A 288,358-nucleotide genomic window follows, 5' to 3' on the forward strand; every position below is an offset into this window, starting at 1 on the left:
TCCCCACTCATTAATGAGACCCTTGAGCAAGGTGGTCCATGCTTTCCAAAGCTCTGAGTCACCAGTTCTAGTAAAGAGCCTTGGAGTCAATTATGCCAGAAATGAAGACCCAGAAGCTTACTTATCAAGCAACATGACATGGCCATAAGCATCATGCCTGGTTTTCCCCACTACTGAACTCTGAATCATGAGATGCTAACAAAGATAAGACACATCCTAATTTCAGAAATGTTAAAAGGTGAAAAACTGTCTATTAAACATATTAAGTAGCATGATCATAAAAACATATGTACTTAGCATTAAGACTCAAAAGCATTTAAAAAATCTAAGTGCTGAAAATTTTGGTGATGACCTAAAATGTCTACAAACGTACCTCTTCATACCTTGTGTAGTTGATGGGTTGGGCATTCTGACAACTCAAATATTTCCACATGAAGACAACACATACATATTATCTTAAAAGGCAATTATAATGTTTTTCCTTTGAAACGTTAAGGAACTATTTGTTCTGCATCCTAATTGTGGTGTCACAGCACAAATCTCTATTAAAATTCACAGAATTCTGAAAAAAATGGAAGTCATAAAAAACATTTTATGAGATCCATTCAACATGATTGTCCTCAGGCCCATTCCCTGCATCCGACCGTCCACTAAGCCTGGACTCTACCTCCATGGACCCTGCCAAAGCCTGAAGAGACTCTTACCTCCCCTCGAACACTCGCTCCATTTCATGGACATGACTCAAATGCTGGAATGACCTCCTGCCAGGCCCACCTTCCTACTACCTCTGGCCATTTTTCTCTTCCCAGCTCTTGATCTCTGTCGCTTCCAGCTCCAGCTCAGCCTTTCTCTCATCCTCCTCCCACCCACTCCATTCACTATCCATCTCTTGTTCACTTTACCCTGTGAAATCTGAGCTCTGCTGGGCTGGAGGAAGGGGTTTCCCTTCTGTCCTGAAATGTTTCTTTACCTCTTCCCCAGGACAGACAGGGTTGGCTTCAAAAGGTTAAAAACTGAACATGGTAAGACACAGAACCCCCATAATAATCAGATTTTCCTTGGAAAACTTAACAAGCCTCCATACTGAGGGTAGGGGAGCAATACCTGTAAGCAGTTAGCATACACTCAGCTGTTTGGTATAACTCACTGACTCTTAGAAATTCCAGAGGGCACCCTGTTGCCTCTCCAGGGTGCTTCACTTACCACAGTTGCCAAAGGAATGTAAATGCAATCCTGGAGGTCCCAGCTTGCCCAACCCATCAACTACACAAGGTATGAAGAGGTACGTTTGTAGACATTTTAGGTCATCACCAATAAATACACATCTAACATGTATCAGTCACATCCTTATGTTTCATAAAGAATGAGAGTGCTATAGAAAGAACTCTACTAATATTCTATTTTGCTAAAAAGAAAATGAAAACACAAAAACTATTATGCAGTAAAACCTGGGAAACACACACCAAAGGTGATCCTCTTCAAAAAGACAAAATGATAAATGCCTATAAGTACAAGATAATCTGAAATGAAGTGCCCTGTAGGTCCACTAATTTTCATTACATGATAAATCTGCCAAATCTACAAGGGGGAAAATCAGCTTAGGGAATATGGTAGATTACTGCAGCAGGCAGCTGACAACGTGGAACTGATAAAGATCCACTGAAGAAAACACACACGCACAGAAGCACATGAACATATACACAAATACACTTGAGAGAAATAAATGCTAGTAGGTTTATACTAAGTTTGGCTGTCTGGCCTACATGATGTCAGGGCTTTTCAGTATTTCTTACAAAAACTCAAAGCGTTCTTCCATGAACCTTTTGGCAGGAAATCACTGCTGAAGGCCTATGACCAAATCCCCACTGAGGCACTCAGGAACCCTCAAATGGAAGAGGGCAAAGGATGTGAGGCTGGCGTTGAGGCCTTCCAGAAATCATGAGCAGCACGCACACAAGGTGGGGCTGTTCTTTGCTACCAGTGAATACTAGGACTAAAAAATAAAGGCATTGTTTCGTTTCTCCTTGATGCCATTCTCTTCCATTTTTCTCTGAAAATTCCCTTTACATGCAATTTTATACCTGTCAATCAATGCAAATTTGGTTTCTAACTCATGGCACCGTTCAACTCCCATTCTACATCCCCAGAGTTCTTTGAAAAACACTACCTATTACTTTCCTACCTTCTGAACATTATCTTTTGAAAACAGTGGGACTCAAACTTGCATTGAATTATATTCTTTGTGAGGTTTTTAAAACCATTACACAATAAAGAGTTATTGTGGGCTGGGTGTGGTGGCTCACACCTGTAATGTTAGCACTTTGGGAGGCCAAGGCAAGCGGATCACAAGGGCAGGAGATTGAGACCATCCTGGCCAACATAGTGAAACCCCATCTCTACTAAACACATAAAAATTAGCTGCATGTGGTGGCATGGCACCTGCAGTCCCAGCTACTTGGGAGGCTGAGGCAGGAGAACTGCTTGAACCCGGGAGGCAGAGGTTGTAGTGAGCTGAGATCACACTCCAGCCCGGTGAAAGAGCAAAACTCTGCCTCAAAAAAAAAAAAAAAAGTTATTTTGAAAAAACTCAGAAAATATATATAAGCCAGTAGAAACATCATTCAGAGATACTGGTGTACATTATCGTGCAGATATATTTTTTTTACAAAAATGTCACCACTATGAATCTTCCATGTAAAAATGCCATCAACATTATTCCATGTCAATGTTTTCTAACAAAACCATTTAATGATTACTTAATATTTCACTTTAGGTATGTAATATGATGTATTTAACAAATCTCCTATTCTTATAAATTAGAGTGGCTTTGTATTATACTTTAGGCTATTATAAAATCTGACACTGAAGATACTGTCTTAAAATATATTTACATGTATATTCATCTGATAGTTTCTTTAAGACAAATTATTATTAAAAATGAAATTGCTAAGCCAAAAGGCATGCAGCCTACCACCATCCCTCTTTTAGGTTTTTTTATTCATATTGCCAATTCCTCCTCCAAAAGGGTTATTCTGATTTACTCTCCTTTTTATATATCATTCAAAAAAACATTTGTTTTCATAGATGCAGTCCTGCCCTCAAGGAGCTTACAATCTAAGAAAGAGAGAGACACCCATGCCCATATTATCATCACAAATTCTTCATTATAAGTTGAGGTAAGCTAAGAGAGGAATACTGCAAGATTGTAGCAATGTTAGAAGAACTCAATGTATGGCCTGAAGGATCGGGAAGAACTTGCATAAGGAAGAATGCTTCTGGGCTGAGGCCTAAGGTTTTCTGGTATAATCAGGTAAATACAGGTTCTAGAGAGCCTTGGATAAAACATTCTAAGCAAAGGGAACAGAGTGGGCAAAGCCAGTGCGAGGGAAAGGAACACAACCCATTTGAAAACATGTAAGCAGCTCACTGTGGCTTGGGCACAGAGGCAGTGGAGAGACAAGGCAAGAGGCCAGGCCACATGGGCCTTCCAGCAGAAGTAGTGTGGACTTCCTGCATTCTCCCTGATTTGTGAGGTCAATATTCAATACCCATGTGCTGAAACAGTTATATGGCAGTCAGAGCCTAAAGAATTAACAACTCAATAACGACACATGCATTAATTCATTCTAATACTGCCATAAAGATACTACCTGAGACTGGGTAATTTGTAAATAAAAGGCCTTCCTGAGGCCTTCCACATTACCGGGGTAGGCCTCAGGAAACTGGCAATCATGGAAGAAGGCAAAGGAGAAGCAAGGCATGTCTTACATGATGGTAGGAGAGAGAAAGAGCGTGAAGGGGAAGTGCCACACTTAAACCATCAGATCTCATGAGAATTCCCTCACTATCACAAGAGCAGCACGGGAGAAACTGCCCCCACGATCCAATCACCTCCCATGAGGTCCCTCCCTCAAACACGTAGGGATTACAATTCGAGATATGGGCGGGGACACAGAGACAAACCCTATCAATGACAATAAACTGTAAGTCAGAAAAACAGATGTAAACGGTTGTAAATAAAGCTACCAAGCTACCCTGCATAAGGAACGTACTTTGAATCTGCTTCCGAACATGTAAGCTTATGCCAGGTACTTAAACAATGCAATCAGCTAACCACATTGGTTTCGTATTTTGTCTAAAATATCTGCATTCCTTGACTTTAACAAATAGTATGTTAAGGCTGAAAAACATTAAAATGTATTTAAAGTTTATCAGAGAAGCTTCATATTCACATTTTACTTAATATAAAAAACTACAAATGTTACTTAAAGTTCTACTCTGGAGAAAAAGCTACCCCACAATCTTTCAATGACTGTAATTGGGCAAGGTTTCTTTACTCTAACTTGGGTTTTCTTCTAGATAATCTTCTGCATGAATAAAAGTTAAAATCAAGGTTTATGTATTTTTTAAAATCAAAAGAAGACATCAAGTACTCCTTCTGCAGTGTTTTTATTTATCCATGTAAATAGGCAATTATAATTTGAAGAACACTTTTTAGTTACTAATTAGACTATAAGAAAAATTGTACAGAAAGTTTGTACTATAAAATTACATCCCTAAGTGATTAGGGTCCTCAGTAACACAGAAATAAGAAATTCAAAAGGGTCACTGCTCAGCAATCCACGTAACTACAGAGTACAGCATGAGCTGCTACTAGTCATGATCAGAAAGACTTTATAAAAACATCTTCACATATTCCCTAGCATTATGTCCTACCACTAAAAGGAAAGCCTATGAAAATGCCATTGTTTATTTTGTATAAAGTAGCCCTTCTATTCCCCTCAAAGTTTTTTTCCAGCTATAAGACAAAAGGCAGTATCCCAGCTGGACACTGTGGCTCATGCCTGTAATCTCAGCACTTTGGGAGGCCGAGGCAGGCAGATCACGAAGTCAGTAGTTCAAGACCAGCCTGGCCAACATAGTGAAATCCATCTCTACTAAAAATACCAAAACATTAGCAGGGCGTGGTGGCACGTGCCTGTAGTCCCAGCTACTTGGGAGGCTGAGGCAGGAGAATCGCTTGAACCCAGGCAGCAGAGGTTGCAGTGAGCCAAGACTGCACCACTGCACTCCAGCCTGGGCCGCAGAGCGAGACTCCAACTCAAAAAAAAAAAAGAAAAGAAAAGGTGATATCCCTAAGGTATATACTTAATGAAGATTATCTCAACAGAAGCTCCAATGTTTTCTATTTTTCACTGTCCTTCCTGAAGTTCACCTGGATGTTCCAGAACAGTTTTCTAACCCTTTCATTACTGATTAGCCTACTAAAAGTAGAATTCTCCAGCAACACACAATACAAAAGACACAGGCTACAATAATCCTCACAAATACACCTTGAAATAGGTGTATGTGGACGTAAATATAACTTTCCAGTCCATTATTTTTTCTAGTGACTAAACTCTAAATTTTTTTAAATGGAGGTTTTCAAACCAATGACGTGTTAAGTCCATTCTCATGACACATTCATTTAAACTTCTCATCTGCAAAACATAATGCAATAAATTATCAAAAAGAGGAAGAAAAAAACATGAAGCTCATCTGACTTACAAAATGAAAACCATATGCATTACAAGACATGTAATAGCAAATCGTAAGCTACACAATTTTTCTGAATAACTTTTTAACTCTTCTTGATTCTAAAAGTCACAAAAGATCAATGTAGAAAATCTGAAAAATATTCTGAGGTTTTAATTAATAGTCTGAGGTTTTAATTATTATTTTGACGCTATTTCTAGTGGTATTTTTTTCTATTATACATAAGTAATTGGGTTTAAGACAAGCAATTGACAGCATACTTTTTCTTGAATAAAATTAGGATATTATATTTGCATTTTTATCTTTTGTTTACTTAACATACAGCATGTTAAACATCTATGACATTAAAAATCCTTCTAAAACATGATTCTAACATATTACATGGATATGTCATAATATATTTAACCATTTCCCCCACTATTATATTGTTTCCAAATTTAACATGAGACTATCATAAAGATATTAAAAATTCATATTTATGATTAAGATGTATTTGCTAAAAGTGATTTTAACATGACCAAAGCCATCCCATCTCAAAAACACAGACTGTTCTACCAGATTTTAACCTAGTCAAAGTTTACAAAATCATGAGCACATGGTATATATATTTACAAATAAATGTTTAAAATCATAAAAACTTCAATGTCTAAAAATATTAGAAATAACAGGAAATAGAATCATTATTACGGTTCAGTATATACTTTTAGAAAAAAATAAAACACCATGCTATATACTTAAATCTCTTCCAAATGAGTCAGAGAACATAGAACCATGTATTGGTACCAGAAGATGAAAAATTATCCACTAGTTAAAAAAAAGAAAATATCTGGAAAAAATGGAAGGGTAAGCTCAGCCTAGGCACTTAGGACAAAGGCCTTTCCTCCGATAAACTACAAGTACCATAGATCTCTCTCTCTCTCTCTCTCTCTCTCTGTCTCTCTGTCTCTCTCTCTCTCTCTCTCTGACAGGGCAACTGACACACGATTTTCTTCCTTCCTTTTAAGCCTTAATGTCCATCTTTAAATTTTCTGAATCAAACAAGAATTTTTTTATAATAGTTCCAGACATAATAGCTCTCAAAACTCAGGAAAGACTAATCTGTTAGAAGTTCAAAGCCCAGGCCAGGCACAGTGGCTCATATCCATATCCATAATCCCAGCCTGATGCAGGCAGATCACTTGAGCCAGGAGTTCTAGACCAGCCTGGACAACACGGCAAAACTCCATCTTTACTAAAAATACAAAAAATTAGCCAGATATAGTGGCACACACCTGCAGTCCCAGCTACCTGGGAGGCTGAGATGGCAGGATCGCCTGAGCCAAGGAAGTTGAGGCTTCAATGAGCTATAATTGTGCCACTACACTCCAGCCTGGATGACAGGTGTGAGACTCAAACAAAAAGTTCAAAGCCCAAACCTTGAAATGAAATGCTCATATTTAAGATTTCCAAATAAAAACGACTTTTCACCCTTTTTATACTTACTCAGTATGAGAAAATTTTGTTTCTTCCCTTTGTCTTGCAGAATAATTTAGGTTCCCACCTAAGACACAAATAAACACAGAATCTTTTCCATATAAGTATTATCAATAAGCAAATTTCAACCATACACACATACATGCAACCATTTGCACAGATATACTGTATTTTAAGTAACAGAAAAAGCTATGGATGATAAAAAGAAATAGTACATCTACTGGAACCTTCCCAAAGGAAAAAAATGAAATTCTTATGTGAAATAATCACCCCTTGATTTAAGCATTTTTTAAAGTTTGGACTTATGTATTGCTTCAGGTGTTAACTAGGACATTGTATTAATATTCAATAATGAAAATTAAGAGAAATTAAAGGAAATGAATGGATGTGGTGGCTCACACCTGTAAATCTCAGGCTAAGGTGGAAGGATTGCTTGAGCTCAGGAGTTTGAAACCAGCCTGGGCAACATAGTGGGACCTCATAGCTACACAAAATTTAAAAATTAGCTGGGTGTGGCGGCACATGCCTATAATCCCAGCTATTTGGGAGGCTGAAGTGGGAGGATCACTTGAGCTGGGGAGGCTGAGGCTGCAGTGAGCTGTAATCGCACCACTGCACTCCAGGCTGGGCAACAGAGTAAGACTCTGTCAAAAAAAAAAAAAAAGAAAGAAAGAAAACTATTAAAAAAAAAAAAAAAGGAAATGACCTAACATTAAACAGCTCTATATTATATTCCACTAAATATATATAATACCCTTTAGGAGCAAGCAGTTAGAAAAATTACTGAGGGCAACATAAAATCTTACAAAGAACAACAAAAAAATGCACTAATACATATAGTATGAATTAGAAAAAAAAAACCTCTAATTTCTAATTATAAACCAAACATCTTCAACCTTAAAATGTAAATTATAGCTATAAATTTGCTTAGTTCTTACTTGTTTTAATGTAGGACAATAACACAGAGGGGCTTTAGGTTACTTTTTAAATGCCATATTTCTTTATGCCAGTGTAAAAATAACATATAAGATTTTATAAGAAACTGATCTGGCTAGAAGATTTTTTAAATGACAGCAATTTTAATAAATCTGAAGGCCCAGAAAACATAATTATGTATTATATCATCACATGTGTTTCCAGCATTATGAACAGAAAGTCATTACCGCATGAACTAAAGCACTGGCCCCCAAACAGGCAGACAACCCAGAGACCCCACAAGATGACCACTGTGGTTTGAGAAGCAAATATCAGATTTCTACTTACCCTGGGCACGATTCACCAAATAGAGTAAGACCACAGATAAAAGTGACACTAGGAGTGAAAAAACAGGGTCCTTAAAATATGTGTTTCTTCTCAATGATTCCTAAGTAATCACAATTATGAAGTAAAGCTTGGACATAAACCTTTATTAATTGGCATTTAAAATTAAAATATTATTTTCACATTATTTTATTTTCCAAAAGCACTAAAAATAAGTTACAAAGCATTTTCTCCAAGGGCTACTCAGCCCAGGGGTGGCAGGGCCAGAAACAAAGAAGTTGAGGCCCCTACAAAAAAGGGAGCCACCCCAGCCGCAGGTTAGCCCGGCCCCTCTTTCCTCTCCCTTTCTCAGTGCTGGTCCTTTGCAGGACTTACCAAAAACTCCTGCCAGCCCCCGACTGTTTATCATTTTAGAGAAAGCCAAACAATAATCTTTTGGGGGTTTTCAGTCTAAAAACACCATGTCCATTTTATAAATTTTAAGTAACCAAACATTAAAATGTGATCATTAGACTCCCAGAAGCCCATAGCAAGTCAAGACCTCAAAATTCACGTTTTCCCTTAGCTTTTTCCCTAATAAGTGAAGAACACTGTTTAATTTACTTTAAAACAATAGAGCGGCCCTATTATTTTATTATTTTGTCTCATGCCTGTAATCCCAAAGGCAAAAGGAGCACTTGAGGCCAAGAATTCAAGTCCAGCCTGGGCAACAGAGCAAGCCAACATCTTTACAAAAAATGTAAAAATTAGCCAAGCACGGTGATGCACACCTGTAGTCTTAGCTACTATGGAGGCTGAGGTGGGAGGATCACTTGAACCCCGGAGTTCAGAGTTACAGTGAGCTGTGACTGCTCCATTGCTTTCCAGCCTGGGTGACAGAGACAAATCCTAACTCTAAGAAAGTAGCAATAATAAAATAAAATAATAGAAAAACATTTTCAAATAGCACAGTGTTTGGTTTGAGACCCAAATATATGTGTTGAACTGTGGACTGACATTTAACCACATGCTGCAGCATCAAAAATAGACAAAAAACATTTTATGACCTATTACCTGAAATTCTTAGATGACCCACTTTTTTAAACATTTATCTTTAAAACTTGACATGTACATTTATTTATGAGATAATAAAACACATTCAAGTCAACTCATAAGTGATTATCTGCAAATACCACACTTCAGGTATGGATAGTCTTTATTCCCTATAAATGAAAACAAAGTTTGATAAAATCGTCAATGTGGTTTGTTATTTTAAGCACAATACTGAAGTATAAATACATCTTAATGTGTTAAGGAAAGTTTTCTTTTCAGATAAACAAATTTATGTGTATGGTAAAGATTATGAAAAAATGCTAATTTATTTTTATATTTTTTCCAAGTTTCCTAATATTTCCTATTTCAAACCAATGAAATTACAAAAATTAAAAGCCACTTAAAATTGCCTAATAAATAACCATGAGCACTTAAACCTAAATTACACCAATGTTTCCAAAGAGTCACACTAGGGACATACTCAGGACTCTTCAAATTGTTCCACTTTAAGTGGGAAAATATGTTTTTAAAACTGTAAATAGTTAAAACAGAATATGAAACCAACTCCATCACTGCCTTTAAGGATAGGGATCTCCTGAAAAATACCTGTGCATCTTCAGAGGGCTAGAAAGTCACCAGCTAGGAAATTCTAATACACAGGCAAGAATTAGGCCAATCTGGGAGATATGCCTAAGTAAAAGTAGAACAAGCTGTTATGTAGTAAAAGAAACTAAATATTGTCACACGAAATACTCACAAGAAACACAGGCAATGAAGAAAACTTCTAAAAACAAATACCCCCGAGAATCCAGTATCATACCAGCAATGATGGAAATGACGGCCAACCCAAGATTCTGAATGGACTGCATGCTACAATGGCAGAAATATAAAGACATGTTTCATTTTCAAAGGTCTTCACACATAGGCTAACACTTCACTATAAATATTAGTATCTGTGAACTACATCCTATTTGTGTTCAGAGATGTTTTCAACCAGAGATGACTGGATTAGATTCTGGATTGGTTTTTACCCTATAACTATTTCCACTACTAGACTACTCAAAGGTAAGGGAGTTTGCCTCATTAAGTGCAATGTGGACTCAATACCTTTATGGTGAATGAAAGAAGGGTCATGTGAACACCAACCACAGGTGTGGTTTCCCCCTTTTGCCTTTCTGTGCCAGGGACTGGACTCAGCTTCTCATTGAGAAGCTTCACATAAACAGATAGGGAGATCGTAATGTCAGCCAGGATCTCTTCTGGGTTAGTTTACTCCAGCCCTCTTCCTGGAGGCTCCTTAGTGGCCACAACAGTATCTTAAACAGATTTACTGATTTTTCCAGTTATCTCCAGGTTCACAGCTGTTCCAGAAGCTGATGACAACCAGATTCAGATCTGGAGTTTTATATGATAATCAAATTGACACAGCAAAGAGAGACATCATGATCCACAGTGTAAATACTTACAAGCCATATGCAGTTCCCAGCTGATGTTCAGGAACTACAAATGCCACCATTGGCCACAGTGCACAGGCAAGCAATGAATAGGAGATTCCCAGAAGACACTATAGAAAGCAACACAGAAAAAGGTCAAGGTCTTACATTAACCAAAAGGTGATTTTCCTTTAATGCAGATTAGCAAACATGACAGAATAGTTAATATATGAATATTCAAGCAAATTTCGTTGTGATTAGGCTAAAATTCATATTCAAAATATATAAAAAAGTCTATGCCCTAAGAGTATCCCTCTAGTGTCTTAACCGTTTTCACTTGTCATCCTATTATCACCATACATAACGGCCTAGGGCCGAATATGCAGTCAAGAACCAAGAAGAAAATAAAGGTAATTTTTTAAAAGTTCTTAGTCATGTTTCAGGCAAGCTAATTTTCCAGTATTTATTGGGAACTACAGATCAGGCAATCAAGGCAACGTCATGCCAGCAGTCCAACATCCACCTCTGAGTCACCAACACCCAATGACCACCACCAACGCTTGGTAAACCTCACTCAATGCTGATTTTCTTCTTCTATTAAAAAGGAAATGTTGTGACTTAAATTTAAATGAGTACCACTTATACCTATCAGACTGGCAAAGATTAACACAATGCCAATGCCCACGACTAGCAAGGATGCTAAAAAAGTCACATTTGCACATTTCTGGAGTTATACATGGGTGGAAAGTTATTGTAGAGGTTTTACAATCTCTACCAAGCGGTTAAATATGCAGACCCCCTGCTGTAGCCTCCTGCTTCTAGGAGTCTGTACTGATCTGCAGAAACACTTCTACAGAAATTCCCGCTCACTGCACAAATATTTGTGTTCCAGATATTCCTTTATTAACAGGTAGGAAATGCAGCACTATGGCCTCAGGTCTTAAAAATGACGTTTTGAAGAACAATAATAAAAACTTGAATTTATTATCACGTTTTAACCTACTAAGCAAGTCAAAGAAAAAAAGTGGTCACTGGTCTAGTAGTTTTGTTTTGTTTGTTTTGTTTTTTGCCATCTATGATGGAATGTCTTCTTTTAAGTCATTTATTTCATAAAAACAAATGGGGCTAATAAGCATCCTGGCTTTTATAAGGACACTTTATTTCAAATTCTCTTTCAGCACTCAAATTGACTGGTTAAATTCATCAAATGAAATGAAAAGACACCTCATATGTTAATAATTCATAATTATACTTTAAAAATAATTATTTTGTAGAAGTTGGAATCAAGTCATTGTTTCCCCACTATCACAGGCCTTGTCATCTGAATCTGCTGAGCATGCTTACTTAAGATGAACATGACAGACTCCTTGCTGAAGCCCTGAGCCCACCACGTGCTAACACAGACGTTACCATAGCAATCCAAGGGTTCCACATCGTAAAGGCCAGCATCATGTGGGACACCAGAGTGGCTGCTACCGCGCACAAAACCCAGATGATGTTCCTCCCTGTTTTATCCACCAGGAGCCCAAATACCGGGGACATGGGAGCTGATATGACATATACAACACTGCCCAGAGAAAACACAAGACATTTCATGAAATGCAACACAGCCAAACATGACTATCAAGAAAGTCCTGAAAATATCAGGCAAAGCAAATCCTAACTCATTTAACATTCTTATAAAATGGTCATCAGAAAATAGAAATATAAAAAGCAGTCCAAGACTTCTTTGGTTGTCCACTAACTTAAACATGGCCACCTGGAATTCAAGTCCCAATGTACTCTCAGTTTCACACTAAAAATAGTTAAGTCACATACCTCTTTTTTGCTTCTTATAACATTTAGTTATAAAGACCCACACACTTCATATGCAATAAGCACTTAAAAATTAATAAAAATACCTGTTAATTGCACTCGCTGCCTGGGAAGAAAATCCAAATTTCTCTGTAAAGAAAACTCTAAAATTAAAAAGATAGATAAATTAGCATATTAGACTGAACTACTCTGTTTTCAAAAAATAAAATTGAATAAAAATAACTCATTTAATCAACTTCTTTCTTGATACTATTTCCCACCTTATTTGATATTCACCTTAAAGCAATCTGCTAAAGCTTCAGTATTTATATTAATGTTTACTAAATAAAATATGATGCCTATTTTTTTCCTTTTCTGGTATGCAGTAAGCAATATACACAAATTTTCAGAAAATCAAATATACTACCACAGGGACTTAAGGCTGCTTCTTTTCCTTAAAAGCAGTACTGGCTGGGTACTTTGCTAAATAATAAATAGGGATCTTGTCTCAAATTATTTAAAAGGATAGCCTGAACTTAAAGGGTATAAACCATACACCTACACAAACACACATAAGCAGCAGCCAATGAAAAAGGAGGGAGGAGTAGAGGATAAAGCAAAGAAGAATTTGCTTTGAACCCCAAATTTTATCTACATTAGGTATTTCTCCTAATGCTATCCCTACCCTAGCCCCAACTCCCTGCTATCCCTCCCCTAGTCCCCCTCAACCCCTTACAGGACCTAGTTTGTGTTGTTCCCTTCTCTGTATCCATGTTGAACCCAGAATTTAAGTCTGGCAGAATTACAGTTCTAACAAATGAAGATGTGCCCAGTAACAGTGCACCAACAGTCTCCATTCTCAGTAAGAGCCTTTCTAATCAAGGAATAATGAGGGAATAAGAAAGAATACTAGTCTAAAATCAACTATTAAAACAAATCAATATTACAAATCAAACATTATTAAGTACTGAAATGATCTGGCTGTGTCCCCATTCAAATCTCATCTTGAATTGTGATCCCCATAATCCCCACAAGTTAGGGAAGGGACCCTGTGGAATGTAACTGAATCACGGGGGTGGTTTCCCCCAAGCTTTTCTCATAATAGTGAGTTCTCACGAGATTTGATGATTTTATAAGCATCTGGCATTTCCCCTGCTGGCACTCATTTTTCTCTCGTGCCATCATGTGAAGAAGGGCGTGTTTGCTTCCCTTTCCGCCACGATTATACGTTTCCTGAGGTCTTCCCAGCCCCATAGAACTGTGAGTCAATTAAACCTCTTTCCTTTATAAATTGCCCAGTCTTGGGCAGTTCTTTATTAGCAATATGAGAACAGGCTAATACAGGTATTTCTTCAAAAGAACAGTAAAAGTATAAAACCAATACTAAACCTTAAGCTAAAATAAAATGTATATTCTGGGATCTAAAGTAATTCCTGTGAAAATATAAGCTATAACCAGAGACACAAGATTTACTGTTTTAAAAACTATATTTATGTGATTGAACTCTCATGATAATTTGGACAAGAAACAATGGAAACATAGAGAATACTCACTTCCCAAGTCCAATAAAAGGGAACACAGCAACATAATAGCAGACACAGATGATAAATATGAGCCACAGGGGTAAGGAGAAGTCCTTTACATCAGTTAATTTAATAACTTCACCTTAGAGAAGAAAGGGAAGACACTATCAGCATAATTTTGTATACCTAAGGGGCTTTCATCTATAATCAAGATTATATTTTAAAATCATGTGATTAATCTTTGCAATTCAGTTTTTTAAAAATGCTTTTCTAGTAAATCACACAAACATTATTTCTGGGATAACTTACATAGACATAACATAAAAAAAAGCAAAACCTAAAACTGGCATCTACCTTCCCTGCTCCCTTCCAAGAACAATAACCATTTTGCAAATATACAAAGAACAATCAAGAATGTAAATTCTGCCAAAAGGTTTAAGGGGAAAAGAAATATATCTAAAAATTTAGAAAAGTAAAAATCAATTTGGAAATAAAAAATCATGTATTAAGCTCCACCTGGTTTTATAACACTTCTTTAGGAACTTATTGTCAAATCTCACAAACGCCACTGTTTTCCTGAAGTCCCAATTTTTCATTTAGACTTACCTGTTTTTCCTTGTTCTTTATGAAGGATTCTCTCTGCTCTCTGATCCAAGTAGGCAAGAGCCAAGGCACAGATTAGTGAAAGAACACATGTTATACCCCCTAAATAAAAAAAAAGAAAACCAGATTCCGACAAGAGAACCAAACTGAAGGTTCCTAAAGAGAAGTACACTACATAAACAGCAGAAAGCAGCAATTGAAAGGGATGTCACCTACAGACATGAGAAAATCTACAATTACTAAAGCAGGACAGAAGAGGAACAGTACATTTAAATACCCAGCAAACAATAGTAGCTTTTACTATATTATTTCCCAGTTTGAAGTTAAAGATTAGAAGGAAAAGACTAGAAAAAGCTAGTCTAGTCCTGTAATGCAGCATACAGACTGAAGAAAGCTGATAACCAGCTACTGAATTAGTCCTCATTTCTTAATTCACTCTAAGCACCAATTGTCAATGGATGCCAGGGAAAAAATGATGAAAGCCAAGTTAGCCTCTTTTTTTTTTTTTTTTTTAATTTTTTATTGCATTTTAGGTTTTGGGGTACATGAGCAGAACATGCAAGACAGTTGCGTAGGTAATCACATGGCAGTGTGTTTTGCTTCCTTTCTCCCCTTCACCCACATTTGGCTCTCTAACTACCTCTCTTCCTTCGGATGCTTTCCCGGAGTCCCCAGCTTTTGCTCCTCTGCTCTGGCAGCCCAAGGGCCCCACCCTCCCAAAGCACAGTACTCTCAAGCTCTTTCCTGTGAGAACAGCGTATCTCTCTAATGCCAGTCTCATATCACTATAGAAAATCAGGATAAAGAGTGAATAACGGTACACTTCTCAGGAAGAACTTCCAAAAGACGCTTATAACAAACTGAATCACCTTGGACATAGAACATAAGCTCTCTCAGATTCAATTTCCCCAGTTTTAAATAAGAGGATTTGACTTGATGATGGCACAGGTCTTTTCTGGCTCTAAAAGCCTTACTCTAAAATTCCCCATTGTGGAGGAAATGACATGGAATACTAAGAAGCATTTAAGAGTAAAAAGGAGGTTCTCAGTAAGACACAAGATTTGAGAGGGAGAGTTTGGAAGAATCTTTAAATATGCTTGCCTGTTTAGGATTACCTAAAAAGAGGACCACTCCATTGTCCTCTTTTTACCATACTGTATGTATCAAGGAATTATAAGAAATAAAACACAGAAAGACAAATATTATTCATACTTGGAATCTTAAAAAAAAAAACCCTGAGAGTAGAAGTAGATCTGTGGTTTAACTAGAGACTGGGGAGGAGATGGAAGACAGGAAGACAGGAAGACAGAGAGAGATGAATCAAGGGGTGCAAAGTTGTAATTAGAAGGAGGAAATTCTGGTGTTCTATTGCACAGTAGGGTGACTGTGGTTAACAGCAAGGTATTGTATATTACAAAATAGCTAGAAGAGAGGGTTTTGAGTGTTGTTACCACGAAAAAGATAGATGCATGAGGTGATGGATATGCTATATACTCTGATTTGATTGTTATACAATGTATCTGTGTACAGAAACATCAAACTGTACCCATAAATATGTATAATTTTGTCGCAATTTAAAAACTGGGGAAAAATGGAATAAAAGATGTGCGTATCTTGGGCACAGAGCTTTCACCCTATCATCACACAGGTCTCTCTAGAGCCCTGAAAACAGCCAAATACACACTGTGGGTTGTTAGACAAACTGCCTGCCCAGAGAAAAGGCAAAAGGGGTAAACCCAGAGGGCATTGTGCACTTCCCAGTGACCCAGCCAGCAACTAGCACCATGGAGCCTTGGCCAAGAGAACTTAGGGACAGTAATGACCTATACAGTCTTGTCGAAAGAAGTGTACTTTTACAGAAAAGAAAACAGACACAGATGGTTAACTTTCTTGTCTAAGAAGACAGAACTAGTAAGAGCTAGCATTAGAGCCCAGGGCTCCTGACACAATTTAGCAGTTTTTCAACCGTATCATATCACACCAGACTTCTATAAAATCTAAGCCCTCCAGGCACACTGACTGAAAAGGTCAGTATCTGATTAAAAGGAAACAATTCTCCCTTATGCTACGGACTTTTAATTAACACCTGACCTAAATAAATTTTCAGGTTGTTCTCAAAGAGTTTTTACATACATAACCTTTTATGTATGAGATGCAAATGGCAATATTAAAGTAGACAACAGGCCCAGCACGGTGGCTCATGCCTGTAATCCCGGAATTTTGGGATGCCAAGGTGGACGGATCACCTGAGGTCAGGAGTTCGAGACCAACCTGACCAACATGGTGAAATCCCATCTCTACTAAAAATACAAAAATTAGCTGGGCACAGTGGTGGGAGCCAGTAATCCTAGCCACCTGGGAAGCTGAGGCAGGAGAATTGCTTGACCCTAGGAGGTAGAAGTTGCAGTGAGCCGAGATCACCACATTGCCAGCCTAAGCAACAGAGCAAGACTCTGTTTCAAAATAAAAATAAGTAGACAACAAGGAATAATGCCATCCATTTTAATAAATTTTAAATCCATTTTCAGAACGTGGAAATTAATATACAAATAGGGTAAATGATAGCCTATTTCTAGTTATGTCAAAGAGTTCATTAGAACCCTGGAGACAAAACTATAATCATAGTGACACAAATTCCAGTGTTCCTTCCTCCCTGCTACGATACTTCCTATGACAAGCTTTCAGGAGAGATGAGATGTGGGACACGGGACTCACTCACCGATCATAAGTGTGACCCCAAGTGTTGTGTGACCAGCAGAACCTAACAAAGCTTCAATCTTAGAATACAGCCATCCCATGAGGTTCATGTTTACTGTACTTCCCTAAATGAGAAGGAAAGAAAACCAACAGTAGTATTTTCAATTATATATACCTCTGCTTTGTTCAAAAAAAGGGCTTTGTGGTGGCTCAGAGAAATAGGTATAATAGGATCCAAATTAAACAGGAGGTAATTTCCTTAAAAAAACACAAGAAAAAATTGACAAACCAAGATAAAGCCACAGACAGTTACCACAGCAAAAACAAAAACAAAAACAAAAAACAGCCTATTTATTAGAGACAGCTAGTATAAAAAATAACACAGTACCTGTAGAACTTCTTACCAGCCAAAGCAAAAGTGAAACATGAGTTATAAAATCCAGAGTACCTATGACAAAAATATACCAGTAACTCAGAAAAAACACAACTTTTCCTGGCACTGAAATCTGGGGGAAAAACATCTTCCTCTGAATGTCCGTAAAGAAGACAGTAAAAGTTATGCACCTTGGGAGCCCAAGGCGGGTGAATCACAAGGTCAGGAGTTCAGGAACAGCCTAGCCAAGATGGTGAAATCCCAACTCTATTAAAAATACAAAAATTAGCCAGGCATGGTGACAGGCGCCTGTAATCCCAGCTACTTGGGAGGCTAAGGCAGGAGAATCAGTTGAACCAGGGTGGTAGAGGTTGCAGTGAGCCAAGACTGTGCCAATTAACTCCAGCCTGGGCAAGAGTGAGACTCCGTCTCAAAAAAACAAATAAAGCATAAAAGTATCCAACTTTCTTTAGTAAAAATATCCAACTTTTTTTTGGCAAAAAAAGTAAAATATCTAGTATATTAAATATCAACAAGTACTTTTAAAAAATGGAAGAAAAAAAAGCTGGAAAAGAGAATATAAAATTGGGAGTGGAGGCCTCCAAGCTGAAAGTGACTTTGGAGTATAAACTTGCCAAAAACTGTGGGGATACCTAAGGGAAGAGCACTCCAGGCAGAGGAACAGCCACTGCACAGGCCCCAAAAGGAGCTCACCTGGAGAGTTCAAGGAATGGCAAGAAGAGTAGAGGCTGGAACAGTGCAAATGGAGAAGGGAGAGGATGAGATGAGGTCCCAGTGAGGAAATGGTGGGAAGCAGAGCTACAGGAGAACTTTCAGTTTTTATTCTGTGTGAGAGAGAAAGCCACTGACTGGGGTTTGAGTAGAGAAATGGCATGACACTTTGACAGACTCATTCTGCTCACTCTATATTCAAAGCAGACCACAAGATAAAGCAAAGGCCCCAGCTAGGGAGCTAGAGCACTAACCCAAAACAGAGATGAGGCGGCCTAGCCCTGGGTGGTTAGCAGTGGGTGTGGTGGGAAGTGGTAAGAGCATAGATATATTTGCATATAAGTTGTCCTGAGTTTCTAGAAGGCAATCTCAGAGGCTTCTTAGAGGCAGTTTAGGGGTTATGAGAGTGGTAGCGAGATCTTGAAGAGGAGAAATGAGTCAGATCTCAGGCATCCACCTCAGTTACAGCCAAAGCTGCTCAACTTTTATCTGATTTATGTATTTAGGGTCCATGTAAGATGATTTTATGATCAAAACAGCCAAGAGCTGTTCCATTATGGAGCTGCTGGGGGTGGCATAGATTCCGTCTTTTTTGTGCTTCTCTTGTCCCCTGTGTAGCCTCGGCAGGGTCCTGGATTTACCTCTCCATGATTTTTCTATTGCCTGAGCTGGTGAATTTCATTTGTTTAGACACTTGAATTATTAGCATATACCACATATTTTCAATGGACTTCTCATTTTCCTTATTATTCATGTCTTAGCTCGGGATTGGAGATCCAGCACCGTTTTGATTTTCCTTCACTATCGTTACTTTAAAACTCATTTCAGCAAACATTTATTGAGTACTTGCTAAGCCAGGTCATGTTATTTTATTTAATAGATATTTTAAATAGTTAATAGAGATTATAAATAGTTATTTAATAGATATTTTAGAATGAAAGGATAATTAAGGCAACATCCTATCTTTGCGGAACTTACATTTTTGGTGATACTGGAGAAAGCTTCCAGTAGGTCCCTGTTAACCTTGTCGTTGATTTGAGTAATGCCATTAGCTTGCAATTTATAAAAAACAGCCATGTAAAATTTGCTACTGTATTTGCTGTGAGAATATTGTTGAAGGCATATACATTTCTCAGTCTTCAGTAGTGTTTGACTAATCAACAGCATTTCACACGGCTGACATCTTCTCCGCCTTGATTTCTTTTCTTGGGCTTCAGGATACCAGAGCCTGTAGTTTCCCCCTTGCCTTTCTGCCTACCCCAATGGAGCCCTTTTGTTGGCTCCACCTCAATCTTCTCAATCTGCAAATGTGGGAAGGGCCCCAGGGCTTGGTCAATTGACAGTATTTCTTTTCTTTCAACACTCACAGTCTTGATGATCTTACCAAGTTTTGCAATTTTAAGTAGCATTTTCCTTGCTCCTGAACTTACATCACTTGGCCAGATTTTTCCCCTGAATTCTATACCTGTATATGCAACTGCCTACTCAACATTTCCATTTGGATGAATGGCAGGCATGTCAAATCTAACATGCCCAAAACCCAGCTGCCTTTAACTGAGGATGTGAAAACTACAGCGGGAGCTGGTTTGGGAGATGGTGGGCAGAGTATCAAGAGCTAGGTTACAGCGCTTACAGTTGCTTAGGCAAAAACTGTGCTGTCATACTGAGCTCCCCTGTTGCTTTTCCCCCACACTCCACATATTTTCCATTAGCAATCCTACCAGCTCTATCATCAAAAGAATATGCACACATAGAGAAGGACAGAAACTTAGGGCTCCTCAGAATGCAGCTTAATGAATTATAACTAACTTAAAATGACAGAAAAGAACCCAATGTTCTAGTAACCAAAATGAAGTCAGTTGAGTCTTACTCAACTGATTTCACTTCCTTCTTTAAAAAGTTGTTAGAGAACTAGATTTACAAACTGCCACAAACATATCTTGACTTGCACAAGACTCGCAATGAAGCCTCTAGGAATATTGTTATAGATAAAATTTAGAAAACACGGAAAACCACACTATTTGCCAAAGAATTACAAATTCAAATATTTAGGTATTTCCTATGAAAGTGATAGAGTAACTTTTTAAAAAGTAATAATGGCCTGCACTATCGATGCTACAATAAAAGGGATCCTCTCATATCCCACAGATGGGGATGTAAACGTCTCTGGGATGATAATGTGGAAATATGTCTCAACAGTCCTCAGACATCCTAAGAAATACACTGACTTAATGACTCCATTCCTGGCCACTTAGTCTAAGGAGACTAAAAGAGATGCATATAACTTTGACAGCAAGAGTGTTAGACTACAGCACTATTTCTAAAAGTGAAAAATTAGAAAGAACCTACATGTATAAAAACACAGAAATACTCATATGATGAAGTATGATATTAAAAGCTTTTTATATAGAATTTCTTCTTCCCTGAAATGATGTTGTATTTTCACGACACTTATTAGAAGTCAAAACTTGAAAGCTTGATTTTTTAGCAGCAAAAAATATTTTTTTTAATACTCTATTCATGGGAATTTATGAGGGAAAAAACCTAATGGGGTTTGGGACTGCCAACACACCTTATAGTTTGCATTAATAAAAACACAATGTTGTCTCTACAAAAAATACAAAAATTAGCAGGGCATGGTTGTGCACATCTGTAGTCCCCACTACTCTATAGGCTAAGGTAGGAAAATCACTTAAGCCTGAGAGGTCAAGGCTGCAATGAGCCAAGATTGTGCCTCTGCACTCCAGCTTGGGCAAGAGTGAGCCCCTGTCTGAAACAAAGGATGAAAGAAAAACCATAATGTTGTACCCCCTGGGTAGCCTCTATCAGGCCAAACCTGAAACACCATGATCATTTCTAGGTTCCAAATACCAACAGGACTACCAGCTAACTGAGGTAAGTTCAGAGAGGCTGCACCATGGTAAGGGAGCTAGATCCATGTCATGTGGCTCAGACAACCACAGGAAATGAGCACATGTGACCAAGAACTTAAGAGCTGTCTACAAAGGAACATGGCACAGCAGAGGAGGGAAGCTTTCCCTACAGAGAGCAGAAGAGCCATCAGTAAAAACTACTTGTAAAGGGAGGTTTCGTTGCTATGTGAGGTTATGCTTCATGAAGTTCATTGAAGTAGGTGGGCTGCCTGATCACAGAGCAAGCTTGCAATCCCTGGAAATATGGCAAACAGAACCTGGACAGCCATATGTGGAGAGGTTCATAGCAGGGATGCCAAAAATGGGTAAGAAATCAGACAACAAAACATATAAGATCCCTCCCTATCCTCAGAGTCTTTGAACTAATTTAATGTACATGCCATTTTAAACTGTTTACTAAATGAAATAAGGTTAGAAATGCCTTACTCAAGGGAAATGCTATGCTATGTTCTAGAGAAATACATAAAAGTTAATATCTAATTTACCATACACAAATACATTTCATCCTGTGATTTTTAAGAGATAACTATAAGATTTAATCTTTTGCTTCCCATTTGGCTTCATCAGGCTTTTCATTATACTTACAATTCTAGCCATGCTAAGTTGAAGTCCAAACACCAGGTTTAATTCTTTGCCTTTAAACCAGCTTACAGCATATGTATTCTGGGCAACTGCTAAGGACTCTCCACCAATTCTAAAAATAGAAAAAAACACACACAGAAAAGTCACAACTTTAAAGAAATACTATAGTTAGCAATGCAGTAATTGAAAATGTTGACACTTCTCCTATCAAGAGATGGGGTCTCTGTCCCCTCCCCTTGAAGCCAGGTGGGTTTGTGACTACTTCAACCTACAGAATATGGTGGAAATGAGGCAGTGTGATCCCAAGGCTCATTCATCAAAGGTGACATCACCCTTTCACTCCAACACTGGCACTTGGAGCCCTGAACCACTACCCCCACACTATGAGAAAGCAACCCAGAAGGAGAGACCACATGTTAAGTGCCCCAGTCAGCAGTCCCAGCCTTTGAGGCACCCCAGTCCAGGTGTCAAATGTGTGAGTCAATGAGCTTTCAGATGATCCCAGCCCCAGCCTTCCATGAATCTTTGCCCCCAGACACTGGGGCAAAGACAAGCTGTCCTTGCTATACTTTGTCCAAATTTCTGCCCACAAAGTCCATGAGCATAAGGAAATGACTGTTTTATACTGCTAAGTGTTGGAGTCATATGATAGGCTGCAATAATAACCATGACAGGCAATAAAAGAGGCCTTGGTTACCACATCACCATCAATATTAACAAAATGCAGATGTGGGAAAAGTGGTCCATGCTTTGTGAAAACATAAAAATTCACACTTTTCAGAACAATATGCAAAGCTCTCCATCAGTCAGTCCCCCCATTCACTTTCCATATTCAACACTCTCCTGCTTCCTGGGCTTTAATTTTCCTTCAATACGTTCCAATATTTATGATTCTCCTCCAAGGACCTTCAGTTAGGAGCTTACTTCCTCAGTATCCTTACAACGAGCCCTCCTCAGTATTAAGGACTAAGAAATAGTCTTATTTCTTGTGACTCTGTCCTAGTCCCAAAATATTTTCCCTCTCTTCTACTAGCCCAAATCCTGTCCTTCTGTCAAGGCCTACTTCATCTGTAAGGCCATTTCTAAGCACATTTCTGTTTCTGAATCCCTGTCATATCTTTACATACATTCTGCTTCCTTTCTCTCTCACTTCCTTCTTTGTCTCACTTTTGGGACATGTCACCTACGTCTACGTGCTCCTGATACCTGTGCAAAGCTTGAATAAGTTACGCTTTTAAGACTGAGTTAGTTCTTCCATCTGGGTCCCTCAGGGCAGCAAGCCCAAGGCTGGTCTCAGAATAGGCTTACTGACTGTATATGGCTAACTGAACAAATAATGCAATTCAGGTAGAACAATCAGTCTATAAGAATTCACACAGAATAGTCAGCCTACATGTATTGAGCTCATTCAAGCAAGACTCTTGGACAGGGTTGAAAGGACCCTCACATCACTTGCTAACAAAGAGTGAAATGTCCATGAATCACTAACCTAGAAATTGATGGTCTACACTTTTCTAAACGTGGTTCAAATCATAGTCTCTAATACAACAGAACAGGCAAAAAGACTAGGAAAAATATCATTGCTAGAGAACTATTTAATACTTAAACCCCACACAGGGTTTACTGGGACCACTCAGAATTGTTGCTTATTTAAAAGGAAAACTAAGACAACTAAGAAATACTCTTATATATATGAAGCTAGGTTTCAAAAATGTGAAGTAACTTCCCAGAAGAGACACTGTTCTTTAAAAATCTTTCAGAGATGAACATTAATAATACATTAGGATAAATAAAATTATGCATTACTTACCCAAATACAAATCTTCCAAATTCCATCAGCCAAAAAGCATTAAATATTCCACCCAGAGCAAAAATAACCTATAATGTAGAAGTTAATGTCAAATCAATGAAAAAGTAAATTCAAGGTATTAAAGAGAAGCAAAAAGTAACATGACAAATCGCAACTGCTACAATGGTTTTAATATTCCTCCCTAATAAATCTGTGAAGTTAAAATATTAATGTTCATTTATTTCAAGGCTTAAAATAGACTATGGATTGTATCACATGTGCATTTCTGGGTTCTGCTTAATTAAGTGGGCATTAATTAAACACATCTTTGCCAATGGAATTAATTAGATAAGAATTTTAAAGTCACTGTCAATAATCAATGAATGTTTTGGCCTTCCTTACCTGTCCAATGCAAACAAAGCAGCTAAAAATGATTGCCCCCCATCTGTTTGGGAAAGAAAGAATAAGAATGAGAAAGAGAAAGGAAAGGGAAAGACAAAAAAATTCTTAATTTGTTTATATTAGTATTAGTAATCACAAAGTCCTTTAGTAATAATTCACTTTGGCTTTCTTTGTCCCCTCTGCATTCCCTCCAAAGAAAGAAAATAAAGGCTCATCCCCTCTGAAGCCAGCAACTCTCCTAGTCTGAACGCTAATCTACAGAAGTCTAGACTTCTAAGGGGATTCCAGAGGCTTTAGCAATAGCGTATATTAGTTTAAATCATTATCATCTCTTAAACAAAACTAATCAACTAATCTTCAAGAAGTTCCCAGGGTCAAAACAATTTAAAAACATAAATTCTGTATAAAATTTCTAGTAAGTGTTTAGGATTGATTTCAAGGAATTTTACAGTAAGTAATTTTAAGTGGTTATAATTCTGGCTAACTAAAACCTATTTTTAAAAGGACAAATACCAACCACGTTATACAGGTCTAACATCCTACAATCTGGGATCTGATCAATGTTCCCCTAGAATCATGAAGTGCCAGTATTAGAAGATTCCTTAAAGGCCATCAGAGTAACCATACTTCTTAAACTTAAATCTCTCTCCAGATCCTTGTGAAATGGCCATGACATGCTCCACTGAATGTTCTCTAGCACTGGAAAACTCACTATGGTCCCAAGATAATTTTTGTCATCTCCTTACAATCTGACCAAGCAAACTATTCATATTAAAAGGAATCTGTTCCCCAGAAGTTTCAAGCTAATTCTCTCTCGAGACCAAACAAAATAAACTTAATTCTTCCTTCATATTCTAACTCTTCAAAACTTTTAAAGGTTAGTCCCCAGGTATAAACTCTTAAAGTTTCTTTAATCTTTATTCATCAGACATGGTTTGAAGACCTTTCATAATCTTGGTCTCTGCCTTCTGAAAATATTCCCAGTCTATATTCCTCTTCAGTTCCACTAACAACATACAATAATAAGGATGAACAATGGCAAACTTATAGTGTTATTCCTTCCTCAGCATCTAACAGAAGTGGTCACAAAATGTTTTATGCCCTAAGAAAAGCAGAAATGGAAAATCTCACTGGGGCTGGAAGAAGCACATACTACCTATGTGCCAAATACTGTACATCCATCTCTCACTTAATCCTTAGACCCCTTGCAAGGTAGGAATCATCTGTATTTTAGCAATGAGAGAAGTGAAGCTCAGGGAACTGCAAACAGCTCAGAACAGCCAGGAAGATGAGCAAGTGGCAACGATGAGGTTCAGAACCTGGTTTATCTGATCCCAAGGGTGATAATTTTCCTATAGATAACTGAATTACCTGTATCAACAGTATTTCCTAGTCCTGACCTTAACTGAAATACCAAATTTCAAAAACCAATTCTAGAGATATAAAATTCATTTTTTTAAAAACTCATGCAAACTATCACAGTTAATACAGAAGTTTATTCAGTTCTTTCTAGAAACACCTTAATCTAGCTCTGTATTTTTCTAACAGTCAGGTAAGATTTACTCACAGGTGAAACTTTTTTCAAGCTTACCGTATTCCAAATACTCGGTCTATCAAAAAGCCACCAAAGAAACACAAAACTACATTGGGCCAAGAATACCAGGCATACAGCAGCATGAATTTCGTGGTATTCACTTGCATATCCTATATGAAAAGAAAATAAAACTATTTTTTTCCAAATAGTTAAGTTTAGCAACTAACAAATCAAAATATGACAATCTAAAATAGAAAGTAGGTACAGTCTTTTTTCTGTAAAGGCCAAGTTTTTTTAATCATTTGTAATTCACTAACTTCCTTGAGAATCTCATGAAACCTATAGCCCCTAGCCCAGAAAAATGGTCACACCTGGGAACCCTGGGAACTTCTTGAGTTCACATGCCATTTCAGGGGCTGGCTACATGGGCAGGGTAGGTAGAGATAGGCTAAGATTATCCTTGTATATGTGGACTCCTCCCACATACACAAGGATAATCTTAGCCTATCCCTAACTACCCTACCTTCTCCAACCCCTCAGGCATGCTCCTACTTCCTTTTTCTTTCATTCTAGAATGAATGAAAGAGAAATGCATTTTCCCTGTCCAAAGGTTAAAAAGAACCTGCAAAGAAAAAAGACTAACTAAATATCAAAAAACTGTAAATATCAAGTATGTTTTTACAATACAAAACCAGACTAAAAATCCTGACACGGACAATCCTCTGCAATCAGTATCCACATTTAAAAAAAAAAAAAAATAACAACTAAAACCTATTTAAGAAGGCAAAAAAACTATCTTCACAAATCATTTGTCATTCAGGTGACTAAGAGCTGGGAAAGTGAAATGCAAACAAATACCTGCTCACATTTTTGGCAATACTGTGGAAATACCACATAATAATTTATCTAAGGTCTGAAACAATTCCAAGTCACATATGTGCTATCAGTGAATTATCTGTGGTAGGTAGCTCGTTTCAACTTAAAAACATCTTTTGCAACTTGTGGATCTGGTGACTACAGATGTCAAAACAGATTCAGTAGCCTCCTGAGGGTTGATAATATCTCCACAGCTACACTTGCTTTAAATAAAACAAAAGAAATAAAGGTGAAAAATCAACTTACCCGTTTAATCTGGGTCTGAAGGGCAGCAGGATTATCATAGCAAAAATAGCTGCCTAGAAAAGAGCAAATGCTTTGTAAGTAATAATACTTTCTATAAAAAAGTTTCAAGTTGCAGTTACTACTGAAATTACAATTCTGAATGCTGATACTATGGGCTGACACTACAGAAACATTTCTGAACCACTTCCTTATCCACCAGTATTTTCTAAGTTGTATCAAATAATTTCCATAAGTTAGTAGTATTCATACACAGCAAATATTGGGAACCTGAATTAAAAAGTCAACAATCAACAGTTAAATGTTTTTCTATTTTACTTTCATCATGCTTCACATATACATTATTTCATTAACATCTTCAGGAAGCATCTATATTTTCTTTATTTCCTTATTTACAAACACACATACACTAAAAACATTACAAACAACCTAAGTTTCCTAATAATGTTCGCTTAGAAACAAAGGAATGGGGTATAACCATTCTGACAAAACCGATATTTGAAACAAGTTGTCTAATTCTACAAACTACCTAAAATCAAATAATTTAGTGAATACAGTGCCAGGAACGAAGAAAAATAAAACTGAGAATTCCAAAGGATTAAATTAAAACATGCTTTGGGGGGATTAGAAAGAGAAGTTGGGAGAGATCTGATCCTGCACTCAGATTTATTTCAAAGATAAAATAATGTAGATTCCTTAGTAGGCTACAAGATAATATTAGCTCCATAGCTCTACTAACTCTACAAGTACATGAGGCTATTGTTTCTAATGGGAATAAAAACTGTCATTAGAAAGGCAGGAATCTGGTTTCTGAAACCTAGGCCGACAACCAGAATTTACCAAAAAACTGTTTGCTTAAGTAGGGACAATTTTTTAATGTTTCACTGTTGTTCTTTCTTCTTCTTCTTCTTTTTTTTTTTTCTTCTTGTTGTTTCTAAACTCTGCTTTAATCGCCTTTAAGGGATTCAATGTCATGCTTTAAAGCTAAAGGATGGGCATCATCTTTTAAAAAAACAGGGGAGAAGGGCAAAAAGAGTTGCAAGGAAACCAAAGTCCAAAGCATCCTTCATGTCTACTTGTTCGGTCCAGCAGTAGCATAGTTATCCATCATTATATTGTTAAACCTGCTGATACATGGGCTCCAGTTAGCCTCCTGAAAAACGCATTCAAACCAAATTCATACTAGACTAGTTGTTTAATAAATTAAAAACTGTAACATAGGAAGAAATTTTTTTTTCTAATTATCAAGAAATGGTTTTCAGAATCATCAGATATCATAAGTGAAACAAACCACTGTCAAGACTACCACAAGTCCAGTCCAGTATGATTGCTTCACAGTGGCAGAGTGAAGGTTAAGAGAACATATCCACTCACTGAAGTTATCAGCAAGACACACTCATACATTTTCTCAAAGAGGATGAGAAATATATAAAAGACTACCAAAATCATTCATGTGTTTTAAAAGCTGGACAACATAGCAAGACCCAGTGTCTAAAAAAATAATTTAAAAAAAAATAGCTGGGTATGGTGGTGCCTGTCTGTGGTCCCAGCTACCTGGGTGGCTGAGGCAGGAGGATCGCTTGAGCACAGGGGGTGGAGGCTACAGTGAGCCACGTTCACAGCACTTCACTCCAGGCTGGGTGACAGAGCGAGCCCCTGCCTCACCAAAAACGAAACGAACGAAAGTCGTTTAGGAACATTAAAAGCTTTCTGAATTTCCTCTGAACACGTGTGCCAAGAGAGCAACCTTGAAAATTTAGAGTTAACCTTCAAATCTACGGCCTCAAGGGCGAGTTGCTAGCCCCTGGGACTTCTTGAAGGGCAAAGGAGCGGGACAAAACTCGCCCAGCTCAGTCCCTGGACCTCCACGTACCGGTCGCGGAGTAACTAGCAGCATCCACAGGTGTGGGTGGAGCCGCAAAGGGGAAAATGAGGCGGCCCAGGAGCCTAAGACAGAAGCCGCGCTGGGGCCTGGTGGCACCAGTGACCACGATGACAATCTACCTCAAGAGAAAGTCAGGAATTCCTTAAAGATCAGCCCCAACCTCCCCACGACCCTCCCGGCTCACCGAAGCCAAGGAAGCACATCAGTAACAGCACCAAAAGCCGGTGCGCCAGGCGACTGGGGTCGCAGAGGGCTGGCAGGGCCCCGGGGGCGGCGGGGGCACCGCTGTCGGCCTCGTCAGGGCCGCCAGCCAGCAGCGCTCGCGCTTCCTCATCCTCCTCCTCCATTGCGCGGGCCGGAGACGGAGAAGGGAAAGCGGCGACAACTTCTAGACCCTGCAGGAAGCAGCGCCCGCTGAGCGCAGCGCAGACGGCGATCACATGACTCCGGGAGCTCACGTGACGCGCCGGCGGGTCACGCACGGCCACGCCCACGTGAGCAGCCGCGGGACGGTTGGGAAGGCGCACCGGGCAGGTGATGACAGGGCGCGCTGCAGTTCGCTTTCCCTGGGTGACCGCGCTGTCTTTTCGTTTCCTGCCCTGCTGACGCGTGCACCTATTTCATACTCTGCGCAGCTCTGCGTGGAGAAAGTGCGGGGCTCCCTCTCCGTTCCACACCAAACTCCTGATTGCTCCGACCTGCTCTGGGGTCGCCAAGACGCGCGCTGCCCTTCTCCCAGTACTGGTCTCCCCAACGTCTTTGACCACCCTTAATACCGACGAACTTGGTCGGACAACTGATGTGTCCAGCCAAGTGTCACGTACTGGGAATACAAAGTGGATTGAGGCAAACTCTCTGAGATTCCAGAGTTCAGTTAGAGAAATTGACAGAATCTAGTACTTTTAAAACTTAACATGATGAATGAATGTGGTGAGAACAGCAGCAGAAAATGGCACTGAATTCCATATAAATATCTGGGAAGGGCATTTGAAAAGGGGAGAAAAGGTGTACAGTTTAACCAGCTTGGGGCAAGGGAGTGAGAGGCGCTGAAGCTCCTTAAACTTGAAACCCAGGCTAGAATGAGTGACAATGAGCCAGTCAGGGTGCTTGTTTGAGCGGGTTGGTTGGAGGGTGGGCAGTTACGAGGGATAAGAAAGAAAAAAAGCGTGAAACAGAACTGGGTTTATATGTGTTTGTATTGAACGAGAGAGGAGGAACTCGAGTTGAAACACTAAACCGGTTTCAAAAAGAGCCATGCAAGGATTTCGAACACAGCAGCAGGACTGCAAGCTTTGTGTTTAAAAAATAAATAAATAAATAAATCAGTCTGCCAGCACAGGACCACTTCGCTTTCTGGGGACTCTCAGGCTTTACCAAGAGAATTTTGAGGGTGTCAAAGCTAGAGGCTGAAAACTGTGAGAATTACTAGGAAGATGCTACAGTCAGAATGATTAGAGATGGCGAGGGCCTAATAGCAGTAAAAAGCAGAAATGGCACAGAAGAAACCAGTAATTGCTTAGAAGGTAAAATGGGAATAACTGTAAATAATAGCCTGTGCGATCTGAGAGGAAGGACTTGAGAGTGTCTCCCAGATTTCTAGCTTGGGACCCCAGTAGAGATCAAAATTTAGGGAGAGAAGTGGGTAGGAGAGAGTGCCAAGGATCAGGTGCTGCCTTTGAGATGTCTACGCATATCTCCACTTTCACCGTCCATCATCTCTTCAGCTACAGTGGAGGAGCTCCCAATCTAATAAAACTGTCTTGCTGAGATGAGTAATAACTCCATCTTTCCAAATACACTAGTCACTTCTCTGTCATCGTGCTCGACTTGTTATTATCAACTGATGCAGTTGACAGCCCCTCCTCTTTAGCATCCTTGGCACCATACTTGCCTTGTGTTCCTCCCACTTTGCTGGCCTATCTCATTTGCTGTCTTATCTGTCAACTCCTCCTCTTTTCAAAATCTAGATATTCAATGCTGCAAGACCCAGTCCTGTGCTTTCCTCCTCTCGTCCATTCCCATAGCTTTAAATACCCTCCCTCTGCATCCAGTAGGTAGCCATGTAGGGCTGTTGATCATTTGAAATGTGGATAGTTGGAAATGAGATATGCAATATGTATAAAATACACACCAGCCTACAAAGACGTGTATGAAAAAAATAACGTCCTGATTTGAATACTGATTACATGTTGAAATATTTTGCATATATTGGGTTAAATATATATTGAAACTAATTTCACCCATTTTTACTTTTCATGTGACTGCTCAAAAATGTAAAATTACATATGTGGTTTATCCTGCATTTCTGTTTATCCGTGTGGATTTATATGCTGTTGCCTCTAAAATGCCTCCATTCCAGACTCCTTTCTTGGGCAGTAAGACTACCATTCCAACTTGCTTTTCGACATCATGTGGATGATGTGGATGACTAATAAGCATCTCAAACTTATCACATCTAAAACAGAAGACTTGAATTCTCTCACCCATGCTATACCTGTTCCTCCGTAAATGTCCCTCAGCAAAGTAAATGGGACAAGCTAGCCACAAGTCTACCAGTCATCCTTGATGGCTTACTTCATCTCCCACATCTACTTCAGTATGTCTTGTCAACTCTCCTCCAAAATATACACTAGTTGTGCATGTTCTCCATGACTACTCCTCTTACTAGAATGATATCTATCAGAAAACTGCAACAGGCTCTTTAAAATTTTTTTGTTTTGCTTATATTCTATGAGAAGTACATCTGGCATATCATTCAAACAGTACCAAACAGAATAAAGTTCAAAGCAAATCTTTTCTGTCTCCCTATACCCAGTACTCATGGGAAGTAATCATCATTACTGGATTATTTTGAATCCTTCCAGAGTTACTACGCAGAGTTATTTTTCTTCCTTTCATCCCAGCAGTATAGCCTAGAAATTGTCCTTATTCCTAAAGACAATCTTGGAAACAACCTGTTTGCCCCACCATCCCTAATCAAGCTTGTGATCAGATTTTTGGTCTTTGCAAGTATGATCAGTGAAAAATTCCTATCATACTGCAGTCTCAATTTATATTTATATTGTGTTGAGGAATATTGAACATCTTTTATGTGATTAACAGCCATTTACATTTGTTCTAGGAATTCTCCTCTTATCCTTTGCTAATTTTTCCAGATGAGTTACTGAGGTTTTTTCTTATTGATTAAATAGGCTCTTTGTTGCAGATAGGAGTTGCAAATATTTATTTTGACTCTGTTTATGGTAAATCCATACAGTTTCTAATGCCAAACTCTCTGTTTTTTTCTTTTGTAACTCCAGGGATTTGCTTCTCACAGAAGATTTTCAATAGCCTCTATCAGTCTGTCTACTTCCATTGTTGCATTTCTATTAACAATAAAAATGATCTTTTTAGTTTGGAGCTTTGATTTGTCAAAAAGTTATGAGGCAATCATCAATATCTGAACTAAAAGAAACAAAACTGGGCTGAGCACAGTGGTTCATGCCTGGAAACCCAATACTTTGGAAGGCCGAGTTGGGTGGATTGCTTGAACTCAGGAACTGGAGACCAGCCTGGGCAACATGATGAAACCTCATATCTCCAAAAACCAAAAATTAGCCAAATGTGGTGACATGCACCTGTAGTCCCAGCTGAGGTGGTAGGATCACTGGAGCCCAGAAAATAGAAGCTCCAGTGAGCCATGATTGCACCACTGTACTCCAGCCTGTGTGACATAGCGACCCTGTGAAAGAAAGAAAGAAAGAGAGAAAGAAAGAAAGAAAGAAGAGAAAGAAAGAAAGAAAGAAAGAAAGAAAGAAAGAAAGAAAGAAAAAGAAAGAAAGAAAGAAAAGAAAAAAGCAACAAAACTGGATTTACCGTATATGCTAATGACGAAAAGCTATGCTGGGTAGGCAGTCTCCCCAAACAGAGGAGGCTGCTGATGCTCTATGGAGCTTTGGGGAATATAGAGTTCAGGAATAGGTGCATTTCAAAGGGAAAAGAGTTTGCCATCATCTGTAGAAGAGTAGATATTCTGGTAAGACTGTTGTTAATTCTCCATTGAATTTATTGAAGTGAATATGTCATTGGCTGACTTTGAGAAAGAAGAGTTTTTTTCAAAACAACTTCTATTGAGGCAGTTGATTAATTGAATGGGTTTAAAACTGGTTCTAGGAGTGTGGAAACTTCCTTTAATTCTCAGGTCTTTAAAAAATTATTATAGAAATGTAAAACCTACAGAAAAAAATCAGAAAGTAATATAATGAAAAAGGTAATGCACCCACCAAACTGAGTGCCCAGGGAAGGACACAGGAAAGAGTTATTAGTCAGTGCAAACTCCCCAGTGCAGTGCCTGAGAACTTCTCCTTGGGAGCTTGCCCTTCTTAGGAATTCAGGTTACTTGGTTGCCTTGTAACCCAGCTGCATCTGATGGTTTCAGTTAAGGTTGTGACTTTGTAGTTCATCTGAGTTTTTCCCATTATTCAGAAAGGAAGGATGTTCATTGCAGCCTTTCATATCCTAAGCACAAAAGAAGTCTTTCCTCTCAATTTTAACAGCACATTAATGGTATATCACCCTTTTACTCCCAGTTTCTTAGTTGTCTCGTCTTTATGAGGTTTCGGCTTATTTGTTTTGTCATAAAAAGGGTTCTTTTTTTAGAATATAGTCAAATTTATCAATTTTTTTCTTTTATTGCATCTGGATTTTAAAACATAGTTAGAAATCCTCTCCTTGTACCCAAGTTATAGAAGAATTCACTCATTTTTTCCCTAATTACATGGTTTAATTATTTAGATTCCTGACCCATTTGGAGTTTATTCTTTTGCCTAGTATGAGATAGGGGTCAAATATTTTGTCTTTTTCTAAATGACTAACCAATTGTTAGGTACATCTTTGTCCAAGTGATTTGAGATGCCACCTTTATTGTATACTAAATTCCCATATGTATTTGGGTTTGCTTCTAAACTTTCTTTTCAGTTGTACTGGCCTGTCTTTCTTGCCATGCACCAGGACCACAGTTTTTATTTTAGAGGCTTCAGAGTATGTTTTAGTGACTGGTAGAGGTAGTCCCCTTTCATAGCCCTTGTTTTTGTTTTCCTGGATATTCTTCCATATTTTTTCATCTGAAATTAGTATCCGCTTGTCTAGCTCCATAAGAAAACTTGGTATTATCTGATGAACTTTAAAAATTAACTTAAGGAGACTTCACTTTTTAACGTTAAGTCATAGCATACAAAAAGAAGGGGTGTTCCATTTTTTCAAACTATTTTGTGTCTTTTGAGAGTGTTTACTTCATATATATTTTACACATTTCTTATTAACTTTATTATTCTTTGTTGCTTTTGTAAATGTAGTTTTCTCTCCCTTTATGTCATGCTACTGGTTATGTATGTGAAGACTGTTGATTATGTATGTTAATTGTATGTCCTGCCACCTTACTGAAGTCTTCTCTTGCTTGACTTAGTTTTGTTGTTAATTCTCTATGATTTTCCAGGTGTACTATCATACTGTCTGCAAAGACAGAGAGTTTTACTTACTCTTTTTAGTCCTTCTGCCTTCAATGGATTTTTCTTGTCTAATTGCAGTAGCTGATATCTCCAGTTCAATGTTAAATAGCGGTGAAGATAGTCTACATTCTTGCCTTGTACCTGGGAGAAATACTAAACAAACAGAAGCAAAAGGAATGCTCTTCCTTGTAGGAGAAAGCCAATCAGTAAATGTAGAAGGAATGATAGGAATAGAAAACTGCTATTTGCTAGGCATCATCATAATATTTGATCCTGGCAAGAATCATTAATAGTTGCCAAAATTAGTGGATAAAAGTTTGAAGTGTAAAGGATATATGCATAATCTCAAAGTGGCTCCTCACCAGAGATTTATTAATGACAAAGGAAAAAAATAGTGCAGAAACCTGGCCCACACACCTGAACCAAGGGATCATAGTTAATATTACCAGTATTGAGACAAAGTGACATCATGTGCCCCCAGATATGCACTGAAACTGAAAACACAAAACTGTGGTTTACTTAACAACAGCTCATGCCTAAATCTCAGCATAAGGAAACACCAAACAAACCCAAATTGAAGGATATTATACAAAATAACCGGCCTGTATTTCTCAGAGTCATCAAAAACTAAGGAACTGTCCTGATGAAAGAAGACTGCAGAGACGTGACAGCTGAATGCACCACATGATCCAGGATTTCTTTGGCTATAGAGAACCTTATTGGGATAGTTGACACAATCTAAGTTCTGTAAGTAAATAATTTGTATACTATCAGCAGTGATTTCCTGATTTTGACTATTGTACTGTGGTTATAAAAGAAGGTACTTGTTTTTAGAAAACACATACTCAGATATTTAGAAGTCAAAGAACATGTACGTAGATATAGTAGATATATATACATATATGTATATGGAGAGAGAGAATAAAACAGACGTGGTAAAATGTTGCCCTTTTAAGAGTATGAGTAGAGGGTATGTGTGAACTCTTTGTACTAGCCTTACAACTTTTCTGTAAATCTGAAACTATATCCACCACACTTTGACCTCCTGAGAGTTGTTTGCATCTTTGCATCTCAAGTATCTGGAACAGGGCCCAGCTTGAAAACGGCCTAAGTAAATCAGTGAGCCCCTTAAATCAGGAGCACATTGCACCACCTAGTGGTGTAACAAGGGAAGCTTACTGCTGTGGAAAAATCTATTCCTGTCCAAACAATGAACTTGTTCATTCTAACTGCATTGACCTATTATTAAACAAATTACACTTATTTTATAATTACCAAGTGATGGAAAAGTGAGAGCAATTCGAGGTGTAAGTATAGGCTTTATCATCTGGGACACAAGGTCACTAGATTGACCAGCCTGGTTTCACAGGTGTGGGGGTAGCTGCAGCCTCTGGAGCAAAGGTAGAAACAGAGACAGAAAAGAGAATAGGGCAACCCCGCAAAATCCCAAGTTTTGGATTCAGTCTTCATGTGCATTTACTTCCTACCACTCCTCCTGAGTGTTATGTGAGCCAAAACATTCTCTTTATCTTCACCCTTCATATTGGAAGCCAAACTGTAAACCTTTTCAGTGCCTTCTTTCATCTCCCTGGTCTACCCCCACCCCCACCTCTCCCCACCTGCAGTGCAGGTTTCTGTATGTGACAAGAGAGAAGGAGTGTCTGGTTCTGCTTGGGAGCTCAGAGCAGTGAAAACTGAGCCTGATCTCAAAGAATGAAGACGATTGGGAGCGGGGGTTGGATGGGCAAAGTACCAGCATTTCAGACAAAAGCAACATCATACCCAAAGGTCTTAGAAAGGGATTCGGACTCCCTTGACTTCTATATTAGCTTCCTCCAAGTCTACACAGAAGATGTGCAAAGAAAGCCTTTGAAGTCAGGTGCAAATAACTATGCTGATTTGAATCATGGGACTAGACATTGGTTTACTTCCATATATTGACTCATGAAAAAGTTTATAATCTCTGATTTATGTAATCACAGGAATGAAAAGTTTGTATATTATTATGTGAATGAAGTACTGATTTTAAAAGAAAAATATGTACTTTAGGAGTCTAAGGCTGTCCTTATATTTTAGAACTGAATTGCAAAACTAGTGGCCAAGAGAGTGGGAAAGCAACCACTGAGCAGTCCTGGGAGCTCATGTTCTCTCTCATAAGTGGCTGCTAACAAATGTGAACACAGTGACATAGAGAGTGGAATGACAGATGGTAGAGACTCAGAAGGGTGAAGGGGTCTGTACTGAGAAATTACTTAATGGGTACAATGTTCATTATTTGGGTGATGGATACCCTGAAAGCTTGACCACTGCATGATCTACGCATGTAGCAGCATTGCACTTGTACCCTATAAGTTTATACAAATTTAAATAAATAAATAATAGGTCTACTTGGTACATAAACATTCCATTACAAAACAAAAATTGCTTTTATTTTGAGCAACAAAAAATAATGTACAGCTGGAGCAGTGGCTCATGCCTATAATCCCAGCACTTTGGGAGGCTGAGGTAGGTGGATTACCTGAGGTCAGGAGTTGGTGACCAGCCTGACCCACATGGTGAAAACCCATTTCTATTGAAAAAAAATACAAAATTAGCCAGGTGTGCACATGCCTGTAATCCCAGTTACTTGGGTGGCTGAGGCAGGAGAATCACTTGAACACAGGAGGTGGAGGTTGCAGTGAACCAAGATCGTGCCATTGAACTCCGGCCTGGACAACAAGAGTGAAAATCCATCTAAGTAAATAAATAATAAAATAATGTGCACATAGTTGTAAATTGCATATTAAGAAGGATAAACACAAAAGATAAGAATATATTTTAAGAAAAAGCTAACTAACCTGTTGGAGGAATCGCTATGGGAAGTATATATGAGCACTCCCCTTGCAGGTTATGAATTTACTGCCTAGGGTCCAAATTCATTCTTTTCATAGACTGAGTGTTTAAAATATTTTTCCTTTGCCAGGTGGCACGATGTTTGGCTTTGTCAGTAGATGGCGACAGAGAAACGTCTCAGGAAAAAAGTATTCCTCCAGTTCTGCGGCACAGGTGAATGCTTCTGCACCAGCCTGCTGTGTTTGTTTTATTTTTAATGGAAATTTTTAAGAGCCCCACATCTTAATAAAAAAAAAATAAATGCAACAAAGATGCCTTTGAAATTCAAAGTGAGAAGAAGAAAGAGAACAAGATAAGGAAAAAAAACATAAGTCCATTGGGATAAAAGCAAGGGTAAGGGAAATGTGAGCATTACTCTACAAATCAGGATGCATTCTACAATTTGGAAAGTAGTAGGGTTTTCCCACATGATACCAACTCAGCCTTTCAGGCCAAGGAGGGACTACTAAAAATAAGACAGAAATGTAAATCAGCACACACCCACCTGAACGATCAGTGTGAAATCTTGGAGTGAATGAAATTACCAGACTCAAGCATGATTTGTCTGTGAATACTACAACATGGCAGAGTCTGTGTCTGCTTCAATTCATACACCTAGACCCAAACACATGTGTTTATTACCTGCTTTGGATCTCTTATCTATCAATCTATCCATATACACATTAAGATAAGTGACCTGACCCTCCAAATCCCCAATAGATTACATTAATAGGTAGGAACACTGGCATATGGAAGCCAAAGATAGATGTTGTACCTGGCTCAAAATGCCTTCTCCACCTACCTCCACCATTCCTGATTCACCTGAATTTCCAGTACTAAAAACTTAATGACTGGATTAGGTTAAAAAAAAAAAAAAAAACCGGCACTGATATGGATGTCAGTTGTTAAAAGTTATCTTTGTCTGCTTAACAATATGTCCTGAGGATTGCACCATCTATGTTCATACAGATTTTCCTTGTTGTTTTTCCTACACCTGCATGGTACTGCATTGTGTGTATGTATTAATACTATAGTTTCTTCAAACACCCTTCTATATTTGCATATTTAGTAAGTTACCAGTATTTTGTGATTGCAAATTATGTTGCAATAAGCAATCTTGCAAATACGTTTCTTCAGGCTAAAGTGGAATTGCTGAACCAAAGAATAAATGCATATATGGTTTTGTTAATTATTGCCAAATTTCCTTTTAAATGGCTATAGCATTTCACATTATGAAAATACCTATTTTTGGCCAGGCACAGTGGCTCATGCCTGTAATCCTAGCACTTTGGGAGACCCAGGCTGAAGGATCAAGGAGTTTGAGACTAGCCTGAGCAACATAGTGAGACCCCCTTCTCTACAAAAATAGTTTAAATTAGCAAGGCATGGCGGTATGAGCCTGTAGTCCCAACTACTTGGGAGGCTGAGGCAAGGGGATCACTTGAGCCTGGGAGCTTGAAGCTACAGTGAACCGTGATCACACCACTTCACTCCAGTCTGGATGACAAAGTGAGACTCTGTCATAATTTAAAAAGAAAAAAAACTGTTTTTCCACAGTCTGACCAAGAAATTGTATTGTTAAGCTTTTGAATTTTTGCCAGTTTAAACTGAGACATGCTGCATAGATTTCCAGAAATATCATGGAGATCTGTCTATAGTAGTGGATACATTTTTAAAGGAAGAAATCATTTGCTTTTTGCACAGATGTGTACAATTCTTAAGAGCATCTATCTTCAAATGTTCTCTTATTTGGCACTCTTCAGAGGTAGCATCTCTCTCACACAGCCAATAAAGCTGTGTGGCCAGTGGATGTCACTCAAGTGCTACTTTAAAAGATAGATTCTAGTACATCTGCTTCTATATTTCAGGACAGTAACTCTCTTTTAAAATCCACTTGATGTGTTCATTAGATAAATGAGGCAAAATATTTCCAGGGTTAAGTCCTGTTTTATTTTTGTATGAACCTGGCTTTGTAAAGCTAAAGTCCTTTTTTAAAAGCCCACTACTAATAGGGTTAGTGAAGGAGCTTTTTGAAAGGATAAAGAAAACCAATTCAGCATGTTCTGATTTAAACAAAGTGTGTGATGGTTTTGATCTGATAACTAAAATTATCTAAATTGGGAACAAAATTCATGGCTATGAGAACTAAACCAATCATGGGGCTCTTTGATATCTGTAAATATTAACAGCTTGTCATTTTTATCCTTTGATGAAATGTCCTACATAGACCCATAGAACAAGAGAAAGGCTCTACCTGCACTTCTGCGGACCCCTCTCTAGCCAAGGGCAATGTCATTTTCACTTAGAACAGTCTCCAATCATGAAACGCAAATATCTTAGCTAAGCTCTTACAGTCCTCCTAATACAACTTTCAAAAAAATGAGCTTTAAAAGAATTCTGAAAGCATTCATGCATTAAGAGAAAAAAATATGAGGGCCAGATAAAACTTAATTAGTTCATGAATTAAAGGACAGAAAATCTAAGGTATTAAACTGTACATATTTAATTTTCTTTAGTTTATTTCAAAAAGCAGGCAATTTTCAAATCAGAAAGAAAGGCTAAGTTCACAGATTACAGCTGTTATTTGTCATTATTGTCACTCATGACATTTGTTATTAAAATTAAATATCATATAAATAATATTTTAAATAGATGTTTAAACAGTAGAGTCTCAGCAGAAAAACATTAGTATACATCAAAAAAAGTTTTAAGAGTCTTAACAAAAACCACAAACATTTAATTGAGAATAACCAAACTTCCCATTCTGGTATAAGTTCACTTTTATTAAACATGAGCATGACTAATAAAACTGATGACAAAATATACACATTGAGTCATTATGTCAACAGTTAAATTTATCCTTATGATACCCTTGCCAGGGTTAGCTAAGAAACTATATCCATTCTAAATTTTTCTCTCTGCACTGTGGAAGTTCTGCCACATGTTACTACTCATTGGCACAGGCCTGTGTGGGTTGTACAGCCCTCATTCCAGTTGTAAGATGGCCCTGAGTTCTTGGTTATGCTCTTCTTCCAAGGTCACCTCAAGTGCAGTCTTCACAAGGGAGTTCCTGGAAGTCCCTCTTCCTTCCAATGTGCTTGCTTAATGTTTGTTTCTAATTGCTTATAACCATATGTCTGATCTGTTGATGTGTTTGTGAGACCCTGCGGCTACTGTTTGTTTCTAATTTGAGCATTTTACATTTTCTGGCTTTGTTTCTCTATTATAGAGGGAAGGATTCTGAAGTTTTCTCTGTGAATATTAGACTGTTTGTTAAAGGGAAGAATAAATTGTATGGATGGTAGAGGCTTGGAAGAGTTACCACATCATTTCCTTCCATTTCACTGAGTCTTCCTAGCAATCTTGAATGTAGGAGTTGCCCAGATAAATCACTCATAATTATTTGAGAGGAATAATATTTTGCCTAGAATTTTGGTAACTTTTCAAACCTGAAATTGAAAATCAGTTAAGATTTCCTAAAAGACTCATTGCCATTATAGTCTGTTGCCACACTGCAATTATTATATATCTTTCATACACATAATTTTATACTAAATGCACATAGATAGTAGTAATAGTAAACACTATTATCATCTACTGCTCTGGTTTCCTTCATTATAGTTTTGCTCTCCTAGATTTTCACATAAGTGAATTCATAGAATATGTAGTCTTTTGTGGTTGTCTTCTTTCACTTAGCAAAACTCATTTGAAATTCATCAATGAATTTCATAATGAATCTTGTATATACCAGTAGTTTGTTTTTATTGTTGAGTACGATTTCACTCAATGGGTATAGAACAATTTTCCATTCACCTGTTGATGAACACTTGAGTTTCTTCCAGTTTGGGCTACTATGAATAAAACTGCTGTCTTAGTCCTTTCAGGCTGCTATAATAAAAGACCTTAGACTGTAATTGATAAACAGCAACTTACTGCTCAGAGTTCTGGGAACTGTGAAGTTTAAAATCAAAGCACCAGCAGATTCAATATCTAGTGAGGGCTCCTTCTCTGCCTCATAGATCGCACCTTCTTGTGTCCTCACATGACAAAAGGGTGAACAGGCTCCCTCCATCCTCTTCTATAAAGGCACTAATCCCATTCATGAGCGCTCCACTCTCATGACCTAATGACCTCCTAAAAGCTATACTTCTTAATACTATTGCATTGGGCAATAGGTTTCAGCATATGAATTTGAGGAGGGATAAAAACATTCAGACTATAGCAGCTGCTAAAGCTATTCATGTACAGTCTTCTTGAGAACTTACGTGTTTATTTTTCTTGAGTTAATACCAGCGAATAGGATTACTAAATTGTGTGATTATTTTTCAAGATTGTTTTAGCTATTTAAGGTCTCTTACATTTCCATATGAATTTTAGGATCAACTTGTCAGTTTCTGTAAGTATATGTTTAACTTTTTAAGAAACTGCCAACTGCCATGGAAACTGGCTTTGGCTTTTTGCATTCCCACTAGTTGCTCTATATCCTCATCGATATTATATTGTCACCTTTTTAAAATTTTTATTTTAGCCATTCTAATAGGTATATAGTAGTATCTCATGGGAGTTTTACTTTGTATTTCTCCAATGACTGATAATGTTGGTAGTTATAAACCCTCTTTTATTCTTGAGTTTTAGTCATATGAGTCTTCTTTTTGTTGTTATTATTGTTGGTCAACCTGGATAAAACTTTGTCAATTTTGTTGATTCAAGAACCAACTTTCGGTTTTGTTGATTTTCTCTATGGTTTTTCTGTTCCCTATCCCATTTATTTACATGCTAACTTTTATTATTTCCCTCTTTCTTCTTGCTTTGGGTTTTACTTCCTGAAGATTTATTTCCTGAGACATAAAATTAGGTTATTGATAAAGTATTTTTTTCTTTTTAAGCATAGGCATTTAGAGTTACAAATTTTCCTCTAAGCATTGCTTTAGTTGCATCATATAAATGTTAGTATTCTGTTTTGTTTTTATTCATTTCAAAACATTTCCTAATTTCCCTTGTGACTTATTATTTGACCCATTCATTATTTAGAAATGTTTTCTTTAATTTCCATATATTTATGAATCCTAAATTTTCTTCTGTTATTTCTGATCAGAAGACATACTCTATATGATTTAAATCCTTTTCAGTTCATTGAGGCTTTCCTTGTGACCTACCATACAGTCTGTTGTAGAGAATGTTCCATGTGTGCTTGAGAAGAATGAGTATTCTGCTGTTGTTGGGTAGAGTATTGAATAGTTATCTGTTAGGTCTCTTTGATTTACAGTTCTGAGAGATTTTCAAGTCTTCTCATCCTTCCTGATTTTATGCCTAGCTCTTCTATCCATTATTGCAAGTAGGGTACTAAAGAATCCAATTACCTTATTGAATTATTTATCTCTCCCTTTATTTCTGTCAGTGACTCATACTACCATTCCAGAAACCTCATCTTCTATTCTTGAAGATTTTATGTTTATAATTTTAATGAAGTCCAATTAACCTTTTTTTTCTTTTATTGTTTCTGTTTTCTTATCTAAGACAGTCTTTCCTAACTTAAGGTCACAAAACTTCTCCCTTGTGCTTTGTAAGTTTTACGATTTTAGCTTCTATATTTAATTGCATGATCCAGTTAACTTTGTAGATGGTATGACTAAGGGACAAGGTTAATTTTTTTTAGACACCAGCTGCTCCTGTATCATTTGTTCGAGATACAATCTTTTCTCCCTCTGAATTGCCTTAGTACAAATGTAAAAAATTAATTGAAAATATATTTATGGGTCTATTTCTAGGCTCTCTATTGTATCCGTTGGTCTTTGTGTCAATCCTTATGCTAATACCATATTGTCTTAATTAATGTAGCTTTTTTGTCCATCTCAAAATTAGGTATATAAATTCTCCCACTTTGTTCTCCTTCCTCAAAAACTGTTTTGACTATTCTATATCCTTTGTCATGTCATATATATTTTTTTAGAATAAGCTCTTTAAATTCTACAGAGGAGGTTTACAATATATGAATATCATTAAATTCAAACTGAAATTACAGATGGGGTGGCTGAAATAATTAACTTGGAATCAAGCCTCCATCCTTTATGTAAGGTTCTGTATGTGGACTTAGTAAGAATGAAGAATCATAGTATTGTGGTATAGTGGAGGGAAAAAATCTGAAGTCCTTGCTTGGTACTTGGTTCTGACATGCCATCATTAACGTCCCTGAGTCTTGATTTCTGCCACTGTAAAATAGAATACATGATGTTATTCATTGTTTTCTGGTTACAAATGATCCCAGAATTTAGTGGTTTTAAACAATAACCAATGGAGACTATGTAGAAGAAAAGCACTGTACAACTTGGTGAGCCTTGTGAAAACATAAGGGATTATGGGATTTCAAGATGAGCCTGGCCACATGGCAAACTGCATCTCTACTAAAAATACAAAAATTAGCCAGGCATCATAGTACACGCCTGTAATCCCAACTTCCTGGGAAGCTGAGGCAGGAAAATCTTTTGAACCCAGGGGGGCGGGGGTTGCAGTGAGCTGAGATCACACCATTACACTCCCGCCTGGCTGACAAAAACATGTAAGTAACACTTTCCCTTATTCACTTGAGTTCCAAGACAGAGGAGTTAAGAGAGATGGAGATCCAATTGATAGACTAAGGCAGTACACTAAATGTGCTTATGGGCAGAAAAGACTTACACAGCATGCCTAAGCTGCTATCCTTGAAAAGACCAGCTTGCAAGGCTAGCCTTTGGCATCTGGAAATTTAGATTTTGGGGAGGATTCACTCCATTAGTAGATAAGAGTGGCTCACTGTGCCTGAAACATTTGTACAAATAATATGGTTTATGCTGACCACCTGCTTTCCTTCTGGGAGCCTGAAATTTGGGTGTGTGCTAGATAGAAAGTGCTATGTCATCACCCCCAGTGGAAACCTTCTAATGAGCTTCTCTGGTTGGCGGCATTTCATACATACTGTCACAGCTTATTGCTGGGGGAGATAAGGGTGTCCTGTGTGACTCAACTAGGATAGGACCCTTAGAAGCTTGTACCTTGTTTCCTCCAGACTTCAGTCCATGTGCCTTTTTCCTTGACTGATTTTGCTGTGTATCCTTTCTCAGTCATAAATCATAATCCTGAGTATGACTTATGCTGAGTCCTATGAGTCCTCCTAGAGAATCACTGAACCTGGGAATGGCCTTGTAGACTGACACAGCCTGCTAACATGCTCCCTAAAATAAACCAACCCCAAACAGCAGACCTCCTGTTGAGGTTATTTAAAGAGAAATTGCCTTTGTCAAACTTTTCATTTATTTTTGAAAACAAACATAAACCCACATACAGTATCTTAAGAACAGTAGCAAGAAACACATTGGCTAGTCAAAGAAAGGCAATACAAATGTGTACCTTTGGCCCATGCAGATTTCATTTTTCCATGATTCTGGGCTTACCATACACACACAAGGTGAATACAATAAATGCTCATAAATGAATACACATTTGGCACATGCAAAATAACCATGGTATATTTTCCAACATTTTTCATATTTTTTTCCTCAAATGTTTACTAAAATACTCTTAAATTAGCATTAGGGAATTTTGGTGGTTCTTTTAATCATGCTGCCAACCACCTCATAATTGAACTAGGTGCTTTTTTGTCCAAACTTGCTCTAACACTGTCGAAAGATAAATATTCATCACTCATGACCACAGACTTATAATTATAAATAATCTTGCCCTGTTAAAAAAATTACTTAAAATTTAGACTTATTTTGATTTATATTGAAGTATTTCTTGAATTAGTCAAATTCTGCCACCCTAGTTGTAACTATCCTGGTGAAACAAGCATGAGGCAGATTCCACATAAAACTAAAAAGACTTCAAGGGAATTACGCTGAGTGGAAAAAAGAAAAGTCAATCTCAAAAGGTTACACACTATGTGATTCCATTTACATAGCATTCTTGAAATAACAAAGTTATAAAGATGGAAAACAGATTCATGGTTGCTGGAGTTGGAGATGGGGAGAAGAAAGTGGATATAAAATATAAACAGAATATGATTATTAATCAGGAGTGTATACAAATGAAATCCTATATATCATTTCTTTTCCAAATATTTATCTTTATACATTTGATTCTTTTCATTTTCAACCACGTACAGTTTTCACCTTGAAGGTGACCTTGATGAGTCAAAATATAATATCTTTAATACATGAGTTAAATCTAAGATGATGTTCAAATGGACTGCAGGTAACTGTTTATGTCAATAACAAATACAATAGATTACTTTTAAAATCCATACTTTGGACTTCTTATTACAGATGCAATTGCTGACTTACCATAAATCAATGTGCTTAAAGTGCCATATGATGTCAAATATTTAGCTTAACAACAGAAACTATAAAACATGTTTTATAGGTGCTGTAAAATTCTGGGGCTTGAGGTCCTGCTTTTTTGCATTACTCTGATCCATCAAGTTCCCTGGAAATTCTAGATACTCAATATACTTGGGAATCGAAAATTGGCTTTCAGAATTTTACTCATTTAGGTTATTATGACCTCCAGGACAGCATCCTCTGTTTCCTAATGTGAGGAGAGCACAAGGAGAGAAGCACAGGCTAGTACAGGACCAACAGAGAGCTTAAAAACTTTATATCCTTTCTAATTCTCTTCTGTCAATAACCCATCCTGCTGTGTCTGGTCACCCAACAAAAAAGAAATGGGTCCCTTTAACACCTGAAAAGAAACTAATTGATAAGGCAAGATGGTAGTCATTTTTTATCTTAAAATATTTGTCTCTCATTTGGAAACATTCATCCCACAAACCGACTTACTGCTCTGAGTTAAGCACTGTTCTGTGGTTCAGAAATGGACAACACAGGATAGAGGCAATGAGGACATAAAAATGGAGAGAAGTGGGCAGATGTGAGGGGTCTGTAGGAGATGGAGGCGATCATATAAGATGATGGAAAAGGATGAGAAAAAGAGAGGAGGTGAAGATAACACCCAGCTTCTTGGCTTGACAGCTGAGTAGATGGTGGTGCTGTTTCCTGAGATGGAGTATGGAGAAGAGCCAGGGGCAGGGAGAAAGGGCAGATACATTGAATTTGAGACATCAGTGGGTCTTCTAAGTGGAAATTTCCAGTAGCAATTGGTTATATGGATATGGAGCTCAAGACTAGAAGGTAAATTTTAGAAGTTAATTGTGCTAAACATGACTGATTTCTTACCACAAATCATAACATTCCAAAATATTACTTTCTTGCTACCAAAACTTACTAAAGGATTAAAATACCATAAACTAATTTTCCTGGTCCTTGCAGTCAGGACCTGTGACCTGATTCTGAGAAAACAGCTTCGTAGAAGTCTGATAAGGAGGTTTTGAAATGCTCTCCTTCCTGATGAAAAGAACTGTGAAGAGGAAAGTGCTATTTTTTTTTCCATCTCGGACATAGTTGTGTGAAGTGTGATGCCTGGAGTTATGACAGCCATCTTGCAATCATGAGAAGATAAGGCTGTGGGTGAACACCGACATACCAAGAATGGTTGCATTAAAAGATGAAAGGAGCCTGGGTCTTGAATATCAACACTGAACACTTCATCAGTTCTCAAACAGCCCTGCCTCTGGACTCTTGTCATGTGAGATTACTAATATCCTCATTATTTAAGCTACATTAGTAGTTGGATTTCTTGTCACGTGTAGCTGAAAATATCCTAATACATCAACAAATAAATGAGTAAATAATAAAATTTTTAATTAAAAAGAAAAATTGAGCTCTATACATATTGTATGCATGTACCAAAAATATCACTTGTACTCTATAAATATATACAACTGTTACAGATCCATTTTTTAAACATACAAATTTGAACCTTTTTTTCTATTTATGTTTCTGCCAGCAGGAAGTCCAAATCGAACTCTCTTTGTGTCTATTTGCGTCTGTTTTTTAAATAACCTGATTAAATTAAACCTTATGAGAATTTTTTTTTAAAAAAGAAAGAAAGAAATGACTAAATAGAAAATGGAATTAGAGGGTACAAACCTCGGAAAAGAGATCCAAAAGACTGAATGTAACTAGAAATGGCAGGAGAGACAAAAGATATATTCTGAGGAGAAACAGAAAGGGTGACAGCAAACATGCCAGAACATGTGAAGGTGATATTCCACAGGAGGTGGGTAAGGGTAAGCTAGAAGGAGTTGGGAATATCAGGTTTAGAAACACATAAGTAAAAAATCCTCCTCTAAAATAAAAAAGAGGCAGGGCACGGTGGCTCACACTTGTAATCCCAGCACTATGGGAGGCTGAGGCAAGTGGATCATTCAAGATCAGGAGTTCAAGACCAGTCTGGCCAACATAGTAAAACCCCCTCTCTACCAAAAATACAAAAATTAGCCAGGCATGGTAGTACTTGCCTGTAATCCCAGCTACTCGGGAGGCTGAAGCACAAGAATCACTTGAACCTAGGAGGCGGAGGTTGCAGTGAGCCAAGATGGCGCCACTATATGCTAGTCTGGGTGACAGAGTGAGACCCTGTCTCAAAAAATAAATAAAATTAAAAAGCCAGGAAAAGGAAAGATGACAGAATAGGTATCAGATAATACCAATTTATTTTACTAAAATCATCCAAAGGATTACAGAAAATTAAGCAATTAAATAGTGAGGCTTAATTTTGACTTCAGAATGTCAATAGCATGACTTCTTCTCACAGGATAGAAGTATCTGTAAGTGTAATAAAATTGATAAACTTGGCTACATTTGGAGCCAAGGAATTTTTACTATACAGTATTTAGAATAACTGACAGTTATTTCTACAGTATTTAGAAATAACTAATTATTTCTCTTTTCCATTGTTGAAAATGCAGCCCCTTCCATTATAAAATCATGTATCTCATGGATACCTTCATATAATGTGATTCTCCATGTCTATTTATCTCTATTTATCCTTCCAGCCCATTCATTGCTAAGCTCAAACCATCTACTGTTCACCTGTGCACTTGGAGAATCTGTTACTTTTCCTCTTCAATTGATGGAACCCAGAACTAAAGGAAGCCAGAGATTCGCACTGAAGAAATGGAAACAGACAGTAATGAAGCCTATTCTATTTTACTCCTTAGTGTTAATCAAAAAATAGTTTGTTAATCAAAAAAAAGTAAGACAAAAGGAATAAACCCAAATGTATTAGTAGAAATAAACCCAAATGTATTAGTCATTAATATAAGTTAACTAAATAACCCAAGTAAAAAGCCAAGACTGTAATACTGGTTAAAAATACATGTTGCTTACAACAACCACATTTTAAACATAAGAAATAGATTGAATATGGGACGACAGAAATATAGTCAACATGTAAATGTTCACTACAAGGGAGCTGAGGTAGTTATCCTAATATCAGACAGAGGGGACTGGAAGGCAAGAAGTGTTCTCAAACATAAAGAGGGGTACTTTATTATGATCAGGACTCAATCCAACAGAAAGATATCACAGTCCTAAATCCTAACACACTCAATAACATAGCTTCAAAATTCAAAAAGTAAGAAATTGACAGATCTAAATTCCACTGAGGTTGGGAAGCCAACGCGGGTGGATCACTTGAGGTCAGGAGTTTGAGACCAGCCTGGCCAACATGGTGAAATCTGTCTCTACTGAAGTTACAAAAAAAAAAAATTAACTGGGCTTGGTGGCGCATGCCTGTAATCCCAGCTTGCCAGGAGGCTGAAGCAGGAGAATCACTTGAATCTGGGAGGCAGAGGTTGCAGTGAGCTGAAATCGTGCCATTTCACTCCAGCCTGGGCAACAGAGCAACACTCCATCTCAAAAATAAATAAATAAATTCCACTGAGAGAAGTCACTGATAGAATTCAAGATAAGTCTGAAGAGTGAAACCCTATTAATTCTGAACTCATTATCACACAGCTCCCGAAATGTGAATCCTGATCAGTGTTAAGTTGTCTCAGGGACTCAAATGGGGGCACCAGTTTGATGGGTAGCCTTGTCTGGCCCACTAAATCTCTTGCTCAGTGAGATCTCTAGAAAATATCTCCAGCACTTCATTTAAAGCCTTATGTGTATATTATATCCTTTTTTTTATTGCATTTTAGGTTTTGGGGTACATGTGCAGAACATGCAAGATAGTTGCATAGGTACACACATGGCAGTGTGTTTTGCTGCCTTCCTCCCCTCCACCCATATTTGGCATTTCTCCCCAGGCTAACCCTCCCCAGCTCCCCTCCCCCTGCTGTCCCTCCCCCATTCCCCTCAATAGACCCCAGTGTGTAGTACTCCCTTCCCTGTGTCCATGTGTTCTCATTTTTCAGCACCCGCCTAAGAGTGAGAATATGCGGTATTATACCCTTAAGTAAGAAATGATGCAGCCCATCTGCATTTTTCTAAATGAATTCCAATCAGGGTCAGCAGGACACCAGGGCCCTGTCCCAGACTTGGGATCTACCAGCTCCTGTTCTTGTCAAAAAATAAACATATCTGGCAGTTGCATCTTGGAACCTGGCAGCTCAGTAGTCCTCATCAGAAACTTAGGACAGCAAAGTGCTCCAGGATTATGGTCCAAAGGGTCATAAACATGTAGAAAATTTTAAAACACTGGTTTCCTCCCCAGCAAGGAGCACGTCACTCAGTTCAGCTGTGTCATCAGTAATGTCTACTCCAAAGACTACTGTTTCAAGAGGACCATTTCTCTTTCTCTATTCTGTCTGCACAGCAGGCCAGTGCCTGCCCCCACAACACTCACAGCCCACTCTCAAATCTCAGGCCATAATCTCTGCATTAGACTCACTTTCTTTAGAAACAGATCACTCTAGGCTGGGTGCAGTGGTTCACACCTATAATCCCAGAACTTTGGGAGGCCGAGACAGGAGGATCACAAGGTCAGGCGTTTGAGACCAGCCTGGCTGACATGGTGAAACCCCATCTCTACTAAAAAAAAAAAAATACAAAAAAATCAGCTGAGCATGGTGGCGTGCACCTGTAATCCCAGCTACTCAGGAGGCTGAGGCAGGAGAATCTCTTGAAAACCCGGGAACGGAGGTTGCGGTGAGCTGAAATAGTGCCACTGTACTCCAGCCTGGGTGACAGAACGAGACTCTATCACACACACAAAAAAAAAGAAAAAAGAAAGAAAGAAACAGATCACTCTGCTACATTTGCTCAGCTTTAACCTTCAATTTCAAGTTTGCTTCAGAACCCAAAACCCAGCAATATGCAGTGACTGTCTTTTCTTCTACTGCAAGCTTTGTCATCTAATTTATACCACAGGAAGAAAATAGACAGGTCAAGTTTGGTTACTCTCAAATTTTCTAATTATCTTTAAGACTGCTGTGGGTGATTGAGGGACTCTGGAATGTCATGGGACATTCATACATGTAATAGCTTACTGTAAGTTACCAGTTGTGAAATATATCACTTTCTTATTCTTAACATTTTCTTTTATTAAAAAGAAAGAGTCAACAAATTTAGCACTTGATGGGTTCCCTTAAATGTGAATAGCCAGCTACCTTTAGAAATCTAAAAGTAAAATGAAACTAATCAAATAGTTAGTGGTTTCTCTACTGGTGTTGGCCAAATTGGAAGAGACAGAGGACCTAGAAATTCATATCCTTCAATTCTTGAATAGGAGAAATTAAAGAAATATAGCTATCATTTAATCCAGCTTCTGTCTCTTACAATAGTGAATTGAGTGGCTTGTGTAAACCAAATGTTCTAGACCTCAGAAGCTCTAGACACACAAATCAGGCCCCACTTCCAGTCTGTAACACAGCCCCAGCCTGTAATGCTCCAACTTAGTTGGTCAAAAGAACTTAGTATTTTATCAGATTCTTCCCCCTCCCACCCAACCCGCCAAATATCTCCAGGGAACCCAGAATGTTCACAATCCACACACCCTCCTGACAGCCACAACTGCCCCCAAGCCTGTCCTGCAGTCTTCCCACACTTCCCCAGGCCCCTCTCCCCAGCCCTGGCCTCTTTCCACTTCCTGGGTTCCTCTTGTGCTGCTTCTCTCAGACCGAGACACAAACCCAACCAGAGTTGTGTGGGAAGATCCCAAGGCCCTTCCTAATGCCACCCTGGAGGGTACTGGGATGCATGGGGGTGGTCATGCCCCTGCCTCTTGTTCCTTATATCACTTCTTTCCCTGGTGAACATGATCCTTTTTTCCCTTTAGTCCCCAAACCCCCCTGTACAAATTCGCCAGATATGGCGGGCTGTCCATGAAGTTTTCAGGTTACACAGAGGAAGTAGAGCCAACCCACCAGAGAACAACCTTGAGGTAGAATAGGGTCTGAAGGCAGGGAACCTAAGGCTGTTTCACACTGACTTGATAGAATTGAAAGGAAAATCCTAACTTTGCACACCTAAGTAACAAAAGGACCAGAGGCTATACTCCCTTTGCAAACCCCACCTTCTCTGCAGGGCAGATGGGAAATTGAAAGTACCTCTGATTGGTGCCAAGCAACCAATCAGATGTTTGCATAGGAGTGCAACTTGGTAACTTCACTTCAGCCTCTGATTGGTTGCTGTCCACAGCCAATCAGACTCATTGCAGGCCAAGTCTTCGTTTGCACAGAAGTGCAACTTTGTAACTTCACTTTAGCATCTGATGCTAGTGAATCTTAGGAGTTTGCATAGGAGTGTGACCTTTGTAATTTCAGTTCAGCCTCTAAGTGGAAAGCCACCAATCAGACTGATTGCAGGCCACCACTTCATTTACATTGGGTAAACACCAGGTGGCCAGTAGGAAACCTCTAGGAGGTATTTGGACCTCAGAAGATTCTGTATCAGGGCTCTTGAGTCCCTATGCTCAGGCCGCCCTCATAGAGTGTACTTTCACTTTCAATAAATCTCTGCTTTTGTTGCTTCATTCTTTCCTTGCTTTATGTGTTTTGCCCAATTCTTAATTATTTGTTCAAGATGTCAAGAACCTGGACACCCTCCACCAGTAACAACTTGAAACTGAAAACTAGTAATCATTGTTCTTAAAAGGTCCTTGGCCATCCAAGCCCTGGGGGTTTTCTGCTGTCAGTCCTGACCTCAGACTCATCCCACTACCACTCCCTGGGTCCTCCCCATCCCTCTGCTTCTGTCTCCATTTCTTCTCCTTTCCCAGGCTCTTTACCCCTCTCCAGAGCTACCCTGACATTTGTTTCATCTTCTTTTATTATACTGCATGGTTCAGCAATCTGAGTGTTACTGTCTCCTGCTCATCCTCACCTGTCTCCAAAAAGAACCAAAAACAAAAACCAATAGAGGCCCTTCAAGATACTCCAAAAACTTAAGAAAACAATTTTAATGCTATAAGACCCCAGAAAAATGATGCTCAACTCCTAGAAGACAAAAGCAGTAGTTTTTAATTTAAATAGCACTTTTCTCCTGGAAACGTGTACCATCTGGTTCTTGTCACACTATTGTGCTCCTTAACTCATTTCACTCAAAATTTCCAGCACCATGTATGAGGGACCCTGGTTACTCCTCACACATGCAGTTTCATAGCCACAGGAGACATGCGCGTGGGTGGGCAGAAGTGGAAGTTGTTTATGAGCATGGAGTTCTGAGAAATGAACGCATTGATGTTGGGATTTGAAATCTGATTTATCTCTTTGATGATCATGGGAGGAAATTTTATTATAACAATATTATTTGCTGGCATATGCATGGATGTCTGAACTCAGATGATAAAAAACAGAGGATTTTGAGCATTTTTGGGTAGGAAAAAACAAATTATACAATTAAAGATTTCTTACATGACCTAGAAAATGAAAGGGGAAGAAAATACACTAGAAGAAAGGAAAGTGGAGGAGGATCACATTACGCCTTCACACTTAATTAGAAGAACTTTCAACCAAAACACATAATTGGGTAACAAATACCAGGTAATTTTCTTTGATGGAATTTTTTTCACTTCATTTTCGTTGAACTGAAAAACATAATTTTTAAATATGGAAAATAACATTTTATGACTGAGTATTATCTTCAATGAATCTGGGTCAGCGGCTCATTTCAAGTTTTCAGTGCCTAGAGGATGATAATACTTAGTACTGTTTGCTGGTGATTTACAACACTCTGGCTTAAGAGCAGGAATATACATATTAAAAATCATGCTCTGCCTGAATCCAACAAGCAGATGCCCCACCTTCTTTTAAGGAAGAAAATGACAATAAAGAAAGGATAATAGAGTTCAAAGACTCTCAAATAGCATTTCCTAATGCTTACAAGTGCTAATATTGAGTAACAAAGCACCATTTCTATAAAGCTGGCCTTCCGCCACTCCCTCATGTGGTGGAAAGAAATCATTTTACTTTCCCATAATTCTATTACTTATGGGAAAGCAAGTTGACTTTGCCCAGCATTGATGCAAAAAGCATGACGCAGAGGTCAAGCCTGTAGTACTGCTGCTCACGAGAGCAGAAAGAGAAAACTTATTGGCACAATAGCAACCAAGTGTTCAATCTAAATGTTCTGTTTCTCGAGCTCCCAGGTAACTTAGCTTCACATTCTTTCCTTGTACAGGTCAACTCCATTTAGGCAGTATATAAGTATATAGAATGAGAGGCCAAAATCCCACATCTATGTAAGCAAAACTATCTCCCCCACCCCCACTGCCAATTCATAAAAATAACACCTGCCAGATTGAAACAGAATGCTATAAAGTCACCTTGACGAGATCAGTGGTTTTCAAGCCAAGAAAATTTGAATGTATGAAACCCCTTGAATGTATGTAAAAAGAATGTGTCACCCAGGGAATAACTGGCCAGTCACAGAAGCATGGAAAAGAAAAGGAAGACAACAGGGGACAGTGTTCATAAGGAGATGCAGGATGCTTTTTCAGAAACTTGGATTTGAAAGGAAAACAGGCAATATTAAAAAGGAACTTTTGGTCAATGGATAGAAGTGGATTAAATTAGGAGCTGTTTGCGCCTTATATTCTAAGGGGAAGGAAGCAATAGAAAGAGCAGTTGAAAATGTAAGGAAGAGAGGGAAGAACTGATGTTGGTGAGGGTGCATATTTAGAACACTGGCTGGGAAGAGTCCGCTGTGGGAGTCACACTGCTAATAAAAGTCCGGGACCTGGGGATTTTGGACCCAGGTGCAAATTGTGGTCTTGCCACCTTCTAGCAGAGGGACCTTGTCACCCTGATGGTGAAGAACAAGCATATAACAGAAGAAAGGGAGGATGAGAACTGAGAGTCTGTGATAAGAGAGCTGCATTTATCAGCAGTGCAGGAAGTCTGGCTCTTGACATGGTTCTTGGTGAGCTCAACGTTGCTGGCTGCTGGAAGAGTAGAGGAGATCTTCAGCCTCAGAAATACCACTGGCCTCTGATGGAAGAGACTTTTATAGATGGTCTCAGGGCCTAATGAATGCTGAACAATTCATCCATCCTTTCAGTGAACATGACAGACGCCTCTCACTTAGTTAGACATTTTGGGAGACAGAGGTAAAAATTACAGCTAAACGAGCTCACAGCCCTATACTAGAGATGAACAGGAACCAGTATGTGACAGTTTGGACTAATAAACCCAACAAAAGAGGGACATACAGGACATTGTGGGATCCCTAAAGGGAGCACCTTGTGCAGAGGTAGAAGGATGGGAATGAATGACAGGTGGTGGATTACAGGAAGAGAGGGAAGCACTGTGGGAGTCTCTGCAGAGTGTTCACAGCAGGTGTGAGGCTTACTGTGCAGAAACCAACAGGGGCAGGTGAGAAATGCTGACCCCGAGGGACAAGCAGGCTCATGTCAGGGTGCTACAAAAATCCCCTCCTCTTTACTCTTTCCTGCACCCCAGACCCCAATTCTTACACTTGGTTGTCTCCCCAGTGGCCTGGCCTGTACCCTGAATGCTCCCAATTCAGTATCTTCTAACACTAGTCAAAAATGACCCCTTCCCTTCAGCTAGCCATTAGAATTGAAATGAATTCCCACCACCATGTGAAAATCTAATTATCCTACTGTTCCCACGGCACCAGCCTTTGAGTGGGATGCTTGCTGCAGTAGATTGTATTTTCCAAAAATGGCCACAAAATGGTTCTGATTCCACATGCTCATCCAGAAACTTTCTACTCCCTCATTAAGAGATAGAATCTATTTCCCTCCCCTTGAAATTGGGCTGCCTTTGTGACGTCAATAAAAAAAGCTGCTTGGAACCCCCACCCACAGCTCTTACCTCCCCTGATCCATGAGCACACCCCTCTGGGGTTATATTCTCTCCCATTGCCTTCCTGACTTGGGACTTTGACACTGGAGTTCACTCCCTCTGAGGACATAAATCCCCACTGCACTCTTTAGTCCCTGAGCTCCAGCCACCGCCCCCTCCCCAGACTTCCCTGTGTTCTGCCACCTCTTTGGGATCCGTGTAATCTGCCTCCAGTGGTTTCTGGGAGTGAACGCAGCTATCTTGCTGAGGGTAAGGTAGGGGATAGATGCAACAATGGGCTGATTGTTATTAAAAAAGGGTGGCAAGATGTTATCTTGAGATATTAATCTGTGGGTTTTTCTTTGCTCATTTCCTTGAACAGTGACCAAACAGCCTCATGCAAGAGTACAGTTGATAAAGAGGGACTGAAAAAAGCCAAAAATGTCAACATTCAGATTTGTGACTCTAAAACAGCATCTTAGAATCAAAAAAGTGAGGTTTTGGGCATAAAGCACAGAGACATGTATGTGGACCAGGGATAGGGATAGACAGACAGCCCCAACCCAATGCCTCCGAGGAGACCAGAGTAAGGTTTGCTGGGCCAAGGGAGGGGAGGAGCACAAGGTGAGGAGCAGGTCCACACTGAAGTCTGGGGAGCACCTGGAGTCTTCCCCATCATCCTCAGCAGCCCTTCAGCTGGTTGCATATTCCCAGAGATGTTTGCCGAGCCCTGTCTACACACCCACACTCCTCTAAATGGACACACCCTCCCCACTCCAGTGTCTAAGGACTCTCATGAGCCCTGCAGATCTATTAGGAACACTTTCAGCTGTAAGCAACAAAAGATATGATTAACAGTGCCTTAAACACTACAGGTGTATTTTTTCACATAACAGGAAGGTTACATGTGGGTACTTTGTTGGTAAAAATGCAGTTTATCCAGGACCTAGTTCATGAGATTAGGATTCAACTAGTTCTGGAATCATCTCAAGGAATCTATAATTCTGAAAACTTCCTAGGTGATTCTAATTTGCAGTCAAATATGGAAGCCACTTATCCCCAAGTTGACTAAGGCTGCTGTCCTCTCCCCTCTTCTGAGTTTTCAGAGTCCATTAGCTTTCGGAGGGGTCAGCAGTGCTACAAGTGAAGCCCTGACTCATGTGTTCGCTGATGGTCAGCAGACTGTTATAGCTCACCTTTTACCTGGCAGCATCAGCTCCTTGAGGGTTATGAAGTGTGCTAGAGACATGAGAATTCAGCAACATTTTCAAACTGGGTAGAGTTTCCAGACTGTATTTCTAGTGTTGTTTTTTTTTTTTTCATTCAAGAAAGATGGGTTAACCAGCCAAGTTAACATGGTTGTTTCAGTCTGTTTTGGGTTGCTAAAACAGAATTCCTGAGACTAGATAATTTATAAACAAGGATTTATTCGGCTCACATCTTGGAGGCTGGTGCTGGAATCTGGTGAGGGCTTTCTGGCTATGCCATCGTCTGGTGGAAGGTAGAAGGGAAAGAGAGAAAACGAGGCCAAAATCATTTTTTTATCAGGAACCCACCACCCCCAATAACCAACCCACTCCCAAGATAATGGCATTAAGACTGTCCTGATGACCTCATTACCTCTTAAAGTTTCCACCTCTCAACATTGCTACATCAGGATGAAGTTTCCAACACATAAAACTTGGACACATTTAAACCATAACAATGATGGGCCAAACAGCTTCTTTTGCCTCTATTTCCACCCCCAAAATTCACTACAGTATAGAAATTTCGTTAAATGAAAAAAAAAAACAAATAAATAAACCATCTCAAGGACAAAGCTAAAAGAGAAAGCAACAAGTGTGGAGAGAGAGAGGTAAACACAATGTTGGAAACTGGAAAGCAGGTGGGAAATGGTGAATAACTTAGAGACCAGGCACAGGTTGCAGAGAGGAGGCAGGTGTATAACAGACTGGCCCCAGAGCACCTGGTAGGGATAGAATTGGAGGCCCCAGGAACCTCTCCAGTTGTGGAGTGTTGGTTAAGAGGCTAAATACAGCTTGATCCTTTGATCGCTTCTCCACTCCATCAGACAAACACCCCTCGCATCCAACAGAAGACATACCAGAGAAGGGGATGGGGGACAAGTCAGCACGCTGAATGGTGGGAACAGCCAGCAGCCTTTTGCCACAGCATCTGAGAATCCTGGTGGCCCAGCTTAGACACGTGGGACAGCAGGCTAGAAATTTCTTCTCTAGAGAAACCGAGGTCCTCAAAGAAAAGACTTACAGACAATGACTACCAAGATTATAATCAAACATACATATTCAGAGAAAGCCAAGACATGCTTTACTGGGAAGGTACTGGAGGATATATTCCACAAAACAAAGGGGCAAACCAGAAAAAGGGCCTACAACGGACTCGAGAGACAGGGATCCAACTAAGGAGGGCTGAGTGACACATCAGAAAAGGCCCGTAGGCTCCGGAGGGAATACAAATTAAAAAATCAGTTGATTACCTGATGTGTTTGAACTATTAATACTTCTGGCAATGAACTGAAGGAGAATTGGGGACAGAAAAATATCAAAACAAGATAATTTTGAACTCCAGTGAGAAGTTGTGTAACAAAGGACATATTATCAGGGTAGACCATGTGCCTTACTGGGGAAAACATTTATAATAATCACAACAGTGTTAACTTTGAGTAGCAACTTAATAAAAAACACAATATAATTACATCGGAGGAACAGGGGAACAAAAGTGCTAAATTTTTATCTTTCATAGGAGGAAGTCAAAGTTTCTGCCTAATCTGAAAAATCAATGCGGAAGCATGTTATTTAGATACCTGGGGAAACGTGCAGAACTTTCAACTAGCTGCACCAGTTGAAAGTGAAACTTTGGTTTCTCTGATGAGAACAGCTGGGTGGGAAATGGTAATGTCAAACCACAGGGAATTTTTCTAATAAACAAACTCCAGACATTTGTGATTCTTTTCCTCCTGGATTACTGGGTTCAGCCAAAGTCCTCCCTAGAGCATTAGCCAAGTGTAAGCTGTAAGGAAACAGTGAACTTCATTTGAACTTTGTTTCATCTTTTCTTTTTTTTAAGCCAAAAATGGCATAACAAATAAGAGACAGAGCAGATGCAGATATGTAGGGGTATTAGTGCGGAGGGTCTATCCCTTGAGCCTTTCTTACCAACACGAAGAACTGTGAGTGGCTTCTCTACTGACCCAGTGTACTGGGCATTTCCCACATGTTTGAATGAAAGAGTGAATGAACAACAGAGAAGCCCATTATTCTTCACACATCAAGAGTGCTTAACACACACTGGAACTACACTGCTTGGTGCCAGCACCTCTATCTGGTTCACTTGGTGTTTTAATGACCTGTTGTGTGTTGTTATATATGAAGTGGGCACCATTGATGTGCAAGGGATACACCCCATCTTCAAAGATATTACAATCCATTTCGGGAGGCAAAATATGAATAAAGGAAAATTTAAACCAGTGACCACAGACAGTTAAGTTGTGGGTAGAGTGGAAGGAGCTGTTTTGGGTCTGGAACCCACCCCCAGAATGTGGGCCTGGTGTGGAGTGGAAAGGCTTTCCCAACACTGGCTGCAAATTCTAGGGTATTTCCCATGTATGTGTTCATGCTGAGGATGGGAATATGGGAAGAGAACGTCATGCCAAGTGATGCTTGTTAACAAAAGTCAACAAAGACCAAAGGTGGTTGGCTTCTCACAAGCATTCTCATGTTCCCCTCAGTGCTTTAACTCTAAGGCAGAGAAATAGCCATTCTCTTTCCTTCTCTGCCAGGAGGGCAGTGGGAGGGGCACTGGCCAGCTGCCTGTCCTGCTCACTCACCGGGACTGCAGAAGTCAATTGATTCCCTACTTCCACCCCCACCACCAACCTTGGGTATTTCTTCCCACTGAGACAATTATCAAACCATTGTCCATCAGTAGCTGAGAAATCATTTCCTGATCTGGACTCCTCTTTGGGGGGTGTTTTCTAGTGCTGGAATTCTGTGTCTCCTCTCCTGTATCCTCAATAAACCACCAGGCTCAGTGTCGGCCCCATTAGTTTATATCAGAGCAGCCCCTTCCTAGTTGTAGGAGGAGTATCCTGATGGCGGAGAACCCTTGGTCTCACTCTGCAATTGCTCAGACTTCCAAGAGTACAGTCTTCACTAAAGGCATTTCTTTAGCTCTTTGCTACTTTGCTTTTATTTACTCATAAAAATATCAGGACCGGGCGCGGTGGCTCATGCCTATAATCCCAGCACTTTGGGAGGCCGAAGTGGGTGGATCACGAGGTCAAGAGATCGAGACCATCCTAGTCAACTTGGTGAAACCCTATCTCTACTAAAAATACAAAAAATTAGCTGGGCATGGTGGCGCGTGCCTGTAATCCCAGCTACTCAGGAGGCTGAGGCAGGAGAATTGCCTGATCCCAGGAGGCGGAGGTTGTGGTGAGCCGAGATCGTGCCACTGGACTCCAGCCTGGGTAACAAGAGTGAAACTCCATCTCAAAAAAAAAAAAAAAAATGTATATATATATATCTCAGGAGGTGCAATATACATGCAGTTTTGTAAATATTCCTTTTTAGCAAAATGCATACTCTTGGCATCTCAACCTCCCTGACTTTGGGAAATAGGATAACTATAAGAGGAGCGCAGTCTTTAAAAGGCTCTTGCACTCTGTGGCACAGTTACTTCCGGAGACTTGGCTGCTTGTGTGCATTTTGGAGTTAGTTCAGCTCTGACTACATGCATCTAGAACAGATGCACACAGGAGACCCTCAAAAAATATTTTTAAAAGATAAAAATTAGGCCAGGTGCGGTGGCTCACACCTGCAATCCCAGCACTTCGAGAGGCCAAGGTGGGCAGATCACAAGGTCAGGAGTTGAGACCAGCCTGGCCAACATGGTGAAACCCTGTCTTTACTAAAAATACAAAAATTATCCAGGCATGGTGGCACACGCCTGTAGTCCCAGGAGGCTGAGGCAGAAAAATCACTTGAACCCAAGAGGCGGAAGTTGCAGTGAGCCGAGATGGTGCCACTGCACTCCAGCCTGGGCAACAGAGTGAGACTCTGTCTCAAAAAGAAATAAAAAAAAAACAAAAAGAATAAAAAGGTAAAACCTTGCGTCTGATGGCCGGAAGCTTACCCTACCACAATATGACAGAGTGTTGGCAATTTCTATTTTGTGTTCTATTCTCATGCATTTGTCCATCTGTGAACTTACATAGACTCCACCTATTTTGTTTGAGGCTGCGCTGGGAACTTATGCTGATTAACCTAGTGGCTCTATGTTCAGGTGTAGGGAGAAAGGCCTCTCTTCTTGCTCTTTCCAAATGAACTAATTCTTTAGATCAGCACCAGGAGGACAGGGCTCCAGCTGCCATTTTCCATGAACCATGCAGGCTCTCTAGCATGGATTTGGCATGTAGGAAAATCTCCGTGAAGGCAGAAAGCAGCTGAAGAAGTCACAGGAAGAAGCTCCCCATAAGCCCTGCCCCAGACATGCTCCATTTAAGGATTCTGTTATGGAGGCTTAGTACCAGCTATGTGTCACGTGTTAAGCTCTACTTTCAAGGAACCTATAGTCATGTGGAGCAGCTGGAAATTGCAGGGTCCTATGAGGGCGCAGAGAGCAGCATGTGGCCCAGATGGCCACAGAGAAAGTAATGTCTAAATGCTGACACCTAAAAGATGAGTAGCAATCATTAAGCCAAAGCAGGTGGGCAAGGAGAGGGTTCTCAGCAGGGAAGCAGCAGCTGTCAAAGCCCATAGGTGAGGGCAACTGTGATGTATTTGGGGTAAACTTAGAACAGAGAATGCAAGGGAAGGAAGCAGCCAAAATAAGAGGAGGTAAGGGAGGCCAGGGGAAGACCACAGAGGGATCATGTTAGAAGGTTTGGCTCCACCCTGAGAGAAATCAGCAGTCACTGAAGTAGTTTAAATGATCAGATTTGCATTTTAGAAATATCAAATAGTGGCCAGGTATGATGGTACATGCCTGTAATCCCAGTACTTTGGGAGGCCAAGGCAGGCAAATCACAAGGTCAAGAGATCAAGACCATGCTGGCCAACATGGTGAAACCCCATCTCTACTAAAAATATAAAAATTAGCTGGGCATGATAGCATATGCCTGTAGTCCCAGCTACTCAAGAGACTGAGGCAGGAGAATTGCTTGAACCCAGGAGGCAAAGGTTGCAGTGAGTCAGGATCGTGCCACTGTACTCCGGCCTGGCAACAGAGCAAGATCCCATCTCAAAAAAAAAAAAGAAAGAAAAGAAATATCAAGTAGTGATTTGAACCAGTGCAGTGGCAGTGGAGATGATGAGAAGCAGCAGAATTTAAGAATCATTTAGGAGGCAGAATTTACAGATCACGGAAACTGAATGAATGTGATGGATGAGAGAGAGGGGGAAGTCAAGATCAAGCTGCAGGTTTCTGGTCCAAGCAAGTGGGAGAATGGAGGTGCCATTCCTGAGCTAGAACTCATAGAAGAAAAGCAGGTTTGGAGAAAGTAGGAAGACAATTGATTTTGTTTGAACTGGTTGAATCTGAGTCACCTGTAGGAAATCCAAGTATAGACAGATGTCCATTAGATGGTTGTGCATTTGGGTCTGGAGCTTAGCAAAGAATCTGGGATTTGGAAGGCACTAGCATAGAGACAGCTGTGAAAGCCACGAAAGTCAGTAGGTGGGCAGGGGGTGTTGACTGGTTAGTTGATGGGTTAATTGGTTGGTTTAAAGGTAATACAGATAATTTATACTAGCTCTCCAGCTGAAGAATCAAAGCATATTTTAAGAAGATCAGTTTAATATTCCAAGACTAGAGCTTAACCAAGACCACACCGATTCTCTTCAAGGGCCTAGAGGTACACTGCCCAATACAGCAGCCACTAGCTGCATGTGCTTCCTTAAATTTAAATGAATTTAATTTCAGATTCACTTCCTCAGTCATACTTGCTACCTTTCCCAGGCTTGATAGACTCATATAGTTAGTGACTACCATATTTGGCAGCACAGATATTATAGAACATTTCCATCATCACAGATAGGTCCACTGGCCAGTGTTGCTCTAGAGTTACTTGCATTGTCAAAATAAAGGGCTGATGCAAACACCACAAGCATGGTGCAGCTTAAATTAGCAGAGGAGGGCAGCAAGATAATGCATATCCTTCCCAAGCCACTCATCACCCAAGAAAAATATGCTTAAACCAGGCTCCCCTGGACGCAGCCTGTCTTGTGCTCTGGAGAAGGAGCCCCTGCAGCTCTCCCTTTCACTATAGACTTTGAGATTGAGAACAGGTGGTAAAACCTAACCAAGGATGTAACTGGAGGCTTTTGTGGTAAGGAAGCCTCTTAGTGGAGATGAGTCTCCTGCCAGCTGATCTGGGGTCCCTGCTTCCAGGGTTCTAGAGAAAGTGAGCCATGGAAATTCCTTAGGCAGGGCAGAAGCCCTGGGCTTCTTGCTGGTTACCTGGAGAGATTCAAGTCATCTGGGGTACAGTACTACCAGGGCCTCCCCAATGATAATGCCCATTCTATGCTTCTTTTCTAGATTAAGCTTTAAACCTTTATTGACAATGTTACATTAATGATATAAAAAGTTGGACTCACAGGACATTGGTAGTCATCTGGTTTTCTCCAGATGCAGCTGGGAGAGATGATCTTTCCTCTGCTAATGGGCCTCCAGTAACCTCCCCAGTGGAGGATTTGTAATTTAGATAGGTGTGTGTGTGTGTGTGTGTGTGTGTGTGTGTGTGTGTCAGAGAGAAAGAGAGAATCTTTTATCAGTTCTGTTCCTCTGAAGAACATTGAATAATACACACAGATGATATCCAGCTCAACTACATTCCATGTAATAGCTACAATGGCAATCCAAACCCATATTAAGGGCTATTTGTGCTGTTTGTTACATGCCACAATGAACGTTTTCAGTCATGTCTGTGTGTGTGCAAACACACTTCTAAAATACATTCATAGAGGTGGAGTTGCTGGATCAAAGGGCACGGGCATTTAAATCTTGTTAGGTGTTGCCAACTTGGTTTCCAAAAAGTTGTACCAATTTACATGCTACTAGAGGAATAAGAATGTCCGGTTTTCCATATAAGAAGTGGTTGGTTGGTTGCTTAGTTTGTTGGTTGAAGATGGGCAACACTTAAGCATGCTTAAAATGATAAAATGAAAGAGGCAGGAGAAACAGAGAAAGAGAAGGTTATAGAAAGGGAGAAGCCAGAGGAGAAAGAACACAGTGTCGGTGCAGGGATTGACCATGGGGAGGAAGAGGGACACTCCCTCCATCACAACGAAAAGAGGAGAATGGGGTGGAGGTCGTCGGTTTGTTAAGTGTGGTGGCAGGAAGAGGTTTTTATTTCTTCTGAAAGGTAGAAGGAATGAGCGATTGCTTAAAGTGACAATGGAGGAATTAGGTTGGGAGGTTGGTGCAGAATGAGTATTAAGGTGACCACCATGAAGAATAGGAGGGAAAGTTGACTGGTAAAACAAAGAATGATCATCTTAAATCTTACTCCAATTCCTTAAACCTAGCTTGAATTTCCTGCATTTAACTTTTCAACATTTCCACTCAGTCTCCATCAATACATCACTCCCTCCTAACAGCACAGTGGAGGAGCTGCTTACAGGCAGGCCACCAACTGAGAATCCCTCACAATCGAGAAGGCAGGTGGGGACCTTCCCAAGGATGAAAGTTAAGTCCTCACTGCAGGGTTCTTCATGTACCAGAGGCATCCAAGTTCCCCCAGCTCTATAATCAAGGGCCTCTCTCCACTTGGTAATAGAGGCACCTATGTGTGGTTTCAGGATGTCCTCAAAACATCTTCCCCATCACTCCTAAAAATTCACCTCAGAGAGCTAAGAGTTGGTCCTTGCTTTGTGTTGAGGTGCACAACAAATGTCTGCTGGAGCGTATATTCCTGCTAAGGACACTTGAGATCCCTTAGTCGAGTCCTATTGCCCAGCTCTCTCCCCATCAGTTCATCCCATACTAACCCTCATCATGCCACTGCACTCCAACCTGGGCTACAGAGCAAGACCCTGTCTCAAAAAAATAAAATGAAATTTAAAATAATGACCCCCTGGGACAGGAGCAGGCAGCAAGCAGAAGGATCTTGTAGATAGGCTGCCTATGTGCTGCAAAGGGCAAGTCTCAGGAGGGACCCTAACATGCTGCCTTTGCCTTGAAGCTCCATGTTTCACTGTTTGGCCCTGCCAACACATGGAAATTAGATACCTCCTTTTTTTTTTTTTTTCAAATGAACAAGCCTAAAATTTTATTTGTTTACTTTTCAATGAATTTAAATCCTCCAGTGGTACAGCATCACATGGATTCTGTGCCCAATGGCCTCAGCAGGAGGGTGGCTGTGGAACTTGGCACAAACCACACTGCCCTTTCCTTAGGCAAAGTTACTTTCCCCGGATGACTCTGGTTTTGTTTTATTTGCTGCCAGGGATCACTGTGTTGTTCTTTGCACACATAAGTACATCCCAAATAAAATTCAGTTTCATCTAGGATATAAAACACCTTCAATTTCAACAACAGTTGTGTGCTCCCCCTGGTTCCAGAGATGCCACTGAGAGCCAGCAAAAGTGGCCTCAGAGCACAGCCTTCCAGACATGTTTGCCATTTCAGGAGCCCTATTCTTGCATGCTTCCACAGGCTCCAAGAGGGCAGAAGAATGAATCTGATATCCTTTGATAAAGAATCTCTCTTTCATTGGAGAAGAACAAAGTACTGTCTTATACAATGTATCCACAAATAAACTGTTTTAATTGTTGAATCTAAGATGTAGTGATACATGAAGTCCTAAATCTTACTCCAATTCCTTAAAACTAGTTTGAATTTCCAAACAGTTGGTGAGTGACCTACTATTTGTGATGGAAAATTAACACTACAAAAAAAATCGCTCCACTAGTAATTCCACCAGAGGAAAATTACTTAACTTCTCACTATTGAGGTTTTGAAAGACAGCATATCTATTTACCTGGATATCTTCCTAAATTTCATAATTAATCCTCAAATGATGCAAGTAAAAGTTCTACACGTCAGTAGGAGGAAATGGAATTGAATTTTATAAAGCATTAAGATTGCTCAAGATACAGCCTAAGGCCATGCTCCCTTGGGCTCTGGAGGATAATGTTCTCAGGCAAAGTAGAGTTAGAGTTGGAGAGAACTCAAAAAGGGCGCTGCCAAAAAGCATCGTGTAGCAGGATATGGTCATTGCAGTTTAGGAGGCCTTATTCCCCTTGAGTCAGTAATCATTACAATATTGAACCCTCCTGGGATACTTTTGAAACCTTAGAGGTCCCTCAAAGCCCCACCATGGGTCCAGTGCACCTGGTTACTGAGAAAGGTCATTTTTACAAATATCATGTAACCTGATGTCCTCTAAAGTGGTAGACAGCATGGAGGAGGAGGAGGAGACCCATCCTGACTGCTGTGTGTTGCAGTCACACCCTCCTCACTGAGATTCCTGCATCCACTCTGCCTTTCCACATTTGATAGCAGGGCAGTCCATGAGCCTTTGAAGACACAGTCTGAACACATCACACCTCTGCCTGAACATTTGAATGGCCTCACATCACTCTCAGAACAAAGGCCAAATCCTAATATGGTCTTTGGAACTTGGTATTTGTCTTAGTCCACTTGAGCTGTAGTAAAAATATCTTAGACTGGATAACTACAAAAAAAATTATCGCTCACATGTTCTGGAAGCTGAGAAGTCCAAGATCAAGGCACTGGCCAATTTGGTGTCCGGTGAGGGCCACTTCCCCATACGCAGTAGTCTTTTCACTATAAGCTCACATGGCAGAAGAGAAAAAATTAACTCTCTTGGTGCCTTTTATAAGGCATAATTCCATTCATGCTAGCTTCTCTTAATAACTGCATTGGGGATTAGGTTTCCACACATGACTGGGGGCAGGGGAACATTCGCATCAGAGGGGTATCTCACTTCTGCCCACCTGCTCACTTCGCTTCACCTTCCCCATCCTGCTTCTGCCACTCTGGCCTTCTGTGAGCTCCTCAAGTATTCCAGATGGGCATTTTCCCACTGCAGAGCTCTGCACATGCTGCCCCCTGACCGGGGGGCACTCTCCCATCCCCATCTCCTTGCCCTGCCAAAACTTTAGGAAGCTCAGTTATCTTGACTGGATTGCTTAATGTTAGTCTAATATGTAAATTCTTCAGCTGAGATAACAGGGTCCCCTTTAGTGCCATGAGTCGATGATAATTTTCTTTTTTTGGAGGACAGAGATAGAAAAGTTAAACTAATCAAACTACTGTTAAGTTGTAGAGAATAAAATTGAAGAGTAAACCTTTACTGTGTTAGGGGTAGAAATTTGCATGTTAATTACACCCTGTACAGGAGTGGTGGGAATGAACCCAAATGTTATATTTATAAAGGATGGTATAGCACTATGCCATTTATTCATGTGTCAAGTGTTTATTGAAAGCCTGTGATGTACCTGTGCCAGGTATTAGGAAAATAACATAATCAGCAAAACAGACATGGGCCTTGCCCTTTCGGGGATCACAGCTCAGTGGGCAAGGAAGAAGTTAATCAAATAATCATACACATAACTGCACAACTGCATATTGTGTTAAATACTCAAGGGAAAGGTTCTGAGAGGGGTAAACTAGTCTGGGTGGGAAGCTTACTGAGAAACAGACCTTTAAGCTGAGATCTGAAGCAGGAGTGTGAAACAAGGCAAGGGGGCCAGCCAGCATCACCACTGCCTTGCAGGAAGCCCAAAGCCTACCCTCCTACCAACATATGGAGCCCACCCCACATTGCCAGAGCCAAACAAGCCGTGCTCTCCTTCTCTCCTCACATAGAAACAAATATGCATCCACACCCAACGTTTGCAAGGAGACATAGCCCAACAGAAGAAGTAAAATCCCCACATGGATTACTCTTCTCCTACTTACCAAAATCAACCTGAAACTAAACACAGCAGTGCATCCACACTCTATTATGACTTCCTTTTTTATTTAACTTTATTAGTTTTTTTGTTTTAAATATTATGAACTTTTTACAAATCCAACTCTTTCAATGAACTAGAATTATCGTTTTCAGGGCCATGTTCACATTGCCAAAGGCAGGCGGGAGCTCTCCAGGTCAATGCCTATGTCCTTCTGTCACGGCTCCTCAACCACTTAAAATCGTTATTTTGCTCCAGATCAATCCTCAGGTTTTCTCTGACTAAGACAGAAAATCAGCTTCCCCGCAAGGGGCCCTGGCTCCTTATAGAGACCAAATTCTAAGCAGAAGGAGTGCACAAGACAGTGAGGAACAGCCTAGCATCCCCACTACTCTCCTGCATCCTTTGTGGTGCTAGAGTAAAGGTGTGTCTTTGAGGACTTGCATTCTCAATAATGCTCTGATTAACAGACCATGTTGCTGTAACCTACTTTTCTGATAGGATGACACTTCATTGACCATAACATTTGTTTTCTGCTTTCTTTCCTCAGGGAAACTGAGGCTGAGAGAGCTTATATGACATGTCCAGGACACCATCAGCAAGCAGTGGGATGCTATTTCAAACCTGGTCTAATCACAAAGCTCATATTCTATTACATCGCATTTTGTGAAACAGAAACTACAGTTCTGGTCATTCATTAATTTATCCCATATATCAATCTTCCTTTATAGCTTACAACTCACCTTCTTTCCTTCTCCATCCTGTTGCACAGTCATAAGATTATCTAAGTGGGTCCTGTCCTTCCTAACGTGCTGCCAAATTTCTTTTAATTTTTAAATACTTGAATAGAGACAGGGTCTCACTATGTTGGCCAGGCTGGTCTCAAACTCCTGGTATCAAGCAATCCTCCTGCCTCTGCCTCCCAAAATGTTAGTATTACAGGCATGAGCCACCATCCCCAGCCCACACTGCCAACGATGAGAAGAAAATGTTCCTAGAGGCCGGGCACAGTGGCTCATGCCTGTAATCCCAGCACTTTGGGAGGCCAAGATGGGCAGATCAAGAAGTCAAGAATTCAAGACCAGCCTGACCAACATGGTGAAACCCTGTCTCTACTAAAAATACAAAAATTAGCTGGGCATGGTGGTGCACGCCTGTAATCCCAGCTACTTGGGAGGCTGAGGCAGGAGAATCACTTGAACTTGGGATACAGAGGTTGCAGTGAGCCAAGATTGTGCCATTGCACTCCAACCTGGCCAACAGAGCAAGACTCCATCAAAAAAGAAAAAAATAAAATGTTCCTAGAATGACATTCAAGGAATGTTTTTAAGAAACAGCACTTTTATAAATTATTTTTATGCATTAAAGAATGATTCTCTCAGGCAATCACATTGGCTCATATTTCAAAGTTGTGGGAAGTAGAAAAGTTCCTTTTTAAAGTTTCCTTTCTTGTTAAGAATAAGCGTCCTAATAACTCTTTGTTAAGCCCTATCCTCTGTAGCTGTTAAACATGCCATGCTTACAGATACGTAGTATATTCTACATCCTTGTACTTTAACACAAAGTATCTGTGCTGGATGTGCTCCCAGGCATGTCCCAGCTCTCCATTGCTTTTACCTGTTTAGAAAAGTTTTAAGTTGTTAGCCAATTGGGTTTTAGTTTAGATTGTGAGGTCTGGCTCCAGCCAACAGAGATCAAACACAGAAGTAAGGATAACCCCAAATGCATAAGGAGTAATATGTCTGTTTTCCTTTGTTCACTGTACTCTTGTAGCAAAATGGCTAGTGAGAGTACCCTTTCTGCAGTCCAGGAAGTAAAAGTTGTGTTGCTGAAAGATCCTTTGTCTTAGTGCTAATTTTTCTTTGCGGCACTGAGCATCTATTTCCAACAAAGGTCAAGATCGGGATGAAGAGTAGAGGATAATAACAATAGATATCATCTGGGCAGTGTACGCCAGCAGAGCAACAGTAAGTGAGGATCTAAACCCTGCCAAGCTCTGAATTTCAGAATAAATGACCTGCTCCTTCCCCACAGAATTGACCTGAGGCTCAAATAAGAGCCCAAGAGCTCTTAGCCCAGCACCTGGCACAGATCAAATACTTGGAAAATGCCCACCAACGTTGGAAGCATTACTTCTTTCTGAACCACCAGCTTCTTGGGCATCATGTGTACAGTATTATGATTTAAGTTGGGATTACTGTAAACAAACAATCCTGCCTGTCGAATAGCAAAAATAATGGTTTCAAAAATCACTTTTCTTGAGAGAAACAATGTGTCATTTTGAGTTAGAGGAAGATGAGCTGGCCTAGTGAGGAGTGAGCCACAGCGAGGAATGGACCACCATGGGCCTCCTTCAAGAAGAGCTCCTACTCATCCTCTCACTGGGCCTAAGAAAAATAAATGAGTCAAAAAGTAACTGCACTTAGAACTATAGTTAATGGAAGTAAATTTAATGGACATCCTTACCAAGAATTAAGTCAAATGGTTTAAGCATTTAGGATAATTTGCCTTCATCAAAAATCAAGGGAGATCTTATTCTCAGTACATTTTTAAAAAAGACTTTAACTCACCCCAATCCTAATTCCCCCCAATACAGCACAGTTTACTTACTTTGGTTTCTTCATTCAGAGTGATTTTTTTTTTTTTTTTTTTTTTTTTTTTTTTTTTTGAGAGGGAGTTTCGCTCTTGTTACCCAGGCTGGAGTGCAATGGCACGATCTCGGCTCACCGCAACCTCCGCCTCCTGGGTTCAGGCAATTCTCCTGCCTCAGCCTCCTGAGTAGCTGGGATTACAGGCACGTGCCACCATGCCCAGCTAATTTTTTGCATTTTTAGTAGAGACGGGGTTTCACCATGGTGACCAAGACGGTCCCGATCTCTTGACCTCGTGATCCAACCACCTCGGCCTCCCAAAGTGCTGGGATTACAGGCTTGAGCCACCGCGCCCGGCCCATTCAGAGTAATTATATTCCCAAATTGGGGCCTACTAAAACCTTTGGTGGCCTTCCATCTGTAAAGATGGAAGAGTAAATAAAAGTGCAACCAGCTTAGTAGAGTGTGGTAATGTTGCAGTGGAGAAAATTAACAGTCCCTCTCCCACATATTACAAAAATCTTCTTTGAAATAAAGCAGAAGGAAAAAAGTTAGTCAAAGCTGTTCTCAGTATCTGTAGAGAGAAACACAAATTGATGATAAACAATTCAGTTCCTGTTTTCTCAAGTACACAATAAGTTTGCTGAGACAGCTCTGAATGCCATAATTAATGACTGCAGACAATTGGATAGAATTTTTAAAATATAATTAAATATATATATATATATATATATATATATAATGTCTATCAAGTTCAAAAGCAGTGCTTGAAATAGGTGCTAATTCATACATTACAGTGAAAATTTAAGTTATAGTGTTACATATATATCTGTTTGGATATATAAAAAATATATACATATAATTATATGTATATGTAATCATAATTGGTACATCTCTATCATCCATCCAAGTGTTCATGTAGGGATTAGCCTCTCAAATTTCTAATAAATTCAACACAAGTTTTGGAACTCCCTGTGAAGCCCCTCTATGAAAAGGAGGATAGAAAAATTATACACATAAATATACATTTTTCATCAACAATGTGGATGTCAAGGGAGTTTGTAATCTGCCTGCTTCTGTGGATAAAAAAGAATATGTTTTTCACGTAAAATCAAACCCCAACCCTATTCCACTTAAGGGGAATGGTATTCACATTTACATTTTCCCCAGATTACAGGAATCCTTACTCAAAAAATTAAACTGAGAGCTAGTCTGGGACCCACAAAGCCCTGTGATCTAACAAAGACAACCAGCCTTGTAAGAACATAGTAAAGGAAGTGAGACCTCAAAAATGTGAGACCATGGACTCATGTACCCAACATTAGAGATATATATTTTTTTGTCACATTTGAAGCATTTTGGAAAAAACTGAACATTCATAAAACTTGATCACTGAATGAACATCAAAAGGAATCTCAGTAAATAAAAGCTCAATATCATTCAGATTAAGTTCCCAAACCATAATAAAATACAATGAAAAATCCAAAACAAATAAAAAATGAACCAACATGTTTGAAAAATAAGAAATACTTTTCATATTTTTTTTTTGAGACAGAGTTTTGCTCTTGTGGCCCAGACTGGAGTGCAGTGGTGCAATCTCGACTCACCGCAACCTCTGCCTCCTGGGTTCAAGCAATTCTCCTGCCTCAGCCTCCTGAGTAGCTGGGATTAAAGGCACCTGCCACCATGCCCAGCTAATTTTTTGTATTTTTAGTAGAGATGGGGTTTCACCATGTTGGTCAGGCTGGTCTTGAACTCTTGACCTCATGTGATCCACCTGCCTCAGCCTCCCAAAGTGCTGGGATTACAGGCATAAGCCACCGCACCCAGCCAGAAATACTTTTCTAATTATCTCATGAGTTAAATAAATTATTTTAAAAATTACAAAATACTGTGTTTAAAAATGGATACCAAAGAAAACCCTACATATCATACGGAATCAGGTAATGCAGAACCTAGAGAGAAAAAATCAGATATATTTGAAAAAAGAAAAATTTAAAAACTAATGATTTAACAGTCAGTTCAAGAAGTTATATAACTAATAAATGAAATAAAATAGAAGGAAAAAACTAACAAATATAAGAACAGAAATGAATGAAATAAAAAACAAAGGTAATAAACAGATTTAATAGACATAGTATCTCATGCCTGTAATCCCAGCACTTTGGGAGACCAAGGCAGGAGGATCATTTGATATCAGACTGGGCAACATGGCAAAACCCCATCTTTACCAAAAATACAGAAGTTAGCTGGGCATGGTGGCCATGTGTCTGTGGTCCCAGCTAGTCAGGAGGCTGAGAGGTTGGAGGATTGGTTGAGCCTGGTAAGCCAAGGCCGCAGTAAGCCATGATCATGCCACTGTACTCCAGACTGAGCAACAGAGGGAGACCCAGTTTTTTAAAAAAGGAAGTTAGATAACTAATAAACAAAATAAAGTAGAAGAAAAGAGCTAATAAATACAGAAACAGAAATGAATAAGAAAACAAAGATAACTAAATAGATTTAATGAAACCAAATGCTGACTCTTAACAAAGACTTGTAAAATAAATAAAACCTTCACAAACCTAGTAAATAATAAATTAAAAAGGCACAGATCAACAACACTAAAAATAAAAATTATAAAGGGAATTTTAGAACCTCATGAAAAAATATTGTGAACAACAATATTATAATAAAACCATAGATGAAGTACATAATTTTCTAGGAAAATATTTTAAAAACCCAAGAAGAATAAAAAATCTGAAAAGATCTCTAAGCAATTAGAAACAATCAATAATTTAAAAATTTAATCAATGATTTAAAAAAATCAACAACTCAAGGGTGAAGGGGTGGGAGGAATTTATAGAATAACAGTTGAGCATCACAGATTTTGAAAAAGAAAATGGGATAAGAGATGGGCTTGCACTGGCAGGTGTGAACCCACATGATAAGTATATTAAATCTACACTATAATTATTATAAATGACTGAAATATGTTCTTCCATAATGAAAACAGACTATTCCATTCAGCTGAATAAAAGGTATAAAGAAATCAACAACGAAAACAACACTCTTTCAAAATGATATACCACTTTAGAAGACAGCGGCAGTTTCTTACAAAACTAAAAATATTCTTACCATATGATTCAGCAATTGTGCTTCTTGGTATTCACCCAAATGAGCTGAAAACTTATGGCCACACAAAAACCCATACATGAATGTTCATCGCAGCTTTATTTATCAAAATTGGCAAAACTTGGAAGCAACCAAGATGACCTTCAGTAGGTCAATGAATAAAGAAATTGTGGCACATTCAGACGATGAAATGTTATTCAGTGCCAAAAAGAAATTACCTACCAAGCCATGAAAAGACATGGAGAAAACAAATGCATATTCTTCAGTGAAAGAAGCCAATCTTAAAACACTACATACTATACCATTCCAACTACGCAACATCCTGGAAAAGGCATTTGATGCCTTTTCCAGATCAGTGGCTGCCAGGGATTGGTAGGGAGGAATGAAAGATGTTGAAGATATGTTCAACAGAGCACAAAGGCTTTTTGTGATAGGGAAACTATTATGTATGATGCTACAATGGTGAATATATGTCCTTACACATTTGTCCAAACCCATTGTAGTATCATACATTGTAATATTCACATTGTAGTAACATGATACTACAATGGTGAATATATGTCATTACACATTTGTATAGAATATACAACACCAAGTGTGAACTCTAATGTAAACTATGTACTTTGGTTGATAATGACGTGCCAATGTGGGCTCACCAGTTGTAATAAGTGTATCACTCTGGTGCAGGATGTTGATTGTGGAAGAGGCTGAGGAAATATGGGAACTTTCTGTACCTTTCGCTCAGTTTTTCTATGAACCTGAAACTGATCTAAATAATAATGTCTATGTAAGAAGGAAAAAAGAGCAACAGTCCTTGATGGTTTTACAATTGTTTTACCAATCCTTTGAAGAAAACAAAGATCTTAAATAAAACATTAGCAATCTAAATCTGCCATTGTACTATATTTTTAAATTTAGGATTTATTCCCAGAATGAAATGATGGCTTAACTTCAGAAAATCTATCAATGTAGAAACTAACTTAACATGTTAAAAAAGAAAAAAAGTGTATTTCTTTCAATAACTCTAGAAAACACACTTAACAACTTTAAAGCTTGTTTGTAATTGGAAAATAAACTCTTAGCAAAGTAAGAAGACAAGGTAAAGCTCATGATTTTCTCAAAGATGTCCTCTAAAAGATTACAAAACATTATAGTTGATGAAGACACATTAGAAGAATTACCTTACAATTCAAGAAAAATTTCAGGATTTTCAATATCATCCCTTCTATTTAACCTAAGCTTTCACCCAGCAAAATAAGGCCAGAAAAAAATAGAAAATGTATATGGTTTGGAAAGAAAGAAACAACCTTGCCATTAATTGCTAACACTATGAATGTTTGCAGTGCTTTCTGTTGCTGGGTAACAAATAACCACAAACTCAGCAGTTTAAAAACCCACATTTATTATGTTACAGTTCTGTAGGTCTGAAGTCTGTATCTCTATTCAGGGTGTCAGCAGGCTGAAATCAAGGTGGGGCCCTATTTCTGCTCTCAGCTGGAGCTTACGATCCTTTTCCAAATTCATGTGGTTGGCAGAATTCAGTTCCCTGGGATCGTAGCACTGAGGCTTCCATTTTCTGATGATTGTTGCCTGGGGTGTGCTCTCAGCCCCTAGAAGCCACCTGCAGTCCCCTGTCACTTGGCCTACACTGTGACAGCTTACTTATTTATATTCAAAGCCACCAGGAGAATCTCTCCCTTTGGTCACCTAGAACTGTCTTAAATGGTACGACGTAATAATGGGAGTGACTATCCCATCATATTCACAGGTTCTACTCACACTCAAGGGAAGGGGATTATATGGGTTATGTACAAGAGGCAAAAATCTTGGGGGCCTTCTTAGAATTTTTACTACCTTAGTATAGAAAATCCAAGAGAGTTTTAAAAACTATTATAAGTAAGACGATAGTTTGGCCAGGTGCAGAGACTCATGCCTATAATCCCAGCACTTTCAAAAGCCAAGGTGGGAGGACTGGTTTAGCCCAGAAGTTTGAGATCAGCCTGAGCAATATAGTGAGACCCCCAACTCTACAAAAAGTAAAAAATTAGCCGAGTGTGGTGGCTCATGCCTGTAGTCCCAGCTACTTGGGAGGCTGAGGTAGGAGGACTGCTTGAGCCTGGGAGGTCAAGGTTACAGTGAGCTGTGATCATGTCACTGCACTCCAGCCTGTGTGACAGAGTGAAACCTTGCCTCAAAAAAAAAAAATGTATATATATATATATTTTGTCTAGACCCTGAAGCTGGCGTGCAGTGGTACAATCACAGCTCACTGCAGACTCAATCTCCTCAGGCTCAAGCAATCCTCCCATCTCAGCCTCCCAAGCAGCTGGGACTACAGGCACAAGCCGCCATGCCTGGCTAATTTTCTTTTTCATTTTTGTAGAGATAGGGTAGTACTTATGTTGCCCAAGCTGGTCTCAAAGTCCTGGACTCAAGTGATCTGCCAGCCTCAGCCTCCCAAAGTGCTGGGATGACATGTGTGAGCCAATGCACCTCATCCACATTTTTTTTTTAATTTAATTTTATTTTTTTAAAGATGGGGTTTCTCCATGATGGCCAGGCTGGTCTTGAACTCCTGACCTCAGGTGATCCACCCACCTCAGCCTCCCAAAGTGCTAGGATTACAGGCGTGAGCCACCGCGCCCAGCCTCCACATTTTTTTTTCATAGAACTTTTCAAGTACATCTTCAAATTAATGCAAGGAATAAGCAGAAAACAACAGCTAGGAAAAAAATTGAAGAAGAAAGAGAAAGGAGGAGGAGGAGCAGGGGAGCCAGAGACTCACTCTTCAAGATAATATGACTTATTATGAGAGCTAGAAATATTAGAAGGACATCATAGCACAGAATGGTCCAGACAGACAGACAGACTCAGGAACACATCCAGATGCAGTTCCTCATACATGTACAAACTCCCTTATTTATTTATCATGCTTGGCTCCAATCTTTCAGTTTAAATACACCAGCCATCTCCTCCTGGAACACTGAAAGGTACACCTCATACAAATTCTGCTTTTAATGTGGTTTATCCTTTTAGGAAAGTTACTTCACCTGTTTTACTTCAATTACTTGATCTATAAATGGTACTGCTGTGGGAATTGTGAAGATCTATACAAGCTGCTCAGCACAGCTGCCAGCATAGTGAGCAGTAGTAAGTGGTTGCTATTATTGTCATGGCGGTTTTCATTACTGCTGTTACTACTACTATTTCTTCATTGCTATGCAGGGATCTAAGTAGCACCTTACCATAGTTAGGCAAAATGCTGTATTGGTTAGGGGTCTCCAGAGAAACAGGCCAAGAGGATATATAGAGATATATAGAAAGAGATGTATTATAAGTGATTGGCTCATGGATTACAGAGGCGGAGAGGTCTCCAGATCTGCCGTCTGCAAGCTAGAAATCCAGACAACCCAGTGAGGTTTCTTCCAGTCCAAGTTCCCTAAGAACCAGGAGAGCCGGTGTTTGACAGCAGAAGGTGGGTGTCCCAGCTCAAGCAGAGAGCAAATTTGCCTTTCCTCTGTCTTTCTGTTTTATTTGGACCCCCAATAGACAGAATGATGCCCACCCGCATTGTGGAGGGGCACTCTTCACTCAGTCCACCAACTTGAATGCTAATTTCTCTCAGAAACACCCTCACAGGCACACCCAGAAGTACTATTTTACCAGTGAGCTGAGCATCCCTTAGCTCCATCAAGTTGACACATAAAATTAATCATCACAAACACTAAAGCTGAACTTAAGACAGGATAGCTAAAACATAATTTGCTATCAGATTTAAAGAACTTCCCAGAATTTTCCTAAGGTCACCATCATATTAATGAACATTGAACACTCTTTGCAAAGTACAAAAATATAGGTAGATATCTTCTATCCACATATTATGAATGGGTCAGTCCAGTTCATCTCCTGCAACAAGAGAAGACTTCACTATTTGCAAGGCTGGGCTGCACTAATTACATTCCACAGATGCTTGCAGGCATGTCAGCCACAGAAGTTAGGGAAGCTCTTACAAATGCAGGTCTCCACAAACAGCAGCCAACACAAACCGCCAGGTGGAGGCCAGCCAATATCCACCCCTGCACCTGCGCACCTCTGCTGGCTGCAGGCCTCGTGAGACAGTTCTACCAGCCAGGAATGATGACACTGGTTGTTGTACACCTACAGACTCTTATGTTCCAGCAGATTATGCCCCACTTTTAGGTTCAATTTTACATATATGTTATTTTAAGATACTACAAGTTGCAACACAGAGTAAACATTTTAATTAGTATGACACTGAACTATTCAAAGAAAATTAGGCAATAGAAAATACAAGAAAACAATGCAGTAAACACTTGGTCACCTGTGCCATAAACGGAGATGGAAAATGCTAAACTGTTGTTACTTTCAAAACATGTATATAGGTCTTATTTTATTTTTATAGGCATTTCTTTCTAATCACCTTTGGTTATATTTGCATGGTATCTAAAACTAGTTAGATTGGTAGAGTCTTAGGCCATATGAGGGTGAGGAGGAAACTGACTGGAAGGGGGCACTGAAGCATTTCTGGGGTGACAGGTAGGATCTGTATCTTGACTGGGGTGCCAGGGGCAAGGATTATACAAGGAACTGCATACTTAGGATCTTGGCATTTATCTGTAGGTATTAACTCAATTTTTTTAAAAAGGTCACAGGTACAGGGACAAAAAAGTTAAAACACAAATTCTAAGAGGTTATACTTGAAGGTACATCCCACTACTCTACTTCTTCATGTGATGGAATAAAATCTTGAAATATTCAGCAAATTGATTGTAACACCCCAGGAGTTTACTAAAGATGGCTGGTGAAAGGAAGTGACTCAGAGACCTATGAGTGGCAAAGAGGAGCCAATTGAGGATTAGGCCTTTGCTGGGAGTAAACCACCCACATAATTATAGGGTCAGTGTCTCAATTACCTGTGCTTATTCAGAGTGGTGTTGACTTGGTGGCATCCTAGCCTTTCTGGAATATGCTTCAGCCAATAAGAGATTTTGATTTTTCATCAGCAGGTGCCCGAAGCCTCTGGAGTCACCCCTAAGGGACAAAATACAATTAGATCTATTCCCTGGTAGCTGAACAAGAAAATATAGATTATTAACTGACAGCTTGATGTGAATCTCAATGGATGTCTCAGATGATGTACCCCAGGGGTCTGTGCCAAACATTTGTATCGACAATTTGGATGAGGCCACAGAAGGTGTGTTTACCAAATGTGCAGAAGCCACATACCTGGGCAAGACCACCAATAAGATGGGCCACGGACTCACTTCTAACATCACCTGAAAAGGGACATTGGCTAGTCTCAAGCCAATAAGTTAAATTAAATTTAAAATAAACTGCCACTAGATCAAAAGACTGCCAAGTACAGGGTGGAGGTGGGAAACGTGACCTGATAGAAGAACATCCTGTGGCTTTAATTGTTCACACATGCATTATAAGCCAGTGTTGTGGAACAGTTGGTTAAAAGTTGAACGCCTTGATGGACAGACCCACAACCTCAACACAGAGGATCTCCTTCAGCTCAAGATGCAGCATGTCAGAGTGACATTGTTGAACTGGAGCATGAGCCACCAGGATGGCGGGATGTAGACACCTTGTATGCTATAAACATTTTAGAAAATGTCATTGTTCAGCCTGAAAGAGAGTAGACAGTGGTGACCAACCACTCCAGTTTTCCTGGGAGTGAACTTTCCAGTTCAGTTTCTAGACCCAGAACTTTTAGTTTTAAATCCAGGATACTCTCTGGCACACCAGGACAAGCTGTCACCCTAGGTCAAGATGAGAATGAGTAAAACGTGCCAGGACACATTTGGACGAGGACACAGACTCTGATTTCCAAAGGCTGATTTCTCAGTCACACTACACAGGACCATGGCAACGGCAGAAGTGACCCAGAGGCAGAGATGGATGCAAGATAAGGCTGGTTTTGAGTCTCCCAAGGAGTTTTCATGGATAGTGAGCAGCACGTGGCAGGTCTGCCTGAGAAGGAGGCATAACTCCCTGGATATGACGACCCCTTAAACACACACATACACCAGAAAATGCATCATGGTTAAAACCTCTACATTCAGGGATGCTTTTAAAGGAATCCATATTCTATCAATTACAACAGTGTCTTGAAACATTCAAAAGTTCTTGAACACGTGCATAGAAGATGCAGGATTTATTCTTTCTATACAGAATGCTCAGGCCTCAGTTCCCTTGCAAGCACTCTGATCCCCTACCCACCAAGCTCACCTTTTGGGTTTTCAGACTCAGGGGAAAGGGTGAGGCTGAATGGTGCCCCAAGATTCTTTTCAACTCCAAGATTCTATCATTTATCAATACGGTACACATTTTTCTTTATAATGTTGTTTATGATTTAATAATAGCCAGTATATAATAATGCACATATTTTTCTTTCTATATGTTGTTTTCCTCTGGTACTTGTTTCCAGTGCCTAAGGCATTCTAGAAACTGACATCAATCAAAATGATACAGATACAATGTGAAGAGCAGATGCATTTGCAACTCTGAAAAATCAAAACTCTAAGAAGAGCCATGCCTGTTATTCTGATAAGGAAGACGAAGCAGGAGAACACAGGGAATAGTAGGTGGAGAAGTCCTGTCCTGCAGGAGTCACCAGACAGGCGAGGGTGGGCACAGCAGGGGAAGAGGGGGCTCCAACCCCAGCCCAACTCTGGAGGGGCAGCTGTGTTTGCAGGGAAGGGATAGGGGAGGGTGGAGGGGATAAAAGCTATGAAAGCCAGGGCCTTAAAAGTGGGCAGGTGCCTAAGGCCTGACTCTAGACACCAAAGCCAGAGGCCTGGGGACCAAGTTAGAGAGATCAAGAGTCCTGATGAGGGCTAGGGAGGCTGGACTGGCCTGGCTGTGAATCCCAGCTCTACCCTTCCTGGCTGCGATGGGCATGTTACTAAAACCCTCTGAACCTTAGATGCCTCATCTGCAAAATGCATGTCAAGAGCCTGGCATCATGCCTGACCTGGAGTCAGTGCTCAGGAAATGTTTGCTCGCGTGGCTGCTGTTCTGCTGATCTTCATTACTGTCATCAGTGGTGGGACATTCACATGTCACTTCCCAGTCACTTCTCTTCTTTCTCAGACTTTGTGCTGATGGAGGCAGCAAGAAAATCTGACAAACACAGGCAGAGTCTAGTAGGATTTTTTTTCCCTCACATGAGAGGAAGTCTGTAGTTCAGCAGCTACTGGGGTTGCCACTGGGGAGGCAGGCTCCTGCTCCAACTTGCTCAGCGTGGAGCCTGCCTTGTAGTGCAGCGGCTGCTGCACCTCCAAGCTTAGCACCTGCCTTTCAGGAAGGAAGAAAGGAAAAGGGTGAAGGGCAGAGGGCAATAAAAGCACCCAGCTGAGCCAGACCTCCTTTTAAAGGTTTGCTCAGAACCCCTGCACAGAACTCTTGTATGTCATGAGCCAGTATCAGGTCACAACACTGTCCCTAGCTACAATAGCACTGGCACAGTGTTTAGCTGCACACATCTCCACCCTATGCAACCCTTGGGTCTGCTCAGTAAGTGTCTTAGTCCATCTGGGCTATCATAACAGAATACCATGGACTTGGGTGGCTTATGTGATAGAAATGTATCGCTCACAGTTCTGGAGCCTGGAAGTCCAAGATCAAGGTGCCAGCAGATTCGGGTTCTGGTGGGGAGTTCACAGAGCCTTTCTGCTGTGTCCTCACATGATGGAAAAGATGAGGTGTCACTCTCAGGCCTCTTTCATATGGGCACTAATCACCTTTCAAAGGTCCTACCTCCTAATCCATCACCTTGAGTGTTAGGACTTAAGCATGTTAATTTGGGAGGAACACAAAAACTCAGACCATCACAGTAAGGAAGAAGCGGAGAAGGGATGCTGGGGAAGCAGAGAGCTTGCTCTGCCTTGGCCTCCTTCTCTGCACATGTCCACTTGTCAATTCAGCACTCACTGTTACTTGGGGGACTAAAAATCCATCAATCCTAACAGCATGGTCTGAGTGTACTGCCCCAAACAGGAGGCTAAGGCCATCAGGAAGAGAGGTGAGTGTGGGCCCCAGGGCTGAGCTTCGGCAAGGAGCTCTGGGACCCCAAAGCAGAAGTGGTCACAGGTAGCACTGGGCCCCAGAAATGTATGTGTATGAAAAGCAGCACAGAGCTTAAGGTATGAGATGCATTAGGGGAATCTTCGACAGGCCTGCAGTTAAACAGAAAAGGACTGGGTCAGTGTTTTTTCTCTCAAGACTTAGGTGCAATTGGGATAACTGTTAAAAAGAATATTGTACCAGCCCCTCTGTTCTAAAACAGAAACAAAATGACTGAAGAATAGGTCAAGAGGAAGCAGGCCTCACACAGAGTGGGTAATACCACATGGTTTGTGTAAGGATTAAGAAATACTAAAGAGCTGGTCCCAGTCACACAGTGTATTCTGACAATTCTGACTCCCTGTCTTTCTGTAACTGGAAGGTGTCAGTGATGTACCCACATTAGCCTGGCTGCCTTCCAGCACCTCAAGCCCCAAAGATGAGGAAACACGGAAAGATGGTTTTCCATCACCTCACCTGCAACTTCCTAAACCAGTGCTTCTTGTAGTCTGGTCTGACTGGCAACATCAGCACCAGCTGAGTACATGTCAGAAATCCAGAATCTTAGCTCCATCCCAGACCTACCAAATGAGAATCTCTGGGGCAGAGGCTCAGCTGTCTGTTTCTCTGTTTCAACAAACCCTCCTGGAGATGCTAATGCATGCTCAAGTCTCAGAACCACCAGCCTAGATCATATATTCATATATATATATTTTGGCAGAGTGTCACTCTGTCACCCAGACTGGAGTATACTGGTGCGATCTTGGCTCACTGCAACCTCCACCTCCTGGGTTCAAGTGATTCTGCTGCCTCAGCCTCCCAAGTAGCTGAAATTACAGGCATATGCCAACACACCTGGCTAACTTTTGTGTTTTTAGTAGAGATGGGGTTTCACCATGTTGGTCATGCTGGTCTTGAACTCCTGACCAAGAATTCAAGGTGATCCACCCATCTCAGCCTCCCAAAGTGTTGGAATTACAGGTGTGAACCACCATGCCCAGCCAATCATGTCTAATAGCAGGAAAATACTCAGTAAAAGTAACAAGTCTATGGTTTCCTAACACATATCACAGGAGAAATATTAAAACCGGTAAAAAGTTAAGTCAGTCTTCTGGATACTGTAGTATCCAATGTGTTTAAAGAGAGTTTAAGGTATGAGGTGCATTAGGAAAACCTTCTATGGGCCTGCAATTAAATCTACAATTTTTAAACTCCAATCCCAGCATCTTAGAGCTGTCATGAATGTTATAGCAAGAAATCATTTCTTTGTACAAATACATCTTGTGGCCTGGCACACTGGCTCACATGTCAAATCCCAGCACTTTGGGAGGCTAAGGGAGGTGGATTGCTTGAGCCCAGAGTTCAAGATCGGCCTGGGCAACATGGCGAAACACCATCTCTACTAAAAACACAAAAATTAGTCAGACATGGTGACACATGGCTGTAGTCCCAGCTACTCAGAAGGCTGATGGGGGCGGATCACCTGAGCCTAGGAGGTGGAGGTTGCAGTGAGCCAAGACTGTGCCACTGCACTCCAGTCTGGGTGACAGAACAAGTCCCTATCAAAAAAAAGAAAGAAAAAATATATATTTTTTTTTTGAGTTTTTAATACCAAATATAGGGATAGGGACAATATGTATCAAAAAGTTTTGCTAATTACTAATTGCTATTAACAATTACCCTTGTTATAGGCCCAATTAATAAGACAAGGTTCTAATGTTAACATGATATCCATTATGGGCTCAATTGTGTCTCCCCAGAATTCATACACATGTTGAAGCCCTAACCCCCAGCACCTCAGAATATCACAGCATTTGGAAATAGACTCTTTAAAGAGGTAATTCATTAAAGTAAGGTCATTGGAGTGGGCTGTAGTCGAACACGACTGGTGTCCTTATAAGGACACAAGGACACAGGCGCATGAAGAAGAAAGATGATGTGAAGACACAGAGAGGGCCGCTATCTGCAAGCCAAGGAGAGAGGTCTCAGGAGAAACCAACCCTGCCTACACCATGACATTAGACTCCCAGCCTCCAGAAGTGGGAGAAAATAAATGCTGTCTGATCTGCCCAGTCTGTGGTACTTGGTTATGGCAGCTCAGCAAACTAATACAATGTACAAAAGACTGCTCCGATGAGGTTGGGTCTAGCACAGCAGTCACTGTTGTGGTAAGCATTTGTGCTGTTCCACATACTTCCAGCTCTCCGCCTCCTGGAGAACATGATGGTATTGTACCTTCCCACCCCCTGAAGAAGTCAGGCATAGCCTGTGACATGCTTTGGTCAATAAAAGGTGAGCAGAAGTAACATGTATCACTCCTGAACAGGAACTCTAAGAGCCTAAGCATAATTCACCCTGTTCTCTTTTTCCTTAGTCATAGCAACAAGAAATGCTCCAGACGCAGCTGCTCCACTGGCCTGCCCTGTGGAATAAGAACACTGACAATGCTATGGTAAAACCCCCAGCCAACCCATAACGGACTTGTGATAAGAGCAACAAATAACCCTTTCTATCTTAGGTCCTGAGACGTAGACACTGTTACTGCAGCGTATCCTAGATCACGCTGACGGCCACATCAGTTTACTTACAATTTAAAATAGGAGTCATCTCACTTACCAAATTCCAGATATTCATTTCATTTAGTTCAGACAATAAGCATATCAATTAAACTACTGATCTTTTGGGGTTTGGATTTTTTTTACTTTAAAATATCTGGTAATAAGGCCATGCATGATACCTGCATGACAGTAAGAGGGCACAAGAATCCTTTCAGGAGGTGGGAAGATGCTACTGAGATTAGTGCAAAGAAAAGGACAACTTAGCCAAGTTCTCTCCACTGGGTAGGCATAGGGAAAAGAGAATAAAAACTATGGTGTTTCAAACTGGCAGCTCCCTGTGATTACCATGTAATTCATCCCACACCCAGCATTTTATACTAAAGAGACTGAGCCAGTTTGAGTGGTTGAGCTGGGACTAGACCCCATGTCTTCTGAGTCTCAGACCAGAGCTCTTTGCCCTGTACCATCCTTCATTGTCCTTTAACAGTCAAAAGATAGAATTTCATTTTAGCCAGCAATAGTACCTTCTTATCCTAAAGCCTGATCATAATTCTGATATTTACCAATGAAGAGAAAAACACTTTTACACTAGCATTTGTTTCAAAAAAATAATCCAACCCAAGTCATCCTGTGCAGAGAAGGCGCTTTTCAGGCCAGGTGTGCAGGAACTTTAGAGAAGCCTCTAAGAGCAAATGCCCATTGCTGGGCTTTAAGGTCTTCCACCTTTTCCTTTTACTGCCAAGTAGCCACTGGTGCGATTCCAGCCAGTTTACTGCTGCTGTGTGGTCTTCCCTACAATTCATTCTCTCAGGCCACATCTTCTGCCTAGACCAGTCTGCCCCTTACTATTCTCACAACTTGCTGACTCTTCTGAACGCCCACAAATCCAGCTTTTCTGCTTCTGGACTTGAAGATCCACCCACCGCATGTTACATTCCAAGGAATGAGGGGCAGGATGGCTGAATAGAAGCCTGCAGCAATCATCCTCCCTGCAAGAGCTCCAGATTTTAACAACTAACCACACACAAATCAGCACCATCAGAAGAACATTGCAAGGATTCAACCAACCTCTATCTGTACGTATTCATGTATTCTAAGTCATCCAGGTGATTGTGTTGTCTATTAGGTGATTTATTTATCAGTACTTCTGTTCTCACTATCATACATATGCCCTGCTCTGCACCCTGTGGAAATAATGGTGAAGAGAGGAAAATAGAATAAGGGCTTTCTAACACACTGTCCTGTTAGTGGACACGTGTGTCTAGACTGTCACGTGTGGGCAGATGCCTTCCTCTATGGTATGAGGAGTTGGTTTTGGTTTGCCTTGATAACACACTCTGCAAAAATTTGACTGATTAATGCCAGTGTCATAGACAGAACTGCATAAATCAATCACTCCAGAAAGTTCATGGCATACAAATATTAACAAGTGTTATGAATTTGCCTTGAGATTTTATTTGAAGAACATAAGATTCTAACTCTTCTTGCAGGAAAAAAAACTTTAAACCTTTATTTTGCTCTGTATTGAATATAGCATCCTCTCAAACAGGAAATAAGGTTTATGATTTCAAGCTTTATTTAAATACCCTTTGCTTGAAAAACTAAAACAGTCCCAATTTGTAATTTATTTTACATCTCAGTTTATAGATCACTTAGAAGAGTGTTAATTCATTCTTGGAATGGCAAATGTCCTATCTTAAGTGACTGATGGAAAAACAAAATGCCACTCCAAATTTGTCAGAAAAATGTATAATTAAGCTATAAAGACATTGTGTTCTTAACTAGCATGACACGCCAAAAATCAGGGCTTACTTTGGAAAATTGCAAAAACCACCACATGGAGTACTGACCATTTTCACTTCATTACATTTGAAAACCCATCTGTTGGCACTTATGTGTCAACATGGACTTCTCAAAACCATGTAATCTAAATTACTTTTAGCTTTAAATGTGAACACATGGCAGGTTTTAAAAGAACTGTTTCATGCCATAAGTAAGGGGAGCACAACATTGTGTAACGATTCTGTTAATCAGCTCAAGCTTAGTAATAACACTACATCAAGACTAGTGGAGCAAATAGGCTGTCTCCATTGTGAACTTCTGCTAACAACAAGTATTGAGATCACCAAGTAATTTAAATATAGGAAACCTGATGCTTTCCATCTTCTTTAAAAGCCACCAGTCTGGTTAGCCAAGATGGTCCTAAAATGTCACACACAAATGGTCCTAAATCTCTGGCTGTTGAGTTCCTCCAGGACCACAGAGTTAGTCTCACAGGGGCCTGAAGTCCAACCAGACTCCCTGGGATGTAAAGAGAAATGTGCCAGTGTCAGAAACAAAGCTTTATCACATCCTTCCACAGCCCCCATGTAAACCAGAATAGAATGTAGTGTTCTTTAATGGTGACAGAGACAGCCAGCTGCTGTTCTTCTCTAAGAAATGATCTTTGAGGCTGGACGCAATGGCTCATGCCTGTAATCCCTTTGGGAGGCTGAGGCAGGCAGATCACCTGAAGTCAACAGTTCAAGACCAGCCTGGCCAGTGAAACCCTCTCTCTACTGAAAACACAAAAAATTAGCCAGGTGTGGTGGTGGGTGCCTGAAATCCCAGCTACTCCGGAGGCTGAGGGAGGAGAATCACTTGAACCCAAGAGGTGGAAGTTTTAGTGGATTGAGATCATGCCACTGTACTCTAGCCCAGGTGACAGTGTGAGGCTCCATATCAAGAAAAAAAAAAAAAAGGAAACGATCTTTGAATGTAGTTCTAAAGATTAACTGACTTCTTCAGTATTCTTCTCTTGAAGTGAAATAATCTCAACTTCCCTAACAACAAAGCCACATTTCCTGGCCCTTAATTCACTTTGCTGCTGTAATCTAAACCCTTAAGTCCATTAGAGTCTCCCTAGCTGTGGAATGTACAAGCAGAACTTGGGTGGGCCATACCTGAGCTTGAATCCCCCCTCCCCGTTCCCTTATTACTGATGCAACCTCGGCAACTCACTTCCCTCTGGCACCCAGTTTAGTTCTCAAACTTGTGGAGATTAAACAAGACTTTTCTGTAAGAGAAAGCATATAGCATCATGTCTGAAACAGCTCTCCAAAATATTACTTGCCCCTTCTCTTCCCAAACAAAGTGTTACAGGGAAAAGTTAGTTGTCTGTAACTGTGCTGTAGGCTACAGTAATCATCAGCCACCATGGAAATATGCATGGCTATATATATTTAAGTCAATTTAAATTAAATACAATTAAAAATTCTGTCCTTAGACTGCACTGGCCATAATTCAAGCACTTGGCAGCCACATGTAGCTAATGCAGGTATGGATCATTGCCATCAGAAAGCTCTCCTGGACAGGGCTGATTACCTTATTCCCTTGGGTGCTGGCACTTCCAAACACATCCTTATCAGTCTCTACCTAAACTATGTCATGTGAAATCTTTCCTTGGTGACAGGAATAAATGCAACCACCCTGTTTTCTGTGGCATCTCTTTTAGAAAGAACCTCATCTCCAGTTCTGCATCCCCAAAGAATTCAGTCTCACTAGATTCAAGCTGGAAAGGCTTCTTCTTTAATCTCATGGATTCAAAAAACTCTAGTTAGCTGTTCCATTGCAGCCCAGATCCAGGTTCTGGGATCCTCTGCACTGCCACCTTTGCCTTCCTGCTGAGAGTCTGGTGGGAAGTGAGCATAATGCCGAAGGCTCCAAGCCTTGGGTCTTGCTCCTAAAGCAAAATACCATCGCTGGGGACTCAACACAGCCACATAAACCCCAGGCAGCTTACAGCCACAATATTTAGGACACTGTGAATTCCCCCTATGAGTCCCAAGCACCTTCACAGGAGAGACCAGTAAGCCAAATGCTCTGGGAATTGATCAGCTCGCTCCATTGATCAGGGGTTCTATTCTTTCTGCGGACAGTTAAGTGCCTTCCTACAAGGGCTTCGGGAACACAGCATGGTAAATGTGTAGCATTACAGGGCTTCACCAAACAAAAGCTGAGGCCCCCTCAGAGCATGCAAATACAGGCCCAAGGAACCAGGAGAGCTGCCTTTTCTCCACCAGCATTCTGGTTCCCAAGCTCTGAGACAAGAATCATCTCTGTCAAACCCTTGCTTTGGTTAATCAGATTTCAATAGTTAAGGCTGGATTATCTATATTCTTCTTGCCAACCTTACCCAACCTCACCTCTGCCAAGGGGAAGACCTAAAACGGTTACAGATTCATATTTTCTTAACTGCAAATGGTTCTAATAAAAGATTAGATTACAGGAGCTACAAGTAATAGCTGAGATTTTACTTAATGGCCCAGCGGGTTTCAGTCCCTGCCATCCCTTCTCATCCTTTGTGGAAAAAAAAAAAAAAATCCACAGGTGACTGCATTTTTTCAAGATTATATCTAATTTTTAAGTTAATGGCAATAATAATAACAGCAATCACATAGCCATTACTTTGTGCCAGGCATTGTCCTACATGCTTTATGTATACACAGATAGTGAGTTGTCTGCTCCTCACAAACAACTCAGTGAGGTAGGAGGTACCGCAGAAGCACAGACAGGTGAAATAACTCACCTCAGATCACACAGGGCAAGCTGGGCTACAAACCGGGCAGCCTGGCTGCAAGTCTACTCTCTGAGCTACTGTGTTACCTACAAATGATAACAGAAAAGAACCCAAAGACTTAATTAACAGTTAGAGAAAGCCCCTCTGACCCCAAGCATCCCTCCATTTCCCTAACCATTGTTAGTCGGTTCTGATTTGTCCCTCCAGAGATGGTCTGTGTGCACATCCTTCTACATGCACATCTAGAAGGAAGAAGCTTCTGGTAGTACCTTGGGCAGTCACCCTCATGCACAAAGAGGAGATGTTTTTATCTTTTCTAATAACTGATATCAGCTTTGCTTTCCAAGCCCCTATGTGGGTGCTTACACTGGTGAGGGCAGGGGCAGGGAGAGAGAAGCGTCTCAATTAAGGATTCCTTTGCAAAATACAACATCCACCCCGGTGATTCTGTTGTCTTCTCTGGTGTGACTCTCATCCATGATGTAGGTTAAAGCCTCTATCTTAGGGATTCCTTCTCCTTCCCCGTGGTCTTTTTTCCTGTCTCCCCCCAACCCTACTCTCCCTCACAGCCTTAGAGAGAGCAGCAGAGCTTGTGGAGCTGAGAGATGGTGCTCAAATGGAAACAGATGCTTGTCCAGCCTGGGAGCAGTCACTTCTGACCTGGGGTCATGGCTTGGCCTGGCTCCTGTGGCTGACAAGGCACTACTGCCATGGCTGGGAGTTGTTGGTGAAGGGAAATATCCCTTCTCTACCTGGGTAATCCCAAAATTGGTGGATTCTGAAGATAATGGTGGTCCCAAGGCAGGTAGCAGCTGTGGTGTCCAGAGACTGTGCTTGGCTTCCACCACCGCGGCACAGTCTCCCCGTCGCCTCCCACCTCCCACCCTCAGTACGAGGCAGCCCTAGATCTCTAGTTCCTGCCAATACTAACTGCCTCAGCAACCCATTAGGAATTTTCAACCAGTGTTACAAAAACACACTCAGGCTGGCTTTAACCGTACAATTGACTTACTGGTTCTTATAACTAAACGTTTAGAGACAGGGCAGGCCTCAGATGGGTCATGGTCCAGTGGGTTAGTAACACCCCCCTCCCCAGGGGCTTGGCTTCTTTCCAGGCCTCATCTCTGCCTTCCACTGAGTCGACACCACCTGATCATTCTTTCCTGGGAAAGGCAAGACGGCACCAGCAACTTCTATGGGACAGGCTTCCTCTCATAGCGTGGCAGAGGAGGGGAGAGCACATACTCTCAGAAGAGCAAGAGCTTCCCTCCGACTCCCCCAACCGCTTCTCCCCACTTACTTGTCCAAATAGGGTCCTGAGACTGTCCCTGAGCCCACCACGTCACACTGTCTCCCTCCAGGCAGGCCACCAGAATGAGGTGTGTTCAGCAGCACTGGAGAGAGGCCAGCAAAGGTGAAAATCAGAGCAGAATTAGCAGGAAGAGGGACCAGCTGCTGGGAGTTCCCCACACCTGTGTCCACATGCCCTCACCTGTTCTTGATGTATTCTCAGGGCTTGGCTAAGAGAATATGGGGCCTGAGGTGCATGGGAACTGGCTCCTGGGCCCTCCTACATTCCATAGGCTGGAGTGGCCAAGGGTAGCCAGGATGGCAGTGTCACCATACCCTTCTTTCTCTGGAGGCAACCACTTCGTCTCGTCATGCCCAGTACTCTCATCTGCCAGGAAGACACATCCCAGGCCCTTTGCCAGGGGTTTGCTGTCGACTGAGTTGTGACCCCCCACCGCAGTTCATATGTTGCAGCCCTAACCTCCACTGTGATGATGTTTGGAGGTGGGGCCTTTGGAAGGCAATTAGGGTTAGTTGAAGTCTAACCGGAATTCTAACCCCATAATGGGGTTAGTGTCCTTTTAAGAAGAGACACCAGGCTGGGCGAGGTGGCTTAAGCCTGTAATCCTGGCACTCTGGAAGGCAGAGGCGGGCAAGTCACGAGCTCGAGATCCAGACCATCCTGGTCAACATGGTGAAACCACATCTCTACTAAAAATACACAAACTAGCTGGGTGTGGTGGTCAGTGCCTGTAGTCCCAGCTACTTGGGAGGTTGAGGCAGGAGAATTGCTTGAACCCAGGAGGTGGCGGTTGCAGTGCGCCGAGACTGCGCTACTGTGCTCCAGCCTGGTGAAGGAACAAGACTCCGTCTCAAAAAAAAAAAAAGAGAGAGAGAGACACGGGAGGCTTGCTGCTTCCATCTTTGCTGTGAGCACGCAGTTCCAGGCTATGCCAGAAAGAGGGGCCTCACCAGGAAATGAATCAGCCAGCATCTTGATCTTGGACTTCCCAGCTTCCAATCCATAAGAAAATACATTTCTCCAGTTTAAGCCACCCAGTCTGCGGTATTTGTTAAGGCAGCCAGAGTTAGTTAAGACAAGGAAAATAAACAGCCAATGCCTCTCAGAGCCCTCCCCCTGCTCTCTGGCCTCTTTATGTAGTCAAGGGGATAGAAGGTGGCAAGCATGGCTGTTTAGGGGATGCTGGATGCCTCTCCCTAGCACAGGGCACAGGAGCCAATGCTGCACGTCTGTTCAGTCAGATCTTAGGTCTTTGGCTCAAGACCTTGTCCCTATTTAAATGACAATACTCCTGAGAGGAGCAATGCAGTGAGCCATGGCAGCCACTGACAATACACTATGAATTTGCTCAGCAGCTCCTTCCCTGGAAGTTTCAACGTGGGGAAACATGACTTGGTCCGAGGGAAGAAAGAGTGTGGCGAGGCAAGACTCAGAGAAAGGAGGACAAGCTGGAACTACACGGCAAGCAAGGCCGGCTTCCTCTGGCTCCGCGGGCAGACAGAACTGTAAATCCCCTGTGGTGATCCTCTCTACCATGGGAGAAACTGATTGAAGTGCACTGGGAAACAGCACCTCATTTACTTACTTTTTTAGAATAGGTAACATACGTTGCACACACATTAAAAAAAAAAAACACCACCACAAAAGAGAGCCTACAGTAAGAGTTTTTCTGTCATTCTATATTGGCAATTTCCAGTAAACCTTTGCAGAGGCAGTTTTTGCACATTTCCACATTTATGTATGTTATTATTTTCTTTCTAAACAAACAGCAGCTTACTACTTGACCTGCTCTACACCTTGCTGTTAACATTATACTTTGAGATGGTTCAGTATCACACACGCCTCAATATATCTCTTCTTCGCTGCGCTTGGTGGCTCACACCTGTAATCCCAGCACTTTGGGAGGCTAAGGTGGGCAAATCACAAGATCAGGAGATCAAGACCATCCTGGCTAACACTGTGAAACCCCAACTCTACTAAAAACACAAAAATTAGCCAGGTGTGGTGGCACACACCTGTAGTCCCAGGTACTTGGGAGGCTGAGGCAGAATTGCTTAAACCCGAGAGGTGGAGGGTGCAGTGAGCCAAGATTGCACCATTGCACTCCAGTCTGCTGGGCAACAGAGCCAGACTCCATCTCAGATATTATATATATGTAATCTTCTTCATGACTGTACAATATTCCATTCTATGGAGGTACCATAATTATTCAACTGTGAAACACAGGTGTTTTCCCAGCCCTTTACTCTTCTTTAAAAAAAAAAAATCTGTATTGGTGCCTATTGTGTGCCAGGCACTGTTGTAGGGAATGTAGAGTAGAAAACAAGAGTGTCACTGCTGTGGAGGAGTTTACGGTCCATATGTGGAAGTAAACGTCCTTGCACATACTTCTTTATGTACAGGCATGGATTTATGGTTCTTATAAACTCTAAAGGTGGAATTGCTGGGTCAAAGGCGGTATGCATTTCCAATTTCAATACATATTGCAAACAGCCCACCAAACAGGGGAAATATCAATTTCCCCTCTCACCTTCTGTACTGAGTATCTTTTCATATGATTAAAAGTCATTATAGTGGCATATGCTATATAGCCCTTTACTCTTCATTCTTTTAAATAAATTTATATTGGTGCATATTGTGTGCCAGGCACTGTTCCAGGGAATGCAGAGTAGAAAATGAGACATTCAGTGTCACTGCCGTGGAGGAGTTTACAATCCACATGTGGAAATAAACATATGGATTGGTTTCTTAAACACAAAGTAAGTTCTCTAAATTAACATGCTCATGATAACATGAGCAATGCCTAAGAAACTAGGGAACAGGACATAACAGGACCCCCTTGTGGGGACACATCTGCTCCTGTGCAGAGGCTAGGGCAGAACCTACTGCCTGATACTTTCCTCCCCTCCCATGTGGCACAGTCTTCCAGCAGCCCTGGGTGGGGGTGGGATATGATGACAGGTCTTTTGGAGAACGTGTTGGACAGTTAGCAATGTAATCCCCACACACAGTATGTGGCAAGGAAGAGCAATCCGTGTACACACAAAATCTATGAACCGAGAAAAAATATACAGATACCCATGACAGATCAAGGCCTGATTTCCCTCATATTGAAAGACCTACAAATCAAGCAGACAAAGAATATGGACATTTCTCAGCAAAGGAAATATTCTGTGTTCTAGAAAATTCCTGTTTATAAAATAAATACCATAATTAAATGTCTACATATGTGTTCCTGATCAGCATCAATTTGCCCCCATTGTAACTGCTATCACTATTTCAAATAGCTAACCTCAGAAGAGTGCCCTGAGCACAGCACAGGTCTCCAGGTGCTCACACAGCAGCACTTGGTCTCCTGGTCTTTTCTGTCTTCCCTCTTGCTTTTGACTTTCCATGATTCTCACCATCACATAGGCAGGAACTTGCACACGTGCTGCACAGGTTGCCTGTTGGCCACTATCAGCCATTCCTGCCCTTCTCTTCCTTGCCTCAGTAACAGAGGTGGCTACTTCCTTCCCACTAGGCATTACCCCTGCAGGGACCCCACTGGGGCTCTGCAGAGATTCCTGGATCCCTTTCTCTGAGTCTGCCCTCTCACTTAGCATGTTTTTGCTTTTGACCTGAGGTCCTGCAGCTCTTCTGGATGGGCTGTTCTTGTGCTACTGCCCTTTTGTGCCCATCTATAGAAAGACTGAAGTACCTGGGTTATCACTGAGGGTAGCCCTTAGCCAGTGGCTGACAGGCATAGAAGAATGGAAGCCCAGATACCCTGCCTGGGGCAGGGACATCTCAGAGGCATCCTTTAGATGAGAGCTCCCCCTCAGGTCAGGCTGAACCTACCTGTCATATAACTGTCTGAGATCCTTGCATGGCTATCCTCCTTCCAGCTCCTTACTGATTTATTCTGGGAACAATCTTTGTTTCAGGACCTGCTTCTAGGATACCTAATGTAAGACGCAGTCTTCTTCCTTAGTAACAAAATCCTGAGTTTTATTTTAGCATATGGCTACCCTGAGTAAACACTAAATTTCCCAGCTTCCTTTGCAACTAAGTTCTTGCCAATAAGATACAGGGCAGAAGTGCCCTATAGGACTTCTAGGAAATCCATAAAGGGAGCCCTGCTGATGGCTAGTGCCCGTCTTGGACCCTGAGGGCAAGGGACACACTCTCAGGATGTGGGAGCAGAGATCTGGAAAAGGCCTGGACCTCTAACAACCTCATGGATCTGCAGTTCTAACCACAGATTGTCTACCACCCCACCTTTAACGCACAAATTCTTTTATGTGAGAAATAATTTATTCTCCTGTTTAAAGTGTTTGTTCCTTGCAGTTAAATTTAATCCTATTTTACAGACCGGACCACTGACTCTGATAAACGACAGATACTCACTTTGCCAGTCTCCCTTGTGCCTAGGCTTTGCCAGTGCAACCCAGATCTGGCTGATGATGTATAAGGGAAGGTCTGGGGGCAAGAAAGGTATAGGAAGAGGTTCTAGAAGAGATATTTCTTCCTGATGCAAAAAACAAACAGGTGCATCATATCAATCTCTCTTTCCACTCTGGCAATCTATTCCCTGCTACCTGCCTTTGGCTGCAACTCCAGCACGTGAAGATGTGATGTCTGGAGCTGTTTCAGCCATTCTATAACCATGAAACTACGAGTCCATGGACAAAAAGCCAACCAGCTGAGGATGGCTGTGCAGAAAAATGGAGAGAGCCTAGGTCTTTCAAAAACACTGAGATCTCCCACTCCAGACCAGTAAACAGTCCACATTGTTAATCAGGTTTTCTATGACATACAGCAGAAAGCAGTCTAACATACTCATAGGGGACAAAGCACCAAGTAAAATGAGGAAAATTTATAAAACCTGGAGGTGATCAGTTCTCAAAAAGTCTGCTACTACAACCTCTTGGAGGGTGCTCTTGTTTGGGCGGTTTTGTCCCCTCCAAAATTCATGTTGAAACTCAATTCCAAATGCAAGAGTATTGGGAGGTGGGGCCTAGTGTGAGGTGTTTCGGTCATAAGAGTGGGTTCTCTCCCACTTTTCCAGCATGTGAGGACAGAGTGTTCCTCCCCTTCAGAGGATGAAACATGCAAAGCCCCATTTTGGAAGCAGAGACAGACACCAAACACTAAACACTCACCAGACACCAAACCTGCTGGTGCCTGGATCTTGGATTTCCAACCTCCAGAACTGTGAGAAATAAATCTCTGTTCTTTATAAATTACCCAGTCTCACGTAGTCTATTATTTCAGTACAAAACACACTATGCGGGGATGACTAGGTTCTGGGAGGTAATTATCTGTGCTAGGCTGCCTCTGAGGGCAAGAAACAGCAACTCCAGCTTCAAATAAGTGAAATAATAAGAAATAAGCTCCAGGGGTCAGGCGCGGTGGCTCAAGCCTGTAATCCCAGCACTTTGGGAGGCCGAGACAGGTGGATCACGAGGTCAAGAGATCAAGACCAATCCTGATCAACATGGTGAAACCCCGTCTCTACTAAAAATAAAAAAAATAAAAAAATTCGCTGGGCGTGGTGGCACGTGCCTGTAATTCCAGTTACTCAGGAGGCTGAGGCGGGAGAATTGCTTAAACACAGGAGGAGGAGATTGCGGTGAGCCGAGATCGCGCCACTGCACTCCAGCCTGGGTAACAAAGTCAAACTCCATCTCAAAAAAAAAAAAAGAAGAAGAAAAGAAAAAGAAAGAAAGAAAGAAAGAAAGAGAGAGAGAGAGAAAGAAAGAAAGAAAGAAAGAAAGAAAGAAAGAAAGAAAGAAAGAAAGAAAGAAAGAAAGAGAAAGAAAGAAAGAGAAAGAAAGAAGCTCCAGGATCAGCTGATTCCTGTGTTCTACAATGCCATCAGGAACCCAGGGCCCTCCCCTCTCTCTGCTCTGCCACTCTGGAAATGGGCTTCATTCTCAGGCAGCCAGCAAGACCAGGGCACCCTTCTGGGCAGCATGGCCAGACTTAACCAAGACCTATCAAGGACCTGCACTCTCCTCCTTGGACTCTCCCTCCAGATAGATTTTCATGTCATCTCTCTTTCCACTCTGGCAACCTATTCCCTGCGACCTACCTTTGGCTGCAACTTCAAACATGCCAGGTGGACTCCTGCCCCCGCCTCTGCACTTGTGTCTCCTCTGCCTACAGTGCTTTTACCTACATGTCCACCTGGCTCCCATGCCTCTTTCAGGTCCCTACACAGGCCTGCTCTAACCACCTTTTAAGATTAACCACCTCCCGACTCCCCACTTTTTTTCTGGCTTCATATTTTTCCCTGGCATGTAACTGCATCCAACATAGGGCACATTCCCTTGGCCTCATTGAGTGTCTGGACCCCACCTGGCTAGAAGGTGTGCTCCAGGAAGGCAGAGATGTTTGTGATTGTTTAGCCTCATTTCCCCAGGGCCTGGCAGAGTAGGTGTTTCACAATTACCTGCAGAGGGAAGGAAAGATAGGGACAGACAACACCCAGAGGAAGAAGTGCAGTGAGAGAGGATCTTTCCAGAGATGGCACCACATCCATCAGCCTGCAGGCTTTGCTCACATCTCATACAGAACTGGCACATGCCCAGCCTCAACCACTCACTGACAAGGAGAAGGGATTTCCTTTAGCCCCATAACAGCACTGGGGTCCAGGTTTGGAGCAGCAGTAGACCCCTGAACAAAATGCAGGATGGAGAAATGGATGTCGGGAGTGCCTAGCAGTACCAGTTCTCCCCTCTGAGCCCTGGTTCTCCAGGACTTTTTCTCTTGTCTGTGGTTTAAAAACAATAGCTATCTCAGCCCTTCACTGTCACCTGTCTAAAGAGTTGCCACCAGATGCGGTGGCTGACGCCTGTAATGCCAGCACTTTGGGAGGCCGAGATGGGCGGATCATGAGGTCAGGAGTTTGAGACCAGACTGACCAACATGGTGAAACCCCTTCTCTACCAAAAATACAAAAATTAACCGAAAATACAAAAATTAGCCAGGCATGGTGGCGGGGGCCTGTAATCCCAGCTACTCAGGAGGCTGAGGCAGGAGAATCGCTGGAACCCGGGAGGCGGAGGTTGCAGTGCGCCACTGCACGCCAGCCTGGGCGACAGAGGAAGATTCTGTCTCAAAGAAAAAAACACTTGCCAACACTTGCTGCCTCCATTCCTCCATTTTCATTCCCCGAAGTCCCATCTATGCCTCAGGCCACTGGAATCCGGCTTCCACCCCCGTCCTTTAAATCTGCCTCGCACCCGGGTTATCAATGACCTACTTGCTTCTGAGACTAATGGGACTCTCAGGCCTTATCTTACCCTGCCCTGCTGCCCACTCCTCCCTCCTCAGCGCCTCTCCTCCTGGGGAGGCACGTCCCCAGCCGCCAGGCTCCGGAGTCCTGGGGCTCCCTACCGCAGTCCTTCACCCTCCGCTCCAGCCCCAGCCCTCTGGCGACTGACTTCTCCCACTTTCACAGTGACTGTGCCACGAGGAGCCCCATAAATGCCCAGTGCGGCCTGCCCCTTTCTCTGCCTGTTCCCTTTCACCTGTTGGGAAATCACAGCCCTAGGCTTGGAGAACCCAAGCAGTTTCCCTCTAAAAACCCCAGGGTTGCGAAACCGCAGGGGAAACCCGAGTCCCTGAGCTGGGCTAGGGGCGCGATGCGAGCTAGCACCGGCGGGCCGCGATCCCTCAGGGGAGGTGTCCCCACTTTCCCCCCACCCCCACCCCTTCCCTCTTCCCGCGCTGCCTGGGCTGCAAACACCCGACCCCGCGCCGCGAAGGCGCCGCCGCATCCTGGCACCAAGCCGGGGCAGCGGGGAGGAGCAGAGAAAGCTCCGAGGGCTGAGGGAAGCGTGGAAAGGGCGCGGCCCCATGGAGATCCCGGCTCGCTCCAGACGTTCGCCCGGGGGCGGAGGGGAGGGGCCCACCGCGGCCTTATTTCAGCGAGCGCGGGCAGCGCCGGCTCCGAGCCCGGTCTGTCGGGTGCCGAGCCAACTTTCCCGCGTCCATGCAGCCCCGCCGGCCACCGCTGCCCGCTCCCGGGTCCAGGCCCTGGGGCCCGCGCCCCGCCGCCCCGCTGATTGCGCTGCTGCTGTTGCTCTCCCCGGTGGTGGCGGCAGCGGAGTCCGAGAGCCCGCAGGACCCTGGGCAGCCCCAGGACGCGGGACTCCAGCGCAGGCTCCTGCAGCAGGCGGCGCGCGCGGCGCTGCACTTCTTCAACTTCCGGGCGGCCTCGCCCAGCGCGCTGCGAGTGCTGGCCCAGGTGCAGAACGGCCGAGCGTGGGTGAGTGCGGAGCGACGTGCCGGGGGGCGCGCCTGTGCTGTCCGCGCACGGCGCTGGGCGGTGACACCTGGGTGCGCGCGCCCGCCCGCCCAACTGCGAATGCGCGAGGGAAGGTGCGGTGGACATGACGCCAGGGGACATCCCAGCTGGGCCTGGCGCCCCCTAAGTGTCCCAGGACGTGGAATGGGCCCATCGGTGCACCGCAGAAAGCTGGCTCACTTCTTCCAGCATTTATGAGGCCAAAAATTTTTCACAGGGCATCGCTCTTGACAGCTCCCATACCTGGGAGCGAGATGCTTTGGGAAATTGAGGAACAGGTTAAAAGAGCAACATTTAATTTTAGGAGATACCCAGAGTTGGTTGCTAAGGGGGTGGTTATTGTGCCCGCGCCCTACTAGTGACTGCAGCCAAAGTCTTGGGCGGGATTTCCAAAATCTAAGCCAGTAGCGATACCATACCGCGGACGACTCTCTTGTTAATTGCAGGCCGCCAAGCTAGGGCTTCAGAGTAATGTGGTTGGAATTTACACGCAGGCCTGGGCAGAAATCTGCTAATGCTGGCGTCTGCTTTTATCCGATAGAAGTGAGTGAACCGGGGCTCAGAGTTCTATATGAACTGAATGAATGAGAACTTTGCAACCCATTGTTCGGTTGCTGATTTCACGGCATTGGCTGTACGTATGTATTGTCTTGTGTGTGTGCAGCTATATTGCGTTCTTCATTAGATAGATAGAAAAGTTACAGAACTACACCAAGTCTGTCCCAAAAGCAAAGTTGCTCCTTCTACAACAACCCCCAGATATTCCAAAAAGCCTACAGACACACAGCCTCAATCTGGAATTGAGTATTGCATGTATTTAATAAATAGGTGGAGTTTTAAAGGGTGGCAGCAGGATTTTCATTTAACAGTGCCGAACGCCTGGTAGCAGACACCATTGGAAAGTCCTTCAAGAAGTTCAGCCTCCGTTCCTCAAAATTTATTCCTGCACCTGGCATGGCTACATTTATTGAATGATTAAATCAAAGTGTTCCTGGAAAATGGCAATCTGGCGGGGCACAGTGGCTCACGCCTATAATCTCAGCACTTTGGGAGGCCAAGATGGGCGGATCACCTGAGGTTGGGAGTTTGAGACCAGCCTGACCAACATGGAGAAACCCTGTCTCTACTAAAAGTGTAAAATTAGCTGAGTGTGGTGGTACTTGCCTATAGTCCTAGCTACTCTGGAGGCTGAGGCAGGAGAATAGCTTGAACCCAAGAGGTGGAGGTTGCAGTGAGTTGAGATCGTGCCATTACACCCCAGCCTGGACAACAAAAGCAAAACTCCATTTTAAAAAAATAAAGAAAAAAGCAACCTAGCCAGGCATGGTGGCTCACACCTCTAATCCCAGCACTTTGGGAGGCCAAGAGGGTGAATTACTTGAGCTCAGGAGTTGGAGACCAGTCTGGGTAACATGGCAAAACACTATCTCTGCCAAAAATACAGAAAAAAAAAAAAAATAGCTGGGTGTGGTCGTGTGCAAGGCTGTGGTCCCAGCTACTCAGGAAACTGAGTTCGGAGGATTGCTTGAGCCCAAGACCCCAGGACCCGGAGGTTGCAGTGAACAGAGAATGCACCACTGTACTCCAGCCTAGGCAACAGAGTGAGACCCCATGAAAAGAAAGGGAGGGAGGGAGGGAGGGAGGGAGGAAGGAAGGAAGGAAAAAAAGGAAGGAAGGAAGGAAGGAAGGAAGGAAGGAAGGAAGAAGGGAGGGAGGGAGGGAGGGAAGGAAGGAAGGAGCAACTTATTCTTGTCACCTGTCTTAATCCTTGTTATCTGAGGTATAAAAAAGTTCAGTTTTCCTGGTACAATACAGCAGTGAGATAATGGACCTTGAGGACTTTGAATTTGCTCCCTGGTTACTGGGGGCAGGATTCCCTGCAGAAAACCAAGCTCACTCAGATTTCTAAGGTACACCAGTTTTCAACCCCAGGGATTTTTTTTCTCCTTCCAAACCCATTTTAGAAAGGAATAATAAAATAGCTTGCATTCTCATGCATTTAGTCACCCCCCTGAAAATAAAATACTTGACATCCTTCATAAAATAATCAAACTAGCTCTCAAAACCGGAGTGAATAAAGTAAAAATTCCCAGCCCCTGCATTGCTCCAATGAGGATGCAGGGGCTGGGTATTTTATATATGTAATATAAATCCTAAAGAGGTCTTAAACATCATTTAGTCCATTAGTTTTGGGGAAGGTTATTTAAGTCTTCTTTGGCTATTTCCCTGTTTGGAATGGAAATAATTCCTGTTCTGCCAACAATGTTAGGTGGTCTTAGGAGTCATTAAGATGATATGAGTGCCAGTTGAAAAGTATAAAAATGTGAGTTCAGGGTCAGTCTGTTCATCCATTAGCTCTGTATTGAATGCTTACTCTGTGCCAGGAACTGGGCTAGATAGTGTGGCCTGATTCACATTTAACATAGGGTCATTAGGGAAGGCCTCTTTGAGATTCTCTGTTTTGAAGCACTTGGCTGTCTGAGTGAAGAGCGCAGACACATCTACATAGAGCTTTCAGTGTGGTCATAAGAAACTCCTGCCTCCATTACAAGAGCAGTCATAGCATTGGGGAGAAGTAAAACATGGGCCAGGCATGGTGGCTCATGCCTGTAATCTCAGCACTTTGGGAAGTTGAGGCAGGCAGATCACTTGAGGTCAGGAGTTGGAGACCAGCCTTGCCAAAATAGTGAAACCCCATCTCCATTAAAAATAAAAAAATTAGCCAGGCATGGTGGTGCATGTTTGTAATCCCAGCTACAATGGGAGGCTGAGGCAGGAGAATCACTTGAACCTGGAGGCAGGGGTTGCAGTGAGCAGAGATCATACCGCTACACTCCAGGCTGGCAACAGAGCGAGACTCTGTCTCAAAAAAAAAAAAAAAGAAGTAGAACATGATTGGTCTCCAAATTCAGGTTGCATTCTACCCAATCAGTGCATTGTTGGACAGAGTGCTCAGCTGCTGCATGTCTATCATCCATCCAGAACTGACCCTGAGAAGTGAACAGGTAGCCAGGTAGGGGAGAGAAGTATAGCTAGTGGGGATCCCTCCCCATTCTAGGGGTCACTGCACTCCTTTGTAAGATGAGAGGCTGAGATGAAGTCAGAGTTTTTCAAACTAAGGGCTCACCAGGGTTATGAAGTCAATTTAGTGTGGGATCCTATTGACTAGGAAATAGTATAGGCTAGAAAAGATTAGAGTGCATTGCAAAAGCAAGGGTAGGTGGTGTCTCCAGATGTGTTTCAGATACATATGTATGACATAGGTCATAAGGAGAAAGGCAGTTCTTGCTGTGGGTTGCAGCTTTAAAAAATTCTGAAAGCCTTTGGACTAAATGATGTTTAAGACCTCTTCTCCCTCTGAAATTCTTTATGTGAGATCTTGGCGCAGCAAGTTATCTTTCATTTTAAAAACACTGTTGCCCTCTGGCGGTAAAATGCAGCAGTATTTGCACTGGTAAATGCAAGGATGAACTAAGTGCTAGCTGGAGTCGGGTGGAGTGGAGTAGAGGAAGTACTGTTCTGTGTTTTGTTCTTCATTGTAGGCGAGATCACAGACTTCGATTTGTGTTCCCTCACTGCCCCCACCTGATGCCTCTCTTATCTGGCCTTACACTACCTTTCCATAATCAACGAGGCTTTTACTTTTCTAATATTACATGGCTTAGGCTCAGGACCCACAGTTGGAGTGGTGGGAGATTTTGGATGGTGCTGAGCATTCTTGTGCTGCCTAGGGTTTCCTGGATCAGCCCCACAATGTTTACCCTGCTCCTGACTATTCAAGGCTGTCTCTTACTCAGAAACAAATCTCCACTTGCCACTTAGCAACTTCTGGGGACACTGCTTCTGCGTAGTGCATTTGGTGAGAGGCCAGCCTTTTACTAACATTTTGAGAGACTGGCTGAAATCCTCAAGTGTGCACACTCCAGAAGAAAGTCAACCCATCTGGGCCAGGCACGGTGGCTCAAGCCTGTAATCCCAGCACTTTTGAGAGCCTGAGGCGGGTAGATCACAAGGTCAGGAGTTCAAAACCGTCCTGGCCGAGATGGCGAAATCCCATCTCTACTAAAATACAAAAATTAGCCTGGCATGGTGGTGGGTGCCTGTAATCCCAGCTACTCGGGAGGCTGAGGCAGAGAACTGCTTGAACTGGGGAGGTGGAGATTGCAGTGAGCCGAGATCGCACCACTGCAGTCCAGCCCAGGTGACAGACCAAGGAATCAGCTGTTGTTTGGGAATTGGCCACTTAAACAAACAAAAACAAAAACAACACGCCCTCTGACCAGGCCAAGACCAGTAGTTGGAAACATACAAAGTGTCTCAGGAGAGGGGAATTAGGCCCATACCTTAATTGCTTCAATTTAAAATAAATTCTTTAAGTGTACATTTATCATCTATCTTTTGATATAGGGCCAAGGCCATTTAATTGGAGCTCCCAGAAATCTGTGTTAGTCATTTCTTGCATTGTTATAAAGGAATATCTTAGGCTGGGTAATTTATAAAGAAAAGAGCTTTGATTGGCTTATGGTTTTGCAGGCTCCAGAGTAAGTGTGGTGCTGGCATCTGTTCTGGTGAGGCCTCAAGGAGCTTACAATCATGGTGTAGGGAACCAGCATGTCACATGGCAAGAATGGGAGCAAAAGAGCAAGCAGGGCACTGCCACACACTTAAACAGCCAGATCTCAGAGCAAAAATTCATGTATCACCAAGGGGACAGTGCTAAACCATTCATGAGGGACCCACCTCCACAATCCAGTCACCCCACACCGGGCCCCCTCATCTCCAAACTGGGAATCACATTTCAACATGAGATTTGGAGAGGACAAACATACAAACCATATCACAGTTTTTCTAGCAAGAAAACGCACCCATAGGGAATCGTTTGTGGTTTCCATTTTGTTTTACTTACGGTGGAATGAGCTCCCAAAGAATATGCTGAATAATCCTCTGCTTTTACTTTTTCTTGACTAATCTTGGCTTACTGACACCAATTCAACAGCTAAAGTTCTAAAGCATTTATCTTGGATTTCATGGACATGACATCTTTGTTTATACCCACTCTTCGCCACTTTACATAACATTTATTTAAGTAATCAGGTACTAAGTATATCTGATATAAGCAAATTTGAGAGCAAAGCAGCTGGCTGGGTAAGCATCAGGTCAGCCCCATGCAGGCCACTAGGCAGGAGCCCATGCTCTGGGGTTCAGGCCACCATGGGTCTGACAGCAAACATGGAGCCTGTCCACTAGGCCGCAGGGCAGTTAGGAGAGCACTTACTCCACTTTGAAAAACTTTATTCCTTTGTGACTTTCGACCTATAAAGCACGTTAATACAATGTAATTTATCTAATTACCACTCTTGAGGTTTCCTCTCCATTAATGTCAGTAATTCAGAGGTGATCATTCAGGAGATGAGGAAAGCAAAATATTAAATAGTCCATAGAAACAAAAACTGCAGGATTCAAAAGGCTGCAATGGACATAGAAGGAGAAGATAAGTAATAAAATACTCAAGTGAAATAGCCTTCATTTTCATGTAAGGAAAGCTCCCAAGTACTTTTTATAGGCATTAGGAAAGAACGGCAGGGAGGGGGATATTTGCAAGAGAAACTAGGATCTCTCCAGTGCCTCTTACTGTCCTAAGGATGAAACAATCCTGAAAGCACAGGACAGACAGGCAGGAATCTCTCCTTCCACGCAATGCTTGTGCTGAAATAGCAGAGGGGCGCCTACAGTCTCCACCCCATCACCCACCTGGTCTGCAGGCTCTCATCACAGAATCTGGGTCTAGCATGGGGTGGGAAAGGCCCCTAGGTCTTGGGGGTAAAGCTTCAACTTTGACCTCCTTGGCACTTAGCCCCAATCTCCTAAGCTAACTGTGCCCAGATGAGCAAGCCAATAGGAATTTTTTTGGTTTTCTACCATTTTGTAATAAATTGTTTTTAAACCACAATTTTTTTTTTGCCAGCCCATGACATTTTCCATTTGGCTTTCCACATGTGGAGTCACAGCCAGGGATGCGTATAATCACAGAGCATTAGTAATGTCCCACATCAAGACCACCAGCGGCGGGTCATTACTGTTGACTACCAGAAGTCTGGCTTGGCTGCAGACTCATCCTTTAAGGACCAGGTTGTTCTGCTGGAGACTGCATATCAATAATCAGCCCACAATGACTGCGTGAAGCATGGAATGTTACACATGCACACACACACTCACCCAAATCCAACCTGACCCTTGATCACGTTTGCTATAAAGCAATATCTCACCTCAGAGATGTATGACACTAACGCGACCTTGGCATTCATTTGCCTTTCTGAATGGTGCCTCAGTTGAAGAATGTTTCACAGAAATAGTCCCACAGTGGTTGGGGACAGTAGCCATAACAAGTCCACTCTGGCTGGCTTGCTATGGTTGTTTAGGATATCTCTGGCCAGAAAAGTCAAATTACGAAAGGAAATATTGGCCGGGCATGTTGGCTCATGCCTGGAATCCCAGCACTTTGGGAGGCTGAGGTTGGAGGACTGCTTGAGCCCAGGAGTTCAAGACCAGCCTAGGCAATGTGATGAGAGCCCATCTCTACAAAAAATAAATTAGCCATGTGTGGTGATGCATACTTGTAGTCCCAGCTACTTGGGAGGCTGAGGTGGGAGGATCACCTGACCCCAGGAGAGCTGAGGCTGCAGTGAGCCCTGACTGCACCACTGCCCTCCAGGCTGGGCAACAGAGTGAGACCCTGTGTGATTAAAAAAAAAGAAAGAAAGAAAGAAAGAAAAAGGAGCCTTGCACCATGGGAGTGTATGGGATATATGTGATCCATGGTCATCCAAAAGCACATCCCACACAGAACATGATATTAAGGATCATAGTAATTCTGTATCAGTGTTGTGTCCTATTGCTGCTATAACAAATGACCCCAGACTTAGTTAAAACAACACAAACTTACTCACTTAGTGTTCTGGAGATAGGTCTCCCTGGGCTAAAATTAAGGTGTCACAGGGCTTTGTTCCTCCTGGAGGCTCTAGGGGAGAATCCATTTCTAGCTTCTAGAGACCACCTGGGCTCCTTGGCGCATGACTCCATCCTCCATCAAAGCAAGCAGCACAGCATCTTCGATTACGATACCACTGTCTGCTCCTCATAGGACCCTTGTGATTATGTTGTGCCCACAGGAATAATCCAGGATAATCCCCCCATCTCAAGATCCTTAGTCACATTGGTAAAATCCTTTTTGCCATGTAAAATAACATATTCAGATGCAAGGGATTAGGAAGTGGACAGTTTTGGGCAGGGCAGTCGCGGTGGAGGGGACCTTATTCAGACTACCACACCCAGTGTTCAGGCTGCCTGTGAGCTCCTGCAAGTATTTACTACTCTGCCGACATATGCCAGTATGCAGAAAAAAGCAGCTCTTGCTCCCACCTCCTGTCTTGCTGATGTCTGCAGCCTTGCTAATCTCACATGTGAACCCACCTGCCCTCTCTACTATATCTCAGTACTCAACCATAGGCTGCTTTGTCCAAGCTCTTGAACAGCCACTTTTCTTTCCATTCTGCCCATGTGGTTGCCTATCTTAAATGAGATGGTCGGCTTCTACAGGGCACAAGGTATTATAACATGTCTTTATCTCCTTCATTGTACTATCACAGGGCCTGCTAGACACAAATATTAGACATTTGTTAAAGTAAATGAAGGTCACTGGAAGGGTGCTGGAACCACTGAGGCACCTGGAACAGGGAGACAAGCCAGGACGCAGCCCATTCCCAATGCTCCCAGCAGGAAAAAGCAGACCTGAAGCCTCATGTCCCTCTCTCAACCAGCCTTTTCTGATTATCCCCACCCAAGGCCAGAGAGGACCTGGAGCAGGCAGCTTCCACTCACTTCCTACCCCAGATCAAGAATGTGGGACCCAGGGTTGGCTCAAAGAGAAGACACACAGTATTCTGCCTCTCCTCTCCACTGCTACCTACCCTGATAAAGCATAGCATCCACATGCAAAGGGCTCCCTTGGGCCCCACTGCCTTGGCCTGATCAGAAGGTAACTGACTTCTGTTCCATAAATTGTATTTGTTTTATCTGGCCTTGCCCGAGAGAAGGAAAATGCAATAAAGTGATTCCAGGGTATAATATAATATACTGATGCTCTCTCCATCGAACATAAGGGTGGCACAGCAATTTTTATTCACAAATGAGTAGTTTACTTATTTCCAACTAAGCCTGACTCATAAAAGTAACCTTATAAAATGAAGAAGTTCGATTTTACTGGAATAGCCTGACATTTATGTTTCTTACCAAATGTGAATGCTGGAGGCAACATTTAGAAGCTGAGTCTGTTAGACCAGTGAGTCCCAGGATGCATGGAGGAAGATTAGAATTACCTATGAGCCCTAGAAACAGAAATTCCATTTGACCCAGCAATCCCATTACTGTGTATAGAGCCAAAGGATTATACATCGATCTATTATAAGAACACATGCACACAAATGTTAATTGCAGCACTGTTTACAATAGCAAAGACTTGGAACCAATCCAAATGCCCATCAATGATAGACTGGACAAGGAAAATGTGGCACATATACACCACAGAATACTATGCATTCATAAAAAATGATGAGTTTATGTCCTTTGTAGAGACATGGATGAACCTGGAAACCATCATTCTCAACAAACTGACACAAGAACAGAAAATCAAACACCGCATGTTCTCACTCATAGGCAGGTATTGAACAATGAGAACACATGGACACCGGGAGGGAAGCATCACATACTGAGCTCTGTGGGGGGGATCTAGGGAAGGGACAGTGGGGGATGGGAGTTGGGGAAGGATAACATGGGGAGAAATGCCAGATACAGGTGATAGGGAGGAAGGCAGCAAACCATATTACCATGAATGTACCTATGCAACAATCTTGCATGTTCTTCACATGTACCCCAAAACCTAAAACGTAATATTTAAAAAAAAAATTACCTGTGAGCTCTAGACAAAAGAGGTTCGTTGCCACCTACCCACCGCCAGCCTGAGAACAGGAAGTTTACTGTCGTTACACTGGCACTAACGGCACTAATGGGACAGGAAGGATCAGCGCTTAGCAACCAATGACACCGAAGAGAGGGGAAACGGGAAGTGTTTTCTGTAGAGGAGCTTTGGGCTGAATCGAGTCTTTGGAGACTTCTCCCTGTGGTGGTGCACAGCAAGATTCCTCCAGGACACCTTTCCTGCTCTTTTATTTGCTCCACGATTTGTGGTGTTTGGAGAGAGTTTAAAGGGGATGTTAGATGTGTTAAATGTGCTCTTAGAATACACACCTCTTCTCTATCCCTCATCAAGTTCCTCGGGTTCACTTCTAACAAATCCAATATTTCAATGACTTTACCCAATCTTTCAAATATTGAAAAATATTTAAATATTTTAATATTTCAAATTGACAATGTAACATTTTGCTGATTTAATGCAATATTTAAAAAAAAAAAGTGGGTAGTGCCTAATGTCAAGGTAGTACCGACACCTACTGGAAGAAAACTCTTTGATTCATGAACATGAAAACAAAGCTTTGTGGTTTACCATAAACAGCTTCTACTGAAAACAGGGCTGGTCTTTGTAGAGTTGCTATCACAATGAGCAGTTTTAACTTTTTGGTGCATATATAAATGTCATTATAAAGCAAAATTGTTATCCACGTAACAGGAAGCAAGGAGGGAATTTTCTTTAAAAATTATTTTAGTCCAAACTACCTTCTCCAAGTGTTCCTTCTTGATACTTTTTTTTTTTTAGTTTCACTCTTGTTGCCCAAGCTGAAGTGCAATGGTGTGATCTCAGCTCATTGCAACTTCCGCCTCCCAGTTTCAAGCGATTCTCCTGCCTCAGCCTCCTGAGTAGCTGGGATTACAGGTGTGCACCACCAAACCTAGCTAATTTTGTATTTTTAGTAGAGATAGGTTTCTCCATGTTGGTCAGGCTGGTCTCAAACTCTCAACCTCAGGTGCTCCGCCCACCTTGGCCTCCCAAAGTGCTGGGATTATAGGTGTGAGCCACCACACCTAGCCCAAGTGTTCCTTCTTGAAAAATAGCACATACTGTGTCACCATGGAGGTTACTTGCTCCTGCTGAAGCAGAGGGTAGACCTGCCACCTGCACTTTCTAAGGTATCATAACCTGATTCACCAGAAACTCCAGGCTCCTGAAGTCACCACACTTTGAAAGAACACTCCTCCATTTCATTTGGTCCTGATGATACTCTCGGGTTTCTGGAGAGAATTAATGGGCCCATATCAGTCTCCTATTTAGCAGTCAGCTGTATCCTAGTGACTGTCATCTGAGCTACATGTCACTTCCTACCTCCACCCCTTAGAACTTGAGTGGTTCCACTCAGCAGCTAGAGAGAAGTTCTTGAAGTGTGGTCCCTGGACTGACAGGATCAGCATCATGTGGAACCTGTTAAAATGCAAGTTCTCAGGCCCCACCCTAGAGTTCCTGAATCAAAACTCTGGGTGTGGGCCCAGAAGCCCTCTAAGGGATTGTGTGGCACACTCAGGTTTGAGAAACTGCTTTAGAATGAGGTCCCTGTAAGAGACCATCTCTAATCTGGCCCCTACCCACAACTGTAACCTCAACCCCAAGTCTACCCTGACTTAATTTGCTAGCTGCCCCAGGCTGAGCTGCTCACTTCCATGCCCTGGCGCACACTCTACCTTTCCAGTGCACCCTCTTCCTCACTCTTGGCTTGTCTAATCCTAGTCCTCTGTGGAGACATCCCCACCTGCACTGGATCATGCTTTCATTTATACCTTGTCTGAAAGGGTCTGCATCCAGGGGCTCCTTCTAAACTCTCAGATCACCTTTACTTCCATCTGTTATGTGTTGAGGTGTGTTTCCTAAAAAGAAACGTTATATCATGGTGCCTCAGTGAACATCCTTATATGAGCAGTTCCTTCATAGACCTGCTTCACAGACCTGCATCTAACCCTCAGTGATTTAACTGTAAACAGAGTCTTTGCAGATGTAATCAAGTTAAGATGAGGTCATACTGGATTAGAATGGGCCCTAAATCCAATGGCTGCTGTCCTTATATAATATTAAAGCCATGTGAATATGCAAACAGACTCAGAGGAAGGCCACCCTTTAAAGATAAAGGTGGCCTGAAGGATCCCTTGAGCCCAGGAGTTTGAGGCTGCAGTAAGCTATGATCACACCACTGCACTCCAGCCTGGGTGAACAGAGCAAGATCCATCTCAAACACAAACAAAAATAGAGGCAGAGATTGGAGTGATCCAGTTGCAAGCCAAAGAATGCCAAAATTGACAGCCACCACCTGAAACTAGGAAGAGGCAAGGAGGGATTCTACCCAGAGTCTCAGAGGAAGCACAGCCCTGCTGACACCTTGATATTGGCCTTCTGGCCTCCAGAACTGTATGAGAATAATTATCTGTTGTTTTAAGCCACCTAGTTTGTGGTACTTTGTTATAGCAGCCCTAGCACTTTAACACACACCACACCTGGCAGTCTCCCTTCCAGAGGAAGGTTTGGAGTGGTTCTTGTCCACAGGGAGCTTAGTTGTAAGCACAGTGCAAGAACATCCCAGCACACTCTCTCGCTCTCTCTCTCTCTCACATACACACACACACACCAGCAGCCAGCTTTTATTCTTCCTTTTCTTAGAGAGGTTGCTGGGCTCTATTTTCCATGCAGTTCTATGCAGTATTCAGGAAGAGCAGGAGCTCTGCAGGCTGGTATCCCTGCTTCCTGTGCTGTGACTTTAGCCAATTCCTGAACTTTGATCAAGTGCCTCCATTTCTTATCCTTAAAATGGGGATAACAATTATATCTATTAAAGGGCTTTAGAGATATAATAAGGTAGCACATGGGTACCATGTTGGGTCGGGTGAGGCACATAGTAAGAGTATAATACGTAATCGCTTTTATCATGATTCCCTCCGATGGTGGCAGGATGCTTTATATGTAAGCACTGAATGAATGCTTAACATTGATTTGTTAAGGATTTGAGGAACATTTACCAAAAAATAAATAACTAAAATATAGTGTGATGAGTTCAGGTCTTTGAATGCATTCCACTGTACATGCTCTCAAACAGGGCTTTGAAAGTGGCCTGTTTCCCTCCAAACTGATTGCAAATCAAACCAAAAATCAGTCCCTAAAGAGTGAATGATGGTATGGTGTATGAGGAAGGGGAGGTGGAAGGTATATGGGAAGGGAGATGGTATTAGCCCCGAGGGGCCAAAAATCACCTATAAAATAAGCAAACAAAAAATAAGATTAGAGCATAAACTATGTTATTAGTGGCCCATGATTATAAAGAATTTAGTTCCAGGCTGTAGTATACACATCCTCTTTTATACATAATTTTTAAAAAATCTGCAGCAAAGAGCTACTAATTTATTTATTCAGGTTATACAGTCATGTGGTCATTTGCTTTGCTTGCTGACTTTTTGTTATCAAATAGCCCTTTTCTGAAAATTACTGGAACAATGTGCTCTGTGTTTGGCTGTGTTTAAAGAAAGGGATGTAAAGTTTCTTGATCTGTTTCACAGATAGGCAGTTCTGGCAGTGTGTGGGGGAAAGAAATGAAATCACCGTGATCTACATTACAGGAATCTTCCTTTCCTCAGGAAAGCTAAAATTGTTGGTCACCTTTGGCCCCTGTCAGATTTCGCTCTTTCAAAAACGTCTACTTACTTTTTTTATGGCTTTGAATTGAATGGATTAGCTTTGCACCACGTGGCTGTAGCAACCTGTTGTGTAAGTCACAGAAGGAGCATCCCTGGGCAAGACCAGAGGTCTTTATAAGGTGGGTGCCTCCAAAACCCCACCTCCCCACATGGTGCCTCAGTGAACATCCTTATGTGAATCAGTTCCTTCACAGACCTGCTTCACAGTTTCTCTGGGATACATGCCCAGAGTGGTATTTCTAGGTCATAGGGCATTCATACATAAGCCTGATTTGACCACATATGCCAGAGTGCATATGCCAGACTGCTGTGACAACGCCCCAAACCCTGCCCAGCAATGGGCCCTGTCACTTCCTAACTGATTGCCAGTCTACTAGTGGTACTGTGCTAACTTACTGCTTATTTAGTTTGTATTTCTGTAATTACTACTGAGTTTGAGTAGAACTTCAAAGCTTTGTTATCACACTTACTACATGTAGAGTGCTTAGAACAGTACCAGGCAATTGGCCCAATTATTGGGCAAATTGCGTTATTCTGTACACACAAGCATCTTTTAAATGACACGATGTTAAAAATGTTGTCTTAATATAAAATGTTATATTCCAGTGATGATTTCCAATGTTCAATTACCTGTTTATTCTTTACTTTCTGATAGGACTCAGAAAGTAAGGGTTTGGTGGTTTATGACTGCTGTCATGTGGCTGGTGGGAGGGTGGCCTGCTGCAGCCTGGCTCGGGACAACCTGGCATACTGGGTCCACCATATGTTCCTCTCCATTTCCATTGTCCTCACCTTGGCTCAAAGCCCTGCTCCCTCTCCCCTGCCCCTTGGCCAGCCTCCTGCTCTCTCTACATTCACTCTGCACACCTCGTCACTCCAGCATCATTCTCCACACTCCAGCTAGAAGGATCTTTTCAAAACCCATCCAACCCTCCTTCTAGTTCCTGGATTTCCATTTCTCTCAGGACAAAATCCTGTCTGTGGCCTGCAGGTGTAGCCCTTGCCACCCAGTCAGCCCTTCCCTGTACTGGCTCCGGCTCCAGTCTTTCTGCCCTGGGGCCCCATGACTGCTCCTCAGGCCCTTGCCAGCTCTCCTCCCCCAACCAAGATCAATTCCTTCTTTATCTTCAGAGTTCAGCTCAAATGTCATTTCCCTGATCCCTAGACTAGATCAACTCTCCAGCTACCATTTCATAGCTCTTCAGTCAGCCATAATCAAACAGTCAATCCTACAATGCTCTATTTAAAGTCATCTCCCCCAGGCTGCACTGAGGGCAGCTGCTGCTGTTTTGCTCTGTCTTTCCTGCACCCAGCACAGGACTCTGAATAATGTTGAAGCCGAAATCATGGAGCGATGTTGTTGACCAAGAACCCCTTTTCCACAGAACATTTTAAATCAAGGACAGCCAGAGTTCAACACAACTACTGGAGCGCAAGACATTGTGTCCAGAGGAAGGTGGCCCTAGCTGCCACTGACCCCGCCCACAGGCCTGTGGCTGTGCGGCTCATCTCACCAGAGCCAGCAAAGCAGCACATGGCACTTGTGACTCAGAGGAAGGGAGAAGGGAGAGGACTTTGTGAGAGATAAAACCTCTGTGTCTTGATACATGAGAAAGTACAACCAAAAATATAAAACTCTCATTTTGGATGAAATGTGGACACTTTTAAGAGTGCCTCATTATTAAAACAAAATAAATCAAAACAGCAAAAATAATAATAACTCTTTAAAAGGACAGACTCCATACCAGCTTAAAGCCTTTCTCACTTTGCCTCCATGTTTCCAGAAAACTGTTGTGTCAAATCGTAAGTCCTGTATTTAAAATATGCCTAATTATATCAAGAATAAGGAAGACTTCGGCCAGACACAGTGGCTCACGCCTGTAATCTCAACACTCTGGGAGGCCGAGGTGGGTGGATCACCTGAGGTCGGAAGTTCAAGACCAGCCTGATCAACGTGGAGAAACCCTGTCTCTACTGAAAATACAAAATTAGCTGGTTGTGGTGGTGTATGCCTGTAATCCCAGCTACTCGGAGGCTGAGGCAGGAGAATTGCTTGAACCTGGGAGGCAGAGGTTGTGGTGGGCCGAGATCGTGCCATTGCACTCTAGCCTGAGCAACAAGAGCGAAACTCCATATAAAAAAAGAAAAGGAAAGGAAAAGAATAAGGAAGACTTTAGTGAATCTCTTTGTATAGTGTATAACCACGCCCCAGTGTATCACTGATGTGAAGGCTGATGTCTACACATCTTCCCCGGGGGACTGCAACAAATCCTATGGCTTTCACCACCACCTCTGCTGATCCTACTTCTATAACCCTCAGCATTTTCCAAGACATCTCAAATTTCCCCATGTGCCAGAGACTGAACTCACCCAACTCGGCTTCTTCCTCATTTTATGAATGCCCACCCTTGTCCACCCCCTGGCTAGAAACCTGAGGGTGTCACTGACTCCTCTGCAGGAGGCCGTACCCAGGAAGCCCCTACTCAACAGGACAGGCAGACTGCGGAGGGGCAGGGCTGGTGCATCGAGCCTTTCAAGGCTTAGAACCTGCTGGCAAGCAGAAGTGTTGCCTTTCGAGTGTTAGTTGTTTGCGGGTGCCCATGTGGCTGGGAGTATAAGAGGCAGCAAGCCACAGCCCAGTGTTCCTCCCATATTGGCAGGTACTAAAGATGCTGAACTTCAGGAATCTTTGCGATAGAGGTCATGAGAGCCTTGTCCAGCCACTGTCAGGCATGTCTCATTTATATCCTTTCAATACTCATTGGGTGTTTCGGGAGCAACCTTGATGAGAGACCATGTTATATAACTTCCCTATCCTTGAACTTGGGTCAGCCTCTTGCGTTTAGCCCAGTTCTTCTACTCTCTCGTGCTTATAGATTTTAATAATAATAAAAATAGTGGCCAGACTGAATTTTACCCTGACCCAGGTACTGTCCTGAGCCCCGTTTATGCCTCATCCTACTCTTAACAACACCCGGTGTACTGTGGATATGTTTAGTGTTACTCTTCCAGACTTTGGGATCAAGTTCCAAGTCATCTTCCAAAAAGTAAGATGCACCCGCCTCCCCAGACACCTTTTCTCCAGCCTCACTGTCTCCCTGGAATTCCAACCCTGACATCCCACTCCCACACCTTTGCCTGACTAACACTGGCTCCTCACATTAGTTTAGGCCTCACCTGCTCTAGAAGGCCTCCTAAACTTAGCACCCTCATGCAGGCTGTGCTCAGCCACACTGATCAGCTGCACTGCAACCCTGTTTCCATGATAGAAGTAGGTTTCTGGAAAGGCTGGGCTGGATGTCACATTTCTTTATATCTCCCCAAGCTCTGGCATAGTAGGTGGTGAACAGTGAATGAGTGAAAAGACAGACTTGTGTGTGTGCACTGTGTCAACCAAAATCAGTGTTTCAGCTTACAACAGAATTCATTTGAAGCTTGACAATGAGCCCTCAGCAAACTGCTCTGTGTGCAGTGAGTTCTCCTGGGAATTCCGCTTCTTCCCCAGCAACATCTATGCACGTACAAATTTAAATATTCTCTACATAAATAACTGCCATGGAATCCTTTCCTTCTCTTCTCCAGTTTCCCAGCATTTTTAAAGAATCTATAACAGAAATGGATGATATCCGGTCTATTTAAAATAAAATAATGCATTTTTTGGTTATTGCATTCCTACACTACGATTCCAAGGAAACTAGTGTTTCCAGAGTCTAACCTTAATCAATGCTACGTGAAATAACTTCGACTCCATACAACAGAAAGTTCCCTTTCCTCTCTAGGAAATATTTCTTTTACTGAATGATCATTTTGCTTTCTTAAAAAAATGATGGCAAATAATATGAACTTCTTCTAAACAGTTTAAATTGCCACAATGACCATAGATATGTATATTCCAAAATACGCACTGGAATCAATTCAACAGTTTTAAAAGGCTAGACATGAACACTTCAGAAGTTTAAAAGTATACTTGCCTGTAAAAATGCAGGAAATAAAGAGCATAGCATTGAAAAACTTCTTCAGTGTTGGTGATTCGTCCTGTCGCAGGCTCAAGTTCCACCTCCTGCCTGCACTGGTGGGTCCCCTCTGCCTGCAGTGCGCATCCCCCACCCAGATCTGGGATGGCTAATTCCTGTCCTGCCGGTCTCATCTTTGGGCTTTGGGATCGCCTCTTCCCAAGCACCTTCCTACACCGCCACTCTTTCTTCACTCATCAGCCCCTGAAAACATAATTATTACTTGTTCTGCATTTGTCACCAGCATCCCCATTGGGCTGTGGGTGGCAGGATGGCAAGTCTTGGTCTGTCCTGCTCACTGATGTAGCCCCAACACCCAGGACAGGGAGTGGAGCAGGCACTGAGGAGCTGGGGATGAAGGAATTCCCTCCAGCTCCCTGCACACACCTGTTCATTTCTCCTTTCAATGCTCTCACAAAGTCAGTCCAGTCAGAAAACAACCATTTCTCTTTCTCAACATCCCTCTTTGTGAGTAGGTGTCAAACTAGCAAGCAGAATGGCATGATCAGAACAAAATTTGAAATCTTTCTTCCAAGCAATCACCAATTTGATTCAGGTTAAATGCTACAGCTACCATTTGCATGCCATGTTATCCTGAGAGTGTGATTCCTGGCTATGATGATGTTTAAGGGAGCTTCCACTATACTAAGATTCCGTTTCTGTATTTCAGATTAATCCAAAAGAGGGGTGTAAAGTTGATGTGGTCTTCAGCACAGAGCGCTACAACCCAGAGGTAAGCAGCCACGTTGGTAAAGTATCCTATTAGCAACTGCTGTAAATATGGCTTTGTAAAAAAGTGATAATCTTAACATATAGTGACCTGGAGGTTTGGTTTTGTTTTTTTCCTGATTTGTTTCCTATTTGTTATCAAGAATTAAAGAACAGAACTAGGCAAGAGCTCAATATTTAACTACTTCATGATCTTATGCGAGACTGCATTTAAAACAATCCATATAAGCCATCACCTCCCTCTGCCTTGGGACCCCTAAGAGAGAATTTCACAACTCCTTCTGGTATCCCTCCTAGCTCCTCAGAGTCCTCAGAATGACTCACTCTCAAATGCCAACTTATTCTTTTCCTGTCAGCTGCTGACATTTCTGGTTAGCAGGCCAGCATAGCATGAGACCAACCCCACGAGCTAACGTACACAGAGGCGCTCTGCAAAACACCAGCACATGCTCCAGCCCTCATCAGCCTCACTAGAGTTTTGACCAAGCAGACCATGTTTTGCCAAGTTTCCTTTTCCCTGTTTTCAAGAAGAGAATAAAGAGAAAACTCATACAGAAACTAGAGCCAGATGAACTTCCTTGTGCTGGACGAAGCTGAAAGGCGGCAATCAGAGCATGGGCAGAGTGGAGACTGGCCCAAATGCTCTTTGTCTTGTGCTGAGAAGCAGCCTAGAGCAGGCAGCATCCAGGATCAAAGTGTTCCAGGGTGGCAGAGTTTCAAGAGTGAAGGCATTACTCCCTCAACCCCATGCTCCTGGAAGAATGCTCACCAGTATTCAGAAACAAGTTCCAACATGACAGCAGTATGCTCTGACTTTATTAACCCACAAATTAAAATTTCCTTAAAGCATAAGAAAGATGCTTTTGATTGTTGTGTTGCAAACTGAAAGTTAGACTAAAGCTAGAGGGAACACAATTACTAGATTATTTTCACCAACAATATGCTTCCTTGGATTTGATCCTATAGATGCATTAAGAGCACAGCTAGCTAACTGAAATGCTCCATTTCAGAGGGTGAAGGGCAATTATTTTATCCTCAGGCAACGGCTTTGATTCCATGGAGATGTTTTGGGGGAAAAAAGGGGACAGTACCTGGTTCTTTTTGTCTTCTTGGAAATGGCATAGACATCAGAGGAGGCATGTACTAGCCTCCTTCTGCCCTTTCATAAGCCTTATCCTGAAGGCTTCCTTCACCATTTTTCTATGGTACACAATAATTAACATCTTAAAGCAGTATGGAAATTCTCTTTCACTCAAAACCAGCACTCACAGTAGAAGTTGCCCACTGGAAAGTGTTTCTCAGTTTTTTGAGTTAGTTTTAGAAACAGGCTTGTTAAGCAGATCCTTTATTTATTTATTTATTTATTTATTTATTATTCTTTTTGAGACAGGATCATGCTCTGTCTCCCTGGCTGGAGTGAATTGGCACAATTATGGCTCACTGCAAACTTGACTTCCTGGGCTCAAGCACAGATAGAATTTTGATTACAATTTGTTTCCTCATGGATTTTTTGTTTTTCTTTTTGGTTGTTCTTTTCACTGGGACTTCACCCAGTTTAAACAACCACCAAAGTAACAAGAAGATTATCACCTCAACTTCACAACCAGCCAACAATAGTTGGATTTGGGTAGGGCCAAGAAGAGGCCCATGAACTTCCTCAAATTCTAGGCCCAGTGTTGATATGTGCGTTTTTCAGGGAATAGATTCCCTGGCTTGTATTATCTGGTTAAGAAATCTAGGGAATTCCTTAAAAGGGGGAAGAACCACTATCCTAGAAATGAGTCATGTGTATGATGTCTGGCTGAAGCTCCAGATGTTTCTGGATTGTAAACTGAGGGAGATCCCAGAATATCCAGAACATCTATATTTAAACATGAATGCAAATAAACATCACTCGCATAGTTGAATGAATCCCATGTGGATGATCAGTGCCTCCATTTCTTCTGGATTAGATCTTGGCATAGACAGATGAAGTTAGTGCAGAGTCTGGGCTTTGGTGTTAGACAGAAGTAAGGTCAAGCCCTGGCTTACTGCTTATCAGCTGTGAGACACAGAGTAGGTTCCTCCTTACACCTCAGTATCTTATTCATTCAAATTGGAATAAGAAGACCTAATTCATAAGGCAGCATGAAGATGATGTTGTTATTTTTGTAAATAGGAGCCAGCTTCGGCCGGGCGCAGTGGCTCATGTCTATAATCCCAGCACTTTAGGAGGCAGAGATGAGCGGATCACCTGAGGTCGGGAGATCGAGACCAGCCTGACCAGCATGTAGAAACCCCCGTCTCTACTAAACATATAAAATTAGCCAGGCATGCTGGTGCATGCCGGAAATTCCAGGTACTCAGGAGGCTGAGGCAGGAGAATTGCTTGAATCCAGGAGGTGGAGTTTGCAGTGAGCTGAGATCGTGCCATTACACTCCAGCCTGGGCAACGAGAGCAAAACTCCGTCTCAAAAAAAATCAGGAGGCAGCTTCATCTTTTAGTTCAAGTTAGTAACTTTGAGGTCCACCTAAGGATTATGTTAGTCCACATTAGAGAGGAAAGTGTCCACTACCCTAGAGTTTTGAGCCAAGCAGTAGTCAATGGATGTCAATGATATTTCTTTGGAAATATGCCCCACATCATTTTATAAAGTCACAATCAGAAGAGTTTAAATGATAGCAAAGAGAGGACTGTTGTATTCAGCTATGACAACAAAAACCACTTTCTATAAAGCAAAACCCACTACGTCTATTGATGCCAGAGCCTGGCTGCCATGTACAATGAACTCTTCTCAATCTTGTGTGTGCCTGTGTGCACCGGGGTGAGTGGGAGGTGATGAGAAAGTATCCTGTTTAATTCCAAAATCTTTACTTCAGGAAGGTGAGGGACATTTGGGGAAATGTTCTGCTCGAGTGTTTTTCAAGAATCAGAAACCCCGACCAGCCATCAATGTAACTTGTACACGGTTCATCGAGAAAAAGAAAAGACAACAAGAGGATTACCTGCTTTACAAGCAAATGAAGCAACTGCAAAACCCCTTGGAGATAGACAGCATACCTGGTATGAATCAGCATTTGGAATTTCTATATTCAGGAATGTATGTAATAATTAATCTTCAAAACAAAAATCACTTAAGTTTTTATCCCTAAAGTGGTACTTTCATTCAACTAAAGATTGTGGTATGCCTCGTAATTTAAACAAAACTCAGAGGTATTATCTTTCTGTTCATCTCAAGTCCAATGCAGTTACTCCACCAACAGTTAAGTATCCCTTTAATCTCCTCATTTTCCATCACAGAATGAGGCGCACAGTAAGAACTGAACCCCAGGTAAGAGGTAGAGGATTCTGAAATAGGATATGCGTACAGGGGTGCTGTTTTCAGGGTTTAGTCCAGGAGCTGAGGCGACATTTCTATTTCTGCCAGTGGCTTTTGAAACTTCATATGACAGCCTCCAGAGCCTCCACTCAGTTCATCACAGCCTTATGCCTCAGGGCCGGGTGAGCCCTTTTCTGGGATGCTGCAGGGGAGTCATGTTTCTCTCATTTCAGGTCAGTGGTTAATGGGCAGTGTGCTGTCTCTAACACAGGAGCCCTGCCGGCTGAAGTGACTCAGCTAAAGTGAAGCTGACTCATTTGTTCTTGGTACTCACCAGAATGTGTGGGCAGCAGTTGAGACTCAGCACATTTACTGACAAATCCAATTTTCAAAACCACGAAAGTCATATCTGGCCTTGCTCCTGGGTATTAAGCTTGATGTCTAACCACTACAGCACTCATCATCCCACCCTCTCCCACAGTTCGCTCACTTGCCCAGATTCTGTGGCAAACCCATGTCAACACTGGAGGCTCTGTAGTCTCCATTCCTGAGTGTCTCTGCTCCCCATTGATTTACTGGGACTAAGTGTCCTTAAAAACCTGGAAGTGGAATACTGCTTCTTGCATTTCTAAAATTCTGAACGCTGAATGATTCTCATATAGTTCTCTGACAACTGGAATCAAGTCCTGTGCCAAAGAATCAACAGGAGCAATTAATATCTCATGTTGTAGCAGAATTGGTTTATATTTAGTATTGCTTGAAATAAATGAGCTAATGACCGATACTTATAAATCTATACTTACTTAGGGATTGTTTTCCTTTAGTTGGGAAAATAGGGCTTATCTGTACTCCTTAAAACACAAATTTTAGAAATTGTATTGGATCTTTTCTTTGAATATTTGCCACAGGATCATGAGATTCTAGGCACTCTTTAATAGTGCAGGTTAACTGAATTATGTTTAGTTAATAAGTCCTGCATATCCATAGGGGCCATTCTACAATAATCTAACTTAACATAGCTACTGTGAAACTGCAAAATAATCTTTTTAATAGAGGGTACCTTTCATCAAAAAACTTGTGAGTTTTGCTGTCATATGAAATTTAGCAGAGACATTTAATGGTGCTATCTATAGCTTGTCTGTGTATGTAAAATTATTTACTTAAAACCAAAAAGGTTTGGTTTTAGATAACATAAATTTTACCCAGTTCAAACCTCAGCAGATTCCTACTCAGTATTTAATTGATACAAGGCACTGGGCTGTTGTAGTATAATGGATAAATGAGAAGATCTAATCCATTTTGGAATATCCTTGCTTCACATTGTTTTTTTTCCCCTTATGTTGTCTGTTTTTTTATGAGTAAACATTTTACTTCTAATGAATTTGTAAACTTCCTATTGATGAAACCAAGTATACTACATACAAAGACTGAAGAACTGAGAATAACCAGCTGAAGTTATGTCTGCCCAAGTGATTCTATAGCAGTGCTGCCAGCACTTATCCTTTCAAATGTTCTCACTATTCACAGTATTTAGTATAACTCACTTATCTTCTAGGGTGATGGGTTTTATCTCACAAATCTGAACTCACAGCAGCACCAAAAGGCAGAATACCTTTTGATGCTGAGTTGGATCCAAGAAGTTTTCAGTCAGTGAAGACAAGAATGATGGGAAACCTCTTAATAGTAAAATAAGCAATAAAGTTTATATCCAAGATGCTGAATTCAGTCTTGTATTACATAATGTTCTGAAGTTCTTATGGTTCAACTGCTCATACCAATGAGGAACAACAAATTCATTCGTGAAATACTGATATTCTAGTCAGGAAGTACAAGTCTAAAACACGCTTTCTACAATAACATCTGTAAAAATAGTCACAGCTCCCTGTTGATTACTTATCATATGCTGACAGGAAAAATGACATTACCAGGTTAAAGAAATTACACAGAAAAGCCAGTGAAGAGTACTGAAAGTCCTCAGTTCCAAGTTTGAAGGCACTTGGATATTAACAGGAAAGCATTATAGAACCAAAAAACTTCAATAAGCCAAGTAAGGGTGAATGATGACAATGAAAGGTAACAAATACCTTTTTGCTTGATTCTCAACAGGTATTTTGTTCTGAAAGATTTCTCCAAGTGCTGAGCCCTCACTGCTGCTACCTATTCATTTCTAACATCTTACTGTCCTCCACATGACAGCCATGTCAAAGCTTTTCCATTTCTTCAAGGCCCACACCCAGCCTCATACACTTTCAGGAGATAGTCTTGCCTCCTGCTTTACTGAGATTGAGACATTTGATTCTGTCATTTCTTCCTACCTCACAAAGTCGCTACATCTTCCCCAACACTCTCTTTAATTCTAAGACCTCTTTTATTTATACTTTGGCTTCATAATTTTGCCCCATCAGTATCCTTCCTACCTTTAAAATCTTCGTCAATCAGTTCCTTCTCTTGTCCAACAGAGATCATCAATCAGAGTTGGTTGATCAATTTCTTTATAGACCCATCACCCCCTTTTCCCTCATTCTACTTTTCAAAAGTAGATTCTATACACACTGCCGCATCCTCAGCCTCTTCCTATTTGGCTTCTACTCTATGTACATAAAGGGACCACAGAGATCACCAAGAACCCCAACCAGATCTTACTTCTTATCCTTCCTTATTTATCTATAGCACTTTTTTTTTTTGAGACAGAGTCTCCCTCTGTCACCCAGGCTGGAGTGCGGTGGTGCGATCTCAGCTCAATGCAACCTCCGTCTCCCAGGTTCAAGCAATTCTCCTGCCTCAGCCTCCTGAGTAGCTAAGATCATAGGCCATGACGCCCGGCTAATGTCTGTATTTTTAATAGAAGATGGGCTTTCACCATGTTGGTCAGGATGGTCTCGAACTCCTGACCTCAGGTGATTAACCCACCTCGGCCTCCCAAAATGCTGGGATTATATAGGCTTGAGCCACTGTGCCCAGCCTATCTGCAGCACTTTATATCATCTACCTTCATGGCTTTCTTGACACTGTATTGAATACACCTAATTACAAACTCAACTTGTTTTCACCCAAAATGTTCCCACATTCTGTCCTACATTTATATAACAGTATACTGTTCTCCTAGATTTGGCTAGAAACTTAGGTCATTTTCACCTAATCTCCTAACATTTAATAACTTGCCATTTCCTATCAAGCCTGCATTCACAAAGTGTTCTGGACTCATCTTGCCTTCTCCAAACCCGGCACCATCCTTCATACCTCGACTACTCCCTGAGACCACTGCACCCAGCAGTCAAAGTCATCTTCCCACACTTACTACTCAGTCACACTTCATACCTGCTCTGGCACCTCTGCAAACAAGGCCTTTCAGTATCTGGTGCCAGTACACTGTATACTGTATACTGTATCAAGACCAGTCACTGAGGCTGCCCCCGCCCCATGCCTTCCTACCTTCACGTGCTTGTTCTCTAACTCACACCCCTACTCCCATCCCCACCCCCACACACGTGACAGCAATTTAAGGTGCAGCAAAAATCTCATCTCTGTGAAGCTTCCCCCAACCCGCTCCAGCCCAAAGAAACCTGTCCTTTCCCTGCTGTCCCTCAGCTTTCTGATCCTCCCTTCCTTAAGGGATCTATCAACTATAACCCCACCCTGTCAACATGTAGAGGACGGGGACTCATCTTGGTATCCTGCACAGATCCCAAGAAATCAATGAATGCTGCTTAAATTATAATCAATATCCTACATTCCCTTTCCCCTACCTCAACAAACTGAGCATTCATTTGGATTAGTTTCCTAATAAGCTTGTTAGTATTCCTCATGTATTGTGCTATTATTAGGCCTTAATATAGTATCCCTGCAAAATTGCATAAAATGATGGTTCATGAACAGTCATCTCATTAAATCTGAGCTCCTAAAAGTCATAAACAGTAATTTATTAGTCATCGTATCTCTACCTCTCACAGTGTCTGATACTGTGTAAGTTTTAAGAAAGATGTTTGCCAAATTTAAAAGATTTTAGATCCAAAAATAATTACATAGAACAAATCTACCTGATTTCTTCATGTGTTAAACAAAAGTGACAGAGATGCTGCCAATACACTGATTAGCTTTAAAGCCAATGATCAGAGAAGCATAAAGATACTCTGGCAGACTGGGAAGCAAAGACCACCCATCACACTGACTGTAGACCTAAACCAGAAGGTAAGGTGGAGAATAACAGTGATAGACTTTTCAACCTAATTAAAAATGCTTCTTGGCCAACACAGTGGCCCTCACCTATAATCTCAGCAGCACTTTGGGAGGCCATGGCAGGAGGATAGCTTGAGCCCAGGAATTCAAGGCTACTGTGAAGTATAATTGTGGCACTGCATTCTAGCCTGGGCAACAGAGCAAGACCCTGTCTCTTAAAAAAATGCTTCTTAACTAACAAGACTAGGTTAAATTGAATGTCAACTTTGAGTATTCAGTAATGAGTGTGGAAAAGTTACTTTAGCTGCTGGGTGTGAGACAGCTGGAAGGAGAAGACTGAAATCTAAGAGATTTGGTAGCAGACAGTGGCCGTGGTCTCAGAGAAGCAGCCCAGGCATGAAGGGTGGTGGCCGTGAATTTGGAGAAGACAGGATGGCTCCAAGATACTTTGTGGACATAGGCTTGATAGGACATAGGCTTTGTAGCTCTTATTTTGCATGTATACAGTATAGCAAATGGCCATTAAATTGATTTAGAATAAATTTACTCAGTTTGGCAAGTTGAAGAATATAAATCCACAAAGTCACATAGAAACAGATACAAATAAATCACATGTGTGGCTCAAGGTCTTACTGTGAGGGGGATGACTGGTATGACTAAGTTTAAACCCTATTTCATTTCTGAAGCTTCTGAGATTTTTGTCTCAAAAATGCATTAATACAAATATGCTTTTTTTGTCTCTCTCAGATAATCATGGACATATTGATGCCTCTCTGAGACCCATCTGGGATTTGGCTTTCCTTGGAAGCTCTTATGTGATGTGGGAAATGACAACCCAGTTTTCACGCTACTACTTGGCACAGCTCACTAGTGTGAGGCAGTGGGTAAGAAAAACTTGAAAATTAGCTTGTGCCACAAGAATCAATGCAGTATCCTTAGACTGAATTTATGTGAACTTATAATTTCATATCGAGAGTTTTAATCACATTTCATTTATTTAACAAATATTTGAGTTCCTGCAATGGGCTAAGTATTGTTTCAGGGGCTGGGGATACACTGTGAACACAATGTCGCTGCCCTCGTTAATTCTAGGGAGAGAAGATAAAAAGAGACAGTGAACTAATAAATAAATATGTATCACACAATGGTAAATGCTATGAAAAAAATTAACTCTCCAAGGTATAAGGATCATTTAAAGTCAGGAATTTTGAGACCAGCCTGGGCAGCATAGCAAGATCCCATCTCTACAAAAAAATTAAAAATTAGCCAGATATGGTGGCACATGCCTGTAGTCCCTGCTATTCAGGACACTGAGGTGGGAGGCTTCTTGCTTGATCCAGGAGTTGGAGGTTGCAATAAGCTATGATTGAGCTACTTTACTCCATCCTAGGCAACAGAAATGCTGTCTCTTAAAAAAGAAAAGAAAAACAAAAAAATGAGGTAGGGAAAAGAGAATGTAGGGTATTGACAGAATTACTACTTAGTCTGAAGTAAGGCTAATTTGAGCAAAGGTGACTTTGGAGTAGAGACCAAAGGGAAGTTAGAGTGAGCTGAGCCCCACTCCCATAAGGAAAGAAAATGTCAGACAGAGGACACTGAGGCTGCAAGGTTAATGTCTTTGAGTAGGCAGGAAGTATGTGATCAATCCAGATGATCTTAGGAATACAGAGGGTCCACCTAGAGGGAAGCAGCGGCGCAGATGCTGGTAAAAGGATAGACAGATATCAAGGTGAGAGTTTGTGGAAGTTGTATTCTAACTGCTCAGTCTTCTCAGTGAAATGGGACAAAGTCATCAGCTGAGAGCAGGAGAAATAGCAGTGAGGCTGCTGTGGCTAGAACTGAGTGACAAAGGGAGCATGCTAGGAGACAGATCAAATGGAGTGGGGCAAATGAAAAGCATCAGCTCATGTAAGACCTTACGGGCCACTCAAAGGGTCTTTCTTATCTTTCACTCGTTTACCCATTAGAGGGTTTTAACCAGAGGAGTGACATGACCTGACTCCTCTTTCCAGCAGACCAGTAAAGTATTGCAATATTGGGTGGGTGCAAAGGCTCACACCTGTAATCCCAGCACTTTGGGAGGTCAAGGTGGGTGGATTACTTGAGGTCAGGAGCTTTAGACCAGCCTGGCCAACATGGTGAAACTCTGTCTCTACTCAAAATAGAAATTAACTGGACTTGGTGGCAGATGCCTGTAAGCCCAGCTACTCGGGAGGCTGAGGCAGGAGAATCGCTTGAGCCAGGGAGGCAGAGGTCGCAGTGAGCTCTGATCGCACCACTGCATTCCAGCCTGGGCTACAGAGCAAGACTCTGTCTCCAAAAAAAAAAAAAAAAAAAAGCTTGGACCAGGGTGGTAGCAATGGAGCTGGAAAGACACTTGGATTCTGGCAGAGTGACAATATTGGCTCATGGGTTGGATATGGGTATCAGACATGAGAGGAGTTAAAGATGATTTTTAGAATTTTGGTGTGAATAACTGGAAGAATAGAGTTTTCATTTACTGATTTGGGAACCTTATAGGAGGAACAGAATTGAGGGAAATTATCTTAATTTGGGGCATTCTAAATTCTATAACCAAATAGAGAATTTGTATAATCATCTGGACAGAAGAGTCTGAAGTGGGGGAGAGGTCTTGGCTCTAGTTATCACCATATAGATAGTATTTAAAGTCACAAGACTGGATGAGGTCACAAGTAATGAGTGAAGAAAATGAAGTTAAGTTATGTAAGGAATGGATCATGGAACACTTCTGACTTAAGCAGTTGGAGATATGGGAAAGGAAAGTATCTCAAGGATGAGGACCGGCTGGTAGTATTAACGCTGCTGGAAAGTCAGGTAAGATGAGGACTGAGAACTGCCCGTTTGATTGAGCAACTCACAGTCAATGGAGAGCTTATCAAGAGTCCTCTCACTGGCACAGTTTTGACAAAAGCCTGATTGGGGTAGGTTCAGGAAAGGATGGGAAGAGAGGAAGTGGACACTCAGCCCTTTCAAGAAATTTAGCTATAATAAAGAAGAGTAAAAGGAAGGAGAAGAGGACTACAGCTGGACAATGAGTGGGCATAGGGCTGAAAGGGCTTTTTTTTTTTTTTTTTTTTTTTTTTTGCTTATTTTTGGTTGGGAGAAGTAACAGCAAATTTATATGTTGATGAGAAAAAGTCCAGTAAAGAAAGGCAAAGTAGGAATTGCAGGAAAGAGAGGGAAAAGATAGGCAAGAGAGGGTATGATCAATCCGGATGATATTAGGAACATAGAGAGTTCACCTAGAGGGAAAGCAGGAAACAGTGGCCTAGTACTAGGAGGGCAGATATCAAAGTGGGAGTTTGTGGAAGTTCTAACTGCTTCTGTCTTCTCAGTGAAAGAGGAGGCAAAGTCATCAGCTGAGAGCAGGATGAGAGTTGAAGGTATTGGGAGTATTAGAGAGGCAAGCTGAGCCAATCATAAGCACCAATTTAAAAGATTTGTTTTGTTCATAGATTCACCCATGGATGGATAATCAGTAAATATCTTCTGAGTACAGGATTTGCCCAGCATTATACCATCATTTTTTTTGCCAAAAATAAATAGTTTGGTTGGCTTTCCAAAGATCACATGTACAACAGACATCAATTAGAAACCTAGATTTTGTCTTTACTTATCAAAACGAACATGTCTTTCCCCCTTACAGAGTGCTTGTAAATAGAAATTACCCTCTAATTAATTGTTGCTATATAACAAGTCAAGATACAGTACTAGTTCTTTTGCTAGATAAGTTTCTATCTCTGTTTCTGACACACTCTCATCTACCAAGATGACCACATTCTCAACAAGAGGCTTTTACTTTACCTGAAAAGTCAGGGGGAAAGAGGTTGTTTTAAGTGTAGAAAATGGCGTCAGGATAATGTAGGACTGACTGCAGTGAATGTGAGAGAAAAACCTAATAGGAATAGAGCAACACATTGATATAACAGAGAAAAACTAAGACTTTTAACATGTTTCCCTTTCTTTTACAGTTGCATATGACATATTTTTAGCACTAGGACATACTAGGGTACAAAAAAATAGCAGCTATATTTCTCTCCCATTCTAACCAGTCTTTCATGTCCATTATCTGTCCACTCAACCAAACTGCAAGTGGGAAAGCAAGAACATATATGTAACTAGACAGTTAAAAAACAGAAATGCAAAGGGAAAATGGTCATTGAGTAAGAGTTTTAGATTTTACTTTTCCCCTGTGGTGTTTGGGTGTTAAGATAAATAATAGTTGAATATGCAGCTGACTTGCTGGGTCACCCAAGGCAAATCACTTCATCTCTTAGGGCCTATTAAATGAGGACTCACAAACAGACTGAAGTGAAACTAATACAAATTTAAATTACCAGAGCAATTAGGAAATTTGGTTTCAAGGTTGATATGCATTTCAGCTTAGAGTTCTTTTTAAGTATGTACATATCCACAAAGATTTTTCAAATTCTGCTACTCAGTGGCCACTAAGGTCTCCTGTGACCCTGATCAAAAGAAGCAACACAAGCAACAGACAAAACAATCAATGATTTTAAAAAAATACCCTATGAGCAGAAGTTCTAAATACTGTTCTGAGAAACTAGCCAACAGGACACTAGGGCTGAGAAAGCCAGTACAACACAGAGGCAGGAATGACTGGAGGTACTTGTTAGAAACAAATTCGGGTGCTACAAAATAAATAGCACTCAAACATAAATTTTCTCAGCAAGGCAAATTTACTTCCATAGAAGGGTGCATCTCACAGATGGAACGATGGCAAGAGCACCACGAACAAAGGAAAGCAAGAGGTTTTTATTTCTAACACAATGGGTTTCTACTACTGTGTCCTGTCTCCATTGGCTGGAACTGGACTGCACAATCTAAACTGGTCCTGGTTAGCTAATTTGAAGGGTGCAGAGAGGGGGTTACACTGGGAGGAAGGACAGTTTCGGTGGGAGAAACTATTCTGGCAGGAGGGGTAATTTGCAGAGTGAGTAAAATGTGGGCCCTATAGATAAGGACTGGCTGGGAAGTTGCTTGCTGTGACCAGAGCAGGGAAACAGAGAGAATAAGGAAGTCTGGCCTTGAAAGCAGGGAATAAAGAATAAGGAAACTTACAAAAGCTACAACTTCTTACTGGATTTAACAGTGCTTTTAGCCCAAGGTAGCTCAAAGAAAGTCTAAAGATTATAATTTTTCCAAAAACTTTCTGGGTGGGAATTACTGTCTTGATACTCAGGGTAATTTCACCTTTCAAAATTGTGTGATGAAGTACAAGCTTATAACCTCACAGGCCCAAATGAACAAGGCCTGAGGGAAGAGTGAGCAAAAAAAGGTTTGAAATGCAAATGTAAAATAAGACCCATCTTACTGGCACAACTCTTTCCTTAGAATTGAAGAATAGATGTCATTCCCAATACTATGAGGACTGTGCCAAGAACAAGGGATATATGATAAGGCCATACCTTTAGCCCTGAATATGAATTGAGAAAAGTCAAGCTGAGTATTGTTCTAACTCCTATCAATTAGTATCAGATTTGTAAGCACCAAACTATCTAACCTGTAGCACATCACTATCAGTCAGCTCATCTTCACCCTAAGTCTCCACTAGCCAAAGCTACATAAGAAGCCATCTTATCTACTTTATCTATTATACTGAAATCTACTTTATAACTTCTATTACTAACTTAAGCCTACTTCCTCACTACTAAAACCACCCTGGGTCTGTTAGTCTTCTCTCTCTCTTTTGGGGTAAGTAGGGTGGAGAGGCATGGGGTGTGCTGGGTCATGAGCAAGCAAAAGGGAACAAACAAAACACTTCCAGTCTGTCTCCAACAAGATTAAGTGCTGAGTTACCAGGAAATGTAACAACAAATCATCATCAATTTGGGCTACAAGATTTGACATTTATGATGATCTGAATTGAAGCCAAAAAGATAATTTCTGAATAATATTAGAAATGACTTCTTGGCAGAGCTTCACTTGGTGAAGGCAGTCCAATCCAGGCATACTTTGCCAGCCTGCAATGTGCAATGACCTCTTCTGCAGTTTTTTAATAAGCTGTGCTTTTTGGTTTGGTTTAATGGTGGTTCCTCTTAAAGGAGGAGGAATCTATAAAAACACAAATGTAAGGGGATGTTTCAATAACTTTACCAAGGAATTTCTCAATCAAATGATACAGGGTTTTCCAAGCATTATCATGACTCACATTTTTGTATTTAAAAATGGGTAACACTCTTTCTGCACCTTTAGCAAAATAGCTTGTCAAATGGGGCTGGAATGCTAACGCTTGTTTTAAGCTCCAGCCTCTTTTTTGCCTCACTGGAGACTGCCATGATTTCCTTCAGAAATGTTGTTTTCAAAAGCAGAATAAGACTGTTCTCAAAAAAACATTGTAAGTGTATAAGTAAAACCAATATATATATACACATATATTTGCATACATATATATACAATCATTTTTTAATAGAGATGAGGTCTCACTATGTTGCCCAGGCTGGTCTTAAACTCCTGGGCTCAAGTGATCCTCCTACCTTGGCCTCCCAAAGTGCTGGGATTACAGGTGTGAGCCACCATGTCCAGCCTAAAACCAATTCTTAAATTATAAAAATACATGATAAACACTCAAGACTTGAAAAATAGTACAGACAGCACAGAAGTCTGAGACAAATATCCAGCTGGTGTGGGACATCTTGGGATAGATAACTGTTTCCTTCCAAGGTCCAGACAGCTACCAAATGGAGGTCAAACAAAGCTAAACATATCCTCAAAGTGACAATGCCGAACTAATCACTGGAACCTCCAGTAACTGTTCCCTTATGAAAGAGACACTGAATTTTCTCTCATGAATTCTCTGACTTTGCTGTTTGTGCCTCAGATGTTTGCTCTGAACATTTGTGGGTGCACTGTGAGACAGGAGGGAAACTTACCCAGTATTGCCAAGAAGACACCATAGAAAATGCAGTTGCTTTCTGATTTATCCAGGCCCTCTCTTGTATCTTCTCCCTCCAGACTTCCTCACCTACTGGAAATGTCATGGCTTGTAAAAATCTTCATCAATGTAGGCAAAGGGGAGACAAAACTGTTTTTTTTTGTGGGGGTTGCTTTTCTGTATTCTTTAGTAGTCTTAACACAAACCTGGTAATATATCCAAAATGCAAGTTTAGTTGTTTGCTGCTTGCAGAGTCCAATTCACAAAAGTGAGGTCTGGTATAAATAAAGTGACTTTATTTCAAAGCTAGCTTAGGGGAATAAGTATAGGCTCCTGCCTTTAAGGTACTATTTCCCTTTTGGGACAAAAAGCAAGGGCTTTTAAAGGGGGACTTGGCATGAACGGCATGCAGGGGAGGAAGCGAGCAGGTGCAGGGTCTATGTGACTCACTTGAATACCTTATCTACTGGGCGATTGAGCTGGTGCCATGTGGGCAGAGCTAGACTGTAAACTGGCCATTGTCTCAAGATTTTGGACAGAGTTCCTTCATGGTCCTAACAGAGGTTGTAAATGGACTGTTGTCTCTCAATGCCTTTTCCTGGTGGGAGAGAGTTCCAGCTCTCGAGCTTTAGAGTGAGCGCATACATAAGCTTGCCATGCAGGGAGTACCTGGTAAAAGGGAAAGTAAAGGTTATGATTCCATTTCTAAAGAGCTGAGTAGGAAGTGGAGAACAGGGGAAAAGGAGGAAAGAGAAAAGAAGAAAAAGTTTTTTTTAAGTAACTCATTCTCTTTTTCTCAGAAAAATGGAGTACTCCATTGTAGGAAGACTAAAATTATAATCCAAATTGAGGTTTTTTTTAAAAAAAAATGTTCTTTCTTCCACTTTTACTTGTGAACAGATAAGCAATCTAAAGGAAATGTCAAAAAGAAAATATGGAGTTGGTTTAGTCACTAGTAAAATGTATAGAAACACTGTGAATAGAAGAGGTAAAGACTGCCTGCCTACTGAAAAATATCTAAGGCACTGGTTTTAGCAACAGTGTGGTATTCATGTAGTATATATGAAGAATATGGGTGCTGGAGTCAGTAGATCTGAGTTGGAATTCCCATTTGTCACTTCCTAGCTGTAACCTCAAATTACCTCTCCTGTAAAACTAGGCTCATAATACATAGACTGTAAAGGAGAATTACATGAGAACACGTAGAAGGTGCCTAGCACAGAACCTAGCCCATGGTAGGCATTCTAGAATTACTAGTTGTCCTTCCCCTTGTCTTATTGTCTGTTATATCAGGGCTAATATATCAGCTTGAGGTGCATATACGGTATCCAGATCCTTAAGGTTGTTAAAAGAATCTCCCTATCTCCACAGACTCAGTGTCCATCCGAAACTATGAATATTAAAGAGGAAAAGTGATAGACATTCAGCCAGACTTCCATGTAACTCAGTGACAAGACAAAAATGAGGATCAATGACTTCCATATCTTGAAGCAAAATACTACCAAAAACCATGAGGCAAAAATCTAAAAGGCAGTAGGAGAGTCAAGGCACCCATTCAAAACAAGAATGTATTGCATATTTATTACACCAAATACCACCATATTTATTATACTGACTTTTTTTTCTCCCTCTAGAAAACTAACGATGATACAATTGATTTTGATTACACTGTTCTACTTCATGAATTATCAACACAGGTAAAACAGAAAATTGTATGTAGAATTGTTTTTACCATAAGTTTTTGCAGATCATAATATTTTATAACTCTTATTTCCTAGGAAATAATTCCCTGTCGTATTCACTTGGTCTGGTACCCTGGCAAACCACTTAAAGTGAAGTACCACTGTCAAGAGCTACAGACACCAGAAGAAGCCTCTGGAACTGAAGAAGGATCAGCTGTAGCACCAACAGAACTTAGTAATTTCTAAAAAGAAAAAATGATATTTTTCCAGCTTCTAAACACGTGACTGTACTAGCATTTTTCTGGTAAAATAGCTAAGGTATAGATATTCTAATAATTTGGGAAAGCCTATGATTACAAGTAAAAACTCAAATTCAAAGATGCTGGTTTTTTGTTTGTTTCTCAATTGGTCTGCTTTCGCTTTTAATTCTGGAAGCACATGGACCTGAACTCCGCTCCGTGCTAAACAGTCACCAGCAGGTTCCTCAGGGTTTCAGCCCTAAAACGTAAAGCCTGGATAATTAGTGTATGCTGCAACAAGATCAGCATTTTTAAAAAACTGCAAAAAATGATGGTCCCATCTCTGAATCTGCATTTCTCATTCTTTTTAACATACTATAGCTAATATATTTTATGTTGCTAAATTGCTTCTATCTAGTATGTAAACAAAGATAACATTTTCAATGAAAGTAAATTATAGGGAAAAAATTAACTGTTTAAAAGAAACTGTATTATATTTTATGATTTCAGGCAAGTATTCCTTTTTAACTTGCTATCTACTTTTAAATACATATTTACATTTCTAAATACTGAAATGTGTTAAATGCTCTTGTGGAGATCTGTATACAAAGGAAAGTCTTGTGCTAAACTGGAATTAAATGAAATAGTAATATTGCTTAACTTAAATTTTACAAATAATAGAATGTCTCACCAGATAAAGCTGTCTGCAAACATCCATCAGAAGAAATACGGATGTAACTGAAAGCATATTAAATATTTACAATTTTCATTTACAAAGACAACTTGGACCAAGTGTTGGCCTAAGTAATTTATAAAAGCAAACATAGTATGTACCATAATCCAATTCAGTGGAGTATCTCCTGAAGGCAGGAGGAATTGATCCAGGAAGCGTTGCCATCATTTGCCTCTCAAAATTAGTATCATTTAATGGAATGCTTATGTTGGTGTCTAAAAACCTTGAGCCAGGTTTGGTAGTCAATAATTGATTAGGAAACATCAACCTTAAAATATATCAAAACATTACTTTTAGATCATCAGAAAAGTTTATTCTAAAGAGAAAATTTTAAAGGCATGAACCATACAAAATAAGCTGATCTAGTTTACTTTTTTTTCTACTTAAAGCCCTTTGCTTTGCATTTATCTTCCCCAAATCCACTTGATTTAAATTTAAAAAAAAAATTTTTTTTAATTAAAAAAAAAAAAAAACAGGGCTGTTGGCTCATGCCTGTAATCTCAGCACTTTTGGGAGGCTGGAGAATCACTTGAGCCCAGGAGTTCATGACTAGCCTGGACAACACAGTGAGACCCCCTCTCTTTAAAAAACGTTTACTGATTTAAAGACTTGTGGCTGGGCTCATTCCTATAATCCCAGCATTTTAGGAGGCCAAAGGTAAGAAGATCACTTAAGCCCAGCCTGAGCAGCATAGTGAAATCCAGTCTTAATTTTTAAAAATACATATAAAAAATAAAGAGTTGCAGTATCTGGAAGCATTGCAAACAATCATTTAAAGGATACATCAGCTCTCCCATCTATGAGATAATGAAGAGATACTTTTTACAAATTATCAGAATCCACAATGATTAAATTGTGCCAAAATCAAGTGATAAATTTCTATCACTGAAGTTCCCCAAATTATCTTCAAAAAAAGTCCTAAGAGCATTACAATAGTACACTCAATGTCCTGTGATATTTAATAAATCTTTTAGTGTCATGTTAAGGACTAGAGAACGGCATTTACTTGGTGTTTCAGCTTTCTAGAGTTGCAGCTTTCTCAAAGTCCTCATCCCCATAAAGGCGTTTTTCTTTTCTCCTTTTTTTTTCTGTTTGACCTTCATTGAGTGGCTGTCTTCACACTGGAAGCAAATGATTATCTATCCCAGGATGTCCCACACCAGCTGGTTATTTGTCACCCTATGTTGCCCAGGCTAGTCTCAAACTTCTAGGCTCAAGGGATCCTCCCACCTTGGCCTCCCAAAGTGTTGGAATTACAGATGTGAGCCACTAAAACACATTTTTCATTAGTGAGATTAGGCTCACAAATGTGACCGTAATCCAACCAGGTAATGATTCTAAGGTAACCCTTTAGCAGATTTATTACAGTATAATAGAATATGAAGGAGAATTCTATACATACAAATAATATACAAACACAATTACCTAATTTATAAATTTACAAAACCCCCAAAAGTTAAACCAACTAAAAATTTATCAGTATCACCGTTAGAACATCTTACCTTTTTTTTTTTTTTTTTTTGTCACAGAGTCTCACTCTGTTGCCCAAGCTAGAGTAATGGAGTGCAGTGGCAGTACCATCTCAGCTCAGTGCAGCGTCTGCCTCCCAGGTTCAAGCAATTCTCCTGCCTCAGCCTCCCGAGTAGCTGGGACTACGGATGCATGTCACCGAGCTCAGATGATTTTTGTATTTCTAGTAGAGACAGGGTTTCACTGTGTGGGCCAGGGTGGTCTCAACTCCTGACCTCAGGTGATCCACCCACCTCAGCCTCCCAAAGTACTGGGATCACAGGTGTGAGCCACCATGCCCAGCCTCAGAACATCTTTTCTAGTTCAAACTCTAAAATTGTTAATATTACTAACAGTGGTTCCACTAGCTAACAACCAAAAAATCACTTGGCATAAAATGAAAAACTAAATTCCCTAAGTCCTCTTTTCAAGAGTCTAAGTTATTCTGCATCACTGTTAGCTAATGACAATCACAAACAGCATCACATTCATTTTCTTAATCTCTAGAACTTCTAGAATTTTAAGACATGTAAAATAATACCAGGGATTTGTCTACATTCCATTTTATTTTAATCATAGTTTCATTTTCTTCCTACCTGAATTATGAATTTTTAGAAGTTAAATAATTTTGAAAATCAGTTGGAAGCTTATATATTTGTACTTGAATGTTTAGTCATTCATGACATATTAGTTTATTATATCAATTTCTCTCAAATTAGAAAATTCTGACCTGTTTTGTGATTTTTCCTAGTTTTCAAAATACTATAGTCACCTAACTTGCTGCCTAGGACTTATTGGAATCGATAAATGAATGAACGCTCACAATCAATTTTCCTTGAATACAATTAACTTATTTCAATGATGCACTACAATGTTATTTGAAGATACTTTCAGTGGCAATTAGAGCTCCAGTTCAACAATTTACAGTTTTAGCACTGCAAATAGCTATCTTGTACAAAGGGACACATTCCAACATGTCACAATTTACTCCTATTGGGTTGGCTGTCAATTTTGAGACTTATCCAGATTTCAAAAATATTAAGATATCAAAAATCCTAAACTTCAGAGCTAACTAAATGTTAGTGATTTTACAACTACACAATCTAAGAGTGAGCAGAGGAAAGAAATAACAAAAAACAGAAACACTGACTTTTTTGTTTTTTAAGGTAAAATTATCAAGTCAGGTATGGTGATGTGTGCCTAGTGCCCCAGCTACTCTAGAGGCTGAGACCAGAGGATTGCTTGAGCCCATGAGTTTGCGAGCGGCCTGGGCAACATAGCGAGACCCCATCTCTTTAAGTTCAGGGGTACATGTGCAGGCTTGTTACATAGGTAACAATGCCCCACAACAATATGTTGTGGGGTTTGCTGTACAGATTATTTCTTCAATGAGGTAAAAGCCTAGTACCCATCAGTTATTTTTCCTGATCCTCTCCCGCCGCCCACCCTGCACCCTCCCAATACGCCCCAGCCCCAGCATGTGTTAATCCTCTCTGTGTTCATGTGTTCTCATCATTTAACTCCCACTTGTGAGAACAGGCAGTATTTGGCTTTCTTTTCCTATGTTAATTTGATGAGGATAATGGCTTCTAGTTCCATCTATGTCCCTGCAAAGGACTTGATCTCATTCTTCTTTATGGCTACATAGTATTCCACAATGTGTATGTACCACATTTCTTTATCTAGTCTATCATTGATGGGCATTTAGGTTGATTCCATTTCTCTGCTATTGTGAATAATTCTGCAATGAATGTGTGCATGCGTCTTTATAACAGAATGATTTACATTCCTTTGAGTATATACCCAGTAATGGTATTGCTGAGTCAGATGTTTCTTGTCTTAGAAGACCCCATTTCTTAAAAAAAAGAAGTTGTCAAACAAACAAACACATTCTAATATTACCCAAAAGAATACAATATGACACTTCTGAATTTCACAAATTTTTCATTTCGTGGCTTGGGCTTAAGTGTAGTGCAGGCAATATTTCATTAGTCTTTAACTTTGTCTGCATATTAGAATCACCCAAAAAACTTTTATCTTGATCCAGCCAAATAATCTAAATTCCTGGGTGTGAGCCTAGGTATTTCTTTTTAAGTCTCCCCCAGTGATTTTTAAAGTGCAGTGAGGGTCAGGAATCAGTACAATACTGCCTAGTGCTGCTACTATTCTCCAATACAAGTATGTAATATTCCAATTAGCCAAAATTATCCTTCTTGATAGCAGTATAAACAACCTTCACTTATGAATATTCTCATTAATTTTTTTCCATGCTACAGACTTTGGTTAGTATGTGATCTTTACCAACTATAACTAATGAGTTAGAAAGAGATGTGGGTTCTGATCCTGATCTGTCCTTATGTGATCCCATTCTAGTTACTCTCAGCTGTGCCTGAGTCATTGCATATGAGATGCTGGTGTTGGATTCAATAAACTAATGAGTTTGAAAGAGATGTGGGTTCCGGTCCTGATCTGTCCATTTGTGATCCTATTCTAATTACTCCCACCAGCTAGGCCTAAGTCATTACCCATGAAATGCTGGTGTTGGATTAAATATCTATGACCTTTTCTTTCTTTCCTTTTTTTTTTTTTTTTTGAGATGGAGTCTCACTCTGTAGCCCAGGCTGGAGTGCAGTGATGTAATCTCGCCTCATTGCAACCTCTGCCTCCTGGGTTCAAGTGATTCTCCTGCCTCAGCCTCTCAAGTAGCTAGGACTACAGGCATGTGCCACCATGCCCTGCTAGTTTTTTGTATTTTTAATGGAGATGGGGTTTCACTTTATTAGCCAGGATGGTCTCAATCTTCTGACCTCATGATCCACCCACTTTGGCCTTCCAAAGTGCTGGGATTACAGGTGTGAGCCATTGCGGCCCGCCATCTAGGACCTTTTCTGACATTGTAACATTATAACCAGGATGTTTTACAAATTAAAAATAAGTAAAACTTTTACTTACTTATCCAAGTTTATCCAGTTTAGTTTCAGTAGTTGTGACTATTCTCAACGGCCAGAGGAATCATGCTAAGTTCCATGAAGGTACAGAGAATGTATATCCTCATTAGGAACAATATTCAAAGTTATTGTGAATGGCGCAAGATGCTGACAAAATATCAAAGCAACCACATTTTTTCAGACCTGATGCTATCATAGCAACAGACATTCATGGCAGACATGCACTTGGTGAATTATCATAATTAGAGTATCAGTTTAAAAACTTAGGTTTTGTGGTCTCATTAAAGTTATTTACCTTATCTGTGCTTCCTCCATAAACAAATGGACACAGTAACAGTATTTATTCTCAGGGTTGTGAGAATGAAATTATATAATGCATTTAATGTATTTAGCGGCCCAGCATGGTGGTTCACACCCATAATCCCAGCACTTTGAGAGGCCAGGGCAGGCAGAGAGCTTGAGCCCAAGAGTTTGAGACCAGCCTGGGCAACATGGCAAAATGCCATCTCTTCAAAAAATGCAAAATATTGGCAGGGAGCGGTGGCATACACTTGTAGTCCCAGCTACTCGGGCAGCTGAGATGGGAGAATTGCTTGAGCCCAGGAAGCAGAGGTTGCAGTGAAGAGAGATGGTGCCTCTGTATTCCAGCTTGGGCGATAGAGCAAGACTCGGCCACAAAAAAAAATAAAAATAAAAGTATTTAGCAAATTCCTTGAAAATATGTGCTCAATACTGTTTAAAAATATTTTTTCCCTAGAAACCTTAAAGTATAAACCCACATCTGTAAGTCAAGAAAAGGAAAGGAATTTAAAATCAATTATTTTATTTCTATCATCAGGTAATGGAAAGGACTAGGATCCATCTATGCCATCAGATGATTTTTGGATGAAGCAATTCTGAACCTTGGGAAAGCCCAACTTATTCTGGAAACAAAAGATTAACATTTGTTCTTCTACAACCTCAGTGAATACAATATACGACAAATTCAAGTGAATTCAAATTCAGCTAGCATTCATTAGGTTGATGAAACTAACTTTGTAAATTACATTTGATTTAGGTGTACAGAAACATTAAGATGAACAAAAAAGAGAATAGCATATGCAAGGGTCCACTTTTTACTTCACAATAGACCACAAGGAAGTACCTAAAACAGAGGTAGTTACAAATTTGCAGAAACTACAAATTAAAATAATCAGCCATATATAAAATAGAGAGAAATTTAGCTAATATTTTAATATCCCAATGAAGAATCTGAAAAGCACTCTCTATGAAGATTATACAGAATCCACTCTTCAACAGAAAAGCCTGCCCATTAATGACCCAAGAAGTGTCAGGATGTAAGTGATTCACTTTCAAATCTTCAGCAAACTAATAGTTTAAAAACACAGAGGTATGTGACTTAAAGAGACAATAGACAGTTAAAGCAAATATGACAAAACAAATGACTATATGATAAATGACCTGTTAACAAAGGAAGGTAGATGGAAAAGCATGTGGTTGTTCTTTGCACTTTTTCAGTTTTTCTCTATGTTGAAAACTCTTATAATACAAAACTTGGAAGGGAAATGTACATACATTCTAAGCTTAAAAGTATAACTCTTCTCCCCTTAAATAAATATTAAACATATTTCAGTAAATATTACATTTTATTTGAGGATTTTCAATAAACTATAAAACCAATCAAAAGAGTTGAGATAGACATAGAATTACCTTTGAATAGAACAGAAGCTCCTGGATATGAATAAGAAGGGCTTCTTTTGAAAAAAGAAGAGCCTGCTTCCCAGGCTCAAAACTTCTTGTTTAGCAGCCTGAATTTATTCCACTGGAATCCATCAAAGTATTGAAACCACGCAAATTCAATTAAAGTTAGTCAACTCAAAGTAGGAAAAGTTAGTTCTTGGCTTTTCCTTTTTTAGCAGGCAGTTGGCCGGTAGCCTCCAAATACTTATTAATGAGTTCTTCTTGTGTGGCTGGTAAACATGGCTGATACCTGCAGTACTCCATTGTGTACTCTCCCTTTCCCTAGGGGTTTAAAAAAAGATAGTTTGTTGTTGTTGTTGTTGTTGTGTTGTTTTGTTTTTAACTATAAAGCAAACTCATGCAAGGTCAAGATTTTATAAATTTGATGATTTTGTATGGTGGTCTTTTGAAGGGCACTACAGTAAAGTTTAAATTTGCCTACCTCTGTGCATGACCTAAGTTCAGTGGAATAACCAAACATATCATTTAGAGGGACCTGAAAACAAACACAGTAGATATTTTAGCACTGCTTATTGAAAAATATTTGAGAAAAGCACAGATGCACTTTAGCCATTTAATTCCTTTATATTAAGATTTCTACTTACTACTCTTAGTTTAGAATAATTAAAAGCCAAAGGGAAACATTTTTGTTTTATTCCAAGTGGAAATCCCATTTGAAAATTATTTCATTTGCCAGTCGAACCACAAACCAAATCTTTCCATTTCACGGAGTGAACACCATTGACAGCTCTTCCCTCTTATCCCCACTTCGCTGCTCTATAGCTACAGCTCAAGGACTCACAAGTGTTTCTTCTGCGAAAATGGGAATACAACTTTCCTTTGGACACCTTAATGATATGCTGAGACTAGTGTTTTCCAGGAGGCCTTAAGAAATGTAATAAACACTTTTTCCCTTGAGATTTAAGTCAAGAAAGGTATAGGCAAGGGAATTAAAATATTCCAATAAAGATAGCAATAAAGTAGCTATGCAAATAAAGCTAAAACGAGAGATAAATACACATCTTATTTTTCCTTTTCGTCAGTCTGTGCTTATCCAAGAAAGAGAGATAATATACATATAAGAAAATGACATATTCACAAAAGGTCAAGATAAAATAAATCTTATTTTTAACTTCTGCACTTGAGTTGCTCTAATAACAAATTACAGAAAATGCCACATGTATAAAGCCACAAATTCAGCAAGCAAATGTGTCCATTTAAAAAAACAAAAGCTAATTTGGATATCCTGTGGTTAACAGAAGCAAGACTGTCAATGACCAAGCCTACTTACATCTGCATACAGTGTAAAATAGTCCTCAACTCCATCTTGCCCAGTGATTACCCCATGGCGACGGTTAATTCCTGCAATTACTTGTCCCTGAAATTCATTTGGAGCTACAACTTCCACAGACATAATAGGCTCAAGAATACATAATGTTGCATTTGCCAAGGCTGGTTTAAAAAAAAAAAAAAAAAAAGTTCATTAGTCTTCATACAAACGACAACTCTTCTGTCCAGATATACAAAAGGGAGATAGATGATGCTTTCCCAAAGGTACAAACACAAATGTCAAGGTTAAAATATTTGACCTAGACTCATTTTTCCTGTAGTAGTAACAGTCACTCTTCTAAATGGAAATTCCAACATTTAATATTTCCATTATCATATTTTTATCCTTAAAACTCATCAAATAGCAGAGAATAATACAAAAGGGTCTTAAAACAACATCTGATCAAGTCCTTTACCATCTAAATTGTCCAGCTGAGTTATTTATTCTCTCTGAAAATCTTCAGGGGTAAAGATAATAACTGTTATGTCTTTGACCGAGGTATATCCTTTCTTTCTTTCTTTTTTTTGAGTCCTTTGCCTCCTAGAGTGCAATGGGGCGATTTCAGCTCACTGCAACCTCCATCCCCCAGGTTGAAGCAATTCTTCTGCCTCAGCCTCCCAAGTAGCTAGGATTACAGGGGTCTGCCACCACAGTTAGCTAATTTTTGTATTTTTAGTAGAGACGGCGTTTTGCCATATTGGCCAGGCTGGATAAACCCATTCTTTCTTGTGGTCCCTGGCAGACAGTTATTTTTAATTATAAGAAAATAACTTTTGTCACAGGGCAGTAGGGGACGTGGAGGGTACCCTTCCAATACTCAGAAGCAAGAATCAAGCCACACCTACAATTTGTCTTTCCTTTTCTAGACTGAACAATTTCAACACCTAATAGAGAATGAGAAGACCAAGTTTCTAGTTTTTGCTCTACCTCAAAGAAGTTATATGCCTTTTGGAAAAACAGTTTGTCCAAGTCTCAAATTTTTTCATCTACAAAATAAGGATTCTGGACTAGATTGGGCAATTTAAACATTAAAAGTCAGTGTGTTTGTATTTATTTTTATCCCACTTAATACATAACCGACAAAACACTTTTTTTCTGTTAAAGCACTGACTAATGTTTAAATGTAACAATATGAAGAAAATACAATAAAACCTCAAACATTTATACTTAATTTAGAAGATGTAGTAGTGACAAATACTTCAGCCTCAGGTTTGTTAAATTATTTCCAAATAAAGGCTTTCAGCAAAACACGGAAATGATGACAAGGGTAACATTTTGTTTAAATATAATCATAGTTTTTCCAGAAGCATCAATTTGTTTATAATAAACTAAAACTAACAAGTGTTCTTATATATTCACTCAGCACTTCTTACTAGAAACAGTAGAGCTTAAGTGCAATCATTATTACAACAGGAATGTAATTAGAAATATTTTTAAATTTAAATCACATCTTAGCTCACACCTACTCTTGACTAATTAGTTCTAATGAGTGAATTTTGTTCTGAAAGACAAATAATTGAACTCATAGAGATACTGCAGACTCCTACGCTTGATTGGCTAAACCCTGCAGAAACCTACATGGATCTAAATCAAACTAACAACTTTAGAGTGTAGAGACAGTTCTATTGCTTGCACAACTTCTGTACAACAGCAGAGCTTCCTTGCCTCTAAATAAATGTAATTAATATGAAGAAAAGCACCCAGAAGGAGAGATGTGAGCAGACATATCTAGATTTAGTTATACATTATCTAATGTTCTCAATAGGACAGTAATGTAAAACATCTAGATTGTGAAAGGGTTCTATTTTAAAGGGAAGGAAAGAGGCAAATATACAATGTCGATTACTCAGTTATGGAGGACAGCCTTTCTGGTTCTATTTCACATCCCCTCACCCTGCTGGGGTGCTCCCATCCTTCTAACTCTATAAATCTCTCCCTGATTTAGTTCCAAATGAATCTTACCCTTACACATGCCCTCCTCTAACCCTATACAATGAGATAAGACTCCAAAGCTAACTCCCCTGCCATTTTTCTATAGCCATATTGCATCCGAGTCCTAAAAGAAATTTTTCCTCAAGCAGATCTGTGGTCAAGTCAATTGCACCTTTCAGTTTTAGGTTACATCACCGATCAATCTCATGAACAACATTTAAAATTAGGCTCAAATGAATTCCAGTGTTCATTTTTTAAATGAAGAATAGAGGAGAATTTGAACTATTGTTCTTCCAATTTTAATAAGATATAACATATAATAATAGTATCATATACTATTATAACTATAATACCTTATAGTTAGTTATAAGCTATTATTCTAAGCTCATTTACCAACATTTCACTGTGAAACTCTAATATGGCATTCAACAGAGACGTATGTAAAAAGTTGATTTTCTTGCTGAGTGTGGCAAGAACTTTTTACCTGACTTTTACTACATTTTGTCTTTTTTTATTAGAATAGAAAAAGCTATTTTTTAGTTTTACTTCAAATCTAATGATTTTTTAAAAAGTTTTAATTTTTAATTGACAAATAATAATTGTATAGGCGGGGGCGCTGGCTCAAGCCTGTAATCCCAACACTTTGGGAGGCCAAGGCAGGTGGGTCATTTGAGGTCAGGAGTTTGAGACCAGTTTGGCCAACATAATGAGACCCAGTCTCTATTAAAAATGAAAAAAATTAGCTGGGTGTGGTGGCACTCGCCTGTAATCCCAGCTACTTGGAGGCTGAAGCAGGAGAATGGCTTGAACCCAGGAGGTGGAGGTTGTAGTGAGCCGAGATTGCACCACTGCACTCCAGCCTGGGTGACAGCGACTCTGTCTCTAATAATAGTAATAAAAATAACAGTATATACTTGGGGAGTACAGTGTGATATTTTGAAGATTTTTGTCTTTCAATCATGGAGAAATGAGAATCGGATGAAGAAACAGCAAGGTAACTTATTTCTCATGCTAGTATCCTGCTTGTTTGCATAGTATATCTTGCAAAAAATAAAATTACTCAGCCAGGTACAGTGGCTCCTACCTATAATCCCAACACTTTGGGAAGGTGAGGCAGGAGGATCACCGGAGCCCAGGAGTTTGAGACCAGCCTGGGCAACCAAGCAATACCCCATCTCTACAAAAAATAATAAAAATAAAAAAATTAGCCAGGTATGGTGGCATGCCCCTGTACTCCCAGCTACTCAGGGAGCTGAGATGGAGGATCACTTGAGCCCAGGAGTTCAAGGTTGCAGTAAGTCAAGACTCCAGCTGCACTCCAGCCTGGGTGACAAAGCACGACACTGTCTCAAAAATAAAAAAGTAATCCCAGCACTTTGGAAGGCCGAGATGGGCAAATTACTTGAGGTCAGGAGTTCAAGACCAGTGTGGCCAACACGGCAAAACCCTGTTTCTATTAAAAATACAAAAATTAGCTAGGTGTGGTGGTGCATGCCTATAATCCCAGCTCCTTAGGAGGCTGAGGCATGAGAATTGCTTGAACCTGGGAGGCAGGGGCTGTAGTGAGCCAAGATCGTGCCTCTGCACTCCAGTCTGGGCAACAGAGCAAGACTTAGTCTCAAAAAAATAAAAATAAAAATGTAAAAACAAAAAAAACCTTCACAATTCAATTATAATCTACTGTTTTTCCCCTGTACATCTAATAGGCAATTAATCATACTTAATATTTATACTATAAATAAAAAAACTAAATGGTACATATTCAACTGTTTAGTTAATATTCATATATATTTTTTCACAGGATATATATGTTTATATTAGCTCCAAATGAATCTTACCCTTACACATGCCTTCCTCTAACCCTAGACCATGAGGTTAGAGCTAACTCACCAAAGCTAACTCCAAGGCTAACTCACCCTGCCATTTCTGGATGACACATTTCATCCAAGTCCTAAATTTTTTTCCTCAAGCAGATCTGTGTAGATATATATTAAATATATATCTATTTATATTAAATATACATCTGTATTTACTTATATTAAAATGTAGGAGCAGTTAAAAAGGATGAGGCTCCTTGTTAATTGATAACCATATCAATTATCTGGCTTTATGTAACCTCTATTTCCAGGAAAGCTACCAATTTCAAGAAAGAACCAGGACAATCAGTACTTTCTAATTTGTTTAAACTGTACTTCTAAAAAGTATATAAAGTGATTATACTAATTTGTCAGTTCAAGACATACTAGAGTGGTAAACACAGAGAGGTAAGAAGACAAGTATTTTAATGTGAGTCATGTCTAATAAAGTCTCATCTTCTTTGTCATTTTATTTACCTGTTTCCTATTAACACAATCTTCAGATTGTGACAAGATTTCTACATCACAAATTTCAACTGCATTTTTAATAGAGACTTGCTATAAAGGAAATCTCCCTTTCATAACTAAGAAACTGAAACATACATTATGAAAAACTCCAATTAGTTGAAGTAAAATAAGGAATCAGCAACCTTCCCCAACCACTGCCCCACATCCGATCACAGATGCAAAGTGTGACCAAAAATACCACAAAGTTCAAAATTCATACAGAATCAAAAAAATCCTGATCTACAGAATGCTTAGGAAATATGATGAAGAAAGTTTCTACTGTCCACTTTAATCCTCTTTGATGAAGATATTTCTGAAATGTTTTGTGAATCATTATTCTACTGTGTAAAGACACTTGTGGACATTACTAATGTATTTTCACATAAAAGACATGAAAAGATGACAAAGAGAATGGAATTTTCTTGCTTCAGAACATGACTTTGAAGTTGCTTTCTTGAATAACCCTGATGTGAAACTGCTATGTTGTCACTAACTTTTTTCTCTCAAAAGCAAAGAATCAGATATGTTTGCAACTGCATAAAGTTCTAGTTTTTCAGCATTTAAATACAAGTATTATTCTGTGAGAAATGTTGACAATTTTAGCAGTTTTGCAAGAAATCTGCATTGTGAACAAGGTTTACCAAATTCTTTCAAAATACTTTGCCATATTCAAAATATCTAAAAACATACAATGTCATACTGAAGAGATTACTTACAAATTTATGGATTTCTTGATATTTGAATAAGTCACTAGAAATAACAAGACTACTGGTAAGATATCTTTAAAATATTTCTTAGATTTCTGAACATTTCAGTCTTCTCTATTAAAAACAGAACTTATAAATGACCTATGAATTCAAACATGAAAAAAAAAACCCAGAGAATTTAGGAGAACATGCTAGCCTTTTAGTTTTGCCAGAAGGAGAACACAATAATTTATCTCAATCTCAATTCCTTAAAGGTTTGCCCACTACCTACAATATTCTCTGGTGTGGTGCCTTGTTCTCTAGGTGAACAAGACTGAAAATAGTGTTGCCATCTGAGGCTATGATGATCTATCAGGAAAACAGACATGCTAAGGTGCCTGGACACAGCATACCTTGTTTAAGAGCACCTTCTCCTGCTCGGATGAAGGAGATTTCATTAGAGTCAACCATGTGGTGCGCTCCATCTTGCAGGACAAACCGGAGCCCAGAGAGCTTGTGACCAGAAAGAGGGCCCTTCTCGCAGGCATCCAAAAACCCCTGTTAATGAATAAACACAACTTCTGGAGTCGATTTTATTTGCAGATACATTAACAAGAACCCCAAAATATTTGTGTTCAGAAGTGTACATTTTTATGTGTGCTATATTTCACCCCTCAGAAAGAATTTTTTAAAAATGTTTAACAAATTTACTATCTTATTTTTAACTTTTAAGTTCTGAGTACATGTGTAGGTTTGTTACACAGGTAAACTTGTGTCATGGGGGTTTGTTATACAGATTATTTCATGTCTCAGGTATTAAGCCTAGTACCCATTAGCTATTTTTCCTGATCCTCTCTCTCCTCTCACTTTTCACCCTCTAATAGGCCCCAGTGTGTGTTGTTTCCCTCTATGTGCCCATGTGTTCTCTTCATTTAAGGAAGAACATGTGGTATTTGTTTTTTTACTCCTGTGTTAGTTTGCTAAAGACAATGACCTCTAGCTCCATCCATGTTCCTCCCTGCAAAGGACATGATCTTTTTTATGGATGCATAGTATTCTACGGTATGTATGCACCACATTTTCTTTATCTAGTCTATCACTGATGAGCATTTAGGTTGATTCCATTTACATTTGCTATTGTAAACAGTACAACTTTACTACTTAAGTTTTATTATTATGGCATTTAGATGAGCAATTCCTTGGAAAAGCATATTACTTAAGGGAGTAAGCTAGTTTGAAAGCAATGCTTAGAGTGCTAATGATCACTTTCTCATAACCTCATCTTCAGGAATTACTCAACTCAACTCAATTACTCATAACCCATCATAGAGACAGCATGATTTTAATTGTACAATGAGGAAACAGTGGAAAGGCAAAATTAAGAAACTCCCTAAAAGAAAATCCCCACCAAAATTGGTGTTTATTCACTAGCTGTGTCTTGAGCCTTGCTACATACCTCTAACTGCTTTGCCTCATTGGCAGATCACTACATTACAGCTCTGGTGTTACACATTGTCAATAAGAACTAGAATTAAAAAGTAACTGATCATTTTTTTCAAATCCAATTCTTTTTTAAAAAAATACCTTTGTTGAGGTATAACCGATATACAATAAACTATACATATTTAGAGAGTACAATTTGATGAGCTTGCAATTTTTACTAATTCAGTCACTTAAACACTTGTAGAGCTCCTACCACTTAAGTTGGTTTTCCTTGGCAGCACTATATCATGGCTGTACAGATAGCACAAAATCCTTGTTGACATTTCGAAATTATAAGTTACATACCTGAAACTAAGTTCTCCTTCATCTACATTAATCTTGGGGGACATAAGACCTTTAAAAATGTGTGAATGACAAAATTTTGTCTTGAAATAGAATACATTAATTGCAAAAAAATGTTCCAACACTGAAACCAAAATTATAACCTGTTAATAAGATCTTTCTAAGTTAAAAGGTTAAAAACAAAAACCCACAGTCAAGCATCCTCTCACCTCAGCCTCCAAAGCAGCTGGGACTATAGGTGTGTGCCACTACACCAGGCTAATTTTATTTTTACTTTTATTTTTCTGTAGTGACGGGGTTTCAGCATGTTGCCCAGGCTCGTCTCAAACTCCCAGACTCAAGCAATCTTCCCACCTCGGCTTCCCAAAATGTTAGGATTACAGGCAGAAGCCATCGTGCCCAGCCTACAACATCATAAAGCAAATGACCTGGGAAGCGAACGAAACACTAACACTTCATATGTGCAAAGCACTTCTCCAAGGAAATGTCACATAGTCTTATCTGATCTTTAATTTTGTAAGAGGTACAGGTTTAAGTATTTTCTCTCAGTTTACAAATGAAGAAACTATTCTGAACACTGATTTACCAAAGCACATTAATCAGTAGCGGAGATGAGACAGTAGCATCCAGGTGTTGGGAATCTAAAGAATGATCATTCTGCTACAATAGTACACATAAAAGTCTTATAAATCTCTAAGGACTACTACAAATTTTAATTGCTGATTACAATCAGTGCAGTAATTTCAATTTATTAAGAAAAATATAATAATGATTCAAAAACAGAATAATTTCCCATCATTGTCACAGCATGGATTTATAGCTCTTGTATTTAATGAACTAGAGATTCTGAATCAGATGGAAAACTTAACAATCAGAGAAACAGGACTGTAACTAAAATGAACCGTGATAGACAACATGATGGAAGATAAAGTTTGATTTAATATCGGATAAACTGTTTTTAGAAGTAAAAAATGCAAAAAGACTTTTTTAAAAAGTTTACCTTTTCGACAGCAGGCACAAACTGCTTTGGAACATTTGCTCCAAATGTTTCATCTGAAAACTCCAATTTAGTGTAGTCCTCTGGGTCCAGAGGCTCCAGGACACCTATTACTTTTCCATACTGGCCTGCACCACCTGATTGTTTTTTATGTGTAAAGTCAAACCTGAAAGTTATTTAGGAAAAAATGTGGCATTATGTAATTACAAAATAAGATAACTCCTATTAATTTAAAAGAACACATTTGATTATTTTTACTTTTTCATTTGAATGTGATGGTCTTGCTGTAAAAGTTTACTGTAGAATTTATTTTAAAAAGAGCCCTCTCTTTTCTGTTCTTAATTCAGGTGAGGGTGGGACACGCTACCCAAGGTAATACACAGATGAATTTCACATACAAAAAAGTAAAAGTCAAGTAATTAAACGGGTCAGTCTACAGTTCTTGTTCTAATAACCTACATTCCAAAGACCTTGCCCATTTCCCTGAAACAGAGTATTCTTTCCTAAATCTCTGTAACCAAAGACAGCTACTTGAAAATAGGACCTTTCATGGCTAACGTTAATTTATTCAGATAGTTCCTATTCGATTTTATTCCTTGGGCATTATAGACTCAGGCAATAAAAGAAAAGGAATTTCCAGGTGAAATAATTGACAATTGAAAATGATCACTGGTAAAATGGTAAAGACCAACATAAGTAAGCCATTCACAAAGACACATATATACACAGGTCAGTGTTTACTTCAAACCACTAATGGCAACATTAATATACTAAGAGTATGTATGTAAAGTGCTTATTCTATCATATTAATGTTGAAACATTATATGTAAACACAGGCTACTGTTTCACTGGAAAATCATTTTATGATCATCTACTATTTGCAAGGCATTTCTTCCTTTAAATTGAAATCTTCAAGACCACAAGATGGAAGAGGCCAGCTGTTTTCAAAATTATTAACAGATAAGAAAATGGACATTAATGAGTGTGCATTCCTGCATACAAACCTGAGAGCGGTTTGGAAGAAGCAAATATCAGTACTCGCCTATTCTAAGCTGGTAGGAGAGGCCAGTTTACAACAAGCAAATTTCCAGAACTGTGGTGTGCTGACATATTCTGAGGTATACACAAAGTTCTCTGAGATATTATAAATCGTATCTTTGATTTGTCAATTATATAACATCTACACAAACGTACTCTGTGATGTCTATATGGTAATAACTAACCATGGCTATTTACATTTAAATTAAAACATTTCCATCACTGCATCAAGTTTTATTGGGCAGCACTGCTCTAAAGGACCAAACCACAATCAAGTAATTCCATACACTTTCAGGGACCACATCTGACTTTATAATCGAGAAGGTGCTAAACAACAGAATACTTATGTGCTAGGCTTATGTTAAGCACCTTCTATGGATTGTCTTACTTGTTCTTTACCACAAACCCAAGAAATAGGCATTACTTTTATCACCATTTTACAGATGAGAAACCTGAGGGACAGAGAGACTAAGTAACTTACCCAACACAATAGAACATTAAGTGGCAGAGTCAGGATTTGCTCTAAAATCAAGGGCCTGAAACATTCTTCTAGAAGGCTGATATGAAAAAGATAACTAACTCACGAATGCTGGGGTTAGTTTATTCACTTCAAAAGCTTTCAGAAGGTGCTACAAGAAGACAGATTTTGCAGTAGTTTAGAAAAAGAAGAGGTAGAAGAACTAAGACTGCTTGACAGCTAAATAGAAATGCTGAAGGTGAAAGAAATGTCACTCTATGAAAAACAATTTCACTTTGGCAAAACATTGTCTGTCACATTAAAATTAATGTTGATTAGAATTGTGGGGTGCGGAGGGGGTGAGGAACGAGAAATTACCTATTGGGTACAATGAATACTATTGTACCCAATAGTTACACTAAAAGCCCAGACTTTACCACTTCCCAATATATCCATGTAACAAAACTATACTTGTACCCACTATATCCATTTTTTTAATTGAAAAAAAATTATGTCACACTGTCTTCAACAACTATATATATGTATGAATTGTGTCGGTTTTGTTGTTTACCTCAAATTTGTAGATTTGTTTTGACTCTAGAGTCATACCAAAGTTGCAAGCAATAGGTATTTCTACTTAGTTTTATGTTCATACAGTTGCATAAAATTACAATTTACTTGATCCTAGAGATCCATAATAATTATCACTTTGAAGGTAATCCACACATTATTCAAACTTGAGGATAATGGACTGATGACTAATCATTCATGAAGCCTTAGTAAGTAACAAAGACTTAAAGGACCCAAATATAGGAATGAGATTCTCTTAAGGTGGTTTATTTAATATCTAAACAGGCAGTTACGTTTTTTAAAATGTAATGATTATACTTTGCTTTCCTCAGCAAATCATATCTCTAATTCTGTTTTAAAGAGAGCCTAAATTGGTATATGTACTTTTAAATGCCTATTATGTCACAACCTACCTATATGACTACCTTTGATATACAGAGATGGTGACTGTATTCATAAAACTTCAAAATGGTGACTTTAGGAAGGTCACATTTTTTATTTCTCACTACTGGTAGTAACACAGGAGATGTTAAATAGCAATTTGTGAAACTTAAAATTTCATTATCAGCAAAAAGTTCTTTCTGAGTTATCAGAATGTACTCAGCCACTTTCCTGGACACTATCAAAGGAGGACCTACCAAAAAAACACACACACAATGACAACTTAAGAGGCTTGCTCACAGATAAATGACTCATCAAAAAGAAAAAAAGAAAAAATAAGAGAAAAAAATTCCTCTAACTTCTTAGAAAAAGCCTTAAGAGGAGAACTAACCATTTCATCCTTTAGTTACTTTATAGTTGTCTAGCTAATGTAACTAGAAAATATGAGAAATGCTGTATTGCTTACTATTAATTTTTTTAAAAGCTACTTAGTCTAAAGAAACACTTATAAATAAATTATATATTTATAATTAATGTATTTATAAATAAATTAAAACAGTTTATGAGAAAGATAGTACACTACAAATACATTTTTTGTTCATTTTCTTTTTCTTTTTTTTTTTGAGAGAGAGTCTTGCTCTGTCGCCAGGCGCCAGGCTGGAGTTCAGTGGCGCAATCTCGGCTCACTGCAGCCTCTGCCTCCCGGTTTCAAGCAATTCTCCTGCTTCAGCCTCCCGAGCAGCTGGACTACAGGCGCATGCCACCACACCCAGCTAATTTTTGTATTTTTAGTAGAGATGGGGTTTCACCATGTTGGCCAGGATTGTCTCAGTCTCTTGACCTCGTGATCTGCCCGCCTCAGCCTCCCAAAGTGCTGGGATTACAGGTGTGAGCCACCACACCCGGCTTCATTTTCTTTTTCAAAGCATCACAACATACAGGCATATCTCGGAGGCACGGTGGGTTCAGTAACAAACCACTGCAATGAAGCTAATTAATAAAGCAAATCACACAAATTGTTTTCCTAGTGCTCATAAAACTCTATGTTTATACAATACTATAGTATAGTAAATATGCAATAGCATTATGTCTGAAAAAAAAAAAACCCACCATTCACACCTTAGTTAAAAAATACTTTATTGCTAAAAAATGCTAACAATTATCTGAGCTAAGTATCAGAATTAGAAGTGGAGACTGAAAGTCTAGGAGCCTGGAGGCTCTTACCTTGATGCTGAGGGCTACTGACTGAGCAGGGTGGGGGCTGCTGAAGGTTGAGGTGGCTGTGGCAATGTCTTTTAAAATGTTTTTCAGAGATGGGTCTCACTTATGTTGCCCAGGGCTGGTCTCAAACTCCTGGCCTCAAGTGATCTTCCTGCCTCAGCCTCCCAGATAGCTGGAATTAAAGGTGTGAACCACTTCACCTAGTCACATGACAATTTCTTAAGATAACAATGAAGTCTGTCACATCGACTGAATTTCCTTTTCATAAGACTTCTCTGTAGCATGTGATACTGTTTGATATCATTACACCCATAGTAGAACTTCTTTCAAAACTGGAGTCAATCCTCTCAAACCCTGCCACTGCCTTATCAACCAGGTTTACCCTTTGTTGTCATTTTAACAATGTTCACAGTGTCTCAACAGGAGTAGATCCCATCTCAAGAAGATACTTTCTTTGTTCATCCATCTGTTCAAGTTTGAACGTGAAATTGTAGGACTTCAGTCACATCTTCAGGCTCTACTTCTAATTCTAGTTCTCCAGCTATTTCTAATACATTCACTGTTCCTTCGTCCACTGAAGTCTTAAACCACCCAAAGTCATCCATGAGGGTTGAAATCAACTTCCTCCAAACTCTTGGTAATGTTGTTATTTTGACTTCCTCCCATGAATCAGAAATGTTCTTAATGGCATCTAGAATGGTGAACTCATTCCAGAAGGTTTTCAATTTACTTTGCCCAGATCCAATAGAGGAATCAACCTATGGCAGCCACAGCCTTTAAAAATGTATTTCTTAAATAATAAGACTTGAAAGTCAAAATTACTCTTTGATCCAGGTGCTGCAGGATGAATGTTGTATTAGTAGGCATGGAAACAACATTAATTTATTTGTACATCTCCATCAGAGCTCTTGTGTGATAGGTGAATTGTCAGTGAGCAGTAATCTTTTGAAAGAATCTTTTTTTTTCCTGAGCAATGGGTCTCAATACTGGGATTTAAATATTCCATAAGCCACGCTGTAAAAAGATGTGCTATCATCCATGCTTTGTTATTCCATTTACAGAACACAGACAGAGTAGATTCAGCATAATTATTACAGGCCCTAGGATTTTGACAATGGGAAAGGAGCACTGTCTTCAAACTTAGTCACCCGTTGCATTAGCTCCTAACAAGAGAGTCACAGCCTGTCCTTTGAAGATTTGAAGTCAGGCACTGATTTCTCTCCAGCTATGAAAGTCATAGATGGCATCTTCTTCCAACAGAAGGATGTCTCATCTACACTGATAATCTCATTTGGCCAGGTGCAGTGGCTGACACCTGTAATCCCAGCACTTTGGGAGTCCAAGGCAGGTGGATCACGAGGTCAGGAGCTCGAGATAAGCCTGACCAACATAGTAAAACCCTCTGTCTTCTAAAAATACAAAGATTAGCCAGGCATGGTAGTGGGCCCCTGTAATCCCAGCTACTCGGGAGGCTGAGGCAGGAAAATTGCTTGAACCCAGGAGGTGGAGGATGCAGTGAGCTGAGATCACGCCACTGCACTCCAGCCTTAGTGATTGAGACTCCATCTCAAAAAAAAAAAAAAAATCTGTTGTTTTGTGTAGCCAACATCAGCAACGATCTCAGGAGATCTATTGAATCACCTGCTGCAGCTTCCACATCAGCACTTGCTGCTTCACCTTTCACTTTTATGTTACTGAGACAGCTTCTTTCCTTAAACCTCATGAACCAACATCCGCTAGCTTCAAACTTTTCTTCTGTAACTGTCTCACCTCTCTCAGCCTTCATAAAATTGAACAGTTAGACACTTGCTCTGGATTAAGTTTTGACAAAGAGAGAGAGAGAATGTGCAAGCACAACCAGCAGGTAGAGCTGTCAGAATACATATAATTTTATGGATGAAGCTTGCTACTTTACATAGGCAGATTTCGAGGCACCCCAAAATAAATTACAATAACATCAGAGATCACTGATTACAGATCACCACAACAGATATAATAATAATGAAAAAGGTGTGAAATATTCCAAGAATCACCAAAATGTGACAAACAGTTGTGAAATGAAAATATGCTATTAGAAAAATGGAGCTGAGGCCGGGAGTGATGGCTCATGCCTGTAATCCCAGCACTTTAGAAGGCCAAGGCAGGCAGATCACCTGAGGTCAGGAGTTCAAGACCAGTCTGGGCAACATGGTGAAACCTTGTCTCTACTAAAAATACAAATATTAGCTGGGCATGGTGGCAGGTGTCTGTAATCCCAGCTACTCAGGAGCCTGAGGCAGGAGAATTGTTTGAACCTGGAAGGTGGAGGTGGCAGTGAGCTGATTGTGCCACTGCACTCCAGCCTGGGTGACAAGAGTGAGACTCTGTCTCAAAAAAAAGAAAAAAATATAAAAAAGAAAAAGAAAAATGGAGCTGATAGACTTGTTTCACATGGGGTTATCACAAATCCTCAATTTGTAAAAAAAAAAAAAAAAAAAAAAAAAACAAAGTATCTATGAAACACAATAAAGTGGAACAAAATGAGGTATATCTGTTTGAAAATACATAATACATAATTATATAAAATGAAAATATAATTAAAGTTTTTATTTTAAATTTTATATTTAATGCAATATTCTGCCAATTCACTTTATCAGCATATTAAATAAAACAGTACATATATTACACAGAAATTACCATTCTAACAAACTAATAGATTAAGTAAAAATTCACATTCATTATCTTGTGTGTGTGTGTATATATATTTTCTGTAGTTATTAAACCAAGTCTATTCTTATTCTTATCAATCATCACTTTTAACCAAAGTAATCAACTTCTGCTTTCCCAAAGAGAAAACCAGAAGACAGAAAACCAAGAAATGTCCAGCTAAATAGTGATTTTTTTCTTAGACATTTTTGGCTGTTTATTTGGACTAGATATTCCTGGATTGCACATACAATGACAGAATGACTTAGTCTCATGAATCATCTTTCAAATTTTTAATGGAAGAAAAAGAGAAACAGGAAAAAGGTGAGCTAAAGCCAGTTTTAGACAAATATATTATCACTGTAAAATGCTAATTATCTTTCCTCTTCAAGGAGAGAGGAAAAAGCTTAAACATAAACCATGTGATTAATAAAAAGCCTGAAATATGGAAATAAAATAGGGGTAGTCATCTACTTAAAATGATCTTAGACAAACAAGACAAACACTATTCTCCAAAGTCTTGTTTTTTAATTTCTGGTGTTGTTCTTCTAAAGTACATTTCAAATGAACAGTCTTCTTTATGTCAAAGTTCCCCACATTTCACCAATTCTTTAGTAAATTTATCTCAGGAGACAGTGTAAGTTCATATCTGATAACCCCATGAAAATTGGTTGCTATTTTGTATTTGTAAAAAATATTGCTATGGCTGGGTCAGGGTTTGCTGACCTAAGAAATGTGGAGAGACAGGGCCATGTGTAAGAGATAGACTGTATCTCCCAAAGCACATTTCTCACAGGCAGACAAGACTGAGAAAAGTTTCACTCAAAAATGATACAAGATTATAGGCAAGCAGATGGAAGATGGTATTTAAAAGCAAAGTCAATCAGAACCCCCAAATCCCACTAGACAATAAGCATGAAACTGGGGCCAAAATCCAGATTTACCGCAAGATCTACATAATCAGAAAGAGAGAAACCTCAAGAGTCTCGGGTGTGTGCATTACTACCAAGTTAATGGTCCCAATCCAGGCAGCGAAGACCTTGGTCAAACCTTGGTAGAATCTCAAAGGTATCTGAGCCCAATTAACCTAAGACCACCGAGGATAAACCTGTACTTCTACAAAGTCAGGTTTACAGGCCCATTTCAATGAGGGAGACCACATACCAGAGACAGTGTTTTATATAAGTTCAGTTTTTAAGTATATCTTAGCCCTTTAAGTAAAATATTCAAAATGACTCAAGTTGGAAGCATAGTGTTACACCGAAACTTCATCCTTTTAAGATCAGTAAAAGAGAGGGGTACAGGTGCATTTTTTTCATTTCTCCTGATCCAAATTACATAATCCCCCAATTTAATATTATAGTTTGCAGATTCTCATACTTTGATTTGGGCAGAACTGGTCCAAACCCACAAAAAGCTGAGAATAAGCAAGCCTCTTCCTGAACTCTCATAAGGGAAAGGGAAATGAAGGAATCGAATCACCACCTGGAGTACCTGTGCACCTTGCCCTGTCAGGGACACTGCGTGCAGTGTATAAGGAAGTTGTGTTCCAGTATGCAAGGGAAGTAACTGGGCTTTTTCTCCATGGACAGGAAATTGGAGGGCTCAGAGATGTCCTACATAAGCGAAGGCCAGAAGGCCCCACCCTGCACTTCTTCTATAAAGGTCACTGAAACAAAAGATGCAATCCCAGAGAACTTAGCCCACTGACTCCCTCCCCACACCTCCACCGGCAGGTGCCAGAAGGCAGGCTGGCCTCTGCTCCAGTAGGAAGCAGCTGGCCGTGAAAGGAAGGCGGCTGCTGCCAGTGGCGGGGCGGGGCCACAGTAGCAGCCAGCCCAGGGCGCTGGGACGCAGGGAGCTTGAGCCCAAACAGCAGCTTCCGGAGTTGGAGTCGGAGAGCGGTAAGGAGGAAAACAGGGACGGAAGAAGCTCGCGACTTTTCTGCCTGGGCAACTGTACCCAGCAGCAAGCAGGACGGGCGGTGCTCTGGCACCGTTAACCCTGAACAGCCCAAGCCCCCGTAGTCACTGCTCATCAAGAATGGAAATCCCGCCGACCAACTACCCAGCCTCCAGGGCGGCCTTGGTGGTGCAGAACTACATCAACTACCAGCAGGGGACCCCCCACAGGGTGTTTCAGGTGCAGAAGGTCAAAGAAGCCAGGATGGAGGTAAGTTTATCAGGGAAGGGTGGGCAGCGGGGACTCCAGGATTGCGCTCCCTCCACTCACCCAAGGTCTTAGCCTCTGTGTGCAGACACTCCGTGCCACCCCCTACCCATCTTCTGTTTTAGGACACACTGCTGGTATATGGTTTTGAGATATTAATGTTTCTGGGGGACTGTCAATACTCCAGTCTCTGGAGACAGCGCGGTACTGTTTTCATCTTGAGGCAGAGACTAAGTTTTTACGCACACAATTACAAAATGGGAAACGCTCTAAGTAAGGGTCGGCACTTTCCTTAAGTGTAGGAACCATTCAAAAGAATCCTAAGGCTGCCCCGTTTCTCATCTGCTAATCTGATCTGGACCAACAAAAGCTCCCATCTTCCAAACGACTATTGCCTAAGTTTTAAGACAAATCCCTATTAGACCCTTTAACCAAAATGAAGGGGGAAACAAACAGCAAGAGAAAGTGACAATGAAAGTCAAAGAATAAAAGCACTGTGCGCTGATGCTGGCCTTTAGCCACCCAAAGGCCACTACCACATGACTGCCTTAAATGATGTGCACCCTCTAAAGGCTTGAATTAAATGCTTACGTCCTCAGCAATCACTAAAGAAGTCTGTTTTCATTTTAATAAAATCTGCTGAATTTGAGATTATCCCTTATTTATCTAACAGAATTTTAACTGCTAACAGTCTTTAAAAGGTGACGGAGGGTAGATCTTATTTTAAAACTGTACCAGATAACATAATTAGGTATAAATTTTCAATCTGTATCTTGATTTAAAAGTGAAATACTCGTTTCTTAGTCTTACAAAATTTGTTAATCATTTTGCATTTCTGCTAATATACAAGTAAAAACAATACTTGAGTGTATTAAATCTCCAATTGCTTTGCAGTAATCTACCTCAAAATGAAATTCACATTCACTGAACACTATTTGGAGGGTACACTGAGCTTTATGAAAAATTTTCTCAAAGGTGATATTATTTGTGATCTTTAGAATTAAAAAGCTGTTTCAAAATTTCTTATGTAGAGACTTTAGAATCACAGATCCAGACGTTAAAGTCTTTTGATTATTGAAAGCAAGTTGTGCCCAATTTATATGTATGCTTTTATCCTACCCTTTTGTTTTCATCCAAAATAAACTTGATAGGGGACTTGCTAAATTAGATGTTACATTCATGGTGACATGCCTTTTACAAAACCTCAGGCTTTCACCATTACCCATCAGCCAGCCCCTCCAACCAAATGAAATGGATGCTTCTAACAACACAAGTATCTGACTTGTTATAATATTTTCTTGTCTCCATTACATTTTCTTAATTTTAGGATATTCCAGGAAGAGGACATAAGTATCACCTTAAATTTGCTATTGAAGAAATTATACAAAACGTAAGTAAAATGTTTCTTGTTTTTGTTTTTTCTTTTTGAGACAGGGTCTCACTCTGTCATTGAGGCTGGACTACAGTGGCAGGAACATGGCTCACTGCAGCCTCAACTTCCCAGGCTCAGGTCATCCTCCCACCTCAGACTCCCCAAGTAGCTGGGACCACAGGTGCATGCCACCACACCTGGCTTATCTTTGTGATCCTCCTGCCTCTGCCTCTCAAAGTGCTAGGATTTCAAGCATGAGCTACCATTTCCAGCCAAATGTTCTTATTAAATCAAATTTGATTCTAAATATTCCAGATCATCTTTGCTGATCATACCTGTAAGACTGATTAGTTGTATCTCTTTTTAAAAAGTTACTGTGAAATCCCTGCCTCTAAAAAATATTGACCATACGGGCAAAGTTTACAAGGATCAGTTCTTTACTATCTTTGGGTATTCCTGAATATATGAATTATTTCTATCAAACTATATGGAAAAGACTATATACTCCAGTTCAAATGAATTTCCTTAAGAAGTTACATACTCATAGGGCAGTCTGAACTTATGCCTAATATAAATAAGTGAAGTAATTTATTCCCCAATCAATCACTTTCTTTTTTTTGAGACGGAGTCCTAGTCTTTCGCCAGGCTGGAGTGCAGTGGCACACTCTCAGCTCACTGCAACCTCCACCTGGGTTCAAGCGATTCTTCCACCTCAGACTCCTGAGTAGGTGGGACCACAGGCACGTGCCACCATGCCCGACTAATTTTTGTACTTTTAGTAGAGACGGGGTTTCACCATGGCCAGGATGGTCTCCATCTCTTGACCTCGTGATCTGCCCTCCTCGGTCTCCCAAAGATCAATCACTTTCTTATGTCTGCTTTTCTCATTCTATTTTTCATTGGGTTTTTAGAGAAAGTGCTCTTAGATATTAACAAGCAACAGAATGCCAGCTGATACCAGCATTCAGATAAAGATCTTTCAGTAATGAGGAAGGGAAATTTTTAAAGATTATATAACTGTCAAATTATTAATGAGACAAACTTAAAAGAAAGAAACTGCAATCTGTACCACAGCCATCCTGAAATTTTAAAAAGCTTGCCTTTCTGTTGAGCATAATTCACTAAAAGACATCTAAGCTGCTAGACAGCCATCTTTACAAAGCATAACCCAATGCTATAATCTTCTGATTTTACATCCGGATACAGACTGCTGCATCTGCATTTGAAAAAATTTGTTATTTCAGGAGCAAGGAGTTAAGACTAATGAAAACACTTTAAAAGTAACCAGAATCTTGAATTGGTATTATAAAGTCAGACTAAAATCTGGCCTTGCAAATGGATACCTCATTAATACTGAAATATATTAACAGTTTTAAGACTAGAATTTATAAGATTATGACAACTTATCATTTATAAGGTAAGTTATCTATTTTAGGGTATTCACATAACTCTAGAATATTAATAGGCCAGGTCCAATTAGATATCTCTGAAAACAAGCATCTTGAAGTCTAGTCTAAACACCATTAGGGCCCTATGCTTTAAATCATATCTCAAAGCTGATAATAATGAATAATCTTCTATATATAATCTTTCACTAAATTTCAACAGCACGTTATGGTGAACTGCACAGCTGAAGTACTTTACCCTTCAATGGGACAAGAAACTGTACCAGAAGTCAACTTCACATTTGAAGGAGAAACTGGAAAGAACCCAGATGAAGAAGACAACACATTTTATCAAAGACTCAAGTCCATGAAGGAACCACTAGAAGCACAAAATATTCCAGGTATATAAATATGATGAAAACCATTTGTTCCAATCTTAAAATCAAACTCAATTGTCTAAAATAGTTAGTTGCTATGTCAGAAACACACAGGCTTTTGCAAAAATATTCATTTCTAATCTAATCCAACAAAAAAGAGGCCTCAGAAATTTTACAGATTCATAGCTTAATTATTTTCTGAACACAATTGAAGGAAACTAAGACATGATTTAGAATTTAGATTGTTTTAAGAGGTTAATACTATATACATAATTATCATATAAACGTTTTCCCCACCAGACAATTTTGGAAATGTACCTCCAGAAATGATGCTCATTCTACATTTAGCCTGGGTTGCCTGTGGTTATGTAATATGGCAAAATTCTACTGAAGACACATGGTATAAAATGGTAAAAATTCAAACTGTCAAGCAAGTGGTAAGTAGTCTCTATAAAATACACTATTAATGGGGTTAACATTTATCCAAAGTCTTATAATTCATAATTGGATAAACAGTGTCCCTATAGTCATTTTGTAATTAATAGCAAACCTGGAATTTTAAAGGAGAGGTCAGTTACAATCAAGATCAGAGAAGGTGAAGAATTGTAGGAAGAGTTCAAAGCAACAGTAACTGGTGTAAAAAGTTGTTTGATTTGGCTAAGAGATGCAAACCACAGACCTCCTTTGCCTCAAACTTGCCTAATAACAGTGCTTGGTTAGTTGCATTCTCTGGGAACATACTGACAAGGAAGCATAACAATAGCAAGGCAAAGCCAGGATTTCAATGAAACACTATTAATATGTAGTGTCTAAACTGCACTTTCAAAAAGCATCATGGTAATCGTAGCTCTTAATCTTTCATGTTAGTCAACATAGATTTAACCATGATACTTTACTGAAACCCTCTTCTAGAACAAAAAGGTTTAGAGAGTTTTATTAGTAGCAGTAAGATAAAATCCCAAGTGTTCAATATACAGTCAGGCCTCTCCATGGGTTCTGTATCCATGGATATAAACAACTGAGAATCAAAAATATTTGAGGGGGGGAGAAATGGATGGTAGCATCTGTACTGAACATGCACAGATTTTTTTCCATGATTCCCTAAGTAATGTAACTATTGACATAACATTTAGATCAGATTAGGTAGTATAAGTAATCTAGAGATGATTTAAAGCATATGAGAGGGTATGCATAGGTTATACGCAAATAGTACACTGTTTCATGTCAGGGACTTGAGCAACCATGGATGTTGGTATCTGAGGAGAATCCTGGAACCAATCCCCCATGGATACTAAGGGCCAATTGTGATGACTCTCCTCACCTTTAATCTGCTCTATAGAGATCCTCAGGGCCACTTTTTATGGCAATCACATGCAAAGCTGTGCTTTCAGAAGAGTAAAATCTTGAGTTATAATCTGACATTTAGCTTTCACACTCAGCTTAATATAGAATATTTCCTTTAGCAATCTTAATTTTGTGTTCAAATTACTATAGTCATGCCATACTGAAACTGTTTTTTCTCTACTGGGCAGTTCAGAAAAAAGCTTTCATTACACAATCACTAACTACACTGAGTACATTTTACTATTTTCAGGTGTTTTGGTTGTCTGTGCATTGGTTGGTTTGTTTTTGAGACAGGGTCTCACTCTGTCACCCAGGCTGGAGTGCAGTAGTGTAATCATGGCTCACTGCAGCCTCAACCTCCCAAGCTCAGATGGTCCTCCCACCTCAGCCTCCCATGTGGCTGGGACTACAGGCACACATAGCCATGCCTGGCCCATGCTGGCCTTAGACTCCTAGGCTCAGCCAGTTTGCCCAACTCAGTCCCACAAAGTGCTGAGATTACAGGTGTGAGCCACTGTGCCTGGTGTTATTTTGGTTTTCAAAAAAATAATTTCTATTATAAAATTGGATTCTTTCAATGTAAACTATAGTTTATCCCTTAAATTATGCTTTTCTGTACAATGGAAACACAAAGTGTTCTTAAATAGTAAGCTACACATGGTAATTCTCTTTAAGTAGCTACCACAATCTGGAAACTAAAAACAGGTAAACATGTTTTGGGGGAACAAACATAAAAATCATGATTTTAAAATTCATCTGAAAGACCACTTTATTTAGTGTAAGAAAACAGATTTTCTGTCACATTAAATTAAATAAATTACGATGTTCAATTTTTATTTTTACCTAAATGGAAATAAAATATTCATCTACTACTCAAAGATGATTTTCAAAATTAAATGTAGTTTTTGACAATGATATTAAGTTTTAAACAAGGCGTTTTTATTTTTTGTCACAGCAAAGAAACGATGATTTTATTGAATTAGATTATACCATTCTACTTCATGATATAGCATCTCAGGTAAGTATAATTTACCTTTATTTGATGTCAATCTGAAAACTGAGACTCATATAGTCACAGTATGCTTTATTAATTTTAACTCTAAATCATAATTCACATAAATCTAGATAGGCACCATATTTAAGTACATTATAGTTGCAGCAATTTAACAAAAGTACTACTCTTTGTGAAGACTGTTTTGTCTCTAACAAAATATAAACTCAAATACATTTTCCTCAATGTTTTCTGAATTTTATCATAGCATTAATTTTCTTCACTTGCAGGAGATTATTCCCTGGCAAATGCAAGTTCTCTGGCATCCACAATATGGCACTAAAGTAAAACATAATAGCCGTCTGCCAAAGGAAGTACAACTGGAATAAACAAAATCTCTAACACTGGGAGGAAGTGTAAGCATGCCTATTCATGATGTGTATGCCAATTTTATTGTCATGTAGCTTATAAAGCCAAATAATCCCAAAGTGTCACTTTATATAAATGTCTTGATTACAGTATAGAACTTCATAGATTCCATAATACAAAGTATCACTATATAAAAATGTCTTTATAACAGTAATAGTGGTATGTATATCCAATAATAAAAAGCCTTCAATTTCAGCCTCATAATGTTTAATTACGATGCATACTTACGGGACAGGGGCAGTAATGGTCTCTCGAAAGGCAACTTTTGGCTTTCCTGTGATACAAGGACAGCCATATTCTCTTTCCATTCTCTAAAAAGTGGGGAAATTATTATTTAAATTTTAAAAAATAAACTGAAAGAAAAACCCCCAAGCATCTTGTAGCATTCATTTAAATACACTAGATAAATCAATTTCAAATCATTTTAGTATCTTACAAGGATTAGGTATGTGATGCTTAATACAAACTGCTTTTACAGATTTTATGTAAATGAATTCTAAGTTACAATGGTAAATTTATATTTACCTCCAATTAATCTATCCACTAAAACTTCACCATTGTTCCATATTATTACATATTCACTGGAATAATATATAAATCTGTTGTCAGGATTTTCTATCTCAACTTCAAAGATACGAGCTCACCAAAATTTCTAATCACATATCTTTGGTTTTTACTTATATATCAATACATACAAGACCTTTCCTGGGAAGGTATAGGCCCCACCTTCCCTTTCTTTTATCCATATTATAATAATCTTCAAGTACTGACTTGAGAAGAAATGGCCTGAAGAGTTGGTACAACCGCAGGCTGTCTCCCTAAGGCTTGAAACAGGATTTACTAGACCCAATTAAGCATGATCTGGAGATAGACTGATATTCTTGTTGCAAATTCCGAGCCTTGATTCTAGCAGTCCAGAACGTTTCCAAATCTTTTTATTTGGAGACTTTTTTAGAGATCAAAAAAATCTTTTAATTATTTAGAGATCAAAAATAATTATTTTGTAACACATAGTAAAGGAAGTAGTTGACCACATCTGGATACAAACCAGAGTTGAAGCATGAAGAACCACAGTTACAGACATTAGATTGAGAATTATTGACTTTTAACAAAACACAGACAGTAATAAACTGATTTCAATTTAATTTCCTTATTATTCATTACCTGAGCATAGATTTCCAGGTGTAATTCTCCCATTCCAGATACAATTGTCTCTTTGTTCTCAGTGTCAAAGTGTACTTTAAATGTGGGATCTTCTCTTGTAAACCTGCCAATACCTTTTGAAAATTTTTCCAGATCGTTCTTTAAAAGAAGTAGAAAGTCACTATTTGTTTTGCTAAGCATGATAAGCAATGGGATTTTAGAAAGAACCTTACTGAATGAAATAAAATACATTCGCAGTTAAGAAATAAAAATGATACACATCTAGTTTTACTGCACAGAATTTTCTTTCCATACCAAGATAGAAAACAAGAGTCCAGGACTTAAGTCTATGCCCTTTCCTATTACACTGACAAACTGTCCTTCTGTGAAAATTGCCCACAAAGCAGAAACTGGAATCTGTGTTACATTTTAGAAATCCTATACATAATCAAAGGAATCATGTTTATCAAGACACTACTGTAGATCCAAGCAAGATAGTTAAGACCAACGAATAGGAAAATACCACAGTGAGACCTGTCCCTTTCAAAACAATCTGCTTGGATGTGGTATGATGCACCTTTATTCTCCTTAGTTCCCACGTGATCCCACATGGTGAGCAGAGTAATGGCCCTCCAAAGATACCCTAGTCCTCCCAAATCTGTGAATATGCTGCCTTTCATAGTAAAGGGAACTTTGCAAATGTAATTAAGGTTACAGACCTTGAGATGGGGAGACTGCTATCAAATATCTAGGTGGGTACAACATAATCAAGTATGCCTTTAAAAAATGGAGGGGGAAGCCAGAGAGTGGGTCAGAGGAATTCCACAAAGGAAGAAGTGGCAGGAGACATCTGAAACATGAAAGAGACTTAACCAGCTGCTGTCAGCACTGAAGATGGAGGAAGGGCGCCACAAGCCAAGCCATTTGTTTTCTCAAATCCCAACCACATTGCTGAAAGGCAGAAGTATCCACATTTTATAGGTGAGGAAATAAGGCCACATAGCTATTGCATGGCAAAACGGGGACTGAATCCCCAGTTAGCCTTTTTAGGTGTTTTGCCTTTTTCCTGCTGAAGCCAAATATTCTCAACTTAGCAGAAACACCATCCCTGCCCCGACTACTGAGAATCATGGAGACTTCATTATTTGATTTAAATTAACTTACTTCAGCAAGCAGCCATCTGTAAACTTTTTAATGCATACACAACCCCAAAAACACCAAAAAACCTTCTGGCTACTGAAGCATTGATTTTGCTCCATCATTGTAAATTATCAACAGTTAAATATCTTAAATAAAGTCTGAATTTAGAAATGAAGAAGCATAATACATAAGCCTAAGTTTTAACCTTGCATACTTCCAAAGAGAAAAGCAAGCAATTTTAACAATGTACTTCTAACGAACTACGGCATCCTACTGAGGTTAACATGCAAGGTTCACCTTTCCTCAAGTTTCTGAGAAAACAGAGTAATTTAATATTTCTTAATCTTCTCTTTTCTATATTAAGAAAAGATCTGGAAAATCTCAAGGTTCCTCGCAACAGATGTAGTAGTAGCTGTTAGTGATATATCACACATGACAATTTATCAGAGTATGTTTTGTAATGACAAGTTCTGAATGACAAATCATAAAATGTTCACTCAATGTACAAATAAGTGAATTTCAATATACCACATTAACATGATTGTTATGAATGCGAAGGCAACTTAGAAACTAAAAAATTACGGTTTGAGATCAGACTAAATCTCATGGCAAAGAATGAAAATGCAAAACCTAATCATGCAATTTTGGCTTTATTAAGAGCTAAATTACATCAAACCCTAATATAAAACTATAAAGTATAAAATTATCTATTAAAAAAATTATATTTCAAAGTGAAAAAACAGTCTTATTTACAAGCTTTCCATGCAATACTCAGACATTTATCTCATAACTAGCACAAAATCTAGAGCTATATTATAACCCATGAGTCAATTAATCAGTTCAACATTCTAAAGTGCTTTATAGTAGGGTTTTACTACAACTTAGGAGAAATGCCCCTGATTCTCCTTTTCCAGTTGTTTATGATCTGAATCCAGGAAGTTATACTTACCACTCTGAAGCCTATAATATAATAAAGAGTTATAAAGTACAGTCAGGTGAATATTTTAGTACCCTCAATTTATTCAAATATACTGAGGAGTTATCCTTAGGAACAGCCTGGTAAATTTAAAAAGAAGTTCTCAATCTCAACAGAGGAAATAGAGACCGTAAGACTGCTGGTTGTTACAAGATAAGTGCATTGTAGAGACAGACGAAATAGCTCAAGTTTGAATTGTGATATACTGAGCTTTAAATCAAACTCCTACCTTGTTGGAAGGCCTCATTGCTATTGAAATGACAGGATCAGGAACATGAATTGACTCCTAAAATATTTTTTGAAAGAAAACAGAAGAATTCACAAACAAACCCTTATGGGTCAGGGATAGATTAATTTTAATGTGTCACTTTACAATAGAACTAAGAACAAAGGATAAATACTAGCCAATGTCTTTAGGCTAGACAATATATACCTTGGTCTGTTTTGCATTAAATAAATAAGTATATATTAATACAATATACTAATAAATAAAGCTACCTACTTATATAAGTTCCTCCTTCCCAAAATAAAATAATTGAATGTGTTTATTTACCTGTTTAACATAATCACTACAATTAATCCAAATGCTGAGAGGTAAAATTCTTATTGCTTGGTGGCTGTTACAATCTTCTAAGTTATTTTATTTAATCAAAATAGACAATTACTGATAAGGGAAACACTGAAAAGGCACCAAATTCTTGATAACCATGACACCTCATTTAATCAATCACAACTCTGAAAAGCAGGTATTACCCCATTTTATGAATAAAGTCACTGAAGTCTTGGAAATAATGTAAATTGTCTAGGCCATTAGGCAGCATAGGGCAACGTGAGACTCTAGCCAAGGCCTATTTGTTTCAAAGCCTTAGTAAGCATTGCCCAAAACCACCAATCACTTCATGTTGCTAATGACAAGTACTTAAAGAAGGCTTTATCAATAATACTTAGAAAACATTCCTTTTATCTGGATCTCAAATAAAAATTATATAGAGTTATGTTTTTTTGTGGTGTCTTAAATCAACATGTAATACTATACACATTAGAGGATATTACAGACAAAAGAACTAAACTATAAAATCATGAATTCATCACTAGATAGCAGGAAGTATTACAGTGCTCATCTGCTAGAGTTGGGTCCGTATTTATGTAAATGACCCACTGCAAATTACCTGTCACCCTATGTACTCATCATACTCTTTCTTTATTGAATTCATGAAAGATATCACTCTCTACCCAGGGCTTCAGTGAAAATTAAAAAAAAAAAAAAGATATTCTCATGAACAAATGGTCATAATGTAGGAGAGTTTGCTCTCCTATAGAGGCAAAAAAGGTGAGTGAGTGAAGAGAATTCAAAGGCAGGAACTACCTGTGCATGCTCTTCTCTCAGAATCCCTCAATGATAAAAAGGGACTTCTGAGTTCCAAAGGGCAGGCTGTTTATATAAGTCAGACTGTATAGCTGCATATTGTCTTCTGAGCCTGTTTATGTGCTGTTATCCCAGTCTAGTCTAAATGATACAGTCTGGTCTCACAAGGGACTGAGGGAACAGTATAGTTGCTAGCTACTGAGCTAATAAGGAAGTAGCACTCCACTGAAACTAGCTTGAGGCTAGTGGTTACAATCAGAAATGTACCTTGATTGTAGAAGCAGGTCTCAGGGTGGAGGACTCAGAGCCACACTGTCCAGTTACGATCTGGTGGAGATTTTTCCTTCTTGCTAAACTTGGGAGGATTGTGGATCCTCTAAGTTTTCCTTTTTACTATGGTAAAAACTTTTCCTAGTTTTTACTATGAAAAACCACGTAAGTTAGCTTATAGAGTACTCATCTAATTGACATTCAAAGAGCTATAACCAACATTCAAAGAGACACAACTAACTTGATACCCGTGGTACTCAATGAAAATGTCTGTGGTTGTTTCTCTGAAGTATTAAATGCACTACATAAAAACACAGACTTTTAAAATTCTAGTGGTAAGTAGCTTTGAAATTAAATGGCTTACCATAGAAAGGCCACTGTTGTCTTTGTTTGTGAATGTGTCTCCACTAGCACAGTCAATGCCAAACAATGCACAGATGTCCCCAGCATATACTTCCTCAACATCCTAAAACAAGCAATAACAAAATGATATTTGCAAGTAATACAAATGAAGATATGGTAACTAAAAAGTAACTGTACAGTATACACATTGTATACAAATAAGCATGGCAGAATCTCTCAGCTTGAATTCTATAGAAAATCAATTAGCTAGAACCAATACAATAACAATCAACAATGCTAAGACACATTTTTAAAAGGCCTTTATTTAAACCACATATCGATAGACAAGATTTTACTTTAATTAAATAGAAAAGTCATTACTTGAAGGATCTGCAGTACTAACAACACAGTCCCTCAAAGTTCTAAAAGTTATATCTATGGAATTAAAAGGCATGTACTATACATGTTGCCACAGTTAGACAATGAGATTGTGTATGACAGACATACCAGGAAAACTGTAAAGGAAGTTTTGAAAACAAAGGTGGAAGAATGGAGCCCAATGTACTAATAATAATTTTAATTTCTCACAGATGCAAGCAGTCAAGAAAACACAGGAAATCTAAAAACAAAGCAATGGTGCCCCCAACCTTCCTAGTTTTTGTCCTTTTACATTGACAGTTCATTCACAACAGCTGTGGCTGTGAGTAGACGTGTCTTTCTTTAATGGTTATACAACTGTACAAATCTTCCAGCTCTTGGTCCATGAAACAGCTATGACAATCACTTAGCCTGCCCCCTGCTGACTATCTCACAAAACAGCAATGCTGTCGGATTCTGGGACTGACAATTCTTCTTCTAGAAGAAACAAAAGTTATTGGATACCAAAAAATTTGTAAGATTTTTCTTAGACTGATACATTTCTCCAGGAATCTACAGCTGGATTGGCAAAGGGTGGGTGTAGTGAACAAACTCATGTACTCAGTGTTCCTTCCAAAGCCTAACTATAAGGACTACAGAAGGCTATGCCAGATTCCTAGCCAGTTCAAGAATTCAAGGCATAAGTCAAAGTTTATCTCCCAGATCAGTCCTTGAAGTTTTTAAATCTTCAGGTGGATTCTGGCACCAATATGGTCCTGCAGTGGGTTCTACAATAGGAATAAAACCTCTAGGGTTAATCAGGGCTTTCGTGCCTGCTGTTTTTCAGAAAGTAAATAAATCAAAACAATGTGGAAAACTGTGTAAATTTATTACTCTCATCTTTAAGAATCACAGTTCCACAGTCTTAAATGCCTATTACATTCTTTGTAGTGCTGAGTCTTGTATTCTGGGTGTTAGGGACCTGTCTATTTTCCTTAAACTTGACCCTTGAGAAAATATAGCTAATTCACAACCATTGAATGAGTTGTTAACATCTTCTAATTTAATCTATAGCAAAGTGCTAGATCAGAGCTGTAAGACACTTAAGTGAAATGGAAGAAACTAGAAACATACATTTAACCAGAATTAATTTTCTAGTGGAGCTCAGGATACCAAGAAGGGTCTACTTCACTCCTATTGGAGGAATTTCTAATCTCACAATGACCCTGTACTTGCCTCCATCATGTCGGCATGCATGCGAGCCAGCCGTTGCAACCGTACTCTCTTTCTTGTCCTTGTGTTGTAGATAGTGTCACCCTTCTTTAGCTCTCCCTGGTAAATTCGAATGTAAGTTAATTGTCCAAATCGACCTGCCTAAAAGTCAAGATTGGGTAGGGGCAGGAAGAACAAAAAGAACCATAAGAATCAAAGTTATTGAGGAAAGCTTTGTGACTCCCTCCAAGTAGTCCCTCCCAATTTTAGTAATCTATCTTACATATTTCAGCTTATTGTCATAAACTAAAACTAGCTTTGAATGCAGATAAATTAAATGGTTATTCATCAATATTTTTGGTATGACAATCTAAGAGAGTTGTTTCCTTTGAAATAAGCTATTAATATTAGAACAAAATTTTTAAATTTACATAAGAAAGTATCTTTTTCCTTCTAACATGATTTCGTAAGTTTAATGTAATAAAATAAAATATAAAACAAAAACAAGGCATAATTAGAAAAACAATGAAGATACCACTAGAAATAGTAGTGTGCTATACATCTAAAACACAATCTCTGATGATCACGTGGAAAACTATGCAAGTAAGAGTTCTGTGGCTCAGCTGCTAGAGATGCACCCCAGACAAGCAGGGCCTCGAGTGGACCTCAGCAGTCGTACAGCGAAGGAGCTAGACTGGTAGAAGGAAAACCAAGTAACAGAAATACTTCATCATCAACAATCTGAGTGTCCACTCAGAGACCCAATCGAAAAGTCAGCAACTACACAGACGACAAGCGGAAAAATCCACAAACATGGGAAGAACCCAGTGAAAAAAGGAGGAAAACACCCGAAACCAGAACACCTCACCTCCTAGAAAGGACCAAAACTCCTCACCAGCAAGGGAACAAAGATGGATGGAGAATGACTGTGAAGAAATGACGGAATTAGACTTCAGAAGGTGGATAATGAGAAACTTTTGTGAGCTAAAATAACATGTATTAAATCAATGCAAAGAAACTAAGGAACTTGAAAAAAGATATGAGGAAATGATAACAAGAATGGATAACTTAGAGAGGAATATGAATGAATTAAAGGAGCTGAAAAACACAATATGAGAACTTCGCGAAGCATGCACACATTTCAATAGCTGAATTGACCAAGCAGAAGAAAGAATATCTGAAGTCGAAGACCAACTCAATGAAATAAAACGAGAAACCAAGATCAGAGAAAAAAGCGCAAAAAGGAATGAACAAAGTCTCCAAGAAATGTGGGACTATGTGAAAAGACCTAACCTACGTTTGATAGGTGTACCAGAAGGGGACGAAGAGAATGAATACCAGCTGGAAAATACTCTTCAGGACATCATCCAGGAAAATTTCCCCCACCTAGCAAGACAGGCCAACACTCAAATGCAGGAAATTCAGAGAACACCACAAAGATATTCTGCAAGAAGAGCAACCCCAAGGCACATAATCGTCAGATTCAACAAGGTTGAAATAAAGGAGAAAATACTAAGGGCAGCCAGAGAGAAAGGTCGGGTCACCCACAAAGAAAAGCCCATCAGACTCACAGCAGATCTCTCGGCAGAAACACTACAAGCCAGAAGAGAGTGGGGGCCAATATTCAACATTCTTAAAGAAAAGAACTTTCAACCCAGAATTTCATATCCAGCCAAACTGAGCTTCAGAAGTGAAGGAAAAATAAAATCCTTTGCGAACAAGCAAGTACTCAGAGATTTTGTCACCACCAGGCCTGCTTTACAAGAGCTCCTAAAAGAGGCACTACACATAGAAAGGAACAACCAGTACCAGCCATTCCAAAATCACACTAAATGCTAAAGAGCATCAACATAATGAAGAACCTACAACAACTAACAGGCAAAACAGCCACTTAGCATCAAAATGGCAGTATCAAATTCACACATAACAATATTAACCCTAAATGTAAATGGACTAAATGCACCAATCAAAAGACACAGACTGGCAAATTGGATAAAAATCCAAAACCCTTCAATGTGCTGTATCCAGGAAACCCATCTCACATGCAAGGATACACAAAGGCTCAAAATAAAGGGATGGAGGAAGATTACCAAGCAAATGGAGAGCAAAAAAAAGCAGGAGTTGCAATTCTCATCTCTGATAAAATAGACTTTAAAGCAACAAAGATCAAAAGAGACAAAGAAGGTCATTACATAATGGTAAAAGGATCGATACAACAAGAAGAGCTAACGATCCTGAACATATATGGACCCAATGCAGGAGCACCCAGATACATAAGGCAAGTTCTTAATGACTTACAAAGAGACTTAGACTCCCGCACAATAATTGTGGGAGACTTTAACACTCCACTGTCAATATTAGACAGATCAACCAGACAGAAAATTAACAAGGATATCCAGGGCTTGAACTCAGACCTGAAGCAAGCAAACCTGATAGACATTTACAGAACTCTCCACCGCAAATTCACAGAATACACATTCTTCTCAGCGCCACATCATACCTACTCTAAAATTGACCACATAATTGGAAGTAAAGCACTGCTCAACAAATGCAAACAACTGAAATCATAACAAACAGCCTCTCTCAGACCATAGTGCAATCAAGTTAGAACTCAGAATACAGAAACCGACCCAGAACCGCACAGCTTCATGGAAACTGAACAACTGGCTCTTGAATGTTGACTGGGTAAACAATGAAATGAAGACAGAAATAAAGAAGTTCTTCGAAACCAATGAGAACGAAGACAAAACATGCCAGAACCTCTGGGACACATTTAAAGCAGTCTCTAGAGGAAAGTATATAGCAATAAGTGCCCATATGAGGAGAATGGAGAGATCCAAAATTGACACCCTATCGTCAAAACTGAAAGAGGTAGAGGAGCAAGATCAAAAAAACTCAAAACCCAGCAGAAGACAAGAAATAACTAAGATCAGAGCTGAACTGAAGGAGATTGAGACACGAAAAACCCTTCAAAAAAAATCAATAAATCCAAGAGCTGGTTTTTTGAAAAGATCAACAAAATAGACAGACCACTAGCCAGATTCATTAAAAATAAAAGAGAGAACAACCAAATAGATGCAATAAAAAATGATAAAGGGGAAATCACCACAGATTCCACAGAAATTCAAACCATCATCAGAGAATATTACAAACAACTCTATGCACATAAACTAGTAAACCTGGAAGAAATGGATAAATTCCTGGACTCCTGTGTCCTCCCAAGCCTAAACCAGGAGGAAGCTGAAACTATGAATAGACCAATAACAAGGGCAGAAGTCGAGGCAGCAATTAAGAGCCTACCACTCAAAAAAAGCCCTGGTCCAGACGGGTTCACAGCCGAATTCTACCAAACACACAAAGAGGAGCTGGTACCATTCCTTCTAAAACTATTTCAAACAATCCAAAAAGAGGGAATCCTTCCCAAATCATTTTACGAGACCAACATCATTCTGATACCAAAACCCGGCAGAGACCCAACAAGAAAAGAAAACTTCAGGCCAATATCCATGATGAACATAGATGCAAAAATCTTCAATAAAATATTGGCAAGAAGATTGCAACAGCAAATCAAAAAACTTATTCATCATGATCAAGTAGGATTCATCCCGGGGATGCAAGGCTGGTTCAACATACGCAAGTCTATCAACGTAATTCACCACATAAACAGAACCAAAAACAAAAACCACATGATTATCTCAATTGACGCAGAAAAGGCATTTGACAACATTCAACAGCCCTTTATGCTAAAAACCCTCCATAAATTCGGTATCGATGGAACGTATCTCAAAGTAATAAAAGCTATTTATGACAAACCAACAGCCAATATCATACTGAATGGGCAAAAACTGGAAGCATTCCCTTTGAAATCTGGCACTAGACAAGGATGCCCTCTTTCACCACTCCTATTCAATATAGTACTGGAAGTCCCAGCCAGACCAATCAGGCAAGAAAAAGAAATAAAGGGTATTCAAATTGGAAAGGTGGAAGCCAAACTGTCTGTATTTGCAGACGACATGATAGTATACCTAGAAGACCCCATCGCCTTAGCCCAAAAACTCCTGAAACTGATAAGCAACTTCAGCAAAGTCTCAGGATATAAAATCAATGTGCAAAAATCACAAGCATTCGTTTACACCAATAACAGACTTAAAGAAAGCCAAATCAAGAACGAACTGCCATTCACAATTGCTACAAAAAGAATAAAATACCTTGGAATACAACTCACAAGGAACGTAAGGGACCTCTTCAAGGAAAACTACAAACCACTGCTCAACGAAATCAGAGAGGACACAAACAGATGGAGAAACATTCCATGTTCATGGTTAGTAAGAATTAATATCGTGAAAATGGGTATACTGCCCAAAGTAATTTACAGAATCAACGCTATCCCCATCAAGCTACCATTGACTTTCTTCACAGAACTGGAAAAAACTACCATGAACTTCATATGGAACCAAAAGAGAGCCCGCATAGCCAAGTCAATTCTAAGCAAAAAGAACACAGCGGGGGGCATCACACTACCGGATTTCAAACTATACTACAAGGCTACAGTAATCAAAACAGCATGGTACTGGTACCAAAACAGAGATATAGACCAATGGAACAGAACAGAGGCATCAGAGGCAACACAACATAGCTAAAACTATACAATCTTTGATAAACCTGACAAAAACAAGCAATGGGGAAAGGATTCCATGTTTAACAAATGGTGTTGGGAAAACTGGCTAGCCATGTGCAGAAAGCAGAAACTGGACCCCTTCCTGACACCTTACACTAAAATTAACTCCAGATGGATTAAAGACTTAAACATAAGACCTGGCACCATAAAAACCCTAGAAGGAAATCTAGGCAAAACCATCCAGGACATAGGAGTAGGCAAGGACTTCATGAACAAAACACCAAAAGCAATGGCAACAAAAGCCAAAATAGACAAATAGGACCTAATGAAACTCCACAGCTTCTGCACAGCAAAAGAAACAGTCACTAGAGTGGATCGGCAACCAACAGAATGGGAAAAAATTTTTGCAGTTTACCCATCTGACAAAGGGCTGATATCCAGAATTTACAAAGAACTCAAACAGATTTACAGAAAAAAAACAAACAAGCCCATTCAAAATTGGGCAAAGGATATGAACAGACACTTTATGAAAGAAGACATATATGAGGCCAACAATCATATGAAAAAATGCTCATCGTCACTGGTCATCAGAGAGATGCAAATCAAAACCACATTGAGATACCATCTCACGCCAGTTAGAATGGCGATCATTAAAAAATCTGGAGACAACAGATGCTGGAGAGGATGTGGAGAAAAAGGAACACTTTTACACTGTTGGTGGGAGTGTAAATTAGTTCAACCATTGTGGAAGACAGTGTGGCGATTCCTCAAGGCCTTAGAAATAGAAATTCCATTTGACCCAGCAATCCCATTACTGGGTATATATCCAAAAGACTATAAATTGTTCTACTATAAGGACACATGTACACGAATGTTCATTGCAGCACTGTTTACAATAGCAAAGACCTGGAATCAACCCAAATGCCCACTGATGATAGACTGGATTGGAAAAATGTGGCACATATACACCATGGAATATTATGCAGCAATCAGAAATGATGAGGAGTTTGTGTCATTTGTAGGGACATGGATGAATCTGGAGAACGTCATCCTCAGCAAACTGACACAAGAACAGAAATTGAAACACTGCATATTCTCACTCATAGGCGGGTGATGAAAAATGAGAACACATGGACACAGAGAGGGGAGTACTAAACACTGGGGTCTATTGGGGGGAAAAGGGGAGGGCCAGTGGGAGGGGGAGATGGGGAGGGATAGCCTGGGGAGAAATGCCAAACATGGGTTAAGGGGAAAAGGAAAGCAAAGCACACTGCCATGTGTGTACCTACGCAACTGTCTTGCATGCTCCGCTCATGTACCCCAAAACCTAAAATCCAATAAAAAAATTTAAAAAAAAAAGAGTTCTGTGGCTAGGCTGGTGGCTCACGCCTGTAATCCCAGCACTATGGGAGGTCAAAGAGGGTGGATCACCTGAGTTCAGTAGTTCAAGACCAGCCTGGCCAACATAGCAAAACCCCAACTCTACTAAAAATACAAAAATTAGTCAGGCATGGTGGTGTGCCTGTATTCCCAGCTACTTGGGAGGCTGAGGCAGAAGAATTGCTTAAATCCAGGAGGCAGAAGTTGCAGTGAGCCGAGATGGCACCACTGCACTCCAACCTGGGCAACAGAGTAGGTGAAAGACTCTCCGTCTTAAAAAAAAAAAATTCATTTGGAGGAATAAATAGGTAAAAAGAGAAATTTTTCAAAAACTATGGTAATAAGATAAAACTAACATTGACTGATATAAAAACATATTTAAATGCTTGAAACTCAGACAATATAGAACTAACCCATATTAGACTATAGAGTCCATATAGTATAAAAATTTAAAGTATAAAATATATTTGTCAATAGATGATAAAGAAACATGACAAATCAATGGAAAAGGTAGCAAGGATTGTTTATACACAACTGGACAATTGATATTCTATTTGGAGTCAGAGGAGATACATTTAGATCCTACCCACCAAAATAAATTCCAGTTGAATTAATGATGAGGAAAAAAAGAAAACCATAAAAAAGTAGAAAAAACAAAAGCAAATATTAACTAAATATATACAAATAGAAGGTTTCTAAGGTTAGAAATTAAAGGATGACTAAACAAAAAGACTGACATATTTGACTATATAAACTTTAAAGCATTGATTGTTTTTAAAAATCAAAACTTATTTCATCAAGATGAAAAAGTCTGAATAATGTTACACTGTAAGAATGTACCTCAGTTTATTTATCAAATTGTAATTCCTGGGAATTTTCAATTGTTTATGAGAGTTCGGTTTTATAAGGTAAGCTGAAGTTAACATCAATTTGCTACCCCTCAATAGTTCCTTAGGACACATTTCTAGAAATGGACCCAATGTTATTGATAACAGTAGAAACCTGGAAACAATATAAACATCTTAACAATTAAGAAATTGTAAGCAAATTCTGGTGTATTTGCTTGATGGACTATTTTGCTACTATTTAAAATGTTTAAACTACTTATAGAAACATGCACCATTATCTAATGTGACATTAAATAAAAAGAGCAAGACAATATTATACAGGTAGCATGATTTAGGTAAAAATTTACCCTCTTTAGGCAAAGAGAAGAGACTAGAAAGAAATGCACCTAATAACAAAGAACCGCCATCATCTGAGTGTCTGAACCGTGGAAATTCTCTACCTCTTCTTTCTATTTTTCCTATTTTTCAAATGTTTCATAAAGGTCAGAGTCATTTTAGAATGGGAATAAAGCCTAGAGGGAAAAAAATTCTACAGACAGCAGTTAAATACATTAGAAAGCAACTTACCTCCAATTTAAAAGCCAGGCCTACAAATGGGTGGGAATTATCTCTGTTGGAGCTCATTAAGATTTTGGTCTTCTCTTTTGACTCACTTAAAATAAAAGAAATACAAATCTATGAGATGTAATTATTTAATATTTCTATCAATTTATTTCATTAAGAAGCATTATCTGAAAAAAAGCACATGTGTGGGATATTACTCGTGTCACTCATAAGTAAAATTCACTGAAAGAGATAAATAAAAATAAGTTCTCAATTGGGTATAGTGGCTCATGCCCGTAATCCCCACACTTTGGGAGACCGAAGTGAGAGGATCACTCGAGCTCCGGAGTTCAAGGCTGGGGTGAGCTATTAAATGTGCCACTGCACTCCAGCCTAGGCAACTGAGCAACACTTTGTCTCAAAAAAAAAGAAAAAACTCTAGAGCTTAGTTACTACATAGTGATTGGACAAGAGTAGACCAAAAAACACAGAAATGGTCTCAAAGGGAAAGAAAGAAAAATAAAAAGTTTTTTTTGACGTTTGTTTTTTAAAGCCTTTTTTTTAATAGTATGTCTGAAAACAGTTAGTCCCAAGTGAGAAAAAATTTTCTAATGATATAAACCTTGAGAGATAGCAAAACGAATCATCACTTTTAACTCACAAACAAAATATGCTATGGGAACAAATAATAAACATTTTTCTATATGTCAAAATTGTTACCCAAATAAAAACCATGATTTTTGCAAATTATGAAAAAAAAGTCACAGATATAACTAGAAGGACCATCCTTAAATTCCTTCACAGCATATAAATATAAAAGTATTTCTGTATAAACTAAGACTCAATTTTTAAGACTTACTCCTCCTGATTGAGAAGAGCATAGTTCTGGACTTCAGATGGATTTGGGAGGTATTCTAAAACAGCATCTAAAAGAGGCTGAACTCCTTTGTTCTTCAAGGCGCTTCCCAAAAATACAGGAGTAAATAATCTATTCAGAGTAGCTCTTCGAATTGCTAGCTACAAAAGAAAACAATTTAATGATAGTTAATGTTAAAATTACATGTTGTGCTTCAAGTCAATTACAAACAAACAAATAAAATGAAGTGATACTGTATTCTTTGGAGTGTTGACTCTTACAGAAACTAAAATCAGGTCCCTAATGAACTTAAAGTCAAAATACAAACATAAGAATCACTTCCTTCTTAAGAGCTGGGAAGTGATTTAATACACAGCTGCTTTCAACACTCTTGGAATCACTAATTCTCACTTTCAATTTGCTAAATATATATATATATACACACACACACAGAAAATAGACACACTAATAGAACACTGCAAACAGTATGCGATCCGACTGTATAAAGGAAAAAGTAATATATGTGTAAAAGCCTCTGGAAAGGTACACTAGAAGCTAATAACTGGTAACCTGTTTCAGGGAGGGGGCAGAGAACTGGGCAGATGGAAGAAAAAATAAGAAGGTGTTTACTATTTACCTTTGTATACCTTTTAAATATTTAAGCTATATGAACATACTCTCTATTAAGAAACATTTAACTATCTTTTCTTTTTGTAAAGAACATACACACAAGAAACCAAACAGTACAAATCTCTCATAAATTATAAGTCATGACAGTAGCAGGCTCCAGGGCCTGCCCCAAACACCATCAATGTGTCCTGCTGGCTGAAAAGACCTTACAGAATATGTAGTGGAGCTTTAGCTCTAGCAGCTAGAAGAGGCCAACAATAGTGCCACAACCAACAAATAAATAAAATGAACTGATACTCTTGGGAGGGCTGGCACTAATAGAGACTAAAATCAGGTCCCCAATAATTTCAGGGGACCCAACAACTTTTCTCATTTGAAGTTATTATATAACTCACCTAAACAAAGTTATATACCATGTCAAGTATTTTTTAGGAAGCCAATTATTTTAAATAAATGTACTGAGATTTCATTAATAAAGCCCATACACAAAAGCATCACGTCCCCTCCCTACAAAAAAACAATTTTTTTTGTTGTTAATATGACTTATTTTGAGAGCACTTGCCTTTAAATCAGAAATTGAGGGAATTTTTTCTTCCAGAAACATCTCACCAAGCTGTTCATCTGAATTGGCAACACATTCAATTAGCTCCTGTCGGTGGTCAGCGGCCGCTGCCCTTAATTCAGCGGGAATCTCATCATATCGAACAATCTCACTACGAAAACAAATATTTTGGTGGTTTAAAGATATTCAATTTCATATATGAAGGACTAATGAAAAAGATATGCTTAAGGGTTAAACATTTTTTGGGGTAAGAAAGAGCTCTGATACATTTGCATTCAAATGGCAAATAAGACTAACATATACCTTTAAAATGTAGACAGAATAGTAGACAAAAATACTGAAACAGGCAAGTTTAAGGTCAAGGCTGTACTACTAATAAATGGAAAAGCTAAAACAGTCCACTGTAATGAGAAAAACATTCCTAGTTTTATAACAGACATCACATTCTACTTCCCAGCATATCAAGTTTTATAGAAGATGATACACAATGTAATACAAAATTTTTCCCAATTTAATGCAACCTGGTTTATCCTTATTCAATACCCAGTAAAATACAAGTTCAAAACAATGACTTGAAAAAGTATCAACTGAATCCAAGTTTAAATTCTTCAGTGTAGTTTTTACTGTATTCTAACTACTTTAAAACTGGTAAGCATGCAAAGTAATAAGAGCACCCATTTATTGAATGCTTATAATATAGTAAGCACGGAACTAAATATCTGACAAGTAATTTATTGATCTTCATATACGAAATAGTTTATCGTATCTGCATTTTCAGATCAGGAAACTAACTTACATAGGCAAAGTAATTTGCCCAAGGCTGTCCTACTAGTAAACAGAAGAGGTAAGATTCAAAGCCAACCTGTCTGAGGCCCATCTGAGCTCTTGAAAATTCTATTAATCATATTCTTATTAATCACAAACTAAAAATCTCTAGAAGCAGCTCTAGAGGGACCTTACTCTATTCCTTTCTATTAATAACAGACCTGATCATATAGTTTTTAACAAAGAATATCCCAGTTTGCAGTTTTAAAAAAAAGGGTGACTAAATATGACAGACTCTTCAACCCGTGACATCAGTTCTCCATTCCTTCAGAGGCTGAACAGCTAAAATCACAAATAAAATGTGAATATACTTGATATTTAAAATAAATATACTTGATATTTAAAAGCAGTCCAAAAATTTTTCAAGGTATTTCTTTAAAAATGGAAATTAATGTCAAAAAAATAAGCTTTTCAGAAAACACATTCCTAACTTTAATAAATAGAAAATAAGCCATTTCAAAGAAACAAAAAGTAACTCTTAATATTCTAAAGAAGGCTCCTCACAGCCTTCAAATCTTCATTTCATCCTTCCTGGCAAGCTCCCTGCTTCTTACCCTTTCACATGTCAGAATAATTTGTGGATTCCTTTCCAAATATACATATAGTGAACTAGGGCTGGGGAAGGGTACATGTACATGAAGAAGCTGCATCTGTGGTTCTGATGTACAACAATGTTTAAGAGCCTCTACTTCTGACAACAGAAATATGTGCCTTGGCCAGGTTCAGTGGCTTACGCCTGTAATCCCAGCACTTTGGGAGGCTGAGGCAGGCGGATCATGAGGTCAGGAGGTCAAGACCGTCCAGGCTAACATGGTGAAATCCCATCTCTACTAAAAATACAAAAAATTAGCCGGGCATGGTGGTGCACGCCTGTAGTCCCAGCTACTCAGGAGGCAGAGGCAAGACAATTGCTTGAACCCAGGAGGCAGAGGTTTCAGCGAGCCGAGATCGGGCCACTGCACTCCAGCCTGGCAATAGAGCGAGACTCCATCTCAAAAAAAAGGAAAGAAAGATATACCTTGGTAATTCTGGGAAAGTGGATTTATTTATTCATTTACAAATATTTTTGAGTCCCTATTATGTACTAGGCAGTTGTAGGGGCTGGGACATAGCAGTGAATAAAGTAGGAAAAAAAAAAATGAAACACCTTGCTATATTGGGCCCTATATCCTAAGGAGTAGTTAAGTAAACTGTTGTCATTAATCAGTTGTCACATAAAAAGTGAAAGAAACACCTTATCCACTGGAAAGACTCCATCCTTTTCCTGCCTATAAGATGGCTGATGAAGATAAATTCTACAGTTCACTGATCACAATGCCATTCACCCACCTGCCAGACCTGCAATCACAATTCCATAGCAGAGGAAGGAAATACCTCAGGAAGTGCCTTTGGAGAAACTACCAAGCTACAGAGGTCACTCCTCAAAACAAAGGATCATTTACGACTCCCTATATTGTCTAGATCAGTGTAACTCAAAATGTGGCCTGCAGACCTGTAAGAGCAGCATCAACTGGGAACCTTCCAGAAATGCAAATGATGGGCCCCTCTCTAGATCTACTAATCAGAATCTCTGGAGGTAGAGCCAGGACTATGTCTTTCAACAAAGTCTGCAGGTGATTGTTAAGGATGCTAAGGTTTAATAACCACCAGACAATTACAGTACTTTGTATGTAAAAGTCACTCAAAAGCTGATGGACCAAATACCATGTCAAAAAGTTACCAATTTATTTCTTGTATTTCCCAAACCACATTTGTACAATTTTAACTGTTTTAACTTATTAATCATTTTTGCCCATGTAATTATAAAGCAGGTAGAACAAATATTTATGATCTCTATTTTCTTCCTAATTTTTATCTCAATACCCCAGACCTGGCAGCTGCTCTATAAAAGTCCACTGAATAAATGAATAAATGAACAAGTGGAAAAAGATATATTTATTAACCTAAAAATTTCCTAACCCAAACTGAAGGCCTCCTTCTACCACACCATGCATGCCATAATGTGATATGAGTATAATACCAAAAAGTAACATAGTCTCTCTCAGACTAAATATTAAAATGGGGAGCAACTAGGATTAAAGGTATTGAAACAAAATCATCTCAGAGTATTCTTCCAGCCACATATCAAAAAAATACCTACTCTGGGTTTGATGAATTTATCCTTTCCTTATTTTTAATGCTTTTTAAAATATAAAATTTTAATAATGTATTTTTAGCACTTACCCAAAGTCTCCATCAAAATAGATGGCTCGTTCCTCAATAAGATCTATAATACCTTTAAAATTACCCTCCAAACCAATGGGTATCTGCATAAATGCTGCATTATGATTTAGTTTAGACCTGAAAAATAAAAATACACTGGTTTACTTTTTTTCTTCTCCCCAAATCCCTTTGAAATGACAAAATGAATATTTTAAAACATCAATGGAAGACACTGGAGAACTGATAAGGGTGTTAACATCAGGTCAGAACAGAAAATGTACAGCAGTTGGGAACAGACTGACAATATAACTCAAGGAGCTCAGGGAGCCACAATCCCACTTAGGCAACAAAAAGAACTCCAGAATAACTGTTTTACCATCAGATCCCCAGATACACTGGATCAAAAGCAGAAGTCAGAAGAACAGATAATGGGGGTCTGGCCAGGAAATTAAATAGGATAGCCGAGCCCACCTCTCATTCTTACATTAACTGACCCTGGCAAAACTGAGTACAGCTATCTGAAGAGTGCTTGACTTCATCACCCAGTCTGAGTTTTCCTATTCTTATATTTAATATTTTTCCTATTCTTATAGGAAAACTCAGAGTTGGTGTTGAAGTCAAACACTCTTTATCAGCCTGTACCCCAGCCAGGCTCAAAACTCAACAGAAACTACATTCACTGGCAGGAATTCTCACTGGAGAAGAACATGCTCTAGCTACCACTGTTTAGTCTAGCCTCTAGACTCCCATCTATAACTATGCTTAAAGGTCTAAGAATCACCAAACATCTGAAGGAAACCAAAAGCTTGAAAGAGAAGTGTGAAGTTAATAGCACTATTCTCCAAGAAGAGAGTTACTAAAGGAAAAAAAATAAAATGTAAAGATTTGAGGAACAATTACCTCTACTGATAAAGATGTTGCAATAAAAGATAACGTTTATGAAAATTAAATACATAATTGCTGGAAAAAAAGTTTGAAGGCAGCCTAAGTAACTAAAGAGACACAAATGAGTATCAAATTAGTGAAGTGGAAGATTAACCTCAAAAATTCTCTCATAAGCTTAATGCAAAATAAGGAGAGAGAAAATGTAAGTATGATAGAAAAGATAAGACATGAAGGTCAGATCCAGAGGTTCCAGATTTTTATCTGTTTAACAGAACTTACAAAATGAGAAAACAAATAAATGGGAGTGGAAAAAAGAATGAACCAAAGTAATCAAATAAATGCCAAAAGAGAGTTTTCTTGGAATTCAGAAGAAGATTTGGTGAAAAAAGTCCATCTATTGCCAAGCACAAGTAAAATAAGGACAAAAAGTAAAACGTTTTACCAAAAAAAAAGTTATAAACACCCAAATAAGAAAATGTTCACTTTCATAACAAATATTTCACTTCCATCAGACTTTTTTATAATCAGACATGCCCTTCTCACCTTGTCCACTACCATAAACTTTACACTTATGTATCTGTCAACTACGCCGTGTGAAATGTAAATATGAACTCTATAGCTACATTTGCACATCCACCAAAGGTGAAAAGTGAAATTCTGACTCTTTTTAAAAAAAGGCTTTGTGAAATATACAGTATTGCATAAAATTTTAAATGCTATAAATACCACTGGTTCTATCTGATACAGATAGGAAGTGTTACTGTTGTTCTAGAAAATACGGTTCCCTCTGGAAACAAAATCTCATCTCTATGGCAAACTACTTAAGGGCATTAGTTAAAATGATTCGAGGAAAAATTCAAAGCAAAGATGATCTTTTATCTAAATAAAACACAAGGTATTTTCTGAATCTAGATTATAACTTCTCTAAAAATGGCGAAACAATATAAACAGTCAGATTGTTTTCTGAATTCATCTTCAACTCCCTTTAGAATTTAAGTAACATTTTCCCTATTTTACAGAGAAGGTAGTAGATGAGATCATATCGCAAGCTAATTTACTAAAATGAGTGTTCCACTTACTAAGGACTCACATAAACACATTTTTAAATTTACAAAAACACTAAATTTAAGAATAAAGTTTAGTGACAGCGAATTAATCATCCTTCCGGATATAAAGTTTGCCGTCTAGACCATAACATCCTCTTTGTTCATTCTAAGGCTCATTACCTCATTTGCTGCAGGGCCCTGGCTGGGCTGGAACCCATTCGGTCCAATTTGTTAATAAAAGTTAGAAACGGAACGTTGTAGCGCTTCATCTGACGACTGACAGTCATGGTCTGGCACTGTACCCCTCCAACAGCACAGAGAACAAGGACTGCACCATCCAACACTCTCAGGGACCTTTCAACTTCTATTGTGAAGTCCACATGCCCTGAATAAGATGAAGAAAGGGAGGGCCTTAAAGAGCAACCTGAATGTTTAATATATGCACTATTAAATGTTTTTCTATCTCTGCTCATCACATAAGTCTTCTAATTAGCATGTAGATTCCTGAGCTCACCAATACTATTCACCAACCCTTAGGTGCAGGGCCCGGCAAGGTCACTTTAAGAAGATACTAGAGTGATGGGCGCGGTGGCTCAAGCCTGTAATCCCAGCACTTTGGGAGGCCGAGGCGGGTGGATCACGAGGTCAAGAGATCGAGACCATCCTGGTCAACATAGTGAAACCCCATCTCTACTAAAAATACAAAAAATTAGCTGGGCATGGTGGCATGTGCCTGTAATCCCAGCTACTCAGAAGGCTGAGGCAGGAGAATTGCCTGAACCCAGGAGGCGGAGGTTGCGGTGAGCTGAGATCGCGCCATTGTACTCCAGCCTGGGTAAGGAGCGAAACTCCGTCTCAAAAAAAAAAAAAAGAAGATACTAGAGCAAAGGTACCTTTAGAATCAGCTAGAATATGTAAAATGCAAGACTCTGCCTACTCACAATTTATTTGCACAAATTTTAAAGAAGACATAAGGATAAAGTGCTGTAGGTCCCAAGTCAGTCTTCTTTAATAGGAATTCAGCGTTATGCTTTTGAGTATTTGATACTCGAAAATTAACTGGGTCACAGTAAGAGAAAGAACCAAATGTGCTTTTGCCATAAGAAGCTGCAATAAAATCAAGAATCCAACTCACCAGGAGTATCTATAATGTTAATATTGACATCTTTCCACAAGGTATAAGTGGCTGCTGACTGAATAGTAATTCCTCTTTGTCTCTCTAGTTCCATGGAATCCATGACAGCACCAACTCCATCTTTACCTTTCACCTAAACACAAGCACAGCAATTCAGATTGTCTCTGCCTCTGCATTCTAAGAAGGAAAGAAATCTTAACTGAAATGGAAATAGGTACCAGGTGCAGTGGCTCATGCCTATAATCCAAGCACTGTGGGAGACTGAGGCAGCAGGATAATTTGACCCCGGGATTATTATTTGAGACAAGCCTGGGAAACAAAGTGAGACCCCATCCACAAAAAAGAAAGAAAACCAGAAAACAGATACTTAAGCAACTTTGACAGATAAGCCTAACTGTCAAAGGTCCACTGTTACCATTGTTTTAATCTTTCAGTTTTGTAAGCTTTATTAAGTAATAGCAACAAAACAATTAAAATCAGGCTCTACTTAATCTGGAATCAACCATGAATATATACCTCATGCATCTTTTCAATTCTGCCAGTGTAGTAAAGGACTCGTTCTGTTAATGTAGTTTTCCCAGAATCAATGTGAGCTGAGATTCCAATATTTCGTATTTTTTCATTAGGAATCACCCCTGATGAAGACCATCGGCAGGCTTTCCAATTAACCTGAAAAAAATAAGAGAGCACAACAGACAATCAAAAGGAGTATGGTGGACATTATTCCTCCAAGAAATCTCAGTAGATACGAGATAGGCTGAGAAAGGCGGCAGGGGAAACGGTTAAGCTTGGAACTCTTGTAATCAGAGGAGAGACTACAAGAGAAGACAGAAAGATGTATTCTTTTAAATTAATGAATGAATAAATTAAAATAAAATGGGAGATACTTTTTGCTACAGATTTGAAAATACACACTGGGGCTGACGAAATCACTAAGACAACTCCAAAAACGAATAGAAAATACACAAGTGTCAGCTTAAATTTATTTTTTTCCCCTTTCTCTTTTACTGTAGTTTACAGACGACAAATATGTTCAAGAACTTTCATGCTTTATGCAGTGGTACTAGTGGCTCCAAGACAGCCCCCAGAGATTTCCAATTCCCTCGAAACAAAAACAATTCATGAAGTTTGTTTTAACTTCACTCTGGTAGAAGGGGGTGAGGATCCCTATTTTACGGAATTCAGACACAGCTTAAATATCTCCCTACAGGACTGCAAATCCAAAATGAACCACAACTATTTCTAGGGAAAGGGGCGTGGGGGACTTAGAAAAGGTAGATAAAACATCCAGGTATCCGAGCGACAGGCACTTTTAGTTGATTGAACCAAACAAACGAGTTAATCAGCAAACGTGCAGGCACGGAGGGGTTTTTCAGCACTGACGCGCTACCGTCAGTATCGGCGCTGTCAGGAGGACCCTGGGGTGTCACTGCCTTCTATGGCCCTGAAGGGACCACAAGGTCCCAGGAATGGTCCCGATTCAGTTTCTCTGTGCTCCAGTACCTGCTTCCTTTGCCAGCCCAGGAAGGCGGGGGCCCTTCCAAGCCCCAGAGCCGAGACGGCGGCGGTTCCCAGCAGTCTCATGGCAAGCGCTCAAAGTCCCGAGGCTCCGGGTCGTTTCAGCTGCCGGCAGAGCACCGGAAAGCGCTCAAAGTCACGCCGGCAGCCAGAGCTGTAAGAGCGCTTCCGGGGCAAAGGACGCGAGGAATAATAGTGAGGGAAAGAAAGAGGAACAACTGGACTGGTGCGCGGAGCAGTGCCTACGCTGCCCGCGCGCCCTCTCCCGACTTGGAAGAGAAAGTGCAATCGCTTTGCAGAGCTAATCAAGTGTTTGCTCCCAGTAAGACCGCACAGGTGTATGGATTGGGGAAGGGGAGTCCTTCTTTGGTGTTTGTCTTCTTTTTAAAATATTACCTCTATATGAAAATACAGCCTTTAAACATGGTTGTTAGGTCTATAAAGCAATGTGGAGAAATGTTTATAACAGAATTTAAGTAGAAAAAAGCAAAATTGTCTATAACAAATATGTATTTTTAAATTTTCTGTAGGACATGGCCTGAAAGAGAAAGTGGAAAAATTATAGTGAATGAACTACCAATTACAATTACAAATACTTTTCCTCATTTCAAAATGTTCTTTGTTATTGTTCAAAGTCAGACATGACACGTCCAGTCCATGTGGAAGACTACATCCTTGACCATTCTGCTTGGATGTTAGAGGCGTGAGTGAACTTAACAGGTCCAAAACAGAGCTTCGGGTCTTCTTCCACAAACCTTCTTTTTCTGCAGTCTTCTCTATCTCATAAATGTAAAGTTTAGTTACTCTAGCCAAAAATGTTAGTCACTTTGACATCATGCTCCAATGTCTCTGGTCTAATCAGTCAGCATATCCTGTAAGCTCTACTTTCAAAAAAATATCCAGAACTTGCTTCTCCCCACCTCTCAGTACTGCTATTTCTGGAGGGAAGTATTGTAATAACCTCCTAACTGATCTCACTACTTCTATCCTTGCTGTTGTCAGTGGACTGGTTCAGGTGCTTGACTTTGCCACACCAAAGAATTTGAAAGCAAGTACAGAGTAAGATTAGGCAGAAAAATGTATAGTAAAGTAAAAGCACGGCTGGCTGGGAGCGGTGGCTCATGCATGTAATCCCAGCACTTTGGGAGGCTGAGATGGGTGGATCACGAGGTCAGGAGTTTGTAACCAGCCTGACCAACATGATGAAACCCCCTCTCTACTAAAAATACAAAAATTAGCTGGGCATGGTGGCACGTGCCTGTAATCCCAGCTACTCAGGAAGCTGAGGCAGAAGAATCGCTTGAACCTGGGAGGCAGAGGTTGCAGTGAGCTGAGGTCATGCTATTGCACTCCAGCCTGGGCAACAGAGGGAGACTCCACCTCAAAAAAAAAAAAAAAAAAAAGCAAAACTACACTCTGAGAGGCAGAGTGGGCTGCTCAGAGACAGAGAGATAGCCTTTAGTATCTCTAGGGAATTTCCTTTATGGGTGAGGCAGGAGAACAGGGTCTGGAGGCAGGGAACTTAAGGCCAATTGGTGCTGACTTCCTAGAAATGACTCAAAAGGAAAACTCCACCTCTCCACTCCCAAGTAACAAAAGGATCAGAGGTTACTGGCAATGCACTGGATTGCAGATGAAAAAATGGAAAGTACCTCTGACTGGTCCCCTCCAGCAACCAATCAGACTGGTAGGAGGCCGAGTCCTCATGTGTAACTTTGTAACTTCACTTCAGCCTCTGATTGGTCGCCTCTTGTGACCAATCAGACTGGTTGTGGGCCACTCCTTCATTTACATAAGGTGTAACCAAGTAACCAATAGGAAACCTCTAGTTGGTATTTAAAATTCTGTATCAGGTGCTCTTTAGCTGCTTGCTAGACCCTGCTTCCACTCTGTGGAGTGTACTTTCATTTCAATACATTTGTGCCTTCATTTGCTCCATTCTTTCATTGCTTTACTTGTGTATGTGTGTGTGTATGTGTGTGTGTGTGTGTGTTTTGTCCAATTCTTTGTTCAAAATGCCAAGAACCTGTATGATTTGTAGTCAAGACCCTTCACTGGCAACACAGTACGTGTACATACATATTCATAAAATACTGGTAAAGTCAAGTACACAAAGATGGACCTGTGGTTGGTGCATGTACTCAGCATCTACATGCTCTAACACAGGGGTCCCCAACCTCTGGGCCAGGGACCAGTACCAGTCCATGGCCTGTTAGGAACCAGGCCACACAGTAGGAGGTAAGCAGTGGATGAGCCAGTGAAGTTTCATCTGTATTTACAGCCTTCCTCATTAACTGTATTACTACCTGAGCTCCACCTCCTGTCAGATCAGCAGAGGCATTAGATTCTCATGGGAGCATGAACCCTATTGTGAACTATGCATGAGAGGGATCTGGGTTACACACCCCTTATGAGAATCTAACAATTACGTAATGATCTGAGGTGGAGCTAAGGCAAGGCTGCTAGTGCTGGGGAGCAGCTGCAAATACAGATTAACATTAGCAGAGAGGTTTGACTGCACAGAGAACATAATAAATCAGTTGCTTGAAGAGTCATATTAAAATCCTGTTAGTGACAAGTGACAAAAGCTGCACCTGGTGGCAAGCTTTTCAGGGGCAAGTGAGTTGATGTATTTCAATTGTACAGCTGCATCTAATGGCAGGCTTTAAAGTCAAAATCCAACACTTATTTTAGTCCATGTGTGGCCCACCCATTATTTTATTTATCACTTCCATCCGCACTTCCTTCCCACACTGAGCACTTGTCTCAGACACAGTTTTGGTAAGCACACAAGCTAACCCTAGCCAAAATGAGTAAAAAACAAATGTCACTGGAAAGCTTCTTTGAAAATGGGGAAAGACCCAATGATGAGACAACAGAAGACTCTAAGACTACCAATAAAAAGAAAGCTGCATTTAAAAGAAAATACCTGCTTAAATTGCAGGTTCATTGCAACAGGTAATTCACATTCTCCAAGCCTGCTTTAATTTGTGGCAAGGAGCTATCCAACAAAGCCATGAAAACTTTCAAAACTTCTTTGCCACATGGAGATCAAGCACCCTGCATTAAAAGAGAAGCCTTTGGAGTTTTTCTAAAGAAAAATCATGAACACTAAGAACAGAAGCAATTATGTAAGGTCACCACTTCATCAAATGTGTCTGCACTGAGAACATCATTTATACTGGCTAACAACATTGCTAAAGTTAAGAAGCCCTTTACTATTGGTGAATAGTTGAACCTACCTGCTGCTAAGGTCATTTGTCATGAACTTCTAGGAGATGCTGCAGTTCAAAAGGTGGCATGGATGCCTCTTTTGACCAGCACCATAGAGGAATTGATGAAATAGCAGGGGATATTTAGGCACAATTGTTAAAAAGAATTAATGAGTCATTGTGGTGCGCAATCCAGGTTGATGAGTTTACCAAGGTTGTCAGCAAGGCAATAATGCTTGTTTTCGTATGATTTTTCAGGAGCATAAGCATGAGGATATATTATGTGCACTTTTTTTTTTGAGATGGAGTCTCACTATGTAGCCCAGGCTGGAGTGCAGTGGCACGATCTCAGCTCACTAAAACCTCTGCCTCCTGGGTTCAAGCAATTCTCCTGCCTCAGCCTCCCAAGTAGCTAGGACTACAGGTGTGTACCACCATTCCCAGCTAACTTTGCATTTTCAGTAGAGACAGGGTTTCATCAGGATTGTCAGGCTGGTCTCCAACTCCTGACCTCGTGATCTGCCTGCATCAGCCTCCCAAAGTGCTGGTATCACAGGCGTGAGCCACGGCACCTGGCTATTATGTGCGTTTTTGTTGCAACCAACACCACGGCTGTGGAATTAGTCAAGTCTTTGAAGGATTACATAGCAAAACTGAATTAGTTATTTTGTGTGGGTAAATGCACAGACAGAGCAGCTCCCATGACTGGATGGCTTTCTGGTTTTACTTTTGGGGTCAAAGAGGTTGCTTCTGAATTTGAGTCTACACACTGAATCTTCCACAGAGAAATGCTAGCTAACCAAAAAGTGTCACCTGAACTTAACATTTTGCAGGTTGTGATAAAAATTATCAACCACATTAAAGTACATGCCCTTAACTCATGTCTGTTCATGCAGCTCTGTAAGGAGATGGATGCAGAGCACACATACCTTCTCTTATACACAGAAGTGAGATGGCTTTCCAAAGGTGGATCACTGGTCAGAGTTTTTGAGTTATGATGAGAGCAGAGACCCCCACCCCATCTGCCTCCTCACAGGCCTCCACCTCCTCCCTTGGATGAGAAGGAGGGTAAAGAGAGAGAAAAGACCAAAGAACTGGAATCTGTGGTCAAGCAGCTTGCTGACGCCACTGACCAGGCCATAGGGCCCAAGGACTGGGAAAATAACTCCCTTTTCAGTTCCCAGCATTCAAGCTAGCTATAGGCCTTGAAATTGTTGCAAAGATGTTATCACAACTGGCCAGAGCCTGGAACTGGGTCATGTCCTCCATGTTTGCACAATCCAGACCCCTCCTTAAAGTTGCATCTGCCACCAAGTAATTTTCTGCCTTTGTTCAGCTCCTGTAACCCTTCCCCTTCTTTCCTTCCCAAGTGTGCCAAATATAAATTAGCAAATCAGTGAAAGCAAAAGACTGTGAGGTCAGCTGCCCAACCACTGGGCAATAACAAGGTTTTGACCTCTGCTCCTCCTTTAAAAATTTTTGCAATCTACCCATCTGACAAAGGGCTAATATCCAGAATCTACAAAGAACTTAAACAAATTTACAAGAAAATAACCCCATCAAAAAGTGGGTGAAGAATATGAACAGACACTTTTCAAAAGAAGACATTTATGCAGCCAACAAACATGAAAAAAAGCTCATCACTGGTCATTAGAGAAATACAAATCAAACCCACATTGAGATACCATCTCATGCCAGTTAGAATGGTGATCATGAAAAAAATCAGAAGACAACAGATGCTGAGAGGACATGGAGAAACAGGAAGAGTTTTACACTGTTGGTGAGTATAAATTAGTTCTACCATTGTGAAAGACAGTGTAGTGATTCCTCAAGGATCTAGAAATGGAAATACCATTTGACCCAGCAATCCCATTACTGAGTATATACCCAATATACCCCAGCAATCCCATTACTGAGTATATAAATCAATTCTATTATAAAGACACATGCGTATGTACATTTATTGTGGCACTGTTCACAATAGCAAAGACCTGGAACCAACCCAAATGCCCATCAATGATAGACTGGATAAAGAAAATGTGGTACATATACACCATGGAATACTGTGCAGCCATAAAAAAAAGAATGAGTTCATGTCCTTTGCAGGGACATGGATGAAAATGGAAACCATCATTCTCAGCAAACTGACACAAGAACAGAAAACTGAAAACCACATGTTCTCACTCATAAGTGGGTGTTGAACAGTGAGAACACATGGACACAGGGAGGGGAATATCACACATGGGGGCCTGTCAGGGGGTGGGGGACTAGGAAGGAATAGGAGGGGATGGAGGGATAGCATTAGGAGAAATACCTAATGTAGATGATGGGGTGATGGATGCAGCAAACCGCCGTGGCACATGTATACCTCTGCAAACCTGCACCTTCTGCACATGTATCCCAGAATTTAAAGCATAATAAATAAATTAAATATATATATATACACACACATACATATATACTGTAGAAAAACTCCTTCTAAAACAAAAAAAGTCCTTTATACAAAGGTGAACAATTTTTGTCTAATTCCAAGTTTATTTTTAAATAAATTTGTTATGTATAAAAGAAGGTTAAAAAAAACAACAGAAAATAACAGAGACATAAAGAAAGTTACAAAAATAAAGAGGTTTCTTTTCTTGTAAGAAAGCTTAAAGAAAAATAATTTTATATGAGAAAGAATCTAATATGGTAAATTTAGTCCTTGAATAAAATGACTGGTTTAAGAAAGAGAGATGTTTAGTACAAATCAGAAAGTTCAAGCATGTTATGAATGGTATGTGTCAGTCACAATCGGAAGATTAAAAAAAAAGTTGTCTACAATTAAATTTAATGATGACTGCCTTTGGATCCCCTCCCATGGCAGTGTGAGAACTCTCTCTCCTTCTCTGTCTCTCTGCTAAACTCTTTGGGTCCACGATATTTATTCAAATGGAGCAGCTCAGGATTGCAGCTCCCAGTGAAAGCGTAAAGGGTGAGTGGATGCTGCATTTCCAGACGGATCTTTATTGCCCACAGAACAGGAGATTCCTTGGCTGAGGAGCCCTATGGGTCACCAGTGCAGCTGTTTTGGAATGCGTGGCGATTTTAGCCAGCATGGCTGTTTTGCAGGCGCCACAGCGCAGTGGCTCTCCATACAAAATACACTGGTCTGGTTGTCCTTTTAAGTTGGCCAGGAGATTCACAGGCAGCGCCGTTGTTTCAGCCGGCACAGTGGGTCACCACACGGAAAATCACACAATTCCAGCACCCTTTCAGCAGGTGACTGGAACACCTAGGAGACAGTCAACCATTCAACTTAAAAAAAAAAAGGCTAGGAGGCAGGGAGCCAGGTGATCAGGCTCGGAAGGTCCCACCCCCACAAAAACAAACAAAAAAACCCAGCAATTGGAAATGCTTGGGGTTGAGAGTTTCATGGCAAGCACAGCTGAACCCAGGATGGTGCAACTCGGTGGAGGAGGGGCGTCTGCCATTACAGAGGCACTCCACCCCTATGGAGGTAGTCTGCCATTGCTGAGGCAGCTTACCATTGCTGAGGCAACCCTCCATAACAAAGAGAGTTTGTCATTGCAGAGGTGGGCCACCATTGCCGAGGCAGTTCTAACTACACCCATATAAACAGGACTATAGGGAAACTCAATGGTAGCAGGGCAGAGCTCAGCAAAGCATCTGCAGGCAGACAGTGACTAGGCTGCCTCCTTGCTGGGAAGGGCAGCCTGGAAAAAAAAGGCAGTGGCAAAACTCATAAATAAAGCCCTAACTCCCTGGGACAGAGCACCTGAGGAAAAAAGGGGGTGTATGGGTTCTGCTGCAGCAGACTTAAATGTACCTGCCTAGCAGCTCTGAAAGAACAATGGAACTCACAGCTCAACACTTGAGTTCCCTTAAAGAACAGACTGTCTCCTCAAGCAGCTCCCTGACCCCCGTATATTCAAAGAGTCACCTCACAAAAGACTGATCAGACTGACATTTGGCAGGCATCATTCTGGGACAAAGATAGCAGATGAAGAAACTGGTAGCAACCCTTACTGTTCTGCAGCTGCTGCAGGTGATCCCTGGGCAAGCAGGGTCTGGAGTGGACCTCGGCAGTCCTACAGCAGAGGGGCCAGACTGTTAGCAGGAAAACTAAGAAACAGAAATAACTTCATCATCAACAACCTGGACGTCCACTCAGAGACCCAATCTGAAAATCAGCAACTACACAGACAGGTGGATAAATCCACAAAGATGGGAAGAAACCAGTGCAAAAAGGAGGAAAATACCCAAAACCGGAACACCTCTCCTCCTACAAGGGATCACGACTCATCACCAGTAAGGGAACAAAGCTGGATGGAGAATGAGTGTGATGAAATGACAGAATCAGAACTCAGAAGGTGGGTAGTGAGAAATTTCCATGAGCTAAAAGAACATGTTCTAAATCAATGCAAAGAAACTAAGAACCTTGAAAAAAGATTTGAGGAAATGATAACAAGAATGGACAACTTAGAAAGGAATATGAGTGAATTGATGGAGCTGAAAACCACAACACGAGAACTTCATGAAGCATGCACAAGTTTCAATAGCTGAATTGACCACGCAGAAGAAAGGATATCAGAGGTTGAAGATCAACTCAATGAAATAAAATGAGAAACCAAGATTAGAGAAAAAAGCGCAAAAAGGAATGAACAAAGTCTCCAAGAAATGTGGGACTATGTGAAGAGACCTAATCTACGTTTGATAGGTGTACCTGAATGTGACGAAAAGAATAAATCCAAGCTGAAAAATACTCTTCAGGATATTATCCAGAAAAACTTCCCCAAGCTAGCAAGGGAAGCCAATATTCAAGTCCAGGAAATACAGAAAACAGCACAGAGATATTCCTCAAAAAGAGCAACCCCAAAGCACATAATCATCAGATTCACCAGGGTTGAAATGAAGGAGAAAATACTAAGGGCAGCCAGAGAGAAAGGTTGGGTCACCCACAAAGGGAAGCCCATCAGACTCACAGAAGATCTCTTGGCAGAATCCCTACAAGCCAGAAGAGAGTGGGGGCCAATATTCAACATCCTTAAAGAAAAGAACTTTCAACCCAGAATTTCATATCCAGCCAAACTGAGCTTCATAAGTGAAGAAAAAATAAAATCCTTCATGAACAAGCAAGTACTCAGAGATTTTGTCACCACTATGCCTGCTCTACAAGAGCTCCTCAAAGAGGCACTACACATAGAAAGGAACAACCAGTACCAGCCACTCCAAAAACATACCAAATGCTAAAAAGCATCAACAAAATAAAGAATCTGCATCAACTAATGGGCAAAACAGCCAGCTAGCTTCAAAATAGCAGGATCAAAGTCACACATAACAATATTAATCCTAAATGTAAATGGGCTAAATGCACCAATCAAAAGACACAGACTGGCAAATTGGATAAAAAGCCAAAACCCATTGCTGTGCTGTATCTAGGAAACCCATCTCACATGCAAGGATACACAAAGGCTCAAAATAAAGGGATAGAGAAAGATTTACCAAGCAAATGGAGAGCAAAAAAAAGCAGGAGTTGCAATTCTCATCTGTGATAAAATAGACTTTAAAGCAACAAAGATCAAAAGAGACAAAGAAGGTCATTACATAATGGTAAAAGGATCGATACAACAAGAAGAGCTAACGGTCCTAAATATATACGAACCCAATACAGGAGCACCCAGATATATAAGGCAAGTTCTTAATGACTTACAAAGTGACTTAGACTCCCAGACAATAATAGTGGGAGACTTTAACACTCCACTGTCAATATTAGACAGATCAACCAGACAGAAAATTAACAAGGATATCCAGAACTTGAACACAGACCTGGAACAAGCAAATCTGATAGACATTTAGAGAACACTCCACCCTAAATCCACAGAATATACATTCTTCTCAGCACTACATCACACCTACTTGAAAATTGACCACATAATTGGAAGTAAATCACTCCTCAGCAAATGCAAAACTATGGAAATTATAACAAACAGTCTCTCAGACCACAGTGCAATCAAGTTAGAACTCAGAATTCAGAAACTAACTTAGAACCACACAGCTTCATGGAAACTGAACAACTGGCTCTTGAATGTTGACTGGATAAACAATGAAATGAAGCAGAAATAAAGAAGTTCTTCGAAACCAATGAAAACAAAGACACAACAAACCAGACTCTCTGGGACACATTTAAAGCAGTCTCTAGAGGAAAATATATAGCAATAAGTGCCCACATGAGAAGATTGGAGAGATCCAAAATTGACACCCTATCATCAAAATTGAAAAGCTAGGGGAGCAAGATCAATAAAACTCAAAACATAGCAGAAGACAAGAAATAACTAAGATCAGAGCAGAACTGAAGGAGATAGAGACACAAAAATCCTTGAAAAAATCAATAAATCCAGGAGCTAGTTTTTCGAAAAGATCAACAAAATAGACCACTAGCCAGGTTAATTTAAAAAAGAGAGAGAATAACCAAATAGATGCAATAAAAAATGATAAAGGGGAAATCACCACAGATCCCACAGAAATTCAAACCATCATCAGAGAATATTACAAACAACTCTATGCACATAAACTAGTAAACCTGGAAGAAATGGATAAATTCCTGGACACTTGCATCCTCCCAAGCCTAAACCAGGAAGAAGTCGAAACCATGAATAGCCCAATAACAAGATCTGAAGTTGAGGCAGCAATTAAGCGCCTACCACACAAAAAAAGCCCAGGTCCAGATGGGTTCACATCGAAATTCTACCAGACACACAAAGAGGAACTATTACCATACCTCCTGAAACTATTCCAAATAATCCAAAAAAAGGGAATCCTTCCCAAATCATTTTATGAGACCAACATTATTCTGATACCAAAACCCGGCAGAGACTCAACAAGAAAAGAAAACTTCAGGCCAATATCCATGATGAACATAGACACAAAAATCTTCAGTAAAATACTGGCAAGCTGATTGCAACAGCACATCAAAAAGCTTATCCACCATGATCAAGTAGGATTCATCCTGGGGATGCAAGTCTGGTTCAACATACACAAGTCTATAAACATAATTCACCACATAAACAGAACCAAAACAAAAACCACATGATTATCTCAATTGACGCAGAGAAGGCCTTTGACAAAATTCAATGGCCCTTTATGCTAAAAACCCTCCATAAACTTGGTATCGATGGAATGTATCTCAAAGTAATAAAAGCTATTTATGACAAACCAACAGCCAATATCATACTGAATGGGCAAAAACTGGAAGCATTCCCTTTGAAATCTGGCACTAGACAAGGATGCTCTCTCTCACCACTCCTATTCATTATAGTACTGGAAGTTCTAGCCAGAGCAATCAGGCAAGAAAAAGAAATAAAGGGTATTCAAATAGGAAAGGAGGAAGCCAAATTGTCTCTATTTGCAGATGACTTGACAGTATATCTAGAAGACCCCATCGCCTCAGCCCAAAAACTCCTGAACCTGATAAGCAACTTCAGCCAAGTCTCAGGATACAAAATCAATGTGCAAAAATCACAAGCATTCCTATACACCAATAACAGACTGAAAGAGAGCCAAATCAAGAACGAACTGCCATTCACAATTGCTACAAAGAGAATGAAATACCTAGGAATACAACTAACAAGGAATGTAAAGGACCTCTTCAAGGAGAAATACAAACCACTGCTCAACAAAATAAGAGAGGACACAAACAGATGGAGAAACATTCCATGTTTGTGGTTAGGAAGAATCAATATCGTGAAAATGGCCATACTGCCCAAAGCAATTTACAGATTCAACACTATCCCCATCAAGCTACCAATGACCTTCTTCACTGTACTGGAAAAAACTACCTTAAACTTCATGTGGAAGCAAAAGAGAGCCCACATAGCCAAGTCAATTCTAAGTAAAAAGAACACAGTGGGAGGCATCACACTACTGGACTTCAAACTATACTACAAGTCTACAGTAATCAAAACAGCATGGTACTGGTACAAAAACAGAGATATAGACCAATGGAACAGAACAAAGGCATCGGAGGCAACACAACATATCTACAGCCATACAATCTTTGATAAACCTGACAAAAACAAGCAACGGGGAAAGGATTCCCTGTTTAATAAATGGTGTTGGGAAAACTGGCTAGCTATGTGCAGAAAGCAGAATCTGGACCCCTTCCTGACACCTTACACTAAAATTAACTCCAGATGGATTAAAGACTTAAACATAAGACCTAACACCATGAAAACTCTAGAAGAAAATGTAGGCAAAACCATTCAGGACATAGGAGTAGGCAAGGACTTCATGACCAAAACACCAAAAGCATTGGCAACAAAAGCCAAAATAGACAAATGGGACCTAATCAAACTCCACAGCTTCTGCATAGCAAAAGAAAGTCATTGGAGTGAATCGGGAACCAACAGAATGGGAAAAAAATTTTGCAGTTTACCCATCTGACAAAGGGCTGATATCCAGAATTTACAAAGAACTCAAACAGATTTACAAGAAAAAAACAAACACGTCCATTCAAAAATGGGCAAAGGATATGAACAGACACTTTACAAAAGAAGACATCCATGAGGCCAACAAACATATGAAAAAATGCTCATCATCACTGGTCATTAGAGAAATGCAAATCAAAATTACACTGAGATACCATCTCATGCCAATTAGAATGGCGATCATTAAAAAATCTGGAAACAACAGCTGCTGGAGAGGATGTGGTGAAATAGGAGCACTTTTACACTGCTGGTGGGAGTGTAAACTAGTTCAACCATTGTGGAAGACAGTGTGGCAATTCCTCAAGGACCTAGAAATAGAAATTCCATTTGACCCAGCAATCCCATTACTGGGTGTATATCCAAAAAATTATAAATCGTTCTACTATAAGGACACATGAACAGAATGTTCATTGCAGCACTGTTTACAATAGCAAAGACCTGGAATCAACCCAAATGCCCATCGATGATAGACTGGACAGGGAAAATGTGGCACATATACACCATGGAATATTATGCAGCAATCAGAAACAATGAGTTCGTTTCCTCTGCAGGGACATGGATGAACCTGGAGAACCTCGTTCTCAGCAAACTGACACAAGAACAGAAAATGAAATACCGCATATTCTTGCTCATAGGCAGATGTTGAACAATGAGAACACATGGACACAGGGAGGGGAGCACTACACACTGAGGTCAGTTGGGGGGAATAGGAGAGGGACAGTAGGGGGTGGGGAGTTGGGGAGAGATAGCATGGGGAGAAATGCCAGATATAGGTGAAGGGGAGGAAGGCAGCAAATCACACTAACACGTGTGTACCTATGCAACTATCTTGCATGTTCTTCACATGTACCCCAAAACCTAAAATGCAATAAAAAAAAGATATATGTAGGTACAGATGGACTTAGGGGAGAAAATGAAAAGTAGGAAGAAGGAGCCTGAGTCTTGGAGTGAACAAATGGACAAGAAAGACATGAGAATAAACTCAGTAGGCCATTCTTTTGACCATATAGGATTCTGCCATGATATGATTTTGACTCATTTTCCTCTCTCTTCCTTGCTTGATTTCAGATGTGCTCTGTTTTGGAGGGGATATCCTAAATATCACAGGTATTTTTCAGTTTTTCTGAATACGTAAAAGACTGTGAGCAACGAGGACTGTATTTAGGTGGAATTTGGCATATTTGTTTATTCAGCATTGTTTGATTAATAGGTACTAAACTCTGGGGATACAAAGATGAGCAAGACATAGTCTATGCCTCAAAGGATTCTGTAGTCTAGTGGAAAAGCTTTGCCCAAATTAAGCTCTCACATGCTTTACATTTTTGTTTAGATTGAGGGACAGGAAAATAAATGTAGATGAAGCATTCTTGAGAAAACTAATGAGAAACTTGGCCATTAATAGCAGAAGCTAAGCATGAGATCAGGAGGAGTCAAGCATGTCATTATCTGGAGAACTCAGGATCACTAACAGCTGTGTGCCTCAAAGTTGGCCTGTCTTCTCATTTAAACATAATAAAACCAGCCATAAAATTAGATACGAACTTACTGCATTGGTTTGAAGGACATATGCAAAAAAAGAAAAGAAAAGAATAAGAAAAAAATAGATACGAATTTGAACCCACCTTTTATGAACCTTTTGCTAGTACCTCTCCTCCAATTAGTATACTGGTGGAAGGAAAATTACCAAAAATATCCTTAGGATCATTTCAACTTCTACCTATGTACTGAATGATTTTGAGGATCTGAAGCAGTATTTTAACCTAGCATAATATATACAGCAAAGAAACCTTGCCTGATAACTTACATGATATCCACACTGGGTCACGTTGATCTGCATTATTGAAGACTTTACCCTGGACCAAGTAAGTCTAGATATTTGGTCCCCATCAACTGATCCTGTATCTCTGCAGGAACATGCTTCTGGCACTCTGGAGAGTAGAACAAAACCAACTGAGTGACATCATTACCTTGGTGGCAAAATGCAGTCTGGAGATACAGGAGAAATTTGGGATCTGTCATACCAGAGAATGCCAGGACCTGCAGTTAAAGATAGGTAGTACCTCCTAAAAGAGTGATCCAGTTGGCGGGGGCAGAGGGGAGAACTCACTATAAAAACCTCAAAAGATAAATGATAAACTGGGAAAAAAAGTTTGCAATTCATATAAACAAAGGGTAAATTGCTCTACTAGGGAAAGAGCACCTAGAAATCAAGAAAAGAATAATACTCGGTAAGAGAAAAATGGACAAAGGACATGAGTAAATTATATATAGACAATGAAATGCATGTCTTTTAGCATGTAAAAAGATGATCAACATTCATAATAAGAAAAATGACAATTGGAAGTATATTGACTCCCTGTCTTACCTACAGATAGGCAAAACTTCAGATGCTGGACAACATACTCTTTGGTGAGTCTGTGAGGAATGAGCTTTTTCATACCGTGTGTGAACAATGATATAAGGGTGATTTGGCAATCTTTATTATATTTATTTTTATTATTGTTTATGTCAACAAAAAATAAACCATATATATATTAAAAAGTCTTGTTTTCACTTACATACCACCTATATTATTGACTCTTACAAATGCATTATTCCTTAACCTGGCAATCCTGGACATTTATCCTATAGGTATACCTGCACGCATCTGAAATGTTGCATGTGTAAGGTTATTGATTGTAATATGGTTTGTAATTTTTAAAAAATTGAAAACAATTTATCTATAGGAAACTGTTAAGTAAAAAAATGTATATTCAATAAGATTATCTGTAACTTAAAAAAAATTTAATGATGAAGTTGTCTATAGTTAAAGGGAAATTATAATGGTCTTCTAGAGATTGGACTTGATGTAAAAAAAAAACACTTACACACAAAGTAATTGGTTAGAACAATGAAATTCTCTTAAGGGATTGTTTTACTCTTTTTTTTTTTTTTGAGATGGAGTCTCACTCTGCTGCCCAGGCTGGAGTGCAGTGGTGTGATCTCAACTCTCTGTAACCTCCGTCCCCCTGGGTTCCAGTGATTCTCCTGCCTCAGCCTCTTGAGTTGCTGGGATTACAGGTGCCTGCCACTGCCTCCATCTTTTAGTAGAGCTGGGGTTTCACCATCTTGGCCAGGCTGGCCTTGAACTCCTGACTCGTGATCCACCCACCTTGGCCTTCCAAAGTGCTGGGATTACAGGCATGACCTACTGCACCTGGCCATACTTTTGCTTTTTTGCCTCAAGTTCTGTTTGTCGTGAGATAAAATTTGGGTGGGGACACAGCCAAACCATACCACAAGGATTTCAAAAAAAAAGGCAAAAAAAAAAAAAAAAAAAAACCCTTCATTCATTGGGAGAGAAGATTTGAATTGGATTGGAAGAATATTGTTCAAATGGCAATATTACCCGAAGTAACCTACAGATTCAATGCGATTCTCATTAAAATACCAATGACATTCTTCTAAAAATATTCTAAAATTCTTTATGGAATTAGAAAAGACCCTGAATGGCCAAAGCAATTCTGAGGGGAAAAAAAATAAAGCTGGAGGTTCCAAACTACCAGACCTCAAAATATATACAAACTGAAGTAACAAAAACAGCACAGTATTGACATAAAAACAGACATATACACGAGTGAAACAGAATAGAGAATCCAGAAATTAATCCACATACCCACAAGCCAACTGATTTTTGACAAAACTGCTGAGAATACTCATTGGGAAAAGAACAGTCTCTTCAATAAATGGTACTGGGGAACCCAGATATCCATATGCAGAAGAATGAAACTAGACCCCCACCTCTCACCCTAAAAATCAACTCAAAATAAGGAAGACGCCCTATTCAAAGCAATAATGGTTGATAATTTTCCAAAATTGGTGTAAGACATCAAGTCTCAAACCTGGTAATCTAAATGATTCCTAAGTATGATATAGAAAAAGAAATCCACAACTAAATATATCCCAGTTTAAAAAAAGATGAAGAGAATCAAAGTCAAGCTAAAAAATTAACAAAGCAGCCAGAAAGAAAAGATAAATCATCTAAGGAGGAACACCATCATACTGGTTGCGCATTTTTTCATGAGCAACAGTGAAATCTAGCCACCAAGGAAGTACTATATTTAGTACTGTTTGGGAGAAAACAATTGTCAAATTACAATTCCATTACCAACAGTACTGCTCAATTATTGGGTTAAATAACAACAATTTCAGATAATCCCCACTTAAAACCTGGTTCAATTTAACTATAAAAATAGTCTTTCTAAATGAACTTCCAAAGAATATAGCTCAGGACAGGCACAATGGCTCATGCCTGTAGTCCCAGCACTATGGGGAGAGGAGGTAGGAAGACTGCTTGAGTCCAGGAGTTTGAGACCAGCCTGGGCAACATAGTGAGAACTTGTCTTTATAAAAATGTCTAAAAAATTAGCCAGGTATGGTGGCACATGCCTGTAGTCCCAGCTACTCCAGAGGCTGAGGTGGGGAAGATCACTTGAGCCTGGGAGGATGAGGTTGCAGTGAGCCATGAGCATGCTGCTGTTGCACTCCAGTCTGGGCAACAGAGCAAGACCCTGTTTCACAAAAACAAAAAACAAAGAATATAGTTCAAACAGGAAAAAGAAAAAGACCTCATTGGAAGGTCTGGGGTACAAAAAAAAGATGGTGAGCAAAAATATTATAGGAAAATATTTTTTAAATGATGATATAAAAGAATACTTAAAATGATGAATTTGATACTACATGATCTCACTCATATATGCAATCTAAAAAAGTTGATCTCATAGAGTAGAATAGTGGGCAAGGTGTGGTGACTCATGCCTGTAATCCCAACACTTTGGGAGACTAAGGTGGATGGATCACCTGCAGTTGGGAGTTTGAGACCAGCTTGGCTAACATGGTGAAACCCCATCTCTGCTTAAAATACAAAATTAGCGGGGTGGTGGTGGTGGGCCCCTGTAATCCCAGATTACAGGGAGGTTGAGGTAGGAGAATCACTTGAATCTGGGAGGTGGAGGTTGCAGTGAGCTGGAATGGCACCACTGTATTCCTGCCTGGGCAACAGTGTGAGACTCCATCTCAAAAAAAAAAAAAAAGGCAGAATAGTGGTCACCAGAAGCTAGGGATGGTAGGGAAGATGGGAAAATGGAAAGAGGTTGATTAATGTACAAAGTTACAATTAGAAGTTCTAATTATTACACAGTATGGTGATTACAGCTAAAAATAACACATTGTATATTTCACAATAACCCAGAAGGAGGATTTTGAATGTTCTCACCACAAAGAATTGATAAGTATGAGATGATAAGTATACTAATATCCTTTTTTGATCATTATACAATGTATATATGTATCAAAACATCACAGTCAAAATTTAAAAATGAATTAGAACACAACTGAACATTCCAACTATTCCAGGACATAAGCTTGCTTCTTTAGACTCTGCCTTTCTCACCTCCACACTGTATTTTGAACTGCTACTTTTTTGCTTATTTTTCCCTGTGCTCTGACCACAGCCTTATCCCCATTGACAGCCTCCATGTGCATGGTAAAGACCTTCTCCTGTCTCCTGTACATATAACCTCACGTTACTACTATGACCCTGGATTAAAATAATAGGTAGAATGGGCCTGGATGATCCATTAACTTTAGAGAAGGAACTGAAAAATATGTGCCATTCCGTATGGTGAGCCATCCTGTGCCTTAATTTTAGAGAAAATACAAAATGTTGATTATGTTCTTCTTGCAAAGTATGAAAGACAAAAAAACATTTTGTTCTTTGAAGTCAACTACTAACTTGCATTTCTCTGGGTTCTCTGAGAAGCAGATGTCAAGAAAGGATTAAACAATCAAAGATTTTATTAGGAGAAACACCTGAGAGAGGAAATGGAGGTAGCTAGATAAGTTCTTGAGCCAAAGTCAAACCTCAGAGTCTGACGACTCTCGGGAACAGACCTATTCCTGCAGGACTTAGTCATTGACTGGGAGCAGCCCATGGGAAGGCGGTTATCACATAAAACGCAGAAATGGATCAGACCACAGCCAGCCAACCCCTCTATCAATTAAATCCCCTGTAGTTGGCCAGCCAGGTGTAGTCTCCTGGTCACCACCCAAGCAAATATCTGGCTTTGAAGGAGAGTTCTATACACAGGTAAAAGAAGAAATTTCAGCCCAGTGGTAATGCCATTATTGATCAGTTCATTGACAGGACCATCATAAGTTCTTAGATCTTCTATGACAGGAGTGATTCCTGTGCCATATTCCAATGACTAAACCATGCTGTCCCCAAACTAAAGAGTTTCTCTGCAACTGCCAAGAAGCTAGGACTCTGATGTCACTCAAAGGGGACAATGGACACAAATGCAGGGTTGTTTTAGCTCCTGAGCAGAAATATTCTTGTTCTATAATGAAGGGTAGATATTATATGACTACAATTCCAGAGGTGGAATTCTAGAGGTGAAAAGGAAGCTGGAATTTACTATAACAGCATTGCCATGGGTACAGATAGTGATTGCTATAAGGAGCATGAGTATGCAGTTAATAGAGTTCTGAAGACCTTGATAGAAAATGGAGGTAGCTAGGTAAGATCTTAAGTTTACTCTTCACTATCATATCACATATATGCTTCATGGAATAGTCAAAACCTCTTTGTTATGTGAAGAATAAGAGCTAATTTTGTTAAATTATAGAAACATTAAAATAACATGGCTGCTGAAGAGAAAAGAACATAATTTCAGTCACATTAGGATACTTAACTTGAAATCATGTGATAAATACATGCAGTTTCATGTCTTGCTCATTTAGGAAGAACTAATGATATAATAAGAAATTGCGTATGTTGGAAGCTCCTTCCACAAGACCTGCGCTGCTTAAAATATACGGAAAAGCAAAGCAAATCAGCTGTAAACATTCAGAAAAGGATCATACTTCATTAATTATCAGAGAAAAAGTGCAAAATTAAGATAAGGAGATAATATTTTACATCTATTAAAATTTGTAATAATAAAAGTTTGAGAGGTAACATCCACTACTCTCTTTGGACAAAGGATATTTTAAAAAATGACATTTCTGGGACATTCATTGGTATGACTATAAATATTACCTTTCTGTAAAGCAATTTAGTAAAATGTATAAAAAATTTGAAAATAGCTGTACTCTGAATTGGTAACTCTGTTCCCATAATTTATCTTAAACAAATGATCAGCAATACAGTTATGAATAAGTGACATTCATAAACATTTATAATAGCAAAAATTTAAAACAATTCGAATAGCCAATATTTGGAGGTAAAGTATGGTATAGCTATAATCAGACTTTGATGTAAACAATGAAACTGAAGATCATGCTTTCAAAGAATACTTATTGTCCTGAAGAAAGTTACTCGCAAATGTGAAAAATCAGAACATACATTTTACAATATTAATTTTGTTTTTAAGATTCTATATATCCACATAAAAGAACTAGAAATGAATACACAAATCTTTTATTGTTTGGGGGCATGGGATAATAGGCACTTTGTATTTTAGCATTCTTCTGCATCTTTACATTTTCCATAATTGATATAATCAAATAGTAAAGTCAATCATTTTAAAAAATGAAAACAAACTGAGAAAGTTCCAGTTCTTGGAAACACACTGATTCTGGTTGAGGCAAATTTTAGGCTGCAGTATTATGAAAAGTCATTTTTTTTTAAAAAAGTGAACTCTATGCACCATAGAAAGAGGATTATTAATGTTTATATCCCACAATCATATTTGTATCAGTTTATGATAGTCTATAAACTATTTTAAAATTATATACATACACTATGTAACATGTTGTATATTTTTCAGATTAATATTTTATTTCCACTCCTTTCATGCCATATCATTCTTCAAATACCAAAGTCCATAGCTAGTCTTTTTCTCTCTGCTCTAATGTTTAAGAATTAATTCCAGAGTTTATAGTTGTTAGTGGGAATAAGAAAAAATGTGTATGCTCTATTTATATAGAATGAGAAGTCTCATCTCTCAAAAACTGCTTCATATATTTTAATGTTATGTTATTAGGTATACATAGACTTAGGACTGATGTATATTCCTGATCAATCTAATCTTTTATTTAGCAGGGTCCCCCTTTATAATCTAGTAGTCACTTTTGCCTTACATGTTGTATTATAATATAGATATACCAACTTTCTTACAGCTAATATTTGCCATTATATCCTCTGTCAACCTTTTAATGTCTTTTGAATATGACTTTTGAAAATAGAGCTAGATTTTTAAGAATTTGAACTGACAATTTTTGCTTTTTAATCTTTTTGTCATTACTTATATACATTTTTGCATTTATTTCTCATCTTTTAAAAATGTTTTGTATTTATCTTTTCCTCCTTTCTTGCCTTGAGATTGAATTCATTTTCTTTTTATCTGCTTCAGAGGTATACACTCTATTATATAGTCAGTTTTGTGGTTACCCTATTTTGACATGTATTCTTAACAGAGTCATAAGTTAATCATTTATTTTTACCTTGAACTTTAAGAATATAAGGACCTTAGAAAATTTTAATTCTGATTATCTTTTTCTAATTTATATCTATTGTTCCCTATTTTAATTCTAGCTGATTTCCCAAAAGATTACCCATTAATGTTTTTATAAGTCTGATTTTTTTTACAATTAGCAAATTATGTGGAAAGTAATTTAAAGACATTGACTTTTCAGACTCTTTTTTTGAGATGGAGTTTCACTCTTGTCACTCAGGCTGGTGTGGAATGGTGTGATCTCGGCTCACTGCAACTTCCGCCTCTCAAGTTCAAGTGATTCTCATGCCTCAGTCTCCCTAGTAGCTGGGATTACAGGTGCCCACCACTATGCTCAGCTAATTTGTGTATTTTTAGTAGAGATGGGTTTCACCATATTATCCTGGCTGGTCTCGAGCTCCTGACCTCAGGCAATCCGCCTGGCTTAGCCTCCCAAAGTGCTGAGATTACAGGTGTGAGGCATTGCACCTGGCCTTCAGACTCTTTTAAGTAGGTACAAGGTACAAGGTACATGACTTTAAAAGACCCTGCAGTAGACCACAGTGAAAAGAAAAATTACAGTTCTCCCTGTAGTAGATTTCCAAGACCAAAAACAAAAAGCATTCTCACGAAAGTAACAATAACGTATATACACATGAAAAACAAGCTTCTATTTATTTCATTTAAAAAACATCATGAAATCATGTAAAATAATTCATTGGCTCATAAAAAAAAGGAGTGAATATAAAATATTAATCATAAAATAAACCATCCTACCTAGTATGTGTATGTAGGTTTTTGGAGTCTGCTCTGTTGCCTAGGTTGGAGTCCAGGAGTGCGACCTCGGCTCACTGCAACCTCTGCCTCCCGGGTCCCAGTGACTCTCCTGCCTCAGCCTCCTGAGTAGCTGGGATTACAGGTGCCCACCACGATGCCCAGATTTTTGTGTATTTAGTAGATGGAGTTTCGCCATGTTGGTCAAGGCTGGTCTTGAACTCCTGACCTCAAGCAATCCACCCGCCTTGGCCTGCCAAAGTGCTGAGATTACAGATGTGAGCCACCGCACCCAGCCTGTATATACTTTTAAGTAGTTTAAATTTACAGACTAACAGTATTAAACACCCATCATAAGAAGTTGTTGCAAACAAACATTCTGGGTATAGATATTGATAGTTATTTTTTTTATGGTACAAAGATAGAGTTCACTTTTAAGAAAGAAACAGAACTTTCCTCAGTACTACTGCCACAAATCTTGCCTCACCACAATCACTAATACTGATCTGACGTACTGGAATTATACTGTTAAACACAATTATTTATTAAAGTGTGTTTTTGGATTTTACTACAATGATTCAAGTTCTCATCAGTGTAATGATTAAGGCAAAAGGAAAATAAAGTATGTACTTAAGACTTTGCTCTATCAAGTTAATATATACAAAGGTGTTATTTGAAATTTGTGCCTTATGACAATCTCCCAATGTATTACGGTATGTTAGTAGTACACTAAAGCTTGCCTAAGAGGAAATTTTTAACTAAAACATGCTCAATTTCAACAATGAATTAACACATTTCTATTTTATTTTAATGACTAAAGGCATAAAACACAACTAGTAAAATTAACAAAAATATGATATAAAAAGTTAGAGAAGTATGAGAACAGTCATATAATTTTATTTATAAAATTGAAAAGAAAAATAGGATTATAGAATGATGGTGGATTTTTTGGGATTTTTTCCTTGATAGAAATATTAAAAGAACAGATATGAGTTAAGATTTTTATATTCTTGCCAGGTGTGGTGGCTCACGCTTGTAACCCCAGCACTTTGGGAGGCTGAGGCGGGTGGATCACGAGGTCAGGGGATCGAGACCATCCTGGTTAACATGGTGAAACCCCGTCTCTACTAAAAATACAAAAAATTAGCTGCGCATGGTGGCGCGTGCCTGTAATCCCCGCTACTCAGGAAGCTGAGGCAGGAGAATTGCCTGAACCCAGGAGGCGGAGGTTGCAGTGAGCCGAGATCGCGCTGGGTAACAAGAGCGAAACTCTGTCTCAAAAAAAAGAAAAAAAAAGATTTTTATATTCTTTTAAACTGCAAACCTAACTTTGATAAAAACAGATTAATATTTAAATTCTAGAATAAAAAAGCTAAAGCTGATTTTAATGGTATCATTAAAAAGAGTAACAACTGAATTATTAAGACCTTGTTCAAAAACACACATCAGCTGTCTAATAAATTTTGAGACAATCTATCATTCTGGTTTGGAGAATACCAAATGTATTTTTCTAAATGACACAAAAAAAGCTAAGCAGAGTTTCTCCAAGGACTCTCCAGTTTTAGAATGTTAACCTTGGAGATAGATGAAGCTGTTTGTGGGAAAGGAGAGCAGAAATATGCCACATTAAGAAGTTAAATAGTCAGTATGATGCCTAATGAATGTTAAGAATGTAAATATAGAAAAGATACATTCTATAAAGAAATTATAAGTAAAATAATTATGTTCATTAGCAATTTAAAATATTTTTCTTTGAAAATAAACTATTTGATTATCTTGCCCTTTATCAAAATAATAACTAATTTCTCATAAAAGAGTACTAACATAGTTTTGCTTTATTATTTTTAAAGCTTTAAGCTAGCTGGCTATACAACACATGATAAAGTTAGAGATAAATTATCTAAACCTTTATCAATATCACCCTAGTACAGTGTTAGTAAAACTTGGACTTTTTAAATATTCTAACTTCTTATATTAATCGTAAGTGATAGAAATGCTGTGCAATCAATCTTGATAAATAGAAAAGAATAACTAGCCAACAAAAAACTAGGGAAGCAAAATCAGCATTTAAGCTTCAAAAGTTTAATGTATTAAAGAGTTTTATATTAATAGGCTATTTCACAATTTACTCACATTGTTGAAAATCAAAATTTTATTACTAAAAGAGGGACGATATAAAGCTAGGACTTTCGTGAATATTCAGATGTCAGAAGAAAGTTGCCAAGGACAGAACTAATTTAACAACAAGAGATTGGTCTTATGCATGTTACCCAGCACCATTACTAACTGTTAAAACAACCAAAACTATAAACAACTCAAATGCATGGCTTTTTATTTTTTGTTGCTTTTCACAGATGAGCCTTTGATGTGGAGCTTGTCCCCCGAAACATTTGATCCTCTTCCATATTCAATGGCTGGACTTCGGTGAGGTTTCTCCCTGAGAAATACACATGTGAATATTAGTATCATTTAAAAAATGGTCAGTGTTTTATAAATCAATAACAGCATGTTAAAAACCACTGTAATATAAGAAAGGTTTTATCTTAAAAGTTCCTTAATAACTTTGAAAAACAAGGCAGACTATTTCAGTGAATTTAAGACAGCTGTTTACTGGAGATAGATTTAAGTGTTTACAGTTTAAACACTGTTTAATGTTACCAGTATGGCAGCCACTAGCCACATTTATATTTGAATTGATTAAAATCAAATAAAATAATTCAGTTCCTCAGTTATACCAGCAATGTTTCGAGAGTTAATCAATGGCCATATGTGACTAGTGATTACTACATTGGACAGAATAGATATATAGCATTTTTGTCATTACAGAAGTCATTTCAGAAAATGCCATTGGACAGTGTTGTTAAGAGAAAATGCCACTGTTAGGGCTAGAAATTTATAGGTCATCCATAGAGAGCATGCCTTCTCTAAGTGGCACTTGGATTTCCTATTCAAACTTGGCACTGCTAGGTTTTTAATCAATACATTTTTCAAATGAGACAAATTTCTATAATTAATATGGGAGCAAGTTTTCAATCAATTCAATAGAAAATAGTAGGGCTCTAAATTCCTAAAGAAGTATTTTAAAAGAAAAGAACCTAGCATATGAAATTCTGTGTGAGGCTTCTGATTTACTTGACACCCACTTGTCCACCGCTGGTTCTGTGAAGCCTTCCACCTTCTACAGCAATTCTCCACTCTCTTACAGCTTAGAACAGATTTCTGTTTAAGGTGTGGTGAAGCCTTTCTCTTGAGTGTAATTTGATAGAAATTAGATAGTTTTCCATTTTCCCCCCAGAGAACCACATTAAACTGTAGCTCTAAAGTATGTACAAAATGTATAAAAATCTCTATAATCTTTATTTATTCATTTTTGAGATGGAGTCTGCCTCTGTCACTGAGGCTGTAGTGCAGTAGCACAATTTTGGCTCACCACAACCTCTGCCTCCCAAATTCAAGGGATTTTCCTGCCTTAGCCTCCCAAGTAGCTGGGATTACAGGTGTGTGTTACCACACCTGGCTAATTTTTGTATTTTAGTAGAGATGGAGTTTCACCATGTTGGCCAGGCTGGTTTTGAACTCCTGACCTCAAGTGATCCACCTGCCTCAGCCTTCCAAAGTGCTGGGATTATAAGCATGAGCCACCACGTACAGCCAGAAATCTCTATAATCTTTAATATGTGGTTTTAGCAAATTTATTTTTCATAGTTATTCTAAAAGGAAATTCTAAAAGAAGATAATGTTGTTGCAAAATTCTTCCAAAATATCTAATACACATCAAATATGGTACTGCATGTACTGTTATATATTATACAAGTGTTTGAAATTTCAATTACTATTAAATGCTAAATTTTGATTTGCTAAAAAGTTGTTAAGTCTTCCAAATACAGCCCCTCTTCCCTTATCATATCTCTAGGTATCTTTACCAGTGTGAAATGTATAACTCTATTTATATCCAGATGAGAACCTATTTTACAAGAATAACTACGTTATAGTAAATTAGTTTTCCTTAAAAGAATTTTGGTTTCTATCTTCTGAGGCATAGTTTACTAGTGAATTACTAACCATACAATCCTAAACTACTACTGATTTTTAGATATAAATTTAAATATGTGTGGAATACTCACAATTTAATGTAAAATTGTTATATCTTTCACAAAGGATACTGTGAATACAACTTGGATGGTCATAAAACTTTCTGATAACAGAAGTAAAATTACATAACTTTACTTCTTAAAAAAACAAATGATTTTATAAACAACTTTTACCTTCTTTTAAGTTCTCGGGATCCAGGATTCTCATGGCCAACACTTCTCATTCTAGTGTCTCCTAGATTGCGTCCCAGTTTGTACTTCAAAACCTCACTTTGCCACTCATCATCAAAAGCACAAGCATCACCTATGTTAAATACCAAGATAATGGGAATAACTATTAAGGTATCAACTGTTAGTTACTGCCTTGCTTCCACATATTTTAGTCTAGCCTGGTGTTTTCATTAGTGTAACCACAATATAAAGGCAGGGAGCTGCTTCAAATATAAGGGTCTTTAACAATAGTAATATTTGACTTGAGTAATACTGTCTGTTCCTCTCCTATTCCTACTAATTATCTACTTTTTTCACCTGCTTGGGTATCATATTATTCTACCCAAAGGACCAGCTTACCCAATTATGACTCATAGTTTTTCTTCCTGGGTCATCTCATAGTGAATATGCTGTTCCTGGATACATGTATACTTCTGTGGCTAGCACTATTTTTCTATGTAACTTGACCTCACAAGTTTCTGTTGTCAATTTCCTAAGACAGGTTACTCAGCTAGAATGTCAGTTCATGTTGTTATGAAGTAAGTAATCTAACTTCCACAATAGCAACAATAGACAGATGATAGTACTTCTTTCAGACTGCTTTAAAATACTGTGTTCCTTCATTATATATTTCATCAAAATGTTGATTATTATGAAATACTCAGTATATATTTAAATGTCATAAAATTACAGAGGTTACAATTAAACACAGGTCACATTATCATGGCTTCTATCTTATTGCATAAGAATAATTTTTATCAAACTCCAACGTTAATAGAATTTCTTTTCTTCCTCCCTCCCTCCCCCAAGACGGAGTCTTACTCTGCAGCCCAGGCTGGGGTGCAATGGGGCGAATGGGCTCACTGCAACCTCTTCCTCCTGGGTTCAAGAGATTCTCCTGCCTCAGCCTCCCAAGTAGCTGGGACTACAGGTGCATGCCACCGTGCTAGGCTAATTTTTGTATTTTTAGTGGAGATGGGGTTTCATCATGTTGGCCAGGCTGGTCTCAAACTCCTGAACTTGTGATCCACCTGCCTCAGCCTCCCAAAGTGTTCAGATAATAGGTATGAGCTACTGCACCCAGCCAGAATTTCTTTTTTAGTACAACACTTTAAACACTTTATTATGGAAAAACGTTATTCAAAATACTTTCTGAAAATAGGAGATGAATCTAACTAAATTTTAATATAATTTCATTATTAAATTAATACAATAAAATATAAAAGCTTAATATTGATTTAAAAATTAATAAAAATAATTTAAATTTATTGATTAAATTTGTTAATACATTGTAATATAATTAAAAACTATGGCCAGGTGCGATGGCTCACCCCTGTAATCCCAGCACTTTGGGAGGCCAAGGTGAGTGGATCACCTGAGGTCGGGAGTTCGAGACCAACCTGTCCAATATGGAGAAACCCCCATCTCTAGTAAAAAATACAAAATTAGCCAGGCATGGTGGTGGATGCCTGTAACCCCAGCTACTTAAGAGGGTGAGACAGAATTGCTTGAACCCAGGAGGCAGAGGTTGTGGTAAGTTGAGATTGTGCCATTGCACTCCAGCCTGGGCAACAAGAGCGAAACTCCGTTTCAAAAAAAAAAAAAAAAAAAACTACAGGGAGAAGGGTTAGGACACTAGAAGGACTTAAATGCATTGAAGAATAAATATAAAATCTAGAAAAAGAAAAGATTTACTTGAGAGAGGCAGAGACATATATGCAATCTAACATATACCAGGAATTAAAATCTTATCTATACAAAAGCCTAAGTGTTCAACAACACAGCATGATTTAAGTAAAAATTATGGCTTATTTATAATAAAACTTTTAGGTAACCTCTTAAAATATTTTTGAAAACTGGTATCACAGGAGATTTTACAATTATAATGGTAAATTGAAATAAGTACAATATAAACTATATAAAAGTAAAATACTAACGAGAAAAAAGTGTGTTTTTATATATATAAAATGATTAGTAAGAAATACATGAAAACATTAATAGTATTTTTGGTTTGGACTATGGATGAATTTTTTGTTTATACTTATTTTTTAATAAGAAAAACTTCCTAGCAACTTTCATTTAATGTCTTTATACTTTTCAAATGTACTTTCTTGATAATCAGAAAAAAATATTTAAAGACTCATTTTGTCTACTGATAGTATTACTAAGTAACAATTTAAGATTCCACTTTTCAAGTATAAAATAAAAATAAATAATATACCATATTGCCAAAAATCACTATAAAAAAGAGCTCTCCTATAAAAGGATGGAACCACAATCCTATTATTTTCACAAGGTATTCATTACACATTATTCAAAAACTACATCTTATGATGTTTCTACAAAAAATATTCATCAAGTACAGTTGTTATTTTAATCTTATGAGAAAGAATTTTTGTGTGTGTGATAACTTACTTTCATTCATATTGATGAACTCCTGGTTTACCTCTTCATCTCCAGTCTTCTTGTTCTTTGACTTTTTAATTACATGAGCTCGGTCACGAATATGATGACCAATAGCCATTTTTTCTAGTCCACTGTCAGAATCTCTCATTGCTTTCCTGGTTTCCTTTATCTATAAAAATAAAGAAACAAAAGATACTTCACTATTATTTAAACATAACTATACTGTATATAATTCTAAAATTATCGGGGCCAGCTTACCTTTTGAGGTATGGCCATAGATCTACTACTCTAAAAATAATGTGTACTCTGTTCCACTATTAACTTGTGGTAAAACTGTGGTAATAAGTCTCTGATATTTCCTGAACTCCTTGAAATGAAAATGTCTACAATAAACAGAACCCATACAATTCAACCTTTTTCCAAATTAAAATCAAATATTAAAACAAAAGTAACAATTATAATTTAATGCCTTCCAGACTATCTTGGACAATGTAATAGAAGTTTATGATGGCATTCCTACAAATAAGGGCAACTAATTATTCGTCAGTCATGTTGATTGGCTTGAATCTCATGATTCCCACCTATCAACTCTGTGGAAGTGTTATCAGAATATTTATGATAGCTACTATCATGATTTACTGTGGGACATATACAATTATATTGTTTATCTTTAAGACTATCACTTTTAGAATGTTTGAGATCAATTAGCAGAATTATGGCAAGAGCATCATTAAAAGGTTCATCTTTATATGGAAGAACTAAAAAATGAACTACTTCACACTCATTAGACTGGTAAACCTAAATTTCTACTATAAGTACTAACAAGGAAGTAGAGAAATGGCAACACAAACCACAGTTTGCAGAAGCCAACAACTTCAATCACTGTGAGACAGTAGTTTGGAAATGCTAGGTAAAGATGAAGGTACACATATCCTACAACTCAGCAATACCATTCCTAGAGTGTTTGTATAAGGAGCCATGTATAAAGATGAATTAGTGAAAGACTAGACTCACCTACATATCTATCAATAGAAAATGATTTAAAAATCATAGTACATTCGTATTTTGGATATTACATAGAAGTTAAACGACAGCCACATGTATCATCTTGAATAAATCTCAGCAGCATATTACTCAGCAAAGACAAGTTGCAGAGGACACATGTAATATGATACCTTTTATGTAATGTTGGGAAATCTTGAAAATAATCCATTATATTTTTATGATATAAACATAAATAATAAAATTGTAAAAACATGCATGAAAATGATAAACTCCAAATATAGGAAAATGGTAATCTCTGAGGAGGGGAGAAAGGGAAAGCAGACCACAGAGGAATGTATTAGAAGCTTCAACTGCCTCTGTACAGTTTTGCTTAAAAAGAAAACAAAGCAAGAGACAACTTGAAGCAAAGAGAAAAATGTTATCATATGACTAAACTGGGCAGCAGGAATATGGGCACTTATTATGTTATTCTCTATATCCTTTTTGTACACTTTAAACATTTTGAGTTAAAAAGTTAATTCACTTCAAATGTAAACTTAAAAGTAGACATTATTTCATGAAACAAAGGCTTTAGTGTTTTTCTTTGTCAACATGTAAAGGTAATAAACATCAATAGATATTTACATGAAAAAAGGCACTGTCAAGCGGGTGAAAATTGCCACAAACTAAGTAAATACATTGAGTTTTAATGGTTTCCACAGTGAGGACAACCTTAACCCCAACCCTACAGCTTCCTCCTGTCCCCCAGCCACCTTGTACCAGATCAAATTTTAGTAGTTAACTACACCTATGTCCCCAAACCTGTGATACTTCTATAGACAGTCTATCAGTCCACAACTTTATAAAGCTCTAGGAATGCTTATAGAAAACTTACTCCTCCTGGAGCTCGACGGGTTTGAGTTGAGGCCTGAAAAACCTTTGGCGGTTCATCTCCTACTTTGGAGTAAGTCATAACTGAGGAAGAACAAAATGAATGTCCATTTGGATCCACTGAAAGTTGACCCTACAGGTAAACAAATTGTAAATTCAAAGTCGGGTCGAATATAAATAATTATTGCCAGAGAGTTCAAATAAGTAACAACACTAGCTGTAAGTTCTGCCTAAGGATACTAAACTACCAATATGGTGTAGCCAAAGGGCACATCCAGGTTCTCAAGTGAGAAATAACTTGAAAAATTACCACAAAAAAAAAAAAGGCATCCCTAGAGGCCTAATGGTCATCCATTTTGGGTACCATCCCGCTTGCCTTATGTCTCACTCGGAGATCCTTAAGTCTTTGGGTGCTTGTGGCTCAGATTTCAATAAAGATGCTATGCCCCCAAACTTGTGACACTTCTATATTCAGTGGTTGACCCTTTTGTGTAATCTTGCCAATCAAGCCAATTAGTTATACATCAAGTTTCATACCTCTTCCTGTAGATGCCAGATTGCTACATTACTAAAACCAATAATGCCCTAGATTATTTGGGCATTCTGAAATGATCCATAGAATTCAAATTGGATGACTAGAATGATTTGGGTCTTCTTCAGATCACATCAAGTGACTGGTTTTAATGTTAAGTAGAAAAGAAAGAGTATTACTATAGTACTAGTTTATAAGTATTTGAACTATCAGGGTTTTATATCTAAACAACATTCCCAAAATTTCTGTTTTCAGAGTTATTTATAAAACCCTAAAACATAACTCTTCAGATGTTACAAATCCTTTTAAGTAAACAGGTTAATATTATTAATATTAACAATATTAATCCTTTTAACTAAACAGGTTAATTTTATTGTTAATAACCAATAAAATTATGCAAATTCATATAAAATGTTCATTTACAATAGTGACTTTCAGTAGATTCAATGTTTTTGAGGTTAACTTTTTTCCAAATTTTTTTTAAATTTTGAAAGTCAACATTATTTTTCAAACTTGGAGGTTATGAACTCAATTTAGTAGGTTGTAACCAGGATTTTTAAAACATGAAATACACCAGAAAATAACTATATATACTGTAAAGAGTATAGTCATTTTTTTCATGAAAATTTTACTTCAAATACATTTATAAAGTATACAAATATTGCTTATTCGGTTAATCATGTAAAATATCTTTTTAACCACTATGGTTAAAAAAGTTTGAAAGCCACTATGAAATATAATATACCAAAGTATACACAATGTTCTCAATGCTTTATTTTTAGTACTTACAAAGTTTCTTTCTAATTGCTGCACACGGTTTCTCATATTTGACAACATTTGGTCCACTGTCTGAAAAGGGCTGACATCTGTATGCTATAGAATATCAGGAAATTTGTTATCAACTATAAGTACAACACAAAAGATGCAAATACATCTTCCAAAACAGCTAAATTTTTTTTTATTCATTTAGTAGAATCTCATGCAGTAATCAACCAGACAAAGATAACTTAAAGAGCATAAAATAACAGCGATTAGTTAAGGAGAAAACTGAAGCATACACAAAATCCCAAAGAGGCAACATACAAATAATTAGGGAATTGTAACATTATAAATACATATATGCACATGTGTATATATACACATATACATGCGCATATATATACAAATACACACATACACCTAATCACTCATTGCTCACTTTTCAAAACAGAATTTGGTATATGTTAAATACTAAGTGATATATTTTCTAGCATAGAATAGTTTTCATAATTTTCCTTATCTCTCAATGCTCCACCATGCAAATAAATAAAACTTGGGTATAAGATGCCAATGTCAGCCAGGCGCAGTGGCTCAAGCCTGTAATCCCAGCACTTTGGGAGGCCGAGGCGGGTGGATCACAAGGTCAAGAGATTGAGACCATCCTGGTCAACATGGTGAAACCCCATCTCTACTAAAAATACAAAAAATTAGCTGGGCATGGTGGCGCCTGCCTGTAATCCCAGCTACTCAGGAGGCTGAGGAAGGAGAATTGCCTGAACCCAGGAAGCGGAGGTTACCGTGAGCTGAGATCGCGCCATTGCACTCCAGCCTGGGTAACGAGAGCAAAACTCTGTCTCAAAAAAAAAAAGATGCCAATGTCACCCCCACCAGTACTACAAGGATCAAAGAAGCTGCCCCTCTGGTAAGTAGACAGCCTTCCTCTATTCATAGTAGGATCCAGGTGACAGAAATCAATTCACTTTACTAAATAGGCCTTCAATTTTCTGCCTACTGAAGGGTCAGTAGGCTACACCCTTGAAGTATGAGGTATGCTTCTTCAGAAAAACAGTTAAGAATTCCTCTAAACAGTAGTTTCTCAACCAAGATTGATTTTGACTCTCAGGAGACATTTGGCAATAACTATACTCATTTTTGGCTGTCACAGGTGAGGAGAGCATGTAACTAGCATTTAGTGGATGGCGGTCAGGGATACTGCTTAACATCCTACAATGGATAGGACAGTCCCAGAACAAAGAATTACCCAGCCCAAAATGACAGTAGTGCTGAGGTTAAGACACTTTGTTCTAGGAAAATCTACCACTGATTTTAGGTTTCATCACTGGAAGACTCGCCAGCAAATAAAAGTCAAGCACACATTTCAATGTGTTACCCAGTAAATCATCTGTTATAAAATAGAAGGAGTTGCTTGGTTTAAGGAACTTCTCTGTTCAAGCAAGCAGAGCGCTGAATCTCTAAGGCCTGTTTGTGCCTCTGCCTTCTATTGCTATTGGATTTTTACATATATTAACAATGGAAAATAGGTGGGAAAACCAAATTCCTCCTAGAAACCTGCACTTAATATAGTTCGGAACAACAAAGGCACATTTAGGAAGTATTAATATATATTTGACTACAAAAAGGACTGAAGTAGAGTTTAATGCTAGACGGAGAATCCGTTCTTATTTCATGAGATATGGAAAGGTTAATCCAAAGGAGAAATAGACAGAAAGGAAAAGATCAGACATTGGGGTATGTCTGCCCTCTTCTCAATTCATGTTCAAATCAACCACCAAAAGATGTGTCTGCACCCCTTGCTCTGGGGTGACCCAACACACTAGAGTGACAAAAAGTTTGGGTACAAAATGGAGTTGAGACTTCAGTGGGCCCTTAAGGCTTTCAAAAATTTTGTACACAGGGCCATTTTGTCAATTTTATTTACAATATTCCCAAAACATATATAACAATTTCTGGCATTCAAGAGGGTTTAACAAATATTTGTGGAATGAATGAACAAATTATCTCTAGCTCAGCTCAAATCCATATATCCAATAGTTTACCAGATAAATCTCCCTGGAAAACCCCAGATGTCTCAAATGCAAAACACCCAAAACTAAAATGATGGTTTTGACTACTCCACTCTTACATCTATACTGAACCAATGCCTTATCTCAGTGGCATTCCTACCTCATTCTTTGTGCCAGAAAAATGGGTGTGATACTCCCCTTCTCCCTCTCTATTGCTCTTTCAACCCTACCAATCACTAAGTTCTAGCCATTCATCCTTTTAACCCTCTCTTGAATGAAATAATTCATTTTTATCATCATAGTCATTACTAGTAGAAGTAAGTCATCACTAATACTTTATCCAGAATTCTTCAACAGCCTTTTGACTTCACTGCCTCCACTGTAGTCTCTTCTAATCTTTCAAAAATCTGACTCTATTACCACTTTGACATTAGTCATCACTGCTTCCTCTGCTATTAAGATAATGTTTACTTTCCTTCCTATGGCCTAAAGAAGTCTCTGGTTACCACTTCATCATCATCAGTGTCTACTGTTCAACTTACACTCTGGGGCTAATTGATTCTGAACAACTTTAGCTACCTAGCCTCCAGGTCTTTGCACAGGTTGTTTTCTCTGTGTTGAACAGTATTCCTTTCCTCTCTCTCCTTTTCTAGCTAACTGCTACTAATCCTTAAGTTTCAGGAAGTCTACTTGGATTGACCCACCCCACCTCAAAAGGTGCTTTTTCCGATCTGTGCTCCCTCCCATAGCATGCTGAACTTCCTGATCATTTTACTCATAACTCTGTGTTATAACTGCTTTTGTCATTTGTCTTACTGAATACTCTGGTCAGGAGGAACAAATGTTATGCCTGTATGTTAAACTTCAAGGAAACAAATAATGCAACTGTAGCACAAAAAATTTTTTTAAAACTCTTTTCATGAGACTGTAGATACAAATGTTCCAAATTCATGTTATTTTCTGCTACTCCCTAGAATGCGTTTAGTGTGCTGGAAGCTAGCATCACAGACACAGCACAAAAACCCTAAGAAACAGGTGGTAGAAATGCTGGTTGCAGAGTAGCCATTCTTAAGTACAGATAAGAAAAAGCTGCATGGCAAGCTGGCAGCAAAATCCTAGACAAAGCAGTCAATCTGTGCTTTTCCAAATGCTGTGCTTATCTATCTACAGTTTAGTACCTTTTTTTTTTAACCTTTTGGAAAGTCATCATAAGCATGTGAAAGTCCCCAGCTTTCAAACACAACTATGAGAATCCCTTTTGTAAATCAAGCAAATATTCATCTATTAATATCTACTTTTTTTGAAGATGAATTTTATATATGTTGAAATGACTTACTTCAGGAAACATGTGCCTAAACTTTCTAAGGTAAGTTTGATACATGAAACAGAGGTTTTCAGTACAAATATTAAAAAGCCATTATGAAAGTGAGATTGCATGCCAATTTAGTCAGTCAGAGTTAATGAAAAATAAGTATTTGTCAGAAAATATTGCTAAAATGATTTGTGTCTGATACGAACCATAGCACCAAAACTGCCAAAAGGCACAAGAGAACAATTCATTGCCTGGAAAAATATCCAATTAATTTTGATTATGACATTTATTATATAGAAGTTTCTCAATTTACCAATTAAACGTTTACTGAGTTTCAAATATCTACATTTCAATTGCAGAAATTCATCTTTATAGAAACCCCTGAGGACTTGTTATCTTAGAGCTATCATTCCTGAGGCTGAAAAAGTGACAGAAATAAAAGAGGCAAAAAATAATGGTTACAATGTATAAATATCCTGTTTTTTTTTTAAAATGTTTAGTTGAGTATATTTGTAGCCTCTAGCTTTGCTCTAAGGCAAGACACATGAAAATATATTGCAGTTGCAAGACTTTTGAGATACAATTAAAGGTTAATCTAAGCTTTGAAAGTCCATAGGTAACCATATGGAATATTGCCTAAACTTTTTTATATTCCAATAAAGATAATCCTTTGCAGCTTTTGATATTATTTTCAAGTATTAAAACAATTCGTATGGGAGAGAAAGGACATTTCCTTGCCTGTTCTAGTTTCAGATATGGGAGGAAATTATAAGGTGAGAAATGTATACATAAATATAAAAAATAATGGTTTTAAGTTTGCCTTGTAATATATAACCCTATGGTCCTCAAAGTTTTGGTAGCACAGTGGAATTCTATATTGCTGACAAGTCGCTATTCAAGGATTCAGCTTTCCAAAGGTCCCCCCTTTTAAATAAGTTATTTCTATAACAAGAATATTAGTTATATCATATCATTATAGATATATACTTCTATAGTACTCTTCTTCAAATTCCTACAGGTCTTTCTCACCAACTGTCTTTGGGAAAAAAAGAACTTACAGTCAAAGTATCTTCATCATCATTACGTCCTCTACGATTATGAGCTCTCCCTCTACCATCAGAGATACTGGGCAAATCTCTTCCAAAGGGTTCAGAAACACTTCTCATCATCTGTCGCATATTTTCTTGGTGTGCAAGAATGGATTCACTGTTGAAAATATACATAATCAAGAAAGATTCAGGGTTGGAATTTAAATAAGTAGGCAGCTAAATGCCACAAAGAATTATTTTGGGATGTTTGTTAAAGAGATAAAAGAAGAATAGAATAGAATTCTATTTTATTCAGAAATAGGATAGAATTATCTCACAAAGATCCATTTTTTAGATGGTTCCCTACTTACAATGGTTCAAGTTAAAGTTTTTTGACTTTACTGTTGTATGAAAGCACTATGCATTCAGTAGAAACAGTACTTCAAGGACCCATAGAGCCATGCTGGTTTTCACTTTCAGTACAGTAGTCAATAAATTACATGAGATATTCAACACTTTATAATAAAGTAGGCTTTATATTACATGATGTTGCCCAACTGTAGGCTAATGTATATGTTTCGATGATACTCAGTAGGTTGTGTATTAAATGAATTTTGATGTGTAATATTTTCAACTTGCTATGGTTTCATTGGAATGTAATCTCATCGTAAGTTGAGAAGCATCTATGTTGATAAATAAAATTAATGAAAACCTGTTATTTTCATCTACTATAATTCATTTAATGCATAATAAAAAATACACCTTTATCCCATATTGCATAAAAATGGTAAACACAAAGTAACATGTCTCAGGTTGCTTAAGCTAAAAGAAATGGCAAATAAAGTAATCTGAAAAATACTGTTTTCAGGTAGAGTCCATTTTGGGCAGTCAATAATATAAATTCCAGAGAGGATTAATAAATACTGACTGGTTTATTTTTTAACTCTTATGTAGGAAATATAAGCATTGAGAACTATAGCTATGTTATGACCATTGTAAAGCTATATTTTTAAATAGACAAAGTCAAAGCTACAGATGTTTACGAAGCTAACTTTCTAAAAACTCTTAAATACTAGGAATCACCACATAACCAAAATATCTGTACCAACAGTGAGATGGTTAGCAATGCAGATTCCTATCTACCACTGCCACCCTCCCTACCCCAATCAAATTCACTTGCTCTGAATATGATTTGTAGACATGCATCCCTAATAATTTTTTTTTTTTACATAGGGCATCATTCTGTCACCTAGGCTGGAGTGCAGTGGTATGATCTTGGCTCACTGCAGCCTCCACCTCCTAGGCTCAAGCCATCCTCCTGCCTTAGCCCCCCAAGTAACTGGTACTACAGACATATGCCACTGTGCCTGGCTAATTTTTATATTTTTTGCAGAGATGGTCTTGCCATGTTGCCGAGGCTGTTCTCAAACTCCTGAGCTAAAGTGATCTGCCCACCTTGGCCTCCCAAAGTGCATAGGCAGGTGCCACAGCACCCAGCCTCCTTGATGATGTTAATTCAAGTAGTCCCTCAACGACCTTTGAGAAACAGTATCCCTTCTGTGTTTGTGCCTCCTGAATTAATTAGAACCTGAGCCTCTCCTCCTGAGCCTAAATTTCCTGTTGTAGAATAAGGGTAATATTGCATATCCCTGTTCTTGAAATTAAATAGTGGAATCTGAAAGCACAAAACTGAGTATCTGAGTGAAAATATGTTGAATAAATGTCAATTTCTCTTATCTCCTCTTCCTGACTCATGTTTGGATGTCACTCTATTATTCTATCATTTAATACTCTCATGAAAAAAAAGAGTGATTTATTTTAAAAACACAGCAGGAATTACAGGCGTGAGCCACCGCACCCAGCCCAATGCTGAGGCAGGCAGATCACGAGATCAGGAGTTAAAGACCAGCCTGACCAATATGTTGAAACTCTGTCTCTGCCAAAAATACAAAAATTAGCCAGGCATGATGGTGCATGCTTGTACTCCCAGCTACTCAGGAGCCTGAAGCAGGAGAATCGTTTGAACCTGGGAGGTGGAGATTGCAGCCAAGACTGCACCACTGCACTCCAGCCTGGGCAACAGTGTGAGACTCTGTCAAAAACAACAACAACAAAAAACAAAACAAAACAAAAAAAACCCACAGCAAGGATCACATTTCAGGCTCTATTCTGTGTGCTTTATAAATATCAACACTATAATCTGATGTTAACCAAGACTTGTTCATCACAAGTCTTATTGAAGAATCTAAATTTTTTTTTTTTACTTTATCACAATGGTTTCCCAACTTTGTTCCAGCTGGACAGTTACTGATGCACTAGTCAATTTCTTATTCCTCATTCTAGAACTTAAGGTACACCATGATTTCTGGCAGTCCAATGGAAGCCCCCTCTTCCCAATAGTCTGGCCTACTTTCACACTTCTCCATTTCAGTTACATTTTTCTTAAGTCACCCTTTCTCCTTCTAATTCCAATCCTCTGATGTCATCATGAAGCTAAAATTTTCCTTGCAGCTCCAGCTCAAAGGAGGAAGCTAAAAAATTCTGTCTTCTGCCTGTAATTCCAGGTAGAAAGAACATTTTCTCTGAATTTCACAGTATTTGCATACATAAACCTATTCCAAAAGAGCTCAGATTTATTCATACATTACCTTGGAAGTCAAAAAAAGCATAACTGTTCCAAGTGTGAGTTGAAGATTAGCAAACTGCTTAACTGGATTTGTGCTTGTGTGTGTAGACAGGTGTTTTCATTCAGCCTGTTTAGGCATAATTTACATATAATGAAATTTACCAATTTTAGTTGTACAGTTTGGATTTTAACAAGTGCAGAGTCATAACCTCCACCATAATTAAGATGTAGAACATTTCCATCACCCCAAAAAGTTTGCTCGTTTTTCTGCAGATAATTACCTGCTCCTAACCCTAATTATCATGAACAGGCTTTCTGTCATTATAGTTTGGTCTTTTCCAAAATTCATATAATGGAATCACATACTATATCGTCTTTTGTTTCTTTCCCTTAGCATAATGCTTCTGTGATTCATCCATGTTGTTCCATATTTCAGTCCATTCAGTTTTATTGCTAAGTTCATACATATGATAATATCAATATCATAATCACAAAACTGTTTCTAGTTTTTGGCTATTATTAATAAAGCTGCTATGAGTACTTACATACTAGTCTTTGTGAATACATACTTTGTCTTAAGTAAACACCTAAGAGTCAGGACTGCTGGCTTGTATTAGAAGAGTGTGTAAATATTATAAAACTGTAAACACAGAGTTCTAGTTGCACTACATTCTTGCTGAAATGTGGGATAGTCAGATTTTAGCCATTTGAGTGGTAATGTCATAACATCTCATTGTGGTTCTATTTTGTATTGTCATTCATATACCTTCTTTGATAGAACTGTCTATTCAAATATTTTCCTCATTTTTAAAAATCAGGTTATAAGAATTCTTTATATATTCTGGACACAGACTTTTATCAGACACAGGTTTTAAATTTTTTCCCCAGTCTTGGACTTGCCTTTTTTGTTCTCTTAATGTGAATGTATTCAACCACACAACTATGATTTTTGTTATGTCTTCCATATTTACCACATTTTGCTAATGTGATTAAGGATTTTGAGATGGGGAGATTATCCTAGATTAATTATCCCAATGTAATCACAAGGGTCCTTATGAGAAGGAGACAGCAGTGTAATAACCATAAGATGCTATACTGCCGGGTTTAAAAATGGAGGTAGAGGCCAAAAGCCAAGGAACACAGCAGTCTCTAGAAGCTACAAAAGACAAGGAAACAGACTCATCCCTATGAACTCCAGAAGGAATGTAGCCCTGCCAACACCTTGATTTAGCACAGGGAAACCCATTTTGGACTTCTGATCTCTACCATAAGACAACTGCTGTTGTTTTAAGTCTCTATGTGGTAATTTGCTATAGAAGCAATAGGAAACTAGTATAAGTTTATAATTTTAATTTTAAAATATACAAAGGTCTCACTCCTCTGTTAAAGTTCTTCAAGACTAGGAACTCTATCTTTATTCATTCATACTACAAACCTCTGTGCTTCACACAGTATACATTATAAATGTTAATAGAATTTGAACCATCCTATATATCAGATGGTCCCCCCAACCATTTCTTTTTTTTCTTTTTCTTTCTTTCTTTATTTTTTAATTACATTTTAATCTTGAAGAACATTCAAGATTGTTGCATAGGTACACACATGGCAGTGTGATGTGCTGCTTCCTCCCCATCACTTATATCTGGCATTTCTCCCCATGCTATCTCTCCCCAACTCCCCATCCCCCGCTGTCCCTCCATTTCCCTCCTACAGAACCCAGTGTGTGATGCTCCCCTCCCTGTGTCCATGTGTTGTTCTCATTGTTTAACACCCACCTATGAGTGAGAACATGTAGTGTTTTATTTTCTGTTCTTGTGTCAGTTTGCTTAGAATGATGGTTTCCAGGTTCATCCATGTCCCTACAAAGGACAGAAACTCATCGTTTTTGATGGCTGCATAGTATTCCATGGTGTACATGTGCCACATTTTCCCTGTCCAGTCTATCATCAATGGGCATTTGAGTTGGTTCCAGGTCTTTGCTGTTGTAAACAGTGCTGCAATGAACATTCGTGTGCATGTGTCTTTATAGTAGAATGATTTATAATCCTTTGGATATATACTCAGTAATGGGATTGCTGGGTCAAATGGAATTTCTATGTCTAGGTCCTTGAGGAATCGCCACACTGTCTTCCACAATGGTTGAACTAGTTTACACTCCCACCAGCAGTGTAAAAGCGTTCCTATTTCTCCACATCCTCTCCAGCATCTGTTGTCTCCAGATTTTTTAATGACTGCCATTCTAACTGGCATGAGGTGGTATTTTAATGTAGTTTTGATTTGCATTTCTCTAATGACCAGTGATGATGAGCATTTTTTCATGTTTGTTGGCCTCATGTATGTCTTCCTTTGTAAAGTGTCCTTTGCCCACTTTTGAATGTACTTGTTTTTTTCTTGTAAAGCTGTTTTAGTTCTTTGTAGATTCTAGATATCAGCCCTTTGTCAGATGGGTAGATTGCAAAAACTTTCCCATTCTGTTGGTTGCCAATTCACTCTAATGACTGTTTCTTTTGCTGTGCAGAAGCTGTGGAATTTGATTAGGTCCCATTTGTCTATTTTGGCTTTTCTTGCCAATGCTTTTAATGTTTTGTTCATGAAGTCCTTGCCCACGCCTATGTCCTGAATGGTTTTGCCTAGGTTTTCTTCTAGGGTTTTTATGGTGTTAGGTCTTATGTTTAAGTCTTTAATCCATCTAGAGTTAATTTTAGAGTAAGGTGTCAGGAAGGGGTCCAGCTTCTGCTTTCTGCACAAGGCTAGCCAGTTTTCCCAACACATTTATTAAACAGGGACTCCTTTCTCCATTATTTGTTTTTGTCAGGTTTGTCAAAGATTGGATGGTTGTAGATGTGCAGTGTTGCCTCCGAGGCCTCTGTTCTGTTCCATTGGTCTATATCTCTGTTTTGGTACCAATACTATGCTGTTTTGATTACTGTAGCCTTGTAGTATAGTTTGAAGTCCAGTAATATGATGCCTCCCGCTTTGTTTTTTGTTGTTGTTGTTGTTTTTCCCTTAGAATTGACTTGGCTATGCGGGCTCTCTTTTGGTTTCATATGAAGTTTAAGGTGGTTTTCTCCAGTTCTGTGAAGAAGGTCATTGGTAGCTTGATGGAGATAGCATTGAATCTGTATTACTTTGGGCAGTATGGCCATTTTCACGATATTGATTCTTCCTAACCATGAACATGGAATGTTTCTCCATCTGTTTGTGTCCTCTCTTATTTCATTGGGCAGTGGTTTGTAGTTCTCCTTGAAGAGGTCCTTTACATCCTTTGTTAGTTGTATTCCCAGGTATTTTATTCTCTTTGTAGCAATTGTGAATGGCAGTTCGTTCTTGATTTGGCTCTAAGTCTGTTATTGGTGTATAGGAATGCTTGTGATTTTTGCACATTGATTTTGTATCCTGAGACTTTGCTGAAGTTGCTTATCAGGTTCAGATTTTGGGCTGAGATGATGAGGTCTTCTAGATATACAATCATGTCGTCTGCAAATTGAGACAATTTGGCTTCCTCCTTTCCTATTTGAATACCCTTTATTTCTTTTTCTTGCCTGATTGCTCTGGCTAGAACTTCCAATACTATATTGAATAGGAGTGGTGAGAGAGGGCATTCTTGTCTAGTGCCAGGTTTCAAAGGGAATGCTTCCAGTTTTTGCCCATTCAGTATGATATTGGCTGTTGGTTTGTCGCAAATAGCTTTTATTATTTTGAGATACGTTCCATCAATACCTAGTTTATTTAGGGTTTTTAGCATAAAGGGCTGCTGAATTTTATCAAAGGCCTTCTCTGCATCAGTTGAGGTAATCATGTGGTTTTTGTCTTTGGTTCTCTTTATGTGGTGAATTACGTTTATAGACTTGCGTATGTTGAACCAGACTTGCATCCCCGGGATGAAGCCTACTTGATCATGGTGGATAAGCTTTTTGATGTGCTGTTGTAATCAGTTTGCAAGTATTTTATTGAAGAATTTTCTTCATATGTTCATCATGGATATTGGCCTGAAGTTTTCTTTTCTTGTTGAGTCTCTGCTGGGTTTTGGGATCAGGATGATGTTGGTCTCATAAAATAATTTGGGAAGGACTCCCTCTTTTTGGATTGTTTGGAATAGTTTGAGAAGGAATGGTACCAGCTCCTCTTTGTATGTGTGGTAGAATTTGGCTGTGAACCTGTCTGGACCTGGGCTTTTTTTGGGTGGTAGGCTCTTAATTGCTGCCTCAACTTCAGACCTTGTTATTGGTCTATTAAGGGTTTCGGCTTCTTCCTGGTTTAGCCTTGGGAGAATGCAAGTGTCCAGGAATTCATCCGTTTCTTCCAGGTTTACTAGTTTATGTGCATAGAGTTGTTTGTAATAATCTCTGATGATGGTTTGTATTTCTGTGGAATCTGTGGTGATATCCCCTTTATTGTTTTTATTGCATCTATTTGATTTTTCTCTCTTAATCATTTTTTATTAATCTGGCTAGTGGTCTATTTTGTTGATCTTTTCGAAAAACCAGCTCCTGGATTTACTGATTTTTTGAAGGGCTTTTTGTGTCTCTATCTCCTTCAGTTCTGTTCTGATCTTAGTTATTTCTTGTCTTATGCTAGGTTTTGAGTTTTTTTGGTCTTCCTCCTCTAGCTCTTTCAGTTTTGATGATAGGGTGTCAATTTTAGATGCTTCCTTGCTTCTCACGTGGGCCCTCCCAACCATTTCTTGGCAAAATTACTAACTGTTCTTAATTAAAGGCTCTGCTCACCTTGGTGCTTGCTACACAGAGAAAAATCTCTACTGCAACAAATACTTGCAGTCCTGAAGTTCTTCCTTAGTGACTTTTGCTTTTAGGTGATGGGAAACTCCTAAACTATACTTAGTTTTCTCTGGCCCAAGTATTTTTAATACATGGGACTTACATGTCCTGATAATAGTTCCAAGGGCTTCTTGTGCTTCAGTTTCAGCTGCTCTAGAGTAAGACCACCTGTATGTCTGAGAAACTACACTCTGAGGCTTGTTTATGCCATAGAAGCTTATATCTTAATGTGGGCCAGCCTGAACATGGTCTCAAAATTTTGTATCTATAAATATCTGTTTTCTGAGGAAGAAACAGATGTATAAACTTTTTGTAGATTTGTAGTTCATTTTCCTGTCTTTAGATGAAACCAACAAAACTGATGACTTAGACTGAGGGCAGTTTTAAGTGTGTTATGCTTGTGATTTAACATGTATTAGTTATCTATTGCTGTTGTAACTTAGCAGCTTAAAACGACATTTGTTATGTCACAATTTCTGTTGATTAGGAATCCAGAGCAGTTTAGGTGGGTAGTTCTGACTCAGGGCATCTGTAGGCTGCAATGAAGTTGTCAGTTGAGGCTTTAGTCATCTCAAGTCTTGACTCGTGGAGAACCCACTTCCAATTTCCTTCACATGGCTATTGGCTAGTCTCAAAAAAGTCTGCTTCTAAGCTCATTCAGGTGGACCTCTCCACAGTGCTGTTTCACATCATAGTAGCTCTTTCCCCAGCATTAGCCATCGTGTAAGAGAACATCTAAGACAGAAGCCATGGTCTTTTAAAAATGTAATTTTGGGAGTGACATCTTATCAGTTATTTTGTATTCTGTTTATTAGAAACAAATTAGTAAGTTCCAGCCCATGTTCAAGGGGAGATTACATAAAGGCATGAATACTGGGAAGTGGAGATCACTGGAAGCCATTTTAATAGCTGTCTATCACACATAAATTAGTGGGTTCATTAGCTTACCAGAAACATATATTATCAAATTTATAATATTCTGAAGTTCAACAATATCAGTACATTTTGCAGCATGCCACAAATAAATACTGAAATTAAGATAACAAACTTCCCGACAGGAAATTCAGAAGGTACATTAGAATAATCAACACAATTTACTCTTTTTTTAAACTTGTGAAGAAATAAGTGAATGAGCTACAAGGAAGTAAAGGACACATATAGATGACTCTTTGAAGATTTTTCAGTGCTAAAGGAAAAAAAATAATAGCTTGTGCATCAGGAAAGTTTTGGGAAGAGAGAGGGAAAGTATATTAGAAGTCTTTCATTGCTAGATTAAAACAGTTCTCATTGGCATAGATAACATAAATTCTGATTATTTAATTTTGTAATCTTTCAATAGTCTCAGGAAAAAACTCAAAAATTCCCTTGAATTATAACAGGAAATAACAGTTACAAATCAGGCCATTAGTACAGAGAATGCTGCCATTGAGGTGGACACTTCTTCAAGAGCTGTTACTTTCAAGATCTCTTTTTGACTTGTCCAAATTCAAACTTGTATTCTTCAAGCTATTACTCTCTTAAACATCATTCACAGACATACCCTTCAACATAATAGTGCCAGGTTAATTAAAAGCTGTATTTTACAGCACTTCAAACTTCTGAAACTATGTTATTATATTGGGCAGTAAGAGCTGGATGTTTTTTCTTGTAATTGCTTTATATAATGTTATTTTTAAGGAACCTATCTGTGGTAGGCAGAATGGTTTCCCTAAAGATATCTATGTCCTAATCCCCAGAACTTCTGAATATGTTACATTACATGGTAAGGGGGAATTATGATTACAGATGTAATTATGGTTGTTGTTCGGGTAACTTTAAAATATGACTACCCTGGATTACCCAGAGGGCTTCTTTAACTAAAGATCCTCTAAATCTGGAAGAAGTAGACATAAAAGTCAGAAAGATGTGATGATGCCTTTTTCCTTCCCTTCACCTGTCCATTAAAACTGCAAGGATTCTCTTGACCTTCCAATTACTGAAACCCAAAGGCCACTCCTATTATTCCTTAAATTTCAGCAGCAGGTATCTCTAACATTGATGGCAATGCACTGTTTTGAACTCTGACTGATAAACCTCTCCTTAATTGTTCCTTTTCCTTCTTGCCCTTTATAGAATTTCTGAGTGAAACAGATAGGTTTCTGGTGTCTCAAAATGTTGATACTGATCTCTGTCTTGAGGCAGCCAGTGAAGCTTAAGCCCTGGAGCTGGTTACCTAGGCTCCTGTCTTTCTCTGTCTCCTCGTACCCCAAGTACATAGGCAAATATCTTTTAAACATGAATAACATTAAAATGTTGAAAAGCACTGCTTTCTCCAGTTTTAATCCATTATCTGTTCTTTTCCCTGTCCTCTAAGGACTACTTCAACTTGAACATGCTTTAAAGAGTCATTAGAGGTACTTATTAAAATTACAGATTCCTGAAACATACACCTAGGATTTTGTATATCCCAAACATGTCCCATTAATCTGCATTTTAGCAAGCATTCAACCTATTCAACAATATTATAAGGGATCCCCAATTAAATTTCTTCTTGTTTTAATGCAATAGTCTCATTTACTTAACAAATATTTAATGGGTTTTCAATACCCATTTTTAGACTGCATTCTAGCCTGGCAACTAAACAACACTCCCGTTCTCTCTACCTCCTCCTCTTCCTCTTTTTTCCTCTTCTTCATTCCTTTTTTCTCTTTCTTTCTTTCTCTCTTTCAAAAAAAAAATATTTAATGAATACATATGTAAATGGCATGGTTCCATGTAGTGGGGACAGAGCCCTGAAATTTGGAGGTCTAAAGCTAATTTTCAATGATCTATTGGCCAAGAAGTTGGCATACTCTCCAAAGTACTCAGAATATAAATTACAAATAATGATAAAGCTATGATTAAATATTTGCCTTTTTATATTCTAGTAACTCTAAACCTTATTATATTTTCAACATTTTTTCCTCAGTCAGCTTTTCCTCTTTATGTCTCGATTTCTATTAAAGGCACAACCATTATACTCCAAGTCATCCAGGTTCAAAACTTCAGGTATGAGCTAGTAGGGAATTTTATTTCTTTTTTTATTATTTTTATGCTTTAAGTTTTGGGGTACATGTGCAAATTGTGCAGGTTTGTTACATAGGTATACACACGCTATGGTGGTGGTTTGCTACATCCATCATCCTGTCATCTACATTAGGTATTTCTCCTAATGCTATCCCTCCCCAGTCCCCACGATTCCTCCCCTAGCCCCCCACCGCCCAAACCCCTGTGTGATGTTACCGTCCCTGTGTCCATGTGTTCTCATTGTTCAATACCCACTTATGAGTGAGAACATGTGGTGTTTGGCTTTCTGTTCTTGCATCAATTTTCTGGGAATGATGGTTTCCAGTTTCATCCATGTTCCTGTAAAGGACATAAACTCATCCTTTTTAATGGCTGTAGAGTAATCCATGGTGTATATGTGCCACATTTTCTCTATCCAGTCTATCATTGATGGACATTTGGGTTGGTTCCAAGTCTTTGCTATTGTGAACAGTGCTGCAATAAATATCTGTGTGCATGTGTCTTTATAACAGAATGATTTATAATCCTCTGGGTATATACCCAGTAATGGGATTGCTGGGTCAAATATTATTTCTAGTTCTAGATCCTTGAGGAATTGCCACACCATATTCCACAATGTTTGAATTAATTTACACTCCCACCAACAATGTAAAAGTGTTCCTTTTTCTCTACATCATTTCCAGCATCTGTTGTCTCCTGATTTTTTAGTGATTGCCATTCTAACTGGTGTGAGATGGTTTCTCAACGTGGTTTAATCTGCATTTCTCTAATGATCAGTGATGAAGAGCTTTCTTTCATGTTTGTTGGCTGCTCAAATGTCTTCTTTTCTTTTGAAAAGTGTCTGTTCATATCCTTTGCCTACATTTTGATGAGGTTTTTCTTTTTCTTGTAAATTTGTTTAAGTTCTTTGTAGATTCTAGATATTAGCCCTTTGTCGGATGGGTAGACTGCAAATATTTTTCCCCATTCTGTTGGTTGCCAGTTCACTCTATTGGTTTCTTTTGCGTGCAGAAGCTCTTAAGTTTAATTGGATCCCATTTGTCTATTTTGGCTTTTGTTGCCATTGCTTTTGGTGTTTTAGTCATGAAGTCCTTGCTTATGCCTATATTCTCAATGGTATTGCCTAGGTTTTCTTCTAGAGTTTTTATGGTATTAGGCCTAATGTTTAAATCTTTAATCTTTCTAGAGTTAATTTTTGTATAAGGTGTAAGGAAGGGATCCAGTTACAGCTTTCTGCATATGGCTAGCCTGTTTTCCCAACACCATTTATTAAGTAGGAAATACTTTCCCATTGCTTGTTTTTGTCAGGTTTGTCAAAGATCAGGTAGTTGTAGATGTGTGGTGTTCTTTCTGAGGCCTCTGTTCTGTTCCATTGGTTTATATTCTCTGTTTTGGTACCAGTACCATGCTGTTTTGATTACAGTGGTCTTGTAAGATAGATTGAAGTCAGGTAGTGTGATGCCTCCAGCTTCTTTTTTTTTTTTTTTTTTTTTGCTTAGAATGGTCTTGGCTATGTGGGCTCTTTTTTGGTTCCATATGAAGTTTAAGGTGTTTTTTTCCAATTCTGTGAAGAAAGTTATTGGTAGCTTAACGGTGATAGCACTGAATCTATATATTACTTTGGGCAGTATGGCCATTTTCACAATATTGATTCTTCCTAACCATGAACATGGAATGTTTCTCCATCTGTTTGTGTCCTCTCTTATTTCCTTGAGCAGTGGTTTGTAGTTCTCCTTAAAGAGGTCCTTCACATCCCTCGTTGGTTGTATACCTAGATATTTTATTTATTTTTGTAGCAGTTGTGAATGGGCGTTCAGTCATGATTTGGCTTTCTGTTTGTCTATTATTGGTGTATAGGCTGTGATTTTTGCACATTGATTTTGTATCCTGAGACTTTGCTGAAGTTGCTTATCAGCTTAAGGAGATTTTGGGCCGAGACAATGGGGTTTTCTAAACATACAATCATGTTATCTGCAAATAGGGACAATTTGACATCCTCTCTTTCTATTCAAATACACTTTATTTCTTTCTCTTGCCTGATGGCCCTAGCCAGAACTTCCAATACTATGTTGAATAGGAGTGGAAACAGAGGGCATCCTTGTCTTGTGTCAGTTTTCAAAGGGAATGCTTTCAGTTTTTGCCCATTCAGTATGATATTGGCTGTGGGTTTGTCATAAATAGCTCTTATTATTTTGAGATATGACCCATTGATATCTAGTTTATTGAGAGTTTTTAGCATAAAGGGCTGTTGGATTTTGCTGAAGGCCTTCTCTGCATCTATTGAGATAATCATTTGGTTTTTGCCTTTGGTTCTGTTTACATGATAGATTACGTTTATAGATTTGCAGCCTTGCATCCCTGGGATGAAGCCAACTTGATTGTGATCGACAAGCTTTTTGAGTGCTGTCGGATTCAGTTTGCCAGTATTTACTGAAGATTTTTGCATCAATGTTCATCATGGATATTGGCCTGAAATTTTCTTTTTTAGTTGCGTGTCTGCCAGGTTTCAGTATCAGGATAGTGTTGGTCTCATAAAATGAGTTCGGGAGGATTCCCTTTTGTATTGTTTGGAATAGTTTCAGAAGGAATGGTACCAGCTTCTCTTTGTACCTCTAGTCTAGTTGTGGATTTTTAATCTGTGCTGTGCTAGCTCCAAGGAATGGAAAAATGGTGAGAAACAATTCCACTGAAAGAATGGGGAAGAGATAGGGCTCTAGTTCAGTCTCTCTCCATCAAGAAAAGTTGAGGATGGTTTACTTCTGAATTACCACTGCTTCTTGTATTATTTCCTTCCTGGATTCTAACTTCTAGAACACAGTAAACTCTTAGTATACTACATCTAAATTTATTTCACACTCAAACTTAAACAATGGCTTACTAGGGCATATAAAGCTACATTATTTCCTCTATTCTGAGAATATTGCTCCATCATTTTCTTATATCTAGTGTTGCTGAACAGAAGTCTGATGACAATCTGGTACTCATTCTTTCTAAGAAATCTCCTCTCTGGATACTTTATGATTTTTGTCTTTATGTATATTTTTAATGTATCAAAATTACATTTTCATAGGTCCAAGTGTAGACAAAAAAAATTATCCTGACAACCACCAAACTGCCCTTTTCTTTTTCTGAGATGGAGCTTTATTCTTGTTACCCAGGCTGGAGTGCAATGGTATGATCTTGGCTCACTGCAACCTCTGCCTCCTGGGTTCAAGTGATTCTCCTACCTAAGCCTGCCTAGTAGCTAAGATTACAGGCTTCCACCACCACTCTCAGCTACTTTTTTTTTTTTTTGTATTTTTAGTAGAGACAGGGTTTCACCATGTTGGCCAGGCTGGTCTCGAACTCCTGACCTCAGGTAATCCACTCACCTTAGCCTCCCGAAGTGCTGAGATTACAGGTGTGAGCCATCATGCCTGGTGCAAACTGAACTTTTCAATCTGAGTTCCAAAACATTTCACTCTTTCATTAATACTAGAAATCGTTCTTAAATTACTTCTTTGGGTATTTACTATTACCTTATTTTTATCTGTTCTCCTTCATTGTCAAACTTTTTTTAAGCATATTTTTCTCATCTTCTGTGATTTTGTGCTGAATGTTGGAAGAAACTCCTTGGCTCAATTTCCAAGCTTGCTATTTTACTCTCTGCTTGTAAACATTCTGCTTAACTCAGTTTTTTAAAAAAATTAATTTCTGTATCTCTCATTCTTTGTTAAATGGCTGTATTACCCTCTGACGCTTCTAAAGATAACATCTTCTCCCAACTCTGAAGATCTGTCTTAGCCAATTTTTGTGTTGCTATAGAAAAATACCTGAGGCTAGGTAACTTACAAAGAAAAGAGGTTTATTTGGGTCATGGTTCTGCAGACAAGAAGCATGGAGCCAGCATTATCTTCTATGAGAGCTTCAGGATGCTTCTACTTATGGAGGAAGGTGAAGGGGAGCTAGCATGTGCAGAGATCACACGGTGAGAGTGGAAGCAAGAGAGGGGTGGAGAGGTGAGAGGCTCTTTTTAACAACTAGCTCTCTGGGGAACCAATAAAATGAGAACTCACTTACTACCCCACCTTACCACCTAGGAAGGGTGGGCATTAATCTATTAATGAAGGATCCACCCCACCATGACCCAAATACCTCTCAATAGGTCCCACTACCAACATGAGAGGTCAGGTTTTTTTTTTGTTTTGTTTTTTGTTTTTGAGATGGAGTCTTGCACTGTCGCCTGTGCTGGTGTGCAATGGTATGATCTTGGCATACTGAAACCCCCACCTCCCAGGTTCAAGCGATTCTCCTGCCTCAGCCTTCTGAGTAGCTGGGATTACAGGTACCCGCCACCACACTCAGCTAATCTTTTTCGTATTTGTAGTAGAGATGGGGTTTCACTATGTTGGCCAGGCTGGTCTTGAACTCCTGAGCTTGTGATCCATCCACCTCGGCTTCCCAAAGTGCTACAATTACAGGCGTTAGCAACCATGCCCTGGTGAGGGATCAGGTTTCAACATGAGATTCTGAGGGTCAAACATCTAAGCTATAGCAAGGTAATTTTTTTTTCTTTGACACAGGGTTTTGCTCTGTCATCCAGGATGGAGAGCAGTGGCATGATCTCAGCTCACTGCAACCTTAAACACCCAGGCTCAATTGACCCTCCCACCTCAGCCTCCTGAGTAGCTGAAACGACAGATGTGCACCATCATACCTGGCTAATTTTTGTATTTTTTGTAGGGATGGGGTCACACTGTGTTGCTCAGGTTGGTCTTGAACTTGTGGGCTCCAGCAAGCCACCCAACTTGGCCTCCCAAAGAGCTGGGATTACAGACGTGAGGCACTACACTTGGCAAGATGTTTCATATATAACATTTTCAAGATTGTTCTTTCCTTCATTAGTATCCAAGTTGCTATCTAGTATAATTTCCCTTCACTGAAGAATGAACCTTAACATTTCTTGTTCTATAGATATGATTGCAATAAATCCTCTTGGTTTTATTTTACCTGAAAGTATTTTATTTGCAATTTTTAAAGGAAATATTCAAAAAATAAACCTGGGTTGACATTTTTTTTTTCTTTCTGCAGATGTTATTGCCCTTTCTACTGACCTCTTGCTTTTGCTGATAAGTCAAAGGTAATTCAAATGTTTTTCTCTTGTATCCAGTCAATGTATCATTTTCTTTGGCTGTTTTCAAGATTTTTCTTTTTGTCATTTGCTTTTAAAGGCTTGACTATGATGAACCTGAGCATGGTTTTCTTCATATTAATTATGCTTAGAGTTTGCTTATAGTTTCTTAATTCTCCAAAGTTTTATCTTTTACCATGTTGGGTAATTCCATTATTATTTTTCAACTAATTTTATGCCCTTTCTCACCCTCTTCCCCAATTACACCTAATGTTAGACATTTTGATTTTTTCCTAAAGATTCCTAAAGGGTTTTTTCTTCAGTTTTTTTCTGGTTTTCATATTAACTTTCATTTATCTATCTTTAATTTTAATAACTCATTTGTCGTCTCCATTTTGCTGTTAAGGCTATCCAGTGAATTTTCTCTTTCAAATATTGTATCATTCTAGATCAAGCTTGTCCAACTGTTGCCTGTGGGCCACATGCAGCCTAGAACAGCTTTGAGTGTGGCCCAACACAAATTCATAAACTTTCTTAAAACCTTAAGATGTTGTTTTTTAGCTCATTAGCTATAGTATTAGTGTATTTTATGTGTGCCTTTATGAAACAATGTGTGCCTTATTCTTCTTCCAATGTGGTCCAGAGAAGCCAAAAGATTGGACACCCATTAGACTTTCTATTGGGGAGTGTGTATACATAAAAAAGTATACACATACACACTTTCTCTTTTGCTATAGAGAATTAATATCCTTTCATTCCTTGCAAGCATATTTTCCTTTACTTCATTGGGCAAAATCATAACAACTTTAAAATTCTTGTCTGTTAATTCTAACATATGGGTCTTTTCAGAATAAGTATCTTTATTTTTTAATCTGGAGAATGGGTCACATTTTCCTGTTATTTTGGATTGTATCTGTACATTGTGGATATTATGTTGTAGAGAGTCTGGATTTTGATATATTCCTCCAGAGTATTTTTTTAGGTAGGTAACTAATCTGGTTGTCCTTAAAGTTCAAATTCTGTCTCTTGAGTGGTAGCTCAAATCTCCATTTAGTTCACTTATTCCTCTTAGCTGAACTGCTCTGAGTCTGTTTCACGCATATGTAGTTAAGCCTTAGACAGAGATTTGTACAAAATTCGTTCACAGTTTTTGGTGCTCACTCTTCTCTGGCTTTCTCCTTTTGGGGAATTCTCTCCCTTCCTCTCCAGTGACTACGTACGGTTATTCTGCACTCCGTCCTTGGTTGTTAGGTCAAAAAGACTTTAAAAGGTTTTAGAGCAGTTTTAATCACTCTAAATGTAAGGGATGGGGCCTTCAGGCTACAATTGTCTTTCCTTTTGTTCAACTGTTGAGACCTCACCAGCAAATGGAGAGGTTTTCCCAGCTTTTGTATTTCATCCTGGGCTTATAAAGTTATCTGCAAGAGAGTTGGTTCAGTTGGAGCTCTGTTGGTCACAGTAGAAATGAAAGTCTCCTGAAGATTTTAATTACACTTTCTATAATCTTTGTTTCATTAACTTTGATTCCTTAAGTGTTGGTTCTTCTGTTTGGTTAGTGCAGCTTCTGTCTTTCATGGTGTCAGTTTTTATCAAAAACATTAGAACATATTTAGAACAAGATAAATTAATGTCGGGAAATGAATAAAAGTATTTAAAGTTACATCACTAGATACGAATTAGGGGAAGTAGCTGTATGTGTACTTGGTCCTAAAGTTTGGTTCAATATCTGAGACTTCCGTTTTCCATCTCTGTCTCTCAGACCTTGCATTGCCCTTTTATTTTTGAGTTTCTTTTCTGTTTTTACATGCTTCCCAAACTCTTTCACTATATGAATGAATAGACTTAAATCTTTTTTCTATTAAATTAGCTTCTCTAGCTAATTTTCTTGTTCTTCCCTTTTTTTTTTTTAAAGACGGGGTTTCACCATATTCGTCAGGATGGTCTTGAACTCCCAACCTCAGATGATCCACCCGCCTTGGCCTCCAAAGTGCTTGGATTACAGGCGTGACCTACCACACCTGGCTTCCCCTTATTTCTTTTTTAAACAACAGTCCTAAAGGCTGGAAGTCTGAGATCAAGGTGTCAGGAGAGTTGGTTTCTCTTGAGGCTTCTTCTCTTCTTGACCTGCAGATGGTGACCATCTCCCTGTGTCCTCACATTATCTTTTCTGTTTGTTCCTCCATTTCTGAGATTCCCCTACAGCAAAACAGCACCTGGGGCAATAATCTATCATCCGAAAATGAAGTGAGGGAAAGAGTAAGGTGAGTGCAAAATGAAGTTTTTTCCCCTGCCACAGTCAGTCATTTTCAACTACTGCTTTAAACTAGCAACAAAAAGGAGAAAAGAACATTTTACTGCCAGAAATTACTGAGCAGACTTGGGGCCAGAAGGAAGATACAGTTGGGGGAAAGGGAAGGAGAAAATTAAAAGAGGTAGACTGGCAATCAGTCTTTTAAATGTGTGTGTGCCTATTACTATTTAAACAAACTGTTATTAGATCAGTTAAGAATAAGAAACACAAATGTGTCTATTTTACCCTAACTTAACCTCTGATGTTCTTCCTTTACGTAGATCAGAGTCTGACTTATATGAGTTTCCTTCTCACTGAAGAACTTTCAACATTTCTTGCAAGGTAGGTCTACTGACAACAAATTCACCAAATTTTTGTTTGTCTGAGAAAGTTTATTTCTTCTTGACTTTTAAAGGATAATTTTGCAGGGTACAGAATTCTAGGTTGGTGGGGTTATTTTTTTTCTTCTCAACACTTTATATATTTCATGCCATTCTCTTCCTGCTTGCATAGTTTCTGAAGAGAAGTCAGATATAATTCTTTTCTTTGCTCTTCTGTAGGTTTTCCCCCCTCTAGCTTCTTTCAAGTTTTTTTTTTTCTCTTTTTACAGTTTAAATATGACATGCCTAGGTTTAGTTTTTGGTTTTTTTTGTGTGTGTTTTTGTTTTTGCATTTATTCTGCTTGGTGTTTTCTAAGTTTCTGGGATCTGTGGTTTGGTGTATGACATTAATTTGGGGGTAATTGTTAGTCTTCACTTCTTCAAATATTGCTCCTGTTCCTTTGTCCTCTGGTACTCCCATTACACGTTTTACCTTTTGCAGTTGCCCTAAAGTTCTTGCCACAGTTCTTGGATATTAATGTTTTTTTTTTCAGTCTTCTTTTCCAGTTTTCATTTTTGGAAGTTTTTACTGTCATATCCTCAAGCTCTGAGATTCTCTCCTAAGCTGTTTGTAGTTCACTGATAAGTCCATAAAAGGAATCCTTCATTTCTATGACAATTTTTTTTTTTGACATGGAGTCTCACTCTGTTGCCCAGGCTGGAATGCAATGGCATGATCTTGGCTCACTACAACCTCGCCTCCTGCAATTCTCCTGGCTCCGCCTCTCAAGTAACTGGAATTACAGGAATGTACCACCATGCCTGGCTAATTTTTGTGTTTTTAGTAGAGATGGGATTTCACCAAGTTGACCAGGCTGGTCTTGAACTCCTGACCTCAGGTGATCCACCTGCCTCGGCCTCCCAAATTGCTGGAATTACAGTCAAGAGCCACCACATGGCAGCCTTCTGTTACAATGTTTTTAATTTCTAGCATTTTTTTTTTTTGAGACAGAGTTTCGCTCTTGTTACCCAGGATGGAATGCAATGGCGCAATCCTGGCTCACCGCAACCTCTGCCTCCTGAATAGCTGGGATTACAGGCATGTGCCACCATGCCCAGCTAATTTTTTGTAATTTTTTTAGTAGAGACGGGGTTTCACCATGTTGACCAGGATGGTCTCGATCTCTTGACCTCATGATCCACCCACCTCGGACTCCCAAATCTCTAGCATTTTTAAATTTTTAAAATTTCCATTTCTGTGCCTACATCTGTTCTGGTATATTGTCTGCTTTTCCCATTAAAACCCTTAGCATATTAATCATAGTTTTAAAAAATTCCTAGTCTGTGCTGGGTGCAGTGGCTCACAACTGTAATCCCAGCACTTTGGGAGGCTAGGCAAGTGGCTCACTAGGTCAGGAGTTATAGACCAGCCTGGCCAATATGGTGAAACCCTGTCTCTACTAAAAATACAAAAATTGGTCAGGCATGGTGGCACGTACCTGTAGTCCCAGCTACTCAGGAGGCTGAGGCAGAACAGCTTGAACCTGGCAGGAGGAGACTGCAGTGAGCCATGATCGGACCACTGCACTCCACCTTGGGCAACAGACAAAGTGCGAGACCCCATCAAGAATAAAAGAAAAATTCCTAGCCTGATAATTCCAATAGTCCTTGCCAGAAACATGATTTGGATACTTACTCAGTTTCCTCAAACTGTTTTTTTGGCCTTTTTGTATGCCTCATAATTTTTTGTTGAAAGTAGTACATATTTACCGAGTAAAGCAAACTACAGTAAATGGACCTTCAGTAATGTTGTGGTAAGGTGTTGAGGCAAAGTGTTCTGTAGTCGTAAGATTAACTCAGTCTTTTGCTGAGACTGTACCTTGCTTTGTAAACTTCCCCAGTGTGGTTTGGTCCTCCTCTGTTGCGGTAGGATGGCTGGAGGAACTGGAGTTGGGTATTTCCCTTCACCCAAGTATACTAGGCTTTGGTCAAAAGTTTCTCCTGACTGCAGGCCTTGCTAAGAAAAAGAGAATGCTCTGGCATATTTAATGGTTACTTTCCCCCTCCCTCTGTTCTGCTGGAAGTATGGGATGATTTTCTCCAATATTCACTGTCAGAACCTGCAACTAAAACTCACAAAATTATGCGGGACCATGGAGTTTGTAACTCTGACACTTGCCCACACTGAGTCTCCAGTAATTTGTCAACTACAGGTTTTCCTACCCTTGCACTGGTTCCTGAGGAGGCTTCTGCTCCAGTTAAGTTGTGATTCTCTGTTATCTGCCTTTCTGTGATTCTATATTCTGTGATTCGCCTATCTCTAATTACATGCGCAGAGATTTGCCCTGTGACCTTACTTCTCTGCTAGATATAAGAAAAGTTTTTTCAGGTTGTTCAGTTTTTGTTATTAGCATTAAGTGGTAACTTCTAAGACTCTCACGTGCCAGATTATTATTTTGAGACAGGGTTTCATTCTGTCACTGTCAGCTAGAGTGCAGTGGCATGCTCATGGCTCACTGCAGCCTCGACCCCTCCCAAGCTCAATCAATCCCCCAACCTAAGCCTCCTTAGCTGGGACTACAGGCATGCACCACCATGCCTGGATTTCTTTTTTGTTGTTGTTATTGTTGAGACAGGATTTTGCCATGTTGCTCAGGCTGGTCTCAAACTCCTGGGCTCAAGTCTGGTTTCAGCCTCCCAAAGTGCTCACATTGCAGGTGTTAGCAACCGGACCCAGCTACATACCAAATTCTTGTAGGATTAAGTTTGCATTTTTGTCTTGAGGGGCAAAGAAAATTTAAGACTACCATTCCTAGATTTCCTACCTGTTATAAGTTTGAAAATCACCCTATTCTAGCAGAACTATATGCAATGACCACTATGAAGAAGTTGTGACAATTTATAAATTAATTTTAATTTATAATGTCAGTGTGTATAGATTAATAGTACAATGAGTGGCTCATGTTTTAGCACACTAGAAGGCAGAAAGGGAGTCGCGTTGTGTTTTCCACAATCAAATTGTGAAAAACAAAAGTTACTTTAACAATTCAAAATTTAGTGTATGTATCACTCTACTTTTTCTTCCACCTCACAAAATCTTTTTTCTTTTTTTAAATTTAAGTTCTGGGGTACATGTGCAGGATGTGCAGGTTTGTTACATAGGTAAATATGTGCCATGGTGGTTTTCTAAACCTATCAACCCAAAACCTAGGTATTAAGTCCAGTATGTATTAGCCATTTTTCCTAAATGTTCTACCTCTCCCCCTACTCTACTTTTTTTTTGAAGGTACAGAGTTTCAAGTAGTTCTAAGATGCATAAATGAGTTACCTATGGAACATTTTCTAATTCTTACTTTAAAAACCAGATTATTCCAAAGTATTTGTTATACCTTTGCAGTATGTATGAAATATTTCTTAACAAATGTAACTGCGTGAGGTTAAAGGATTTTATACCACCTGATGTTTGAAAATAGGCATTTCAAAAGGAGGTCCTTTTGCTTAGAGCGCCAAACTCACTGAACATTTACAGCTTAGAGTATGGTTAAAGTATGGAGGCTAAAATACTTGTTCCTATTAATATATACTTATTTAGGAAAACCAGTCAACTTTTTCCTTAGATATGTAAATGTGATTTGACTACAATAAAGAAAAAGACTTCAGGAAATACTAAATTTTGTTCTTTGAATAAGGGAGTGCTAAATAGCTATTACTTTTCTACAGAAACAATAATTAGCAAAATTAATTTTTCTCATTGCATAATTGTGCTAAAAATTAAACAACTAAATATGGCTCATTTAAAATTTGTCCAGGTTTTTCTCTCTTTATATAGGGGTAGAAAAATATTTAAATGTTTATTTGAATACATGCATATGCAGCAAATGCTAAAAATTTTAATTTTTTGAGTGACATTAACAAATGGCTGCCTGTTGGAAGAAGCATTAAACAAAAGTGAGCCTACAGTCTGGTGTTTGTACCTATCTGAACCATTCAGGAAGAAATCTGGCTGAAACTTCTAGTGAGTTTACTTCTTGTCTTCCCAGAACAGCAGCTGCTTGGAGGTAAGACTTAATGTTTCTCTTGTCCAAGTTTGAATTCACTTATATCAGAGCTAAAAAATCTCTATGGTAGCACAGAGTTGTTTTAATATTTGTAAAGTTAATCTAATGTAGGCCTTTTTTCTCAAATGAAAAATTAATAGTTTTTATAATTTTAACCCATTCATAATGTTCTCTTTTGAAAATAATCATTTCATTTTTCTAGCAAAACAAATGGAAATAGGTTTCAAAAAGCTCATACTATGCCAAGCACTGTGGCTCACGGCTGTAATCCTAGCACTTTGGGAGGTCGAGGAAGGTGAATCACAAGGTTAGAAGATCGAGACCATCCTGGCAAACACATTGAAACCCAGTCTCTACTAAAAATACAAAATTAGCTGGGTGTGGTGGCACATGGGAGACTGAGGCAGGAGAACTGCTTGAACCCAGGAGGTGGAGGTTGCAGGGAGCTGAGACTGTACCACTGCACTCCAGCCTGGGCAACAGAGCAAGACTCGGTCTCAAAAAAAAAAAAAAAAAAAAAAAAGCTCATACTGTACAAACTAGTCATTTCATGTACAAAACAGTCTAAGGCAATACTCTGAAAATGTCATTAAAGATTTATGTGAGAACTATGCTTTGTACATTCACAGGATGCTATTTTGCAGACTCTAACGTCATGCTTTAACAAATATCTAAAGACTAGGAAGATGTTCATGGTATATGTTGCAGAAAAGCATTGAATATTCAACCATAAAGTGTGGTCTGAATTTTGGAAAATAAAAATCTATGTGTGGAAACTGGAAACAAAATACATCAAAATAATGGGTTATTTTTGTTACCAAACTTTCTATACTTCTCAAATTCTCCATGAGGATGTATTTTCATTTAAGTAAAAAAAAATGTACTTTTACTCACTATAATAATGACTTTACTACCTCTTTTATAACTGCTGACACAAACTGCAACCAAACTCAATGAACTTTGGTCTCGAACATACTTTTTCTATTCTATATTATTTACTTTCAGAGTATATCACAAGGTAGGAAAAATAAATTGTTGCCTACTTACCCTTCAAAAGTGTTTATGTCTTAACTCTTAGATTGATTCCAGATCACTTGCGAATGATTTCAACATAGTGTGTGTGTGAGTATGTTTGGATGTATGTATGCATGCATGTGTGTTTAAGGGCTAATATCTCCCTTTAGAATGAGTTATTGTTTTTAAAACTCTCTCAAATACATATGTACACACACACACACACACACACACACACACACTTATTATGCCCAAGTTACACTTCCCTTTGATCTATATAAGAATATAGATACTTGTGCTTCTAAGCAAAAAAGCATTACCTTATTATATAAGGTTCTCAGATAACTGACATGACAGACCCATTCATTAAGGGAAACTCCCTCCTTCCATTATACGTGTTAGTGGCAAAAGCTTAGCCAGCAGATTGTTTAGGTCTCTTGATCATAAAGAAATGTTCCCTAGTTTCAATGAGGGAGACTGGTCAATAAGGAAAATAGCCAAGATCCAAGTTTTGATACCAGAAATAATGCGTGTAACACTCAAAGAAGGATCTTGAGGGCAGAGGCAAGACTCCTAAAAATTTAAGAGAACCTGCAGGGTTGGGCCCATAGTAGAAACTAAAGAAATAGATCGAGACCATCCCGGTCAAGATGGTGAAATCCCGTCTCTACTAAAAATACAAAAAATTAGCTGGGCATGGTGGCGCGTGCCTGTTATCCTAGCTATTCGGGAGGCTGAGGCAGGAGAATTGCCTGAACCCAGGAGGCGGAAGTTGTGGTGAGCCGAGATCGCGCCATTGCACTCCAGCCTGGGTAACAAGAGCGAAACTCCGTCTCAAAAAAAAAAAAGAATGAATTACATTTCTATTAAGAAATTGTATTTTTCCATTGTCTTGAAGTACAAAGTGTTGGTGTGGCAAAAGCCTTTGATAGTAAAAGAAATGTGGAAATGATTATGCTCCCTTGATATTCTATAAATAGTTCGCTCCTTTTTCACAGATAGTTACAATATTAATTGACATAAGTAGGCATTATCTTGTGGGTACATGCTACCGTATGGCATTCTCCTAGCAACCATCTCCTAGTCATGTTGTGTTTCTTTGCTCCTAACTCAATGTTTTTTACCTCATGAACCAAAGAATGCCCCAAATGAATAGTATACCTTAGAAATCCTTTCAGCTCAAGGCTTACAGTGTCTCATTCTTTCAAATATGATATAATTTGCAAAGTTCATTTACAGGAAATTTATAGATTAAAATATTCCTAAGAACAATTATAGTAGGTAACTTCACAGTAGATATTCAGGGTCTTAGAATAAAGTGGGACCTTGAAAATCAATAAAATTTTAGCTGAGTATTCTCAAGCTCCTTTTATTAAGTGTTTAGAATGAGAGATGTACATGGCAGAATATTAACTAGAGCCAAGCTATCACAATTAGGCAAAGACTCTACCTCAGACTGTCTATCTGAAACAAATATGTTAATAACCTTGAACACGGTTTCCAAAAGCTTATCTAAAGTGGCAGTTTTGCTTCCTACAATGAGAATGTTTTCCATCAAGAAAAAAGTTAATCCACATCTTTTACATAGAATACATTCACTTTCAACCCCATCAGTGGATAGGACAGGGCAATGTTCTTTAATAAATCCAACTACTTCCAAATTATAAAATAAATACAAATTTATAAAAATTTTTAAAATAGAAAATATATATATAAGGAGATAGAAGTAACATCCTTTGAATATATGCAGTACTTTGACCAAATACTGATCATCAGATATATGATGCTCATATGAAGAGTTGAGAGGCTTAAAGAAGAGACAACAATAATTTATGATTAAAAATTAAGGTTGGCTGAGTATGGTGGCTCACACATGTAATCCCAGCACTTTTGGGGGGCCGAGGTGGGCAGATCATGAGGTCAGGAGTTCAAGACCATCTGGCCAACACAGTGAAACCTTGTCTCTACTAAAAACACAAAAAATTAGCCAGGTGTGGTGGTGTGTGTGTAATCTCAGCTACCTGGGAGGCTGAGGCAGGAGAATCTCATGAACCTGGTAGGCGGAGGTCACAGTGAGCCGAGATCACTCCATTGCACTCTAGCCTGGGCAACAATGCGAGACTGTCTAAGAAAAAAAAAAATTAAGGTTGACAGGTTTGCCAGCCTGCTTCTGAGCTTTTAATCTCTAATAGCTGATAAGTGGTAATATATTTTTTGTAGACTTGCATATTACATTTTCATAGCTCAGAAGAGTCAAAGTTCTTGTTTCTCTACCAATTAGAAAATTCTGGATCATACTAGATTTTTTTTTTAGCATCTAGATCCTTTAATTTCATACAAATAGTCCCACATTTGACATTTTAAAAAAAAAAACAAATTGAATATTCCAGTGAAGAAAGACACCCTATAAAAATTACTACTGGTAGCTTGAATTTATTTTCTATAACAAGATTCAACATCAACTGTATCTAATTAAATGAGATCAAAACATTTGTATTATCAATTTTTTTTGGGAAAATAACTTTTTATTATTTTTTTAAACGTTAATTTATTCTCTTATACTTTTAAGCTCTTTTATACGGAGATACATGTGCAGAATATGCAGGTTTGTTACATAGGTATACCCGTAACAAATGGGTTTGCTGCATCCATCACCCCATCATCTACATTAGGTATTTCTCTGAAGGCTAACCCTTCCCTATGCCCCCCACCCCTTGCTATCCCTCCCCTAGCACCCCACCCCCTGCTATCCCTCCTCTAGCCCCCCTCACATCCCAACAGGTCTCGGTGTTTGATGTTCCCCTCCCTGTGTTCACGTGTTTTCATTGTTCAACACCCACTTATGAGTGACAACGTGCAGTGTTCGGTTTTCTGTTCTTGTGTCAGCTTGCTGAGAATGATGGTTTCCAGATTTATCCATGTCCCTACAAGGGACATGAACTCATCCTTTTTTATGGCAGCATTGTATTTCATGGTATATATGTGTCACATTTTCTTTATCCAGTCTATCACTGATGGGCATTTGGGTTGGTTCCAAGTCTTTTCTATTGTGAATAGCATTTCAATAAGCAGACATGTGTGTCTTTATGAAAGAATTGATTTATAATCCTTTGGGTATATACCCAGTAATGGGATTGCTGAGTCAAATGGTATTTTTAGTTCTAGATCCTTAAGGAATCGCCACATTGTCTTCCACGATGGTTGAACTAATTTACACTCCCACCAACAGTGTAAAAGTATTACTATTTCTTCACATCCTCTCCAGGATCTATTGTGTCCTGATTTTTTAATGATCACCATTCTAACTTGGTGTGTGATGGTATCTCAACGTAGTTTTGATTTGCATTTCTCTAATGACCAGTGATGATGAGCTTTTTTTCATATGTTTGTTGGCTGCATAAATGTCTTCTTTTGAGAAGTGTCTGTTCATATACTTTGCCCACTTTTTGATGGGGTTGTTTTTTTCTTGTAAATTTGTTTAAGTTCTTTGTTGATTCTGGGTATTAGCCCTTTGTCAGATGGGTAGATAGCAAAAATTTTTTCCCCTTCAGTTGGTTGCCAGTTCAGTCTAATGATAGATTTTTTTGCTGTGCAGAAGCTCTTTAGTTTAATTAGATCTCATTTGTCTGTTTCAGCTTTTGTTGCCATTGCTTTTGCAGTTTTAGTCATGAAGTCCTTGCCCATGTCTATCATACTAGATATTTATATATAAACTTTCATACTACATAATCAATGTTTTTTAGGGTATAGGATGCCAAAACCATTTAACCTCAAAATCCTCTCATCTATATGTATCTACTTAATTATATGCATATTCTTAGCAAATAAAAATGTGACAGAAACTGCATGCCAGGAAGTACTAGCTTTTAACCTTCGTGTTTTTATCTAAGTAACAGATATTGTTTTAAAAAGGTATATCTGAATATACTGTGATGCAAATTTTCAGTGAAATAACTTCAGCACTGAGACATAAGATACCAAAGTTTAAAAATCTCACGTATATAACAAAACACATTTTAAAATTTCACTTTTAACATTTCCTTTTACTTTTCTGAAGAAACATTTAAGATGCACTGTTACCAGGTAAACACTGAAACTAATTAACAATTTAACCAAAGCATTTTATCAGTCTCATACTATTTACTAATTCTATTTTTATATCAAAGAAGCATACTTTTTTTGTCCATTTTTAAATAATTAGTAAATCAGTAGAGTTTGCTTATATTGACTAACCTTGTGAACAATATAAGCAACTCTAATGGACTATGTAGGAAATGGTAATGTTCTAATTAGAAAATGCCAACATCAACAATGTTATTTGTTAAAAGCAAATGATAATTACTTTTAATAATCAACAAAATACTAAACTGACTACAAAAAAGAGAATAAAGGAAAGCAACTCACCATTAAACAATAGTTACTGACCCTTTTTTATGACCTGACACAATGTTAGCAACAGGGATAATATTTACATAAAAGATAGTGGGCATGGGCTATGTGTTTCACTTCTCTATGTTCCTAAGGTCAGTGGATGATTCAATAAGGAGTTTGTCACCTTTATGAGTTCTTTGTTTGACTTAAGAAATGGATACTCATTTTGTTTAAGGGTTGAGGTTAAAGGGGTGGGTCAAAAAGATTACCTGAAATAAACATAAACTCACATTCTTTTTCTCCCACATCCCAAAAGTGTGTTTAAATATAACTCATTGTGGAGAAAAGAAATTGTTAAGTATGAATCAATTTTATAAAGTTAACTGTAATATGGGGACAATGAAAGATAATAGTCTGTAAGCAGAGTTCTGGCCAGTGCTTTGATATTTAAAAGGTCTATGCAAAAGTTTCATGATAAATAAAGGAGATTAGCCTTTTTTTAAAAAAGTTAACTGCAACAATTTTACCTTAAATTTTTATGATATGGCCCCCTACATTTGAGAAAGGCTATAGACAGTGATAACTGAAAGAGCAACTGATAGTCCTTTCCATCCTAAGTATGGAGGTAGAGTGTTCTTCTGTATGCTTACTATTTGTAGTCTGTTACTAATTCTGACCCTGACTCTTGAATTAATTGCCTTTGCTCAGAAAGAATTGCTCAAGAGTTTAAATTACACTTCTGCTAGACATTTTAAAGAAGATATTATACTCATTATACACTCACAGTTTAGTTGAGGATGGAATCTTTAACTGTGACAATGAAGGACATAAAACAACTTTTGGTATAACCAAGTTTATAATACAACTCAAAAATGTCTATCATAATCTTCTCAGCTGTTAACCATTATATGATGTCATATTTACATACGAATGACTGAACAACTTCAACAGCTCAATAATCTATGAATCTGTATTACTATAATTCTTTTGAAAGCCAGAGCTTATATAACACAAAATAATAAAATCTATGGATTTTACAAAATAGTATTCTGTGGCTCAAATATTCTTTTTTTTTTTTGAGATGGAGTTCACTTTTGTTATACAAGCTGGAATGCAATAGCATGATCTCAGCTCACTGCAACCTCTGTCTCCCAGATTCAAGCGATTCTCCTGCCTCAGCCTCCTAAGTAGCTGAAATCACAGGCATGCGCCACCATGTCTGGCTAATTTTGTATTTTTTTTTTTAAGTAGGGGTTTTACCATGTTGATCAGGCTGATCTCAAACTCCTGACCTCAGGTGATCCACCCTACTCGGCCTCCCAAAGTGCTGGAATTACAAGCATGAGCCACTGTGCCTGGCCTCTAGCTTTCAAAAGAGAGAATCACAATAACACAAAAATTTAAACTTGTTAAAATAACACTGTCTGTATCCCAAACAGCTCCTAAACAAGTTAAATAAAATGGCATAATAAATTTGCCTGAGTTCATGTATGCCTTAATAAATAAACTTCAGAAAAAAAGTTAATCATTTTTTCTATATTAATCATTTCCTTTTCCCACTGTTCATTATCTTTTTAATTATTAATGTTATTTTGTTTTAAATTAGTACAAACACATTTAAGTCGAATCATTTATTTTAAACAAAAACATTGGCTGGGGCATAGTGGCTCAGGCCTGTAATGCCAGCATTTTGGGAGGCCGAGGCAAGCAGATTGCTTAAGCTCAAAAGTTTGAGACCCGTCTGGGTAACATGGCGAAACCCCGTCTCTACAAAAAAATTAGCCAGGTGTGGTGGCTCCCTCCTGTGTTCCCAACTACTTGTGAGGCTGAGGCAAGAGGATCGCTTGAGCCTGAGAAGTGCAGGCTGCAGTGAGATCCTGCCACTGCACTTCAGCCTGGGAAACAGTGAGACCCTGTCTCAAACAAACACACACAACACCCCCCCACACACATTTTGTTTGAAAAATATGTGCAATAAACTGTTATTTTAAAACCTTTTAAAAAATGTTCTCCAAATTGCAAACCTAGAAAATTTAAGGGATCAAAATAAACTAGACACGAATTCAAAATTCGAACTGGCAAAACACACTTAGGCTAAAAAGTATTACAAATTTCTCCTAAGGATGCAACTAGACTATGTCAATATGTTTATAATAATCGCCAAAGTTAGAATTTAAAAAAAAACCTCACAACCCAGAAAAATAAATCATAGTGAAACTAATTTCTGGATGTCTTCTTCCTAGGGCATCTCATTATTTCACTGGGAACCTTCAAAAGGCAATGAATGGCACTTGCTTCCCTGAGGTGTTAAATACACCATCCCCCATCAGTTTCCCTGTCCTATTTCTAGTTTTGACAGAAAGAGGAGTCCCTTCACAAACAAGGTTAGCTCTGTAACAAAGTAAGCAAAGGAAACAGTGCACTTGGAAACTTCCAACACCTTCAAAGAGAGCACAACTCTCCAACTTTGTTGTGCTCTCACAGACACATTCCCCACTCACAGGGAAAATGCTGTTTTAAAAACTTTCCCTTTTTAATGAACTGCCATGCTATAACATCTCCCTGCTTCTATATGCAGTTTAAAGGTGAGCTATAAAATAGTCCCTGATCCCATTTGCAATTATGTGAACATAATTCTCACCAGAAGTTTCACCGAGATGGTAGTTATGTCGCTTGCAAAGCCCTTGCAGCTGCAAAGGCGGACTCTGGACACCGGAAGCCATGGCGGGCACCCAAAGTCTGACCAAGTGGAGAGCAGCAGGCACACCGGCAGCGTGAGGGAGGGAGGCTACTGGGCCCTCTTTCCACCTCATGCCCCCAAACCCTCCTCCCCACAACTGATGCCCCCAATCCTCCTCCCACACCTAATACCCTCAGCTCTCTATCCACCTCCCTTTCTCAACCCTCCTCCCCCAACCTCACGCCATCAACTCTCCTCAGTCCACCTCACACCCTCAACGCTCCTGCTCCCACACCTCACTCCCCCAAACCCTCCTCCCCCTACCTTACACCCTCAACCCTTCCCCTCACCTCAAACCCACAACCCTCCTTCTCCCTCCTCACACCCCCAACCCTCCTCCCACACAGCACACCCTCAAACCCTTCTCAGCCCTCAAATATTCCCCCATCCACCCCATGCCCTCAACTCTTCTCAGTCCACCTCACACCCTCAACCCTCCTGCTCCCACACCTCACTCCCCCAAACCCTCCTCCCCCTACCTTACGCCCTCAACCCTTCCCCTCACCTCACACCCCCGACCCTCTTCCCACACCTCACACCCTCAAACCCTCCTCAGCCCTCAAATCTACCCCTATCCACCTCATGCCCTCAACTCTCCTCTCCCCATCTCACGCTCCCAAACCCTCCCCACCAACTCACATCCTCAAACCCTCCTCCCCTCCACCCTGAACCTCTGGCTTTCAACCCCGCCCCCAGCACCTCACGCTCCCAAACCCTCCTGCACCTTACACCTTCAACCCTCCCCCCACGTCACACCCTCAACCCCCCTCCCCACCTCATGCTCTTAACTTTCCTCCCCCCACTTCATGACCTCAACTCTCCTCCCACACCTCACATCCCGAAACCCACCTCATGCCCCAAATCCTCCTCTGTCCACCACATGCCCTCAACTCTCCCCCCATCTCACTCCCCCAACCCTCCTCCCACCACTTCACACCCTCAACCCTCCTCCCCAGCAACTCATGCTCCCAAACCCTTTCCCTACCTCACTCCCTCAACCCTCCTCCCCCCACCTCATACTCCCAAACCCTTCCACCTCACGCCCTCAACCCTTCTCCCCTCACTTCAAGCTCTCAAACCCCTTCCCCCACCTCACGCCCTCAACCCTCCCTTCGCCTCACACCCACAACCCTCCCCCCACCTCATGCCCTCAACCCTCCTGCCCCCACCTCACGCCCCCAAACTTCTGCCCACCTCACACATCCAAACCATCCTTCTCTTCCCTCCCTCACACACCACTAAGTCCCCTTCTCCATTCCCTCCCAGGCCTCCAAATTCTAGTCTCCCTCAAACTGCCTCCTGAGTTACACCGAATTCTCTTTCGCCCTCTAAAACTAACTTTTCTCTTAAAAAAGCTCCCCTCAAAATCCCTGAATTCCCGCGCGACCTCGGGCTCCGGGCTCCCGCAACTTACGAGAAGAACGGGTCCTCCTCAAAGCTGCTACTCAGCATCCTGAACATTGTGGTTCTGTCTCGGGTGGCGGCAGCCGCGGACAGACTGGAAAAACGATGTTAACCGGCCGCGACCCGACCCAGCCTCCTGAGCTGACGACGCCTCTCTAGCCGCGGCGCAGGCGGTGCCCGCCGGGAAAGGAGGTGCGTGACGCCGAGCCGCTTTCCTTTCCCATTGGACATTGCTCCGTGACGTCACCAGGACGAGGCGGGCAACAATGCGCCGCTGCCCAGGCAACCGCGATCAACACAGTGGAGGCGAGAACTTTGGCCTTGCGCCGCGGGGCAGGTTTTCGCCAAGGCTCCCGCGGGATGGGATAGCTTGTTCTCTGGGGCTGCAGGAACCAAAACATTAGACCACCCTTTCTGTGACCTTGGGCAGGTCTTCTTCGGTTCCGAGCTGCAAGTCTTTGGGTTTTCGGGGAAAATGAAAATGGGTCAAGATTTGGACCAGGTGACACCCAGTGTCCCATTCAACGGTCGCATTCTGTCATCCACAGGAGTTAGTCCTGTTTCCGAAACATTCTCTGGCAGTTGGTCAAAAGCTGCGAGCAAATAATGGGAAAAAAATGTGCAAAACATTTTTTAGTACCGTTAGCAAGTAGTGTATTTACTTCTTGAAGGAAATGGGATGAAGGAAGACTATCAGATTTCAACAAACTTTCACAGAAAGTTTGGTTCTCTTTCTGTGTCTTTATTTCGAAAATCAAGTCTCACTTCGATGCTGATATGATTTTAACACTTCTTCAGCATTTCTTAACCTAACAGCAGAAGTTAATTAAGTACAGGCCTGCAGCAAGCAGCCATATCCAACTAAAAGTCCATTACTGTATGTTTTTGTTTTCATTACATTTATTAGGGAACTTTCCTTTTATGGCAAGGAAACTGATTTTAAATTTAAAGCAGTGATATATATTAAGAGCTAGATTTTACATTTTTAAGTGAAAAAGTAAGCTATGAAATAGAACAGGTGGGATTTGGATATGGCGGGGCGGGGGTGGGTAGGCAGAGCAGGGGAGGGGAACATCATGATAGTGGGATTCAAATTTATTAAGTTCTAAAAAACATTATCACGGGGTCTTTCCAGAGCCTGGAGACAGATGGAGAAGAAGACAGAAGAGAGATTAAGTAAGGAGATGATAAGAGTATAAGAAAAGAGAAGATACATCTTGCATGTCCACCCTTGATTCAGTGGGCTCTCCAGCTTCTCTCCGGGACTGTCTTGCAGAGAAAAAGGGGCACCCATAGCTCATCAGCCCCCTAGGATCAGGCCAGAGACGTGGCGCTCTGCCAGCGTAAAGAAGTGTGCAGGGCCTGATTTGGAGGTGACAGGAGTAGTCAGGGGTTATTTTGGGAGCCGGAAACTTAATCCTTTGGACCTTTTACTCCCCATCTCCCTTTTTTAGCCGAGTTCTCTGGCAGCTTCCTTCTCCTGAGACTGGTGGCATGGGGTAGGGCAGACTTCACAGCCCAAGATGAGATGGTACAGCCCGTCCAGGGAAGAGCATATTTTCTTTTCCTCTGGACTCAGCATAAAGCTCAGAGAGCTTATACACAAAAATTTCTAAAATTTCTCAATAAATTTCAAGGCAAGCAAAATTGTTTTATAAGACCTGAAATTGTTTTTCTCTTTAAAATAGTACAAGCATGAGATGTTAAGGAGGACACACTTAAAAAAAAAAAACTTGAAATGGAGTAAGTTATGTGATAAAAGATAGAATTAAAATAGTTCTGGATTAAGGCCAAGAAAATTTGTAATGTTACCCTCTAGCTTCTATGGGAGTTTTTCTTAGAATCACATTGTTAAAACATAAAAAGCTTCAGTCCAGGCAAAGGTTAGTCAGGGAATTAGCTGAAGCTTCTGAATACAGTTTGGATCTAATGACAAAAAAAAAAAAAAAAAAAAAAAAGAACAGAGGAGAGTTGGCACGGAAGAAACCTTGACATCATTTTCAGAACTGATGGGTAAGAGGTGGAAATGAAAGAAAGGGTGGGTCTGGAGAGAATGAATACCCCAGCATGGGAGCAATAGAGATGCATAATAGGACTGAGAGGAGAGGGTCCTGGACTTGGCTGTAAATATAATCATAATAGCTAATATTTATTGAATGTGTGCCAGGCACTGTTGTAGGCATTCCCTATGCATTACCTCATTGAATCCTTATTAACAGTTATACGGAGATGGCTTTTATCCCCATGTATAGATGATGCATTCAAGACACAGAGAAGCTGAATAAATTGCCAAGGTTCACACAGCTAATTGAACTGAGCTGGGAACCTGGAGCTTTCCCCAGTGACTGCTGGTTATATGGTATGTGAGTGATGAGTCATACTTAAAGATGCAAGATGAAAGCAGGCAATCATTTTTAAGAATGATGTTGACAAGCTAAATGGACCCAAACTAAAAAACTATGAAATTCAGTGGAAATATATTCAAATCACATAAATTCAATTCTACAAATATTTATTGAGTGACTACCCAGTGTTGGGGACTGATCTGCACCTTAGACATCATTGAACGAAATAGACAAAAATCTCCTCCTTCTTGGAGTTTATGTTCTTTAAGGACAGACTAAAACAAAATAGAAAATAGTATATTATATGGTGATAAGTGCTAGGGAGAAAAGCTGATCAGGGCAAGGAGTATGGAGAGGTGCAATTATAAATAGGAAGTTTCGTGTATGCCTCATGAAGGTGGATTTGAGCAAAGACTCAGGAAGGAAGTGGATGTTTAGCGGAAAAGCATTCCAGACCAGTGCAATCCTAAAGTAGCATTTGCCTGGTGTGTATAATGTACAGTTCTACTCATATGCCTTCAAACTCACCTCCTGGGTGAGGAATGAGATGAGCCAAGTAAACTGAAAATTGCCTAGTAGAATAATAGCTCTCATTTACACTTCATATGTTCCAAGCATTGCACTAAATGCTTCACATATATTTTCTCATTTAACCCTTACAACAACCATATATAATATTATGTTTATTCCTATATTACATATAAAAAACCTGGGACCCAGAGATATTTGATATTTGAATTTTGATAATTGATTTGAAATTTGATAATTTGTTTAAATTTTGATAATTGAAATTCGATATTACTCAATTCAAACCCAGATTTGTCTCATACCAAAGCCTATATTCTCACCTTTTAAAAAAATTAACTATTTATTGAGCAAATATGTGTGGTAAACACTTTTACATATAAAACTATAACTACAGTATTGCTTAAGTTTCATTTGGAAGGACACTGACCAAGGAAATATAGAGAAAAGCATGAAACCCACGCCAACTCTGCAACTCTATTAAAAACACCAAGACGTCAAAATGTAAATGATTTCATATTTCTTTCATTAATTCATCAAATGCTTACTAAGGACTAGTAATATCCCAGACATTATTCTAGACGTTGAGGATTCAAAACTCCCTGGCCTCTTGGAACTTACATTCTAGTGGACAGCTCTTTCACCAGCTCATTTTACAAATACTCTTGTCACAGCACCTCAGAATTGTCAAAACGTTTCTGAAGACATTATCTCAAGTGCCCAAAAGAAAAAAAAGCTCAGGCTCTTTAGTGCTGAACTTTTAACTTAATAATAGCTTTTCAAAGTCATGAGTACTAGGCCATTACAAACACCTTTACTACAGTTAATTTCAATGTGTCTAGGGTTTCGTTGTCCTAATCCCTTTGTCTTAAAACAGTGCACAGAGATCCTCTGGGAGTGAGATGCCATAGCGAACTCACAAGGGATTATGGGACAAATTTTGAGAGAAACTTGGCATGTGTTAGACATTGTGCAACGTACTTGTTTAGGGCAGTTCGCATATTTCAATATTAGATTGCACTACATTGCTTTAGATGATGTCACATCATTGCAAAGGTAGGTTTTTGCAAGTTGCTGTGATGAAAATGAAGTACCTGTCAACGTGGAACAGGAAAGACTGGTGACAATATTCAGTCTGTTTCTAAGGTTTGAAAAATCGTGCTGTGCTAGGCAGGCACACATCTGTTAGTATGATTATTTAAGAATGATACAAAATACATTTCTTTCCATTTATGTGCATTATTTTTTAAAGTAACTGAGTTTTAAGGTCAGAAATATGCTGTTTCTATCTTAATTATGCAATAACGAACCTATTCAGTATTTCTTTAGACCTAGGGAACACAATGAAAAAATTACTGAGGAACTAAGGGTTCATGAACTAAGATAGTTTCAGAACCTCTCTCTAACCACACGATCTTCCTTTCAAATTAAAAAGAAATCTGAAGTATCATGCAGTCATTTTCTCAAAAATATACGTTTCATTTTACTTTTTGTTTTTACCTTCTTTCCAGTCAGCTGACTTACCAGCCCTCTAACAGTTTTGCTTTATATCCTTTTGAAAGATGGGAAAGCGGTGCATAGTAATTAAGTGACATAAAGAGCATAGATCCCAAGGTCTTCAAACTCCCAAAAGGGCTGCCTCTAGTCCATATGGCATCTTTGCTCAAATTAGAAAAAGTGCCTCCCTCTCAAGATACTTCCATGAATGGAAAATTTGCCTTAATGAACATACAAGGCTGTACTGTATATGATTTGACTGGTGCTCCCCTAGGTGTTGTGTTCATGTCCATGGCAATGCTGCTCCTAACCCTGAATTCTTTCCACTATACAGGAGTTAATTGAGTGCCAAGCTTCATCCCCAAACTCATGTGCAAGAAATGTAATTTTAACTTCTTGCAATCAACCTTAATTTATTTTCTGGGCTTACATTCTACCGGGAGTCACCGTTTCCTCTTCCAGGGAGGCAATGCCCAGGAAGTTGCTTGCTATCCATGCTGCACTCCTGAAGTCATCTTTATTGCCCTCACTGGGGAGGGCCAAGGGCGCTAAACATCTCACTATTGTGGCACAGTCTGGCACGATGAATTATCTTTCCCTAAATGCCAATAGCATACCTCTACCCTTCAGAAATACACTCTCTAGAGCAAATATTTCCTCCAGTGAAGTAAAAATTTAAAGAAGACTTGAGTTAACAAAGAAATAAAGCGGCAGACTTTTAAGGTCATATTTACCTTTATAGCTTTTACCTGTATATTTGTATGCCTATGACTAGTGGTTTATTTTGCACAAATTATAATTGAGTTTAGTTTGAAAACTGTTGAGTAAAGACCACTTTGGGGGAGAGGTTGCTAACAAGAGATTGGCTTTAGTGAAAAGATGCTATAGGTAAGGAGCTGGGGCTCTGGGCCCTGGAGTGGGGTCCTAGAATTCAGGTGGTAGTGAGGGAAAATGTGAGAGAGAAGCAGGGGAATGTTCTGTTTCAGTGATAGATGGGTGAGCCAGAATGAGTAAGGATGCCAGAAAAATCTGAAGAGGAAGTCAAGACCTACTATTGGGTCAGGGCTGAGCCGAAGATTATACTGTTGTTTAATAAGCATATACAAAAGTTTTGGCCTTTCCCTCATTCCTTCATTGTACATATTTGAGGCTTGGATACTTAGTGATGTAATTTATAATCTTTTAAAAATAATCCTTTACCTTCTACCATAAAGACAAATACACACATATGTTCATTGCAGCACTATTTACAGTAGCAAAAACATGGATTCAACCTAAATACCCACAAATGGTGAAATGGATGAAGAAAATGTGGTACATATACACAATGGAATACTACACAGCCATAAAAAAGCAAGAAATGACATCCTTTGCAGCAACATGAACGCAGCTGGAGGTTATTACCCTAAGGTAATTAATGCAGGAACAGAAAATCAAATACTGCATATTCTCATTTGTACATGGGAGCTAAATATTAACTACACATGGACACAAAGAAGGGAACAATAGACACTGGGGCCCATTTGAGGGTGGAAGGTGGGAGAAGGGTGAGGATTGAGAAACTACCTACCAGATACTATGCTTATTATCAGGGAGATAAAATAATCTGCACAACAAACTCCCATGACACACAATTTATTCATGTAACAAACCTGCACATACCCCAGGAACATGAAATAAAAGTTGAAAAGAATAAATAAATAAAATAGTGATCTAGATAAGTGCTAATTTCTATTCAGCAATAGTTCCTATTTAAAAAGTATCTACCAAGAGTTTTGTAAACTTTATTCCAACTAATTCTTTCAATAATGCTACGACGGAGGCATTATTTACATTTTGCAGGTGCAAACACACAGGTTCAGCTAGGGGAAGTGATTTTTTTCTGGCATGACTCAACTATAAGTGGCCTTCTAGCTGGTGAGTGGTTTAATGTGAATTCTGATCCAGAACTGGCCATTTTGAAGGCCATTTCCTTCTCACCCATAGCCGATGCATGATAATAAAAAAGGACTTGATGGTCTGGAATTACATAAATGTAGAGCTGCTGGGAGTATCCAAACTTAGGTTGTTTGGTTTAAGTACATAAAGAAGTTTTTCAATTTTCCTGAAAAACAAAACAATACTGAAACTGTTATTCAATGAAGAAAACAAATGCTATTACTCTAAAGACAAATCATTTGAATGGCAATGTCAAATACAAATATACCAAATGTTTTTGGTGACAAAAACTTTAAATTTACACACAGCCCATAATGGAACCATGTGCAGTTGATGAATGAAAGTCCACATCCAGCCAGGTACGGTGGCTCATACCTGTAATCCCAGCACTTTGTGAGGCTGAAGCAGGCAGATTGTCTGAGCTCAGGAGTCCTTGACCAGCCTGGGAAACATGGTGAAACCATGTCTCTACTAATAATAAAAAAAAAATTAGCTGGGCTTGGCAGTGTGTGCCTGTAGTCCCAGGTACTCGGGAGCTGAGGCAAGAGAACTGCTTGAACCTGGGAGTCAGAGGTTGCAGTGAACCAAGATCCTGCCACTGCACTCCAGCCTGGGTGACAGAGTGAGACTCCGTTTCAAAAAAAAAAAAAAAAAAAAAGAATAAGAATGAAAGTCCACATCCAAAGGTTTCTTAGTCTTTAAAATTTATGTTTTAAATTAAAGTATAACTTAAACATGGTAAAAGTCTACTGCACTTAAATGTACAGCTCAATAACTCTTTAGAGATGTGTAAACCTATATAAACAACACCCAGTTGAAGATATAAAGCATTTCCAATACTCAAGAAAATTCCCTTGTGTTCCTTGCCCATCCATGTTTAGGTTCTATAATTCTAAGATTTTTTATTAGACGGACCATAAGGGTCCCTCTAGGGTAACCAGTATTCTGAGCTTTGTTTGTTTCACTTAACATTATGTCTGCAAAATTCATCCTTGTTGTTACATGTAGCAATAGTTTACTTTTTTCTTTGTTGTATTCTAGCATTTGAATTTACCACAAGTAATTTACCCATCTACTGTTGATAGATTGTTGGATTGCTTTTTTTTTTTGGCTTAAAAAATAAGTCTATTATGGCCATGTTTGTGTTTTTCCTGATTAAGTTTTAAAAATCAACTTAATATTCAGCTATTCTTGTATCTATTGTCATTGAGATTCTGAAAGCTTTTTTCTACAGACAATAATTTTATAAGAAAGATGTTTCTGTTGAGTCAACACTTTGATAGTTGCTACTGTCTTAGAAACACTCCTTTAAAAAAATAAATTATAGAACCTAAAACAAGTTGAATAGAAGAAAGCATTCTTCAGAAAATACTGTTGAGGTCATCTGTTCTCAGGAACACTTCAATGTGGCTGTCTAGAGTGTTATTTTTAAATCCTTGATAAGATTTGGAGAGCGTTCATGCTGTAGTTTGGAGGCCCCACTGCCAAGGCAATCAATTGAAGTCCGTCCAGAGGACAAGTAAATTATTTTGGAAAGCATTAAGAACCTGGAATGCCTTCATCCCTTTGTCACATTTTAGATGTCCTATTTGAAAAGGTAGGAATAATCACAAAATAATTGTTTTTAATTTCAAGAAGCTAGAAAGAATGCAACAGTCATAAGGTCATGTAAGTTTTAATGCCATTTGTGATATATATTCTGGGATAACAAGGTAAAGCGGAGGTAGGGAATTGAGAATGAGTGGCTCCAAGCTATACCTGATTTCCTCCCAATTTATATCTCCCAAAGACCTAGAAACTCCCTAGGGAAACAGCCTCCAGCAAGGTGCAGACCACTGAATGGCACTGGCAGCCTGTTGGGAGAAATAAAACAGCCGAGGCCAGAAGTTGTCGGTGGGTGGGAAAATGCTGGGGTCTGCTATAGGTTGTCAATAATAAAAGCTAAAACCTATGTACTAGGCACATTGATTCACAACAGTTTTTTTTTTTTCTTCAACTGCTATTTTAATTTCTGGGGGACATGTGCAGGATGTGCAGGTTTGTTACATAGGTAAACATTTGTCATGGTGGTCTGCTGCACAAATCAGCTCATCACCTAGGTATCAATCCCAGCATCCATTAACTATTCTTCCTGATGCTCTCCCTCCTTTTGCCCCCTCCCACAGGCCCCAGCGTGTGTTGTTGCCCCCAACGTGTCCATGTGTTCTTACTTAGCTTCGACTTATAAGTGAGAAAATGTGGGTGTCTGGTTTTCAGTTTCTGCAATTCACAACAGTTTGATTACTATTTTACATAAGTAAGCACAGGTTTTAGAGAATTAACTAACTTGCCAAAGGCTGTATTGCCAGAAAGTGGAAGAAGTGGGTTTGGAACTTAGGCCAAGTGTAGAATCTGGGCTCTTAATCACTGGGTATAAAGTCAGCTGGCCCCACTCACTGCCTAACACACAGGAGACTAGCAGTCTCCTTTACCTCCGGTTGAGGATAGGGCTTTACCTAGAGTTGGAGTCAAAAACACAAAGTAAAAATGTGAGGGAAGTGACCTGGGTAAGAAGATAAGGCGAATAAGAATTAATAATAAGAATTTAAAAACTAACATTTGTTGAGTTTCTACTGTGTGCCAGGCAGTGCTCTAAGTGCTTTATAAATTTTAACTCCCTTAATCCTCCAAATGATCTAATGAGATAAACACTCTAAGTATGCCTATTATATACAAGAGAATGATACATATTGAAGAAGAAAAACTACTTGCTCAAGGTCACACAATCAGAGGACCTTAACTCTTATCACTGTGCTATATATTCACAGGGACCTGGCATGGTGGGCACAGCCGGGCTTGCCTCCAGCAGAAAGAATACTGCTATTCAGTTCTAGATGATTGCCCTAAAGAAATTCATGCCCACAGGTAATAGGAAATTATATATAAAATCTCATTTTTAAAGTTAGCAATTAATTAAAAACAAAATAGCAGGCCAAACAAATCTTTGGGTGAATCTGGCCCATGGGTTGCAAGCCTGTGATCTAGTTAGAGTGAGTTTTCATGGCATGAAAGAGACACATGATCCCAGGCACATCCACATTCTGCCTTTTGAGTGTAACTCAAAACTATGTTGATGGCAGGTTTTGTGTTGTAAGAGCTGAGAAGCAAAGTGCCCTGACTCCTAGCAGTAGGCCTTTGTGAGTGAACATCAGTTACCAACCATATCAATTAAGGGTCATATTTTAAAATTCCAGGACCATGAGACAGTTGCTTTATTTCTGCAGGATATTTAGATTACAGATTAACTTTTCGTTTGGACCACAAAACGTTAGCACAACTTTATCAGGTTCTGGGTATTATATTGCCCTTTTAATTCTCTTAGTCAGTCTTAAAATAGATTGAAATCCTTTTGGTCTCTGCTTTAAAGTGCCTGCCTTTCAATTTCTTATTCATGAGAACAGTCCTCCCTGTATAGCTTTGGCAAAATTAGACTCTAATAATGTATATAACAAAATATCAAAAGCCCTTATTTTTATATAAAAACAATCTATTAAACTAAAGGTGACTGCTTCCAATTTTTTTTCTCTCATACTATTAGTCATTAGTTTACTTGTTACCTGTTTTCTCATGTATCTTAGAGTCAGGGGTGTTATAAACAAAAAACTAGGCAATATTTTTAGGAGATTCTTTCTTTTACCTTATTTTCTCCCCTTCAAACTTTTACATTAATATTGAGTATGCACTCTAGGTTCTCAGGAAAGAAAAATGTTTAAGCATTTTATTAGTCTCTTAGGGCTGCCTTAAGAGAGTACCACAGCCTGTGTGGCTTAAAACAACACAAATTTATTCTTTCACAGGTTTGAAAGTTAAAAGTCTGAAATCAAGCCATTGCAGGGCTATGCTTCCTTTGAAAGCTCTAGGGAAGAATCCTTCCTTGCCTCTTCCCAGCTTTTCATGGTTGCTGATACTTGGCTTGCCTTGCATCACTCCAATCTCTTCCTCCATTGTCATATGGCCTTCTCCCCTGTGTGTGTCTGAGTCTAGTTCTCCTTCTCCTTATAAAGACATCAGTCTCTGGATTTAGGACCCACGCTGATACACCATGACCTCATCTTTAAGTTGATTACATATTATTTCCAAACAATTTCACATTCACATTTTATATGTGGATGTGCATTTTAAGGGAGGATACTATTTAACTCACCATGAATGTCTACTAGTAAGTTGTACAAAAACAATCAGAATAGCTACAGAACAAAATTCTCAGTGTTAATTGTGATATAAGATGTGAAATATGACCGAACAATCAGCTGGCAAACTTGAAAGTATACGACTTTACAAAATTTTGCAGTATGCATTATGGAGATTAACTTCACTCCTTCTAACTACTTACCTATTTGTATTCACCTGTTTTCACACTGCTATAAAGATCCTACTGAGACTGGGTAATTTATAAAGGAAAGAAGTTTAATTGACTCACAGTTCTGCATGACTGGGGAGGTCTTGGGAAACTTAGAATCATGGCAGAAGACAAAGGCGAAGCAAAGCATGTCTTACATGGTGGCAGACAAGAAAGAGAGAAGGGGAAAGTGCCAGAGAGTTATCAAACAACAGATCTTGTGAGAACTCACTTGCTATCATGAGAACAGCATGGGGGAAACTGCCCTCATGATGCAATCATCATTTCCACAGATCTTTAGGGCAGGGGCAAAATATCACCGGTTTCTTTGCTAAAGCATAGCAAGAAGGACCTTTGCTCCAGTTCCCAACAAGTTCTTCAACTTCATCTGAGACCACCTCAACTTAGACTTCATTGTCCATATCACTATCAGCATTTTGGTCAAAGCCATTCAACAAGTATCCAGGAAGTTCCAAACTTTCCCTCATCTTTGTGTCTTCTTCTGAGCCCTCCAAATTGCTCCAACCTCTGCCTGTTACCAGTTCCAAAGTTGTTTCCACATTCTTGGATATCTTATAAGAATGCCCCATTACCTCAGTACCAATTTTCTGTATTAGTCTGTTTTCACACTGCTATAAGATACTACCTGAGATTTCAGGAAACTTACAATCATGGCAGAAGGCTAAGGGAAGCAAGGCACATCTTACGCGGTGTTGGGTCAGAGACAGAGAGAAGGGGGAAGCACCAGACACTTATCAAACAACCAGATCTTGTGAGAACTCACTATCGTGAGAACAGCATGGGGGAATCTCCCCCCATGATCCAACCGCGTTCTCCCAGGTTGCTCCCTTGACATGAAGGGATTAAAACTTGGATTATAATCCAAGGTGAGATTTGGGTGGGGACACAGCCAAACCCTATCACTATTCTACTTTCATTCTTTCTTTTGTCCCATTTTCTCCATTGGCTTGCTAAAATTCCTGTTTTATCTGGTCATATCTTATGAATTTTAATAAAACACTTGGCACTTTTCTGAAACAAAGGTTGGTAGGAATAAATAAATAAAATAATAAAATAACCACTATTAATTTTATGGTAATGTTGAGATATTGGCCTCCTTTTGAGAGCAAATTTACTATGATATGCTTGCTAACATGATAAAATGCCAGTGTAGATCTTAATGTGATGGCTGTAATTACCCAGACCTTTTTACATTAGGTATCTGCATGAGTTATAACTCTTTTGTGAAGATAAAAAGGCCTCTGCAAGAAACTGCCCTAGTGCTGTAAGGACTGTCAGACAGGGGGGCATCTCAAATGAGATTAATGATGTTTGCCTTAATATAAGAAATTTAGCATAACCAAGATTACAGTTTCTGCAGAAACCTGCCAGCACTCATTTATTTTGAATAAATATTATTTTTAATTAAAGTCCTAAGGTAGGTTATTCCTGAAATAATGAGATCTACAGTGATTTCCTTTGGGAATTAATTTTCTTTCTTAATTTTAAGTCACTCTGATGATCATGGCTCATTCAATCTTACTCATGGCAGTCAGCTTGGTAGGACATGCCGATTTCCAGCCAACAGCACTAATAACCCTGTATTTGTTTTTCCTGGCACTCTCATTTTCTAATTATATTGGTCACTGAACCAAAACACTCTTACAGGTATGTTCATCCATAGCAGTATATAGTGATTATAATTCATAAAATAAGGAAATCACTAACAAAATAAAGCTTCATAAAATAAAGGGAACATAAAATCAGGAAATTATAGTATTGTTAAAGTATTTAAAAAATTGGTTCTGCTTCTTTGCTAGTCATTGTACTAAGTGTTTTATCAACTCTAATCCACATGAGAACTCTACATGACAGAAATTGCTATTCCTGTTTACCAGATCATGATGTGGAGGCTTAGGAAGTAGCTTGCCAAAATTAAGCTCTATAGCTCATGTTCATAGCATCATGCTATGTAGCCTCTCTATTAATGGTAGTGACCACCCAGCTTTAAGAAGACCTTAATATGAACATCAGTGTTTATAACTATGTGATTCAACCATATTTTCAGGGACTGAATAGAGTTGGTGTTTTTGTTATTGTTGTTTGTAACAAACTATCCTCAAAACTCTATGGTATAAAAGAGCCATTTTATTATCCTCACAGATTCAGTGTGTAAGAAATCTAGACAGGGAAATAAAGATGGCTTACCTCAGCTGAGAAGACTCTATGGCTGGAGGGGTTTTCACGCTCATGTCTGGTGATTGATTCTGGTTATTGGTTAGAAACTCAATTGGGACTGTTAGCTAGAACACTAAAATCCCATAACACTAGTGCATGGGTTTTCTCAGAACATGGCAGCCTCAGAGTAGTGGGTCATCTTACATGAAAGCTCAGGGCTCCAGCAATGAGCATCTGTATTAGTCCATTTTCAGACTGCTAGCAAAGACATACCCAAGACTGGGTAATTTATAAGAAAAGAGATTTAATTGACTCATAGTTCCCTCCATGTCTTGGGAGGGGGGCTCACAATCGTGGCAGAAAGCAAGGAGGAACAAGTCACATCTTACATGGTAGCAGGAAAGAGAGAGAGCATGTGTAGAGAAACTACCCTTTTTAAAACCATCAGATCTTGTTAGATTTATTCACTATCATGAGAACAGCACAGGAAAGACCCACTTTCATGATTTAATTACCTCCCATTGGGTCCCTCCCATGACACATGAAAATTCTGGGAGTTATAATTCAAGATGAGATTTGGGTGGGGACACAACCAAACCATATCATTCTGCTCTGGCCACTCCCAAATCCCATGTCCTTACATTTCAAACCCAATCTTGCTTTCCCAACAGTCCCCCAAAGTCTTAACTAATTTCAGCATTAACTCAAAAGTCTGCAGTCCAAAGTTTCATCTGAGACAAGGCAAGTTCCTTCCACCTATCAGCCTGTAAAATCAAAAGCAAGTTAGTTACTTCCTAGATACAATGAGGGTACAGGCACTAGGTAAGTACAGCCATTCCAAATGGAAAAAATTGGCCAAAACAAAGGGGCTAAATGTTCCATGCAAGTCCAAAATCCAGCAGGGCAGTCAAATCTTTAAGCTCCAAAATAATCTCCTTTGATTCCATGTCTCACATCCAGGTTACACTGATGCAAGAGGTGGGTTCCCACGGCCTTGGGCAGCTCCACCCCTGTGGCTCTGCAAGATACAGCCCCTCCTGGCTGCTTTCATGGGCTGAACATTGAGTGTCTGCTTCTCCAGGAGCATGGTGCAAGCTGTCATTGTATCTACCAATCTGGGGTCTGGAGGATGGTGGCCCTCTTCTCTCAGCTTCATTAGGCAGTGCCCGTGGGGACCCTGTGTGGGGGGCTCACACTCCACATTTCCCCTCTGCATTGCCCTAGCAGTGGTTCTTCATGAGGGCCCCACTCCTGCAGCAAACTTTTGCCTGGGCATTAAGGCATTTCCATACATTTTCTAAAATCTAGGTGGAAGTTCCCAAACCTCAATTCTTGACTTCTGTGCACCCACAGGCCCAACACCATGTGGAAGCCTGCACCCATTGAAGCCACAGGTTGAGCTGTATCTTGGCCCATTTTAGCCACAACTGGAGTGACTGGGATGTAGGGCATCGAGCCCCTAGGATGCACAGAGCAGGGGGACCCTGGGCCCCACACACAAAAGCATTTTTTCCTCCTAGGCCTCTGGGCCTGTAAGGTGAGGGGCTGCCACAAAGGTCTCTCACATGCCCTGAAGACATCTCCCCCATTATCTTGGTGATTAACATTTGGCTTCTTTTAGTTATGCAGATTTCTGCAGCTGGCCTGAATTTCCTGTCAAAAAATGGTTTCAGGCTGCATCATCAGGCTGAACAGTTTCTGAACTTTTTTGCTGTTTCCCTTTTAAAATGGAGTGCTTTTAACAGCACCCAAGTCACTTCCTGAATACTCTGGTGCTTAGAAATTTCTTCTGCCAGATACCCTAAATCATTTCCCTTAAGTTCAAAGATCCACAGATCTCTAGGGCAGGGGCAAAATGCCACCAGTTTCTTTGCTAAAACATATCAAATGTCACATTTACTTCAATTTCCAACAAGTTCCTCATCTCCATCTGAGACCAACTGAGCCTGGATTTCATTGTCCATATCATTATCAGCATTTTGGTCAAAGCCCTTCAACAGCTCTCAGGAAGTTTCAAACTTTCCCACATCTTCCTGTCTTCTTCTGAGCCGTCCAAACTGTTCCAACTTCTGCTGGTTGCCCAGTTCCAAAGTCACTTCCACATTTCTGGGTATCTTTACACCACATTTCTGGCTATCTTTACACTGGGTATCTTTACAGCCCCACTCTACTGGTACCAATTTACTATATGAGTCTGTTTTCACACAGCCAAAATGTATCAGCATCCTAAGAAAATTAGGCAAAAACCTTTACTGAACTAGTTTTGGAAATTACGCTGTGTCACTTTGGATGTATTCTGTTGGCTATAACCAAGTCACTAAGATTGACACAGAGTCATGTAAGGGGACATATATCTTCACCTCTCAATGGGAGAAGCATCAAAAAGTCTGCAGACATGTTTTATAATACCATTACAGGCAGTAACAACTCTACCACATATTGTTACTTCTTGGTGTGGGGTTCTTAAGTAGCTCCTTTTTTTTTTTTTTTTTAATCCACTTTCTGTTTAGCTGCTTCCTGATGACCTATTTGATTCCCAGGAAAACAAGAAGCAAGAGGAAGCTCCAGGCAAATGCACCTCTATTACCAGCTGGGGCTTCTGCCGCTAATCTTTTTCTTTTCTTTTCTTTCTTTATTCTCTTTCTTTTCTTTCTCTTTCTCTCTTTTCTTCCTTCCTCTCTTTTTCTTCCTTTTGTCTCTCCCTCTTTCTTTCCCTCCCTCCTTCCCTTCCTTCTTTTTTTCCTTTTTTTAGATAGAGTCTTGCTCTGTTGCCAGGCTGGAGTGCAGTGGTGCGATCTTGGCTCACTGCAACCTCTGCCTCCAGGGTTCAAGCGATTCTCCTGCCTCAGGCTCCTGAGTAGCTGGGACTACAGGCGTGTACCACCATGCCCAGCTAATTTTTGTATTTTTAGTAGAGACAGGGTTTCATCACGTTGGCCAGGATGGTCTCCATCTCTTGACATCATGATATGCCCGCCTCGTCCTCCCAAAGTGCTGGGATTACAGACACGAGCCACTGTGCCCGGCTCTGCCACTTAATTTCTAGCTGGTCTGCTGCCTTGCTAAGTTAGCCAAGTAAGAATAGAAGCAGCAGCAGACCCTTTTCAACCTTTTCTCCTAATGTCAGATGGGGCCAGACTATATCTTTTTTTCCCCATAGATCATTTCTCTTGGCTCTTCAGGACCAAGTGCAGGTTGAAAAAAATCCATATTTATTGCTTCACTCACAGGAGTTCATGCACCTGGTTAATCTAATACTTAGTAAATTAAAAGATCTGTTGGGCCAGGCACGGTGGCTCACGCCTGTAATCCCAGCACTTTGGGAGGCCGAGGCGGGTGGATCATGAGGTCAAGAGATCCAGACTATCCTAGTCAACATGGTGAAACCCCGTCTCTACTAAAAATACAAAAAATTAGCTGGGCATGATGGTGCGTGCCTGTAATCCCAGCTACTAAGGAGGCTGAGGCAGGAGAATTGCCTGAACCCAGAGGCGGAGGTTGCAGTGAGCCGAGATCGCACCATTGCACTCCAGCCTGAGGAACAAGAGTGAAACTCCGTCTCAAAAAAAAAAAGATCCATTGATAGGAAGCCGCTGCTGGTGGAGACTGAAATCATGGGATCAAAGAATAGCTGGTAAACATAGAATTAGAATGGAATTAGCCATTTCCACATGCTTAGAATATAAGATGAGTGAAAAGCTCTTTTTAAAATTTTTTTCCTTTAAGGAAGGATATGTTTTGTTGAGTAAAAACATAAAGACTACTTAAATTGGCAAGGAAGTGATCAGGCGCCAGAATTAAATCGGTGATTTGGTGCCTCCTTTCCCTTGAGCCCACTCCTCAAGAGATTGTATCATTATGACAAAGTCAAGCTGAAACCTTCATGCCAGATCTCTCAAAATAGGATACAATCAGTTTCAGAGAGCTACTGTTAACTGACTGGCATTGTCTTGGAATAGAAAGCTTAGGAGTGATGTAATTAGGAATTCTTAGGCACTGTATGTCCCTCGTTCACTTCGTATTTGAAATGTTTCTACATAAAGCTATTCTTGCTACTATTTAGTATAACTTTGTGAAAAGAGTGCTTGTCTACTAGCCTTAGGAGAGCTGGGAAAGGAATTATGCCATCTAGTAGTATTCTACGAGTTAATGGAAATTTGAATTGGTAGATGTGCTATGTACCAGATTCTTTTCCAGGATTTAAATATTTTCTAAAGTTTCATAATTATCATGGTATTTTCCGCTGTGGACGAACTGAAACACCACCTTTCCAAATCTTCTCTTGCAACAGGACAGCAGTCAACTGACTCAGTCTAGCCGATGAAGTGTAAATTTACAAGTCTCTCTTAAGTTTAATTTCGGAATCTCCTTAAAGGGAGGCAGTGCATTCTTCATGGCTTGAGCTTCAGCAGCTACTTAGAACCATATGGTAGAAGCCACTTACTGAGACCTGTGAAACAACAGCCCAGGTCCCTGACATATGAAACCACCATACCTACCTTTAAGTGTCTTTCAGCTGAGGGAAAAATAAATCTTTCTTAGGTAAGTCACTGTTCATTGTTTCTGTTGTGCTATCAAAACTAGTTGATATACTTAATTAATCCTAAAATGATACAACGTTTATGAATATAATTTTATCAGCTTTGGTCCCAGTAGAAAAAGATGACATACTCAAAACTTTAATAAAGTCATTATATACAGGGACATGGGCAGGGTTAAAGGAACCAATTTGGGAGTAGTAGCTATAGGAAACTATTTTAGCACCTGGGTCTGAAGAGCTACAAGGACAGAGATGTTGATTTAATATCGTGAGGTCTGAAGAGATACAAGGGCGGAGCTGTTGATTTAATATGGTGAGAGCTGTATCCTTGAGAGAGAGGCTAGCCTACAAGGGTTAGAAAAGCAGATACACCAGCCCAGCATGGTGGCTCATCTCAGCACCCCAGGAGGCCAGGGCAGGTGGATCACTTGATGTTAGAAGATTGGGGGCAGGTGGATCACTTGAGGTTAGAACATTGAGACCAGCCTAGCCAATATGGTGAAAGCCTGTATCTATTAAAAATACAAATATTAGCTGGGAGTGATGGTATGTGCCTATAGTCCCAGCTACTCTGCAAGGCTGAGACAGGAGAATCACTTAAACCCAGGAGGCAGAGGTTGCAGTGAGCTGAAATTGTGCCACTGCACTCCAGCCTAGGGTACAGAACAAGATTCTATCTCAAAAAAAAAAAAAAAAAAAAAAAAAAAGGCAGCCATACTGAAACATGGCCCCAGGGGTAGATACCCAATTCTCTCTCCTTTTTCCTTTTAATTTCCTGACGGTCCCAACTATTGGCCAAATGCAACCAGAAGCCAGAGGGCAAGGGAAACTGGATGATGCAGTCTGTGAAAGTCAGCCTCTTGGGTCACTGCAGGGAAAAGAGGACTGCAGAACTACTGTGAAGGGATGATGAAGAGTACTAGCATGCATGCAATTTATCCTAATTACAAATTGACTTTTTAGTTTAGTTTTTTGAGATGGGGTTTCACCTTATATCTTAGGCTGGAGTGCAATGGCATGATCTCAGCTCACTGCAACCTCTGCTGCGCAGGTTTGAGCAATTCTCCTGTCTCAGCCTCCCGAGTAGCTGGGACTACAGGCACCTGCCACCATGCCGGGCTAATTTTTGTATTTTTAGCAGAGATGGGCTTTCACCATATGGGTCAGGCTGGTCTTGAACTCCTGACCTCAGGTAATCTGCTCGCTTTGGCCTCCCAAAGTGCTGAGATTACAGGTGTGAGCCACCATGCCTGGAGCCCAGTTCATATTTTAAGAGATTATAAAAGAGAGTCTGAACTTACTGTTTTTTGCACTGTGAGATGACAAGCCTGAACAAAAATACAAGATGCTAAGGAGAGAGTGTCAGTTCAGTTCATCACTCTTTTGGGACCGCACTGGGATCATCTTGCCATTCCTTCTCAAGACCTAAAAATAAAACAATTACATTGTTGAGTGCAAAGTGTTGTCTTACTCCATTGGTAGTCTTTATTTCTTGAAAACTGACAGTTAGCTTTGGAAGGAGAGCAATAATAGGTGCTAGTTGGTGGATGCAGAATGATTACATCAACACATTTTGAAATATTTATACAAAAAAAATCAGACTAGAAAAATTCTGTGCAAGAGCAGGACTAATAAGATCCCTGCTTCAATTCTAGCCCCACTATTTAGTTCCTAATGGAATAAAGAAGGCACCACATACAGTGTACTTCCCTATGACATCTGAAAGCCTCTGTCAGCTCAGAGCCATTTGGAGATATAAATAAAAGAAACCAAAATAATTTGGTTATAACATTTATTTATTTATTTTTGCACTGGCTCCAAATATCTTGAGCAATTTAAATAACCAGACTGCTAAATAGAGTTCTTATTTAAGATGAGCTAATTAATTCTTCATTAAAGCACATTTACTGAGACCTTCTCTATGTCAGACATTAGGCCAGATTCTGGGGAAACAATGGTAGCAAAAGTAACTTGGAAATACATCATGACAGTATTTTCTCTGATTTAGAAAAAACTCACCAAATAGAGTTGAATATATTAATCAATGTCCATCCCTATGATAAAATGTTAAGATGATTAAAGAATTCAGTAAGTGTTCTTATATCCATCTGTTTTCCTGCTGTGCTTACCAACTCAAATGTTTTCTTATCAAAACTTTTCCATTATTCTATAAAGGTGTTCCAAAGAGAAAGGCTTACAGGATGGTGTTAAAAAGGTTCTAAATAATCCAAGCATTGCCAAGAGTTGATTTAAAATCTCTTGTAATACAAGGAATTTTGGGGTAGGGAAAGGAAGAAAGAGTAACATGGGTACAAGCATTTGAGATAAACTCATCTAGTAAGTTTAGTGGCTAAAAATGTCCTATGTCTTATTTCATTTGTAGTTTTTGTTACTATCTTATTTGCTCACTTAAAGATTTTCACTTGATGCTGAAATCAAAAGAAAATATGGGGAGGGACCTAACCATAAGCAAATGAGTTATGTCTTTTAGTTCCAAAATGATGCTTTCTATAACAACACAGAGTAGAATAACAGAGAGTAACGGAACACACAGTGGTCCACCTGGTTGTGCAAGCCCTTACTGGCAGATGCAGTTTTTTTTTTTTTTTATCAGCATTGAAAGGCTCTTTTCAGCTCCATTGCAGAATCTGTCATCTTGGCTGACAAGTGGTAGTATGCAAGATTGTTGACACTTGTGGCCAAATGAAGACTTATCTTATTCAGCTTCTTCTCTACCAAAAGAAAGAGAGAGTCAGAGAGTTACTAGGAACCTGAAATTTTGCCTGGATTTTTGGTAAGATTGACTGAGCAGGTCCACTTAAGTCTTTCACGAGAGGGACTCTGTCTGTCTTATGTTAAAACTGCAGTAGTTCACAGCCTTCTAGAATAGCTATCAGGAAGATATAAGTGGGTGACTAGGAGTTCCTGGGGCTCCAGCTTTCTTGCCCTTCAAAACTCAGTTCGGTTATGATTTCTTCCATAAAGGCTTCCTTAATTTTCTAACTTACAATAATTTCTTTCTTCTATGCAACTCCTCTGTCACTAAGTACTATATCTCCGACATCATTTACATGTCTGGGCTTTATAACCAAGCCTCTTGAGGACAGGATCCCTACTGGATTCAGGTGTGCATTCCTCAAGAACATCTTACTGTGACCAGCATGAACTAGGTACTCAAAATCATATTAATGAATAAATGGGTAAATCTGACTGTGAATAAGACCTGAGATTTCTCAGTCTACTTACCCATTAGTAGATGGTAGGTCACTAATTGCAGAGCAAGTAAGGTTTCTTATGGCCTTGGCAGGGAAGATCAGGGAAGGCTGAGGAAATAGCTGGAATGGCAACTACTGACCATGGCAGTTCAAGAACACACATAAATACATTCAAGTTGGAGTGTAGCAACAACTTGTTCCATATTTCACTAAGATGTCTATCATGTCAAATGTTCCCTTGGTATAAATAGCAGAAGTTTCTATGAAGGGCTTTCTTTTATGTCGTTTTACTGAAAAATCAAAGTAGGCAGGTTTGCTGTTGGTATACTCATTTCACATGTGAGGATGCTGAAGCAAAGGAGGTCAATGACTCAAAGTATTCTGTGCACCTTTCTTTAGCTCTTTGCCTCCTCGTAGCTAGAGAGTGCCAGGAAAAATGCTCTTATTTCATTTTCCTTGAGAATACACTCAGTTGTCAGAAATAAAAACTCAACTTGTATTATCAGTATCCATCATTTTGTTAGAAATCAATGCTTCAAAAAACACTTAAGGTCTCATGTACGTCCAAATTATTATCATTAATCAAGTGAAATGAAAGGGATTATTCTTTTTTATAGACTCACTATATAAGGGTATTGAAGAAGGCTAGCTTGAGTTAGGCAGTATGTTTGATCATGTTCTATGCAGTCCGTTTCATTACATTTGATTTGGCTTGTGTGGTAATATTGTGGTCTCTGATAGTAATGCAGGTAAATGAAGTTAATAATATATAAAAATGAATCATGTTGAAAATCAGGGAGGAGGGAAGTAGTGACTGAGTTCCTGTAGGGACCATAGTTCAGTTCATTTAAAAAATTTGATTTTCTATCCTCCATGAAAAATTTAGCTTTAAAATACAATTCTATCACAATTCAAGCTTCTGTATTTGGGGTACTTGCCACAGAGGAACACCGATATTAAATATAATTGAAGGAGGCCAGATTTTCAAACTTTTATAGATAAGGAAGATCATGCATATTGAGAAAACTGCCTAGCCCAGCTTCTCTGGAGAATCATTAGTGGCCCAAATGACAACCCATATTCTTGCCCAGACCACTAAAATATACTTTCTAATAAGGTGATAGTACTTCTATAGTTTATAAGTTATACGAAGTATGAAATACAAAATATTTCATAAACTGTAACCCCTTTTTTAAGTCTAAATTGTATACATCTATATTAAAAACCACACAAACCTCAGTTAATTTGGGGCACTTTTATTTACAGCTAAGGAAAAGGAAAACTAGCATCTATTTAGAATGGGAAAGCATGTTTGTATTAAAACAAATATTTAACCATTACTTATTTTCTATACCATTTGCAATTGACTGTAAGTTTTACATTTTTCATTTTCAAGAGAGATCTGAATTTTAGTAGTCCCAGAAATATAAAGAAGATGACTTTAAAATTCCTATGTGTTGGCAGTCCTACCCTGAAGACTTTTGTGCTTATCTTTTTGTCTGAGCTACAGTCTTCACGGAGACTAAATTAGTGTGACTGGATAAGAGAAGAAAATAGAAATGGGAAATATTCATGTCAGCTGTTAAAAACCAGTTTTGTAAAGCAAGGCCTAAAAGTCCTTATCTCTGGCATGTTCAGTATGGAATGCACAGTTGATTGTCATTCAGCTACTAGAGAAAGGTATTCTACAATGGCAGATAACCTTATCAAAACAATTAGCTGGCTTTCTCCACAAGGAATAGCAGTGGGTTAAGTAAGACTGAAGTGAGAGTTCTTATCAGTTTTCTCAGAAATGATTTCTCAATCATGGGTAACCGGCCAACTAGTTAGGTCTAGCATGAACATGTGATTTCTAAGACAATGAGTTGAGATTGCTAACATGTTGCAAAGAAGCATCTAGTAGAAGCTGATCTCTAAGCAAAATCATCAGTTATTTAAGTTTCACATTTTTTTTTTAATAAACATGTTAACATATACATTCTGCTTACATTGTTTAGGGTGCTTTTTATTGTGCCTAAAAATTTGCAATAAGGTGAAATAAAATATTTAAAAATGGTTGAATACCAGATGGAAGATGAAATCTCATTTTTATAGCATGTAATTCAATTCTCATATATGCATAATTAATCAAAATTGTGTCTTTAAATAACATCTTGACATTTTTTGAATTGTACTAAGAAACACTACTATGTACCATTCATTTTAACACTGACTTATTTATGATTAGTTTATTAACAGTGTAACATTTTCATGCAATCTTAAATTTTTTATGTTTTAATTTTCACAGTTTGATTTAATTCAAATCAACAAATATTCAAGCCTGCATGAGAGACAAATGAAAGGAGACTACCTTTATATATAATCAGCAAAATCATTTTTAACAGCAAAAAGTTAATATTTGGGATTTAAAAACCTAAATTTCCAATGTTACTGCTAAATCCAATCAAGTTACATATATTATAAAACTTAGGCCACAGGACTGCCCATTAGTCTTTCTTGTCGGAGAGCAATTAACCTCTTGAACCATCTTTCCTCAGCATCAGCTTTCTCGATAAATAACTGAAATAAAAAAGAAAAAAAAAATGTTATTGTCTCCCAATAACTTGAATTTGACCAAATATGACAGAAATCATCTTTGTAGAATGTATCTCTCAATACAAGATTTGGATACTGTTTAACTCTTGATGACCTCTTAAAGATGACTGTCTATCTAGAATTAGTAATGCTCAGAAATTCTTGGAGTAAAAGAGCTACTTTTATCAACATTACTGGTTAACAATTTTGTACCTTACATTTGTGAAGTTTATTTCCTACAACTTTCCCAAAACACAGAGGAATTACACCATGTCATAAAAGACAGCAAAGTCAGACATAGAACTTTTAGTGCTAGATTTTCAAACACTTCTCATGGTGCTGATCAATTCAGAAAAAAAAAAGCTTCTCTTTTTTCTATTTTTCTTAACCATAGACAGAATAATTCGACAAGTTAGGCAGCATGAGTTGGATCCTACTGTTTTCAATATAGATAACAGTTCTAAAGGCCTGGGGGCCAGATGTCTATTTTTGGCAAGGGAATATGAACCTGTTTCCTCCAATGGTCTTCTTGGTCTTAACACAAAAGGATAACAGTTTGAATTAATTTCAGTTAACTAAACTTCAACTGACATTCTTAAAGTTAAGGATCTTACATTTGGATGGGCCAGGGAATTGTCATCTTGGTACTTGATAGCAGTAGGGATGCTGCTAGGATCTATTTCTTTTTCAGTACTGGGTAGTTCAACAACTGCTGATGCTGGTCCTGATGTTGAAGTTGTCTGTTTCACTTCACTAGGTTCCACTGACTGAAAGAAACAACACGTTCTTCAACACCATACACAATTAGAGTGTCACTTCAATAATATTTCTGATTTTGAATAACAACTGTTCAATTAGTCTCCTTTGAGATGATATTCATCTCTAAAAAGGCCCTACTTTTTGTATTTGTTTTAGAGACAGTTATTTTTATTTTTGTATTTGTTTGTTTTAGTAATAACTATTTTTAGGAATAGAGTTATCTATAGAAATAGAATATAGAAAAAACTGTATTGTATTTGTTTGTTTTAGGAATAAAAAACAAAAAAGGGTTGAGAAAATATTCATCATTTCTTATGATGAGCATATGTTTCTTAAGAAATTGGTACTTATGTGCCTATACTATTGAACTATACATATATTTCTTATATCTAAATTCTATTAATTAAAACAAGCTTGCAACAAATCTCTTCTAGCAGTGAGTTGGCCTCTTTAGGTATGAAAAGTAAATTCAAAGATTATCTTTAAAAACTATCCTTATTGACATATAGAATTCATATACCATACAATTTACCCCTTTAAAGTACATAATTCAATGGCTTTTAGCATATCCATGGAGTTGTGCAATTACCAGAATCAACTTTAGAACATTTTTATCATCCCCCACAAAACTTCCTAACATTAGTAATCAGTACTCATTTCTTCCAACCTCTCCATCCTAGGCAACAATTAATCGCATTTCTCTATGGATTTACCTTTTCTGGACATTTCACATAAAAGGAATCATACAATATGTAGACTTTCATGACTGGTTCTTTCATTTAGCATCATTATTATTTTTTTTTTTTGAGATGAATCTTGCTCTGTTGCCAAGGCTGGAGTGCAGTGGTGCGATCTCGGCTCACCGCAACCTCTGCCTCCCAGGTTCAAGTGATTCTCCTGCCTCAGACTCCCGAATAGCTGAGATTACAGGTGCGTGCCATCATGCTAGGCTAATTTTTGTAATTTTAGTAGAAAGGGGGGTCTTGCCATGTCGGCCAGGCTGGTCTTGAACTCCTGAGCTCAAGTGATCTACCCACCTCGACCTCCCAAAGTGCTGGGATTACAGGTGTGAGCCACTGTGCCCAGCTGCATAATGTTTTTAAGGTTCATCCACATTGCAGTATGTATCACAACTTCATTATTCTTTATTGCTAAATAATGTTTCACTGCATGGATCTACCACATTTTATTTATCCCTCCATCAGTTGATGAACTCAAAGGTTGACTTGGAGCTACTTAAAACATTAAAAAATATATATACAAGTTTAGAAAACAAGGTATGACATACCTTTGGCATAAAATGAAATTCTAGGATTTCTTATACCATCATGCAAACCATAGACTCCCAATTCATTCCACCTTTACTTAGTATTTGCCATGTGCCATGCACTGTACCAAGTGTTGGGGACACAACTAATGAATCATTGTTTCTTCCTTGAAGGAGCCAGAAGGCTAGTGCTTATTCAGCTAAATTTCAATATATTCTTCCCTGAGAAAGAAGGCCAGGGAGTGACTAATTAGCAGCAAGGTTATAGGGATAATATGAAATGGATTAAATGAGAAGCTGAAATTAAAAAGTAAAATTAAATAAAAACAAGAATAAGAGATTAATTCTGTTATGTAGCTTTTTTTTATACCTATTTGTTCCACACCTATTGTTTTTCAATTTCCATTTCTTTTAACTTATCTACTTGTGAACATTTCACTTGTCTGAACAAAGCCCAAAACGATGTCGCTGGGAAAAATATAGAGAGAATAAAATATGCATGAGTCAAACTGTTCTTAGGTTAATTTGTTTTGGAGTTGGAAATTCATTTATTTAACCAGTATTTGTTGAGCACTACTAATTGCTAAGCACGGTGTGTGCAGGCTGAATAAAATAGATATGGTCCCTGTCCCAAGTGGTGATTACATGTTGCCAATGGAGTTGATAGATTATAAATAAATTCCAAAATAATACATAATCACAAATTGTAGTATGTGCTATAAAGGAATATACAAGGTGGTGACAAAGAATGATGGGGATCAGGAAGGGAAAAACATCTACTTTAGATTGGGTGGCTAGGGATGGCTTCTCTAGGAGGTGAAATTTAAGACCTGAAGACTTAGAAGGAGTCAGGCATATGAAGAGGGAGAACAGTTTTCTGGCCAGAGGGAAATGACAAAGATTCTGAGAGAGAAGAGCTTGGTGTCTTTGAAGATCAGAGAAAAGGCCAGAGGGGCTGGTGTATAGTGAGCAAAAGGGACAGAGATACTGCAGTCCACAACTTGGTATATTTCTTCCTTAATTCAGTCACACCATCACTCTGCATGGGTGTCACTTCCAAGCACCATGACAGGAAAATGCCCTCAGGCAGAAAGTTGGATAACTGTGGGACTCGCCTTTTATTTCCCTTCTCTAAAGAATAGCCCTCCTGGGCTGCCTATTGTTACTTTCCTAAAAACAATGCCTCATGTATCTTGTCAAGTTCTATAGCTGTTTATAGTGGGAGGGCAAACTTGATACAGTTATTCTGTAATGGTCAGATGGTCAGTAGTGAAAGTCTACTTAATTCTTGAAAAATACTGTTTTGGCTGCTGCATGGGTCCTGGGCTAAAGAAATGCAAAAGGAAAAACAGGAGGAACAACCAGAGGGCTACTATAAAAGAATGAGATGATGATTTGGATTTGGATGGCGGCTGTGGAGAGTTGAGAGGAGACAAGTTCTGAGCTATTTTGGGGATGATGATATCAAGATCCATTTCTTTTTTTTAAGGCATGTATTTTATTATATTAAAATATACCAGTTTAAAATTTTTATTTTAATGGAAGCTGATCAGCATTCATAGGAGAGATTTATTCCCTTGTGGACAAAAGGGCTAGATATCTGAGGGATAGATATCTGTACAGTCACGTACATTTAGGAATTTTTAGAAAGAGAAATGTATTCTATAAGTTGTTTTCACATGTTAAAATGCTTATGAATACGAAATCTAACAATTGATGCCAATGTTAATGATAATATTAACTTTTACAGACATTTAAACAAATATTTATCAATTTGTTTTGGAAGCTTTATTCTTTTTCTTTTTTTTTTTTTTTTTTGAGACGGAGTTTCGCTCTTGTTACCCAGGCTGGAGTGCAATGGCGCGATCTCGGCTCATCGCAACCTCCGCCTCCTGGGTTCAGGCAATTCTCCTGCCTCAGCCTCCCGAGTAGCTGGGATTACAGGCACGCGCCACCATGCCCAGCTAATTTTTAGTATTTTTAGTAGAGAGGGGTTTCACCATGTTGACCAGGATGGTCTCGATCTCTTGACCTCGTGATCCACCCGCCTCGGCCTCCCAAAGTGCTGGGATTACAGGCTTGAGCCACCGGGAAGCTTTATTCTTATATTTAGGAGCCAGTAATTTTTTCACCAGGTCTCAAACATTTGTATGTCTCCAACACACTGGGCCTAGAAGGTTTGTGGACCTAAGTGATGTTATATTGACCCTTTATACAACTAAGGACATTTAAAAGGCCCAATATTCTGCATAGGGGAAAGTGGGAAATACGCTAATCCAAGAGGTTTAGGACATTGATTTTTCATAGTCTATACTGCCTTACAGAGACTATAAGAGCATATCATTCTGTATATCTTAGCCACGGCATGACAGGGCTTAGCTCCGAGATGCTATCCATGTTAAACTGCCTTAAAAAGATGTGTAGTACTATTATTCTAGTAACCAAAGATGTGGATACCACCTCTGCAGGTAGCAGAGATAAGATTCTACCATATAAACTAAGCAATCTCATTTTGCTTTCACCTACATAGTACATTGATGATTCCTTTGAGAGGTACTTAAACGTAATAGAAGGTGAAGCTCTCAGAGGTTAGATCAGAATATGAAAGTCTGTCTATCTATATAGATTATCTATCTATCTATCTATCTATCTATCTATCTATCTATCTATCTATCTATCTATCTATGATGGAGTCTAGCTCTGTCACCAGGCTGGAATGCAGTGGTGTGATCTTGGCTCATTGCAATCTTTGCTTCCCAGGTTGGTTCAAGCAATTCTCCTGCCTCAGCTTCCCAAGTAGCTGGAATTACAGGCACGTGCCGCCATGTCTAGCAGATTTTTGTAGTTTTAGTACAGATGGGGTTTCACCATGTTGGCCAGGATGGTCTCGATCGCCTAACCTCGTGATCCACCTGCCTTGGTCTCCCAAAGTGCTGGGATTATAGGCATGAGCCACGGTGCCCTGCCAGAAGTTATTTATTTAATAATGGGCAATTAAAACATCTGTAGAGAGAACCACTAATTGCTTCTTTATTTAAGTGAGAAAATCTGCAAGAGAAAATTTTCCCTTGACTATAAAACAAAACATCAAAATGGCCACTATGAAACATCTGGCGTTGAGTAGCGCTGCCACCTGGTGGTTTACTTTGTAAAAATTAGTTCCAAAATCTACTAAGTGGGCCAAAGACCATGCTGCACAGGGTTATTTACTCATCTTTTCTACAAATGTGGGTATCTGCCAGATACAACAATATTAGGGTTGAATAATTGATACTAAGTTTGAAAACAAGCTGCATCTTGGTTCCTCAAGTTAATGACATATCAGGGACTATCAGATTCCCTATTTACTTAGACAAGAGAAATATGATTTCAGAGAGTTGAACTAGTTAAATCAATATGTGTTGCAGGAGACACAGTGTCTAGCATGTCACTGGTAATAGCCACTTCTCTGGTAAAAGCTCCCTAGCTTAATTAGTGGAATTAATACAGCTAAACAAAGATTGTACCAACTGAATGGGCAGCCAGCATAGAAAAGCCTTTTTTAAAGATACAAACTTACATCAAAGTGTACAAAACTGCCCAGGAGAAAAATATGTTGAAACTAGGGTCATGGGTAATTCAGCCCTCAAGAGAGTGAATCCTTGCTATGCATCAGGAATAGTCCATCATACCTCTATATGATCTGGATAAAAGAGTCCACAAGATAATTTACCTCCTTTTGCTAAGTAATCTTCTCATAAATAATTCAGCTTCTGGGGCAACCTGAATCCTTCCCTTATATTGCAGATACAGATATTTTAGAATCTAGGAAGGGATATCACTTTCTAAAGTAATAAACTGTCCCTTTGTTTTATATTTCAGTCAAGTGTGAATTTATTCATTGTTAGACTATCACTGGTCTTCTGATCCCTTTGAAGTGTAGTGACTAACAAAAGTCCAGTAAGATTTTGGACTACTGTACATTCACCAAGATAAATGCTACCTTCTGAAGCTTTCTAGCATGTTCTCCTGTTGGCACCACTTCCTACCTTTCAATGCATGCTTTCTTGGAGGCACTGAATCGAAAATAAGTTTAAGGGGAAAAATTAACAATTAGTGCACCAAGCAAGAAAACGTTTAGTTAAAACCCAGTGTATCGACTATAGAGGAATAAGCATTTCAACAGAATGAGAAGGCTAGTTTATCATAAGAGAGTCCAATAAGAAGGGGGAGGTCAGGTTAAACTTCAGAAAACCAATATGAGGAAAAAAAGTTTCAACATGAATTACAGTAATTCCATTAGGATACATGAATAGCCTTATAATATGTAAGAATAATATTAAATAAAATGGGCAACTGCATTTTATGAATGTCCATTTCACAGTTCCATTTTTTGAGGAGTTGTGGTGGCAAACTACCAAAAGTTCAAAGGAAATCAACAAAATGGCAATGCATGTACCACAGACTATTCAGGGCTACCTAGCCCTATGCCTGGCATATGCTCAATACATCGCTCCTGAATAAATTATTTAAAAAAGTATATGGTAATTGAAAAGACTTTTATCTCACTAAGTGCTAATGGAAACAGGCCAATTTTTACCTATTAGGTCAGTAAACATGACAAACTTGATAGGATTTGGTGTTAACCAAGATATCTGTGGGAGGCAGATATCTCCTTAAACTTTTGGGTGGGAATTTGAATTGGTTGACTGTTTTCAGGAGGTTACTTGGAAACACGTATTAAACAATGTTAACCTTTAACAAGTAATTTATCTTAAAATTTTAAGAAGATAATAAACATGTACGTAAAATCTCTGAAGTTACAACTACTTATTTAATATTAGAGGAAAAATAACCATCAGGAGATATCAGTAGGATACTATACAGCCATTAATACAATTTATGTGTAGAATATTTTAGAGTGTTAATTACAACCAGGTTTTTGTTGTATGAATGCTATTAAAGAATACATGTATTTCCTCGAATGCCTTTTCTTACTTCAATTAGGTTTCCTATAGAACCCTAATTTCTAAAAGCAGTCCTACTAATGAATGAAAGAACACCTAGCCCGGCGCAGTGGCTCAAGCCTGTAATCCCAGCACTTTGGGAGGCCAAGGTGGGTGGATCACGAGGTCAAGAGATCAAGACCATCCTGGTCAACATGGTGAAACCCCGTCTCTACTAAAAATACAAAAAATTAGCTGGGCATGGTGGCGCGTGCCTGTAATCCCAGCTACTCAGGAGGCTGAGGCAGGAGAATTGCCTGAACCCAGGAGGCGGAGGTCACATTGAGCTGAGATCGTGCCATTGCACTGCAGTGAAACTCTGTCTAAAAAAAAAAAAAACCAGAATACCTGTGTGCAGAAGGTATTCAGGGTTAGAAAAAAAAAAAAGAATATCTGAAATATTCAATGGATATAAAATATCAATCAAAGCTCCTCTATCAGAGCCAAATAAATGATAACCATCTGGGCACAGAATGAAGATATATGTGATAATATGGGTATTTGTTTTTATTATTAAAGCCCTTTTGAAACTTTTCTCTAGCAATGTCAATTCGAAAAGTAGATGTATACATTTGAAAAGAATATCATCTATGTTAGGAAATGTGTATTACTGTTACAGAACTATCATGTTGACATATTATTTTGTCTGCTTGAATTTAAAAATAAAAATGACATCGGACACATTTTATAGTATTTTTTTATGCAAGTTAAACTTGTATTAAAGTGACTTAAGTGATTCTCATTTGTTTTCTCTCTCTTAGCTACATGGCTGACACTCTCTTGGCCTACTTCATCTATTAGAAGAAACACATACTATGTTTCCATTAACAAAGCATCTCTTCAGTTAGAATCCAAAGATTTACTCATAATGTGTGGATAAAAACTTACCTTTTTGACTTCTTTACTTGATCTGAATGTCTGCTGAACAAAAGAATCACTTTCAATAGCTTCAATTTCTTTTACTCTTTTTACTTGTTCTACCAGGGTGGCTTGGTCTGAAAAAGAGGGTATAATGTCAGGGTATTTTGGTGTGAGCTTGTTAATAGCACTATACCTAAGTAATATTCTTTCTTTCTATGAAGAAATTTTACTACTTATGAAATTTAATTGGATAAAAGGACATAAGCTACAAGAAACTCCTTTGTTTCCGAGATCCATAAATATAATATTTCTATGAACTAAGACTCATACTCAAAACATAAAACACTGCTAAGAAGGCACTGCTACAATGATCTCAGCTAATCTGGCAGGAAGGCTCTTTCTTAAACGTTTGTTTTAACATTTTATCATGGAAATACATATAAAAGGAATAAGGGCACAGTGAATTTACCTGTACCCAATGCTCAGCTTCTATAACCATTAAATTGCTGTTATTCTTATTTAATCTCTCTATATCTATATCTCAGTTTTTTTGAGTGGATCTGAAATATTTAAAAGTAAATCCTAGGCATCAGACCATTTTACCCCTGATTATTTTAGTAGGCATCTCCCACAGATAAGAACTTAAAAAGAATAATAATTTGACTATAATTTTCACAACTAAAAATATTATCAGTAATTCCTTAATTTGATTACATAGTCCATATTTAATTTTCACTGATTGTAAAAAAGTCTTTTTAGTTAGTTTGTTTGAAATAGGATCCAAACAAGGTCCGCACATTGCAATGGGTTGATAAGTACTTTAAATCTCTTTTTATCACTTTCAGTCCACTGTCTTTCCCTTTCATTGCCACTTATTTATTTTTAAAGAATCTAAATCACGTATCTTGTAAAATTTCTACATTCTGGATCTGGCTGATTTTATCCTCATGATGTTATTTAACATGTTCCTCTATTTCTCAAGTTTTGTGTAAACCACTAGTAAAACCTAAAGGCTTAATTACATTAAGGTTCAATTTCTTTTGGTCAAGAATACATCATACATGACGCTGTATAATTCCTATTACATCATATCAGGATGCACATTTTCTACTTTTAGTGGTTAAGGTTGATCAGTGGGGACAAGGTGAGTCAGTCTGACCCCTTAGAAAGTTCTCCATCAATCTTTCACTTAATAAATTAGCAACATTGTTGCTTTGCGTCATTATTTCATTAGAGGTTGTAAAATGGTGATATTCTATTATTCTTCCTGCATTTATTAGCTCTTTCTTCTATAATAAAGAATATTTCCTCACTCATATTCAGTGACTGTGAAATACAGCCTATATAGGAAAGTCACAATAAATGTTCGATTCTTTCTCTTTATTTATCAATTTTGGTCCAAAGGTGACCAAAGATGAATTTCATGAATTCATGAATATTTGTTTATTTAATGTACTTCAGTCCATGGTATCATTTTCTTATTTTGATGCTTCGAAAGCTTCATTTTTGGGTAGTGGGTCCTCTTGAGGTTGGTTTCTATATCCTTTCAATATAATCCCCAGTAGTTATGGCTTAATAAGAGTTGTAGGATCATCTTGAACAGTTTCTGTCCCAGAGCTGAAAATAGCCATTTCTCCAAAGAAACCAGGTTCCTTATAATGGTAAATGATATTTACAGACAACAATCTGGGTACTAGGGGTATTTAGTTAGCATGAGTTCAAGCTGATATTACCAACCAAATTAAAGATTTTAGGATTATAAAAGTGTTTTATATTTGTTTATCTTTTCTCTTACTGTAAAAATCTTAGGCCCTAATGAAATGACCAAAAGTATTTGTTTTTCTTAATATGTGTATTAATTTCAAAATAACAGGAAAAATATTACTATTAATAACAAGGTGTATTAACCACAGTTTAAACTTCTGTTATGGTCTCCGATCTTTGGATTTATTCCACTGCTAGAATGCCAAAATACTATGCTCTAAAGTCATAAAATAATTATCTTCATAATTATGCTATCAATTTGATACACAATTAGGGTTATTTGTTTCAGTTTATTGAAAAAATTTTTTAGGTTTTGCTTTGTGATTAATGATAATTTTTTAGTTGCCAAAAATATTTACATAATTCTAGGGTCAAAATTTAAAACATCATTCAGAAGTCCAGAATGCCCCTAGTTCTCACTTCAATTTAGAGGTAATTGTTTTTACTAAGTTTGTGTTTACCCCTCTGTTGTTTATTTTTGAAAATATAAATATACATATTCTTTTCTTGCTTACATAGAATTAGCATACTACATACTGCTATGTATATTACATTTTTCACTTAATATTTTTTCAATCTCACTCCATAGCAGCTAAGAGAGAATCTATATTCTGTTTTACAATTACACAGTATTCTATTTTAATGACGGTTTTTTCCACTAATGCCCTATGAATGGTTGTTTCTACTCTTTTGCTTTCATAGTTATTGCTTTAATAAATAGCCATTGTGCATGTGTAATTTCATATTTTTGTATTTTCTTATTTTTATATTTCAGTTTTTTTCACATGCTAGCTGGGCAGAAAAAAATACAACGACTCACACCCTTGCTGTTTAAATTCATTTTAGGCTGTCATGAATACACAATTGAATTAGGAGCGACCGTATACTTAACTAAGACACTTAAAAATTTTGGGATTTAGGGCTCATGGATAATAGTCACATATACTTAATAATAGTAATAACTGGTTTGATATGAAGGTGGAGTATTTTGCAAACTAATTTTTATAGCAGCTTTATTCTGAAAAGGTTAAATGTTGTTATATAGATGAATATAAAGAGTATTAAAGGAAATTTGGTTTCATATATTCAACAAAAATAGTATCTGACAAAATCTTTGTCTCAACTTTTGACCAATTACAATTTATAATTATACAGTGTTACGTAAGCTCCAGTCCATTTATGGGAAAGATGGCTCTTATGAAGATGTGTCCCTGACAGCTGAAACCAGTCTTTTCTCTTGTGAGAAATCACATGAGAATGGAATACTTGGAAGTAGCAGCTACCACAGCCAATACTCCCATCTTTGGAAAAATATATCTTCCCACATAATAAAAGCAAGTACTGTCCAAGGGCCACGTAAGAGTGAATAGTCCCACATGCTTTATACAATGAAAGTTCCTCTAGACTTTAATTGTGCAATGTACTAATTAAGCAGGTGAAATGAAAGTTCTTTGCCCAGCTAATTTATTAATATTAACACATCCCATACAAGCAGATACATTTTTAATTAATTATATGTATAATAATGTTAATATAGCAGAGGAAAGTCATAATGGGTACTATTCTGTATAATCCACCTTTAATGTCAATATGAAAATATTTGTTTGTACAGGTATTAATTTCACTAGGATTATTTCACAGTCACTAATTCCCAACCAAAAGAAATTATTTCTGACTTCAGAATGATGTCTCATATGAATGAAATGTTGGATCTCTTGAGTTTTTTTCTCTAAACATATTCTCTACTTGGAATGCAAAGGACATCATTAGTATTAAATGTCAGAGGTGACCTCACAAACAGTACTTGATATCTAAAGTTTGCAGTGTTTTGTAGCTTTAAATTTGGATATACAACCAGCTCCTGATACAAATAAAAGTATTATCACAGAGGCTTGTCAAAGCCAGTATGCTTAGCAGAATAGCACTGGAAACATTATAAAGGAAAGAAGGAGAAAGATTACAGAAAAATAGGACATTATCTTTGTACTTCTTTAAAGATCACTTCAGAACTAACAAAGTGACAGAGCAGGCAGGAGAAAGCCAGTTTGCCTTACTTACAATACAAAAATACACTAACACAGCTTTTGTGTTTCAATGTGGGAATAATTTTACTGGTTGTAAGAGGATGATATTTAAATTACAATTTGAAAGATTCATGGGAGATTTACATTTTCGGCTTTATAATACCTCAGCTCTATCCTGTATGAAAATAGACATAAAAATGTTTCAAATTGCTTCTTACTCAAAATTCTAATGTGAATGTCCACAAATGCATGTCTTGAGTATAACACTGTCATTTTGGGAAGTAGAAAAAAAACATCAATAATATATATTACATTGTTTTAAATTCAGTTTCTTAGGTTATTCAAGTCAATTTGTCATTTAACAATTTTGAGCCAATTTGAAGATTGGGAAAATGTAATTTAATGAGTTATTGTTTATATGTGCTGTATAAATGCCTAACACACATGTAGTATCTTATATTTATTGGCCATAAAGTAAAATTAAAGACAAGTAACAAAGTTACTGGGAGAATTAGTATTATAGGATGTTTTAAAATATTTACATGGTAAACATGTAGGAAACATAACCATTAGCACTTGATGATTTCTTAGTAAACACATTATTGGTAAATAAAATGACTTCCAAATGGCATTTGCTAGATGTTAACAGAAGGGATATATACTTCATAGTAAAATAAAAAATAAAATCAGAAAGCCAAGTCATTATATACCAAAACAATCAATACTAACTCAAAGTAAAGAAAACCATTTTCCTTTTGTGATGAAAAATTAAAAAAATATTTTATTAGTTACTGTTGATGTTATAATATAAAAATTAGGCTCCCCTACTTAAGTTATATTTGACAATTTCACATTTTATAACATTTACAGAGTGTTCTCTTAAAATATTATCAAATGTTATA

The 288,358-nt window shown here is 39.1% G+C and overlaps 6 protein-coding genes and 2 long non-coding RNA genes across 19 annotated transcripts in view; 3 read left to right on the top strand and 5 right to left on the bottom strand.

Annotated features, from left to right (window-relative positions):
- Nucleotides 1-4,433: 4,433 nt before the first annotated feature.
- MFSD1 (major facilitator superfamily domain containing 1) lies at nt 4,434-29,147 on the bottom strand. Of its 5 annotated transcripts, XM_002759449.6 has the most exons (16): nt 28,884-29,147; nt 26,818-26,870; nt 25,753-25,865; nt 24,162-24,204; nt 23,781-23,848; nt 21,974-22,082; nt 17,373-17,475; nt 14,657-14,755; nt 14,081-14,192; nt 12,635-12,691; nt 12,144-12,300; nt 10,767-10,864; nt 10,058-10,170; nt 8,272-8,319; nt 7,018-7,075; nt 4,434-5,480 (listed from the first exon to the last, which is right to left on the bottom strand). In XM_002759449.6, the coding sequence occupies exons 1-16, from the start codon at nt 29,044-29,046 to the stop codon at nt 5,477-5,479; spliced, it is 1,398 nt and encodes a 465-aa protein (XP_002759495.1). In that variant the 5' UTR covers nt 29,047-29,147; the 3' UTR covers nt 4,434-5,476. The 5 variants fall into 5 exon arrangements, with proteins under 5 accessions (XP_002759495.1, XP_078210082.1, XP_017821215.1 ...); XM_078353956.1 differs by lacking the exon at nt 25,753-25,865; XM_017965726.3 differs by lacking the exon at nt 4,434-5,480 and having other exon boundaries at nt 7,014-7,075.
- Nucleotides 29,148-29,170: 23 nt separating this feature from the next.
- LOC108588768 (uncharacterized) lies at nt 29,171-37,311 on the top strand. Its single transcript, XR_013528471.1, has 3 exons — nt 29,171-29,233; nt 34,801-34,932; nt 37,148-37,311. It is a non-coding gene; the product is annotated as an uncharacterized LOC108588768 (long non-coding RNA).
- Nucleotides 37,312-39,543: 2,232 nt separating this feature from the next.
- Nucleotides 39,544-106,666, bottom strand: LOC103788748 (uncharacterized). Of its 6 annotated transcripts, none has more exons than XR_013528468.1 (5): nt 90,297-90,386; nt 89,335-89,428; nt 88,044-88,120; nt 77,762-77,879; nt 39,544-43,265 (listed from the first exon to the last, which is right to left on the bottom strand). It is a non-coding gene; the product is annotated as an uncharacterized LOC103788748 (long non-coding RNA). The 6 variants fall into 6 exon arrangements; XR_008477436.2 differs by lacking the exon at nt 39,544-43,265 and adding an exon at nt 56,588-56,671; XR_013528466.1 differs by lacking the exons at nt 39,544-43,265; nt 88,044-88,120 and adding an exon at nt 56,588-56,671 and having other exon boundaries at nt 90,297-90,454.
- Nucleotides 97,287-136,064, top strand: RARRES1 (retinoic acid receptor responder 1). Its single transcript, XM_035278392.3, has 6 exons — nt 97,287-97,603; nt 115,007-115,069; nt 117,925-118,108; nt 123,288-123,424; nt 131,088-131,150; nt 131,232-136,064. The coding sequence occupies exons 1-6, from the start codon at nt 97,328-97,330 to the stop codon at nt 131,379-131,381; spliced, it is 873 nt and encodes a 290-aa protein (XP_035134283.1). The 5' UTR covers nt 97,287-97,327; the 3' UTR covers nt 131,382-136,064.
- A 1,306-nt stretch (nt 136,065-137,370) lies between these two features.
- On the bottom strand, nt 137,371-185,834 carry GFM1 (G elongation factor mitochondrial 1). The gene is made up of 18 exons (XM_002807655.5): nt 185,656-185,834; nt 184,669-184,821; nt 184,153-184,285; nt 183,198-183,402; nt 181,108-181,224; nt 178,060-178,210; nt 176,871-177,028; nt 176,036-176,120; nt 168,647-168,784; nt 167,076-167,177; nt 165,305-165,361; nt 162,981-163,118; nt 162,045-162,127; nt 147,401-147,563; nt 145,029-145,173; nt 139,596-139,756; nt 138,747-138,800; nt 137,371-138,586 (listed from the first exon to the last, which is right to left on the bottom strand). Exons 1-18 carry the CDS (start codon nt 185,734-185,736, stop codon nt 138,455-138,457), a joined length of 2,256 nt encoding a protein of 751 aa, XP_002807701.2. The 5' UTR covers nt 185,737-185,834; the 3' UTR covers nt 137,371-138,454.
- On the top strand, nt 155,614-162,011 carry LXN (latexin). The gene is made up of 6 exons (XM_002759443.6): nt 155,614-155,921; nt 157,246-157,308; nt 158,899-159,076; nt 159,353-159,489; nt 161,352-161,414; nt 161,678-162,011. Exons 1-6 carry the CDS (start codon nt 155,793-155,795, stop codon nt 161,774-161,776), a joined length of 669 nt encoding a protein of 222 aa, XP_002759489.1. The 5' UTR covers nt 155,614-155,792; the 3' UTR covers nt 161,777-162,011.
- An 18,974-nt stretch (nt 185,835-204,808) lies between the features above and the next one.
- On the bottom strand, nt 204,809-252,763 carry MLF1 (myeloid leukemia factor 1). 3 transcript variants are annotated; one of them, XM_054247339.2, is made up of 9 exons: nt 252,617-252,763; nt 246,113-246,216; nt 220,881-221,028; nt 220,029-220,073; nt 216,517-216,600; nt 215,200-215,328; nt 213,330-213,489; nt 210,879-211,008; nt 204,809-209,050 (listed from the first exon to the last, which is right to left on the bottom strand). In XM_054247339.2, the coding sequence occupies exons 3-9, from the start codon at nt 220,998-221,000 to the stop codon at nt 208,945-208,947; spliced, it is 774 nt and encodes a 257-aa protein (XP_054103314.2). In that variant the 5' UTR covers nt 221,001-221,028; nt 246,113-246,216; nt 252,617-252,763; the 3' UTR covers nt 204,809-208,944. The 3 variants fall into 3 exon arrangements, with proteins under 3 accessions (XP_054103314.2, XP_002759490.4, XP_008981827.3); XM_002759444.7 differs by lacking the exon at nt 246,113-246,216; XM_008983579.4 differs by lacking the exons at nt 220,029-220,073; nt 246,113-246,216.
- Nucleotides 252,764-274,462: 21,699 nt separating this feature from the next.
- RSRC1 (arginine and serine rich coiled-coil 1) overlaps nt 274,463-288,358 on the bottom strand; it is a 459,685-nt gene continuing 445,789 nt past the window's right edge. The window contains exons 9-11 of the mRNA XM_035278262.3: nt 283,696-283,802; nt 276,411-276,563; nt 274,463-275,781 (exon numbers count right to left, since the gene is read on the bottom strand). Of these exons, the coding sequence (XP_035134153.2) occupies nt 275,689-275,781; nt 276,411-276,563; nt 283,696-283,802 (353 nt within the window). The 3' untranslated portion in view covers nt 274,463-275,688. The remainder of the gene's footprint in view (nt 275,782-276,410; nt 276,564-283,695; nt 283,803-288,358) is intronic.

The sequence above is a fragment of the Callithrix jacchus genome, chromosome 17, assembly GCF_049354715.1.
Source record: "Callithrix jacchus isolate 240 chromosome 17, calJac240_pri, whole genome shotgun sequence".
In the NCBI taxonomy this organism is placed as follows: Eukaryota; Metazoa; Chordata; class Mammalia; order Primates; family Cebidae; genus Callithrix; species Callithrix jacchus.

What these genes read in the sequence shown, in the direction of transcription:
- MFSD1 (XM_002759449.6), bottom strand. Translation starts at nt 29,046, where the DNA reads ATGGAGGAGGAGGATGAGGAAGCGCGAGCGCTGCTGGCTGGCGGCCCT. An exon ending in TAAAGAACAAGGAAAAACAG is followed by an intron (nt 14,193 to 14,656) that starts GTAAGTCTAAAT and finishes TTCTTCTCTAAG; the next exon opens with GTGAAGTTATTAAATTAACT. An exon ending in CCTTTTATTGGACTTGGGAA is followed by an intron (nt 12,692 to 14,080) that starts GTGAGTATTCTC and finishes TTTTAATTTTAG; the next exon opens with AGTTTTCTTTACAGAGAAAT.
- RARRES1 (XM_035278392.3), top strand. Translation starts at nt 97,328, where the DNA reads ATGCAGCCCCGCCGGCCACCGCTGCCCGCTCCCGGGTCCAGGCCCTGG. An exon ending in GGAGATAGACAGCATACCTG is followed by an intron (nt 118,109 to 123,287) that starts GTATGAATCAGC and finishes TGTCTCTCTCAG; the next exon opens with ATAATCATGGACATATTGAT. An exon ending in TCACTAGTGTGAGGCAGTGG is followed by an intron (nt 123,425 to 131,087) that starts GTAAGAAAAACT and finishes TTCTCCCTCTAG; the next exon opens with AAAACTAACGATGATACAAT.
- LXN (XM_002759443.6), top strand. Translation starts at nt 155,793, where the DNA reads ATGGAAATCCCGCCGACCAACTACCCAGCCTCCAGGGCGGCCTTGGTG. An exon ending in TCAAAGAAGCCAGGATGGAG is followed by an intron (nt 155,922 to 157,245) that starts GTAAGTTTATCA and finishes TCTTAATTTTAG; the next exon opens with GATATTCCAGGAAGAGGACA. An exon ending in TTGAAGAAATTATACAAAAC is followed by an intron (nt 157,309 to 158,898) that starts GTAAGTAAAATG and finishes AAATTTCAACAG; the next exon opens with CACGTTATGGTGAACTGCAC.
- GFM1 (XM_002807655.5), bottom strand. Translation starts at nt 185,736, where the DNA reads ATGAGACTGCTGGGAACCGCCGCCGTCTCGGCTCTGGGGCTTGGAAGG. An exon ending in AGGGCCCTGCAGCAAATGAG is followed by an intron (nt 181,225 to 183,197) that starts GTAATGAGCCTT and finishes TTTATTTTTCAG; the next exon opens with GTCTAAACTAAATCATAATG. An exon ending in GCTCTTCTCAATCAGGAGGA is followed by an intron (nt 176,121 to 176,870) that starts GTAAGTCTTAAA and finishes TTTTATTTTAAG; the next exon opens with TGAGTCAAAAGAGAAGACCA.
- MLF1 (XM_002759444.7), bottom strand. Translation starts at nt 252,663, where the DNA reads ATGTTCAGGATGCTGAGTAGCAGCTTTGAGGAGGACCCGTTCTTCTC. An exon ending in GAGGAGGACCCGTTCTTCTC is followed by an intron (nt 221,029 to 252,616) that starts GTAAGTTGCGGG and finishes TATTTTCAACAG; the next exon opens with TGAATCCATTCTTGCACACC. An exon ending in AGCAATTAGAAAGAAACTTT is followed by an intron (nt 215,329 to 216,516) that starts GTAAGTACTAAA and finishes GTTTACCTGTAG; the next exon opens with GGTCAACTTTCAGTGGATCC.